We start from the raw sequence: 252,131 nt of genomic DNA on the forward strand, positions 1-252,131 counted from the left end.
AGCGCCACCAAGTGTCGAGAGCTCGAGTCACTTGTGTTCCGTAACCCAAACACAACACCTGACATCTTCTTGTCTGAGCTCACAGATTAAAGCTTTTTTTTTTTTCCAAAAGAGTTTTGAATACTACATAAACGAAATGAATAAATGTATTAAAATACATGCCAGTCATTTGCTTTACTTCACGTATAAAGGACATTGCGCTGTCAATTTTTTGGGGCTATGGAGTGAATTCATTCAAATGTAGGATTGAATTTCCTTTATTAGTAGTTTTGGAAGATATACAACCTTGTTAGATAACATTTTCCCAGCTAACACACTGTAATGCTTTTTGACAAGGAACTATGAGAATTAGCAAAAAAAAAACGAAAAATCCTGTATTTAACACAGATTTAAAAACAACAGTAAATATCAAAAATTGGCATGAATGCAAGATTAAAATGCAGGGCTGTATCTAGATGAAATAAATAGAAATTAAAACATGTTTTCACATGACATCTTTTCAGTTGGAGCAAATCTTAAATGTAACTTTTGGCCAAAAATACTTGATAAATCTGAGTAAAGCACAATGCAAGATTTGACTACACAAACATCAGCCTAGACCAAGTATAGAGGCTTCTTACTTTGTGATGGAGGCAAGTAAAAATGAATGAAAAAACTAAACATGTTAAACATACAAAAATCAATTCTTCCAGTTTAAGAAGATACAATTAGTCAAGACGAGACTTGTTTTGAAAAGCACACAAACAATTAATTAAGTCAATGGATTCCAGCCCAGAGAATGAATAAGGCAAGCAAGCTCATAGTGTGTGTTACTATTTACACTGTGTGTACATATGGTTTATTGTGGGGTTTGTCTCCCTCTACTGGCCACACTACAGACGGCAGTAATGAGTGCACAAGTAGTCTCATGCTTTTAAATTGCTCCTTAAAAAAAGAACTCCCACCGAGCCGTTCCCAAAACAGAATTCCAATGCGTCTCCAGAAGCATCCTGATACTCTTCTGACACATCTGGAACAGCAGAGGGCTGAGGAAATCATTCCCCTTTCACCTGATGTTGGTTTTGGTTTAAATGGTTCCATATTGCTATCTCCAAACCAAGGGCTGTGAGCTTTTTCTATAAGGTGAGGAGGCAGAGTGTTAACCACGCAGCAGGGTGAGAGGAGTAGGAAAGTGCAGAGCTGCTCTGTGACGACATACAGACGTCACTACAGCGGTAGGTCGCACAGGTCACCTGACAACTTTTTGATAACCGGATTTTTTCAGGAGAGTTTCAGCATTACCGAAAGAGTTTGACCATACTCGTACTAATCACATGAGCCAAAGACCATGATAAAACAGAAGTGTAATTAATGAGAGTGAGGCCCAGATGAAGGATGACTTGACCTCCGGTCCCATCACTAGTGAGGTCAAAGTCACATTAGAGCAGTCAGGCTGTAAATGAGAACTGAACTTAGCACTCAATGAGCTGTGAGGCCTGCAATGCAGTCGGAGAGAGTTTAAAAATGAAGGTAAAATAGAGAACCCAAACAGGTTTGACCACAGGTCCTCCTGTAAAACAAGACAGGTGCACACGTTGAGACACGTGGTGACACTACGAGCTGAGGTCAAAGGGGAAACTATTATGCCTGACCGAATTGTGGATGTCTACAACTATTGGACAACGGGGGGGGGGGGGTCTGAAACGCTACACATTTCAGACCCCCCCCCCCCCTTCTTACTCCTCAGTGAAAAGAAAAACTTCAGGCACAATAAACTTAAAGCCAACTGGTGATGTCCGTGCTCTGCATGTGAACCCAGACGCGTAGCATGCACAAAGCAAAAGAATGACATTTGCATCATCCTTTTTTTGTTAAACAGAACCACGCAGGAGCAACCTGGAGGACAAATAGATGGAAATACTGGAATCTACAACCAATAGTGAAGAATGTAATAGACATACTTCAATTAAAAACAGCTTAAATAGAGACTCCCAATGTCAGCAAATTGAAAACTGCCACATTGTGTGGGTGTCTCGGGGGTTAGAGGACAAATGAGCATTGATGGATTTCTCATTAACCCTTATTAGACTAAAACATCCCTGACTGCGGCCTGCAGGGCGCGTGGAGGAGGCGCGGCCCGGTGAAGGCCTCACGGTGGCGTCTCTGCATTAGCAGGCGGGACCTTTTTCTTGGTCGGCTTCTTCACCGTCTTGGTTTGTGTCTTCAAGTGTGAAGAAAGAAAGAAAGTCAACATTAAGGACCGTTTGATACAGTTTATAAAAACAAGTTTAAAAAGAGACTAGCAAATTTAACAAAATGTCCCCAAAATGGACAAAATGTCCCGTTTCTAAAGCACATAATAGATACGTCAATTAGATTTATCACAAACAATAAACCTTTTGAAGTCTACAAGAGTGACTTTACAGTTTGTATTCTATTCCCAGAAAATATATAAATTAGATTTGTATAAATCTCTTTTTAACAATGCAGTGTGTTACAAATCTATTGTTTGAGCTCAATTAAAGGGAATGAGAAACGTTCCCTTTAATTTAAGCGTGTGTGTGTGTGTGTGTGTGTGGGGGGGGGGGGGGGGGGGGGGGGGGGGGGCTACCTCGGTCTTAGCAGCAGCAGGTTTCTTGGTCGCCCTGACGCTGGCACTACGTTTGGGGGCTTTGTCTCCTGCATCTTCATCAGAATGGTCGGTCCTGGTGTCCGATTGGTCCGATCCGTGTTGGGATGACGTGTCGTCCACAGCGGACATGGAGCGGGCTGCAGAGGGGACAGAACTCCATGAGTCACCAAACGGCTTCACAAGTAGTATTTTTAAAAAGAGGAAGATAATCGGCATTTAAATGAGTTATTTGAAATGATCAGTTAGCGCCACTCGTTGAACGAAGCTGGCGAGATGTGTTTGAAATCTGACTCATAAGAAGTGCACCTTTGAGTTTGGGTCATCTTTAATAAATACTGTGCACAAATCACCCAGAAACTTTATTTGAACTTGAGTCCGTGGCCTGAGCTTTGTTTCAGACTGGATGTTAAAGTCGCTTTAGGCTTCTATGTCTAAACTCAAATGGGCCACTTGGTTCATTGTCTTGCTGCCTCTCGCTCTCTCTGTATTCAGATCACAAACCAACAGTTTAAGACTCCTCCTTCCTGGCATGCTTTCACCCACCAACCCCTCTCCCCCTCTCCCCCTGCCATCCAGTGCTTTTCAAAATCACATGACCCCACTTGGCTGACTAGCCCCAGTCCTGCCCCAATAAAAGTCCTCAGAGTTGCGCGCCCCCCCCCCCCCCCCCCCGACCCAATCAGCAATCTGGACACACAGAATGTATGGATTGTTATTGTGAAGCTTCTGTTAAAGAGCAGGGTGGGTCGTGCGCGTGTGTGTGTGTGTGTGTGTGTGTGTGTGTGTGTGTGGAGGCCCCACTCTGCCGTGCGGCGGCGCTCTTGGCCCGGGGGAGCGTGCTGGACCCCGAGCTCAGGTCGTCCATGGCGTCCCGTCTCATGCGGGCGTCTGAGGTGTGTAGAGACAGCTCGTCCTCCGCGTTGATGAGGGTCAGGTCCTGCATGCTGAAACTCCGTAGCTTGTCAGAGAGCACGCCCTGGCCCTGGACATCACAACCAAACCCAACGCATCAGATGGGTGACAGCGCGAGGATATTTCACCCGTACCTCCATTCAATTATCCTGTTATTATCTTGGTGACAGACAAACCGATTAAGTTGATCCATGCAAGGCCAGACAGAAGCCTGATGTCATTTAACAGAGCAGTTAGAGGGAGGAAAATAACCAAACCCTGGAATAGAAATAGGCCAGACTTGCATGGTAATACTACTGTGTGAAAAAGGTGTTCAAAAGAGCATATCTAAAGGACTTTGGCTCTCTGTAGTGACTTGCAGTAGAACACGCTGATTTGGCAACACCAACGAGTCACTGTTTGCACAAGCTCATGACAACATGAGTTTAAGTTGACAGGTTCAAAGTCTCTCCGTCAGGGGGCTGCCCCCCTCGGTTCAAACACACAGATATCATTTGGTGTAATCCTGATGTTGGAAACCATCAAGAGTCCCCACTACAGAACACTACAGAAAGTACAATAAATAACACATGACGCACCTTGGCGGCGGCGGTGACGGCAGCAGTAGCAGCCAAGTTGAGACCCCTCTTCCCAAACCTCATCATGGTGTCATAACTCCTGTCTTTGGCCTGCGCTATGTACTCATCGATCTCCTATAGAGAGCAATGGTTAAAAAGAGAAATGATCAGAACATTTCAAAGTGGACGTGCAAACCAGCTTCATTATACGAGACAAACGCAGATCTTTGTCCTTACCTTCTCTTTGTTGGACAGCGTCGGGTGGACAAACTTGCGGTAGAGGACACTGGAGCCCTTGGTGTATGGAGACAGGAGCCAGATCACAAAGGCGATCTTCAGCTCAAAGTAAAACGGAAACCTGGGCAATGGAACAAAGTTATTCCATCAGCAGAGAACAGAACAAGAAGCTTTACAAACAGACGCCTCATTTAATAAGAAAGAAGTGTGAGCTGATGTTTTGTGAAAACATGATACTTTTAATATAATGGATCTTATTAAAGTATCAGCATGAGATGCATGCATGGAAGTGTGTATTGATATCGGTAAAGCTTACTTATTGCAAGCTAGTTGGGAATCACGAGCCCCTCCTGACTCACCATGACAGGAGCAGGTCGGTGGCCGTCTCCGCTGTGGTGAACAGCGCAAACACGATCCAGTACATCATCCATTTCACCTGCAGGGACACACACACACACACACACACACACAAATAACACAGGAAAACCATAATGTACACGTGCAGAGACGAATGGAGCAAAACAGACAATGAAACACATGTTTTAGTCTGTCACAGCACATCTGTATGCATAGTAAATGGGTAGTGGGTCATTGTCATCTCAATTGAAAAGGCCATAAACTAGACTATTAGCTTTGGAGACAATACCAAAACGCCTTCAACCGAGTGGAAAGTCATTATCGATAATGTGACAAATTGAGAGAAAAGCACTGCGTGGCAACCAGTATATATTTATACTGGTGTGATGCCAAATGAACACGGAGCGATGAATCATTCGACTCCATGAAAAGAGCGTTCCAAACAAGAGGAGAGGAGCAAAAACATTGCATCTAAAAATGGCGTCCTCCACTCTCACTCCACCTCTCACCTGCTCCTTCTGTGGCGGTTTGCTCGAGCAGCTATTGGTGCATGTGTGTGTGTGTGTGTGTGCGTGTGTGCATGTGTGTGTGTGTGTGTGTGTGTGTGTGCGAGCGTTGGGAAAGGGGGCGCCGCCATGGTAACGGTTCTCCAATGCTCATCTTGGCTACGGATGCTGCTATTTCCTCCTCTGCTTCCTGGAGCCAGTTTAATGCAGGTTGCTGTGCCCCCGTTAGCTTCCCTGCTCATCGGTCATCATTAGAAGACATCTTTAATATTTTGGTTATCGGTGTGTTTGATATTTCCCAGAGATGAAAAAGTCAGTGTGGCCAGCGTCAAAAGAAGGAAGGACTCCTGGATTAATATATGGCCTTTTGTTAAACTCTGTCATATGTGTGCCTGCTATAAATGACATTCCTCTCATCTTCTTTGCATTTAAAACCACTGGGGTAAAAACGGCGAGGTCTGATACTCACGTATTCCTTCACATTCTTCGTTTTGACCGCCTTGTACGAGGAGTAGGCCGGGTAGAGCGTCCCAAAGGCGAGGCTGCAAAAAGCAAAAGGGAGGCACGGGGTCACAGGAGGGATTCAGCTGGAGAACGAATGTAGTTCTACTTAAAACGCAGGTTCGCCCCGTTGGCTCCGAGCAGGTTCCTGCGTTATTGGGCTCCTTCAGTGAGTCAGGCTCAAGGTTGTAACTTGAATGGTGTTGCCACAGCAGAGGTGATGGGCCACAGGCTTGTCAAACCCCCCCAAAATAAATACAGCTGCTAGACAAAATGGAAAAGAAAAAAAAAAAAAACACACACACAAAATGGTGGCAGGGATGGGTCACCATGAGTTGGTCCACGTGCAGCCAGGCGCGCAGAGCAGTGCTCCTGATGAGCACTTGGTGGCGTCGCCGTGGTGATTTGTGCTGATGAGGCAAGGTGAGAAACGCTGAGTGAGCGGATGGCGAGGAGAGCTCGGCGAGTCACCAGTTTGTCTGTGCTGCTTTCAGTGTAAACTGCCAGTTGTGACTTTGTAAATATTTAATGGTTAGCAGGCTGCATATCTACAGTGTCATCAGCAGTCAAGTGGTGCCCCCTCCCCTCCCCAGATCGCAGTGCTCAGTCATGTGTGCTTGGTACAGTAAGCCGAGAGGACTCGTAGCGGGGCATCTAGGGCAGGCGTCTCCCTCGGCAGACGCCTTGCGCCGCTTCGTGTCCCCGTCTCAGGGTCGGTCTGTAGAGCTTGTGGGCATTATTCCTCTCGCTGTGACACAGAGACACGACTACACGGCCATTCACAGTGCTCCGTCGCCTCCAAAAAGACAAAAGAGGCCGCTGCATGTTTGATGCACAGAATGGAGTGCAAACAATTGATCTTTGGTTAGATACGCCGCAGCCATTAGGATGCGTGTGTGCAGTCACCTTGTTCACTACCAATCTCATATATATGTATAGCCTGGTTAAGGACACAAGAAATTGAAGGCAGGGGTACACCAGGTAGACCCAATATCCTGATTGAGACAGAAACTGTCTGCATACTGGATGATGATGATGATGATGATGATGATGATGATGATGATGGCAGCCGCTTGCTGTAGTCGAGTCATCCACACTGTGCACAGGAGGCAGTGGGGGGGGGGGGGGGGGCTGCTGATACCGCTCTGACCAGAAATACATTTGTGAAAGTCATGTTGTTGTATTGAAAATCCGGCCAGTGGCCTTAATGGGAACCGGGGCTGCGGGGGTTTGGCCGCCCGTCCGCAGCGAGGCCTGCGCTTTAAGCCGCTTTCAGCAGCAGCAGCTCGTCTCCCTGCCAACGCGCTAGCGGTCAGGTGGTTACACTTAGCGCGGGTCAGCACGGGTCAGCTAACGCCAATGGATTCTTCAAAAAGGAAAAACAGCAGCCGAGCAACGGGTTGTTTACACGACGGCTCTGCGACGGACGGTGAACGGTGGTGAGCTGACAGCAGGGGCGCTAGCTGAGCTGCTGTTAGCGGCATTTGGCGGATGAATGGAGCGCGCGAGGCTAACGTTGGAACAACAGACGCAGCCCCCCCCCCCCCCAAAAAAAAAAAACTCACACGACTATCCGCGAGATCATCCAGGAGACCATGGTCCCGGGAGCTGTGGCCCGGGGGGCTCGCGCCGCTCGCTAGGGAGATCTGGGGTAGTCCGCTAGCGGGCTGGGTGGTGCCCCCACGCCTCCATTCCCCTCCAGGACGCGATGCGGACCGGGAGGCTGGCCGGCCGGTGCTGGGCTGTCAAGGTGGGCTGGAGGCTGATAATGGGCCAGCAGCAGCAGCAGCAGCAGCAGCAGCAGCAGCAGGAGGAGCAGGAGGAGGAGGATGTCTGCGGTCTTCTGGATCCAAGCTGCTCTGTGTCATTGACGGGCAGACGGACTCTTAAAGGGCCAGGGCTGCAAACGTCTAAATAAATAATCATTTAGGGAAATGGTGCAGATAAAGTGCAGTGAGAGTGACACACTCACAGGTCCAATGAGGTCAATTAATATTTAACAATGTTAGAAGGCGGCGAGTGCTTGACAAAGGAGCAGATTATTGTGTATTATTACTATTTAACCGGAAACCTCTTAATAAGCATCAATAAATGATTGCATCATGTGTTGGTGTCATGCTTTTATTCTCTTTCCTAGTTATGCTCTTTCCTAGTTATGCTCAGTACATTCATGTCTCCGTGCTCCATTTTCTGTGATTTAATTCAATCATGAGCAGTGAAAGTCATAAGATTCCGTGCAGGAGGAGGCGCCTCTAGCGGTGAACTTGTAGTTTGCAGTTAACTGAAACTTAAAAATGTGCATATAAGAGAGCTGGATGCAGCGTACCGTTGCCGTGTTGCGTCCTTTTGGGGCCCTCGGCATCACGTGACAGGCATGGACGTTGGAATCCCACTGTTTAGACACAACGTCAAATTTAGTTGACAGCCTGGAGCTCCACCTGAGGGCATATTGTGGAGCACGTAGAAGATCTAAGGCAGCTGATGCAATGACGTGAGGAAGAAAAGGGCCTTGAGCTTGGTTGGGCCTTTTGAGGCTTCTGTAGACGTAACCCACTCCGTGAGGAGAACCTGCTCCATAATGCAGATGTGAACTGAAGAAAACAGTCATATTACATTTTATTTATTCACAAAGATCCCTAAATACTACATATTATTCCTTTAATACAATTAGTTGCTTTATTAGGCCAATTCAAGAGCAAAATAAGAAACGTTAGCACTCAAATTGTGTAAAAACGCAAGCGCTTCAATATTTCCAGAACTTTACTTAAGATGAAAACACCACACAACAACTTCAATATAGATGAGACATTCAGACTCGTACCAAAATTACTATTTGAATATTTGATGAAGCCATTCCAAATGTTTCCATGCCAATGCCCAACTTCACTGCTTTTGTTTTGTTATTATAAACTTAGTTTTTTTTTACTTCAAACGGATGAACTGATAATAGTTGCTGATCTGATTGTCATTTTAATACACGTTTATAGAGGACTTATAGACCCTTGTTGAGGTATTGGAGTGAACAACAAACTGGACAAAACAGCAGTTTTTGTAAACTTTAATGTGAAAAATCAAACAGACTGCTAAGATCAATATACATATATTGATACAATGTTAATGGCCAGTAGTTCTATTCAGCTGCAATTGTGATTTTTGAACAATGTTGTTAGAAGTCTGCAGTCCATGAGATGGAGATAGGTGACCAAAGAAAAAAAAAAAAAAACTGCCCCCTCTGAAGTCCTCCTAATCATCGTCGCGTGGTGTACAAAAGAAAGGACTGATTACTCTAAATTGAAATAAAAAAAACAAAAAAATACAAAACTTTGGTCTGCTTTCCTTCTCTGGCTGCTTCATAAATTCATCAGAGCCCTGGTGGGCAGAAGCAATCAGCTGTTCTAAAAACTCCAACCACAAAGAAAAGTCTATTAACATAGGTCAACCTTGCTCCTATTTAAGAAAAATAATATCAACGTCATGAAAATAGGAAAGTTATCCCAGAACTCGCATTATGTCACTTACATGGAAGCTGAGCCTCGGCTCCAAAGGAAAGTCAGCGTTTACCTCCTAAACTCTGACATCTTACATTTACAATGAAAACAGAGCAAACACACGGACCTTAAATACAGACTTAATCCCAAAAAATTATAATTGGAAAACAACTAGACAAGTCTGAGCGTACTGTGTGACAGCGATAAAGGACTTCCTTCATCAGAGCGCTGACTAGCCCCTCCCCAAATGAAATGGTCTTTCCCCAAAACCCAGACCGTCGCTGCCCCAAAGGAACCTACACTCGAGCTTTGTACTCTGCAGCCTGTACTTCAGTGTGCAGGTATCTAATGTATACGGTGTGTGCCTGTGTGTACGATGTGGAGTGGCTGGTTATTCTGGGATGACATTAAGTGAGGAACTATGGGCGTCCTAGTTTAGGTTCGTGGGCCTTCAGTGTCCCAACAGCATCCTTCACTGCATGATAGATGATGTTCTTCACCTGAAAGAAAAAAGAAAGCAACGATGCATCACACTGACCAGTTATTTTTTACATTCTGCCACATTCATGTAGCAAATATTCTATAAATGACATCAGTTGTCTATCAATTTCCATTAGTTGATACTTTTTAATTGAATTACTCTAAGAAAGGAATGAGCCTGGTCTGAATGAATCGCTCTCTCCACAATCCAGCCGTACAAGCATACGTTTTTAAAAACTAGATCACTTGATAACATACGCGTTTCATTGTTGTGACACTGAAAAACGAGACGCGAGAGAAAAGCACACCAACCTGGAGCTTGTCTTCGTGGTTCGTGTGAGTAGTGGACAGGTGTCTGAACTCTTGGGTCAGTCTGAAGCAGTGTCTTACATGCTCAGGAGACACAAAGTCCTCTGCCACCTTGATACAGCTGTACAGGTTGTGAACCTAGAGAAGAGGCGCAGAAAAAAAAAAAACATGTTATGGAAGTAAGATCGTGATGCGTCTGGAATCCTCTAAATAAAAGGATTCCCATAAACAAGGCCTCCTAGCTGTAACCCAAACATGTGTGACCTGGTGTGGAGCTCCAGCTGGGATAAACACAGCATCTCCTAAGAACTGTACGATGGCCCATCCCTGGACGCCGTATTCTTCATAGAGCCTGCGCCGCAGCACCTGGTCCAGGTACCAGCTCTGGTCGTGTATGGGGTCGTGGTCCGGAGGGTTCTCTTGACCCTGCTCTTCTCCCACCTTACACAGAAAATCCTCCATTAATCAGAACCACACTACAACATAGTCACTGTCCAGGTGGTAGGATAAAGGATGTAGTGGATTCAGATGAACAACTTTTGTATGTGGTCTTCAATGAAGGAAGGTTGAAAGGGAATTCATCAAATGCGTCACTGTCTTCGTGAGGGCCGTCGAGTTTGAGGATTAAATGTTTTACAAGCTCAGCCGAGGATACTGCACTCAAGTAGGATGATAATTGCTGACCTTGCGGAGAAGTTCTCTGATCTTCTCAGCATCCTTGGCAGCGTAGATGTGCCAGAGAGCTCCAGGTTTCTCCTTTGCCTCGTACACCCGTCTCTTTGTCATGTCATCCACATCACCCTCCTCAATAGTGGTCATGACCTCTGGAGAACCAAAAAAACACAACAAAACACACACGCACGCACACACACCCACACACACAGATACACACGGCACCAGAGAATCATCAGCCGTGTTTTTTTAATAATGATCATTCTTTTCATACTCATGGGTTTGGAGCTGTGATTGCAACTGTCTCAACATTAAGTTAATCTCGGATTAATTCCAGTTTGATTGAAAATCAAAGTTTCTCATTTTCAGAGCATGATTCTTAAATATCTTAATGTAAGTACATCAATTCTTCTGTTTGACAAAGAGGCAAAGCTGTTCTCAACTGGTGGCTCGTTACTCAGTATTGGGTCCATTTGATTAAAACATAAGCTTGTGGGCCATTAACAGTTTCATTCTGCAGGGCACTGATTTACCACAGCTTCACAAACATCCCAAGCATTTAATACATAAAATGCCATAACAGTTTTGGAATTGTAAATCATACATTTTGAGAAGCTGATTAAAATGGTTCAAATTGTCAAAGTGACTTAAGATGAATGGGGCTTGTGTTGCTGGACCAGTTGAGAACCACTGGGGCAAAGAAAGGGACCGGTCACAGACAATCACATCTACTGACAAAACGTCCACATCCACGGCGCCAGGTTAATCAGACAAAGCAGCAAACTGTACAGCCAGAAAATATACTGAACACTCAATTATATTACAGATCGATTACTTATTCAGAAAGACTCCATTCTCATTACTTTGGGTCAGTGGCCCTTTACCTGCTCAGTTTGTCTTTGCTACCTAACCATGCGTACACATGTCAAGCAATATATATATTAACATGTTCTAGATAACATTTGTGTGTGCGTGATGCATTTCTTATTATCACTCTTTCAGACTGTTAAATGTGTGTTTGTGTCACTGTGTGAAAGGAAGCCTGCGAGGGAATAGGGACGCCGATTCTAGATGGCCCTCTGTGACACATTGCCCCCCACCGTGTAAGGACCAGAGCACAGCTCTATATTGTGTGCAAATTTAGTGACAATTTGGGGATTTTCCGTTTTTTTTATTGACCTGACCATAAAAGTACGCTTTACCCAACGCAGAAATCTACAAAGTAGAAGAAATGTAGGATCGCCACACAGCACCACGGAATTTGAATTGCCATTGAAGTTGTTAATAAAGTTTTACAAAACATGTAGAAGAGAACAGAAACCATCAGATGTGTCCCAGTGCTCTGGCCCAGACAGCACAGATAAAAACAGAAGGATGGGGTGGAGGAGTGGAGTTAGTCAAAAAGAAGGTCATGCTACTTAAGTGATACAATTGAAAGTCTACAGACCTTTGCGTCCATTGATTTCTGCCTCTGAGAAAGAGAAATGTTGTCATAATGTAAATGAGTGAGAAAAGTTGTTTTTTCTCAGTGTCCCATCCTGGAGCAACTTAAACAGTAAAAGCATGATGTTCCGGAAACGGCTGTGACAATAATCTTTAAGAGGTTCAGGTGCACTGTTTGAAAACAGGTTCTCTGTTGGATTGGGTATGGAGAAGAAATAAAAATAAAAAAACATTCACATGTAAACGAACAAGACAGAGTGTTTAACTCCACTGACCTTGCCCTGGGTCTCCCTCTATCTGAGGGATACCAACGTAGACCATGACGTTGACAGCATCAGAGACATCCAGGTGGAGATTGGTGGTTCCCACTTTCCTGTCTTCAGATGAGGTCAAGCCTGAAGGAAAGAAAGGCACAGATATCTATGGATGTAACAGAGGAAGGGCCAGGCAGGTTATGGGGGTCTCAGTTAGTGGGCAGGGACCAATCTTCTCACCATAGGCGTTGTACATCTTCGGTCCAAGGTCAGGGCGCACAAAGAAGTTGGGCAGACGGGCAGCAAGGTTCAAACGTCCGTCTCTTTTTGTGTACTCGGGCAACGGCAGGTTGTCCATCAGATCGTCAAAGCTGCCAAAAGAATTAAACAATCACAAAACACATAAGACTCACAAATGTCCTTTGTAAAAATGGTGGGTAATTACACAAACAACAAGCAAAAGCCATCTTTCTTCACTATTTCAATCACTCCCAAAAGAAACAGACAAATTATGGTGGACATTTAACATTGTCAGCTTATGCGATTACATTGAGATGCCAAATGAGTTACAAATCATAGAAAGTGAAAACTAATAATCTGACATGGATAAATTCACCTTTTTCAATTGGTAAGAAATGTCATTAACAGGTTGCATATGTGCAAATCTATTGTTTGGATGAAATATATTGATGAATCTCTTTTGGTGGATAACCTCAGATGAATTATTTTATGTAATTAGTAAGAAACAGTTGTAAATCACTCTTGGGATGAAGCCTCAGGTAGTGAGCCTGGACCACATCAGAGGCCACGTGTTTGTGGGTGCCTCACCGTGTGGGCATCATGTCCCTGAAGTCTTCACCTGGCGGCCAATCCTTTAACTTCAACACCATGGGCTGGCCCTCCGCATCTTGCAGTCGCTCTGCATTTACAGAAAAACACATTAGCCCAAATTTATGAAATAAAACGTGTGCATCAATTAAATCAATCCAATGACAAATAAGAACAATCAGAGAAAGACTGCACTCACTAGAGATAACCTGGAAGCCGTCCCAGAAGTCTCGCACCTTCACATCAGAGATGATAGCACAGTTTCTACAGTTGACCAGGTCTACGTCCTGGTCTCCAAACTCCCTACTGAAGGCATGCGGCTGCCATAATTCACTTTTCAGCCGTTTATGTATCCCGGACACCAACACGGGCTAGAAACAAGAGAAGAGATCAGACGCTGAAGTTGCACCCTGTGCATCTCGCTCGGTTCGCTCCGTCACGTTGCTTCCACAGATGACTGTTTTCCTCTTACTTGTCCCTGCTTCCAGCACTCTCTGAAGATCTTCCAGTTGTTGCTGTTGCTGGGATCCTGTAGGCATAGGAGCCGTCCGTCACAGAGCCAGGAATGCGAGGTATGTGGTTCCAGAACACTGAGGCCCATTACTCCGTCTTTACGGCTGCCCAAAACGCCGAGCTCGCCGCCCTCAGACGCCCCGGTCCGACGGCCTTCGGCCTTCTTGGTCTCCACAACTGAGGCGATGATGTGATCCAGGAAGTTTGGGAGGCTGCTCTTCAGCTTGTCACTCTGACAGACAAGATAAACATTGTTTTATTACCCAGCTATGCGTTTGTACCTCCAAGAAAAGAACAGGTGGTTTCAACCAAAGTGAATGCTCTGCTTCATAATCAATTATCACTAACCAAAGAATTCTTAACATTTTAACTGATCGTTGTATAGAATGTTTGTGTTGACAGACTGTGATTAGCTTTAAATTGAGGTGTTTTCCGGTTCTTGAGGCATAGCTTTTTCTAACACTAGTTTTCTACCTACCCCTGCTGAGGTAAAGACAGAGGGGAATGGCACCCCACTCTCTCCAGGCCCCTGGGGGAGTTTTCCCGGTCCAGAGTTGAGCAGATCCCGGAGACTGGACCCCTCAGGTTTGGATTGGGCCATGCTGGAGCCCAGTAGCAGACTGTTGAACAGCTTGGGACTGGAAGCAGAAGGCTTTGACAGGGCACTGAGGGAGTCCAGGCCAAAGGGAGGCCTGCTGTCTCGACTCATCATGGAGCGAAATGAACCGGATTCTGGGAGAAGATGGCGAGAAGATGGGGACGTAACTTCAGCTTAAATATTGATTTAAACTCAATCATTAGCTTGCATTGACTCCGCGTTTCCCCTCTCCTACTTACCCTTTGTGTCATCCTTGGCTTTTTGTGTGGCCAAGTCTGCCAGCCAGTGCAGAGCAGAGCTGTTGCCCTCTCCTGGTGAGCGGGACTCCTTGGCAGAGGACTGGGTGAGGTTGCAGGGGGAGGTTGTACCACTGGCTGAGTTACTGACACTGCCCACACTTTCTCCTCCCCCACTGTCTGATGGCGCTGCTATTTGTGTAGTTTCTGTTTTAATGGCTGATGTTTCTCCCTCTGATTTGGGGGTGGTGCCAATACCAGGAGCCGCACCTGCGAGGATTCCACTACTACTTGTAGTAGTGGACTGCTGATACAAGCACAACCAGACATTAGTATCAAATAGAAAGTGTAATGCAGAGGTAGAGAACTAAAAATATGTGATGTGGCACAACAGTACCTGTGAAATGCCATTGGGGGCACTAGGGCGTACTAGAGGTTTAGTGTGTCGACTGGTACAGGGACAATTGGCCTTGATACCCCATTTACCTCTCGCCGAGTGCACCATGTCACCTATGTTGTAAAGCGCTAAAAGGAGAATATAACCAATAATTACTCCTACAACTACTTGCCAAGCGTGAGGATAGATTCATGATCCAATCATATGGTGAATGTTACCTGTCCCAGGTATAATCTGAGTAGGCATAAGGTTCTGTGGCTCATGAGGTTGGCCTTTGGCACACTTCAACCAAGAGAAAACCTCATCATCTGGACCGTCATCTACGTCTGGAAAAAAAGGATCATCAAGAATAAATAATAAATAATTCTTTCTATTATTTTAGGTTAATAATTAATCAATGTCATTCAGTATTGACTCACCCTCCCTTGGCCTGTTCCTGCGGAGCCGGTAGCAGTCCAGACAAACTCCGAAGCCACACTTGCGACACACCCAGTGAATGTTAAACAAGGTGGTCTCACACACGTCACACATCTCCCTGACACCTCGCACGGCACGTTTCCACGCCACTTTCTCTGAGGGATGAACAAAAAAGTACACAGTTATACACAGAAAAAATAATTGACACACTGAGACCGAATGTACGAGCGGAAAAAAAACATTCAAAGTGAATGAAATTATGTCTTTATACTCACGGTGAGGTTCCACCATCATCATGGCCTCCTTTTCAGACATGACCAACTGGCAGAACTGGTCTCCCACATTGGCCAGGATGTACTTGGATGTATCAAGGTCAAGGCCTTCTTGCACAGCTGGCGCAGGTAGCCACAGACCCATTGCCATGGAATCGCTCTGCTGGGGACTCAGGAAGCCCTCGACGCGCAGTACACCTTTACGAGTGAAAGCCAACCTGGTCATGGGGTAAAACCATGAAAGTTGATTGATGACTGCTTCCTCCAATCCTATGACTCAATGACTTCCTCTGTAAAGCTCAAATGCACACAGCAAAGACAATGAGCAGCAAAAGTATATAAACGCGTACCTTCTGAAGTGGAAGAACCGACAGGACACATTTGGGTCGTGGTCATCATCGCTATCTTCGCCTGTAGTACGATATTTACGGTAGCGCTCCAGGCGGCACTCACGGCACTTGTGCAAGTGAGGGGCCACATTGATGCAGGAGCCATCCTGGAGGAAGGACTCACCAGACTGCTTTAGACGACGCACCTTGCTCTGGTCTTTTAGTACGGACTGGCCCACTGCAGGAGAAAAAAAAATGTCTTAATGATATTTTTTTTAACTTTTCAACAACAACGAGAAAGAGCGGGCGAGACTTACCTTTGAAAGGCTTGTTACGAGGACGGCTTTTAGCGACTCCTTGGATCTTTGTTTTCTGCAACGTTGCCCCATCCTTGGCAGGGTGAAGTGGTCCTCCTGGGATTTGGCCTTTCTCAGGGACCTCCTCGTTCTCACTCAGGTCCGAGAGGTCACTGTTGCAGCTGGAGTCTGAGTCCCGTTTTGACAGCTGACCTCTTTCCTCCAGGCTAAACTTCTGAGACAGGCTCTGGTCAAAGGACACAGGCGCCTCCTCCATTCCACCGGGGCCAGTGCTTACAAACACGGGGCAGCCTGACGTGGATGTGGGACCCTCCCCAACGTCGAATTCCTCCTTTACCACAGTCCCATCACTTTGTGACCTCTGTGATGAAGTCATCGCTGCAGAGGAGGAAGAGCTTGGTGAAGCAGCTGCTGAGAGTACTGGGAAGGAGGAAGCCAGAAACCCCTTAGGTGGCTCGGCCATAGTGAAAAGGTTGGGCTTGCCTTCTGAGGCAGGCCCGCCGGTCTGTGGCTCTGCCCCAGTGAGGCCAGCAAAGGACGTGTGGGAGGTTTTGTCCCCATATGCCAAAAATGGATTAGCCGGCTCCTTGGGGGCCTGCAGGAAAAGGTTCTGATGGCTATCTGAAGTGTTAAAAGCAGATTGCAGCCCTAAGCCCCCCACAGAAGTCCCATTATTACTGCTCTTCTTAAAAGTACTTAGAGGAGCTCCGACATTTAGACTAGAACCTCTTCCTCCTGCAGAGCCCCCCGCGCCCTGGAAGGCCAAAGACGATTTGTTGAGCACACCATTTCCCGACGGATGGTTCTCAGGCACTTTGGGCTGCTCAGGCTTTTTCAGGCCTTCGGCGGAAGTTGCCGGCTTGAAAAGGCTCGGGGGCTCTTTACTCAAGCTTTCAGACACGGCGGTGAAGTAATTGGTGTCCTTGGACTGCGTCGGACCGGCAGCCAGGCTCGGGCTGGGTCCTGAATTCATGCACTGGAAAAACAAGTTTTGGTCTTGTTGGGATTGAGCCTCGTTATTCGTCCCGCCAAAGCCAAAGCCGAACGGCCTGGAAGTGTCTTGGGAGGCCGTCGTAGCGGTAGGCGCTCCATTGGTCTGAGAGGTAACATCTCCAAATACACAAGCAGTCGGCACAGTCTTGGGCAAACAGAAGCCTGGTGCAGTTTTGGAGCCCTGGGAAGCAAAACAACGAAGGCATATTTATAACAGAAACAAAATTGGGATGACTTACGGCCAAACATGATGCTGGTGAACACATGGATCGTCTTACCTCAGTCTGACTTCCCCAGGTGGGGGCTTTAGGACTAAAACCCACGGACGCCGAAAGGGCCACATTGGGGCCGCTGTCATGCGACCAGGAAATGGTGACAGGCCCCGGGGAAACAAGAGCAGCGGTTTTGGAATAAGCGGATTGGGAGGCCTCCTCTCGGTCCGGCTGGGGCGATTGGGAGGCCTTGGGGGGCGGAGCTCCCGGCACCAGGCTCGGCATCTGGCCTAGGGAGGGGAAAGATGTGGTGGAAAAGGGAGAGGGGGCTGGCTTGAGTGGGGGAGGGGTAGGGGTGTGAGTCACCAGGGTGGTGGAATCCGCCGCACCTTGCGTGGGGAGCGAGCGCCCGTTTTCTTTGACATGGGAAGGATGACGCGGCGCGGCGTTGGACTGGTCCATCTGCAGCGACGAGACGGTATTGGGGGACGACGCGCTTCCGTTTTTGGTCGTGCTACTGACCCTTTCGGCAGAGTCTCCTCCCCAGATCCCCGGCCCTTCTGCTGCCATTTTGTTGGAATCGCCACAGTTTTGCCCGTCAGCTGCCAGGTCTCCCGCTCCTTTAAAACGCTTCAAGTTCAAGTCATCATCGTCTTCGGAGGCAGTCCGACGTCTGCGTCCGCTGTCACCCTTCATCGTTTCACTGTCCTTCCTCCGCCGGCCATTCTTACCCAGCTAAAGGGAAGGAAGTGCACAGGTTCTTAAGCTGGAATTACTTGAGGCTTTGATAAATATATACTACACAGTAATCCAAAGTAATCATTCCCCAGGGGGGAAAGTTGTGTACAATTCAGTGCAGCCAATCAGTATAGATACAGCGGGTGAAATAAGTATTGAACACGTCACCATTCTTCTCAGTAAATATATTTCTAAAGGAGCTATTGACATGACATTTTCACCAAGTAATACATACATACAAAGACACCAAAACAAAGAAGTTATGCGTAATAATGTGAAATGACACAGGGAAAAAGTATTGAACACATGAACAAAGGGAGGTGCAAAAATGTATGGAAACTATCAGTAATTAAAAAGCAATCCAGAACCTTGTCAGTGCAAATTAATATCAGCTGGTTCACAAAAAGGTCTCATTGCCAAGGTGTCACACATCACACATCCCATGATGGGTAAAAGCAAAGAGCTTCCCCAAGACCTTCACAACCTAATGGTTGCAAAACACAATGATGGCGTTGGTTACAGGTGCATTTCTGAGCTCCTGAATGTTCCAGCACTGTTGGGGCCATAATACGGAAGTGGAAAGACAATCATTTCACCATAAGTTTGTTTCGACCAGATACTCCTCTCAAGATTTCTGACAGAGGAGTGAAAAGAAGTAAAAGTTGTCCAAGAGCCAAGGACCACTTGGGCTTCAAAAAGACCTGCAATTAGCAGGTACTGTTGTCTCAAAGAGAACAGTAAGTAATGCTTTCCACCACCATGGCCTGTGTGCACGCTCACCACACAGGACTCCAATGATGGAAAAAACCCATGTTGAAGCATGTTTAAAGTTTGCTGCACAACATTTGGAAAAGCCAGTGAAATACTGTGAGAATGTAGTGTGGTTTGGATGCCATAATACACACCATTTTTAGAGGAGAAAGGGCACTGCACATTACCCTAAAAACACCATACCAACAGTGGAGTTTGGAGGTGGGAACATCATGTGTGGGGCTGCTTTTCAGCAAATGGTACTGGCAAACTTCACATAATTGAAGGAAGGAGGAATGGTAAAATATACAGAGACATTCTTGACAGAAATCTGCTGCCATCTACCAGGATGATGAAGATGAAACGAAGGTGGACATTTCAGCAAGACGATGATCCCAAACACACAGCCAAGGAAACTCAACTGGTTTCAAAGAAAGAAAATAAAGCTGCTAGAATGGCCCACAATCACCTGACTTAAATCCCATTGACAATCTATGGAAAAAACTGAAGATCAAGATTCATAGAAGAGGCCCACGGAACCTACAAGATTAGAAGACTGTGGAAGAATGGGCCCAAATCCCACCAGAGCAAAGCATGCGACTAGTTTCTCCAAACAGGAGGCATCTTGAAGCTGTTATTACCAACAAAGTATTGAATAAATATCAGTAAGCGTGTTCAATACTTTTTCTCTGTGTCATTTCACATTATTACACATAACTTTATTTCTGAACTTGTGTTTTGGTTTGTATTACATGGGTTGTTACCAACATCTGGTGAAACGTCATGTCAATAGCTTCTTTGGAAATATATTTACTGAAAAAAATGGTGACGTGTTCAATACTTATTTCACCCGCTGTAGATATGACAGTCTTACCTCCTCTGCTAGCATGACATGGATCACACGAGGATCCACCGTCTGATTTTCACCCTACAGTGAAAAAAGGAGGTATTTTAAGCAGTGTCCTTTCACAACATAGTTTGGGGAGTGCAAATGTATACAATACACTTTTCTACCTTATCTATGGTAATCTCCATAATGTGTGAGATGGGATCGTGCTGTGAGACCAGCCCTGAAGCCCAGCATTCCTCAAACTCTGGCTGGTAAACACGAACCCTGCGTCCTTGAATAGTGAACGAACCTGTGGGCAGGAACAGAGAGGGAGTAGAGAGTTACAATGTGGAAGATTTAAATGAAGTACCTCAAATAACAGACTTGTTATTTGCCTGAAAGCAAATCTCAATGTAGCAAGTTACTATTTCAACATTAGGTGACTATTTTACTCCCAGCTGACCTTCTGTTATCAAGCCAACACAATCATTTGCTATCTTTGGTATTGTGTCCCTGTTGTGTTTGGTCTACATGTTCTGCATCAGAAACCTGGTGATTCTGAGTCACTGTTAGTCCATCTGTGTCTTTAAGTTTAAGATCAAATTAATGATAATTTCAAGTAAATAAAAAAAATATGGAGAAATAAATGAAAGATGGTTAAGACACAACACAACAGAGAACACATGGAGGTGGTGAAGGTTGAGTCGTACCCTTCCTGAAAATCTCCTGCAGCTCGAAGTCTGTACGCCAGCTGTTGATGGCAGCCTGGAGTGAAGGCTGCTCCAACAGCAAAGGGTGTCTTATGTCTTTATCCACCTGCACAAGGACACAGAACACACTCTCCTGAGATGTGATCTTAGCACAGCAATGACAGGGAAACTACAGGAAAGAACATCGGCGCCAGAACTCACGGGCAACGGCGTATTTACCTTTATAGATCTAACATTTCATTTTTTAAATGGCAAAAGCAGTTACAAATGTCCAGTCCAATAAATTGTTTCTAACAATTACAAACAGTTTTGAGTATGTAAGTTGAGAAATATGAGAAATATTCTAATTATTAATGGCATTATAAAATAGTTTGAACCGTCACTGACGACAAAAATTGGTTTAAATGGTTTATAAACTAATAGCTAGTAAAAATGTTAGACTGCAATACCCAAGTACATACCTCAAACCTCTGAACAGTTTTGTTATCAGGTAGAAAATCAAAATTCTTGTTTCCAAAATACTCGACAGGTACCAACGATCCCAAACCCACTTTATCCACCAAAGAGCGGTAGACCTGAAGAAAAGAGTGGACAAAGGGAAATGGTGTCATTAACTCATTAAAGCAGATAAATACTTAATCATTTTCTTTTGTATTCAACATAAGAATGACGTTCTTATATCTAATAATGCAGATAACAGCATTAACTTCAAAATGTTATTTTTATTTTGTTATTTAAAATGACTACTGGTAAGGAATTCTAAGTAAAAAGCTTAACACTATTTGGTTGGCTTACTCCTGAAGCTCATTGTTTGTTACTCAACAGTTTACCCGGAGCAATTTCAAAGGCTGGACTCACCAGAGCGGGCCAGACCGGGGGCGATGCCGGGGCTCCAGCGGTCCCATCACTTCGACTGGCCCAAACGATGGAATCTTCCACCAACACGGCTTTCACCCCTTTGTCAAACACCTGCACCCAAGAACAGCTCTGCAGAGCATTCTCAAACTCCACAAATACCTGCAGAAAAACAAGAAGGAAGCACAACATAAACATATGGACTGTAACGCAATATAAATCTATTTCCTGGGTTATTGAAACTATGGCGATAACAAAGTAAGTACATGGGAGTATTTGCATGTTAATAACATAAAAACAGAATTGCTGCGAGCTGCGATCCGCCAGCAGACAGACAAAAGGCTCATGAGAGACATTTAGTCAACTAGCAAATCAATGCCTGGGTTTACTCAAACCAGGATGTGACTCACATGAACAAACCAACTAAAAGGATCAAAGGAAGAAGGCCTGCCAATCATTAGCTGTATAGCTGATTAATTGGCTTCAAATCAAAGACAAAGTCTTAAAATGTAGTTCTGAGGTCAGGGTGCCTTCACACGACTAAAGGATTGGAGCCAGTCCATCGGGGCGGCTTTTGCAAAACATCGCAGGGTTTCCAGGCAAAAGCGTTAAATGTGGTTGACCTCCTGCTGCACTGCTCACTCTGCTCTGTCTGAGTATTACAAACCTCTGGTTGTGGCTCTGTTTGAGCCCCGCTGAAGTGTTTTCCTCCTTCATGCTTCAAAGATATTTTAGCAATGCAAGCTCTTTGTTAATGTCAAATTAACAGAATAAAACCGGTAAGAGTTCATTTACAATGAAGAACCAATCTGCACGACGACTTTTCACTGAAGGAAAATCACAACGCTGGGCTCCATATTTGCACCATTGACTTTTAGCACCACCGGGACACCTATTTGTCCCGGATGGTCCCTCGCTCAAGCAGACATGGAGCTGCACGTTGCGCAGATACTCATGTGCTCCTTCCTTTCACTCTGCAGGCTCATTCCCCCAACCCTTGTTGGGCGTACAGCTGGTGAGACGCGTGCAAAATACTGTTTCCTGCTAAAAACTAAAGCCACAGCCCGTCGATGAATGTCTGACTGATTACAGAAAAATAGTTGGCCGATTTTGTAAGAGATGGAAAAGGAAAGGAGGAGCAAAAGTTAACCCACTTACATTTTGAGATCAACATCCAACAATGACTAAAGATAAAAGAGACCCACAAATAAAAAACCTCAAAGGTGTTTTGGGGGAAATGCAGATAACGTCCTGTCTTGGTGGACAGAAAGTTTATGACCTTTTGAAAGGATACGATTAGTGAAACACAATCTGGATATTAAGAAACACATTGTTTCACGTGGAGGTGACCAGTAGGAGCCGAGCTAGCCTCCTCCTCCTCCTCCTCCTCCTCCTCCTCTTCTGAGGAGCGTTTTACAGATGTGTGTCAACTATGTAACTCAAATCTGTGATTGTGAAGTCGAACTATTGAGTAGCCTTGAAGCATGGCTTCTTCTTTCTGCTACACGCTTACAAGAATTTAATAATCATCATCATTACGCCATTAAACAGTGTTAGAATGTGGGACACTGTAGTTTTGTCCACGTTAGCTGCGTGACAGTTGCTGTGTCATCCTGATTAAATAAACCGATCAGTACAGGCAATCAGCACAATAAGTTGGTTGCATAGCTGTGAAGCAATGGTTGGGTAATATTGTAATTGTGCAGCACACTTCCACATCGATTAAGGGTGGAGCAAAATTGTCTCGGACAAAATGACGTGATGTAGATTGTGAGACTCAAGAATTTCCCCCAATTAGATCTTCATCTGGTTGAAAGCATGTGTAATCACTTGAGATAGAAGCATACATGAGTCTGTATGTGCCTCAGAGGCGTCATTGTGTGCTGATGTGCATCCGTTTACCCAATTCTCCTCTTGAAGTAAGAGTCTGTTTGAGTTCAACTTTTAAGAGACTCTTTTTAGATGTAAAATCAGTTTTGCTTCTAGACGGAGCACCATTCATTTGGTTTATATTTGACGATGAAGTACACAGTTTTTACCCTTCACTACAAGTGTATGTGCATCTTGACCTTCCAGTAAAACAAAAAACCCTATTTCTATAACGTTCTTGACATCTTGCATAAATCATTTGCAGTGGCATCTGTGGAAAGCGTCCTTGTGCTGAAGCCCCATGTCAGCTTAAGGGTTAACACATTCTACATTAATGGCATATTTAAAAGTTTTGATTCCAGTTTTGGAACCTTCGCTGAATGTCATACTCCTCTTTGACGCGTTTCCAGTGTGCCTCGATCGAGTCCCGTGACATTACATTTTTACAAAAAGTGCTAAAACTTATTTTTAATGTGGCAGAGATGATGACGAGTGGAAATCCAAACACCTAAACATTATTATATCTCTGCTCTCTCACAATTTGAAAGCAGAATGTACATAGATGGTGTTCCTTCATAGCGCCCCAAAGACGTATGCATCAGCGAGGTTATGTTACAGACACAGCGATGGCTTTACCTTGGCGATCAATCACTGATCCAATTCCTCTATAAATATGTATTTGTTGTTGGTGAGCGACACGTAGGCTACTTTCCCTGCAAAGCTCAACCCATGCGCCATCACAATTTAGGGTGGAGATCCAAAGTATTGCTGTTTTTGGGGACACTGTTCTATATACATTTTATATTTCTAGATTTATTTTTTTCCAAAAAAAGTATTTACTGATCTTTTTTTTCTCCAACCCATTCATTCTGTTGTTATGCTAGTTTTCAAAAAGCTCATGTGACACAAGTGGTTGAGATCAATGCACATGTCTGATGTGCCATGATTGTGTATGACAAGGATATCTAATTAGGCTCAAACTCACTGAAGAGGCGTCGCCGTCCTGCTTGTTTTTATAATAGTAACAATAAGCTGTGAACTGAAGCGAAAAACATGACAACCTTCCCTGTATCCCTGGAAACAAAAGATCCAGAATGGTTTGTATCACCTTGTAGATGTTCAAGATAATGGAAAGACAGAAGAACAGTTAATCTGGCAGGAACAAATGACATCTAAGCCCCAGGTTTATTAGTGGCCCTCATTTCTCCAGTAAATATCCAGTGAGGTTATCGTGGACCTCATTGAGGTCATCGCTTCCAGGACTCTGATCGTAGCCGACCCCTCTCACCCGACATAAACTGTTTGTGCCCCTTCCATCCGGCAGAAGGCTGAGGTCCATCAGGACCAAGACAGGACTAAGACCTCCTGCCACACAAACAGTTTCTTCCCGCCGGCAGTCGGGCTCATCAACAGAACCCGGGGCCCCCTGACTGACTCTTTACTCTTTTCATGTACATGCACTTTGTCACTTTCTGTTAGCTGGTGCTTTATCTTGATCTTTATTTCTTAACTTAACCAACCCATAGCTTTAGCTTACCAACCCATAGCATATATTTGACTATATTTTATTATATTTTTATCTCTTTCCTGCACTACGTTGTCTGTTGTCATTGTCGTACTGTCTGCTAAATCAACATGTGGCAAAAACGCATTTGTCACCCTACATTATTTGAAACTAGATGATTCTAAGTCCAATAGTGTTAAGTTTAAGTAAATCACATTTGTATTGTATGTCTATTTATTTCTAAAGTGGTGTATAAATAAAAAGTGTTCATATTAAACTAATCAGAGATTATTATTAAAGTTACTTGGCATCTGCTTGCTATTGTAAGATTGTGTTCTCAAATAGTCTATTTTAGCAATGAAGCTTTCGTTTAACTTTAAGTCATCCACCGGTTTATCAAGCCAGCAAAACGTTAAATAAACAGCTTGAGAATATTCATTTACTGTATTTTTTTGTACGCGTGCTTGAATATTTAATAATCAGGAGAGTCGAAGGAATTCCTTGTTTCCCGTCATTTGAACTTGTGAGGCCTTTAAACTCAACGGACGTTAGCTACCGATGCTAAATGACAAGCTAACGCCGTTACTCAACCAAAGATTGGTTTCAACATGGTGTCAATCTAGTTATCTCTGCCGCATGTGTGTTTTAAAACAGAATGTTAGGAGGTTACTATAAATACTGGTAGAGTTTGTTAACAAGCTGAAAAAAAGCGAACAAAGCAAAGGCCATGAAATCCCCGGCCTCGAGTTTAGCTCCGCCTCACTGCCCGCAACTTGTAACGTTAGCGGGCTTATCTATGCGTGGGCTTACGTTAACTGCCAACAAACGTGCCAACATTGGCGGTGGAAAATTATCTAAAATGGGTTTGGAGGCCTAGTTAAGCGGAGATGGACATGCTTGGTCTCCACTGGCGGTGCGTTTAGCCCCGCAGAAGGGCATCTCTCGTATGTAAACACTGACCGTCAGCCCTGCAGCAGTGGTTGTTGTTGTCGTCTCTACTCCGCTAACCTCCGGGACTTGCAGGCCGATCACGCTCACCGCCCGCACCGTTCCCCGTAACCAGTCCCGGGTCCACGCTGCCTGCTCCGGCTCGGATCCGTTGGCGGACCTGCCGTCGTCAAGGAGCAAAAGAAGGCGCTTTCCTATCAGCTCAAGGGAGACCTCCATGGTTTGCTCGCAAGCTAGCTACCGTTCAGTGAGCCACCATGAACGGTGTTAACTTCTCCGCTTGGGATGGGGACCCAGGAATGCTAGACGACAAGCGGAGAATAGCTGCGGCGACTTTGTACTAATATCAACTGCACGATAGAAGCCGTTTCAAACGTTGCACGTCGCAGAGGGAGGTTATTCACTTAATCGAGATGTTATTGTCCTCGCTGCTAACCCGACTATCCTACTCTGTCCGCCATTGAGCCTTGCAACAATCAAACGCACTCCTCGTAGACAGGCACTGCGGAGATGGAGATGCAGTGTGTGGAAACAGCGCCCCCTGGCGACAGACCTGTGAATTACGTCACTGGTCACGTGGTGCTTTACAAGATGTCCCGCAGTATTAAAAGCGAGGACTTTGTTTCTTAATTGAACAATTCATGACGTACATTTTCAGAAATGATAAATAAGAAACAGCCATATACAAAAACTCCAACCAAGGTGTCACAAGGGCAGCCGCGGAAGATAAACATATATAATATAACATTCGTTTTGGAGAAACGTCAATAAATTATTCAAAATAACTACTAGCGTTATATATTAAAAGCAGTGCATGTTCCAACGGCATTTTTTATGTCACAGCATTTAGGTAAATTAAATTATTTGTAAAAGAAACCCACCAAAACAAATAGTACTTTGGCTTGTAGGCTAATGTAATTGGGCAAGAATAATCAATCAATGTATGAAATACACCCTGATATACACCCTTCCCTCAAATTTCATGTCATAGGTAAAAAATCCAAATATAGCAGGTTGTGATTGTGGGGACTACTACGACTAATATAATGTTAAATCACTTGAAATGAAATAATGTATTTGATCAATTGGGCCGCACAGTGGTGGGAGTAGTATTGTTGTTTGTTGATGGTAACCACTAGGAGGTGGTACACCGCTACAAACTATGCAAGACAGGGCAGTGGTGGGTCTGCTCAGTATGTCCAGGGTTGTTCTGCCTTAGTGAGTTACTATCATCCCTATCAGAAGAAAGGTTGATATACATTCATTTCATTTTTCATCATTTTATATAGAGGCCACCACAAAGAAAGTAGGACTGGGATCATGACGGACTGAATCATCAAAGGTTGAGTGATATTGTGGAATAAATATAATGTTAATGTATACATGTGTAAAACTGTGAGCTAATGATCCCTCTGGCCCCGGACACAAACTCTTGAGCCCCTTCCCTCTGGCAGCAGGCTGCGCTCCATCAGGACCAAGACCTCTCGCCACAGAAACAGTTTCTTCCCGTCAGCAGTTGGCAACCAAGTCCAAGTCCCCCATTAACCCAATCCTCCATCCCAGTAACAATCTCCACAGTGGTTTCCCTCACCATGAAAACATAAGCACATACATGTGTTTTAACCTACTCATCTCATATGTTTATATTGTTTTAGGAAACGTTAAGTTTTCACTTGTATGTATTTGTATCTTATTTAACATTTTTTCCTATTTTGATCTTAAATTGCACCAATTTATCAGGTCAAATTTCTTTATCTGTAACATATGTGACATAAATGTCTTCTGATTCTGATATTTATTGCTGTGTATTTTTACATTTATAGTTACATTGTCATTTAGCTGATGCTTTTATCCAAAGTGACTTACATTGCATTATAACCCACGGCCTACATTTCTCCTGGGGAGGAATTAGGGGTGAGGTGTCTTGCTCAGGGACACTTGGACGTGGCCCACACGGAGCAGCCGGGATTCGAAGCGCCAGCGTTGCAGCTCACAGTAAGTGTTACTAGAACGGTACAAACCAAATGTTCTTTCGTTTCACAGGAGTTTTAAGTGAAGGTTTCATACAATAATAAATTTACTGAAAAGTGGAACGCCTCCTTATTTATTCATGAGTTATACATGATAAGATACATCTTTAAGTATATACAAAATCTACACAGCAAAAAAAACCAAAGAGATAACAATACAAATATGTATCTTTCCCTTTATAAAACCATTTTGAAAAAAAACATCTTAATATAAAATAGGCTAGCTTCTTTAGGCTATTTGAAAGCCTTGAGTCCGTAACTAGGTCTTTATTGTTAAGGGTGATATTTATAAATCGGCGTGTGATGTTATTTTTAAAGGAGCCGTGTGTACCAAGAATCTCTATGTTCTCTATGCAAAGAGAACTAGAATCCTTTCACTCCACAACGGATTCCTGGGTGTTTACTTAATGGATATACTGTTAGCCATCTGCTAAGCATGTCAGTATTAAGCACAAACAGAATAAAGGGGCTGTATGTTCTAGTATATGTTCTCTATGCAAAGTAATCCTTCCGTGCCAGTAAAAGTACGCACTACATGCAAAGACTCGGTTTCTGGCGTGCGACTATCAGTGTCGGACTGAATGCATGTGTGTATGTTGAAAAAAACGGAAGTGTGAACAGATCATTTATCATTTATCTTCCCCTCAAATTGTGTATTTTGCACTCACAACTGATGAATATCACACTTTATCTGACCACATTCTAAGTGTTTTTTCAAACACGCCCAACGTTCTGCTCTACTCAGACTTCAATATCCCTTTATTTTAATTACAATACATCCAGAGAGGTTTGCACTCCAATACCAATTAGCTGCAAAGGAAAAGCAGCAGGTCTCTCATTTCCACAATTTGACTGTGGCCAACCATCCATTGCATTATCACAGGGATGCTCAAGATGCAGCAACATTTCTTAGTCCCGCAGTGAGTCCCAGTGTTGAATACTGGCAGTATGGGGGCTGGTGCACCCTGTGAACTCACTGGAGTCTCATACAGCTGTGTGGGACGCATTCAGCCTGTTCCTCCATCTCAGGGCAGGGGACGCCGGCGTTGGCCGGCCGCAGGAGGATGTAACGTGTGCGGTGGCGTACACCACCTCTGGAGCACGGGCCGAGACACAAACCCCAGGACGACCAGAGAGACACTTCACAGTCCAGGGGTGTCGCTGGAGAAAGACGAGAGGAAAAAAAACAGAACGTGTGAGTGAAGCGAGGAAAGGCAAAGCGTGAGTGAGCGGTGCAAATCCCTGCAGAAATAAGCGCTGGTTATGAATAAGCACGTACTAGTATTTGTGAGCAATGCAGAACTGTTCACCATAGTATTATTTATTCATTTGTGTTCTCCCATGTCAGTGCTACTCATTTAAAACCATCCTCATTAACTTCCAGGTGAAGTGTTTGTGTCCCACGGATGTTGGGAGTCCTGTGGACCTACCTGAGAAGAGCTGAGGGTTGATGGAGTTTGGCAGGATGTGATTGGACAGAGTTTGACGGTCAGATGATCTGCGCTGTTGAGTGATCCTTATGCTGGCAATAGGTGGAAGCTCCTTTAAGCGTGGATAGTAGAAGGAGTTGGCTGGATGGTTCGGCATCAGAGATGTGAGCTGAACAAGTCAACAAAAAATTTTATGCAAATTGTATCAGGAGAGCCGGTAGGTTCTCAACAATAGTTTAAATACGCATAGTCAACTTTAAATACATGCAGGGAAAGGTTGGTCTTATGTAAGCGAGGCCCTTTTTACTCGAATCCCTTCAGGTCAGGCATGAGGGCCGGCAAGTAATCATTTGTGAAGACAGCTAAGAATGAAGACCCTTTCCCACACTGCTAACCTATTTTAAGTATAAGGCGAGGACCTTGCCTTGAGTCAACGTGGGGTGAATGACCACATTAGGTCAACGTATCAACCAATGGGGTGTTTGTTCTTGTGAACATTGCGAAACCTCACCTTTGTGATGTTTTCTCGAGGGCTTGTGGGGAAGTTAGGAGAAGAGAAAGTGAATCCACTGTCTGTCCCTGCATCAAAAGGCTGTAGGTCAAAGGTCACTTCCTGTTTCCACTGGCTTCCCTCGCAGAGGTTAATGCTGTCCACACCAACAAACCAGTCGGGGCTGGGGATCATCTTCACCATCAGGGACAACTGTTGGTGGAAGAGAGAGAGGCCAGTTAGATGAAGCCTCACTGTCCAAGAGGAACACCTCCGTTCGCTGGCATTGGTCGGTCCAGCCTTTTAAGTCCTGAAATGACGGCATGTTTTTTGTCCTGGCTCTCAGGTGTTTTACTGTTTAAAGATGGTGAACTTGTTTCCCTTGCTTTTGGGAGTATGTTAGCATGTTGACATTAGCATTTAGCTTGAAGCACCACTGCGAAAGTACAGCCTCAAAGTTATTCTGGCAACCAGCTGGTATTGTTTTCCTCTTGTGAGTGTGTGTGTCATCAGGGCAAAAATAGGTCCTGGAGACACATACTGTCACAGAAGAGGTTTTGAGTTCTTTGCCAGATGTTTACATTCTCTGTGGACAGATCTTTCATAGCCTCGACAGCGTCAAAATGTTGCATATGCAGCCAGAAATCATTATACTGGTGTGTTTCTGGGATCAGAGTGAAGGCTGAGTCAGAGAATGGTGTGATCCAAGTGACGGCGCCAGAAGCAGAGCCGAGGCAGCAGGGCCGCTCCACTTAACACACTACGCTCAATTTGACTTCACGGCTGGTTTCTTAGATGCTTTCTTGTATACTTTTTCTCTTTCTTTTTATATCTTCTCATATCCAGGAGCAAAATATTTCGATTTTTGATATACATATATATATATATATCCAAATGGGTTTCTATGTAAACATTGTTTTTCCCCAATGAGCTCATTTGGTTGTAACTGCAAATTAAACTAAGATGGACATTTCACAAGAAGAAAAACAAATAATCAAAGCACTGCTGTGATTACTCTGGCTGCAATTAAAAGTCTAACAGCAGCACTCTGGATAAGTAGGGGAAAAATCATAAAAGTACAAACAACAATCAACTGCTGTTGTTGCAGTTTGATTACCTCACAGCCTTATTATGTGTTATGCTGCCTCTCTCTGTTGATATATGCTGTTTACAAAACTAGTAAGTTAAAAAAAAAGAAAATAAACTTGTAAAATACTGACGTGTCAGGATTCATTAAAATATCTAACTTATTAACGCCAGGACTGGAGACTGTGTGTGCACTGTGCATACATGAACCCACTCAGGATCCTGTGCAGTTAGACTGTGATGGATGTTTCCTGAGAGCTAATGACCTCATGCAGGAAGTGGCGCGGGGGTCAGCGCACGCTGAGGTGGCAGGAGCCCAGAAAAAAAAAAATTTGAAATAAACTCCCCTCACTCGCGGCACGGAGAAGGTTGGGTGGGCTTGGAAGGCTTTGGATTGCTTGGAAAGGGTCGCCAGGCACACAGGATACAGGATTGCTGGAGCAAACCAGTTCACCAGGTGCAAAAGACCACTCGGGACAGGGGGCAGGCAGGTAGTGTCAGCATGACACAAGGGCTCTGTTTCTTGCCTGTGAGGCACGCAGTGGAAACCAAATCAGAAGCAGCTCTGTTGCTTTGTAGAATCATCCACTGATCCCATCCTTCCTTCCTTCCTTCCTTCCTTGCCAACATCCCTCCCTTCTCTTGTCCTTTCAGGCTACTTTCAAACACCGTTTTTTTTGCAAGAACTCCTTTCTGCTATACCAATTGGACCGCTGAGCAAGGATGTCTACTCCGGGGTTTCCCACATCAGTGGCTTGATCAGTCCATGTTGGTTCCACTATACCGGCCAGGAAGTGTCTCTGGAGCAAAGACAGTTACTCAAAGCTCCCATTACCACCTCACTTCTACTTCAACACACCTAATCTTCTGCAGAGGCTTGGAGAGACCTTAAAAACATGCAACTCACTGCAGCAGCGCTAGCTCGTAAATGCTCAGCTCTTGTTGTCCCCTTTTCTGTGAGGCCACTGGCTCAAATACTTAAAGAGTAATGGCAGTTAGATCCTGAATGTTACTTATTTGACAGGATCTGTCTGTTGTAAATTGCACATTTATGGCAGAAGGCTCATGAATACGGAGACAGGAATCAAATGTGTTTTGGATTCTTGGGCCATTGCGCATGAATGTTTTGGTTTGTGGGCAAGAAAAAAAGCGTGTGATTTATATAAGAGTTTGCGAGACAGAAACGATGAGCTGAATAGCAGATGAAGCTGTCAACACATTCACAACAACAAAAAAACCACACATAACAATCATAACCTGCTTATTTTTGCACAACATTTTTGTCCACTAACCCAAAAACAGCCACAGACATCAAGTATCGAGATGAAAAATGGCCAAGCTGCTCTCCATGACAAGTACCTACCGGAGATGTCCTCCACAAGGGTTGTTGATGATTTTTACTCAGTCATCTGGGGACCTGGGCCTCCCGATGACGTCGTCCATCCGCTCTAACCAATAACAGTTCTTTCCACTATCGAATCAGACTATGTTTAACCCAAGTGCTGAAGGCCCGCGGCCACAAGCGGCCACTTCCATCCTTTGCGGTCTGCGCTCTGTCTACGGCGTGTCCCACTGAACTGTGAGCTCAGGATGAGGGGCCTCGGAGGAAGGTCAGCACTGGCTTAACATCTTGAATGTGTTGGTTTGTGGACTTAATGTCCAAACACGCTGCAGCGTTTATCATCGCCTGAGTGCAGGGATACACTCCTGCAGAATAGCGATTTTGGGGGTTAAAGGTCATGGTCAGACTCGCTAAATTTGTTCCTGGGGCTTACACAAAGGCAATGGATTTGAGGCAGGCATGCAGGAGGGTGGAAAAATGTGTCATGTAGCCGATGAACGTGGAGTAAAGGTTTGCGGGTGGAAAGGCAAACATTCACCCGAGTTTTTAGAAATAGGTGTGGGCCTGCGAGAAGGTCAGGTGACCTACATTCATTTCTAAGTCATTACACTGCCTCAACCCGCGCGCCCTTAAGTCGGACACTTTGTGTGACTTACGAATGAGTAGTGCTTCTACTGAGGGTTTTTTTTGTGCCTACCAGGGAGCTCCTGGGCTGCATGAGCAACTCTGTGGAGCTGTGGCCGATGCCGTTGGGGATGCCGGCCGTTCGGTGCATGGCGCCGACCGCGCGTCTCTTCCTGGCCTCCTTGGCCGCCTTCATCAGCTCCACCGTCACCCCGACCTCGGCAAAGCTTTGCACCCCTGCACTTGCCGGAGCACCCTCCTCCCACAGCTGAAAATGCTGATTGTGACTCACCGCTAAAGGGAGAGAGAGAGAGAGAGAGAAGAAAGGGCTAAGATGCGTATTCACCGGAATGCATATCAATGTCAATGAAGTACCACACAGCCTCAGCCAGACAGTGAGATCATTTCCACGGTGGAGCCTGTATGCATTTCTCCTACATTCTGCAATTTAACAGACAATTCACAAGAAAGTGCCAGAATGCACGTCTCTGTTTTTATTAAACTTGTACCGTTACATCTTTTCTGCTTTCATTACTGATAAAAAGTCAACGACATCTGGGATTACTTTTTATTGACCTAATGGACAACAGTCCAATCTATCAAACCTGTGGAGAATCAAGCGTTTGATTAGGATTGAACAGTTGGCACCGCCGGCTCTGTTGCGCTATATTAAAAGCCACAGAGCCACATGCCTGGGCCAGTGGTTTTAAGGGCGGAGAAAGGTTAGCCAGAAACACGCTGACGAAGGCTCTGATGGCTCTGCCTTACCTCACTGTTCAGAGCTGCGTAATGGCACACATGCACAAACTGTACTTAAATGCTCTCGACACATGTATTAACCCGCGTTCTGTACTGACCCACGCACACAATCTGCCCAGCACACTTCACACACTATCTTATTTCTCCCCAAACTGCCCTTACACACGCACCTAATTGAATTTCCATCCTAACAGATTTCCCACAAGCATCAGGACCTTGAAACTCGATAAGACGTCACGTTAAGCCCCGTCAAGAAGTTAAAGCCTACTTTCTGTCCTTCCTAAATTGCTTGTGTTTATTTTAGTTTTTGACAAACTCCGTTTCCTCTTCCCTATGGCAGGAGCCTCGCCCCCACAATTAAGCAACGCACAACCATCGCAGGCCCCTTAAACCCCCCCCCCCCACCCCCCACAAGTTGAGCTGTGGGACCATTGAGGCCCCTGCCTTTTTCTCCTCATTTTGTTCTCATGCCTTTGAGGACGGGGACACACATCAGAAGATGTTATGGGTGATAAGATGTCTCTATAAGGAGTAACTAGCACATCACCGCTGGGGAGACTGGGATACCAGACAAAGCCACGGCCGCCGCAGACATCAACACACACACACACACACACACACACACACACACACACACACACACACACACGTAAACGTACAAACATCTGCCAGCTATCCCATGCTCCATGGTATGGGGGATAGAAAAGCAGAGTACGGGGGCCCTGAATTGCTTCTTCTTTTCCTCCTCCTGGCTCGGAAGTAAGTGGTCTGACCCAACCACACCCAAACCATCAGCACCCACCGTCAGCAGCCCAGAAAACCACTGCGGCAGCGTTTACCGGCAACACTGTGGTAAACCAGCAGAAACGTGGGAAGGAGCAACGGTTTGAGTCAAATAAATGGAGAATGATAAAGACATGGCTGGAAAGAAGTCGTGGAACAGCCCATCTGGTAGCATTTAGACTGTCTTTCTTATTGCTCTATTAACAGCAATCACCACCTTGTAAGTGTCTGTGTGCATATGTGGATGCTGACAATAAGGACTTAAACCTCCGACACGCTATGGGGAGCAAAACATCTTCCTTTAGTTTCTCTCCATCTCACTGTGGTTCACCAGCTCTCCCTCCCAGGTTCAAACATTCAATGGATTACGCTGTGTGAGAAGTCAAACTTTCCATAAGATGTACCAGATTTGATCAAATAACCTAATTCTTTGTCCCGGGCCGTTTGTCTCACCTATGAGCTTGGACCACTGTGCAGGGGGCCGGAACAGTGGATACTGCTTGGGGAATGCCTCCGGGCTCCAGTGACCTGTAAAGACCAGGATGTAGGAAGCAGGACCCTTGGCTGTGCAGTCCGTCCCATTGAGGGGTCTCAAAGGCCCGGCAAAAGTGAGACAAAGCTTCAGAAGTACGAGTAGCTGCCGCAGCCAACTGCAGGTCAGGTGCTCAGATGACATCATCTGAAAGAGACGGAGAAACGAAAAGATTGTGAAAGGGTTTTCATTAATGCCATTAAACACTGGGGAAAAAGATTCAATTTCCCTGCTGTCACGACACGGCGATGTCTTTGATTCCCCAAAGCCGGGTCCAGTGTGCGTCGGTCCACAGCCAATCTTTGGCTAGACGGCAAAGCACGTCATGGCATTGCTGATGTTCTATTCCAGGGCTGCTATGACACAAATCCTCTCCTCGGCTGCACTACTGACCTCAACGACTGACCATCCGCTGACCACCGGCGGCTCCGTCATACTCTCACTCTACTGAGAAGCAGAATAATGCAAACACACCTCAGCCTTACATCTCACTCCAGAAGATGATTGTAAATCTTGGTAACGCTGTTTGTCTCCTCTCTGCACAGACGTCCTTTTATGTCACAATGCTCTTTGAACTCCACACCCTTATTTTCATTTCCTGCCCTGTGCTCTGACAACTAAAGGTGACAAGCTATTCTATTGTGCTACAACAAATGCCCAGCTAATTTATTCCAGATTTATTTTTAAAGTGGGAGCTGTAAAATGTCCATGGAAACAACCAAAAGTAATTTGGCAATGGGGTGACACAGTTTTATGGTGTCTATAAAAAATCATTTCACATGAATCAATAGGTGTTTTTTTCTCAGCATTTCATTTGGAAAACGTGTTAACGTAAAGATGAGCACGAGACAAATGCATTTCTCTGTGTTTGTGGGTTTCGTGGCTGCAGCCTTGCTATTGCTTACTGCACTATAACTAACCCAAGCAGCTGCAGAATGCAGACAGTTAAATTTGGGCACAAAATAACACACATCCAGAGTCCCATGCACACACATGAGTTACACACTTCACAGTCATGTTGAGCTGCTCATTGTCCCTGAGGTCTATTTCCAGAGGTCAGACAGTGCTGTGCCAATGTAGCTGCAAAACTCACTCTTTTCTGAGCCTTATATTTTACTGAGTGTTTTATCAATTTCTCGTCTCCATCAAATGTACATGAACCAGTGCAGCTTTAACAGCCAGCCGTAAAAATACCTCGTGCAAAGAGACACACAGAGCCCAGCTTTGATCTCACTGCTTAGTCAACGCATCATCTCAATGGCTTCAGCTTGGCTTCTCTGCAGGAGACGGACAAAGCTCCAGGTCGAAATGCCCAATTATGCAACTGGTTCAATAAGGTAACTGTGTCTTTGGGTCTTTTTGTTTTGCAGTTACGTTCACCTCAGGATTTTGTCACATCACTACGTGATCTTAACTGCTGATGCCCTGTTTGTTCAGTCCCTTATGTTTTATAGAGGAGAATTAGGTCGACCCTGCGGCAACTCTACCTTGTTTACACACACATTCCAGACAACCAAGGTGGATGTTTTAAATGTCTTTTTTTTAATAATTGGTTGATTTGTCATACTGTAAGTGCAGCCTGTTAATGAGTGCCATGTTGATTTGGTTAAAACAACCATTAACCAGATCACATCTAACTTACACTACGAGTTTGGTTCAGTAAACGCTTCGATCATCCCTCAGAACTTGTCACACGGACCCTAAAAGAAACATATTTTGAATCCCCCCACTGACACACACACACACACACACACAGATGTGCCCCAGGTGATATCTGCAGGCACTCCTGGAAACACATGCAGTAACAATAAAAGATGGCACGTATTGATGCATGCAGAAACAAAAACACTCATTTTCAGTAGGCGTAAAATTGACTCTCTTTCTCACACACACACACACACACACACACACACACACACGTATGCAGTCACACCCAACAGACCTGCTCTCGTCAGTCAACACAGACGGACAGACGCAGCCGTTTCTCCGACACAAGACACAATAAAACTATGGGATGTGGCGCAGGGCCGAATGTGGCGGCAGCCTCCCTATGGGCACCGTCCCTGTGTAATTACAGCAGACTCATGCAGAGATAATACACACATTTGTCCCTGCTCACATACACGGGCATGCAGGTATGCATGCACAGGCGCAGATCGTCTTTAACAAGGAGATGGCGGGGAGGAGATCTGCTAAAGGTTTTCCTCCAAAATATTTCGGTTGGGAAGTGGAGGATTTGTGGGATTTGGGCTGAGACAAGAAATGCATACGTCTGTTTTGAATAAGCCTTTAAAACACTCATTTGGGCCTAAAATGTTGATCGTCATGCATGCATAGACACACAAACACCTTCAGCTTGAACGCATCACAACAGGAGGTCAGAAACTAACACGCAAGAGGAGGAAGACGATGACAACCAATGGGTTGGACAATGAGAAAAGGAAGGAGGCCAAGCAGATTTTGCTTTGCCTGAAGTCCTTAAGTATCTACACAAGTTCAGCCAAAGGACCAGTGTGGAGGTCATCTATGTCTATATTGTAAAGCATTTGTAGCAATGAAGGTAAAGCCACTTGACTGTATTGCAAATACATGAAAGAATCAATAAAGCAATTTCAACAAAAAGGCATGAGAACAAACGGTTTACAATGACTAGAGGAAATAGGTTTTCATAGTTGTACTTTCCTTTACTCTTAATGACGCCTTTAATTAACGGTTACATAATAAGATCAACATTTTTTTTTAAAAGACTCTGAAACGTGATGCAGTGTTAACCTCTCATATTTATACAAAAGACAAATGAAAATAATCTCCAGTATGTTAACATCTACTTTGACTTTCACGACGTGGTATTACTTAAATAAGTAATAACAATATAATCCATTCAACACTGCATGTTTTACTCAAATAAAAAACACAACGGTGCGGTGATAAAGACTCATGTGTCCCGGACCTGGTCTAAAAGGCATTCACACTTGCATGCGTGCTGGCAGGAGAATGAATGGCGTGTCAGTGTGTTTCCTACCTGTGTTGGTTCAGTCATTGAAGGAAGGAGAAGCAGAATCACTGTTAGGATCTCAGAGAGGAAACAGCTCTACTCGCTTCTTCTCTTCCTCCCTACTGCAGCCTGTGGGGCCTTTATCCCTCTATCCTGTCTCTATCTCCTTTCTCTCCTCCTCCCTTCTCTCCCTCTCTCATTGTATCTCCTCATATTACCTCACTTTTTCTCCCTGCCTCTCGCTCTCTCCTCCCCTCCTCTTTTCTCCCCCTACCTCTCCTTGTATGGAAAGGCAGTTAACAGCCTCACTCCTCTCCTCCTCTATCTTTCTCCACAAGTCTTTGAGGTGCTGTTTAAACTCAGCAACCTCATTGCCGACAAGGTAATCATCATCAAATCCTTTTAACGTTCCCCACTCAGCAGTGTGTATTTTCCTACCCCCGTTCTTCTGAGCACGCTGTCAGACGGGTTGGTTGCTGAGTAATGGAAGTCAAATGGAGAAACAATAAAGAGGGCTCACGCAGCCTGGACAACAGACGGGTGGAGCCCGGTCAGAAGGAACAGGCTTTTATTCCTGCTGTTAATCCACTGATTGGAGATTGCGGAAAATCAAGGGCTCGTTAATGGCTTCCATCTTTTTTCCCCTTCCAAATGTTTCTGACCCGTGGCAGATCCAGCTGTGATCTCAGCCGAGGAACCCCGTTTTCCCCGGGTCACAGGGTTCGTGTGTCAGACGTTTGGTCCCCGGGTCCCACAGCTGGCACACACATGGACAACCAGGGAGGTTTCTGCAGCTGGCTGCCGCTCACCCATCAATACGTCAGGGCTCGGGCTGCAGTGTGTGGAATCAAAGATCGACTTGACCTGGCCAACGTCAGCCGCAACCAGAACACGGCGCCTGCACTTGGACCGCTGCAGACCTTTGGATGGATTCTGGCCACGTCACTACGGCTCGCCTTTGAGCCTTCCAGAAATGAGGGGAGACCAGAAGAAGCTGACAGAGGAGGAGGATAGATGGGGTTAGATGTGGACCAGGCAACAATTTGGACATTGTGTCCTGCAGTCATACACAATCACGTTCATTTATTTCGTCCCTCTTTGTCTCCAAACCCGTTACTCAGTCCTCTTCATCATCTATCCATCTATCCATCTGTCTGTCTGTCTGTCTGGAAAGTAGGTTCCTGGAAAACCTGGACTTCTCCGCTGCTGCTGCCCACTGATTAATGACAGTGAGCTCCGGATTCAGATTGATTCGTTAATGTGAAACATCAATGACGCACATCTGTGAGTGTGTGTGACCGTGTGTTTGTGTGAAACCTCAAACCGCAAAATATCCAAAGTGGCATACACCCCAGTGACCATTAGGACCCACTCATGTCCCTGCCAACTTACAAAGGAATGGGAAATGACTTTAATAACTAGAACACAATTTACATTTAAACTAGAGTCAGAGGAGACACACACACACACACACACACACACACACACAGTAGCTTGCTTTGGGAAACCAGCAGCAGAATGGATTCAAATTTCCTGACCCACGGAAATCTTCATGATAGCTGAACGTCTTCTTCCTGTCAACAACGTGCTCGCGTTAATGTCACTGGAGACAAGTGAGTGAAGCAAGAAGAGGAAAACCTTGATGTAATCATAGTGTTGTGCAAAGGCCATTCAGAAAGCCCCTCTACACCCCTCAGACAAACAGACACACACCAGCGTTGTAGTATATACATAGTATATGGACCGTGTACAGTATATGTGTATATATATATATATATATATATGTATATATATATATATCTATATCTATATAGAGATATACTGTAGATATATATATATATATGTTCATGTCTCAAAAAGTCGAGAAGAGTGGACCAAATGGCACTGTTCACTGGGTCTGACATTAGCTTCCATTGGGACTATTTTCAGCCTGGATGGAGACATATTTGCTGAGTATTTTCATCTCCATGACAATATGCAGTATGTGGGCTTGACTAAAAGTAAACTACACGCAGTCGTTAGAATAATGTCGGCCATTGCACTGGTCTGCTCTCTGATGTCTTTTTTTACAATGCAGCCCTGTAGTGTAATACGCTACATGCGCTCATTGTAATTCATTGCATTATAAGTCCTGGTCAAATAAAGATGCACTGCGGTATCTTTTAAAAACAAAACCAAAGCTGGTATAATCTGACGGTGACGCAACATTTACATCATCCATTGGCTGGACAAATAGTCTATTCTTCCCAAAATAACTAAATATGTAACTGCTCTCCTTCAGAGTAAGTGGAACAGTTTTTCCAAGAGGGAGAGGTCATCTGTCGTAGGACTGATCCATCACACAGACTGTCTGCACAAGCACTTCCACACATCCGAATCTGTCAATCTGCTCCTCGCTTGAGGCTGTGAACACTTTTTCTTTGTCAACGTTGTCATCCTTGGACTTCAGCTGGATCATCTTCCATGACCTTTGACCCTTTTTGAGGTTATTTTTAGGGCTAGGCACATTAACCGAGGAAATGGAGAAAAGGTGCTACACTTTGTAAATGAGCATTTTCATTTTAAATCTCTACCAGACGGCGTAGTGGATAAAAGCTGTTTGTAACCACTGCAAACCGGAAGGATGTGATCACTGGAGCATACGAGCCCAAAGTATCACTTCAACGCGGTTCAGAGCATCGACGCCAGCCAGCTTCCCCCAAAACAACCGGGTGAGCCAAACTTTGCACTTTGGACCCTTTGGCTGCGGCGTGAGGGACAACCAGCACACGTCAAATGAAACATCCTGAGAATGAATAAACGGCCCGGAGAAGACACCAGTTGAATGAACCTGACGGCGTTACAACGTGCACCAAACGCTGCTCTCACTGACAGCCGTTTGGCCTCCGATGCACAGAAGTTACACACCTGCAACATCTGCATCCTGTGAAAAGGTGTCTTTCTTATGCTGCTCCTATTGTTATTTTATCATCTGGAAAAGAAAATGACCAAGCGGCATGGTGCGGAGGAGCAAGAAAATGTCAAATCTGAGGAATGGATATAAAAAGTGGACGTAACGACAAAGTTAATTTAGTAATTTAGGCTTGTGTACTTTTTTTGTGCTGGACCACCCCACTCTAACAGGGAGCCTTATAACTCCACATAAACTGCTTATGATTACTGATGTTCAGAAAACAGATTTATAAACAGTATATAAAGACACTGTCCAAGCAAAAGAACCGAGTGAGAATTCAAACATTGTGGATTCACTGGACAGAACCGAGCCTCAAAGCACAGCCCGCCTGAGGGTGCCAGCGGGCACCTCAGGGCGACTCCAGTGAGGGGACTGGAGCTTCGAGCACCACCATCACTCCATTTTAAGAGTAGCCTACTGGTTATGCACATGTGCTTGCAATTTTTGGGGGTGATAACGTGCCGCCTTCCTCTGCAGAGAAGCCCCCCTTTTCTCCCCCCCCCCCCTCCGGCGCTGCGAAAGCACTCGTTTCCATGTAAGAGAGAGCGGCCCGACTGGAGCAGTCAAATATTTGGATTTCTGCAAATCATCAATGTCATGATCAAGCACAGCAACCTTTTACATATAACTATTAAATATTCAACATGAGTTTAGAAAAAGATTCTGTCACTTTGAAAAGCAACCACAAGAACAAAGGTTTAATTTTTAAGATTTTATTAAAATACGGTGTGGAGTTTACCATCGGAAGTTACCATCACAAACATGATTGTTTCTAATAAAAAAGTAAACAAAAACAAAAATAAAGCTTAAGAGCCTAGTTACATGAGAATGTGGGTTTTTTTGCAGTCTGGTGAAAGAAAAAACAAACAATTCACGCAGAGTGAGTGGAAAAAAATGTTCACATGTTGTAAAAATACATTTCCCAATTTTTAACATCAGTCACTTGCAAACATTCATTCATTCATTCCTTGTTAGTTGGTTAGATGTCAGTGCCAAAAGCAAAATAGAAGAAAAAAAAATAATAAGTTCAGACCGGTGCACAAAAGGGGGAACGAGGAGAGAGCGGTTTCTAAGGGACACGAGACATGGAGATATGTGTGCATTTGAACCCTGAGAGAGAAAGTGACCGTTCTCATTGTCATTTTTATTATTTCATTTTTTTTTATCCAGACTAGACCAGTGTCCGCTATGCCCCCCCCCCCAGCAGCACTGGGGCTCTGGCAGCACTGTGAAAGAGGCTTTAAGAGCCCCAGGGTGGTAGTGGTGGGTGGGGGCCGTGGCTTGGTGAGCAAACACACTGTGCTTATGTTAGCCTACGCACAAACGCCGTGGTCAGCTGACTGACTTGAACTATTCAAAAGTTAAAAAAAGAAAAGACAAAACATCTCATCAATGCGCAGTAAGACCCCCACTGGATGTTTGTGTTTGAGCCCAAAACAAGGCCAAATGTGGTTCACCAGTGAAGGAGCAATGCAACGTGCTGCAGGATCAGGGTGGGGGGGGCGGGGGCCTTTCACGGAGCAGGCCTGATTGTGGCCCGTTCATTTTGACTGGACGAGTCTCCTGACTTAACCTTCTATGGTCAACTGTATTAAGGCAGTGAGTGGTTCCATGGCGACTTGCTATAACAGCTATTTTTACAGGGAGAGGAGAAGTAAGGCCCAGAGGGTTTCAGTTGGGAGAAGACAAATAAAAAGGAAAAAAAACGAAATCACCAGTAGAATGATCTCTTTTTGTTCTCTGAAATGTTTCAGTACAACATGTAGAACACAGACGACACATCCATGAAAAGGAAATCCTACAATAAAACAGAATGGTTTCATAACAGTGCACTGCTGAACTGAAAAATATATATATATATAATCAACAGCAAAATTTAAGATTACTATTATGCTCATATTCCAAACTATGGGGGTTATTTTTAAAAATATATACTCATCACATGACAGAGGAGCCTAGCATCTCAGGACACAGACATGCTCCGTGTCGCTTATAGACTCTGAGGGAAAACTGTACATCACTGGAAACTGACCACGACAGAAATGGCAACTCGTGTTGAAAACACTCTGGGGGGGGGGTGAAAAGCAGAGGGAAAACAGCAAGATGACAAAAATGATTTAAACCAATATAGTATTTGCCCTAAAACAATACCTCCCATGCATTATAGACAGAGCAGTCGGACCAACAGAACAGAACCGTCTACTGTTCTAGTGAAGAAACACAGAAACCAGCCGACCAAGGCTACCGCTAACTGTTTATTCCTTAGCTGAAACACATCAACTGCCCTCTGAAGTCAAAGAACGGGGAAGCGTTGTGCTGAAATCAAAGTGGCCTTGGTTCTGAGTATTCAGCGACATAAAGCAAACCTAAAAGGATTTTGTCAATTCATTTCATGGGGCAATGTTTTTATTTTATTTTATTGTATCATTACTGCTACAATTTCACAACCCTTCTGGTAAAGAATAAAGAAGTTTCTAGAAAATCTGTACAAAAAATAAAAGGGTATGCACGGTACATTCAATATCTGTTACTGAGGTACTAGAAAGGTGTTCCCTTGACACCAGGGCAACAGCGTTAAAGAGTTACTCCTAGGGACTATTCCTTTGGAAAGACAATAGCTTCTTATCACAAACAGGGTGAGGGAACATATAAAGACACATACAACCCGACCCCATACGCACCCACGCACACATAAAACACACACACACAACTTGCATTAATAAAGCCAGCATGCAAGAACACTGTTCCCTTGCTCTTACAGGGAAACTAAACTCTAGCGTCGCCTCACATTAGAGGAGTCGGTGGATGCATACTGGTCCATGAGTGTGAGGTGTGTGGGGGATGACGGTGGGAGAGGAGCAGGTGGGTGGATGAACGGGTGGTGTTGGGATGCGGCGGGACCTGATAAAACAATAAGGCGATAGTCGCTCCCTGCTCGCCCATCCTGTGTTGTGACAGTTGGCAGTGGGTGCTCGTGTTCTTTATCACTTCGGCTGAGATTTGCCTCTCAGTACTCGACTCTGAGCGCTCAGACATTGCCCTCTGCTGGCGAGGCCAGAAAAATGAGACCTCACACTTTGGAATAAAGCACCCCAGCACCAGATGAAATCCATGCCCAGGTGCGCTCTGATAGGACGCCATTATCTCACAACTAAAGAGAAAAAATGATCCATAAAGGGCCAAAGCAGGTTTGAACGCAGGGTCGACTGTCCTAAAACTACGAGTAAAAACGCCCATGTTGGGTGTCACTATCTGTACGAGTGGAGCAGATACAGAATTGTTCAAGTCTGATAGAGCGCCACACGGCATCGCAGACCCCCCGCTGAGCCAATGGAGCTAAGGGCTAAACAGAAAAAGAATAGAAGAAGAGCAGTAACATGAGCCATTAATGTACAACGGGGGCTTCAACCTCTGTGCCTCTACTAGTCACAAGAGGACTGCAGACTGTAAAGCCTCATGTCAGAAATGCTATATAGGGTTTTTTTTTTAGTTTTTAGTTGTTTTCTTTTTTTTTACAAACAAACATTAACACCTATAACCACAACAGGGCAACTTTCCATTAAAACAACAGCCAACTCTGGAAATGAATCAATCCAATCGTTGAATCCTTGAGAACACGGTTATTGCTGACATTGTGGGGGAGTGGAAGGAGGAGAGGGTGGCAGGTGGGTGAGATGAGGACAACAATGGAGGGGTGTGTGTGTGTGTGTGTGTGTGTTCTGAGGCTTTGGGTGGGATGGGGCTAGGTCACTCCTGGGCTGGTTATGTGATCTGAGGATCAAGACTGTATCAATCCACGTCAGGTCAAACTGGCGCTGCCGATGTACTGGAGGGGCTGTGTCTGATGCTGGGAGGTGGGGGTGGTTTCCAGAGGCGACGGAATGTGCTCGTGGCAGCAGGAGGGTGGGGGGGGAGGGGGGGGGGGCTATTGATCAGAGGGGATGTCTCTGTCGGCTTCCGCCTTATTAGGGGAAGGGGCGTGAGGGGGGTGGGAGACGGGGGTGATGCCATGTGGCAGGGTTCCTGAAACGAGGCTTTCAACCCCTGCACCAGCTCCTGGGAGACCCCCTGCTGCTGCGACATTGATCAGACCGGGAGGAAATCTGAAACACAGATGGGACGACAACAACAACAACAACAAAAAATCACGACAGCTGCCTGTTGTGTAAAAAAAAAAAAAAAAAGGATAGAAAAATGATACGCTTTTGAAAATCCTGATGTGTAACCCATGTCCATTCTTCGGTCACCTGTAAGTGGCTCCGTTAAGTTCTGGGTGAACAGTGGCTGCCTCCATGCTGGGCCACTGAGAGGCCGCCATCAGATACTCCTTATTAACGCAGTTCTTCAGACTGTCCGGGATCCGCCCTGAAGTGGAGCAAACACAGCGTTACTCACAGGTGAGTATTGATCAAAGCTTTGTTTTACTACTGATCAGTTTCAAGGCTGTACATCTAAATGCAAAGCTAACTTTTTTCCATATTCTGCAGGGCCGTACTAGAGTTTCAAGCTACATTCATAAGGTGAATGGTTGCCATTTTTGCTATTAAGTATTCATGCAGCTGAAGATAAAGAATAAGCTACACGATAATGGTTTCTTCTACACACACAATATAAATTAAAGTGGGTTTTAAGCACACAGTTTTATACTAATGAATGAAATGACAATAGCCCAATGTTCATCTGCAACTGTACAAAAGCTCGATGGCAACGCGAATGACGAGTTGAGGCTTCCAAGTATTTAGTACAGCCCTTTTATGTAGGTCCTCATTAGAAGTAATATAATGTAACGGATCACTTTTTAAAACCTACTTCATTCATCCATGCAATCTATTAATGTTTTACACCTTTCAGCCAATCAGAGTCCACGGAAGGACAACCTTAAAACTCGGAGGAGTTGGATGTGTTAAACTCCCGTCTACTGCATCTATTATCGATCCGTGTCAATAGATTCAAGTGAAACAGCCGGCGTGGTCCTGTTCGGGGAGACGGGTCTTACCGGTGATGGCGCGGCGAACCTCCCTGGCTGCCTCCTCGCGGGCTTCCACGGAGGCCTGCTCACTGTACCAGGACGTGTGCGGGGTACAGATTAAATTGGGGGCGTCCTTTAGAGGGCCTGTTGAAAAACTGTTCAAAAGGTAAAGTGTGTTACGGTCACGGCAGACAAGACGGACGCATCGGGAACGGCTCTCTGGTGTCAATTGAGCGCCGTGGTTACCTGAACGGTTCTGTCTCATGGACGTCCAGGGCGGCCCCTCGTATCCGGCCCTCTTTTAGCGCCTGAGCCAGCGCTTTCTCGTCAACCAGACCGCCTCGTGACGTGTTCACCAGGAAGGCTCCCTGACGCATCTGTAGCATAGAAATAACAGCGGCATCCTTAATGTGTGGAATCATTTGGCTACAACGGCGTCATTAATGGTTTTAAACGTATTAAATAAAAAGAATGCAAATTCAAGCTGGTGATAGAAAGCTAGCTCTGTTTAATTGCAGAATATGATTTTAGATCGCCATGAATTGGTTGATTGCAAAGTAGCCTGCGAGCAAAAAAAAGTGCAGATTTGATATATTAGACATGACATGGAACAAATTCCTAATCCTTTAAAAATGAGGGCATGATTTCATTAGGATACTGCCATTGTGCTAAAGAAGCCATTTACCCAGCTCATGCAGGCACAACATTTATAGCCAATTCTCACACACAGCAATAAGACAAATATTACCAGACAGAGTGCAACATCAATCTGGTTTTAAAATTGATAAAACCAAACTCCAAGCCACTGCCTGATAAGATGCAGCCTTTTGTAAATACTTGTGTATTTGAGGGGGTTGGAAGTCGAGCCTAAAGTGCAGGTTGGCATATTCAGAGCACATCCACACACCTGTTTGATGGTGAAGTCGTTGATGAGGTGGTGGTTGTGCTCGTTGAGGCTGCAGTGCAGGGATACGCAGTCAGAGTGGATGAGCAGGTCCTGCAGAGTGGCCATGCGCTGCAGGCCCAGGGAGCGCTCCACGCCGTCGGGCAGGTACGGGTCATAAAAGATCACGCCGAATCCAAAGGCCTTAGCCCGCAGAGCCACAGCTTGGCCAACGCGCCCTGGAGGACCAGGACAAATGGGGAGGTTAACAGCTGCTGTGGAGCCTTTTGTCGGAGATAAGTCAAAGAAATGTGTCTTTTATGGAAATACAATTCAAAAAGGGGTATTTGGGTCTGAACCTCAGCAGTCAAGCCGTAATTAAACCAAACCAACATCAGTACAAAATAAGCTTTGTCCTGACAAATCCCGACGTCCACACTCTTCACTCACCTAGACCGATAATGCCCAGAGTCTCGCCGCGGATACGAGCGGCACCGCCCGCGACCTCCCTGATCTGCTCCACGCTAGAGGCCCGGGTGCCCTCCCGGAGGGCCTGGTGCATCCAGGTGACTCGCCTGTACAGGTTGAGAATCAGACATAGCGACGTGTCTGCTGTCTCCTCCACGGACGAGGCTGGCACGTTACAGACTGCGATGCCTGGAGGACCGGTGGAAAGTTATACTCTGCACAAGCTCTGGGTTGACTGGGTGCTTACGGTTCAGCTCACTTACCGAGCTCGGCCGCTGCTTTGATGTCAACGTTGTCGAAGCCCGAGCCGATCCTGACGATAACACGAAGGCCTTTGAACTTTTCCAAGTCGTCTCTGGACAGAGTGATGGTGTGGTAGAGCAGGGCAGCAACTGCCTCATTTAGCACCTACAGGACACAAATAATTCATTCATAAGTCATTTTAAATCAGATTAAACTTACACTTAGTCTTTCAGAATGAAATAAGAGTTCTGGCCTCATGGACATCTTTGTTTGTGTGTTTTCTACCTTCTCGTGAATCTCTTGTGTGGACTGGGCATCGCAGAAGGCCACCGTGGCCACATCTTTGAGGATGGGCATCTCCACAGTGCAGTCGCGCCCGTCCAGCAGGGCAACCAGGGGCCTCGGGTGCATTGGCCCGTTCAGGATGGGGGGTCGAATACCTAAGAACGGGGAGAAAATGATATTAGTAGTTGTATATTGGGTTTTACATTCAATAACCATTGAAAAACTGGAACACAGATGCTTTAAAAAGATTTTAAAAGAACTATATAAAACCAAAGGGCAACGAACGTTAACTAGCATTTCCGCAGGAATCAGGTATTGGCAAAGCATCATGATCGGGGGTGGGCGACTAGAAAGCATTAATGCAGATCTCCTGATCGCATACGTTTACTGAAAATGAGACTAAGCGATCAACGGTAAAACCCTCTTTCACAATGTGATGGTTGAACTAGTAATTGACCCGTGGTTTGCGCCCATGCTGAGCGGTGGGGGCGATCCGGGCGGTTCACGGGTCAACTTACTGATGCCCCTTGAAGTACAAAGCTATCAACCTCTTGCATGTCATAATCAGCTAGGATGAGCTCGAGCTTAATGAATCATCAGTCTGCATTTCCAAGGTGCTGTAAGTCGTTATGAACTCAAACTAAACCACCACGCACACATGGCTAAAGTTAACAGGAGTAACTGCCACCCTCCTTCGACGATAATAACTCAGGACTTTTATGACTCTATTTCCAACACATCCAAATTCACCAAAACCCCACAGGGAACTTCCAGGATTGTGTGTGTATGTTTTCTTTGGTGAGAAAAGTGACGTGTAACGTAATCTATGACAGGGCATGGAGAATGTCCAGCATCTTGGCCTAGTTGGCATTGAACTCCGGCTTGGTTTAATCATGCCTGGAACCATTATACACCATCCAGCCCTGGTCCATTCATCTCTGTTCCACTCGGATTCATTAGATCCCTCAGAAGGGGAAAGTTACATTTCGGTTAATGACGCAGAAGACTGGGAACCTGACCTGCCACTGTACAAGAAGTGCACACACAGCGAGGGGGGGGGGACCAGAAGGGGAGAGGTGATGAGTGTGGCGGCTGGGGGGGAGGGGTGAAGAAAACTGGGGTCTTGGGGAGAGGGCGGTGGGGGTTCATGGGGGGGGGGGGGGGGGGGGTCTGAGTCATGACCTAAATTCTCCTGTCTACAAGAGTCCATCTTCCTATTTTTCTGGTTGTCCCTTTTTTTCAGACGCGCACACACACACACACACACACACACACACACACACACACACACACACACACACACACACACACACACACACACACACACACACACACACACACACACACACACACACACACACACACACACACACACACACACACTGTGCTCCATGACATCTAAAATTATGCCAACAAAGCAGATGTTCCATGTCAAACATAAATGAAAGCCACGACTACGTGCCGCATCTCTGCCAATGTGTGCAAACAAGGGGAAATTGATTGATAGTTAACGGCTAGTACACCTCGCTCTTGCCCTCTTGTGTATTTCTTGGTTATGGACTGGCCCCACACATGCACGGGTATACAAAATCTCTCCCCTGCTGTGTGACAGGTGTGTGTGTGTGTTTGTACCGGGGGGGGGGGGGGGGGGAAGACATTTACTTGGACAGAGAGCAGGAGGTAATGGTGAGAGGAGGGAAGGGAGCTGGTAGTCGAGGGTGGAAAACAAATATTTGTGAACACTTCCTGACGTTTGAGAATTTCCCAATGCAAGCGTGCGCACACACACACACACACACACACACACACACACACACACACACACACAGGAAAAGAAAAACCCACGGCTGGGTACAGTTACAATTGTGTATTATAACGTACTTGTCTACCGCACTGCATTTAGAAATGTGATTCACAATTATCACAGATATTTCGAGAATGCTAACAGGCTACACGCTGAATGAAAAAAACAGACGCGTTCTGTGTAAAGAAAAAGAAAAGCAATTCACCACTAAGAGCCCTGTAAATGAGTAGTTTTGGAAATATACAAGTATGCCTACACAAAGAGTAATTTGAGTATAGGAGCCTGGCCTACCCGAGGCCTACTGAGCACAAGCATGGCCGCGCACACAATACAATTCATTCAGTGATTCATTCATTCTCCCTCCCTCTCCCTTTCTTTGCCCGCACTCCCTCCTCCTCTTCTCTCTCCCTCTGGCTGCAGTTGGAGGAGTAAGAGGTGAGGGGGGGGGGGAGGGGCAGCAAACGATGATAATGCAGCAAGCAGCAGTACTCCACCCAGACGCAGTCACACACACACACACGGTATTCAGTTCCTTCTTGACGGCTGCGGCAAAAACCGATATACGCGGTGAACACCAAATGGAAACTGCACACAGATAGGCGCTCCACACCCACACCGTAGATCTCTACCCCCACACAGTTTTCAAAAAAATCATGCTAAAATAGAAAACACATGAGCGGCAGGCCTAACCTTGCATTATGAAGTCTGTGATCCTGTCTTCCTCTCTCTCTCCCCTTGCTCTCCCTCTATCGCTCTTTTTTCTTTTACTCCCTCCCTCTCTCTCTCTCTGTGTGTGTGTGTGTGTCTGTCTGTCAGCTTGCTCTTGGCTGGCTGGATCCCAGCTGTCATCCACGCCCAGCCCCTCCCCCCCACACACAGCGCCCAATCACCAAGCGACTTCATTGAGAGCCAGCCAACCAGCACTAACCTCATTAGCATAACTGGGGGCTGGGGGCTGAGGCCAAAGGCAGTTTGTGCTGTTGTCGTTTTTTAAAGAGACAGCTGGACGGTTTCCCTGCAGTTGCGGCCGCGACCCTTCACCTTGTCCTCTCCCTCTCACCCGTCTCCAGAGACTCACCCAGCCTGTTCCCTCCATTTTGATGTCTGATCTACACTGCACATTGAAACAGCTCAGAATACCGTCACGCCTGGAGATCTGCACTGTACCGTTCACACCGGTGTGCCATTAAAAGAAGACTTATTTACAGTTATTTTCCATACAAAATACGGTGTATGGCTTCCATCTGTCCGTTACTTGTATACCAAACTAATCAAATAAATTGACCACGAGCAACCTGCTCGACCCGCAAAGCAGTCCCTGAGTGGACATAGATTTTTGTTTTTATATATTATTTTAAATCAAAAACCGTTATCTTATGGAAAAAGCCCTTTTATCCGACCATTGCTCTGTAAAAACACAGTGAAAGGTAGTCAGAAATGCTTATCAAGATCGGCATGTCAACTAGCCAGTTCACAATGCTACACGCCAACCAACAGACTTTCGAACCCGTAAACAGAAATAAGCACATGAACAATATTCCTAAAGCCGCAGGATAAAATATTAAAAGGATCCATTATTCAGCAGAATTATTACAAACATCAAGCATCTAATTCCATAAACAAGAGTAAAACAATGTGCCCTCCCTATGGTCTGCCTACATATTGACACAGCAGCAGTTCAAATGTTGTGCTGTAACAAACACGCGTGTATGTGACTAATTAAATCATCTCTACTCTTCATAGATGCAAGGCTAAATTGTTGGAGTATACAGATATGACTAGCTTCATAGTAGAACCTTTTAATTCATGTATATTGAGATGATTAAAATGTACCTAATACACGCAAGTTCTTAGTTCTCCTTTGTTTACAAGTATAAATCTCACCCTCACAAATGCGGTCAAGTCTTTGCCGCTTGACTTGTTTATGTTTGTCCATCAGAGCCATAGACCACGCAGTCTGAACCTGGGACAGAGAAGATCAGATCCGAGTCCTATGGAGGCCTTTTAATGTTGTCCACTTAGTTTCACCTGAAAACAAATAATTATAATGAAAATAAAAAATTAAAATATGGCACAGAGAAACAATTATAATTCACATGTTTCCATTTCCACATAATCTGAAGAAATAAGGGTTTAAAACTATATAAACTGCACAAGTACATTGAATTTTGTTTGTTACAAACTAGCAGTGACAAAACGTCATTAGTATGAAGTTTGTGACTAACTAATTAAACATGAACATGATAGAAACGAACGTGTAGAGTTCACAATTCACCCAACTGAAAACGAGAGATTGATTTTAGTGGATTACTTTTACAGTCACTCACCTGGAGAACAACGTCCACGGTGCCGCTCAGATCGACCTCTTTGCTTACACTGTGAACAATACAAAGGAATAATGAACTCATTATTATTATTATTATTATGATGCCCATATCAGAGTCACTACAGCTGCCTTGTTAAGTACTCCATGTTGCAGGATTCAAACGTCAATAAAATGCTGCTAGCTAGTGTTCTGTGTTTTGTTAAAAGTAATTGTGCTCATAACCGATTCAGGGCCAGCTCGTAAGAGCTAACTTAAGTTAAGCTGTTACGACCGTCGATCGTGGACTACAACTTTGTGGTCAACTTTATATTTGCATTGCAATAATAAAGCCACACTCTCTCTCTCACGCACACACTACCCAGTTAAACGGCAGTTAGCCGCCCATGTAAGATACAGTTACGAGTGGATCATCTAACAGCAACTGAAAGTGTTAACATTAAACGTTCGCGTTAGTTAACGTTGGACGAGAATATCGTTAGCAACCAAGTTACCGTTAACTAGCTAATGGTGCTAGCTAACCCGATTATGATACTGAATCTTGAATACTAGTTATATGTTCCTTCAAATACAAAGGGGTACTTGGCTCTAATCGGGTGGCTAGTCGATCGCAGTTACAATTTTCGTTCTGAGCAAGTATTAACGTATGAATCACTAATGCTAACGTAATACATAGCCCAAGAGCTAGCTAGCTAGGTAGCTAGCCGGCTAGCTAACGTTCACCCAAACACAAACACTCGAGGACTTTTAGTGGCTCCATTTAATGGAAACCACAACGTCCTGCTAACCCCCGGAGATACGCAGCATTTGGTGTTATTTAGTGGTAACACACTTGTTAAACGTGCCAATAAAATAAGCATAACTACATTTATCCGACGTTTGCAGCAGTGCTAAAGTTAGCTAGCATGCGCCGTTAAACTAGCGTGTCCCGCTGAGTGTGGGAGAGACGCAGGCGGCTGGGGGGGGGGGGGCACGGGGGGGGGTGTTATCAGCGAGTGGCGCTACAATGTGAAATATTTGACCCACAACCGAAACAGTTGATTCGTCCTACAGGGAAATGTTAATCGTACACATGGCTGGATTCGAGGAAAACGACTTTGAAAACCCGGTGACCGAATCTAGCAAAATAAATATCAGTTATTTACCCCGGATAAACTCTTTCAAGAGTGCTGAGGCAGTGTGCGTGCGTCGGTGGCGTTCCCTCTCTCCCGATCGCCATGAAATTAGACAAAAGAGGAAGTGGCCTGTTGGGGGGGGGGGGGGCGGTGGTCAGACCGTTGGTGGAAAAAACATCGTCGGACTGCAAGGAGCGCCCTCCCCGTCCACGGCGGAACCGCACGCTCCATCACACGCGAGGGAAACTTTTCAGTGCAACGCGCCTCCTTCAACCATCGTGCAACTTAAATAAAAATGTTGCTACACTTTAAAGTCATCCCTTGACTATTTTTTTTCCAGAGATCCAACCTCGTATTTGGCTCAAAAATAAGTGTGTACCGACACTCCGTTGAAGCGACCTGTAGAGGATTTTGTGAAACCGGTGTCCCCTGAACAGAATATTTTATTAATTGTTAGTTTACTTAATGCCTTTCTGTGCAACATATTATACAAATATCTGCCACTAGGTGTCACGTTAAAATAATCTATTGGTCACTGATGTACTAGGTCATTCAATTGATCAGCAGGATCAATTGTTTGTGAATGGAAGACAACACAATTTTTGGAAAAAATTCTCTATTAAATTTTATTTGTACCTAAATTGTGCAACAGCAGTATTTCCTGATGAAAATACGATACAAATCATTGCTGAAAGGCCACCAAAACATCTGCACCACCTTTATCATACACTCTCAAAACAATGGTTTCAATACATGTACTCACTCCAACCACAGTGCAGTACATTACATTGTGTCTTAGAAGGTCCAGCTGCAGCAGTCAACTCCACTTTAATTGACCGTTATAGTGCATGTGCCACCTGTCCAAAAATATCTGAATTAGCGCAAATGAAATTAAAAGAAGAAAACCCAGAGCACAAAGAGCTCCGTTTTAAGCTTAAGGCATGGTCAGTTTAGTGTCACCAGTATTATTCTTGGAGAAGTCTGTACATGTTAAAGCTTAAACTCCTAAAGAAAATATATATATATGAACAAAATTGAGCCCCTTAATATAACAAATAGTTTCCCTTTGAAACTAAAAAACAATAACAATGGATTTAGGAACAGCAGTGGAATGTATCCCATTTGACATGCAGGAAGGCATGGACATAAAGCGCTGTATTCTTATGTTGTTTGGGCTGCTCAAAAATACTGTACCAGTATCTGAAGATCAACGGAGGAATGTCAACCTCTTTTCTATTGGCTTTTAGTGTGCAGTCAAATGACCTGGGAGAAAATATTAAGCACATTCTCATTACTGTAGTATACACATTTCTTAGATAGACTCATACTAAGGAAATGAATATGCATACCAATAGGTAACGTAAGACTAAGACATTTATCAATTAGAAATAGAAGCTGAAATTGAGGGCACATGAAAAACTAGCTTATTTGGTCATGCACATTTCCCTATGAAGTGTTGAATATGCAAGCATTTGACATTTTCATGAAATGTTTAAGAATAAACCAAGTGATTACAATGATAACATTGTAACTTAATTTGCTTCTAATTACTTGGTTCTTGATTAGGACATCTAAATGTGTTTGCCTTAGGATGGCAGCAGGTTCCCAAGAAGCGCTGTGCTTAACAGTTATAAATGCAGTAATCACACTTCAGCGTCGACGAGTGGTCAGTTCTCTTCTATAAGATTCAGGTCCAGTTCTGTGCAGTCTCTTTCAAAAGCAATCTTTTGCACTCCATCTATTGCAGTCCTTTTCCTTTTATCATCTTCCTCCTGCTCTTCTTCTTCTTCCTCACTTTCGCTTAGTGGCCCAATGCTCGCTCGTCCCAGAAACTCTGCAGGGGAGAACGCCAAGCGCTGCTCCGACTGGTAAGGCACTGGAACAATGCAATCAGCTGTTCCAAACAGTAGGCTCCCGTGATGACCGATCTACACAGGAGGAGGAAAAGGTCATGGTCGTCATTTCATGTACATTTGATAAGTGGCAAAACCCTAGTGAACTGACAGATTTTCAATGCAGCAGAGTTATCATAAGTCTCACAGATCCACACCCCAAAAGGTAATAAAATGTAGATGAAAGCAATCACCATGTTAGGAAGTCTGCATGAGCCATGATGTCTGTTTGACATTCATAGATCAGAATGTGTAGGCGGCTACCAGGACATTTATGGATTTTAGTGTGAAAAGGAAAAAAGGAAAGTGTGGAAAGTTAGTAACTGCCTGATGAAGAAAAACTAAGAGAGAAACCTGTGACAAAGGGCAAATTCTTAATGGGGCAAGCTGTAGTTGCATCCGCTTTCAGTAGAGTGCATCACAATCCACGGGAGGTTTGTGGAAACAGATCTTGGTGGACAAAATCCAGAAGACAGTGAACCCAGGCCCTCTGATTAGATACAGTTACCATCAAAAAAGAAAAGCATTTTTTTTCATCTGACTTCATGACCTGTCTGCAAAATATTTTCCAACATGAAATCAATTCCTAAGGCTAAAAAGGTTGGGGGCCTCTGACCCAGAGCACATTGGGATTTCTCGCTTACCTGCGTCATCTTGCTGAAGTCGAGGCCTGGCCTGGAGCAGGGCACAACATCTGGGTCATGGCGCCTCTTCAAGCGGGGTTTGCGCATGTCGCAGGGTTGCGAGTGGCATCGCGGCAGCGCTGGGTGCAGGTCGCGCCTCGACGAGGACGGTGTGCTGCAGGCTGAAGTGGGAGATGAAGACAGGGCTGGGTGTTCTATGCCAGGGGGGCAGCTGTACATCACAGCAGAAGCCGGGGAGGGCTGGAGGGGAAGGAGCACCAGGGACGCATCCTGAATGTGCACAGGGGAGAGGGACAAGCGGCGCTGCAGAACTGAACGGGAAACCAAGGGGGCTGGTGAAGAGGAGCAGGAGGAAGGAGTAGCAAAGGAGGCAGAACAGGCTCCTTTCGGTTTGTCACAGGGGTCCCATGAGAAGCTCCACGGAAGTGGCGAGTCAGAGGATAGTGCTAAGCTAAAGAAGGTTGGGCTAGAAGATGAGTGGAGGGAGGAAGAGGTGAAAGAGGAGCTGGGCCCACAAACTGGCAAAGAGCTGGCTCCAGAGCTGGAACTAGATGCTCCTCCACTTTGGCAGCCACGTTTGACTGGGGTCCACACCTTGGATGCAATTGGATGCCAGGTGGAGCGACACCGAGACAAGTCCTCTGGAACAGAGAGGGAGCGGCAGTGGCGTTTTGGAGGTGGCTGTGGAGGGGAGCTTTGGAAAACCTGGTTTGTAAAAGAAACCTCTGGTCTCTCGAGAGGTTCTCCAGAGTGGGAAGGACACCATGGGGAGTGTAGTCCACAGGAATCACCCAGAGGGTTGGCTTTGGATGAAAGGTGTGGAGCTGAGCTAGTCTCTGAAAATGCCAAACGACAGACATTAGACCAGGCCGGCAGATTTCCCCACCAGAATGTTGCAACGCCTGCACTAAATTCAATGAACTTGCCTTGCGTTGACCTACAAGCACTCCACGAGACCGTTGGACTGGAACCAACTGCAGGCAAGGACTGAAACAGAAGTCAATACATTTGAATACAAAAACAAGAAGACCAAAGGGGTGCGAGGGGATAAAAAGCCCTTCATAAAAAGGACAAAATTGTGTATCCAACTTACCACATTGAACGAGAACGCCTTGTAATAAGGCTCCTCCAAACTCTGCTTACGGAGCTGCTCTGTGATAAGCGTCACCATAATTGTAGCAGCTATCCACCGATAGTCATTGAGACGATGAGATTTACTCAGGGCACTGGAAATTGTGTTGGTCAGAATCCTGACGTGGCTTCTGGTGTCCCCTCGACACCTCAACCAGCCAGACTGACCAGCCTTCTTCACTATGCCAAAGTCATGTTTGGGAAACCTGGAGAGACAGATGACAAGGGATTCTAATGAAACAAGGACGTCAAGGATTACCTGTAACTGCTACCAGACATTGCTGTTAAATCACTTAATTGAAATGAATCAAATTTATGGATTAATAGCTTTTCCATTTATATAGGAATGTCGAATTATCTTTCCACCAACAAAGTATAACTGTTTTAGTGGAAGAAGTCATCAGAAAGAACATAACGCAGGACCACGTTGCTTTACAGGCTAGGATCTACATGCTGCCTCATCCACACATGAAAGGCAGAAGTTCATGTTCACAAAGGCAGAAAGAACACATGGGCATGAGGAGAGTCAGAACAAAGAAGCACTTCACATTCCATCGTGCACAGTGAACTGGGCCATGTCCTACTGTTACTACAAACCACTCAAAATTAAAAGAAAACACACACATGTCCAAATTGAAAACCCTTGGCGGAATGCCACAACAATCATTGTCAGTTTGGTCCAACAAAGTGTCAAGGGTTGGAGTTGTGAAGTGAATGGAAGGGGGAGGGAGAGACGAGAGGGGGAAGGATGGGGGAAGTGTGTGAAAAATGAATGGGGATAGGGGTTGGAAGCATGGTATCTTTGGAAGGAGGACAAAAAGAACAGTGACCTGGTCTCTCCACTGCCGAGGAAAAGCCCAAATGGTGTGGTGTAGAGCAAGGGGGCCAAAAGACGACCTGCGCACATGTTCCTCTCGTATTTACTTTGCATGCAAATAGCAGTTAGCTTTTAAGATCAAACTGTTACCCAATGCACAAACATCTCTGAAGATTAACCCACATTGGCCCATCCCAGCAAACCTTTGCACAGAAAAAAAACACCCTCAAACTGAAACTAAGGTTAGCCACAGCGTTCAAATGCAGTTGGTGGTTTGGAGGACATTTGTACTGCAGTTTAACAGGACAGAGCACCAAACATCTACAGCACATTGAATGCTGACATCTAAACCTGACCAGTAACACCATATTCAATGCATGACGTCGATCAACTCCAAATGACGTTTCTTTCATCTGAATCTGAACCCTTGACAACACTTACACAGCCCTCATTGAAAAAGTTATGGCCAGGGCCTTGCTCTCTGTGGCAAACATGGTGCTACGCAGCTAGCCTAGTTCCACATGTCAGAAGACGTGCTACTTCAGGCTAAAGCTCGACCTGCATCAGCAGCATCCGTTATCAAAAGCACTGGAACCTCCACACTTCACTGTCAACCATCAGCTGACGTACAACTTTAACATAACTTTAACATCTTGTCAAACGGTACAAAACTTCAACGTGACTCCCAATCGATGAAGCGATATTCTTAATACGACTAGCGATAGATATAATAATTAGTAAGCTCCGTGTGCATACTAACGAATAGGTTTATGGCAGTGTCGCGGTTGGCTTGCAATGTTTTACAATACACGTTTCGAGAAAATAAAATGTACGCCACGTTGCCCAAAACATTAGCAGTACGACAACGGTCTGTCATTGATTGTAGGAATGAATCAAAATCAGGCAAGTGTACAGGTTAAATCAGGATAAATCGAATACCGTTTTGCCGGGGAGCAAAGAACAGCGTTTTAGTAAACTCGCTCAGCAGCACGATGCCGGTGTTCTTAGCTAGCTTATAGGATAACAAGGGTGCTGCCATACGGTCAGTCCGCTAACGTCAAAAGCGTGTCATTGTACCCGGTTGAAGCCATGATTCGGTCCACTAAAATGTGAAAAGGGGACGTTGAAACATATACGGCCGGGCCGATAATGCTTCAATAATTCGGTTGTAGCGTTAGGGTTGTTACGCAGTCTGTTTGAAAGCTAACATGCTACCGCTATCCTGATGTATTACCTGCATTCAGTGGTTCCTTAGCAACCGAAGCTGAACACTGTGCGCCGTACTGAGAGCGGATTAGTGGAGTATTTATAGCCTCTGGACCATACCAACATAGGGGTGTTTTGAATACACTGCTTCTATAAAATACAATATGAGAAAACCCCGCAATACTTATACAGCGAGTACTCTTAAAAATATATATATTTATTTTGAACGTGTCCCATAGAGAATCGAGAAACAGCACAGGGAACCTGCTGCAGGATATGTGGCACTTAGTTTGAACGTGTCTATCTCATTAACAACCCCACAGTTGAGACAGTCTTAATAAGGCCACAGCGTCAACCAAACAACCAATAATACATACAAGATGTATCTATCGTGGACATTTGCGTGGTGGATGAAAAGACTCGCACTGTTGATGGAGGAGAAGTGAAACAGACAGAAGAGCGCGTCCTGATTTAATGCAGCAACTATAAAGAGAAAACTGTGATTGCAGAACAACAAGGCTTGGGACGAAGGGATGTCCCAATTAAAGAGGGGACTGACAGTGGAAGAATGAACATTCATAATAAAGCATTTAAAACCAATAGGACTTCATAAAGGGGCCGTCAAAGAAAAATGACAGTGGCCATTTAAATCCAGTAGGGGGCAGTAATGCAGTTTAAAGGGCGCTAACTGCCAGAGAAAGTTCAAAGGGAAGAACTGCCATTAGTCTCTTTAGTAGTGTCTGGTATGTGTGAGAGAAACCCCGGGGAGAAAATGGCACTTGAGAAACTTAGGAAAGAAGACACTCTGGAAATGAGGAAGCGATTAATCGGGTACGTGAAAGTGAAAACCGACTGGTGCTGTCTAAGTTATGCAGATACGTCCTACGCATTGAAACTACTGACACGTATTCATTTCCTTCGATCTCAGGCAGTCGTGTAGACTGTTTTATTCAGACGACCCAGTGAAAATAGTGAGGGCGAGAGGCCAATACCTATTCGATGAAAACGGCACGCGCTATCTGGACTGCATCAGCAACGTCCATCACGGTAAAACCCATTCGGCCCCCGGTGCATCGTCCATTCATCACCTATCTATCACCTTGCACCTGTCTACTAATGGCAGGTCGTTTCCTTCTCAGTGGGCCACTGTCACCCCAGCATCACTGCAGCTGCGGCGGCACAAATGGACCTGCTGAACACAAATTCCCGGTTCCTGCACGACAACATGGTCCTGTTCGCCGACCGCCTGAGGGCCACCCTGCCCGAGAAGCTGTGTGTGTTCTACTTCGTTAACTCTGGGTAAGTCGCGCCTCCACACACCTGCAGCGGAGGAGAATTCCTCCGGTTCCCCTCCAGTGATGTTTGTTTGTTTGTTTTGTTTCCATCGGGTCTGCTGACAGTTCAGAGGCCAATGACCTTGCCCTACGCCTGGCACAGCAATACAGCCATCACGAGGACGTCATTGTGCTTGACCAGTAAGTGCTCTGTTCCACTCCGAATGTACCCGCGGTTATCAATGACTCAGAAACTCTCCTTTTATACCAGCGCATACCATGGGCATCTCACGTCCCTCATCGACATCAGTCCGTACAAGTTCCGGAAACTGGCGGGACAGAAAGAATGGGTTCATGTGGTGTGTATATCCATACTACCGCCATAACACAAACCGCACACCCACAGTGGACTCCTGTGCGTCTGACCAATAAGAAATGGTGTCATCCTCCCAGGCCCCGTTACCAGACACCTACAGGGGCCTTTACAGAGAGGATCACCCCGACCCCGGGCGAGCATACGCCGATACGGTCCAACGCCTGATAGAGGAGGTGCACAGCAAAGGTCGTAAGGTACACGCTAACAGTTATTGTGCACCAAATCAGCCATGTTCTTAACACTTGTACAATGGTGTCATGAACGCGTGTGACTTATTTACTACTATTCTCCACACAGATCTCGGCCTTCTTTGCAGAATCGTTGCCGAGCGTTGGAGGACAAATCATTTTACCCCAAGGGTACTCGGCTAAAGTCGCAGAGTGAGTGCTGGCTTGGTTTTGTTTTGTTTTTTAGCCACGCATGCACGCCGCGTTGACGCGGTGCTTCTCCCACAGGTACGTGCGGGCAGCAGGTGGAGTGTTCGTGGCGGACGAGGTGCAGACCGGCTTTGGTCGTGTGGGGAGTCACTTCTGGGCCTTCCAGCTGCACGGAGAGGGCTTCTGTCCCGACATCGTGACCATGGGGAAACCGATGGGCAACGGGCATCCCCTGGCATGCGTGGCTACCACTTTAGAAGTAGCTGAAGCTTTCACAGCTAATGGAGTGGAGTACTTCAATACGGTGACTATACAGTCACATTAACACATTATGAACACAGCAAAATGACATTTCTATCAACATGTTTGAACTACATGTTGTTAAGAAGGCATACGTAAAGGGGACATTCTTTTTTTCCTTTAACTCCATGCAGTTTGGAGGGAATCCGGTGTCCTGTGCAATTGGCCTTGCATTGCTTGATGTAATCGAGGCAGAGGACTTGAGAGGAAACGCCATCCGCGTGGGAGCACATCTTAAAGATTTGCTAAAAGAAATACAATCACGACATCAAATTATTGGCGACGTGAGGTAAGGATTAAACTGAATTGAGACCAAAGCTATTCAACTCTTGAGACTTTCTTCGGATTAGAACGATACCCGGCACCTACATTGTTTTTTATAAATCCACGCAGGAAGCTGTTTGAATGAGTACTAGCCTGTAAAAAGGCACCTGTTCACGTTTCAAAATAAAACTGTTTTCTCAAAACCAATGGGCTATAAACATAAATTAAGCAGAAACTATTTTCTGTATTCCCTCAATATTTGAGATCCTTTGAGGTCACAGGAAGAAGAAATAAAATCAGTGTTTCAGTTACTCAAATATCACCCAATGCAGTGTGTCAACAGGGTTCATGGGTCCACCTCATGGTCTTTGTATCTTCTTCTTTTTTAGAGGCGTGGGCCTATTTGTGGGTCTCGAGCTGGTTACAGACCGGCAGCACAAGACTCCTGCCACAGAAGCTGCAGCACTTGTGGTGAAGAGGTACTTAAAGTACAATACTGACAATCCTCAACGTGATCTTCAAGTATTCAGTCTGTGCAGAATGACGTTCGGCACTTTTACACATGTCCCTTTCACCTCAGGTTAAAAGCAGAAGACAACATCTTTGTGAGTACAGACGGCCCGTGGGAAAGCGTGGTGAAGTTTAAACCTCCCATGTGTTTCAGTATGGAGGACGCAGAGCTGGTGGTACGATGTATTGACCGCATCCTCACAGGTCAGCTACACAAACACTTTATGGTCGACAGCTCTTACCAAACGATAATGCATAGATACACATATCACCATATAAGCACCTGATAGCACAGTCGTACAAAGAAAAGGTGTAGCATAATTTCCATTTTTCTCGTTCTCACAGACATGGAAGCCAGTGACAGTTAAACCGGAAAAGGAAGACATCTAAGGTTTGTTAAACCTGTAGAAAACTTTAATTGCATCAGACATCGTCAGATGGTCACACATTCATAAAGTCCAGAGGTAGATGTGAATGGCTACACTTGAGGTTCCAGTAGATCAAACAAGTTCATTTCACTTGGAGCACGTTGCTGTGGGGTCGTTTTTAAATCGATTCATCAGTCTGACTTTTGTCACACAGAACATTCTCATATCAAGCTCAACTATGCATCTGTGCCCCGTAGATTTGAAGATTTTACCAGCAGTCGAGTGATCACTCATATTTTACCCCCCCAGGCGCCCAGTGCCATTTACAGGCATCACGTCCATACAATGAGATGGAAGAGTCTCCAGCTATAGGACATCATCTATGCAACATGCTAATGGAACACTAATTCTGTCTTTTAATCAAGAACCCAATAAATCGTTTTTTAATCCTGACTTGTACCATCTTTTCGTTGCAGTAAAATATGAGTCTCAGCTGATCACACTGATCAGTAACATGTTCTCCATATACGGCAGATAAGCACTTACCAGACCATTAGCTTTATAGTACTTGTTTCACGTCTAGTGGGGTGGGTATTACACTCAGCCAGTTATCCTGCAGGCAGTGAAGCCCTCTCCCACAGAGGTATCCGTGGGGAAGTTAACGTTACTCAAGACGAAACAAGCAAGCCATTTAACAGTACAAAACATTTAACATTACCTTTACAAATAATAACAAAAGGATCCATGTGTAATATAAACCAAAAGTTTATTTCTATCAATTTGCCCAAGACACTAGAGGAATGAGTTTCCAGTGAGAGAGGGAATACCCTCTTACATTAACAGGCTTGCGTTCAGTTGAATAACACTAGTAAAGCCACTTAAAATTGCAGACATGATGGGGGAGAAATCTTAAAAGCCAAAAGAAAAAGGAAAAAAAACGCTGGTTGTCTTTGTCTACTAGTCAATCTGAAACATTCACTTTACACTCTTACAATGAAACCTTGATTAGTTTAAATCCCTTATTTTGCCTCAACCCATATCTGAAGCCATGCAACCAACTTTCAGGATGGGAGATAATAACGAAAGATCTAGAAACACCAAAAGAAAAAAGAAAAGAAAATTGTTTTATTTTGAGCTTTAAAAGCTCTTGCTCCGGCTCATCTGTAAATCCAGTAGACATGTAAAAATACAACCATACAATACATTAGATTCAAAAGGTACCAAAAAGTACAGTAAAAATAACACTTCCATCACTGGAAATGTAAATGGACAAAAAACAATATAAAATAAAAAGTGGAAAAGTGACATTTGCTTCCCCAGTTCCTCACTTGATCTGTACAAATGGAGCATGAGTCCAAATTTCTGCCAACTCCAAAGGAAAAGCCAGAGCCCATGTTGGTTGTGGTCAGACCATGGATCTCTTTTTCTTATTTACTTTAGACCTTAAGAGAAAAACACGGTGCTTAACGTTACTGAGAATAAACCAAATAAGGCATGCAGTTACACACAGACAGACAGGTGCATGAATGAGTTTGACAGGTCAGTGAATGGACAGACACTTCTTTCCTGGGGGGGGGGACGGGGCACGACCACTAACTATTACACCTAGCACCCTGGTGGAAGGTGAAACGGTGCTTATTCCTGTTCTCAACCACCACCAACTCAACCCTTATTGATCAAGTAGTAGAGATGCATCTTAGGATGGCTGACAGGTGGAATGAATCCATCTTTAATGATCACAGACCCCACAACACAGCCTACCCTAACCCCACCACAATGCTTGAATGGATTTAGAGTAGATGGAGATTTTTGGGGTCAAAAAGGCACCAATGGTTACAGCTATGTTCTCATACTACCACGGATGATGCAAAAATGCATACCTGCACTACGTGTGATCAGTATGGCTTGTAGCTATTCTGGTGGCCTCCACGTCTTGGAGTTTTCCCATAGCTTGTATTGCCCTGGTCTGGAGGACAAGAGAAAAAGGGACTGAGTTCTTCTGTACAACAAGGAGGACCAAGAAAATAAAGTTTCTCTCATTCTTTTTTCTTTCCCGGGGGGGGACTTATCGCTTACTGTAGTCGTAGCCACCCCCATAGCCGTAATAACCAGCAGAGTAGTCATAGTTGCCGTAGCCGCCATATCCGTAGCCTTGCTGTCCATAGCCGTAGTTCTGGTTGTATCCCTGGTTCCAGTAGTTGTTGTAACCTTGATTCCAGTTCTGGCCTTGGCCTGGAAACAACAAGTGAGGCCTTTGTCACAACTCTCCAGCACACAGGTTGTCATTTGCTGTCGTTGTTATGAGGTGCTTACCGCCACGGCCCCTGCCGCGTCCTCCATATCCACGGGCACCGTACTGCTGCTGGACATAGACCTCTTTGGGCTGGGCTATTTTAATTTCACACTGGAACGCCACACGAAAGCACACTACGTTAGTGTGGCACGGCTTTTGCTAAATTCATTTCAAATGAATACTAATATTTCACCGGTATGGAGAATGTGAGGCCTGCAATTACCTTGCTTCCACCGACGTTGTGGTACTTCTTTTCCATGACCTTCTTGACAGGAGTCTCTTCTTTATACGTGATGAATACGAATCCCCTCCTCTTTTCCGTCTTTGGATCTTGTGGAAGCTCGATGGTCTCGACCTATGCAAGAGGAGAATGAACTTAGCAGCGGCCAATATCGCAACTGTTTAATTATTCAGTTACACTGACACGTATTCAATGCCGTACCTCGCCAAAGGTCCCAAAGTACTCTTGGATGACTTCCTTTGAGGTGTCAGGGTTGAGGCCTCCCACAAAGATTTTCTTGACGGGATCTTTCTTCATGGCCATGGCCTTCTTGGGATCGATCACTCGCCCATCTAGCCTATGCTCCTTCTGCTCAAGAACCTAAAAAGAGAAAATTAAAAAAAAACATTTGAAACTCACCGGGCCTGAAAATCGAGTGAATTTGACTACGACACAATCTCTTCCCCACTCACCTTGTCGACACTGACTGCATCTTTGAAGAGGATGAAGCCGAAGCCTCTTGACCGACCAGTCTGCTGGTCCATCTTTATGGTGCAGTCAGTCACCTCCCCAAATTTGGTGAAGTAATCTTTAAGATCCTTCTTGCTCGTTTCCCAGCTTAGACCACCAACAAACATTTTCCTGGGCACAAAGAGAAGGCGGACATGTTTAGCATTACAGCCATCCCCGCTGCTCTATATGTCGGTGGGGGTGTAAATGAACACACTGTTCCAGAACATCTGTTGACCCGATGACGTAGGGAGGGGGGAGGAGGGGGGAGCTATAACCGCTTTAGCATCAAGCTGAATTAGGGCATCAATTCAATAAAATGGAGATCATTTCGGTGGCTACATCTGACACCTCACACTGTGGGGTTTGTCACAGGCTAACGGAGGCTAGATATGATCCCTGTGCCCATCCCCCCACCAACACCACCCATCCGTCCGCTCTGCATATGGCGCCAACAAAGGCCGGTTGAACAAAGAAACATTAGCCAACCCCCGGCCGCCAGACGACACATTACGACCCGGCCAAAGACGCACTCCACAGTTTTATTCCTTCTATTTTTAACTTACCCCGCGTCCTCCTCGCCTTTGCTGGCGTCGATCTGTCCGCCCTCCGTTCCGCCGTTTTGCGAGTTGCCGTCGCCGTCGGCGTCGGGCCCTGCGCCATCCTCGCACTCGTTCCCGGCGCTCTCGTCGTTTCCCTCCTCGGTGTTCTCGGCCCCGTTAAAATCGTCGTCGACTTCGTGGCCGTTTTCTGATGTTTCCATATATTGTTGCTCTGTCTCGGACATGTTTGCACTACAATAACTTGAAGAGAAAAAAAGAAACAAAAATTAAATGTTTTATTTAATAAACCAAATGTCGGCGGTTATATAATCCCTCGCGCCGGTCGTGCATCGCCATTTACAAGGTGCCCGTGCGGGCATTTACCACCATTTTGGTTTTCCATACATTTTCAGTCCTTACGATTCGTTGCAGAAAACCAGCAATGGAAACTGGCTTTTTACTTAGACAACACGGTAACTAACCCGCCCGAATCAATAATATGCTTATTGGCGGCGCTGAAGATTATAGACACTGTGACCATCTGCACCTCGCTGATAAAAAACGAGCCTGGACTGAACGACTCAAATTCGCAGTTACGTAACGCAAAGGCCGCGGTAGCTGCGATTTACGCCTATATTTCATAATTATTAAATACATTACATCTACCAGGGGGGTTGGGGGGGACAAGGAAAGACTACAACAATCTGAGTACTTACGTGACAATATAAAGACAATACCAAGGCTAAAGAAGTAGGAAAACCTGCTTACTGGTCACACAACCGGAGAGCTCTCTTCAAGATGGATTCTCCCACACGACGACAACTCGTGGTTGGTTTTCTAGAACCGGCAGAAAAAAACTCCATTTCTGTGGTGAAGCCATCTGATTGGAGGAATAGTACTGTCACTCATGACTGCGACCAATTGCATTCGCGTGACTTTCTTTCCACAGAAGATGTTCACGCCCTTGACAGACAGGAAGAAACTCGGAGTATCCTTTCTACGTCTAATGAAAGAGTTTCTCCCTGCTCGCCAAATCAAATATACGATTAATCCCGACTGTTGCGTTAAATTATGTGTCTAAGCATTATTTGTCGACTGTTCTTTCTGAACCGCATACCAATTTATTCAAATGCTACAGTAGTGACGTCAGTATGAACGGTGCTCTGCCTGTGTACAAACTGCTGTAAATGTAGATTTTGGCATATCTGAACATTTATGGTGGATAAAATGACACCAAGCTCTTTATGTATACGTGGACACCGATGCTATAAACGTGACCTTCTTTCAAGGACTACAATAAAGTTGTAACGGAATAGGAAACATGGGCTTGCAATAAACACCATTGTGTTAAGTTTGACTGCAGCTTTTGTTGTCCGGTGGGTTCAGAGGTGACAGATCATGAGTTGATCCAGCAGATGGGGAGGACAGTTCGATATTACCAGGCATGTGTTGTTGTGTTTGTTTATTAATTGTCCCCCCATCGATGTTTTGCCACCGCTCACCCTGTGACTGAAGTTACTTAGTTCACTCAACGGCTTATTTACTCAACAACTTTATTCCCATGTAGGTTATTTAATAAGCTGTACTACTTCGACAAAGAAAGGATGTGTTTGATCCCCACTTTGTGAGTGCTAATAAAATCATATGAGCAATTTTCGACCCACTATCTATATTTGTTTTACTGAACGATTAAGACCTGTTTTCCTCATGTTAAACTGCTGAACTTTGGCTTGAGTCATGAATCAACACCCTTCGAAGCAGCATTCAAGGTAGAACAAATAATTTACTGATTGGCCAACTTCACCTGGACAGCAAACAAAATGACTAGCACTGAAAAAAACACGTCATATATTTTACTAAATTGATTCATTAGATTATTAATCATGTATTTCTTGACATTCTTTTTTTTCCACAATGGCTCCATCACATATTTGAGGCTGGTTTGGATCATTGTTAATCAGCCAATCAGCAAGCCAAATCTGTGGAAGAAAAAAAGGGGAAAATGGAGATTTTCAACACCAGTAAATGACAAGGTTATAGAATACATGATAATACATATATGTATGTCTTGAAATGTTGAGCATGCATACTTACACAGGGGTTGAGGGGCTTGCTCTTGCAGAGCTCAGTGAGTCCATGCACCAGAGTTGGGGTTACATGCCTGTTCAGGTACTCTTCGGTGTCTTCCCTTGTGGGAAAGGGCTCAATCAAGGCTGCAGAGAAAAGGCATGTGTGGTGCATCAGTGGTCAACACGCTTCTATGTAACAGTAAGTGTTGTTCTGTGCATTGCTTACAGTTTGGGAACATGAATTTGATCTCCTTTTCAGCAGCATGAAATGACATGCTGCCATGGAGTGCGTTCTTAAGCTCAGAAGAGCCATATTTTGCTCTAAGGCTGGCAGGAAAAAAATACATCACATTCATTTACACATCTCTGTTAAGTAAGTAAAAATTGTATTTTGTGGATATGTGTTCAACAGCAGTTCTCACCCTCTTTATTAGCCCAATCTAAGGATTGTTGGCATGAAATCTCATAAATATGTCATTATTTTGACACTAATTTGAATGTTTTATTTTTATTTTTTGGGACATACACATCACTTTCAATCAAATTTCAGCATTGTAGTATAACGAAGCTGTGTTTGATTCATAAGCAGGAATAGATCAGAGGCCTAGTTTGTGCCCTCCAGGGCAGTGGTGGAGTCAATATGCTCACCATTGTAATGCATAAACAAAAACCCGTATGCCAGGAGGGAAAGGACAACTAAACCAAAGACTGAATCAACCCCTTTGTAAGATAGCACACTGACCACCCTGGATGAGTTTCTCTGGCCTTGGTGCTGTTGACAGGGCCTATGATGGACTTCCAGTGGGCGATGGCGTTGTCACGGGCCAGAGTCATGGCGATGATGGGGCCAGAGCTCATGAAGGCAGTCAAGCTGGGAAAGAGGGGCATTCCATACAGGTCTGCGTAGAAGTCGCAGCATTGCCCTGGACTTAGCTGCAGTTTCTGCTTCTGCCACAGGAAGGAGGTACGGGAAACATCAGTGAAATAACTACTGATGCTGGATTGTATTTGAGCAATTCTGATGATTTATCATCCTATTTTTTATTTATTTGAATAATAAACACTTTGGATTAAGAGGTCTAAATTTTGGTTAGCAAAGTGTGACTATACTATATGTACTGACCCAGGACAGCGCTCTCTGGTGGGCAAACTAGTTATGACATGGTGTCTGTTACTCGGTTGCCTAAAAATATCTTTAGCACGTACTGCTGATATAAGCCAAAATATGAGCAGAGGGAATTATATATAATCAGTGTTCAACATGCAATACTTGTTTATGTGGGGAAATCCTATAATAAAAGACAAAAAAACAGTTGCTTCAGAAATATGTTGACCAACCTGCAAGATGATGAAGCCTGATTTCAGAATAATGTCCTCAATCTCCTCTGCTTTGTGGATGGCATCTGGTTTGATGAGGGCCAGAGTTTTTTCCACATAGATGCGAGGATATAAAGTTTGGTTCATGTCCTCCTGCATTAGGCAAGTAGCATCTGAAGCCATTAAGTTGAGCTAATAAGAGCTTATTAGCTAAGTTTTCTTTAGTTGCTTTAATTACTTCGGTCAATTCCATCAACTCAACGGTTTTCAGTTCTACATTAGACTAAGGTTACATTGAGCAGTTAGCTGTTAAATGTAATGAGTATCGGAGACGTTACTTCGTTGTCTTAGCTAGCACTTCGTTTTTAGTGTGTTTGGGTTGCTAGGATACCTTAGCATAACTACGGAAAACCAAGCGGGTCAATTCATCCACGAAGAGTTCGTCTCGCCTCAAATATTTTGAATCGAAATAATTGACTAATCACCTTCCATTGGTGAACAAGCACACGGCCCGAGGAATGCAATTCAATATTTGCCGTTTTACAAGTTATGGGCCTGCTGCAGCGTTTACATTTAAAAAGGATTATATTGTAAATTCCTTAAACGCCGACTGAATCCTTACATTTCCTCTCCATTTTGTATATAACCTATTTCAGCATATCTGAAAAATAGGATACGACAGAATTAACATATTTAAAGGATTACTGTATGACAAAGAGCATCCACTTCTTTAAGAGGAACATATCAGGTAATTGTGTTGTTGAAATTGAAAATCATGGCGCAATTCAACAATTTATTTTTCATTATTAAATTTCAGACAGTTAATTAACAATTCTGACTTCATTCATATAAATCATTAAGTTATTGCTTTGTAGAAGTTTGGAATGCATTGTTGTCCCTACTGATTTTACACAAGTTGTTAAATTTAAAGAAAAAGGACTTTTCATAATTAGTAGAAAGAAAGACATAGGGCTCTTTTCAAACAGTCTTTTATTGAAAGTAGCTGGCGACGAAAGGTTCTTAGCGAGTTCCAATAGTGACTTGCCACACTCTGATCAGGTTGTCAGTGTAGCCAGCAAACAGGGTCTGTAAAGAATAAAAAAGTACATGCTTACATTTTGCAACTTTATTATCCTTTATGAAAATAAGTTGGTGTTCCATTACCCCTCATATTTGCAGGTATATCACCATTTGAGATCAGTTAATTGTGAATAGGTATAATCACTGGGGAATAAACACAATAACCAGTGAAACAGTATGGTACCTGTCCATCAGCAGACCACGCCAGGGAAGTGCACTGTGGGGGTTCAGCCTTGCTGTTTGTACTGATCACTTCCTGTCTCAGCTCATCCACAATGATCTTGCCCTCCAGATCCTACAGGAAGAAGAAAACATCAGAGGCAACGCACTGACCAACTACTCAGAAGTGAACACAACCAAAATTATAAAAAGGGTTTAGGCTAGAGCTCAGAAACAGCCTCTTTATCATCACAGAGTACAGATGGCATTTTGAAATTTCGTCACAGCCCATTGCACGGTGCCTTTAATGCACCTTTTACTGATCGAGAGATAATTAGAATGAGGTCTTTTACCCAGATCTTGATACTGGGGCCGGTGGCGGCACACAGCCAGTAACGGTTAGGGCTGAAGCAGAGGGCATTGATGGTGTCGCCACTGTCCAGGGTGTAGAGGTGCTTTCCCTCATTCAGGTCCCACAGCATGGCCTGGCCGTCCTAGACCGGGGAAAAAAAGCACCAAAAGCCATATTAACAAATATAGTAGATTGTTAAGATACGTGCAGCATACCATTGGTTGCATAACATTAAGTGCAGGTATAACTCAGGAACAGCCTCTTTATCATCAATGTTAAACAGATATTTTTGAAGTTCTCATCAACGTTAAAACCTGCAGCTTGACTTAACTTGGTGCCTTATTTGAGTTCAGAATGGAGGGAAAATCTATTATTTCATACCCTGCCACCAGATGCGCACAGGGAACCATCAGGGGAGACCGTCACTGTGTTCAGGAACCCAGTATGGCCAATGTGGTTAGTCTTCAGCTTGCAGTTAGCCAGGTTCCACACCTACGAGGAAAGGAATCGTTTAGCGCCATACGGGTTGTGCCCTCATTAACCATGTATGGGTAATACAAGTTTTTTCTAAATTCACCAGGCAAACAAACTTTGAATGAGTCAACTTTGTAAGAAGTCACAGGAAAAAATTTAAAAGACTATTATATAAAAAAAAAGGTATGTTACCTTAACCATCTTGTCCCAGCCGCAGGAGACAATGATGGGGTTGTTGCTGTTGGGGGAGAAGCGCACACAAGAAGCCCACTCAGAATGACCTTCATCCTGCAAATGTAAAATACATATATAATCTCAATAAAAGATTGTTTGGTTATTAAACAGTAGTGCTTTGTTTTTCAAATGGCCAGATGAAATCAAACAAGGCAGGAAAATGACAGTAGTGTACTTGGGATTTTGACCAGCATTAACCTAGACGGGTCACATTTTAGCCCAACCGAGGTTGCTCAACCTCACTTGTAGACTACTACAGAACAATGGTGACTGGTGAGTTGCTTTTGATATAAAGGAAGGGAAATTGAATTAAAGGCAGTATTTATTTTATCCAATTTTAAGCAGTGGGAAGCCTTTAAACAGTAATTAAATTGAAATCTGGTTCCTTTCGCGCTGAAAGTGACCAACTTGCTACTCTCAAGACACCCTGAGCATCTGTGTGCAGTCCTAGTCGTTCCTTTTGAATCATCTACATTCACGGTGCAGCACCCTGTCTTCAAGGTCCCGAAGTCAAAGTGTCTTCAAGTACAATTAACATGATCTGGCAGCTCACCTGGATGGTGTACTTGCAGACTCCAAGAGTGTTCCATAGCTTGATGGTCTTGTCCCGGGAGCCAGACACAATCTGGCGGTTATCAGCGGAAAAGGCCACGCTCAAAACATCCTTGGTGTGTCCAACAAAGTGGCGGGTGGTGAGGCCACTGGGGAAACACCAAACATTTTTTACAAACGAGTCCAAAGTGCTGCATTTTTTAATACTATCATCAACGTCAATGGTCTCAGCACACACGTCATTAAGGCTTCTTGCTTTGTTGAAAGCAAGCTCTTTGGGTACATATCAGCACATTTTGAAAAAAGACATAAGCTGTAATTTATATCCTGTAGTTAATCATTAAAATTTAAATAAGTTTTTACTTCCCCTCATATTTGCAGGTATGTCACCATTTGAGATCAGTTAAATGTGAATAGGTATAATCACTGGGGAGTAGACAGATTTTGCCAAACAAAAAATGTATGTTGGAACTGAATTTATAGTTTAGTTGTGTTCCCTGGTCTGATTGTATTTCACACACCCACAAGACACTTTCCCACTAAACTTTTACAGGGATAAAAACATCCACTGTACAAATTGAAACAACTTAACCACAGTCAACCTGAACTTCTAAACTGGTAGATTGGAAATTACCATTGTCTGTACTTACGAGGTGAGATCCCACAGACGAAGGCACCCATCCCAGGCCCCGGACAGGGCGAACTGTCCATCTGAGGAGATCACCACATCACTTACGAAGTGAGAGTGGCCCGTCAAGGAGCGCTGGGGGATGCCATAGTTGGTCTCATCACGGGTCAGCTTCCACATGATGATAGACTTATCTGGGGGAAAAAAGACATCCAGCTTACTTTTAACTTTACATCCATATTTAATTATGCAGAGAATTACACGACCACGCGATTCTATATTTGAATGAGTGCATTTGTTAGTTACATTTACTCAGATGTGCTCAAGTAACTTGACTTGTGATGGTTTGGATGTAGTACTTTAATTCTCTTAAGATCTTTGAGAAAAATCTTACAATTGGTAAGTTTAATAGTCCAATATCCATTAATGATTAGAGATTATTTGAGATATGGTTAATCTTCATTTGATTCTAGTTAGCATAAATTGTGATGGGAACTTAGAATTAGGACATCTTAACGGTTAACATCCAAATGACTGAGTTTGTGGCAGGTCATTAATCCGTATGACTTCCTCTCAATACAAACAACCAGGTGTGAGTACACCAGATGTTTTTTGATTACTTGTTCTACTCTTAGGGCTACATGAATACTCGTGTAAGTTAGCTCCTAGTTAGCAATGCTTTCACATGAGAACGTTTTAAGCTACGCTCTCATTCCTCTCAGGTGGAAAGCTCAATCTGCTCTGGTTCGGGGTGGATGGTGTCACGATCTGCACATTTCAGCACACGGTTACGTCTACGCGCGGCACTGCACGTGTGGCAGATACAATGTGGGCATCTTGAGATGACGTTTGCTAGCATTAGCTAGTTTGAGCTAGCCGGCGCCTAGCTCGTTCGAGAGGATTCTGTTAAACAAACAAATACAGCCGTATTGACTCAATGATCCAGTTAGTTACAGTTAGCGGCTTAAGTACAATTAACTCTGGTCAGCATTGTCGTTTGTTCTTGTACGTTACAGTTGCAAGTTCCGCTAACCGACTGGCTGACTAATGCTAACCTATCGTCAGCCATGTTGGCGGAGCCAGGAGGGGAATCCTCACCTCTGGACGCCGACAGAATCATGTCGGGATACTGGGGCGTCGTGGCGATCTGGGTGACCCATCCACTGTGACCCTTCAGGGTCCCCCTCACTGTCATCTGCTCGGTCATTTTGGCGAGTTTCGATGGTGCCTTTTACAAGGATGGATTCGGATTTTTCTTAGGACGAGGGACGCCTAGATCCTCATCGCAACTCAGCACAGAGGAAAAGGAAGCTCAACCCCGGATGCTAAAACTATGAGGGGTTACGAGCGCGCAAAGCATTCTGGGAAATGTGGACCATGTACACAGGAAAGGAACGCTCCATTTAGACAGCACTGCTGTAGGTCAAGTCATGTGTTGGTGATCCAACAATGAAGCTGATTATCGGGAGTTTTGTTCATATGATTCTTTAAATTATTGTGTAAATAAATACTAATACTTTGACTAATACGATCGGGTCTATTGGACTGGGTTTACACCATCATCATCAGCCAAATTACATGTAATGTATTTCTAGGCACATTCTAACATGCAAATTGAATTTTTGAATCCTTCCATGGTTTATACAATTAGTTAAGTAATTACCTCTCTTTGCTACTGAGAACTCATATTAAATCATTTAAATACTTTTAAAATACTTGTAGTTTGTTATGATCTTTTTTTGGAACAATATGCATTTACTGTTATTGAAATACAACCATTAGCCATTAATAATACCAACATCGGAACATCTTGTTACAGACATGTATATATATATATAAAATATATATTATAGCGCGCAAAGCATTCTGGGAAATGTATATATATATATATTGGTACAACGTTAACTCTGGATATCATGATTTTAATTTGAATAAACAGCTTACAATGAGCAAACAAATTACCGTATCTTTGACTTTTGCACTTTCATCACACTATGTTAAAGTCATCAACCATCATGGCATGGCTCTATATCTATTTTTTGTTTATATATATATATATACGTTGTACCAATTGTACCAATTGTTTGTACTTAAAAGCAATGAGCTCATTCTTTTGTAACAACGAACGACATGTGGGAATGATTTGTGCAAATCTTTCAGGTATTTGTTTGAGGAAATTAAGTCAAATTACGAGCCCACTTTGGCCTGTTGGGTAACACAATACACTGCCCTTTGATCCAGAAAATGCTTTCCGCACATGTTCTATTGTGTTGTTAGCATTCAAACTAACAATTAACCAACTTTCCATCTTTGGATTTGGAGCTTTTCCTCACGGCATCAGCAACCTCACAGTGGAAGGGATTGATCAACACATTCAGCAGGTGGAAGACATTTTCGGTGGATCATTTTTAAATTCACTATTATTTTTGACATGCAAAAACAATGAAAATATCTTACTTGTGGATACCTACTTGTGCCTCATAGCATAAAATATCATAACTTTGGTGATTACTGACTTTCCTATAGCGTCGTTATCCATTGTCCAAATGATCATTTCTACAATACTTTTGTTTGTGATGGGCCTACCTGCCTTCTCATCCATCCGCTTCAGCTTTACCTTCTGTTTTGTGCTGGCTATGTTTGCATGAACATTACCTGCTAAACACGGTATCACTGTCAATGTGAGCATGTTAGCGTGGTAATAGAAACATTCAGCTCAATGTACTGCTGTCATTGTGTGCAGCCTCAAATAGCTGCCAAGACGTCGGTTTGATTGAAAAACCACAGACGCTCCTTCAGGAGATTGTTAGACTTAAGAAACGTAGGAAGGATGTTACTTTTTGACTGGTACGTATTTAACTGTCGGAGGTTGTGAGGAAAGCTGCCATCTCTGCTAAAGTGTTGCATGAACCGGAGCTCGCTCCCTCGTGGTGTGTTGGCCTTTGTGTAAATATGTATTACAGTGCATGCATATCTTTAAATTACACCAAATCTTCTGGCATTGCCCTTTTTATGGTGTTTCTCTATTGTGTTGCTTTGTAATTCTGTGTTTTTTCTCCCTCCAGCCAAATTAATTTTCTTTCTTCGGTGAAATCATTGCATTCATTCTAGTGACAGTACCAGATAGGAGACATTTTTCAACATTCAATGTTAAATAAATGAATAACATCAATGATATTTTACATAATTATGATTTAATGGACAAAAATAACATACAACTGGAGAGTTTACTTCAGTCTACATGCTTAGTTGACCAAAATTCATGTTCATTTTTAGACAATTAATTACAAAAATAGCTTAATTCCTTTTCAATCAAATACACAACAAAAGTCATTCTCACCAAATCAATCTAATACTGTGGTACAGAGTGTGACTAAAACAATTATTTCCAGACACATATTGACTTGTTACGCCTTAAATCTGAAATTGATAGAATCTGCAAAAGAAATAAACACGTATGATAGTGTTCAGTGGCAGATAACCATCAGCTTCCAGTGAAATCACGTTAAGAACTGTGTGGTTTATGGTTCATACATTCTGATTTCAATAACCTATAAGTCAATCATTTTTTATGACTTTCAAATAAAGTTTGTTTTCCAGATATTCTAATCTATCCTAATGCAACTAATTTCTCTTCTTTTTCTAGAAAAAGTCTCTAAAATACTGTTAACTTCATTATCGAGTACTGCAGTACAGGAGTTATTTGTGATGTAATCTATTAATCTCCCTTCATTAAGAGAAACATTTAATGGGACTGGTATGGTGTGGAATTTCCAATAATCCATTTCAACTTGTATCTATTACTTGTCATAATAAACTTTGCACTGATATGTGGCCTTTATCATTGGGACATAGTTTCATTTATTTATAATTGGAATAACAAAGATCCATGTCCATTGGTGTTCCACTAATTAATAAGATCTGGTGTACGAAAAAATAATAACAGATTTTTGGTAAAGGCAAGATTTGGAATTAGCAACGTTTAGCAACCTATATGTCAATGTTGAAAGAAGATCATCAATCAATAAAACATTGTTTACATCCAATAAGAATGTTCTAAATGATTGATCGTCAGTCGTTTCTAGTTATCGACCAGAATATATATCGCTGAATGATATTCATATTGTATCAAAAAGTTCAACTTATATCTATGTAGAATATTCATGAAGAAATGCAAGGAGAATTGACAACATATGACGTCCTGTATACATGTAGCCAAATATTTGATTAAGGTACATCGGTAAACCCACGTTTTCTTTGTGTTCAACATTCCTTAAAACAATAAAACTTGTGTTGTGGTGGACATGTGTGTGATTTTGCATCAGGATATGCAAAGTATAGCTTTATAATGGGTAGATAGAAATATATAAGCACCAAGGAATTATTTCATCTGAGAAAAATATAGTTGAAAGACCAAAACACACCAGTAAAAGTCATCTGATAGTAAAGACTTAAAACTTTTAGTGTGATGATTAAAAAAACGCACACACTCAAAATTCAAAAGAACTGTTATAAAACATTGTCGTGTACTGCACAAAGAAAGCCCCCAAAAACAATAGTTGCGCATGAATATGATTCAAATGTCATATTTTAGTCTGTTTGTCCTTCAATCCAAATAATTGTTTCGTTTCAAAAATATCAAACAAATAACACACATTTAAGTCAGCAGCAAGAACCTTTCAGAGCAAACTGGCAATAGTAAATCAAATGTTTCTTCCTCAGTGATTAAAGCATAATGATCAGTTAAAATGCAGCAAAATTGTATAGAAAAACTATTTGAATGGCAATTATTTGTCAGGGCAAGAAAAACACTACTATTATTATTACTAATAATGTAAATAGTCAATTCAAACTGGGCCTTGACGTTTCATTATCTATGTATTCCACAAAAAGGCAATGCACAGGAATGCAAAATGTAGCTGGACAAAAACTGGTAAGAGTGAAAAAAAAACAAGTCACCATTTCTACAAGTCAAAGTTAAAAAGGTAGACTCTGACTTCTCTGAAAAACTGGCTTGGAAAGACTATTAAAAACTTCTTATTGCAAACTGCAAACTGCAAAAATTCTACTTCAGTTTGAGCTTTCAGAGAGGACGTTATTGCTAAACAACACTGATCATGCATTTGACAAGTCAAAACCTTTACAAAAGAGCCACACAAGAGACCCCCCCCCCAGATACACCTGAGGACCCGTGCAGCATATCCTCCCTTATGTGCCAGTGACGTCAGGGACTCCCAAACCACTTCAACGGGTTATGAAGCTATTGTGCAACATCATCAGCCACAGGTGTGTCTTCACTTCTCATTTGAGTGTAAAATGCAGGGTTCTCTGTCGCACCCCCCCCCCCCCCCCTCCACCTTCCCTCCCGGAGAGTTTCCATAACGGAGTTTCTGAGTCTTCAGCATGTTACTGTTACTGCCTGTTTATGTTCCCCTTCGCCGCCAGGCACCACCCCCACTCACGGCTGAGAGAGACGCTTGCGTTTGAGCTTCTGTCTCGCCATTTCCTCCTTTTGGAAAACAGAGAGAGAACAGGAGAGTCCTAACCCGCATTCCTCCAAATGCAACTCCCAAAGAGGTCCGTGCATCCATCCAAGCATCCGTGAGACCGCGTGAGTGCACACACCATTATGTCCATACAGCGTTCATCATTACAATCAGACAGCAAGTCAGGCTTTGTTAGTGAGACCGCTAGACTGTCAAGGCACTCCACCACTTTCCTCTGGACTGTCCTTCAAAGTAGGGGTCAACTGCCAGTTCACCTTTTTTCTCTTAAAAACCACAGCAGCATTCTCAACAACACTGGAGTTAAAAAAAAGTTTTTGTAATACTGTACTGAAACAATTAAATGTCCTTGTTAAAAAAAAGATGTCAATATATTATATCAAATGTTTTATGAAAGAAGGGGTGGGTTGTTGGCGTAGTATTCAACTGCAAAATATACCATATCAATATGTACAGATTCCATGCGGCTGGTTAGTCATCACTGCAAAAGAAGAATAGTATGGATTAATTATTAGTAGCAATTTCAATTAAAATCAAAACATAACAAACACTCATGCTTTAGATTACAAGCTCACATACTGTAAAATACTTACATAATGACCCTGTGCCAAATCAGAGTCAAGCAATTAATTAAAGTCTCTATGAGTATTAATGTATGCGTCGGTTGCAAATAGTGTTAGCGTTTTACTACTCCTGACCTTCCCGTCTGTTGTCACATAATAAAATGCAACTCATTTATTTAGTTGACAATAGGTTTCAAACAACCCCTCTTAACACCCACCTTGTGCCAGCAGCCTGGTATGGGCATCCCATCCTGCCCCTGCAGAGAAAGAACGGTAGTGGGATTCTAAAAGGCTGCACATGTCATGTGATGCATGATTAAACACACCTGACAGTCACGCCACAACGACGATAACGTCCCAAGTGTACAATCCGATGTTTTATGATAAAGAAAAGGTGGAGGCTGAGCTTAAAGTTCAGAACATAATCAAGATAACCCTCAGTGGCTTATGGCTTCTTCATTTAAAGGGACATTTCAAATTTTGGGGTACAATTTAAGACATTTTTGTATTTCCTTTCCAGCGGAGATGTAGATAAAGATTGATACTCTCATATCTATTTTTTAATTATAAGGCTACTACTGGTAGCCATTAGCTTAGCCTAGCGGTGAGGCATACGGGTATGACATGTAGCGGTGTGGTTGCAGCCAGATGAACACCCCTAACCCTCCTTTGGCTGTAACTTGATATTATGGATTAACTACAGATTAGAGATGCTACGAGGCAGATGTTTTGACTTTGGGCAGAGCGAGGCAAGCAGTCCCCCCCGGCCTTTATGCTAAGCTATGCTAACATAGCGTCAGACTTACATCAACATTTCACACCGTGACATAAAAAAAAAACTTGATTTGGTGGCAATCAGGGGATTTTCTATGTTTGTGTGTATTTCTGTATGCACTCATATTTGTGAGCTTGCAGTAGAATGTTTTTTATTCTCTTCTCTGTTTTTTTCCAGATAGAATAATGTTTGTAACCAGGTATCTTCCATGCCTTTGTTTTTCATATTGAAGGCAATCTTTTTGATTTCCAGAGATACATATTAGGCATAGACACAGTCTAGACATATACATTGAGATTCCCATTTCTATTGCTGTAAACATCAATGCGCATCACGAACTTGGTTTCGTCCCCGGAGTGTTTGTGCTTTATAGCCCCACAGGTTTCCATGGATCATGGTTCTATCTGTTCCACCTGCTGCTGCTATCATCACCATTATGACTATTTTACATTTTAATCATGTTACTATTACTGTCCTCATATACCAACATCACCCTTTCCTAAAGTAGCTCCTGTAGATGGTGGTTATCCCTGCAGTGGTCCTGCTGTACATCTGGCTTACTACTCGCAATTATTTTAATCCTCTATGTTATAGGAATTTAATGTATTGCAAATCTTTTACATGGTTCATTCTGGACACATGACATCCATGGTCTGTCCATCCCGGGAGAGAGATGGACATGGAAGGGTTGTCATTTTTGGGGGGAGTTTTTCTTGTGATGTTTTGAGGGTTTTGAGACAGAGTATGTCACATGTGTACAGACTGTAAAGCCCTCTGAGGGGAATTTGTAATTCACCATTTGGGGCAATACAAAATAAAATGAATTGAGAGTTTGACAGATTGAAAAGAAAATAGCAAATGAAGATTAAAAAATAGTGATGCAAGGGGAGGAGAGGGAGGAGGAGACAGAGATACTATACCACAGGACAGGGGGCCTCAGGGCCGGAAGGAGGAAGATGAGGTGGAGGAGAAGAAAGCCCTGTTTCATTAGATACATCTTTTCTCTCATCGCAACCCTGTCAGCAAGAGCCAGTCACACAGTCACAGCTTTGAAACTCAGAGAAACACAGAAATGTTGAGAGGAAAAAGAAGGGAAATAGCATATAAGGTGAGAGAAAGGTTCTAATGTGCATCATTACAGTGTGTGTGTGTGTGTGTGTGTGTGTGAGAGAGACATACCACAGGACAGGGCTGGTCCAGGCCTGGAGGACCCTGCTCTCCCTTCTGGCCCTTTAGACCCCTCTTTCCCACTGATCCCCGGTCACCCTGAACAGGAGGAAGGAGGGGGGAAATATTAACAAAAACAGAATTTAAGATGAATAAATACCTCTTTATTCTTAACTAACCTTATCTCCTCTTTCCCCTCGTTCGCCTTTCCCTCCCATCACACCCGGGAAACCCTGGAGACAGAAGCACACAGTTTTAAGTTATATTCCACTTAAAATGTAGAGATATTCTTCCAGTGAGACACTCACGTCTAGTCCAGGCTCCCCTGGTCTCCCCTGCAAACACACATCGACAGATACAATTAATAAGGATTGTTTTATTGAATACTGTAAAACATTTAGACAATAAGGGAGGTGGTCAGGTGCTTACCTTTTCTCCCTTCGCACCTGGAAGACCCACTAACCCCGCAGGCCCAGTTGTCCCCTGGGGGCCGTCTAATCCCTGCAGTTAAAAAGTGCTTTAGCATCACTGTGTCGTGTCTGGGTTTAGCTTTTTTTCGTATGCTAGTAATGGTTCACTTACTCTGGTTCCAGGAGCACCATGGTCCCCTTTCTCTCCCTTTATGCCGAATCCAGGCTCACCCTGCATTGGAGGGATGGCAACACTGAGTACCAAACTGGGTGTTAGAGCCACTACCACACTCCATCATCTTGCAGCCTTACCTTAGGACCAGGCATACCATGCAACCCCTGGAAAACATGTGGGAGTGAGTGAGTGAGTGTGACAGCTACAGATCCTCACAACAAACGTGACCTGAACAGTTTCTACCTGCGTGAAGAGAGACGACAAGTACTCACCATCGATCCAGGGGACCCGGGAACCCCCGGTGGGCCAGGTGGGCCTGGCTGCGAAATCATCTGAACCTGAACACCGCCGCAATTAGAAAAGTCAAAATGAGCTAAAACACACCCAATTACTGGTATAGCACTTGTCTGCTCTGATCCGATACACATACACAAGGGAAGGCTGTGCTGCGTGTGTGTTTCACTAACCAGGTTGTCTTCAATTCTGCAGTCGCCTTTCTCCCCTTTGTGTCCGTCCATACCCTGACCCGAAACAAGCCAGATGAGTTCCCAGCAGTTCATCAACTCTTCACTGTTTGTGTATCAGACAAACATGTTTACTACTTACAGGAGGGCCAGAGAGTCCCATCTCTCCCTTCTCTGCTCTCACGCCAGGTGGTCCTGTCTCACCGACATCTCCTTTAGGTCCCTGCAGACAAAGAACCAAGAGTCACTTTAAGGACACGCACAAACTACGGCATAAAAAGTCTCGTCCGACTGTGAGCAATTTGGCGGCCATACCTTCTCCCCATCGAGTCCTGCCGGCCCCGGTAAACCGAGCTCACCCTGGAAGACAAACAGAGAAAGGATTGATTTCATGAATAACTGCTATTTTAGTTGCAAGACATATCAAGCTCAAGTTATACGGACACATATTTAACAAATAATCCCTTACCTTTTCCCCTGTAGGGCCTGGGGGTCCAGGTAGCCCTGGTGGACCCTGCAGAAAAAAACGCACGTTGTAAAGACATAAACACCAAGATAATCTTTAGGATGTGTCTAATTTTGGAATTCATTTAAGTTCATCCATCCTGCAGTTGGCCGCATGGGGGCAGGGCAGACAAGCCGTAAACAACATCACCACCTCATGAGGTGATTGTGCACGTGTCGGGAAAAACATGCTTATTTGAAACAAAGAATAAGAAGCACAGATGACCTTATATGGTTTTTCTGCAAGTAGTCATGTGATACGTTTTTAATATAAAGATACTTACATTACTTACACTATACATTTGTTGTATACAGTACCAGTTACGAGTTTGGAAACACTTTCTCGTTGAGTTGAATGAGAAAATATGTCTAACTTTGGACTTTATGTGTGTCTGTTTCCAACTTTTTGTTTATAAAAATGAGTGAAAAACTGCACTATAGGACTTGAAAATGGGCCAACACTAAACAAAACAACAGGGCTGCTTGATTTCTCATTGAAAGCCTGACAGTAGAAAAAATATTTCACTCGCTGATCCCGACCAACTTGAAGCAATTATATTTTACAAGGATTGTGCTGAATGTGGTTTGTAGTACTAAACTACAGCCTGGCATCCTATTTCATTCTGTTGTTTTTATGAGGATGAGGCCGTTACACAAAAGCAAGAGAGGTCAAAGGAGTCTCTTGTTGTTATGTAACACCATGGATGAAGGATACCTTATCATATCCATTCCAGCCTGTGTTCTATGCAGGCTAATAAGTGACAACCCCTTAAATCCTGCTCCTTAATCTCTTCATCCTCAATCTTATACTCATTACTTCTCCCTCTGAAGTCCTCTGACATCTTGAAGTCATGAAAAAGGAAAGTTGCCTTCCTGGATGTGAACATGCAAAATCTCTCCCTTTTGCCAATTTGCAACTTTCTGTTTATCATCCATCTCACCATGGAAACCAATACATGTTTACAAACCATCTGATCTGAAATATTCCATCAATTGAACGTGAAGGCTTTCCATGCAAACAATTGGAGCAAAAGCTGTTAATGAATGACAATAACAGGCAACTTTTTACGTATCATTTTCATGTATCATCACGTAGAAGTTCACCACAGAGGAAACCAACACGGCTCTTCACACAAACAAGGGAATGGATCATAACACGAGCCGGGTGGCCAATGAGCACTCCGTGCTGCAGGCAGGTAACTGTAGCCAAGTCCTTACGTGTGATTTGGTGCCAACTAATCCACGATGGCAAAAGGCTTCTGATAAGATCTCAGGTTCGTGTTTGCAAAGACTCCTTTGTAGGCTGCTGTCTACAGCTTCACATGCAGGAGCCCATTTCAGATCAGGTCCCAGGGGACCTGCTCCAGAGTGGTTTTAAATAAGATACACACTCCACTGCAGAGATATTCATCTGTTATTAGCATGTAGCCCGGTGCATGGAATCAAAGGGCGAGATGAAACTGAGACTGCAGTGATGGCGAGGAGCTCCTCTCCCCTCCTTTTGGACGCACTCCCCTTGTGCCTCGGTTATGTGGAACAAAAAAAAACCATGCTGCCCTATAGCGAGTTCACACATCTTGTTAGGCGCGTTGGAAACAAGCCATAAAAAACACAGCATGTAACAATGTAAGAGTATAACAAAAGACTGGTGATTTTTTCTGCTACTAGGCTGCATGCTATCTGATAGAAAAGCACAGCTGTACTGTATTTGCTGCACCTGTGTCTTTCATCCCAAATAAATACAGAAAAGAGCCCACTAGACTAGTAGACCAGGAACATTGAGTAATGCTCTTCAGAGGTAGCCTCTAGAATGAGATCCGATACATCTGAAGTATGTAGTTCTGGGTGGAGGGCATCCGCAAAAACATACAGGACCACTGGACTATGCAGGTCTGCTCAAATGCAAATACACACAGGTCGTACATGTGTGTGATCATTATAGGTGTTAGTTACTGATCACTCCACCAAAACCATGCAGAAATAACGGCAGGTTACCGAAACACTGATGGTGCTGATGGCCTGTTGAGAAGAAAAAGGGCAACGTGTTCAGTTTTGCGGTTGCAAAAAGAAAATAGTGTTTCTCACCACGATTCCATTTGTGGGCTTTTTCAAGTCCCCCCCCGACGCCTAAACTTCAGTTACAAATTCAGTTATATGTCTGGTGGAATATATAATGCAGCCCTTTAATGTGGTCTCACTGTCGCTTTAATGTCACTCACCTGGAAAGCATCAAGAAGCTTCCCGTTGAAGTCGATGACGTCTGAGGAGCCTGTTGCGCCCTTTTCTCCGGGATGACCCTGAGGCAGAGACGGGCAAACTCCAATGAGGGGGGGCACAAACCACTGCAGAGAATCATAACACAAGTGTTTCTGTGCACATACCACGGGTCCCTGTGGTCCCTGCTCTCCTAGTCCCCCTTTGTCTCCCTGTTTGATCACACATATGGCAGAGGATGTCTTATACGTTTTTATAAACGTATTTACATACGTATTTATTAAAGTTTTCTACCTTCAGTCCCGGGAGTCCATCCATGCCTCTCTCTCCTTTCTCCCCCATGCCGGCCTCGCCCTGTTTCCACACACGGTAAACCTTCAACACGTGGCATGAAAACACATCCACATTAAACGTTGTGAACGAGTGACGCTTATCTGGACCTTCGCTCCTGGGGCGCCCGGTGATCCCGGATAGCCCGACTCGCCATCCTCTCCCTGTCAATTCATTAAAGTTCAGAAGCGTCAATTGCGCAACTTTTTGGTCACATGATGCTTCTGCAGCAAAACAGCAGAAATGGAGTCGATTCAAGGTCAAATATCCAGTGATGATCGTACCGGCTTCCCAGGCAATCCCTGCGGCCCCTGAAGCAGAAATTAAATTCTTTACCATCAAAGAATCCTCACATGCTTAATAGTAATAATTATTCATGAACAACTATGGTCAATTTGGATTTGAACTGAACTCACCTCCAAGCCATCACGACCTGGAAACCCCTGAGAAGGTCAGAGGAGAAACTTGGTTAGTAGACGTCAGGTAAAAGGACTTTAAAGAGTCAAAACCACTTTAGCCAACAGATGTCAGTGTTCAACAAGGCAGAGTTTAGCAGCATGAACGTCTTCATAAGCCATGGCCGGCACACCATTAGAACTCTGATCTGAGGTGTTTTAGACATCGGCGTCCAACTCCATCATCAGAACACTTAGAAGACTTCGATAGAAACGAGTGAAACACTGTTTCCGTGGATCCATCACCAATCTGCATTCAAATGACCGTTTTAGTGTCAATTTACAGGAGACGACTTGGGCGCCGTGGCCAAACTCGGCGTTTGATGATGAGCCATAAACCAACACAAACACTCCCAGAGTATTCAATGTCCACTTTTTGGCATCTCTCCATCGGCGGTTTGATGGCTCTTTCAGATAAACAGACCTGTCGTGTTTATGAAGGCCAGGTGGACGCAGGCTTGGAGGAGCTAAACATCTGCTATGAAGTCATCCCAACTTTACTGGGATCTTGTCCAACAACCCTCTATCTCTCCTCTATCGTGTTTACTTGATTATTCACTGCACTGCAATAAATGTTTGCTATAAATTGAAGGTTATTAGCCTTTTGCCCCGTACTCTTTAAAAAAATAAAAAATGGCAGAAGCTACTTAGCTGCGTTGCAGCTGGTTTTCTTCCTCCTTCTCTCACATACAAACTGTCATTCAGATCCTCTCTACTTGCTATGTGGTCTTTTTTATTTCCATCCTCCAGCAGCTTTTTAACCTCTTTTCTCACCCTTCTTTCCTCCTTCTTGTCTTTCCTGCAAAGCCGGAGGGAAACAAATGATTGTCTCGCCCCGAGTGCAGAAAAGCATGGACCAGGACCATGATCTCACATGCGTTGCCAAATATGAACAAATCCCAAATTAATTTTACAGGATTCTCTGAAACCAGATATGTTGTGGTACATGTAACACACATATATAACACACATAACACACAGAAACTGGCTGTAACTTTGTTTGTTCTCTCCCTCCTTGGTTTTACACTCTGGAGAAGCAGATGCTGACGGCCTGCTCACTTTCTCCTCCAAACATCTGCCCACAACACGGAGCGCCTGCTAGCGCCGTCCGGCTTTGCTTTTGCTGTTTGAGGTTTTGCGACGCCTTTAATCATCTTGAAAACGTATCAGAAATCGACCACGTTCCTGGACGGCCCCCTCGGTTCTGCGTTCCTCGTTCCCCCCCCCCCACGGTGACGCCGACATTTGTTACTTCAAACCTATGGCTGCAACAATGACCTTCATAGCCCCTTCCTCCCCCCCCCCCCGTCCCGCAGCGACAGCTTAAAAGCAGCCGCTGTCTGAGAAGCACAGAGTTGATCTGGAGGAACATAAACCGCCCCGAGGCGACGACCACAACCATTGTTCAGCGAGGCCGGCAAACTGCCCATGAACTCGCCGCAGTGCCATATCTGTTTCAGGGGTGCGCGGCAACACAGTCGTGGTGTAGCAGGGTGGGAGAATTGGGGAGGGGGGAGGGGGGGGGGGGGGGGGGGGGGGGAGCTTTGTGGCCGCCGTCTCACACAAAACAGATGAGGCCAGGAGTAGAGTTGCTATTCTGGAAGCTTCTAGGTAAGCCGCAGCTTACTGGCAAACCCAGAAGAGTGAGGATTCAGGGTCACTGCGACCCACTGCGCAGACCCTGGACCCTTCAACACATGTGCATGTATAAATGCACGCTCACTCACAGACACACAGTGTGCGTTTATTTGCAAATGCGACAAAAACCTTGTTTGAACCCCACAAGGTTAACACATATGGGGACTGAGGTGTTGGCGTGACCGCGTTCTTTGTGGTGCGAGGGCAAACTAAAGGGGGGGGCGGAGGGGGGACGATGAAGGATAATAAAATAATATTAACAGTAACAAAGTGTGTGTGTGTGTGTGTGTGTGCGTTGTTTCATGTCGCAGTGGGTATACATTTGTCTCGTGTGATGCGTAAGAAGAAACTCTCACCTGCTCGCCAGCAGGGCCACGTGGTCCGTCCTTGCCCGTGTTCCCCGGGGGGCCTCTGGGACCCGGGGGACCTGGGGGGCCAGGAGGACCAGCGGGTCCAGCCTGGCCTTGGTCACCCTGACAAAAACCAAAATCACAGAAGAATGAGGGAAAGTCAAAAACGTATGGAATCAAACCGCTGTGGTCGACGCCATGCAACCACGTCCCTTTGAGATGGAGCAACCGTTGCCTGGTAACACATTTAAACTTACTCAGGGAGCCATGTTCATGTCCGTGTAAGTCAAATTTTCATCCTTCTTAATCCTCCGGGTTAAAACGTTTTTAAAAGGGAGGTAGTTGATGAGTTTGATGGAGGTCTGTGTGTTCATTACTATGAGTGACTCCAAACAATTCAATGTCAATATAAGAAGCATTTTTATAACTTTTGGTCCTTGAATCCATCCATTTACAGCTTCCTGCATAATTCAAAATCCCAATTGAACCTTTCCAGCATTAGCATGTAGTTCATTAGCTTAATTTACTAGTTCCCCTAACTGTTAAATTTATCTGAGGGCCCGACTTGTTCTGAAGACTTCCACCATCATGCTTCGGCCAAACAGATGTGCTGTAGGCACAGAGTTGTCTCAATAGTCAGGTTGTGACGTAGGAACCCAAATGATTGTTAATTTAACTACAAAAGCAGGGCGATGCATTGCTAATCAGAACATGCATGAAAAAGGTTAGTTAAAGTGTTAAAAGTTGCCGGGGTACCTTCAGAAAACGTCTCTGAAAGCTACCGGACTGCTCTCCAGAGAGGAAGCCGTGGTCATATCGGGGGAAGGCCATCTGAGATGCAAGATGGGCGGCAGGGACAAGAAGTCGAAATATAGAAGAGAAAAAAGCCAAAAGTTTGAAAAAGAGAGGCAGTGGAGAAATTTATAAATAAGGGAAGAAACCAAAGAGAGCAGAAAATGTTAATGTTAATTAAACTGCAGATGAGAGTCCGACCAACAGGGAAATAAGAGTTCAGCAGCCTCAGAAGCTGGAAGCGAAACAGGAAGCAGAAGGAGAGTGTTCCACTCATTCGTCTGCAGTGACGAGATGAGCACCCTGGTGGGAGCAGGGAGCGGGAGGAGGCCGACGGGACCGCTGGCCTGATGGAACAAACCTTGACTGTGAGAATCTGATTACTGTGCAGACCTGCGTGAGAGCCAGAGCTAGGAGCACCCTGAGGAGAGGAGAGCGACACATCTTCCATTAACACACACAGCGCACTCTCAGAGACTGATTCCTGGGTTTCTTTGTTCAAACAGGTCCTTCAGGGAGAAGGGGGGGGGTCATTTAATGCCCCCCCCCTTCCCCCTCCCCATCCCTTTTTTCGACCAAACCAAACAGAGGTGGGGTGGCTCATTCCAGCCAACGGAAAGTAACTGCGATGATTGTCTGTCAAGCCGAAGCGAGCAGTTTGTCCGCCGCCACAAAGTTGGAGCCCCGTGCTGCTTCTCTGGTCGAGTTCCTTCTAAAAGCACGTTGACTGGAGGACGGAGGAGGAGAAGCAGCAGGGGGGTGGATGCTGGTGCAGTCATGAGTTAACGGGCTGCGTTGAGCCCTGGATGGCTGAGGTTCTTCAGACCCCTCCTCTTCCTCTCTCTCCCCGCTGTCACATTCACTCAACCCCCCCGTCCCCACCACGAAGACCACATAACGCACACATGGGCTCCTGAAACCTCCCATAAGAGAATAGGCTGCTTCTCCTTTACTGGGTTCCCATCAGACCTCAGGCTGACACAAACACACACAGCCAATCAACTTCGGAGCCGCGTCTGACCGCGCTTTTTTTTGGGTAGCTGCTCCGGGGGGGGGGGGGGGGGCAAGAGGACAAAAGTGCCATTGTGGCTTGTCAACAGCCAGACTTTAACATACATTCATAACATCCTGCATATGTTCTGACAGTATGGAGCCTGGGAAAGTGGCCGCCATCTTTTTGCCTTTCAGTAAACGTCGCCTTTGAGATGCAACACCAGCCATGACCTGTTTTCTCATGTTCTTGGTGGTTCCAGGCCATCTGATTGTGTTTAAATAGCCCTGTTGTCCTGTGTCCTGTGTTGGGATTCAGTGCACTGAACATGATGGATGACAGGAAGTCACAGGTCGACATAGATTCATGGCCACTTCCTCTTTTCACATATTTCCTCTCATCCTCTCTTAGAGTTCAGAGGTTATTTCCCAAACAATGTTAGGATTATGTAGTGATGATGATGCCACTCCCATAGCACCACCTTTACCCTGCAGTGGTTCATAGTGGGTAAAGAAATCCTGTTTTAAACATTCAAAGACAAAAGAGCTCTTCACTTGCTTGATCTATCTTATCATATGCATGAATATGGACCCCAGGGCCAAACCTCTTTCACAAATACAGTAGTTTAAAGAGCTGTAAGGTTTGTTTTGAACCAAGCGTGTGTCTCTAAGTGAAACACTGAGATTTTTTGGCTGCAGACTTATCCAACGACATCAAAGCTCCAGAAGCTTGGTCCAAATGCAATATTATCGGAAGAAGTATGTGATGCTGAATGCCAAAAAGATTTCATTCTTGCACAAAACTATCAGCTCAGAATCTGAAGGGAATGTGCCAGGAAACTAAATGGCGGTCAACTGAATAGGAATCAAGAATTCCTGTAATGTTTCGGAGCCGCATCATAAATACTGTTCTAGGCCGCTCTCTACATGTTACACTTGATTTGTGCATAAAACAATAATCATTCAGTTCCATTCCAATACTTGTAACACTCTATGCCAATAATGTCAGGCTCCAACTCTTTCTCACCCTCATGCTGCAGCTCATTTAATGGATATTTGATAGAAATATCAGCAAACACTGTTACTTTTTTTACTGTTTCATTTCTATCTGCAACTCAAATTGTTGCATTAAAATAATAAAAGTAATTATATTGAGCAAGTGACTCATACTTTTGGTTCCATGTTATGTAGCAATTTAACATCTAGGAGAGTTAGTGGATAAAACTTAGAGATTTGTTGGGTTCAAACACCAAGCGATGCATTAATCACCCCGTAGCCGTGTCTTTTTGACCTTGACCTGATGTCATAATCTTAACATAACAAAACTAAAATAGTTAATTCAGGATTCTTCTTCAAAGAGTCCAATCCACTAAACATGTAGTGATGGGGGCTTATTTTCATACCACAGCAAATCAAGTGGGAGATAATTACATAGATCTCATAGTGGGTGGAATGGTATCCCATGAAAGACTAAAGTGACAACATGGACCAGATGCAGAGCCGCTTCCTCTGAAATATAAAGAAAACATAGTTTGGTTGAGACGAGATGGCAGCTTTGGCGTACCGCTCAGACCATTTGGTTTTAATGGCGATGTTTAAGTATTTCCATCGTTCTTTAATATCATAATTTCTCATCTCTGTCTCCGGAGATGTGGGCAACTCAAACCTCATCACAGGAGCCAGACTGCGCTGTCGGTGCAGTTTCTGGGGAAGCAGCCCAGCGCATGAATACTTTCCTTTGAGTTATGAAAAGCCAGAGTGTTGAATCTTATGTGGGTAGAACACAACATGACAAAACTTGTGATCAGATGTGCTTTCACTTGGGTCTGTTGGCCCCAGCGCGACAACTGGGAAATGATGAGTCCTTTTTCAGATGTTGTCAGAACTCCATCATTTCTCTGTGTGATCTGGGTTTGAACCTGAAACGTGCAGACATTCCCTGTGTCCTCCTGCAGTCCTAAGACACCGTCACATACATGTGATCCATGGTATCAGTCTCTGAATGTAAATGATCCAAACTTTAACTTATAAGTAGTCTACTGCTTTTCTTTCAGCTTTGATTAGAATTGAACTTAGTTAGTTTTCAAAATAAACTGTAAAGGGAAATCAAAATGTCTCATGACCTTAACAGGCCGCGGAAATGGAAAAGGTGAGTGGCAGAGACCGAGAAAGACAAAAAGAAAATGTAAGGAGTCATAAAGGCAAGATTAAAGATTTGATGAGGGAGAAAACACACTCAAAAGAAAGGTTTTCTTTAGAAAAGCTTACTACATTAACATAAAAGAGTCATTAACACCTGTTTTCTTCTTCTCAGGTAAAGAGAAAAGCTTACCTTTGGTCCAGCGTCCCCTCGGTCACCCTGGGAGAAAAATAGGAACACAACAATTAGTTTGAGATATTACCACTGCAAAATCACACAGGCCGAAGTATATAATACAAATATAGCTACTGTAGAGCAGCTGGGACAGAAAGGCTTCACATGTAATACTTAAATAGGGGAAGGAAGTGGCTCAATGGTCATCTGTTCCCAAAGCAGCTCACCAAGACAACATCTACTGCAGGAACCATTTGACAGACCACAATCTGTAAAAGTGGGAGCGCTCGTGCTGGAGCTTGTTGGTTTGCTGATTTGGACTTAATGTTTATGTGCAGAGCTACCAGCATGATCACATGAAGGGGGCAGTGTTCCAAAACCACAGCATCATCTGTAATTAGCATCATCAAACGGAGAATCCTCCCGGACAGATGCCGTTTGCTGCAGTTGTTTTCGCGGGCCGCGCTGGTCTGGGCAGCAGACCCCCCCCCCCCCGCTTACACGATCTCAGGGTGGGCAGAGGTTCCACAGAGCGGGGAAACATCTGGGAGGCCTGCAAACCCGCTTAGTGCCTTGACGCGAGACCTGCGAGGTCCAACCCCGCTGCGTGTGACCTCCGGCCGGTTTGATGGGCGCGCAGCGAGAGGCTGGACGTGGGGGGGGGGGGCAGCGGGGAACACCTGCCTGCTCGGGCGTGTACTCAGGAGGAGAACGTCTACACCGTGCAACCATTGACCCGTCGGGCCGCGCCCTGGAAATTCACACTGAAGCGTACCTTTTCTCCCCGGGGTCCGGGCGGTCCCTGTGGGAAAGGGGAGGCAATCGGAGACAGTTGTTAAGATAAAGATCACTTGAGCAGCACGTCTTCAACCGGCTGCTCGCAGGGAGAACTCAATAAAAAGTAGTGAGGCTCACTTCTGTCTGAGCATAGTGTCACAATAAAAGCACCATCTGACCCTCTTTGTTGGCTCCTTTCCTCAGAGGGGAAGAAGATGCTCTGCACGTGGAATGCTGGACACACTAACTAAAAACAGAGGGTCTAACGCAACAGGCCCATGCGCTCATGTTTGGGCTAGAATGTGAGGCGCTGACACAAAGTGACACTGTGTCGTTGACCTTTGACCTTGTCTCATGAACACCAGGCGCAGGGATCGTTTAAACCCTGCGCCGCTCTCTGCCTGACTCGGTGGCCCCGCATGCCGCCTCTGATCTCGGGCTCCGCCTCTCTCCGAAGGCGACCACGCTCAGCAGATCCCTTTTCTCATACTGTCCATCATGTCTGTTCTTTCCACTCATCCCCTTCCTGTCTTTCACAAACTCGGGTCGGGCTGCTTTTAATAAACCTCCAAATCTGCCTCTTTCTCCGATTGGATCCCCTGTCGACTCCTTTTGTTCAAGAGCTCTAAGAGGCCGGTTTGCTAATGTGACATCATACAGGTGCTTAATTATCATTGGAGAGTTTCAATTCCAATCCCACATCTTTAACCCCAGGGTTCCACTAGTCTGTCAAACATTGTTCAAATAAATCTTTATTTTAAAATCTAGTTGAGATCCCATACTTTGTAAAGAGATCAGACATCTTGAGCAACTTAATTTTCCTTTATTACAAATATTTAGATTTTAATCCGTAATGCTTTTGGCAAGAATGACATTTTGAAAATGAGACTTGTCTGTGTCTGCATGAAAAAGGGTATTATCTTCAAAATGGGTCCCTGAGTTTTACACTCGTATAAAGCTATTTGGCATTTTAGATGTGGGAAAAAAAGATCCAACTGTTAGTTATAGACCTTATTGACCTGTATCCCTGACACTGCATGAACTCCCTCCACCCACTTTTTCTCACTCTTGTCTCGTCAGTGTTCCTTTGAACCCGATTTGTTCCTGTAGGACCTTCCTGGCCTCCATCCAACACCAAATCAAAGTGCTTTCATCCTCTGTTCTCTTGTTTTCCTCTCACCTAGCGTCCCTCGTAGCGAGGCCACTCTGGTCACACCAGCTGGCCTTTTACGGCAGGCGCTCGGTGACGGGGGGACACTTCCCTCTTTAAAGGACTCCCTCGCCTCGAGGCCTCCGTTTGTGGGAAACAAACAGCTTAATGGTGTTTGGAGAAGAGCTTTTTCAAACAGCTCTCGTGAAGCTGTGAGGGGTTTCACATCTCAGCAGATGACTCGTCCCCCTCGTAGGCAAAGGGCTGTTGCACAGGGTACAATGATTGCTTTTTAAGGAGCCTCTGTGAGGTTATAAACTCTCTCTCTCACTTCTGTCACTGGTGTGTAACCCATTCGCTCCACTTTGCCTGTTTCCACGCTAAACGTGGGCGTGGCCGGGTTTCAGGGCTACAGTGATGAATGGGACTCAGAGGTGAAGTGAGAAGGGGATTTCTGTATCCGGGTGGGTTGAGCCATGAGTCCCCCGTGGCTCTGAGTCCTGGAATGACTTAAGAGGTGGAACAAGCAACAAGGCGGCTACCGTGGGCTTTTTCACTCAGTTGAAAGGTTCCCTGAGGAACAATAAGGATGATTGATGGAGTTTAGCAAACAATCACCTGTCTTACAAATCCACCTGGATTTGGAGACATTTTTTGGAAAATGAATTGCTTCAGTGTAACTGATACGTGTCCTAAGGAAACCAAAACAACAAAGGGTGTGTGGTGGTGTACCTGGCTTCCTGGAAAACCCTGAGAGGAGATGAAACGAGTTCAAATCAAACTATTGTCAGTGACCTGAATGAGGTTTTGCATGTATTTGATTATGTGAATACTCACAGGTTTCCCATCCAGGCCCAGAGGACCCTGTTGGAGGACAGATGGAGAGGAAATTACAAAAAGACAAAAGAGAGCAACAAAGATCTATTAAATCAACTGTTTTCCATTTATGGGAAAAAAGATGATTCACTTTCTTAAGATAGAAGTGTGAGGTTGATTCTACTTTCAAGTATCATGAACTAGAACCAAGAGACAAATAGCTCAGCTATCACTGCGACAGGTAAGGAAACAACCTACACAACCCAAATAAAGCCACCACTCTGCTTTTTTACTCTTCAGTTTCCGTACTTATCATACAAACAAGATATAATGTGTTGAATTGTACGCTTATTCTAAAGTCTTATCTCTATACATTTTAAGGAAACAATGCAAGTGATTGTCGGTCAGGAAAGTGCAAGAGAAACATTTCAAGGGAGGACAGTAAAAAGAGAGAGAAAACAACTGTAAATATTGGATGAAAAAGTAGGAAAATATAGTAAATCCTGCCCCATTTAACTGTGTGCGTGTTTGAGTGTAAAACTGAGAGTGAAATAACAAGATGTTTCCAGGTGGTTTGTAATTACTCAGAGATTTAAAATGTGTGGTGTCCACCATGTTGGGTCCAGCTGTAATAATCTTACACACAATCCCACATCTACAGCGTCTCCGCTTGTGGCGATGAGATAATCCAGCAGGCAGTTAAGTACTTTGAATGTCCCCATCCAACCTCACCCACTTTGTTTACCTCTATAAAAAGCAGTCAGTGAACCTCGTCTGCCAAGCAACACTCAGCTCAAAACCTTTAGATCACTGGATCAAACTTTCCTAAAACACTTAAATGTCATGTATATGCAAGGCTAATGTTGACTTCCTCCTTAATAGCCGCACTCAAAGTTGAGCTAACAGTTTTCTCAGGGTCCCCTGAGTCGTTGCTGCACAAACACTCACACGCTGGAAACCATCTCTCTCTCCTGCGTGGATTCCATAAATTGGTCTTTTCTCCTCATCTCCCTGGTTTAGTGGCCCCGTGGGGGCCTTTGGGGCTCTGTCTTGTATGGTGAAAACCTACCACAGCGTTGTCCCTGCCTGCTGTCATGGATGGTCAGAGGAGCTGCTCACCATCACTTCTTGTGATCGCATGTCTCCGGTGTTGTAAAGTGACGGCTATGAAAGAGGGTTTTCAGAAGGACAGCAAAACCCTTTTGAGGGTCTGGTTGTGGTTCTGATATAAATCAGTAGTGGGCGGGACCAATTGGATGGCAATCATTTCACTGTGACTCTCTAGTACAGAGGATTGTGAAGAGTGAGAATGTAATGCTGGACCCTACATTCAGTTGTAATGTCACCACTCATGCATCCTTAATGCTGTGTTCGTCATGTGTGTGTGTGTATATAAACATTGATATCTCTACATCTGGCAGCATTTATCCTTCAGGACTCGTCAGACGCGGTGAGGTCACGGTGAGGTCATGGGCTGCCTCAGTCTGAACCTGATTCATGGATGCTAACGAGCCACACAGTGGCCTGTAAATAGAAGCTACTACAGCAGTGTGTTTGTGTTTTTCTCATTGCTAGAATCCTGTATTTAATATCTGAAAGTTGACAGTCATTTAGATCTATATTGTGGACTGTAACCTTACTACCACAGGTTTCCAATATAAGGAAGAAAATCGGACCCAGAATGAGCTATTTGGAGCAATAATTAAACCATTAATCGGAATTTCTCTTTTTTTTCTAAAACTGATTTTATATATATTTATATTATATATATATTATTTTGCTTAAATGAGCAACAGAGGTCAGAAGGTTTTTATGAATGAGATCAAGGACACTAGGGAATTTGGCTTTTTAGACATTTTCTGTGCTTTTCAATCTCTACAGTGGCTTCGTGACACTGGAGACTGCATGGCAGGACAAATGTGCAGTACACAGTACACAGAGGTAAAAAGAGCTGGAATTAAAGTTAAAGTACTGAGACATACAAAATAATGTTAACGAAAAGGGAAGAAATGGGTTTAAGACTTAAACCTAAAGTAAATGAGGTTGGTAACAAAGATTTCTTTTCCTAAATGTGTTCATAAATGTACTCTGTGTATTTCTAGCCTACGTCGCCATCTTGTCCTGCTGCGTCACTCATTACATAAAAAAGAAAAGGTTTTCAGACAGCCATTTGATGGCTTTTCTGTAGAATAACTTTACCTGCAGGGGAGCGTGTGTCTGGGTCTGTGTTTGTGTGTCTTAATCCTAATGAAACAAGGCGAAGGGGGTCTCCGCTGTCTTTATTGAGCTCCCAATGGGGCAGACTGGTAATTATCCAGCACGGTGTAATTGCTGAGGATGCCGCGTGAAAACTTGGTGTCTGCACATCGGAGCAGACGTCTCCGCTGTAAACACACATGGTAATGTGTCGCACACACATTAGACCCAATGAGCCTAATTAGGAGGCATCAGAAGTAAGGACGTGGTTAGTGTGAGAGAACCTTCCCACTCCGTTTGCTCTGCTCTCCTCCTTTGATACCATTATCCTTTCCTCTCTCTGGTGTTTCTTTTCCTTCTCTGTTAACTTTCATGTTGTCGCAGTCATTTCAGGGCTGACGTCCTTTTGTGATTCATGACAATCGTGGTTGCATCCAGAACCAAAAAAGCCAATTTGAAGAATACCGAGTGCTGAGCGATTGAATGGCGGCCGTGGCCTGTTCCTGCTGAGAGGAGGCCGCTGTCTGTCACAGACTGGCACGCTGGTGTAAACACGCCAGACATTCAAATGAGAATCAACTGCCGTGTGTTTACCCCTCTGCACTGTTCTGGCAGCCTGCTCGACTCCAACTGTTTGACAGAAGGACGGCTCTCAAACCCATGATTTATGAGGAAGAAGTGACACGGGTTGCACGAGGTGAAAAAACATACATCGGCACGCACAAACACACACACGCACTTGTGCCGCTATGCCTGAGATACACACGGGCCGCATGTCATTAACACTGTTTATTACATCTACGAGGCTTCAATGGAGGTGGACGGCTGCATGAATTAGGCGGATGAACCTAACAACTGTGAGACATGTGTCTGCCGCCTGAATGAGGGGAAGCACATGCACACTCACACGCAGGCCAACATGTATGTGCATATGCACATAGCTCATATGACAATTGATCCGTGTTGGAAGACGTATTCAGATCCTTTACTCAAGTATAAGCAGTGATCCTACAGTACCAACTTTCCGGTTATGCTAGTTAAATCAGTAAACTGCTAAATGGCCCTGTGGTGGTGGGGTGTGATTAGCTCAGCTGCAGGGGGGGAGAGCTGGGAGGAGGGGTGCAGGGAACGGTGCCGGCAGGTAATAAGCGCAGCTGGGAGGCATTTAACTGATTGTCTCCCTGTGCTTAAGAACAGTGAGCAGGTCTGGAGAGAGACGCTGAACCCGGCACACAGAGCTCGGAACGCAGGAGCGAGCGCGGGTGGAGCGAGAGCGACGACGTGCAACCCAAAAGAAATAACAAAATAACAAAATAAGGAAATAAAGAAATATTGAACTGAGCTGCCTGGTGTCCGCGTGTCACTCCCTCGGGATCTCTGCTACAGTGGCACCCAACTAAGGAATGGAACCCGGCGATCACCACGCGGAGGGGATGGCGCAGCCGGCGGTCACGCTCGGGCGGATGCTGGGCGAGATCGCCGCAATGCAGCGTGAGCAGGCCGAGTCTAACCGGCACTTTCTGGGGGCGCTCCAAGCCCAGACGGATCGGCAGACCCGGGTGTTAGAGCAGTTGGTGGCCCGGCCAATCGCGGCAGCACCGCCGACGGGTCCCCCGGCGTACGCGGGGGTGGTGCTGCACAAGATGACGCCGGCGGACGAGGTGCAGTCGTACTTGGAGATGTTCGAGGCGATGGCGGGGGCGTGCGGGTGGCCGGCGGACGATTGGGCGATCCGCCTGCTGCCACTGCTGACCGGGGAGGCGCAGACGGCAGCCCTGGGTCTGCCACCCGGGGCGAGGCATGACTACGCCGGGGTGAAGAAGGCCATCATGGACCGGCTGGGGCTCTCCCCCGAGGACCACAGGAGGCGTTTCCGGGAAGCGAGGCTGGGGCCGGAGGACCGTCCATTCGCCTTCGCTCAGCGGCTACGAGACGCGGCCAACAGGTGGCTGCAGCCGGGGGGCGCGGGCGGAGCACCGGCGGTGGTGGAGAAAGTGGTGGTGGAGCAGTTTCTGCAAGGGCTGCCGCCGCGGACCTCGTCGTGGGTCCAGTACCACCGCCCGGCGACGTTGGAGGCCGCGGTCACCCTGGCGGAGGACCACCTGGCGGTTCACCCCGGCGGACGGGGCGACGGCGGACGCCCGCCCGCGTCACCGCAACCAGTCCCCACGCCGCGAAGGAGGACCCAGCAGCCGGCCGCGGCGTGGCCCCTGCCGACGCCGCGATCACCAGCTCGTACCAGGGGGGCCGACCATGCGGAACCGACCGGGGCCGACACTCTTCCCGACCCGCCGAGAGCGCCTCAACCGCCAGGGCAGGAGTGTTGGAGGTGCGGGCAGCCCGGGCACTACCGGCGGGAGTGCCCACTGATGGAGGTGGGCCAGACGGTGAGGGTTGCCGGACCTCCAACACCCTCCCCCGGTCCGGGAGCGACGTACTGCGTTCCGGTAAGGATCCAGGGGGGTACATACCAGGCGATGGTGGATTCGGGCTGCACGCAGTCCATGATCCACCAGAGGCTGGTTCGACCCGGGGCATTGGTGGAGGCATCGCGGGTGTGTATTAAGTGTGTGCATGGGGATGTTCACGACTACCCAGTGGTACCGGTAGAGATTAGGTTTGGGGGTAAAAAGCATAAGATAAAGGTTGCGGTTAGCTCCCGCCTTACGCACCCCCTAATCTTGGGGACGGACTGGGCAGGGTTTCATAAGCTAGCGGGGCAGTGTGCGGGGGTGCGATCACGATCAGCAGGGACATGCGGGATGTGTGCGGTGCTCAGTGGTGACGCGAGGTTGTCCGACACTGCAGACAGGGACGGGGAACCGACGGAGCCTCCCACGGAGACTCCGCGGGCTCCCGAATTACGCTCCATGGAAGATTTTCCACTGGAACAGTCTCGTGATGATACTCTACGCTCTGCCTTCGACCAGGTGATACGTATTGATGGTCACATGGTGCGCCCTGACACCGCATTATCATACCCGCACTTTTCATTGATCAGGGACAGGTTATACAGAGTGAGTCGTGACACTCGAACAGGTCAGGAGAACACCCAGTTGGTAATACCAAAAAGCCGTCGGGAAATAATTTTCCAGGCGGCTCACTATAACCCGATGGCGGGCCACATGGGTAGTGACAAAACTATGGACCGGATAACGGCCCGATTTTACTGGCCAGGCATTTGGGCGGATGTGCGCCGATGGTGCGCGTCCTGCCCGCAATGTCAGCTAGTGAACCAGCCGGCCATTCCGAGAGCGCCGCTGCGACCGCTCCCGTTAATGGAGGTGCCGTTCGAGCGCTTAGGTATGGACCTTATCGGGCCGTTTCACCGTAGTGCACGGGGATATCGCTTTGTGCTAGTTCTGGTGGATTACGCAACACGATATCCCGAGGCAGTGCCATTGCGCAACATCTCCGCGAGGAGTGTTGCGCAGGCGCTGTTTCAGGTCATCTCCCGCGTTGGAATCCCGAAAGAGATTCTGACGGACCAGGGCACCTCGTTCATGTCACGTACACTGCGGGAACTTTACGAATTACTGGGAGTTAAGTCTATTCGGACCAGCGTCTATCACCCCCAGACCGACGGGCTGGTGGAGCGGCTGAATAAAACCTTAAAATCCATGATTCGTAAGTTCATTCACGATGATGAACGTCATTGGGATAAATGGCTTGATCCTCTGTTGTTTGCAGTACGGGAGGTGCCTCAGGCCTCCACGGGATTTTCTCCCTTTGAGCTGCTGTTTGGCAGGAAACCACGGGGGGTGCTCGACCTGCTTAAGGAACACTGGGAGGAGGGTCCGAGCCCCGGTAAGAACGAGATTCAATACGTCCTGGACCTGCGAGCCAAACTCCACACACTGGGTGAGTTGTCACGTGAGAATTTGCTCCAGGCCCAGGAGCGTCAACAACGGCTGTACAACAGAGGAGCAAAGCTGAGACAATTTACACCGGGAGAAAAAGTTCTTGTATTGCTTCCTTCCTCCAGCTCAAAACTCCTCGCCAGGTGGCAAGGGCCCTTCGAGGTCACACGGCGGGTGGGGGACGTCGACTATGAGGTGGTGCGATCTGACAGGGGCGGAGCTACGCAGATCTACCACCTCAACCTCCTCAAACAGTGGAGGGAGGCGGAGTCTGTTTCGCTGGTGTCCGCAGTAGCTGAGAGAGAGGAGCTGGGGCCCGAGGTTTCTAAGTCCACCGATCCGACCCGGCTCCACTTCGATGCCCATCTCTCTGCGGCCCAGAAAACGGACTTAGCCCGGTTGCAAAGTCAGTTTAATGATGTGTTCTCTCTCCTGCCAGGTCGCACGGACCTCATAGCGCACCACATTGAGACGTCCCCGGGCGTGACCGTGCGAACACGGCCCTACAGGTTACCTGAACACAAGAGAAAAGTGGTTCAGCGGGAATTAGCGGCAATGCTGGAGATGGGGGTAATAGAGGAGTCCAACAGCGCCTGGTGCAGCCCCATCGTCTTGGTCGCTAAGAAGGATGGGTCTGTGCGGTTCTGTGTGGACTATCGCAGGGTGAATGACGTGTCACGTTTCGATGCCTACCCGATGCCCCGGGTCGACGAACTCCTGGACCGATTGGGCACCGCACGTTTTTTTACGACACTGGATTTAACCAAGGGCTACTGGCAGATTCCCTTGTCACCAGAGTCCAAGGAAAAGACGGCTTTCTCCACTCCGTTTGGGTTATACCAATTCGCCATGCTTCCCTTTGGGTTGTTCGGGGCCCCGGCCACCTTCCAACGCCTCATGGACCGGGTGCTTCGCCCGCATGCTGCATATGCTGCCGCCTACCTGGATGATGTGATCATACACAGCACCACCTGGGCGGAGCATGTGCGGCAGGTGGGCGCGGTGCTGGAATCCCTGAGGCAGGCCGGGCTCACCGCCAACCCAGGGAAGTGTGCAGTTGGGCGGAGGGAGGTACGGTATCTGGGGTACCACTTGGGGGGCGGGCAGGTGCGCCCTCAGGTAGACAAGACCGCGGCTATTGCGGCCTGCCCGCGTCCCAAGACAAAAAAAGAGGTGAGGCAGTTTCTGGGGCTGGCCGGGTACTACAGGAGGTTCATCCCGGGCTTTGCGGAGCTGACCAGCCCCTTGACTGACCTGACCCGGAAAGGTGCCCCAGATCCGGTCCAGTGGACCGAGCGGTGCCAATGGGCGGTTGAGGGGATAAAACAGGCTCTCTGCGGGGAACCTCTCCTCCACACACCTGACTTTTCTCTCCCTTTTGTCTTGCAGACTGATGCGTCGAGCAGAGGGCTGGGGGCCGTTTTGTCCCAGCAGGTGCAGGGGGTCGACCGCCCAGTCCTCTACATCAGCCGGAAGTTATCGGAGAGAGAGGCCAGGTACAGCACCGTGGAAAAGGAGTGCCTGGCCATCCGGTGGGCGGTCGACTCCCTGCGGTACTACCTCCTGGGACGCTCATTCACCCTCTGCTCGGATCACGCCCCGCTGCAGTGGCTCCACCGCATGAAGGATACCAACGCCCGGATCACTCGGTGGTATCTAGCTTTACAGCCTTTTAACTTCAAGGTGATCCATAGGCCCGGGACGCAGATGGTCGTGGCCGACTTCCTCTCCCGCCCTCCGGAGAAGGAGGAGGGGGGGGAGTTGGTTCGGCCGGACGGCTCCCCGGCCTAAGTCGGGCGGTGGGGGTATGTGGTGGTGGGGTGTGATTAGCTCAGCTGCAGGGGGGGAGAGCTGGGAGGAGGGGTGCAGGGAACGGTGCCGGCAGGTAATAAGCGCAGCTGGGAGGCATTTAACTGATTGTCTCCCTGTGCTTAAGAACAGTGAGCAGGTCTGGAGAGAGACGCTGAACCCGGCACACAGAGCTCGGAACGCAGGAGCGAGCGCGGGTGGAGCGAGAGCGACGGCGTGCAACCCAAAAGAAATAACAAAATAACAAATTAAGGAAATAAAGAAATATTGAACTGAGCTGCCTGGTGTCCGCGTGTCACTCCCTCGGGATCTCTGCTACAGGCCCGTTTAAAAAATACATGATACCACTGGTTTGCAATTATTGATATATCGGTGTGCGTGTGCATCATTTTAATGATGCAGTCTGTGAAGGTGGGGTAGAAGTAGCTCAATAGCTTTATATACTGCTATATAGCAGCGATTAATTAAATAATAAATGCATTATAAAATAGCCAGACAAAAGAAAATACTCAAGTAAAGGACCTACAAACGTAAATGCACTTACTTTACTGTTGGAATACTTGTTAACGAGGACATAGAATAGAATTCAGACCCCAGCTTTCTGCTGAAGGTTCAGAGCTTGAATTGTGTTGTATTGTGTTGAGACATAATGTCAACGCAAGAGCGATAGCTAGGAAAAAGTGATGGAAAGCGATCAACAATGGAAAAATAAAGAAAGCTTTTCCGGCCGTTTGTTGCTGGTGTGATGCCATGCGTTGTTTCCCTGTAACTTCATACAGCTTCTTCAGTCATCATACCAACATCTAGGCATTCTAACAGAAGGCTTCCTCCTATTCAAGCACTTCAGATTGATTTCATTACAGTGACTAGAATCAGAAGCACTACCCACATTATACACCTCACATGACATAATCCCATCAAGCAGTTGTTTGAAAGTTTAAAAAAAACAAAACACGTACCACATCTTTGGTATTTCTGATGGAGACACAAGCACACAGAGCAACAAGCAGACCAACACACATGTGCACACGCTTCTCAATGCACTGGGCCCACCTGTGTGTAATTAGCAGCAGGCATTTCCCGTCAGGAGGGCCGAGCAGTGCCAGGGAGACTGGGAATCTGTCTCGGAGCGAGCCCCGCGGGGAATCAATTCCCCCCGAAAATTCCCAGTAAGACAACGACGCAACCAACAACACGCCGTGGAACACAACACCCGGGTGGTGGTGGTGGTGGCGGCAACCGGTCATGGGGTCGGGTTGGGGTGGAGGCTGCTAATGTTTCATGTGACCTTTGCACCATGCAGACTTCTGGTCCTGAGGAGCCCAGACTTCTAGCTCCTGAATCTGGAGGAGGTTTCTGTATCAGATGATGAGAATTTGACGTCGGGTCGCCATGATGTCACGAGTCCAAGAGGCCACAAGAGGCCACAAGAGGCCGCTGTATCGCCGGGCAACACAATGACTGCATGTGTAACACCACAGCGTCTTATTGAATGTTTATTGTTTTAAGCTGATTGCAGCTTTATGCAGCACTATTGTCCCCTTAAGGACATGATTTTGGTCAAACAAACACTTTTTTTACTTCTTCGTTGGTGTGGTTTACATATTTTCATGTTTGGTCATTGTCACAACTGTGCTATATGTGTTTCTAGTTAGTAGTTTGAGATGTCTAAAATAAGAGACTGTCTATGTGTCTGTTTTTGCTGAAATAAATCTGTTTTGAGTTTGAATACAACTGACTTGGAGTCGCTTTCAGTCATGGGGCAGGATGCATCATAAGTGAGGAGTAGGGGATGAAGGACCATGAAGAGGTGAGGAAACGGGTAACAATTAGAGTAAATTCTAGAATTCTTTAAAAAGGTGCAGAGACAAAGGAATGAGAAAGTTTAAATGAAGCTGCAGGAAAATGTGTAATAAATCCAGAGGAGAAAAAAGAGGAAAAAGAGATATGATTGGGTGAATTGAAGAGTGACAGCATGAATAACAAATCAAATTTACCGGGTATCCATCCCGTCCAGCCTTGCCCTGGTGAGGTTAGAGATTAAAGCATGAAGCATCGAGGTGGAAATAGAAATCAACAGCTGTAGGTGTAAGTACACTAATCGAGGGCACAAACCTGGTATAATTTACCCCAAAATATTAAAAGTACAGAGGATCATGGATCAGTTTTTACTGGTTCGCACAAAGACTTTGCTGCAATTATTAAAGATTGAGTGCACGCTTAACTTTGCAGTGCAGTATGTCCCCAGTGCTCCCCTAAACATCTCCTTTTGTTACTTTGAGGATTAACTAGAGACATTACTCTACCTTCTCTTCGCATTATGTGCTAGAGTTTAGATTTTGGATGGGTCCAGCAAAAAATAATGAATCGTTTCCTGCACCTTTAGTGTTAAACAGCAGCACAGACAATGTTCTCTCAATGTATATCGTGAGCTCATATGCATATCTGTCTGGTGCCACATGTGACTAGAAACAGAATAGGGTGACTTTCCCCAAGCAGTTAACAACATTTCCTCTTAAAATGAAGAAATGTCAAACCCGAAGGCAGCAGCACAGTCTGCTTGGTCCAAGTCTTTATGCACGTGTTTGTTTTCATCTGCTTTGAGCAGTCAGCAAGAGTTTGAAGACGTCGCTGCTAATAAGTCACCTCCCACACACACATGCACACACCCATTACCCCCCCGGGGGTCCATTTGTCTTCTGTTGACACGCTGCATGGAGGCACATGTGTGTGTAAGTCTGTGACAGTTTGCATGGACATCAATATTTATGTGACTGTAACGGCTCGACGTTGAGTTACCCATTAGTTGATTTCAATACTACCTGAGATGAAATTGTACTTACAGGCAGTCCTGAAACACACAAAGAAAAATCAGGCATTAGAAACAAATGATCTACATCCGACACATGAAACCCAGTGTGTGAGAGTTATGGCGACCGTCGGTTTGTACAGCAATCAATTCCTCGGAAAAGTGGTGAACAACAAAACAACTGCAAAGGGCAGTGTGGTTTGGTCATTAACCGCCTAAATATGGAGCAGAATAAGCTCATTAGAGCTGCTGCCAGGGGAGTTTGCGGTGAGCCCGTTATGATGAACAGACATCTGAATAATGGGCCGTGTTTTGCATTAGGACATGAAGTCATGTCAAGAAGAGATGTGGGCTTACCAGATGGAGGACAAACACGCAGTGAAAAGGGGGTGCTGGCAGAGTGTGCGTCCCTTTAAAGTATTTAAAAAAAAGATGTCCGCGACATTTCTCTGGTCTTTTAGATCTGATTGAAATCCTCTGAGGCTAAACAGAGAAATGTACGTTCTGCTTTTCTTACTTAGCCAAACAAAAACAATAGGAATGATCAGAAGACTCCATTCGTTCTTAGTGGTCTTAATGGAATACTCTTATTACAAACACAACGCCGAGGGCACTAATAAACCATCCAAAGAAATATTCTACATCAGTGACTGGTTCATATTTATCCGATCCAAATGAAAAACAAATCATGATGCTGATCCATTAATTGTTTACACAATTACAGCCCATGGCATGATTTGGAGCTATGGCAGCCCTGCAGTCCTGGTACAGCAGCTCATCAGCATGGATGCACCACTAAACATCTACATAAACTCACAGAGATGGAAAACAGACCTCCTCCGGGGGAAAGTGGGCTATTTATGGTGTTTTGTTACTGGTTAAACGTATAAAAAGTCGTGCTAACGTGACCAGAATATATGTGAGCCTTGAAGTTTCGCTGATTAATTCAAGGGAAAGAGATTTTTGAGGGGATAAAAGTGGTAGAAACAGGGATAACAAATGAAGGTGGTTGGGGTGAGAGGTGAAATGGAGAGAGGTGTTGAGGTTTATGAGGCTTGAACACCAAGTCAATCAAACGTAGCTGCGTCTAGACGCCGGCACAAGGACCCCATGGGCCAGACGGTTAGGTCAACAAATGCACACGGGAGCCCAAGTGAGACCGGCCATTTAACCAATCAGAATTTCAGAGTGTTGTGAGCCTGAGTTGCAGAGACAGAAAGAGAAAGTGAATGAGAGAGAGAGAGAGAGAGAGAGAGAGAGAGAGAGAGAGAGAGAGAGAGAGAGAGAGAGAGAGAAGGTGTAAACAGAAAATAAATCAAGTTAAAGAGCAAGAATAAAATAGTGAGGTTTGATGCAAGAGACAATGCAGCAGATGCTTAACTGCTCTGTCTGCACTCTTTGTTGTTTTCGAGGGGTTTGTTTTCCTTCATTTTTCCCAACTTTCATTTGTTATTCCCAGAGGACGGGAAAAGCCTCTCCAGGTCTTGTAAAAAGTTGTTCCAGAGTCATGGGCTTGAGGATGGCGCAACAGCTCGGTGCTACGCCTGCACAATAAAAACCGACCGGACGCCAGAAGCAAACAACCAGAGACATTGCGTAAATAGAAACACACATTCCCATGCGGACCATCCCGCAATAGAGGGCCAATCAGAGTCCCATTTTGGGTGAAACCTCAACGGTGTGCCTTCCCGTGATGGTTATCCTCCAAAATAACAACCTGAGGCCGTGGCATTTCATTTTGAGACCCCTAGATTTTGAAATTGCACCAATTTCCCACCAGGCTTTTAGAGTGTGAGATCTGCCGGATCCCAACAGGATCTTAAATAAAAGTGTATTGATTCATTCAAAATATACTCAAGTGCTTTAAAAGAGTGAGTCAGAGCATTGGTGCTCTAGTAGAGCAATAAAAGCAACATGTGATCGTCCCTTAACATAATGACAGGAACAGGAACAGCTCCCATCCACTAAATATCCACAACGATGAATCACGACCAGACAGGAAGTGTGCGACTTGAGGAACATCCGCTTCATCCGTCCCAGCAGTCTTTCCTTCAGCACTGGTCTGGCTCCTCGGTGAGTGTCTCGCAGTCGGGGAGGGGAGGCGAAGCGACGGAGCGGTGGCGGGTGATGTTGGCGAGGTGGAGAATCTCGATGGGGCCGCGCCACTGCAGCTGCTACCGCTCAGCGAGAACGACTGACATCTGGGCAACGTTAGTGCAACCACATGTCCGAGGTTAACGACATGTCGGCGCAAATGGGCAGCGACAGGGACAAGGGCCCTCAAGCCCATCGGCCCCTCGGCCTGACTCGCTGCTTTAAAAGCACCCGTCGAACTCATCCTGCCGCCATGGGACAAGTGAGCAAGGAAGGAGACAAAGTCTCCCAGGAAGACAGAGAAAATGAGACAAACAAAGCCAGTCACACTTACCAGTTTCCCCTCTTCTTCCCATCCTTCCCCGCTTCCCCGGAGGCCCTGTGAAAATAAACACACAGTAAATCCACCAAATCAGCACCGCGCGGATCAGTAGAGAACAAGCGAGCATCGCTCGCTGTTCCACTGCTGGGGGTCATGTGATGCCTGGCATTAACTGTGTGAGCTGTTTAAGTGACGGATGGAAAGATTCAGACGCCAGCAACAAGAACCAGTCGACCTACAAAGACCCCCCTGTCACTCTCAGAACCAAACGTAGGGTTTTATGATCCTTCAGGCGGATCCAAGACGGATTCAACTCCCGGCTGAACGTTGGCTTCATCAGACTCATTCCACAACGCCTTTGACCGTGCAGCGATGCCGCTGATAACATCTGCTGTTGATGGAGACGTCTGGTGAGGTTGTGAAAAAGAGCAGAAAGCCTGTAGTGAAAGCAGGAGATGATGTGGCCTGTGAACTCATGCTCCTGCAGGACAGTGAATCATTTCTACAGCGTCACGTCTCTGCGTCGGTGGCTGTCTGGTCGTTTAACACAAGATTGGTTTTAAGATGTGGTGCAAATGAACAAAGAACAACAACAAACAGCAGCGGTATGTCTGCTCAGGCTCAGAAACACGTGTAACTGCAACACGGCAGGCCACCTTCTCCACATGTTGAAGCTGTGCATGTTGCTGCTGTGAGAGGGAAACTTTGGAGGGTCGTATTGAATTGTTTGTATTGCTTGTCCATATTTAAAGCTTTTATTTGTCATTTCCTTTATATTTAAGACCATTCAGCAGGGATTATCAGACATTATGATAGTTAACGTCATTTTGGACGTCCCCTGCCAGAATTGAGCAGCCTGCTTTGTCACAGAGGAATGACGATGGTTCCATGCTTTCATATTGCAGGTGCCACCATAATCACATAAAATGCAAATGTAGTATGAGAGCTCAAGATGTAAAATGACAGAAATCAAACATTCTTCTCTGAAACCCTCCTATAAGTATAGCACCTTACTTCCTCTCTTTCCTTCCATGTGTCCATGTTCCCAGGTTCTTCCAACGCATCACAAAAGAAACTGTGCCAGTTACTGTTAGTGAAGCAAAATAGCTGTGGCAGGAAACATGTTGTCCTCATGTCATTATAGGAGTAGTTATTGGGTTGTAGTGGCCTAATCGCTTCCTGACTCTGCCAAGCCTTTCAAGGAGAGCTCAATCATGCTTCTCCACCTCTCTCCACCATCCACCGCTCCCTCTTTTATCCGCCTTCACCTCCTCGATGCAGCAGCGGTCAATTACTGTACTTGGAATTCAAGTTTGCAAGAAAAAGCATTAAAAAGAAAAGAGTTACTGCTGCCTGTGTCGAGTTGATTGGCCCAGACCACAATGTACCACCGAACCAGATTTTCACTTAAGTACCGTTTCTGTGTGTGTGTGTGTGTGTGTGTGTTTTGGTCTGATTCAGTTTGCCATTTGTTGCAGCTGCCGGACTTTGTTGCCAACGAGAAGAAACCGTTGCATAAATGTAACAACAGAGAATGAGTTCAGCTGTGCACTTACTGACTCTCTTTAAAATGTATGTTCAAACAATTTTAATCATTTAACACCTCTACACCTCCAAACTTCAGACGCTAACTAGCCTACACGCACACACGCACACACACACGCACACACACACACACACACACGCACACACACACACACACACTCTGCCATCCGCAGCATTCATGTTAATAGTCTCCATATCCAGTGGGCTCTACTTCCTAACATTCAGCCCCCGCAGCCATAAACGGGGGGCGGCTCCAAGCTGTTCAACTGGGGACCCGGAGCTGCTGCAGAGAGGGCCGGAGCATTTCTCCGTGACTGGTGACAGAGGAGAGATACTGCAGTTAAAAATGTCAGGAGGGTCAAGGACGAAAAGTGGTGGAGACAACGAGAAAAAAAGATGAAAGGAGTCAGCGAGAACGGACGGAAGGCTTCACAGCCCCTAAAGATCAGTGTACAACATGGCTGTCGGCCATTTAAGTGCCTCCTCAAGCAGGGATATGCATTATAAGATATGGGTCATGGTGGGGGGGGGGGCATAAAAAGCAGCCGTCGGCATGTTGACGGGTCTGTCGCCGAACGCTGGAGGAGCGGCGCTCAGAGTGATTGAATCGGGGGGCGTGATTGGTCCTGAGTAGAGGTAGGCGATGACAAACTGATGTAAGACTGGAGGAATTAATGGGAAAAACAGCAGCACTGTAGAGCATATGTGTGTGTGTGTGTGTATGTGTGTAAGTGCACACACATTTGCTGAAGAAGTTAAAAATCCTATTTCAGGAGATGTCAGAGAACCCACTGAGACGCAGACAAACAAACACATAAAAGCAAAGACTTGACGTGACTTAGGTGTCAGTCTTGACTTCCTGAGGCATTCATGGCGGCATACTGGGGTCAGTAGAGGTCACACAAGCCCACACAAATAGAAAACAGTGAGTGTGGCACAGTGTGGTGGATCATGTTCTACTTGACACAGTTTAATGCTCTATCATGCCAGGACCCACCAAAGGTTATCAATGTCAAAAGAGCGCCACACACTTCAAAGATTGATAAAAAAGCTGTGTCTATCGGGGTGATTTGTTGGTTCACATTATGTTAGAGACTAAACAGAAGCAGGAAAAGGAGTGTGTGTCAGAGATGGGAGAGAAAGAGTGCTGAATGAGGAGGTCGCCATTCACTGGTATTGAAAAACAAAAAGACAATTTCATCCTGCGAGTACACTAGACCTCTGTGAGGGACCCTCAAACAGTGCTGAACTGCACGAATGTCATGAATATGATCTATGAGCATAGACACACACACTAGTTCACTTGACTGCTGTATCTCAAACTAACCCTAAACCTATTTTCTGTAGTTGGGAAATAGTTCAGTCCAGTTTGACCGGGAGCCATGTAGCCAACAGAACCCTTTTTGTGTGGGTGAGATGTGAAGTACGAGAAAGTGCGAGAAACAAATATCCGGACTTCTGCCTACAGTCTTTTCGTGGGATTTTCTGAGCAGAGTTTCTGGAGAATTATACTTTATCACTCCTGGTTAAGCTGATGCAAAAAGACTGACTGAGGCACACAAACACAGAATCACGCGCTAAACACACCGCGGCGTATTCAGACTTCCTCCTGACGAGCGCAGTCGACGTGGGCGAGTTCAGAGGCCCAGTGAGGCCCAACCTCACTCTCTCAACAGCTTTCACAGTAAAAAGTGACCTAATGCATCTCGATATGCTCCCTATATGAACGCCACCTTTGATCCTTGGACGCACACACATCCCCCGTCATTCATCTGCTCCGCCGGTTTCTCGTAGAGCCGTCGGTTCGACTTGATTAAGCTACTGTGACATTTCTCGCAAACAAAGTACTTCCAGGGAACGCAGCGCAGGATTGGTGGAGCAGCCCCCCCTCCTCTTTTCTCTTCTTTTAGGCCCCATTTTGTTTAACCCAGCAACTGGGAGCAATGAAGGACCAAATGAAAATAGCAGAATTTGATACACGACCTGAGGATTTACATCCATCCATCCCTCATCCCCCCTTCTCTTCACTAGGCCCCCAATACTCCTCCTGCAACAAATAAATCTAACTAGAAAGGAAAAGAAAGGCGGGGTTGAGTGTGGAGAAGAAGGGAGGAAGTAGGGAAAATGAACTTCTGTATCTGATATTTCTTTAAATCCCAGTAGTAGATCACGCTCAAATCTCCTTTGGTGCAAATAAAAAATGTGTCTGTAAGCAACACAAAGGGATCACTATTTCCTACAGATTATGTTCACAACACATAAATATAATTGACAACATTCAGACAGACTTGTATTGATTACATCCACCCTCTGCTCGTCCATCACCGTGTGGTACGCTGCAGCCACTGCCAAGGACAAGGGCAGGTCGCAGCGTGTCATCCGCTCTGCAGAGAGGTTCATTGGCTGCAATCTGCGTCACTTCAGGACTTGTTTGCTTCCAGGACCATGAAGCGGGCCAGAAAGAAAGTTTCCGACTCCTCTCAGTTTGTGCCCCTTGCCTCCGGCAGGAGGCTGAGGTCCATCAGGACCAAGACGTCCCGCCACAGTAACAGAACCCGTGTTCCCCCACTGACTGACTCTGACATCCCATCGGTCACTCCCTTCACACTAACCCATAGCCTTATATACTAACCCATAGCAATATACTTTATTATACTTTATTCCTTTATGTTGTCATGTTGTAATGTTGTCCATTGTCTAACTGTCTGAGTCAAATTCCTTGTATGGCTGACATATTAATGTCTCCTGATAAAACGTCAAAGTGAGTTTTGCCATTTGTCAAAGACGGAATCTTTTTGCTCGTAATGAGTCCGTTGATATCATTTAAATAGTTCACTGATCTGACATGTGATGGTGAAGATTCTCTTCTCTTTAGCCCAGCTGCAAAGCCTCGTTGCCTGAGCTGCTGCTTCCTGACCGTCCACTGATCCGCCAGCACTTCGCCGTGTTTGTCCAACTTTCGCTCCAATAAGACGGGGCACACATGCTGTGGATGTAAACAGCAACAGAAAGCGAAAAAGACAACGGATGTGATTCACTCAGCAATGATTCATTCTCCAGCTGCCCCGCGTGTCTCCTGCCGCGGGTCAGCAGGGGGTCAGTGGCCCAGACGGGGTTCTTACCCGTAGCACTGTGGTGCGATCAGATAAGCGGAATCAAACAGGAAAGAGCATTTACTTGTAATCCAACCACATCCCATCAAATCTTCTCGCGTTAGCAATGCAGATTTAATAAGATCAGCGCCATATGTAAGCAACTTGTTTAAATGATCCCATAATGTCAAACAGTAGCTTTTTAAAAAAACGTATTGCGCCACAATCTATTATAACCATTACACGGTAAATGTACAACATATAATGGAAATTGCATACATTTTGCTCAAATGTGTGACAAGGGTTACCCATGTTACCTGTGAACAAGACGTTATGACTCCAATAACTATACAATCATTTTGGATTAAGCAGTGGAAGCATTGCCTTATAAAAAGGTACGGTAATATCAATCATAGATTTAAAAAGGGGATAAATAAATATTTAACCGTGGAGTGAAAATTCCATTTTGTCATCAGTTTTAAGATAATGCTACTAAGCAATACAGATAAAATGAGTATGTATCAAGTGTATGCACAAATGTTAGGGAAGCCTTTTGAACTGTTTTAAAACCTACAACCTCATAAACTGTTTGTCTTGTGTAATATTTGTGTTATAAACCCTTTAACTGCGTCGACTAAAAGCTCTCTGACTGATAAAATGTGATTAGAGAGGGAGGGACGCTACACATGCAAAACCCGTCTGTGATTTGGTAAATAAGAGGCCGAGTTGACGTTTGACTCTGGGCACCAAGTGTTGCGTGACTTCAGGGAGGATTTCTCGTAGCTGAGTAAGAGGGCGTCTTTGTGAGGGAGGGTATTTGTGTGAGGCCATGGACGCTTACTTCATGCCGTGCGACTGCGATCAACGGATAGCTTTCTTGAGGGTCTGTCAGGGACGAGTGACGCTGCTGTAAACCCCGCTTGTCTGTGCACGCGTGCTCTCAGGCCTGCAGGGTTGTGTAGGTGTTTGTGTCCTTTGCCTTATTCATTGGGTCACAATCAACAAAAAGCTCATTATGGCTGCATTTATCTGGGTTTCTATAATCTCCGACAGTGCATTTGTGTTTTTGGTGCGATAGAGCTCATGGGAAACTTAATCATGTGATTACACTGTATTCACTAGTGAAAGTGCGCAGGCTGGTTTGCTTTGAAAGACGGGTGCTGAAAGGCTGCAGGTTGCAAATAAGAGCAGATCCCTAGCGAGTGGACCGGAGCACCCAGAGTTCAGCAGCCGGGGAGCAATAGACTTCAGGTGCTTTCCAGGTGTGAAGTGAGCTGGAAACAGGCTGCGTGGGGGTTAAAAAGGGCGTGACCCCACATAAAGTTTATAGCTGAGGATTTGAACCAGCGAGGCCTTGACGCATCGTCTCTGGGGATTGGTTCCTTTTGAAGAAGACGGAAATGACATTAGACCTTTCCATTAAAGTCAACTACTGGCTACTTTTAGCTACAGATTGGCAATGTTTAGGGATAATTGTCTTCAGATGGGTGTTATGTTAAATATGAGTGACACTTTTCGTTTATATATATAATGCTGCTCTTATCATAAAATAGTAATTGTTTTAGATGACTGCTGAAACTTTGGTTGACTTGGGAGACCATGAAAGACATTTCAACTGTTTGGAGTTTGTTATGATCACATATTAACACAAGTGTGTCTGTGAATCTGCGTCCTTTTTTTTGGAAAAGAGGGCGTGACGTTGCCTAAATGGGTAGATGCCGGATAAACAAACCCTCCTCGACTGCATGTGCACACGCTTTCCTGCTCGGATGCGTGTGTTTGTTGACGCTGGGCCTGTTGGCGTGCGTTAGAGAGGCTTGGTGTTCGGCACCATTCATGCCAGACTTCTGGGTGGTTAAGTAAGGACTGTAACCACAGACCCAGGAATCTGAGCGCTCAGGAGGGTTTGAAGCGTACAAACTCACTTGCACGCAAATGACCAATCCCCCGACAACCACTCCACGGACACACCTATCTGAATGGCTTTAGTTGGAAAATAAATATTCAAACAAATGAGCGTGAAATGAGTTGCAGTCGGTTATGAGCGGACCTCCTGTGACCAATCGCCACCCTCAAATGTGGGAACGGGGGGAGTACCGTAGCGAGCGGGAGATGTGCCTCGAGGCGGAGGACGGCCGCTATTGGTGAGGTGTCGAGGTGAGAATGAGGGTTATGTTTGTAGATCGTATCACATTGGACTTCCAGGATGTCTGGAGGTGGGGAATCCAGTCCTCAGGGAGAATAAACACGAGGGGTAACACACACAGCGGGGGTCATCAAACTACACGGGTCACCTGGAGGAGCACTTCCCTTCACATCGACAAGATAAAGTGATTCAAGTGAAGATACAGATTAACGTTAATGTGCGCAGTGGTAATTTGACAAGGATATTTTTGAAGTGTTGGTTTCGTCAGTCTGCACCCAGATATAAAGCTCTTTTATCTTTGTATCCCTTCTCCATTCACAAAATGTGGTTCTAGTTTGAGGTTCTGGAACACGTTAGTGAATAACAGGAGTGCCGGGCATGGAGAGAGCGGGGGTAAGAAGGAAGAAAAAAGGGGCGCTAATCACCGTGACTTTAAACTAAAACTGCAGCATTTGTGTGTGTGTGTGTGTGTGTGTGTGTGAATGTTCAAAAGGGAACTTCATTCCACCTGGCGTCGTTCTGTGACCCTGACAGATCCACCTTCAAATTTCTTCAAAACAAATGCCAGGCTTGCTTCCCTGCGCGGGTCCTGCCAACTGATCGACCTCAGATCTCCACCAGTACGGCTCTCTGGTTTTCTCACAGGTGTCTCCCCCCTCGTGGCCTCAGGCCTCCCCTTCAGCTCGCCCCTTGCTCTGGCTCCTCTCCCCTCGGCTCTGGTCAGGCCGAAGCAGACAGGCTAATGGCGGCCTGTGAGGAAGCCGGGGGGAGAGCGTGCCATCTCAGCCACGGGGCTCCGTCACTCAGAGGCCGATCCCTCCGTCGGGGACACACGAAACCGACGAGCCAAACAACACGGCTTCTCCCGTGAATAAATGGAGGAGATCATGTTTGTTCATTGGTAATGGGAAACGGGTGAGTTGTTCCAACCAAAATGGTCTTCTGTAGTTTATCCTTGACGTGTATTATCTTCTTTGAAAGGGGAAATAAATTGAACTGATAATTCTGGTATGTGTTATAACCCAAAGTGTGTGCAAAGCTCAAACCACTGGAATGTACACATGGTATGTAATATCTTTTGGATTACTCAAATGAGGGGTTTGAAATGAGCCAAATCCTTTGCTTCACAGAATACACAGCAAGAAAATATCCATGTTGGAAAATATACACATGGCTCCATGAAACAATTCAAATGTCCTTCATTAACTGAAAAAAGATGAGCGAATATATCAGATATTCCCATGCACGCCAGATATATGGACACAGCTGTGATGTCTGCAGACCTTCTTTAGGGTCCTTACATTCATAAAAATATATTGTGACTTTTCTGGCTGAATACAACAATACTATTATTAATATTATATTATTGGTAGCAAGATAAAAAACAAAGGCATGTGGTACCAGGAGACCGCAGAACTTGGCACTTGTACAAAACATACATCTTTCATTTTAAATACTGATGACGCATACATGTCTGAATCTTTGTACCAACATCAAACATTTTCTTCTCTGATTCTCTTTAACAACAAAGTCAAACTCCTATGCTTTTAGTTTTTGATTTAGGATTTAGATCAGTCAGTAGATGGTTCAGTTATTGATGCAGCTTGTATATCCAGCCTTAGTGCACAGGCCAGAAAAAGAGGTCACTTAAAGGTTTAATGAAAAGGTGTAAATGTAAAATCTAAATCATCAAATTCTGGCTGAAATTCCAATGTTTGCAGCCAGCAGACTGACAGCTCAGATAAGGTGATGATAACGTCATGTGATCTGAGCAGTGATGTCAGTGCTACTCCTTCTGCTCTTGGATACCTCATAAGAAGTGTTCTCAACTGCTTCTTTTAAAGATGATCATCTGTTTATTTTAAATGCTTGGCATACAGGTGTGCTTAAGAAGGATGCAATTTCACAGTGACTGGAGACAAGATTCCTTCACTGCAGGGTTTCTAAATGTCACTCGCTCTCTGTCTCTTGCCCATGTCCTCAATACTGCATGGTAGAACAGTGTAGAGGGTGTGTGTGTGTGTGTCTGTGTGTGTGTGTGTGTGTGTGTGTGTTGAGAGGCTGCTGGCAGGTGCAGACTTGCCCCAGTGTGAACTTTATGGGACGAGGTCATGCGTCACATTATCTGATTGGTGGATTCCATATTGGGTCCAATCAGCTGCTGGGGTTCCTGTGGTGAGAACATGGCTGGGATGGCTGTCGAGCCTTTGAAAGAGTCGGTGATGGGATGGAATCGGTCTGATGTTACAGACTGCTGGGAGTTTACATTCCACCATTTATCTACCCGTTGTAAACAACATGTTCAATAAATATCCTTGAAAGTATAGTTTTGCTTTTCTCAGGTCCGATGTGTCTGAGAGTATTGGCAGTTGTTTGGGAGCATTTCTGTAACTGTGTTAGTTTGTGCATGTGATAGATGGCTGACACAGCTGATGTCTGATAGCCTTCATGTGCAGTAATGAAACACAGCTGGCAGCGCGTGGCGGAGGGATGTGCCGTTCGTTGCTGGTGACCAATCACATCTCTGTAGCAGAGTTCATGATTTAGTGACCTTGCATACGGGTCGAGAGGGAGCATGTTGGAAAAAGATAGTGGCCCACAGCTGCAGAGAGAGAGAGAGAGAGAGAGAGAGAGAGAGAGAGAGAGAGAGAGAGAGAGAGAGAGAGATGTACGATCGTTCAGCTCTTTTCACTCAACACACGCTCATCTAACGCTTCATTCAGAGTCAGTCATCTCAGCTTCATTCGCTCCACTTACACGTTGACTATTTGATGTGATGAGATTTAAATGAACCACTGAGCAGCCTCCATCTCTCCTGCTGGTCCTGGTTCCTGCTGCTGCTGGTGGCCCTAAAGCCAAACCCATTCATTTTCAGCTGGCCAACCACAGTCGGAAAAAAAGGTTCTTACTTTCAATCATTGTTGTTTTAGTTTACAAAGATGGGTTACACGTTATTATGCATCCATAACTGCTAGCTACACACACACAGGCAGACTCAAAGAGGTTCTATATATGAAGATGTGTTTAGTCAGTGATAGAAGATATCAGAGGAACCATCCTCACCAACGTGTCCCGTTTAACCACAACCAAGGAATGCGGTGCTGACCCGGCCCCGAGCCCAAACACTATTCGAGGTTTGGCGTCAGCTGGATGTGCCGTTCCAGAACGTCTTTGGGGCGGCTTCAAGTTTCAACAGTCGGTCCGCCAGGCCAGCAAAGCTGAGGTGTCCTTCTGACCAACGGACCGAGCCACAGTCCAAGATCTGCGGGTGTCGTAGGTCGAATGAAACTTCAGCACAAGAAATACATTTTTAGGGCCCTTCCATCCGATTTCAAAGCGTTTCATGTTCTCATTCACGGGATGGGGGGGGGCTCTCCTAGATCGGCTGCAGGAGGTTTTACAACAATGGAGGCTGTGTCTGCAGCTGATCCAGCTTCTCCCCCCTCAATCAACCTTCTCCCCCCTCAATCAACCTTCTCTCCTCTCAATCATCCGTCTGCTGAAGTCATTTCTGAAGGCAATTGTTAACTGATCCGTTGTAGAAAATGTTTCAGATGCCAAATAGAAATTGGAGTCTCAGATTCTGAGAGGCAACGCTAAGAGGAAGAGGAGCAGGTCAGACACGAAGCTCCCGCTGACAGAACACTGCAGATGAATTCCAGACGTTTAAGTTCATACTCACATGTAATCTGAGTGACTAGAAGCTTTCAAAACAGTCTACCAATAAATCTTAGACTGCGCTTCCTACTCTATTTGAACTGTTGGGACACAAAAGTTAGACACGTTGGGAAATATTCTCATTCTCCTCCTTCTGAGAGGATTGATAGCACCTTTGTGTCTGTGATCTACAACCAGCCGACAACAAACGGACCTGATTAGACTTAGAGTCACAGTGTCAACTCCCAACATAGAAACATTCTGCACCCATCACAACCCTCTCACACAAAACACATGGGGGGGGGGGGGGGACAAAGCAGTTTATATTTCACAAGCCAACATCCACACTGGAGATAAAAGCAATCTTTGCAAAGGGAGATAATGAATGAAGTAAGAAAGCAAGCGAGGGGCAACAGAACTCTCTCTTTGTCTTCCTCCGTCCTCGTCTTAAGCTCCTGATGGATGTCAATGAAGGTGGAGCAACGCGCTCCGACCTGCTTCTTTCATCCCAGGATCCGCAGCTTGTTCCCTTACCGACCCACCGTCCCTCTGTCCTCCGTCTCAATCAGACGCGATGTGGTTTACCCCTGAGACCAGACGGGAAGTCAAGCCCTATTCTTCGCTTTATCGATTACTTGGATCTCAACACACGTGACCCGGACCCAGCAGGTCGGTGTCAGGTTTGAGTGCGTGTCAGCTGAAGCGTGTCAGCTGAAGCGTGTAACAAAGTCAGCATGCGACCTCCAGCCTCCAGGTTGGTGGAGCCAATAAATCTGCCAGTGTTGTCTAAGGCAGGTCACCTCCCGCCCTCACACACACCCGGCCACATGACAGAAAGACGAGCGTTTCTTACCGGGGGGGTTTTGTCAAACGATATATTCTGCAGCCCTCGATCTCGATGTAATCGTCTCGATTTCACCTTCCTCTCACTTTCAATTGCATACATCTGTCTCAGTCGACGTCCTCCTCTTTCTTTTTTCCTTCTATTTCATATCCATGACGGCCCAGTTGTCTTTTGCTATTTTCTAATCTCATAAACACCACTTGTCAGGGTGTCACCTTTCAGCCATCCTCCCCACCTTACATGATACACCTCCCTCTTTACTCCTGACGATATCTAATCCGTTTAGTTAGTAAGTAAACATCCCACACCGGGGATTTGGGAAACTGAGCGTCTGTTTTCACAGGATAATTTGTTTTTATTCCCCCGTCCTTTCCATTAAATGCTATATTGATCAACTTGCATATAAGCCCACGCGGATAAGCAGCAGCCTGTGTGAGCCCTCTCAAAGTTAGTTTAAAGATTTTTCATAATCTACAATAATAATCTTGAATAATAAAATGCCCTGAAAGGCAAATCATTCCTGTAGTCATAGACCACAGTGAAAACACAAAGTCCGAAGAATACTAAAATCCTCTCCCTGTGTCCTGCCCATTAAGACTAAACACATCCACAGTTCCTTTGGGCCTTCAGCAGAATGTTCTGTTTGCATTGGTGCCACAAGACATCACAACAAACATCCCCATGGGAAACTGGGGCCAGTGTGTTATGATGGGAATGGATACCACAAACGAAGGCAACTTCCTGTCCCGTTGGCTCCTTTGTAACAGCATAAGATGACAGGTATCAAAACATTATGCTGGGCTTTTATTATTCTGTAACAGTGTTTGGACATGGGGTGCTGCGTAGAAAATATGGGAAACCTGAGGGGAGGTGGGCCGACTTCACTTTGCTAATGAGGGAAACAGTTGGACTGAGTTAGCTGCTGCATTATCAATGGATGCACATTTCTCACACACACACACACACACACACACACACACACACACACACACACACACACACACACACACACACACACACACACACACACACACACACACACACACACACACACACACACACACAAACCCACCCACGCACCAGTTCTTTTTTCATAACCCACTTTAAGATTGCATGCTCATTGTGCCATGCAGCCAGACATTGTTGTAGAAATAAACACTGGGAACATGCTTAGAATAATTCACCAACACATAAATATTCCAGGGAGGGAAACACGATTGTTTCCAGGTGCCAGTACAGATTTCAGCATAGTTCCACTGCGTCGCTCCTAACTATCCCCGACCCCGCGCTCCTCGCAACGTTTCAACTCTTATAAAGCGGTTCCGTCAGCCTCTGCAGCAGCAATTGAAAGTGACATGAAGACTGTGAGTTTCATAATGAAACCGGTCTCCTGGCTTCCTCTGCAGACCGCGACTGCAAATTATTCTCACTCTGTAGCTACAGGACGCCGCCCCCCCCCCATGCACAGAAAACACAGAGAAAACAAAGATTAAAGCAGCCTCTGTCGCACGGGGCAACCCGAAAGGAAGATCCGAATGTTGAGACTGATGACTTTATGGATAAGATCTAACAGGGTGTTGGTCTCAGAGAGGAAAAAGATGACAGGAGCTGACACAAGTGTCATGCTTTTACAATGCCATCCCTGGCACGCGACCTGGACAAAGAGGACTTACACACATGCACAACACCCCCCCCCCCACACACACACACGCACTCCACAATCATGTAACAATTCAGGCCTGAAGCATCTCATTTTTCAGTAGTTTCTCTAGTTCCCTGCGGTCGGAAATGTCTTGTTTCCATAATGGTTTCCAGTAAAGTTCCCAGAGTCCCCAGCGTATATCCATCCTCCAGGGAGTCTCCTCCGTGCCTCTAATTGGCCCTCACATTCAGAGTGGAGTAATCAAGACATGAACTGCTAAGCCTCATACTACATAAAACTCAGACGTGATCTGGGATAAAGCGCATGTGGAAGGTCAGTCTAAGCGGGTCTGTAGCAGAGCAGAACATTCTCCATTACTGCATTACGCAATCTACATGAACGAGGGTCCAACATAAGCCATCAAATGCGTGTTCAATGTTCAGCTCCTTGTCTTGCATCCCTCTCAGCAGGTTCTCCTTTAGCTCCACTGTGCGGAGGAAATGGAGCGCAGAGCGAATACACATTAACAATGTGTGCCCCCCCCCAGTACACTATCCAGCCTGTGTCTATGTATTTCCTATGGTTCCAGTCTGGAGGCGCCAGCAGCACGCCCAGTGCTCATTAACCGTATGCCCTGCTGAGGGAACTCCGTTCTGGGCTTCAACCTGTGTGGAACCCTCGGCAATCATCAAGCAATCCCCACCCACGTGGTGGAGCCGAACCCTGCACCACGGCGCGGCGTTAACCAGCCATCGGGTCCCACCGCTGGGACCCGGGTCATAATAGCTCTAACTGTTAGCATTATAATGAATGGGCACTTAATGGCACTGCGAGCAGAAAGAAATGAGGTAATGTAGGGATTATTAGGGTGGGTTATTAGCAGCCATCCATGGTGCTTTGGTTCAGTGGGAACAGCCCAGCTGTTAGGAAACACACAGACACACACACGCCACACACGCATCCTCACACACACTCACAGTGGGTTTAGGACACGGTGTTTTGTGTATTGAGGGAATCCATGTCAGGAGAAGAAAGGGATACCCCTAATTCTCCACATTTGTAACTGCCATTCTTTCCAAAAATGGGAAAAAAAGGTGGCTGGAAATTGCAAAAGTAAGGAAATGATTTTGTTGTTGCCGCAGGTCTTTCTATTCATCTTCTAGCCTGTTCATTTGTCAAGGGGCCATTGACTTAATGAGTCAAGGTTTTTAACCATAAATATCAGCTCTGAAGTAGCTTTAATTGCTCAGTTTACATTTTTTTTGTTGCTAAAAAGAGTCTAAAAATCATCTTTTTTTTCCAATGGTACAAAACACAGTTGCAGCTGCATCTTTCCGTGCACACTCCTTGTTGATGGATTTCCTCGTTACAGCTCTGCAGGCTCCAGTCACGCGGTTGCATTCAAGGCGTGTGCGTCGCACTGTGCAGCTGCACGGTCAGCCAGGTGGTCACTTTAGCACTCGGGATGTCTTTGTGTTAACACTCGATGAACAGAAAACACTTGATAATACGAGTTAAAGTAATTGTGTGTAGTGTGTGTACTACTGCAGGCGTGCCTCGAAGCGGTGTCATCTGTTGCCGTTGTCTCGTTGCCACACCAACATGAGTATGGACACACAAGTCTGCCCTCAATCTCGTGTTAATAATCACATAATATGTCCTGTTACCTGATGTTGGAACGAAGTGATAAATAAATGATATGAATTGAATCAATCTTTGATCTTTTATTCAGATCCCGGGCACACAAACACACCTACACACGTGGCAGCATTGCGGGTTCTACGTCTCGTGTCCCAGCTCTGGTTCAGTCTGACCCGAAGCCTTTCACCAACCCCACCACCCTCTGCTTCTTTCATCTGCAGACTCCAGATCCCCTCAGCTCGTTTTCACCGCCAAACAGCAACAGAGTCCCTTTGAAGGGCTTCCAGCTCTCCCTGCAGCCAGGTACTTACGTCATGACGACACCGGTACCTGCTCCAGCCCTGCGGTCCACGCACGCACACTTTCACACGGGACACACTGAGACACACTCCGCATGCTCCCAGATATCTGCCACACCTTCCGGGTTGGGAAGGCACATGCAGGCATGGGCGGACTCCCACCACACACTGACATGTCCACTGGAGGTCCTGCGTTGCATCAGAGCGAGCGGGGGGGGGGGGGGGATGAGAGAAGCTCGGTGCGTGTCTCTCAGCTCGGCGGGTATGAGGTTTCCTGTGCTGCGGCACACGTAATGTCAAGTTGTCCAAACATCCAGTGTCTTTGATGTTTGTTTGACTGAACCTGTGCGTTGGGCCACTATGTCCCTGAAGACCTTTCAGGGACCACATGCGTGTTGTGATGTGTTTCATGTATACTTCAGTAATCCATTTGACAACGACACACCGTGCCGCCATGACGGCTCATTTCCCTTTATTCAACAGTGTTCTGAAGTTACCAACGGCATAAACAACGGGCAGAACAGAGGCAGCCGTTGATTCGATAACCAGCGCGTTCGCAATATCAAGACATCTGTGAGGATTTTCATTTTCACGGGAGTGGAAAACAGCATTTAGGTCACAGGGAACGTCACCTTTTTCCACTTAGGACTGTGTTTGATAGGCATCTCTATTACAGCACTGTGTGGATGTTTAAATACGCCACGCTTGTTTCTACCAGACTTTCTGTGCATTTCTCCTCCTCTCTTGTCATGAGATAATCATGCTAATAAACTGCACTTCTGGTTGGAAAATCCATTAAAGAAACAGTCGACCCGTGTTCACATGAAGGTTCTTAATGTCTGCTATCAGGCTGTACATGGGTTCACATTACAAATGATAACATAATGCAGTGAGCATTTTGTCAAGCCACCTACTCGAACATGGGAACCACGGGGGAGTTCCTTCTTTTCAAGAGAAAACGTGTGATAAATGTCCTCAGCGTGTGTTTTCTGGTCTGGGGAGGAGGCCAGACCTTGAGTGAAGAAGAGCAGAGAAAGATAACAGAGCTGCCAAATACTGTCTGTCATAAAGCAGAGACTTGCTGTCTTCCCCTCTCAAAGGAGGACGAGGAGCCGCAGAGTGTCGACACAACAAGATACGGCCAGGACCAAGACTCACAAAGACAACGTGACACTGGGCGAATGGGTTCAAAGGACGAGCATAGAGGTCACGGAAGTCATTACCAGGTCGCTGCCGTTGGCCTTTAGCGGGAAGGCTTGGGACAATAATGGATATACGCAAACCCGTCTACACGCAGCTTCTCTACTACTCCCTGGTGATGATCAGGTGACACGAAGGTTATCTGAAGCCCGGCCTGATTTATTTGTTTGCAGTCTTCAAGGGGAAGTGAGGGTTAGAGGAGAGTGTGTTTACCAAGCTTCATGGAAGACGATGTTACAAACACATCACGGTAGAAACACGCTTGATTACACTGTGTGACTTTGTTGAGTCTTATAGCTTCTGTGCTGACTCTGACTGGTACACAAAAATAAAACTTATTGAGAGCATCACTTGGGCCATCCAAACACCAGCAGCGGCGTGTGGTGGAATAATGTGTTCTTTGATTTGTAAAAGGTCATTTAAAGTACAAACATGCACCAAGGGGCAAGGTGCTTACGGCAAAGGAAGAGAGATCATGAAGTAAAATATTAACACACTTGAATAAAGTGTAGTAGAAAAACCATTACAAAAATAGTCATTATTCTCAAATTCTCATAGAATTAGTCTGTATTCTAAGGTAGACCATAGAAATAATTGATCACAGCAGTGCTTTCACCACTGCGCTATGAAGAAACAACAAAAAACCTTTAATTTTAATAAGCCATAAAAAAATCTAGTTAAATAAAATAAACAAATATTGTCTACAAGATCATGTTTGATGTTTTTTTTTTTCAAAGCTTAATTTCTGTAGCTAGAAGCCTTCATTAACTTATTAAATGACAGAACATTGATTGATGTTGCAGCAGGAAACACGATTATGAAATAAAATCCCAACACCATTAAAACCCACAAGGTCGAGCTTTCAAGGGACCACGGGCCAGAAACCTTTTATCATTTTTGCAGATTTTGTTTTTTCTGCTGATAAAACTTGTGATCTGATATGAAATCAGACTGAAGGGCAAACTTCAGTTTAAGCGGTTACGTTCCTCTTAGAACATCTGCACGTTATTAGCGAACATGTATGTAAAAAGGCTAATAAGGGTCACTAATCAGGATGTGGCTCGTGAAGCGTTAAGAGAGTTTAGACCTGCACACGTTCCCAGAGGTTGTTGCAGGCCCATCTGCATGCTCCCCCACCTACACACACACACACACACACACACACACACTCTCTCTGCAGCGAGACGGCTGTCGTCCTGTCCTCCGTCTGGCTGAGTGAACGGCTGCCGAGTTGAAAGGGGGTCGAGTGCTGGCTCTGATTAGCTTGTTTGCTTTCTATGAGCTGCGGAGAAGGAAGCTCCCCCGTCATGGCTCAGTGTCAGAAGACCACCCCTCGCCGCCTCTCTGCCAAAGACGTCTCCAACAGTCACACTCACACAAAGCCAGTCACATGTGCACGGACCACGCGTAGGGGCTGCTGTGAATGTCATTTCTGAGATGTCATGGACGCAAGTTGAAGTAGAATGGGAGCACAATTAAGGGCACGACATTCACACAGCCGGCAAACAAACACACATTCCCACGCTAACAAACATACAGCGAGGGAGGCCGACAACGGAGACAAAAGGAGACAAATGGAGGCAAAGCAGCGGCCCCTCGCTCCCCTTAAAGCCCTGGCTAATGCTGCAAGCTAGAGAAACACAGCACAGCACTGCCACAAATAGCTTCCAATAGGACTTCCCATTATCCGCACCACTGGAATGTGCAGCTAATGCACGCAGACCCAAGCCAGGCCCAGTTAACATACCTGTGGTAACGGCATGGTGAGAAGCTGTGGGGAGCGTCTGCGTGTGCTTTCTGTTGCAATTAGCTGAAGACGGGAATAAGGGATGCTGGGATTATGTGGGAGAGACTTAGAGGATCAAACTGATAACGTGAAACCAACTTAAACTGGATGCATACTGTAAACTAGCATTCCTTATACCTTTCTATTTCCTCACTTTGTTTGGAGGGCAAAATATTCTCATGAAGTGCGAAGCTGAACAGTTGGTCAAAGGTCAGAATGTGAATGTCCCCCTACTTTTGAATAAATACAAATATTATAATATTCCACATTCTCATTGCAGAACATCCACTCATAATGCAGAACATTGTGTGGATCCTAGTTACAAAAAAGTGAAGGAAAATAATTCTCAGGAAATGAATGACACAATGAGAAATAAATGCTATTGCTTGAAAGGTGGGTGATAGGAGACATTCACCAGGCTTAAACTATAAAATGCATCTGGCAATAAGCTCTTTCATGTGGTAAAAAGCTTTGATATCTTTTTTTTATCCAAAAGGCAGGTACATTTAAAAAAGAAAAAAGAAAAATAATTGTAATAAGCAGAAAAAGACGAGGCCGTAAACAGTAGTCGACAGATGCAATTAACATGCACTTATTAAAAGTCAAAATCCCAACTGAAGATATTAACACAATTTAAGCCAATTGAAAATGGATAATTAAAACAGACTGGATGGTCTATTTATGGGCTCATTGAGTTCCTCTGTAACAGCAATCAGTGTTTCCTTTGTCACCCACTAAAATGCAATCTAAAACAATCTTTCAACAATGTTAAAAGTCTTTAAGGGGGTAATAGTTTGTGGTTATGTTAATTACAAATAGATCTACATATTATAGTAGCCAGCAGTTAAATCAACAATTTGGACCATAGGAGCTTCACATAGACAGCATTGTTCCAGGGCTGTCGCACTAGAACACAATAATCAGGGCTTGGAGTGGTCTTCAGGTCGCTTCCCTCTCACTCCTGATGATCCTCACTGCAGCTGCGGTTTAAATAACCATCACACATGTGAGTGTAGGAGGATCACTTCTTTCTGCCTGGGGGGGGGGGGGCAGCACCTCCTTCAATTCAGTAATTCCTCTGCATCCCGGGCTTATTTTTTAAACTTTGCTCTGTTGTACGGGCGCCATACTTCTCCCTCCTTGCCTCAGGCCAGGTTTCATGTGCAGGACCTCTCCATCTCCATCACACTGAAGTGGGACATGTAGTGCTGTGCCCAACAGTGCTATTCAGAGCAGGGGGGGGGTGTGTTAGTGTTACAGTCTATTTGCCACACGTCAGCGCTTTGTCTCAGGTTAATTATGACCTGCGGTACAGTGTGAGCAATGGAGGGATAGCCTCTAAATGTAGCAGCACGGTCTGGACGTTGTTAACTGCAGTCCCTCCCTGAATATCGTATGAACGGCAGACACTCGACTGACATAATATTATTCTACCCGAGCAGAGAGCCGTGAGGCTGGAATGTGGACAGAGGCGGGCGGTGCAGAGCGTGAAGGAGATGGAGGGGGAAATGAAGGAGACAAGCCTCAAACGGCCCTCTTCCAGTGGGACCGCTACAGTGACGGAGGTCTAACGGTAATACTGGGGTCTGCAGGGGTAGAGAATGGAGTCTATTCAGCCTTTTTGCACACACATGGGCCCCATCCTCCTGGGGAGGAAAAGTGATAAGGATAGTCCTCTGAAGCGCCTTGACAGAAGCTGAGGTTAACAAGGATATCCAGAAGTTGAAAGGCATGGAACCTTTTTTGAGATTAAATGATTGCATTGACTTCTGGGGTCTGAGGCCCACAGCAGCAAGGTGTACATTTGCTTATTCAAGCTACAGCAACAGTGAATCTAAGCAAGAGATTACAGAAACTCACTACGAGACGCTAAGCCTCCGTTAGCCAGATGCTAAACCAACGAAGGCAACAACCCGACCTTTCCTCTACCCTGTTGTCAGTGTAAAAGCCCAGCACATTTTTAGCAAATAACAATGCGTAATAAGCGGTGCCGTGCGGTAAGACGCGTAAACAATGTGCTGCTCAAAGAGTTATCCATAAACAAAAGAGAACCACACCATAATAGGCCGCAGACAGGCCGGGGATGCAATTGTTTATTGTTGTCTTTTCTCCACCTTTGGTTGCATCCCTTACCTCATCCCTTCATCATTTGCCCTCCTTTTGCTTATTGTGTTCCGTTGTGATTTCCCCAGGCATCTGTTTATTTGCAGTGTCCTTGAGATGGCGTGAGTGGAAGCCGGCCTCCCATCACCGCTGGCCTGACGCTGTTGTGAACCACAGCCCCCCTATCACCCCCACGCCCAGCCAGCAGGGAACACACTCGGCATATCGCGATAAACACAAAGTATGAAAAGGTCAAAAATGTTGAAGAATGAAAAGCACCATCAGGTTTGTTTGGGGGACACTGGTCTGGCAAAGTGGAAAAACAGCTGGTCAAAGAACGCAAAACCTTGTCAGGACCACGTTGGTGTGTAAACCCAGGGTTGTAAACTCAAAGAATGATGTTGCCTTTCAATGAGTCAGTTGCTACAACTTGTGCAAAGTGTATTTCTTGATCGCATTATGGAAAGTTAAAACATTAACAGCCGATTTCAAGGAGTTTATGGACAGTCTGCGTTAGGTTTGTTCAGAGTTATGACTCTGACATGAAGTAGCGTGGTTTAATAAAGCAAACTGCGTCACTTGGTGGCAAGAGGCTTAAAGTCTGCTTCCAGGAATTCTTGAAGAGGGAAGCCAAACCTCAGCTTTAACTGCACCAACCTATCTCTCTCTCTTCTTTTGTCCTTAATAAAACAATCTGAGGGTGCAGGTCATGTAGCTGGTCCCAGGGAGTGTCAGTCAAGCAGAATACCTTGGCCTCTGATGAAGAGCGTGGGGAAGTCGTGGCTGTTTATGGTCTGCAGGGAGAAGTGGTCCTTTGATGAGGAACATCAGTCTTAATTCTCTCCAGTGACTTAGAGTTGGACCTCGCAGGCCTCAGGCGCTGCCTTCGCAGACATCTTGGTGGCGTTACATTATCTTCCCTGCAGGCGTGCTGCCAAAGTCACTAGCTCCATGGTATCTGTACCGCACCTTCTGGCTCTGTGTTCTGTGGATGCTGACCATGACCATCAGGACCATCGAGACGTAACTACTGTCATCGAACTCTTTTATGGTTGCCAACAGCAGATCATGAGGGAAACAGCAAAGATAAGGGAGGAAAGGAGAGGAAGCGTGTGGAAGGTTTCCTCCTCAGGACAACAATTTTACAAGATCATTTCTTGTGAACTGACCCGTATCATCTAAGGGAGGATAACAGCTGGTCAACAGTGATTTCCGTCTCAAGAAAAGAAATATCAGATACAGAGTTTCCACATCTTCAAGTCATGTGTAGAAGCTAGGGAAGTGTGTTGTTCTTGGACTGTGGAAGAAAAGCAAGATGTTTTTCTGCTTCTCGCTCGGTTCTTCTCATAAAAAAAAGAAGGAACCGTATAAACAGACGAGAGGAGAAACTATGGACTGATTGATGCTGCCAAACTCAGTAATTTGAACATCTGTTTAGTCCAGGTTTAATTCAAATGTACATCGAACATTCATCAGAGTAAAAAAATGGTATCCGTTACTGAGGTGCTGCTCAGATGGCGGAGGGACGGCGTACCTGGACGCATGCATCACCTCTCAGGTCTCCTGTTAGCTTCCATCCTAAAGGACGGACCTGTTGTCCACGGATGTCCTTTGTTTAAAGACAATAATGAAGAAATACTTCTTATATATATAAATAAAGTGCTGCCAAAATTAAATGGTAAGGAACTGCAAATGATTCTGAAGTAAGAACTTGGAGAACGTAGCATAAACTTTCTGTCACACTGAAGTCAGCCGCTGTACGTTGAGCAGTAAAACAAAACCAAAAACCAAAGTAAATCTGTGAGAAATGTCAAATAGTGAGAAAAAGTCATAGGACACAAAGCAAACACAGCAACTAACAATCCGTCTGAATATTTGAGGCCACTGGGCCGACCGAGGCTCAATGGAACAAGAGATAAAAACAACTATTTGGGTTCAAATAATTCAAAAACTCTTCCTCTAATCCAAGCAGAAAGAGTCTGACTTTGATCTACTCGTGATAAATCCCCCCCCCCCCCCCCCAGAACACAGTGCGGCTCACTTTGGCTCTGTTATGGAAGCTTGAACTGTATGAAAGATCATAACGGGACGGTAGGAGGCTTCGTCTTCTTCAGACAGGAGAACAACACAGACTTGGTCTCCTCGACTCGTCACAAGAGACCAGATGAGCTGCAGGATTCATGGTGCTCTTATGCAGTAACATGCACAAAGCAATAAAGAAACATACAGATTACTGTTGCATGCATTGAAACAGAGAGATCATAAGCTTGTTGTAGACTAATCAGTCCGTGGGACGTTTAACTGGAGTCCAGCTGTGGCTTTTAGCATCAGGAGGGAGTTTCCTAACAGTAACATTCATCCACACACCAAAACAACTAACAGAAAGTAAACTTTACACCAGCTAAAAGGAAGAAGAGCCTCTCTTTGATGAGCCAGTCTGTCATTGATTGTCCATCCTCATGGCTGCCTGCCCCCCCCCCCCCCCCGGAGCGACGATGTAATCCGGTTAAGGGGAATGTAACCAAATAAGAGGTCCGGTGATCGTAGAGCGGGTGAGGAGAAAGGATGAGTAACAGAGGAAGGTTGGAGAGGTTTTTCCTGGTGGGGTCAGAGGTGTGGGAACGGTCTGGGAATGTCCGGTCAGGGTCAAAGCGACGCAGCAGATGGGCAGAGCAAACAGACACCTCTTGGGGCAAATCGCTGCATCCTGTCAGCAGCTAAAGGAGATACGGCCGGTGCCAGGGGTTAACACAGCAAGGGTTAAGAGGTCAGGAGGCCGCGTGGCCTCACCTGCCTTTCTCTTCAGTTGCAGCCAGTGGAACAAACCTGTTGCAACCCCCTGAGGACGGGCAGACACAAAGCACTGCCCACAGGGCCCATGGAGGATTCCTGCTATGTCACACATGTGCACTGGTGCAGGAGTAAAGGCACTTTTATTAAGTATGTGGCCCCTGGGTGGGCAAAATCACAGAGATGTTTGTTTGTGAAGATGTAAGATGTAAAAACCTACTCCTGTTATCCATGAGAGCGGGGTCGTATTTCTTGTGCATGTAAAGGAAAATAACTGATTTTCACCAGGAATGTAAATGCAAAAAAAATATCTGCTAGTATATCTGCTGTTTAGCTGCAGTGTTTCCAGGCCTTGTTGGAGGATTCCAGGCCTTGTTGGAGGCTCAGAAGGATGGGAGGGGAGGAAAGGAGCGTGCATTCACTTGCCACCACCGCAACACGTGCAACCAGCTGCCGCTTGACTGGGATCAGAGTCTCTGAGTGATCTGACTTCCAGAGGATGTTGTGTAGTCCCTCCCACACACACACACACACACACATATATATATATATATATATATAATATAATATAATATATGTAGATCAGGTTCAGATGTGTCAAACCCAACAACTTCCAAGAAACCTTATTGTGAAACGTACGCTGCAACACATCTGTCCCCACATCTGTCCATCCATCTCTCCACTTTCTCAGCAACTTAGTGCTGGCGATGTGCGAGCCTGCCTGACCATCAGGGCGCCGGCGATAAATACAAAAACAAACAAGCGGGCCAGCTGTCAACCAGACAATCAAACCACAGCCAGCAGTAGATCCCTTTGAGGACATGCTCTTCTGGAGGAACAGGCCAGGGAGGAAGAGAAAACACAGAGACATGACAGGAGAGAAGAGGAATTGACATTTAATGAACGCATGAGCTTAATACATGATGATGCATTCATTCTGTCTGAAGAATTCACTTTTGAACTCGGCCAAACGGGCCAAACGCATGATATTTAAGGTTATTGCACGATTATTTAATCGTGCAATAACATAAGACAGGAGACAAGCCTGATGAGTGGGATGAAGTCAGTGAGAGTTGCAGAAGGTTTTCATCACAGGAAACAACAAGCTGTGATTTTACCTCGCCATCCACATCATACGCTCAGCATTAGGTGTCCCCAACTCTTTGTGTTTGTGGTGCTTTTTAAGGTCTGCAGCCAATCACAGCCGAAAGCACGGCTGAATAAGCCCCTTTAACTCAGTGACCCGATGTGCCAAAGCGTTTCTCTTCAGGTTGTACACAATGAAAATCCACATCCGACACTTGAAACTTGTTTGTAACATTGTGTCAAACTATGTGAGGCTTTAATAATTAATAATGTTAATCATAATAAAGCATTCGGGATATTAGGTCCAAACAGAATTCCACATGCCGGTACCTCTGCTCAGTGTCAGCAGCACCTACGATAACATTATTATAACAAAGATGACATGCATTTGCCACGGTGTACGTTTACTATAGCTGGAAATAATCGATCAATTACAACGCTTGGCGCAGTTGGTCGTGAGCTTCAACCATTTGATGATTGTTTTATTCTTTCGTCAAATCAATTTGAAAGAAAATGAAGTGTGGGGAGAGACGCAGAGAGATGCTCAGCATGTGTCCTTGTGGAGAGTTCAAAAGGAGAAACATCTGGAAAAAGATATTACCTCATTCCCCATCTCAGTATTAATAAAAAAAAGAGAGTAACTGTTTCAAGAATCAAAGGTAACTTTCCTCTGTGTTCTTTTTCTACATTATGAATTCTTATATTTACGACATGAAGGCCCTGCTGCACTGGAGCTACTATTGAAAACTACCATCATGCATTAGAGGGGCTCGTGAAACACACTTGTCCAAGTCAAATAAAGTGAAGTAGGGAAGTGAAAGGGAGCAGTCAGCGGAGTCAGGTTGTTTGTGACAGTAAACGACTCATTAATAGAACTCTGGCTCAGCTTTACAGGTTACATAGCGGCTCGTACTTTGGCACAATCTTATGCTTATGTTTGGCATCCTATGGTTTTCCTTTTTTACCTGCCCTTTCCATCCTTTCCCCCTGGTCCTTCCTTGTTTGCTCTGTTTGCTGCTTTTATCCCTTCCAGCTGCATCTTTGCTTGCATCCTATTTCAGGACCTCATCTCATAGGGGCCCACGATGAAAGGCACATTTCCTCTGCACACCAACATCTCAGGAACAAACAAATGGACGCAGAGAAAACACTTTAAACTTGATACGCACACGCAAGAAAAGGGAACTCTCCATCAGAAGGCAACATCCAACATGTCAGAAAGATTATTTAAGGCTGTGACCGCACATTACAGAGAGTCTTGGAGAAGGCCTGACCATGAGAAAAAGTGTGTGTGTGTGTGTGTGTAGAAGAGATGGAGTGGAAGTGTGTGCACACGTGCCAACATCCGAGTTCAAGGACAGCCCACGTTACTGTACTAACTGGAAACAAATTATGCCGTAAGCAGAAGGAACAGCTTGTAATAAGCAGTAATGGGCCATCTGTCCCGGCTAAATAAAGGCGATACATCACTTTCCGACCCCTTTTCCAACCAGGCCGCTGGTCTCTTTGTAGTTCCTGTAAGCAATATGTCATCAGGTATACCTCTGGTGTTAGATGAATGAGGACCAAGGACTCCTAATCAGCAACGAGTGAGCTTCTGCCTGACTGAAGACACACAGAGTGCTGCACTACAGCTGGGTTCAATCCACAGGCACCGCAATCAATGCAGTGAAGCCATTCTTTGGTTCTTCAACGTAAACACAAATAATTACACACTTTATTTGGCACAGTGTCGTCAAAGCCGACCTTACTGTGCGCTGGGCGGGACCGTCGCATTCTGAGAGCTTGGGTACACTCACGGACACAAGTATGTAGACGCTTAACCTTGAACGATTACTTGCTAATTCTAAACATTCTGCACACAAACGGACACACGTTAATGGTATTCGTATCGGTCTCAGCCAGCTGGGACGGCATTTCTTCCTGATGTTTATCTGGACTTTCCCTTTGCCCCGAGGCGCTCGAGTCCTCCAACAGAACTGAAATCTGTTGCCTCGTTGCTGTATCTGATGCTGCCTGCTCGGCACTCACCTCACATGATATTGACATTGGCCGGTAGTTTTTCGATATATCTTTAAATCAAATATTAAGTTATGATTTGATACAGCTGTGAGAGGAAGTAAGACCAGGGTATTGTAGGAGTTAATGTGACAGTGAAGATGATGACGTGGGGAGAAACAGGCTTCGATGAGGCCAGGTCCAGGAGCGGGACCCAAAGTTTCTTATTGTGGCGGGATTTATGGATTTTTGGAGCCCCAGAGAATATAAAGGGAGTTTCAGACTGAATAAAAAGTCCATCAGAAAGCAGTTGGGGCTCCACCCTGCAGAGACAGTGTGTCCATCAGTGTGGAGGTCTGTTTCTGAGCCGCAGGCTGCAGAACACAAACACGCACTCTTGTTTCAGACATCGTTCTTCATGGTCTATTTTCTCTCTCAATCTAGTTATAAAGCTGCTCTTGGACACAGCTTTGAGCTAATGCTAATGCTGGAATGCTATCTGCTACTGCTAATATGGTGAGTGGGTTATGCTCTTTATATAATAGTTTATTGTTTTTTGGTTCAGCAACATAATACACTAGAATGCTAATTAGAACCAAAAGAAAGTATGCAATGAGCATTTTTTGGACACCTTCCTAGTTTTAAATAATGAATTCACACAATCCCGTTTACATCAATCTTTGTACATTCTGAGATAAAAAAAAAACATGTGGATCAAATTTCCCTTCCACTGTGGCCCTAAACTCCAGCTGTTGCCTCTCCTCTTCTGTTCTGTGTCCCTTTTCCCTCCATCTCTCCTAACCACAGGCTCAGGGTCAATGAGCAGAGGGTCCGATCCTGTTTAACCTTTATTTTCCTTGATTGTCTCTGTCAAGACACCATGAGCGGAGCTGGAGAGGGGAAACGGCAGAACCAGGCCCGGTTCCTAGAAAGCTGAGGATTCCTCACATTCAGTGATGGAGAGAGCATATGGTGGGGAAGGGTCGCTGAGGTTAATCGTGCTTTCCAATGTTGTTCTTTGTCTGTGCGCTCTGTTTAAACACAAGTATTTACACTGTATGGTTTGTATTTTGTGTCATTCAACGCAGTCACCTTAACACACCTGAGCATTTTGTAAATTGAGGCCATTTGGCCCCGTGGGCAAAAATTGGCAACATAAAAAGCAGAGAAAGACATGTTGAAAGATTCAAAGGATGGAGACTAACACAAAGTACTGAGTAATGTGTGTATTTCATTGACAGGCGACAATTTATGAATAGTCACAACTTACAGCAGATTAATGTAAAGGTCTTTGTAATAGTTTGTATGATTTTGCGTCGAAGTTCCAAGTTGTTTTCAAAAATTGTTTGCAGCAAATGTTCAAGAGTCACTTGTTGGGGACTATTTCCAGCAGCATGGTGTTTGTGAAATTGACCCAAAATAAACTACAGAGGCCTTTGTCGTTGTAATGATGTTTGTGGATGACATCGTTCTGTGGTTCACAGGAATAAACTCCTTCAGCCTCAGGTCACATACACAAAACGGGTTCCATTAGTTCTGGTCCTATATCGGGTACCTTAATAAAAGAAAAGTCTAGAATATGACCAGAATTAGCATTAAATGGAGTAGAAAGTCCATTGACTAGTGCAAAGGATTCAACTTTAAGAGCTGCTTTGATGTGGAGGTGAAAGGCAGTCTGACCACGACTCACTCATGGAAAACATCTCCTGGATCAAGACATCAGACGACGTCTTTCTCTCTGCCCAAGATCGTGTTTACCTCCCTGTCACGAGTTCATTAAATCATCCAACCAGTGTAATTTATAAGGAGTATGAAAACGTTAATAAATCCCAGATTTCCAATTAAAACCTATTTCTGTCCCTTTCATTCCTCAGAGAGGTTATTCATTAGACTGCGGGGGTCTTGCCTTTAAGTGCTTGGCAGGAATTCTAAAAGGCAAACCAATCAATATGGTTGCCATTAGGCACGAAATGACAGATGTCTAATAACACGAGAGACCAAAATGCTGACTTTTTTATTTTTTAAATGAGAACAAAATGAAGCATTTTTTTTTTATTGTGGCTCAAATTTCGTGGGTTCATGAGATGTTTACACAACGATGTAAACTAGGCTCATGAAGTTTGTGATGGTTGTATCTGAAGAGGTAAAAGTCCAAAACCAACAAATGGCAGCAGTCACAGCATGACGGAAACAGCAACACAAAACATGCGTAAACATAAGCCACTTGTTTACAGACTAAGGGTTGGATTTCCTCAAGGAATCCAAGCTAAACTTGTAAATACAACCCAGTTGTGCAAAGAGATAATCGACGCCAGATCATTTGTGGTTTTTAAACTAATTTAAGAGCATTCAGAGTTGTAACTTTATAAGCCTGTGTCTCCAGGTAGTTCTTTGAATCCGTTATTTGCCGTGCAACTCTTCCCTGATCTTTCACCTCATCCATGCAAGTGTTTACACAATCACAGACAATCATTCCAGTCTAATCACAAACACAACCAGGACAACCCCCCCCCCACATCTACCCCAGCACACCACACAACAGAGGGTTGTGGGCTGGGGAAGTACTTATGGAGAAGAATAACTCAAAGGGAAGATATTTATTCACTAAAGGATCGTACAGAGAGGTGAGATCTACTTCTACTTAATCATTGGCTTAAAATCAAAGAAAAGGTGGTTTTGTGGTACATTTCACCATGATATAGGCATGTAACGTGTTGTTTTTGTAAAGTGTGTTCAGGTAAATATCATGATTTTAACAAGTGAGTAAATATGTAAAGTAATCAAATTACAGGTGAAGGAAACTGGTCGATTCACATTCACATATTTCACTATAAAAAAGGTATTTTCACCATTCATGTTTTTTCGTGTGACTTTTACTGTTCAGGCGTATCTCTCTCTCTGAGATGAAAGGGACACAGGTGAACTTGTAGTTTCCTTCAAGAGGCTCCTGCTAAAAAATATGTTCATAACGGGCAGAGCACCGTGACTTGAGAAAAATCTGGAAGAACTCAAGCCAAATCCTCACAGTTTAGATCCGCCGCAGGCCTGTTTTCACTGACCACTGCATTGTGGGCCTGTGGTCGATACCTGCCCCCCCCCCCCCCCCCCCCACACACACACACACACACACACACACGTCGGCCATCGACACATGTGAGCCGAGGCTTGTTTGTGCAGAGCATTCCAGCGTGACGCTTCCCCGGCACATTAAAAGAGCCCCCCCAGCAGGCCAAGCTGTGCCCCCCCCCCCTAAAGCACGCATCCGTTGAGCCAGTGGAGGGGGGTCCTATTTGCTCTATCACATTTGTTTTGATTCTACAGTCGGTAACCAAGAGCAACTGCGAGTGCTGAGCTCGGGGTTTGTTGTTGAACCTTTTGAAGTGTCGGGACGTCGGGTCGGAGCAGAACCGCCTGCACTCACTGGCTGTTACCTGCTCACCGGATCTCTAGTTGTTCCATGAGAAAGTACCGACCAAAGCTCGGTGAACTAGTAATCCCAAGCAGCTGTTCTTGTGCAGTCGCTAAATGAAAGTGACACAATGTATACCTTCAAAAAACCGGCTCGGCACAAAACACACATTTAATAAACTTAATATAACTTTGCTTGTCAGATCTGTCAAAACGTTGGTTAAGACAACACAAGTATGACTACTTTTACTTCAGCAGTATAAATAGGCCTACTATAAAAGCTAAAGTAAAGACTGGATAACATGTGACACGCTGTAATGTATTTATGCCCCTGGCTCCGCTTCTCTTCACACATCCACGACCGTCCGGTCTCAACTGCTTATGGTGATTAATGTTGAGCTACTCCTTCATTCGGGCTACTGCTCGACTACCGAATGTTTTAGAGCCATTTCAGACTTTTCATTACATGACAATTAGACTGGATAAAAACATCCAGACATTCATGATATTAGAATTCATTTGTCAACGTCAGACCCACGATGACGCTGCTTACACGTTTACCTTTGGGCTCATCTGTGATACAATAAAGCTGAGTCACTGCAGGGCAGACAGAAGAGGACCAGGATGTGTCAACCCCCCCGAAACCCCACCAGCAGACACACTGAACTCTGCACCAACCCCAAACCACGGGAGACTTCCCCCCCGAGCGCGTCTGAGAGGCGTCTCGGGGACACGGGGTCCACGTCTCTCTGCTGGGACGTGAGGAAGCGCCTAAGGGTGCGTTAGCAGGGACTTCACACAGGTAAACCCACGCCAAGGTTCAGCCTGAACGTTGAACATGTTCCACTTCTTAAACAAACGTAAAACTCGACTCGACTTGTAACTTTTACTCCCTCGGAGGACGGAGGGAACGAGCAGGGGGGACAATGTATTTTTAGAGGGTGAGTAACAGTAAGGAGTAGAACACATTGCAGGACCCCAAGTTAAAAAGGGCTTTTCAAATCACTTCCACATGGCTCACTCAGACGAGCCAGAACAAGAGCGCGATTAATGATATTTACTGGCACACTGTCAACCTGCGTACATTATGTACACAGGTCTATGCCCCGAACGCTACCACCGCCGGCTCAACACATGGAGGTCATTCTGTACAATGTGGTCGCTTTAATACATCAGCGAGGAGCCGAAAGGCAACCAATTGAAAATTGGAAATATGTGGCAGTGTGATGAAACTGGGAGAGATGAAGAAGAGAGACCGAGGGAGAACCATTTGAACCACATACCTGATACGAAGGAAGGGTGAATTTGGCCGTCATTGTGAGGACATGGGGGAGAGAGAGAGAGAGAGAGAGAGAGAGAAACATGGTAAAGAATCTCAATGTGATGATGAATGGCGATGAATCAGTGCTCTGTGCGCCTGCATACATGTGTGCTTGCATGTGATGCACCAGGATGCAGCGGGTGGAGGGTTATGTGTGTGATCTCTAGCACTCGGCAGGCCAAGCAGCAACATACCCAGCTGTCCACCAACGTCTCAGCTCTCCAACCCAAATAAACCTCCCGCAAACCGCAAATCACACACACGTTTGAACTTTGAATTGGAACACTTTTATGGATCCTCTAAACCTGGGCTTAGCCTCCTCAGCCACATGTCTAAATCCAAGCTTTAATATAACCGTACCCAACGCTTCAGCTCGAAAAGCCAGTCCGCGCAGCACTATGAAGAAGAGAAGAAATCAAAATAATATCCTCATAATGAGGAAGGTGGTCCCAAACACACAAATCAGAACACGTCAGGCCTGATGAGCCACGCTGTGCTTGGAAGGCAATTTGAAAAGAAAAATGTCTGTGCTTCACAGAAGAAAAGACAAAAGCTAAATGACAAATGTAATGTACATGTAGAACAAGAAAATATATATTAATAAAACATAAATATTATCCAAATGAATCAGAGATTCCAGTCGAGTGGTTCCTTCAAAGCTTTAAGTCAGAGTGAATGTTTGAGTGACAAATCGTTTCCCCGACTCATCCATTCACTACTTTTCCTTCAGACGAGGACTTTGTCTCGTGGACGTGTGGACGTGAGAGTCTGGTCTGCAGGTGATGCACAGACATGGACCTGAGACGCTCTGGGATACTGCATTTAATATCCCTTATTCACATAAGTGGACACAAGGGGGAGCCTTTTGCCAGCTGGGAGGTGCAGGATCTGCACACTGTGAACCCGGCTGTGACATGAGGAAATCATATCGACAACCTTCTCTGTTGTTTTGGTGAAACGTCCAGCACCTCATAAACAATGCCCCACAGTCCTTTACAACCAGCTTATCCATTAATCAGGAACATTGGCGCTTTAATGGCCACTCAGACCCAAACTCCACAGCCTCTGACGGATTTATCAGCAACAGAAGAAGAAAGTTATTTCTCCGTGAAGAGTCACTTTCTCAGTGTGACGGAGCTGGCTGGAGTCGAGTTTATTGACGGAGTGGACAGAGAACACAACAGAGGGATGTCCACGTCTCATAATGTCATCACTTTACATGTCTCTCTCTCTCTAGTAAACAGCAGCAGCATCACCACACACGAGGATCAAGTCGGATCATCAAAGTCAGAATCTTTACATTTTCCCACGGTTCACAATCTGGATAAAGAAAGCTCAACTGAGCCCAATCTGCACATTTTGACCTCCCACTCTAAGATGTCAGGTGACAAGAAGACAGGTCGAGTAGTTGCTGAGGGAGCACAGATAGGACGATAAGGGATGGTCCTCGGCTGCCCAGCTGATAACAACCTGGTGACAGGATGAATGAATGTGATACTGGTGCTTCAGACCAAACAAGCACACTGTGACAGAGGGACAACGGCTGTGATCAACAAATCTACTGATTTTTAGAGAAAAAACTAAAAAGTCAAACTTTGTTGTCCGGTGCATTAGACGGGCCCATCCCATGAACCAGTGGAAGTTCTAGATGTCTACTGCGTCCTGCACAACACGTGCAAAGATCTTCTATTCGACCCGGCACGCAGGCTGTAATGAGCTGCATTTCCTCTGGGATCGTTGCAGTCTGGAGTCTCAATCATGGACACACACACACACACACACACACACACACACACACACACACGCATACACGCACGCACACACACACACACTCAAAACTAAGGCCACTGAAATATGACCTACTGTCTCCAAAGAAATGGTGGGGTGGGGGTGACTATGTTCAAGTAGGAACTTAAAGGGGAACAGAGAGACATGTTGGTGTAGAATCAAACAATGAAGTCAATAATGAAAGATGTATAAAGGCTCTATACCAAACAATTCATGAATAATGAAGCAATGATTTCAATTATTTACATGAAGTTGAAAAACACAAAAAATGGAGCAAATCTGCTTTGTTGGGTCACAGCGTCAGTGGGAGCAGCAAATCACAAAGCACGTTGGATTCTTAATGATTTACAACCGCCCTCACGTTTCAAACACTGTGGTGAAAAAAAAAAATGGCGTCACTTCTTTTCCACGTGACCCCCACCTACGTAAACCCATCGACGGTCCTATTTCATGTGAACAACTCAAATTGTTCAGAGCAGGACGCTGATTGAAAAGCCATGTTTGAAGTTGCATGCAGCATGTCTTTAGTTAATGATCCCAACAGTGTTCCATTTAAAGTGGTTTGACAGAGCAGAGACGAGCGAGTCAAGCGCTTATGTTTAAGAGCTTTAGTCTGGAAAACGTGCGGCCTTCTCACTTGATAAACGACTTCCGTGACTTGTTACGACCATCATTAACTCGATCAATCAATTCAATCCATCAACTACTTGATTAATTGTTTAGTCTAGTTAGGATATGTTCTGTTAAAGACCAACTGATAACAGCAGGTCACCTCTATATTGGCCTTCAGCTCTCTCTGCTGCCCCGAACCATGCTGTTCTCATTACAGCTTCACACACACACACACACACACACACACACACACACACACACACACACACACACACGAATATTGGCCTAAACCCTGCAGAGATCTTTATCACCTCCCTCCTCTCTCCCCTGAGGGCTAAAACAACAAGGATCAACATGTGGCCGGTTTAATTCTGCAGCGTCCCGGCTCTGGGCACAACAGGGGGTCTTATACAGAGATACAATACAATTAGCTCACTGATGGCATCTCTATCAGAGACAAAGCTCTCTGCCAATGGGGGCAGACATCCACGTCTGCTGTCTATATGCTTTGTACAATTTGGGAAACGTGCACCACTTGACTGTTAGTGAGATGAATGCACAGAGAGCGGGCGGTGGGAGATGAACGAGAGAAGGAGGAGCCAAACACCCTGGTTTTATTACACTGTCCGATGGCGATGGAGAGAGCGAACTGTGCTGAGTGTAGTTAGAGACGCCCTGAGCGACCACTCAGAACTGCATGTGAGCAGCACACGAATAACAGAAGGTGGCCTCTTTTCCTCATGAAAAGAGTCTCCTCATCATTTTTCCATCCTCTCACGCATCTCCTACGTGTCCTCTTGTCTTTCTTCCCTTGCAGACTGGATGCGTCGATGCAGGTTCCCGTAGGCGGCGATCTGAGAGTCAGCTGTTGCTCTTGTCACAGAGTGACGGACCAGGTCACACATCTGGCAACCCCTGGCAGGGATGTCCCCTGCCCAGCCTACTTCACCCCCCTCCCCCCCACCCCCCTCCCGGTTCATGGAGCTGACTTGATCAAGATATTTCGGCTTTTACACCTCCTGAAACAACAAAACTGACACGGAATCAAAACAATGAGAAGGAGGCCTGTCTTTCATCTCGGAGCTGAGCAGAGGTTACACGTGCTCTTGCTCAGGGGCCTTTGAGCACAATGCACTGCAGCATTCATCAATCATCAATGAATCAGCCATTAATTGATTGATCTACCTCCTGATCTCCGATCATCCTTTGCTGGACAATGGCCTTCATATAAAGGATGACTCCATCAGCCTCATTTTCCAGAATGAATAAAAAACAACAAAAATGACTGACCCACTCCCAATTAATGATCCATGCCAATATACATGTATATTTGTATCAATTTTCTTTTTACCACATGCCTCTCTTTACTGAGCTTGTTTCCCATCCGCTGAGTCCAGTTTGTGGGTCACACAGTTACTGAAGCCGAATGAAAGCTGTTTTGAAAGCAGTTAGGCCGCCTGTCGTGACAAAGCTAAGTCCTAAAACTAACGGAGCCCATTGAGGGAGCGGAAGGTCACTAATCTCCCTATAGATACACCCTGCAGTCCCAACCAGCAGACTGGAAGCCCCGAGTGCCGCATACTGCAGCTTTAAAATGGACCCACAGCCGGCTTAAGCACATTGTTGTCCACACAAGCTGCATTTTGATAAAAGCATCCTCACAGAAAAATTACTTCAATGACTAATATAATGCAGCTGTTTGACTGGGATGGTTCTAACTATTTATGATATTCAATATCATACGCCATAACATATTACAGTTACCTAATATAACTTTATTGCTAAAAAAAAACAGGGTTTAAAAGGTGGTATGTTGCAACGTTCGGAACATGACATCTAATCACTTCAATCAATCCTCTGGAGAAGGAATGATAAAAACCAATGTGGCTTTAATCACAGTGCTTTAGGCGGCGTGTGTGTGTGTTCATGCATGTACGTGTGCGAGAGTAAGAGTGGGTCTGTGAGCATGAGCCCCAACACGTGTGCGTTCATCACCGCTAGCAGCATTCCTGCATACGAGCCAACCGATGCTCTCAGATAGTGTCCAAGCCGATGTGTTGGCTGAAGAAGACTGTAAATATGAAAACAGCTGACCACCTCAGAGGGGACAAGGGGGACGTTTTCTTTGCTCTGTCCCCTGCAGAGATGAAAGGAGCACCTGAACTGACGCTTTGCCTCACGCGGACAGCAAATGCTTAACTTGGTGTTTAAAGGGGAAGAAAAAAAAAAAAAGCCAGTGGCACAGAATGCGAGAGGAGGCAGGGTGAAGAGTCACAGTCGAGTCATGGGAACATAATGGAAGGAATACAGAGAGTAGATGGGCAGCCTCGTGGTTGCGACAGCTGAGTCCTTTCCAGAGAAAGAAGATGTCTGCTAACCACTAGCCGCCCGCAGGATGCGTCCCTCCTGGCGGCCCCAAGCGCCGTCATCCACTCGCTCGCTGACCATCGGCAAACTGCCCACCTATTAATCTCCAGAAAGCCACCGAGGAACACTTTGGACCAGGCTTGAATAAACAAGAGCATGCAAACGCTGGGTAGGAAGTAAACACTCAAACAAAGAAAGTTCTGTCATTTGAAGTGATCCTGAGGAAAGGTCGGAACGCTGCGATGCGTCTGCCTGCTGAGACCAGACAGATGTTCAGCATCACGGAACGTGATCCTGCTCTAATACTGCACATCAAAAGGACATTTGTGATATATATATATATATATATATCAGAGAGACGTTTGGCATGTCAGAATATGAATGGTATACAGGCACATAATATCTATTGAGAAAGCAAGTAAGTGCACTACGGAAGCTGATTGGCTTTGACTGTGCCTCCCATGAAAGTCATCTGGATGGAGATAAACCAGAGGAGCTGCTCCGCGCTGACCTCGGCTTCACCTCTGCTTCTTTCATATTTCACGTTAAAGTAATCTTCGCTAAACTTTCAGAGCTTAGTAGAAAAAGGGAATGTTTGCTTTGAAGGGAGAGCTGCTTACCCTCCAGAAGAGTTTATTCCCATAACCCGACACTGTGAGACCCCCAACTGTCCCTCTTCTGGCGTAGTTTTATACCATATTGCTTGTTCTATAGTGCCTTGTAAGTTTGTGCGGTCAATATTTTCTTCAACTGCTGGAGTCAAGTTGCCAAAATGTTCTACTGCTTCAGGGGAGGTTCATACAGGAGGTTAAAAAAGGCCTAATTTTCCTTTCCTGGAACACATTGGAAGAAGCCAGAGTCACAAATCACCTTCAGTGGCCTGTGGGGGGGAAAGTTCGTGCACTTTTGAACGCTAGAGTAAATAAAAGTGGACGGGAGAGCTTTTCTTTCCAGTAGCAGCTTTTGATTGATTTTGAGCTCATATATTTTCTAGTATTTCAAGAGAACTTTAAAAACATTAAGCAATGACAAACACACAAAACACGCACCCAGACCTCCCACTCCTCTTCAAACATCGCGTAAACACTCAAAAACCTCGTGAGTCATCCTTCCCTCGAGAGGCCTTGTAAACAGCAAAGAGAGGGATCCTCCAATAAAGCATTGCTCCCTTTACTCTTTCATCAATAATGACACATTATTCACATTATACAACCTTCATTGGCTTCAGAGCGGAGAAAGGCGAGATTTGAAGGTTTAAAGGTGGAGATGATGGCTGCAGAGTGGGTTTAGACACACAGTAGGCTCTTCCTGCCCTGTAATCACACACCTTTGTGTGTGTGTGTGTGTGTGTGTGTACCTATGTGTGTTCAAGCATGCTGGGTGCACTGACCGAGAGAAATCGCACGGTGTCACGGTGTAGTGGCCCGTCGCCGCCTTCACGCCCTCGGGCCCCGCCGGGATCCCAGGCGCCCAATCAAAACCCCGCGTCACCCCCGCGACCTTCTAACCCCGGCTGTAAGCGCTCTGATTAAGACCTCATCAACACGATGTTGCCCTCGCAGCTGTGCGCTTGTGCACACAAGCTCTGCTTTGTCCACCTTACACACACACATGCTCACACGAGCACATACACAAGAGAGAGCACAGTTGCAAACCATACTGACCCGGAATCAGTGGGAGGTAGGAACTTAGCAACCTTTAACCTCTAGGACTAGCTTCTTAATCTCCCTGCATCCCGACCCCTGGGCTTGCTGTGTGTGTGTGTGTGTGTGTGTTTAATGGCAGAGCGGTGAGGTGTGAGAAGCAGGAAATGAGCATCCAAATAACCATAAGCCAGAGTCATATCCATTCAGCTAGACAGCAGGAGTCATCATTGTGTGTGCAGATGACTTCAGATGAACTGGACAGGAATAAGAAGGCAGGGGGCAGGGAGCCCGTGAGCTTCTCCAACAACTGGATGTTCCTTGAAAGTGCAGCTTAGGCAGGAACCTCGGGGTCACTGTGCTTTTGTCTCTTTGTAATCAAGTCCTCATCATGAAGGCGCCCCGCTGGTCACTAACCTCCTCCTATATATAAAAGACATTGAGTGTGTTGTGATGAAATATTACACAACATCATGAAATGGTTAAAAAAAAAAACTTTAGTAACAGCCGAGATGCCTCCTGAATTCAGACGCGCCCCCCCACTCAACAGTGGTGTCTGGTGCTAAAGTCCTGCTGAGGATGTTCGAGGGAAGAGAAGCTCCAGGAGAAACAAAAAGTCCCCCTGAGCCGCCTGCCAGCTACTAAACACAAACTATTCATACATTTACATCCAATTTCAGCACAGACTGACACTGCAGTAGGGATTCATCCACTCACATGTTGTGCAAGCGCACACACACACACACACAGACTGAATATAATGATATTCACAGAACCAAAGAGAAAGAAAACAATGGAACATGTGTATTTTATCCCAAATGATTGCGGGGTTCACAGTGTGAGTCGCTGCTCTGGTTTTATTCTCCTGACTGAACCTCATCGCTGAGGTCACCAAACAGAGCGCTTTACACCGGCTGCACCGGATCATCAAGCAACCAGGACACCTCTCCTTTCAGGGCTCACAGCTTTTACACGGATTCATCTGTCATGGTCCATAAAGTCTGTAAAGTTGAGTCGTTGAGTCCCAACTGCACCTCAAATGCGAAGGTTTTTTAATGCTGACGAGGAGAAATGGAGCAGCAAAGAAGTGTGAATTGAAGAGAAATCTAGTCCCTGACACTGAAGCAAAAGATCAGAAAAGCCCTAAATATTCACGTCTCGTTATGGAGACGTCGTTGCCAGCCTGATCACACAAAGCAGCACTAGTGGAAATATTTCACTCTCCCATACGCCGATTCTGATGTCACCTCCACCTGGCTTTTTGAGTAGCGTGACATTACATTACTCTCCAACTTCATCTCACCTCCTCTCATGTAACCTGAAAACAACGTGTTCCCAGAGCTCGCCCCTCCTTTCTATCGTATGCGTCAGTTCTTCTGATGCTCTGGAGAAACGAACCACAGAGTACAACAACAGTGAGAGATGCTTCCCAGAAACAGGAAACATGTGCTGTTTGTTAGGAGCTTCTGCCATTAGAAGACCTTTATAGAAGTGGCTGTTGAGATCATATGTGTTCTGTTCACCAGAGCTAACCATCACCAGACTGCGAGGGTCCACATGAGTGCAGCAGAAACCAGAAATCTGTGGGGCTTTTTTGTTCAACGCAGGGCAGTATATCTGATGGATTATCCCATAATCACCGAGGGTGATGATCCCCCAAAGGTTGGAGGCACAAGGAAACTGAGACTTGAGACACGAAAGTGAATGAGAAGTATTCTTCCCCAAATCAAAAGCTGGCCCATTAATGGCCTTGAGAAAGACACTTAGTCCCATCTGCAGGCAGAGGAACCACCCAGGGTGCATATCACATGTAATATGTATTATAAAGCCTTATCGATCAAGTCAAAACATACATTTTTAGATTTTCCACCTTCCGTGAAAAAACATCTAATGTGTAGTGCGTTGGAACTTTCCAAATACCAGAGCTTGGCTTTTATTCCTAACATAGCTCTATTTTCATTACTTTATAAATACTTGCCTCTGTCCAGATTCCCCATATGAAGATCTACAAAGGCGTATCTCATTTCATCGTTTCAAAGATGGCCCCGTTAGTAGCTGCATTCCCACGTGATCAAAGTATAGATTTGGTCACTGTGACCGATCGAAGAGACTTTCATTTTCATGACGTATGGACCACTAAGTATTTTCAAACATCTAGTTCTGCCCGTGAATGAAATCTTGCTGTTCTTCAAACAAATATTCATTCACCGGAGCTCAGGACTCTTCGATAGTTACACAGACATCCAACACAAAGCGGTCTAACATCTCCTCACCTGCACTTAATAACTGCTGACTCACAGGGTGCAGCCTGGGAATGGGTTTGTGAGCAATAGCGGAAACAAAATGCTCGTGTGTTCTATGCAAGACTGAATAATGTAAATCTGCCACTAAAAACACAGCAGACACAAACATTTAGAATATCCCATTTGTTTGAATTAGTTTGAAGAGGATCCGTAAACAGTTTCACATCATTCCAGTCTCCGCTTTATTCTCTTAAGAACAGTATAAGCTAGAAAGACCACAGAGGATGGATAAGTACTGCCAGAAGTCTCTCATCCAATCACCGTAATTCTGATCCCACAGTTATATTTATTCTGCGGTTGTCTCTGTGAGGAAGTTGTGTAATTTAAGGCTTTGTCATCAATAACGCTACTGGTTGTTAATCAGTGCTAACTGTAGTTTAACTGCCACACAGAGAGCGTCCACACGCTCCCACGGGGGCCCGGAGCCCGACATGCATCCATCCAACAGAGAGGCGCTTCCACGCCGCATTCATCCATTCATCCGACTCCAGAAGCCACACAAAGTGAATCAGGTCCTCAGAGGCCGGGTGGGGGTTTTGGGGGTTTTGGGGGTTTTGGGCCTATGGTCGATAAAAAATAATGGATTTCACGAGTGGAACGGTGTAATCTTTTGAGGATTTAGAAAAGTATAGAAACAACTAAATAGTGAAATGAATCAATAGTTGAATCAATTATAATTATCACATTTTGATAATTGATTATATTTTAAGTAATTTGTTAAGCAACACCACCAAACATTTCCTTGTTTTTATATTTGATTTGATATAGTTAAGTAGTATTTGGAGTCTCACACTGAGTCACACTAACAGAGCTTCAGACGATGGGGAACATCAGCATCCTCAAGCTGCTAAACCACAGTGTGAATGAGACCACAGGTCTGTGGTAATGCTCCAGTGCATCAAATGGCGGGTAGAAGAACGCCAGTCACCTGACGGCTTGGTGTTTTTCCCCTTTGCTGTGCCAGCGGATGATAAGGCAGCACTCTTTTAAAATCTAATAGGTGTGCAGACATTTTAAAGTGCACCTGAAAAGTAAATAAATCACTAATATATACCGGCAGCTTTTGGAATCTAGAATTTCACTGATGGAGATAAAATAAAGGAGGAATGCTGAAAATGAAACTGACACATAAGGTTCCAATACCAGGTTAAAAAGGTGTTTGAAGTGTCACACATGAACCCCCCTCAGCTCATTACCTGACCCCCTCCCCAAACAAAGACTAACAGACCAGCTCCTTCTGAAACAAAAAGCACGTCGAGTTCCGACCAAACCCTATCGCAAACATCTCGTCTCATCTGACATAATAACCGCAGCTTCACATAATAAACTGCAAGCAGGGTCTGACTTTGAAAGTCAGCCGGGCTTTGGGAGGCGCTGAGGCCCGGATGGATGGCGTATAACTGAGGACTGGTTTGTAGGGGAGCCTCTGGGAGGTGGCAACAGCTCGTTGAGGTTATGATGCTTAACTGAATCCATCTATTTATAATCACACTTATTTATGACTTCTCTCTTCTTATTTTTGCTCATCATAACGATCATCAGGAGGTGCTGGCAGGAGGGTTGGGTGGCTATCTGCTTCCCTTGGTTTCTTTATGCTAAGCTAATCTGCACATTTGAAGGACAAAAGTGGAATCAACCTTCTCATGTGACCGTGGTCAAAAAAGGTCCAACCAACCCTTAAATTTAGTTTCACATTCTCAATGCAAAATGCAAATGGTCCTTATGACTGAAGTCAATTTGGGATGTGCCCGTCTGTAGAGATTTCATTTTTATTATGTGGAGGTAATCAGCCCAACATGTTACCACAGCCTGATGGAGCCACTAAGAAGACTGTGAAGCTATTTATGTTCCCTTGTTCTGTGAGTTTACCTTGAGCACCTTTATTAGGCTGAGGTCTGGTCCTGTAATGCTCAGCTGATACATACACCTCTAAAAACTCACACCATTAGTCATGAGAAACATGCATCCAGACATCCAAACACACCCCTCTCAACTCAGATCTCTTTCCCTCAATTTTTCTCTCTCCCTCACACACACACACACACACACACACACACACACACACACACACACACACACACACACACATACACAAACAGTTAAACACATTGTAATTAGTTACACCTGCAAACCGTATCTCACCGTAAGAGAGAAGCATGAATGACACACATTCAAATATGAGCTAGTGACGCTGCAGTTTGAATTTCATAGTCAATAAATAGCTTTCCCAAATATGTGCTCCTATCTGTAACATTTTGCAGATTACATGCCTCAAACTCCATAAAAAGATTAATGGGCAGCGTGTCAGCTGCTTCTAAAGGGAATTCAGAAAACAAACCTCTTAATTGCTCCGGTCGGACAGCTTTCCTCTTTGATTATTATGCTTTGAGGCGAGTGTTTGAGCTCGCAGAGGTCTTCATTAGTGTGGGAGGGCTGGTTTAAAAAAGTGCCACTCACCCACACACACACCCACACACACACACACACACACTCTGCAGTAGTTCCCATGCCTTGGCCTGCATCGCAGCACCAGCTCCCTCTCTTATTACCCCACATCGCCATCTGTGTTGTGGTACCTCGAGGAGCCCGACCCAGTCTCTCTTCATCTTTCCCACCCAAGACCTCTGACCTCCCCTCTGACCCCGAAAGGCTTCCCCGGGGTGGTTCCCCGTGGACCCTGACCACTCGGGCACTGCCCCGTCACTTATCACCCAGCAGGAAGCCCAGCTTGACCGACACAGAGCAGCTTGACCCTGCCCTCCCTCTCTCTGCAACCTCCCTCTCTCTGGGGAAATGAAGATGGACTGAAGGGTTGGAAAAGTAGAAGAAGATGCATCTACATTTCCACTCAGTGTGTGAGACTCATCCATAAGTATAAGACAAATGCAAGGCCAAAGTGTGGGAGGTGAGAATTTCTTTTAGAAAAAAATAAAATAAAATCAATGCAACGCTTATTTTCACATCTTGGGTTTGACTTTTATTTGTAACGAAGCATCTTCCAGGTTTAGGAAAGGAGAGCTGAGGAAAAGTGATGAGGCCCTTGGGCCAAAGCATCAGGAGTGGTACCTCAACTTAACCAACAGGACTTCAGCCTTCACCAGCTGTCAGCCGGAGCATAACTAACTGCACCTTCAATGTAAACCATCACACAAGAGCCTCTCCTCGCTAATGTGCTTATGTAAGAGTATTAAAAGCCCTACATTTCATGGTTTTTTGCCCATCCCTATTCTCACGGTCCTTTAAAGGATCTGTGGCGAGGAACGATGAGGGAAAATGTCTTATTTTGTCAAACAAGGTTGACAGATATGTGAAGAGCATGAAGTGTTGTTGCCTGAGAGGAGTGTGTTGCAACACTCTGCTCCGGTTTCTCCATCTACGAGAGGCTCGGTGTGCGGTAGTCACGCTGTGGGCCAGTTTGTGTGGCCCAGCAGAGGACTGAGGTTTCCATTCCCGGTATTGAACTTCTCTCAAGGACCGAGGAGGAAGAAAAGCACCAGCTCAACCCCACTGACCATCTATTACTCATGGAGCAGGAGCATTTGGATTGATATTCAATTGGAACGAGATGAGCCCCCGGCTTTACGATTTAGCTGATCATAAAGAAACATAATTCATACAGAATGAATCAGCATTTACAATAACATCCCTCTCTTTATGTTTCACTAATCTAATAACTGGGGTCCTCTAAACTGCACCGCAGGGATCTAACCTGGACCCTCACACACACACACACACACACACACACACACACACACACACACACACACATAGATGCACATTCAGCTCGTTCTGTGGCCGTTTCCTTTAGGCCAGCAGTGAGGGCAAGTTATTGAGAAGATGATGAGTACTGGCAGCTGTGTGTCGTCACACCATAATATTGCATAATATAATAAAAAGTGGCGGAGGTGTGTTTGTTTGACTGCTCAGCAGAGAGGGGGCCTCAAGACAAACTCCTCCACCGCAGCATCAAGGTGCAGATCATTGAAGCTGAAGATGATGAGTACTGGATGGTAAGGGTTTAAGGTCCCAGAACACCTGTGGACAGAAGGGACGTCTGCAGACAAAGGAGAGGCCGGCTGAGACAGCCAGTGGAGTTTGTGGAGAGCGGTTGGAGGACTTTGGAGGGTCAGGAAAGAGTGTGGAAGGACGGAATCGATAAGAAAGGAGGTACTATGGGAGTGTGAGGGTTTAGTGTGTAGACGTGCAGGGAGCAGAGGGCATGAGGGGGGGGTCTGGTGCAAGGAGGGAAGAAAAAGGGTGGCCGGGTAGCACAGGAGGGGCAAGGGCAGCACACATCAGACAGCTTGAAGTAAAGAGGGGGGCAGAGGGCAACACACTCCTTCCAACTCTTCAAACACATTCCACAACACACGCCAGACATCACAATCTGAGAACACGGAGCCTGCTGCAAACATGGCAAACACCACCCCAGAAAGCCCCAAAACCCAAGGATGGGATATTAGCCAAATTAAATAATTATTCATTTAATACTTTGCACAAGATCCTGGTCCAAAAGCGTGAGAAGATCCCCTGAAGCCAAATGAGAAGTCATTCACATCATGTCTTCATAAATCAGCTCTTAAAAGCACTCAAGGACACACTTTCCTGTTGGGACCTTCAGAGATCCATTTGATGTCCCATCTGGAGGGCAACGAGTGTTTACACACAAACATCTGCTTGTGCGGCAAAACGTACACAAAGCGAGCCGGTGCACTTATGTTCATTAGTAGGGGAGATGTTTCCCATAGAGAGGGGCGTAAAAAGAGATGGGTCCTTTTAAACTTTAAATCCTCTATTAGACCCTCATAAATCATAAACATATGGCAAAGACAAACAGACACACACACACCGCAAATGTGCCATGAAAAAGAATCACACACACACACAAACATAGCAACACAGGGACAAGATAACACACACAAACACAGACAGTACAACAAACAGACAGTGAGAGTGGAAAGGCTGCGCATTGCACAACTGTGTGTGTGTGTGTGTGTGTGTGTGTGTGTGTGTGCGTGTGTGTGTGTTCTTGTTGTTCATGTGTCGATACAAAAGCATTTTTTGGCGAGCTCTGCTGGGTCTGACAGAGCTGGAACTAATGACACTTCTAATCACAGTGCATCGGAGGGACTGCACGCCACACACATTTAACCACCACATGCTTTTTGCATCTTCAGTGGTCTGTCAAGTAATGCAAAAAAGGATTAATGGATACGCCTGACAAATTCCATATTTAGTTTACTGTCAACACATCCATCAAAAAAGACCAGAAACAACAATGTGTTGTTGTGTCTCTGGATGCTTTCTGACTTCGTAACGCCGACTACGGCAGGATCCCAAAGTCCATTTGTTCCTCCTGTATGTGTTAGACACAAAGCTATAGCTTACTATACAACAGGGTGCAATGTGCCAGTAGCATTATCACACACATAATACAAAATGATAATTCAGTGATAGTTTTGCTATTTATTGGAATTTGTTTGAGGGAAAAAAAGGATATTGCCTTTATCCTTAATCCCAGCTATGGTGCTCAAGTCTGTTCCCTTTCATATGCACATAGAGGAAATGATTAAATGTATTGATGTCGTTCACTAAATGTTGTTTGGAGCATCTCCCATGATTAGTTCAACATTCTTCAGTCCAATGGACAACAACGGCTTGTTGGAGGAGGTCCAAACAGCATCTACGGGCCTGGTTTCCACAATAAGACACGTTGTGAGGGGTAACGGCTGGTACACGGGAGGGTTCCTGGGGCTTCGGAGTGGAATTTGGCAAAGGAAGAAGTGTTGACACAGGACGTTATAAAGTTTGGGAGAACAAAACCACACAAGCTAAAGTGTCTAAAAACAATCACAATGGAGACAGTCTTGTCCGTGTGCCTGTTATTTGTAGAATAGTTTTTCTGTGTTTCGGTTTAAATGACAAAAGTAATCAGCATTTAACCTCCATTATATCTCCGTTTGTTCTCTTTTCGTTGGTGTCCCTTTCACGCTAATTATACCTTGTTGGTTGTGTCCCCTTTTTGCATTTTTATTCTGAAAACTCGTTGAAACTCCTCGAGGGTCAGCGTGTGTGCGCGTAGCGGCAAAGTGAAGCGTGGCAACACAACCCTTCCCCGAGGGCCGTTTGGCATTTAGGGCCACTTTGCTCCTCACTGAACCCGACCGCATTCCACCTAACCACAACAATTATTCCCATAATGGGGAGGGTTAGGTTTTCTCTGCGGCGCAGCACGGAGCCAACAACAATGACAGTGACATTAAACTGGCTGAGGGGGTCATCCAGGACCACAATCTGCCCTCCAAACCCTCCCAGGCCCGGGCCAATGTAACATAACCAGCTCTGCACTTCTTCCCCTGCGAGGAGCTGGACGAGAATAGCTTGGATGTGTGTGAGTTTGTGTGGACGTAAGTATGCTAGCGAGCTATGGTCACATTCAAATGTGCTTTTGTGTGAGAGGCTCGTAAAAGCAAGCTAAAAATACGCCACGCTCCTTCCAATGGGCTTTGTCTCGGGGGTCTTGGCTGAGCCTCAGTCCGTTGTCTGCATGACATGTTTGTCCATCTGTCCTAAAACACCAGGTCTCATTTACACAAGGTGACGGGGTCCTTCCCATCTCACACCCCTCGGACACCTGATGTGCGGACAGCAGGATTAGCATGCCCGTCTCTATACCACACAAAGGACGCTGGCGGCACAATGGTGGCTGTAGGGTTGATGCCGTGATCCAGGGCTGCTCGGCCTTATGTCTTTAGGGAGGGGACGATGGGCATGCGAGTAACTCACAGTCAACCTGACACCACCCTGCCCTGACCAGCGGGACGACAACGGGCCAAAGCATTCCACACGCCTCCAAACATGGCCTTCCCTCCTCCGGACGCTCCTGAGCTCCAGCGTTCCTGAAAGCGATCTGCGTGCTGCAGCAGGCGTTCCCTCCTCCGAGGGGACGATCGCCCTCCTCTCGGTCACGCGCTTAACGCATCAGGGGGCGTCCACCAGGCGATTGATCGGGGAGCTTTACCCCCAACAGCTCCGATAAGAGCATGACGGATGCTAAACACAAGGCTGGATTCTCCCTGCCCACGGCCAGAGTAAGAGGTGGACTTATCGCGAAGAAAAATGACCCATCGCTGCCCCCTTAAAACGCCCAAAGAAGATTGCACACATCTGATTTATCAACTTCCACTACTTTAAAGTTTGTTGTTTTTAACTATTGGACTACAAGAGAAAGCAAAACACAAGAGATTTCATTAGCTCACGGACACAAACAGCCAAAGATAGAGTGATAATTTTAATGAAAATCTGGAAATAGTTCTGCGTTAAGTCGCAAGCATCAAAGGTTACGTGCCTTTTAAATGAAACCACCCCTGCATAATGAGAGTCTATTTGTAACAACAGGCATGGAAAACGCATTAGTCCATTTAGCCGGGAGAACCTCTGCAGGACCTTATAAACTCTTCAAGGCCACTTGCTTACTCCTCTTCGCTTATCTGTCCTGTTCGCTCACACACACATGCGCACAAACACGACAAACACAGGTCACTGCGAAAGGGCATCTAGCATTCCCAACATTCCCGATGGTGCCTGGCATCCTGGCCTCCGTCAGCCAAGATTTGCCAGATCCTCCACACGTGAACACACACACACACACACACACACACTTACAATTACCCACAAGCGCACACCAGCAGCCACTAACCTCAGGCAAAGCCCCAACACACCAATCAGATGGCACCCAACCTCTTTGCTCTTTCCCTCCCTCACTCACTTTTATGAATGTACTCATTTAAATCGGCCACACAGGGCTGGACTCACGATTTCCATCTTTGAATTTGTGAAGCACTTCCTTGTGCGATCAGTGCTCGTCTCAAACTTCACCAGCTTTATGTTTGTGTAATTTTATTAGTTTCTTTATGTAATTTATTTCAACGGTTGGATTTTGAGTCCTAAAATAGTGAAATGTCAAAGGTAATAGGAATATAATCTCAGCCAATCTCGACTTCTTCTTGAATAGATGCCTCCGGTCCGGTGTCTTTAGGTATTTTAATAACTCGCTTTATTAGGCCTGCAATTTACAGGTAACACAGGTGAGTATTTTCGCGTCGTTAAAATGAAAATAAATAGTTTTATAATTCCAAACAGTTGAAAACCCAAAGTCATTTTGATAACACAGAAATGCAAAAAACTGCTCACAACAGAAAATACTCAACATTTTTCCAAAGAATGAAATATAATTAAGTAGTTATATATATATATATATATATATATATATATATATATATATATATATATATATATATATATATATCTCAGATCAAGTCTATATTTGTGACCAGACTCTTTTTTCCTGCTTACTTTTAGTCACTTAGCTACAAACAAGTAATGAAACCATTCATCCATCTTCTCTTATCCAAGGAGGGTCGCAGAGTCAATCCCAGCGAACATGGAGCTGGAGGCCGGCTTCACGCTGCACTGGTCAATCGCAGGGCAGACACACACATGCAGGGCAGACACACACATCCAGGGCAGACACACACATGCAGGGCAGACACACACATCCAGAGCAGACACACACATCCAGGGCAGACACACACATCCAGGGCAGACACACACATCCAGGGCAGACACACACATGCAGGGCAGACACACACATGCAGGGCAGACACACACATCCAGGGCAGACACACACATCCAGAGCAGACACACACATCCAGGGCAGACACACACATCCAGGGCAGACACACACATGCAGGGCAGACACACACATGCAGGGCAGACACACACATCCAGGGCAGACACACACATGCAGGGCAGACACACACATGCAGGGCAGACACACACATCCAGGGCAGACACACACATCCAGGGCAGACACACACATCCAGGGCAGACACACACATGCAGGGCAGACACACACATGCAGGGCAGACACACACATCCAGGGCAGACACACACATCCAGAGCAGACACACACATCCAGGGCAGACACACACATCCATCCACACAACTTTGAGCAATTAAGAGTGACCAATTAACAGAGCGTGTCTTTGGACTGTGGGAGAGAGCCAGAGGAACCCGAGCTGACACGGGGAGAAGATGCAGACTCAAACTTCACCCAGGACCTTCTCGCTGTGAGGCGACGGTGGAAACCACCGCCCCGCCGTGCCCCCCCCATCCCATCCTTAGACTTCTGGATTTCCCTCCAAAGTGGTTTCATACACGTTACTGCCTGTGTCAATGGAATTGAGTGCAATACAGGCATAAACAATTTAGCACAGAATGTGGCCAAAGTAGCCTCAGGCTTTGTCAGTGAAGACCACGAGAGGTTCTCCCCTCTGAGGTCTATTCCACTTATTCTGGAACATCTAGTATTAGCACAAGTAAAATGTGCCATACATGGACCTGACTGAGAAAACACTGTGGACGCAGCACAACAGGAAGCGGTATTTGATGAAGTGCTGCGGTGTCATCTGCCCCCCCCCCCTACCCCCTCAGTGTGGCCAACTCCTTCCTATCTCTGGCGTCTGCATCTGTCCCTCATGAATACCACCATCCATCCTCCCCACCTGTCAGGAGTCGTGACCCCTTGATCTCCCCCCCGGGATGGGCCTCCTCACTCCGTGGACCAGGTGCTTTCATTTTACGCCCCTCATCTGTCCATCACTCTGTCCGTGCATCCTACTGCAGTGTCCTTCCACGCGTCCACTACCCGCTATCATCCTCCTGCCCGTCTCCACTCTCCGGACTCTACACTCAGAGTCTCTCACCCCCCTGAAGCCCTCACGGTGCACCACACTTGCTGGCTGACAATAGTAGGAAACGGAGACACGTAGAGCTTAATGAAAGACTAAATTTAACCCTGCGGCTCTGATCCGTACAGCAAGTGGCTTCATTCCAAACGATCAGAGGAATTTAGACCAGACTACTTGGCGTGCTAATAGGCTAGCACACATGTTTATGGTATCTCTGGTGACACATGAGGGCTCCAAGTGGGAGAGAGACCCACGTTATTTGTGGACACCAAACACTGCAGGGAGTGACTGAATAAGATGTTGTGGAGGAAATGAAAAGAGATTGTGCTTCGGACCGCCCGGGTCAGCGCACTGGGAAGTGAGTGAAAAAGAGCCATTCCTGCTCCGTAAATAGCAGGACTAAAGGAAACAGTCTATGAATCATTCAAAGTGTTTGCTTTTAACTCGGTATAGTGCTTCTATTGTTTTTGGTTTACCACAATCATTATAAAAGTTCATTATTCATTAGTTCATAATAAAGGCTTCAACAACTAAAAGACAAACAACAACAGTTGTAGATTTTGATACAGAATCACTTTCTGTAGATATTATTTTACTAATCCATCAGATAACGCATGTCCAATAACACAGGATATGAAATAATAAGTGTAGATACTCTGAGAGAGGAAGGAGACAGAAATGGATTGTGGAGGTAAAGAGTGACAATAGATAAAGAGGGAGGAAAACATGGGAGGGTGGATGAAAGAACAACTCAGGGCTCATTGAGGATCAATTCTGCCCCCCCCACATCTCCCCAACACGGGGAGGCACATCGACATCTGTCATCTTACTAGAAGAGAAAAGACTGAACAGAACAGGATCGATGAGAAATAAAAACAACAAGATGAACAGAAGAAGTCAACTCAAACGAATGAGAGTCAAGGTCCTCAACGACTGGTTTGCAGGTGTGTGTGTGTGTGTGTGTGTGTGTGTGTGTGTGTGTGTGTGTGTGTGTGGTTAAATAACGTGCTGCCTACCGTGTTATGGCCTTATCCTGTTACAATCCTCCTAAGTGGAAACATCTTGACAAAATCCAAGCCCTTAAAGTGCCAATCAAAGGACCTCTGAGAATCCTGTCCATTGAGAGTGACAGCGGTGGTTTGGGCTGAGCCGCTCTGTGCTCAAAACCCAGTCAAACCCCGTCGGAAAGAAGTTGGGATTTAGTTTGAGATCAATTTAACTGTCAAAATGACAAAACTAAAGTATGTGAAAAGTAGGGGGTTACTGATTGAATGTGGTTAAAAGTGCCTTAGGGGAGAAAGCACATGAACACATTGTTTAGAGAGACGTGAGCGTTGCATTAATTTCTCTACATTGATGTTAGGTTGATCTATCAATGGATCAAACCTGCACGAAGTTATGACTATTTCTATTTAAAATACTTTTCCTGAGTCTCTGCCAAAAAAGCTTCACTTAAGAACCCGGAAAAATCTCCAGCCAACTACCATGTGGAGATAAAGAAGAAACTAAATCGACTGTATTCTTAATCAGGCCTGCAGATACACAAGCCGTTATTAGGAAGAATACATCAAGAGCAGCGCTCACACCACTCACCCCCTTATTCACCCACTTATTCACCCACTTATTCACCCCCTCACTGATTTCAGATGGTCATGAGAAAAGATGCTTGTGTTGAAAAGAGCAGAGATGAAGATGAAACAAGACGGCAGCCTTCTGTGTGCGGCCCCTTGATTTTACTCCTTTGTTTGCTTTCCTCACTTCAGGTTCTCTTTAGCTGAAGCTCAACAGCCAATCAGAGGGATTTCTGGGCTTTTAGAGGCACAAGTTTAGGATTTAAAAAAAGAATGCTAACACTATTTCGGGCTTTTGGTTTCCTTTAGACCTCCGACTACGTGTCGATACCTTGTTTCGGTACTGATGCTTTGCTGGAGCCGTCTGCAGTGGTTGAGAGGGCCTCCAGGGGCCTCCTTAGGCAAAGGCCGCCTCCAACCCAGCACACATGGGCTGCACTTGCAGGAAAACATCTAATCGGAGGCAAGAGCGTCAGCGCACATGTTTGTGTGAGTCCGTCGAAAGTCACGTGGATGAGAATCGGGATTTTGTTCAAACTGAGGACTTTTTATTCACTTTAAAGACGAGAGCGGTTTAGCTTGTCTGCCCTCCGCCCCCTAAGTGTGACCACAATACCACACCACACAGCACAAATGTGACACCCCAGTACACAAGACTAAAGAGTCCAATACCACACGGACAATCACAACCAGCAGGAGAGTCGTGCGTGTTGTGAGTCTCATGAGGCAGGCCGTCTTTCCACAGTCGATAAACTTTGTGTTGGAATGAGGAGAAAACAACAATAGTCTGTAGCACTTTATTTGTGCTCCTTTCTACTCCTCCTGTAGTTAGTGGGTTAATGTTCTCTGTTCAGTGTGTGTGTGTGTGTGTGTGTGTGTGTGTGTTGGAGTGCAGTCAAAGCCCACATGGGTTGGCTGGGTTGAATCCAACTGTGTGTGTGTGTGTGTGTGTGTCTTTCTATCACATGCACTTAGGCTACATGGTTATCCATGTTCATGTACTGTATTGCATACATGTGTTGGCATGCAAGCTATGAGTTTTTGGACATATCTCTTGACCGGTCTATACTGGCCCCCGTTTTAAAACATGTGTGTTTTCGCTCTGTAATGAAGGTAAATATCCTCCTCGGGCTCTTTTCGTTTCCATTGAGTTTCAGACTAACTCGATGCAGCTCCGACATCGACATCAACCAGTCGAGTCCGGTGACGTCGCCTGGGGTCAGATATTGGTTCCAGGGGGCCAGGACGTAGGGTGACGGAATAAGTGACTGATGATTGACAGTTGGCAGACCTGTAATAGACTGACGAGGAGAGGGGCCGACAACTCCGTTGGAGCCAGGCCATTTGATCCGTTTTTGCCCAACTGAGTGAACAGGTCGACACCGCCCCAACACCCCCCCTTAACCCCCTCCAATGCCGGACCCTCGGCTTTCCCGCTAACCCCACCCATCTCCTCCACCTCAGGTGTGACAAACGAGCCGGGGTGCTGATGGAGCCACGGTCCCCAGAGAGAGGGGAGGAAAGGGGAATGGTGGTGTCTGTGTGTGTGTGTGTGTGTGTGCGTGTGTGTGCGTGGGTGCGTGTGCGTGTGTGTGTGTGTGTGGGGTGGGGGGGGGGTGGGGATTATTCCAGGACACAAGAGGCTGAACAAACAACCCTAGCAATGCCGGTGGCCTGCAGCAAACTCAACGGGAGATTAAGCTCAAGTTGCATTAATATACTATATGTATATATATATATATATATATATATACAATATATATAATATATATATATATATATATTGCAGCGTAGGATGTGTCTCAACAGTCGGTTGACAGCTATTTACAGACATGGGGTCTGATTAAAGTGACAGGAACTCAAGGCCAAAATAAATGTGAGCTGGCAACAACAGCTGTCTTTGTGTGCCATTCAGAGCTAAATATACATGACAATCAATCCAAGGCTGCTCCCTCTTCATCCTCCTCGTCTTCTTCACACATTTGAACGTACACTACAGCTACTGCGGCTCATTCCCGGCAAACTGATTTTTTTTTAAAAGGTCACAAAAGATAACAAGCGCAGCCGCTTTGCACTATTCTCGCTTTGTCTTGCTCCCATTAAAGTGGCAGACACACAAATGTAAATCTACACAAAAAGGCAGGGAGGCCCTACTTTGAAATGTCATGTCGAGGAAACATGAAAGGCTATCGGTCAGTCTACAGGGGCCATTATTAATGAACGTGGTCAAAGAGCAGTGGAGAAACGGAGGGAAGACGCAGCATTACATGCTAACGGCTGACCCCACTTTACCGAGGTCCTGCTGAGGAGAGGAGGAGGAGGAGGAGGAAGAAGGAAGATGGAGAGGAGGCAGTAAAGGCAACAGGAGGAGAAAAAACAGCTACACGAGGATATTGTTGGAAAAAGCCAAATTACGGATGGAGCGACACGTCAACATGATGGACCAGGGAGGAGATGTTCGGACCCGGCAGAAAGAGGGCAGCGAGGGGTTTGGAGGAATGCGAGAGAGGCGGAGTGAGGGGTCAACTCAGGAAGGCTTCCAGCTGCGCTCCCTCCACTCTGATCTTATCGGCCCACACGGCGCTTCCACCTCTCCAAAACTCCTGCAGCCACCTCCCTCCTGCCCACCTCAGACCGGCAAAACGTGATGCCCCCCCCACCCCCCCACCAACCCACGCACCTACCGAAGAGAGGAACTCGGACTGGAGGGATACACATCTTACTCAGGCTCCGTTTACCGCTGCCTGTCTATCTGAAGAAAGGAGTAAAGCTAATGGAAAGCTAATAAGTGAAAATGGAGAGCTTGAATATTTTAGACGTAATTTAATAAAATAACATCAGCTGATCTCTGAATGAATGGGTGTACCAGACAGACAAATTGTCCTTGTCTGTTTGATCAAAACATCTGCGACAAATAAATCACTGGGACACCCAGGATGATGTCTCGTGGACATCTGCTTGTTAAAGAGACTCAGCCGGATCCCCGAATCGTCCCATCGACCCGAAACAAAATGTCTGTCTTCAGTGAGACAGAAGAATTGGATCCATTCTGTCTCAGCGGATCTCAACATGGTGACAGCCAGCCCCGCGGGCCGCACACACACACACACACACACACGCAGAGGCATGATCATTCACTAAAAGCGCGGCTCGGCTCGGCTGATCCGACAAAGCCCAAAACGATCGGAAAACGGCACCCAGAGAGTCTCCCCCGCTGCTCAGTTAGACGTTACCCCACTACATTTACTCCTCTCGTTTACTCCTCTACATTTACTCCACTACAGTTACACCTCTACATTTACTCCACTACATTTACTCCTCTACATTTACTCCACTACATTTACTCCTCTACATTTACTCCACTACATTTACTCCACTACATTTACTCCACTACATTTACTCCTCTACATTTACTCCTCTACATTACCCCTCTACATTTACTCCACTACATTTACTCCTCTACATTACCCCTCTACATTTACTCCACTACATTTACTCCACTACATTTACTCCTCTACATTTACTCCACTACATTTACTCCACTACATTTACTCCACTACATTTACTCCTCTACATTTACTCCTCTACATTACCCCTCTACATTTACTCCTCTACATTTACTCCACTACATTTACTCCACTACATTTACTCCACTACATTTACTCCTCTACATTACCTCTCTACATTTACTCCACTACATTTACTCCACTACATTTACTCCACTACATTTACTCCACTACATTTACTCCTCTACATTACCCCTCTACATTTACTCCACTACATTTACTCCTCTACATTTACTCCTCTACATTTACTCCACTACATTTACTCCACTACATTTACTCCTCTACATTTACTCCACTACATTTACTCCACTACATTTACTCCACTACATTTACTCCACTACATTTACTCCTCTACATTACCCCTCTACATTTACTCCACTACATTTACTCCACTACATTTACTCCTCTACATTTACTCCACTACATTTACTCCACTACATTTACTCCACTACATTTACTCCACTACATTTACTCCTCTACATTACCCCTCTACATTTACTCCACTACATTTACTCCTCTACATTTACTCCTCTACATTACCCCTCTACATTTACTCCACTACATTTACCCCTCTACATTTACTCCTCTACATTTACTCCTCTACATTTACTCCACTACATTTACTCCACTACATTTACTCCACTACATTTACTCCTCTACATTACCCCTCTACATTTACTCCACTACATTTACTCCTCTACATTTACTCCTCTACATTTACTCCACTACATTTACTCCTCTACATTACCCCTCTACATTTACTCCACTACATTTACTCCACTACATTTACTCCACTACATTTACTCCACTACATTTACTCCTCTACATTACCCCTCTACATTTACTCCACTACATTTACTCCACTACATTTACTCCACTACATTTACTCCACTACATTTACTCCTCTACATTACCCCTCTACATTTACTCCACTACATTTACTCCTCTACATTACCCCTCTACATTACCCCTCTACATTTACTCCACTACATTTACTCCTCTACATTTACTCCTCTACATTTACTCCACTACATTTACTCCACTACATTTACTCCTCTACATTTACTCCACTACATTTACTCCACTACATTTACTCCACTACATTTACTCCTCTACATTTACTCCTCTACATTTACTCCTCTACATTTACTCCACTACATTTACTCCTCTACATTTACTCCACTACATTTACTCCTCTACATGTACTCCACTACATCTTCAGGTGGCAAGTCTTGGTTTGCCGCTCTTGCGATGCTTTGAATGTTAAATAGAACTCACATCCCAGTTGTACAACAAGCAGCAGCAGGTAAAGCACAATTCCCTCCCGTATCCCTCCCTGAACACGTGGATCACTCTGTGCCTCGCATTAAAACATCAAAGCCTCCAACAAATCAACATGCTCCTTTGTAAAAGAGTACATGAAAATACAGCCGGACACAAAGGGAATGCCCCTCCGACACAAATCTCCCGTCTCGACGCCTCTGACAAACAAAATCTTCTCACTAATCTGATCAACGGTGTCTTCTTCTGTGCCGACTTTGCTCGTTCAATGCGCCCATTCCCACATTTAAAGTCCATTTGAGAAGGGCTTTGCGGTTTGGCTGTTACTCACAACAACAGGTTTTATGACGAGTAGCTGAAGGTGCGTCAGGTCTCCTGATTGGCCCGCTGTTTGTTACAAACCTCAACATTCATATGTTCCCTATTTAAGGGCCAATTTGTGCACTTATAGTTGTGTTTACGTACTCTTTTGGTTTAATCCTTGTGTTAGGCAGCCAAACTTTGTTTACAACGTAAAAGGAATCATGTGGGGCTGCATGCTGAGAATGTGTTGCTGTGATGCTGCACTTGCTTATTGAGACGAGATGTGACCCAACGCACCTTTAAAATGACAGAAAAACACGGAAACTAATGTGAATACTTCTGTGCAGCTTAAATTATCGCATTTCCATTCATCAAAATCCCTTTGTGTTCATTAGTCTCTCCCTCCTGCCGCTGTCTTGCTCCCCCCCCCCCCCCCCCTCTCTCTACTCATCCCGTCTTTGTCCTCGTTCCAAATCACACAATCAGAACCACATGGACCTGAGACGACACTCGGTGTAAATAAACAAGAACAAAAAGGGGGGCCGCTCAGTTCCAAAAGTGCAGGACGTGCCTGGATTTAAGGATTAAGAGCAAATAAAACAGTGACAGCGCCGTGAAAATGTGCAGATGTTATATTGTGTGCATGTGTTATACGTTTTGTGTGTTTTTTCTTGGTGTGTCGAGGCTGCGGCTCCTGAAACGCGTCTCCACCAGTTAACGTGTGTAACTGTATGAACGGTGTTTGAGTGTTGGCTGCACTTTTTAAGTGAAGGTGAGAAAACAAAAGAAACGATGGAGGAAACATTTTCTGGAATGCGGTCAGAGAGAAAGTGAGAGGAGAGAGAGATGGGCGACCTGATAGATTGTCCACATGTTCCACCCGGTGTGTAACAAGAGCTGACCGAACATCTGTCATACACTCTTCTGGGTCCCAAAATGCACTCAGGGACTCATTTCATTTGGATTCTTGAGCAGCAGATATGCACATGGGGAGCCCCCGAGGAGGCTGGCAAAGTGAGATGGTCGCTGGACGTTGTGCAGAACCTCAGGAACACGCGCAACAACACGCGTGTGACGTGAGCCGACACGCCGACGCACCGACGCACTGCAACAAGTAGCAGGGGCAGACAAATGTCATGTTTAAACAAAACCCACGACAAACAAATGCATCACTTCCAAAAACCTTCAACATGTGCACGATGTTATAAATGTTTTGTTATGGCGAGAGCCTCCATTTTTCCTCCTGCGTCACGCCGCCCTCGGGCAGCGGAGTGTTCTTGGTTGTTGTCCACCACTGAGCCGTCATTAACACACATTCAACACGCCCTCAGCCACCACCCAGCTGATGAACACTGTTGTTGGCACACGGCGTGTGATGCAGTACATCGTATGAACAAGCGGTGGCTCGGGCCGATGATCGGATCCAGCTAGAGGAGGATTCCTAGTGTAACATCTTTGTGATCATGTTCTGTGACCCAAACCGCTGACAGAAGTGCACCACGGGTTATGAGGAATTTGCACAGAGGGCAAAAGGACCCATCAACGGCTTGATGGCGACGATGGTTTGACCGTAAGATGCGTCGCATCCTGCTGTCAACGTGGGAGCAGGAACAGGCCGCATGAGGCATTGTGAGTCTTGATTAAACTCCCTTTAAAAAAACAGATATAGAATTATCGGGTTGTTCGTTCTGAATTCTGACTGCTGGTTGTAATTCAGATGTTTGGAATCTACTCTACACAACGTTAACTGGCACATTTTCTGCCACAGCTAAATAAGAACGCTGCCAGCACACAAAAAACGCCCATAAAAGCAGGAAATGAGCTTGTTTGATGGACGCGACTGAGGGAGCGCCCACTTACCCCCGAGAAGGCCCCTGTGCAGCTCTTCTACGTGTGTTTACAGCCCCGTCCCCTCAGCATCAACAAGCTGACCCACTGTGCAGCCTCAGGACGTCCAGAACCAGAGTTAAATATGCACTCAAATCACGTGAGACCAGAACGGGGCGGCAGAAACAGAGAAACATCACATACATGGGAAACAGGAAGGAAACATAATGGACACGGACTCGGTCTGAGAGAGAAAACAGACGTAAATCCACCCATCCCGAGCCGGGGTGTTAAGTTGTTGAGGGCTATCCCGCGCTCCACTCCGAAATGCCCCCCCCCCCTCCCGGTTATGACAGAATAACATGGACCAGTGATGCTGAGGGCTTGTTCAAAGGCCTCAGGCCCAGTTTTACGAGCCCGGCTCTCATTAAATAGGTGCTGGGAGAGTGACGAGCCCGTGGAGGGGCTTTTACACTAAGCAGGAGCATGTTCGGCACAGTGTGACCATCTGGAGCACCGGAGCCCTCCTTCGCGCCTCCGAACGCTGCCACAGAAAGACACGCTCACTGTTCATTACACGCCGTGCACGGAGGGATGGACCACGACTCCAGAGACGCACGCTGTCTGTCCAATGAACCCAGGTGGGTTTTCCTGATCCGTTTACACCTTACAGGCTTGTTGGAGTTTTCATTTTCGGTCTCGAACCCTCACTGTCCCGTAAACGCGTTTTATTAAGCGGGTTTGGAAACATTCTGCAGAGAGGGACGGTCTGACCTCGCAGTGCTGTCAGCCAGCCAGAGGCCACACGGTGGTGTTAAAGAGTTTCTCTGCCCCCCCCCCATTAAAGGGCTATTCACCTTGTCACCTGCCACTTGTGATAATTAAAGAAAACATTGTAATAGTTTCCACATTTGGCAGCAGTGCTCGGGAAGCTGTGGCCACTCCTCAACGAGACCAAATTAGCGCTTGCTGAAAATATGGAATCTCTGTGAAAACATTCAGATACTGACGGATTATTTGAGACATTCAGGAAATCCATTATGGTCTTATCGTACTTTATTCTAGAGCTATTCAGGGTTTTCTAAATAATATGTTTTCCACAGTTGTAAGAAGAAACAAAGTCAAAAGTCAGAATTAGCTTCAAATGACTACAATTTGTTAATAGTTTAAGGGGTGTTATCTTTAACTGGAAGCTACATGAACTACATTTCATGTGATTAGTTTGACTACTAAACAGATGTGTTGGACAACATTCACTTTGACTAAGTCACTCGTTTTCTCCGACATTATTCGATGCATGCAGCTGCCCTCATGACAACATCATCTTTTTAAACAAGCACATGTTATATGGACGTATGAAAAATGAGTGAAAATGGAGGAGAAATGAATCGTGACCCTGTGGTTCAACACGTCACTCGATGCTTTTTGCTGCCGCTGCTCGGATGAAAACAACTGGCCTTTGGATTCTTGTGCTTAACACAAAGCGTCATTGTGTGCAAAGCAGCAAATCAGATGTTCTTCTAAAATCAAGTTGTACTTGGTGCCATGTGTTTTCCTCCTTTTAGACAAGCCTCCACAAATGCTGTCTATGGATTTTTGTAAATGCCTAGTTATTAACATTTAAATAAATCCAATAGTGGCCAAAATAACCCCTTATTGTAGTAAAACTGCCACCTAAAACGAGGGTCCATTGCTCATGGTGAAAATGTCTTCTGAGTGAGACCAACAACATTTCCCCCGTTTTTGCACTGCTCACATGAACGTGTGAAAGGCTGATCTGCAACCACACATCTGCAGCCCTTTAAAATGTTGCACAATGAATAATGTTACCCACAAAATGCAGAACTCTCTGACATTTTTGGTCACCTGTGGTAATAAGAACCACTGCTCCGGCCTGTGTTTCTGTTGGCACCGTGTCCGAGGGTCGCTCTCGTCTCTGTTCCAGCGCTACATGGAGCCGTGGATGCATGAGAAGCACGCTGAAAGCCAGCGACTTCTCTGATTCTTCTGGAACAAAGACAAGGATGTAAATACAAACAGACCCTAGCTGTTGTGCAATAACATCTTTGGAATTTCCACTGTTAGCGAAGAGGTCATGACCTTGGAGCTGACGCTTAAATGTGAACACATGAACATAAAAAAACTTTACAATCTGTGTCTCCTCCTTAATCTGCACATCCTCTGCGGTGTTTTCCTCTAACAGGCATCACAGGATGAGACGCTCGGTTCTCCTTGTGTGTGCTGCACAGCGCTCTCATTGCTACCTGCCGCCTGGCCCCTTGCGCCTCTGTCTGCTGCTGAGGTCGCAGTGCTCCTCCGCGCGCTGCAGACGGGACGCCTCTGGTCCGGCAGTTTATTTATTCTTTAAAGGAAGTAATTTGGCCGCGCTGTTAAACACGGTGGTTTCACAGCGCTTACTTTCATAAGAACATTTGTGTGAAGTGCGAGTAGTTTGTGCTGCAAAACACATAGAAAAGTAAAAAAAGAACACCTGTAGTCAGTCACATTAACTGTGCTTAAGTGTAAAGTTGTAATAGAAATAAATGAAAAACGGGTGGAATATTCAGAGCCAGGTGCCATTTTACTGCCAACAGCTCGCTCAGATTAAGCCGTGTGAGCCTGGAGCAACGCTTGGGATCGAGCTACAAAGTCGCCTCGAGTGACACAGACGAGATAACTGGGTGAACTAGTCTGGTAAATTGGCCTTAAGTGATGATGGATTATCTCACTTATTTCCCAACAGGGAATTAGAGGCACATCACATGCAGGCTAAAAGCGGTGTGAGGAGACAAAGGCTTCGTGAGGGTGGTGTCTTTCGTCTGCGTTGAAGCTTCAAGGAAAATGGGAAGAGGGTGAGTTGATTTCCTTCCTGACATGAAGCCACAAACAAAGTAACCATCAACATTTCCTGTGAATCATTTCACCCTCAGACTAAAGCCCGAGTTTAATAAATAAAACAGTAGATGTGTATGAAGTACCTACTCAAACGGGGACATTGTGTGTTTAGGACGGTCCCCATTTCATGCCGCAGATATGAAGTATTTGTAAAACTGTAAATTCTACAGAATATTTTTTTTGTACATTATTCTGCAGATGCCACAGGATATCCTCTTCATAACTAACTTCATTTAAAGAAATGCAGTCAGCCTCCGGGAGCTTCACGTTACACGTGACACCAAAACAAAAACACATGCACAGAACACACACGTTATGTTGCGCTCTCCAGTATATTAATACTTGGAATAAAACTGCCTAGAGCTCATAGTTGCAGCGGAACAAATTCTAAAGCGAGATCCCTTATGAAAACAAATTTCCTGCATTCATTATTTTTAAAATGGTCATTAATGCATCCGACATGGTGGGTGGATTGGTCCAGGATTGCATCGGTAGCTGCAAGCTTCCTGTCCGATTTATTACGGCTTTAAAAAAAAAAGAACCCTAAATGTCGCCCTTGGTGTTGGAGCCATCGCGGCCCCCTCTAGAGCCGGCTGTCAGCCTCTCCTCCTCCAGGTGGGGGAGACGGAGGCGTGCAGCCTCCTGCCATCTGAGTGAGAGGCTGATCCCAGGACAGTTAACCCCAGCAGACTGCTGATGGGCTTCAGACGTTAAACTGGCAGAGCGCTGGAGTGGAATAGTCCCCCATCACGGAGGGATTTAGTGTTTCCAAATAGCTGTAACTGTAAGAAAAGCAGAGAAGATGTTCGTATGTCTGTATAGATGCTGAAGCACCACGGAACACGCTGTGAGCATGTTCTCTCAGACAAACACACCTTTATGGAGGGGCCTTAATGAGTCCTTATCTGATGGAAGTTGATCTGAGCGCACAGCCAGGGGTCCGACCTCCTGCCCTCATATGCCCCAAAGATCCTGACTGACTTCATTTAAAACGTACAGCTACTGATCAATCAGATGGAATACATCAAGAGCCTGGATTAAAACATTCACTGTTTCTTTTGTGCGAACAAGCATCCCAAAGGATATTCACAATCACATGAGACAAAAAAAGAAAATCCCGGGGAGCAAGACAAATTCTACAGAGAAAGTATACAGTTTTATTAAAAATACAAAATATACTACTGAAGATTATAATTCATATAAAAATCCCTGGATGACCATGTTGTTCTTGCTCCCTCTCCAGCTGCACAGTTTCCGGTGACTGAGTCCCATTAACGGCCGTATCTAGCTGGCATTTTATTTTGGGCCTGTGTCCAAGTGTGCCCCCCCCCTCCTGCCCCCTCCCACGAGCTGCTATCAGACCTATAAAAAAGCCTTTTAATGCAAATTGCAGGGATGAGAATACACTCCCCCTACATAGGACACATGCAGGCCCCACATGGTTCTAATTAGCCATGGACCCATAAAGGTGTTGTGTCCGTGTGGAAGCAATGAATGTGTGTGTGTGTGTGTGTGTGTGTGTGTGTGTGTGTGTGTGTGTGTGTGAGAGCACACGTAGTGTGTGTCTGTTGGGGCAGCAGGCCGGTGCTAATTGCAAACACCTGACGCTTGTAAGCGGTCTCTGCAACGTCGTTTGCCTCGGACTTAGCGGCTGCTGGGGGCGTTAAAGTGTCTCCACTACGCTAACGTCCCTCCCCATCAAATGCCATTCAAAGGCAGCGCCCCTGCTTCACCAGTGGGGACGGGACCGCAGGGCTCTGCCTTCCCAGTATACTTTCACCGGAAGGACGTCGTTAGCTCAGAAGCATAATTAACCAAACATCATCATGTCCAGCGCTGCAGCAAGAGTGCTGCCCCCTGTTGGGCCCGCGGCTCGGTGCGCGCTGAAAGGTGAGCGCCCTGATGCTGGGGGGCAGAAATGCCACTCATGCCGTGGTGGCAGTGCGTCTCGCACCCGCGTACGGGCAGAGATGCCTCGGCCTGTGATCCTGCTGGTGAGAGGTTCAAGTTTCAGGTGGGAAATGCTGTTGCTAAAGGGAGAGGAGGGTCTCTGCTTACAGGGTGGTGTTGAGAGAGAGAGAGGGGGGGGTGCCTCCGTCGGCCCCCTCAAAGGCTCAGGGACAGAAACGCAGACCCACAGACGTTCATGACTAGACTACGCAAACCCACGGCCACAGATGGGATGCACACGTGTGAGCGTGCTCGGATCGGAGGAACGGACGTAAAGCCCTTCACATCCAACGGATCCCACTGACGGCTCCCAGCTTGTGTGGCTTCTTGAAGCCAAAAGCATCAGCGATATCTCTCTAAATCGAAGTTTATTGGAGGAGAAAATAAACACGTTTTATGGAGAAAAGGTAACAAGTCTGTAGTGAGCAATCTTGGCGATTGTTGGGATGAGAAAAATAAAAATGTGAATATTCATATTAGGTTGCCCAACAGCCGCAATAAACAAAAAGCCTTTTGTTTCAGCCCCCTCCCCTAAAAAGTCACCATATATAAAGCCAAGAAACTGGAGAAAGAGAACTTTAAATAGACCTCGGAATAGTTGCGGGGGCATTGTATTTCAGTGCAGAAACCGCTTGAGCACACAGCAGTTCAGCAGAACTGACAGGAAAATGGGATGCAACATCTGATACAATCACATGATTTAATAGAGAAATAACAGTCAAATACACAAGAACCCACAGGCAGTGCAGGCTTTGCCTAATTGGGCAACGTTTCACAGGGTGCATATCCCTACTACCACGAGTGCTCGTATCATGGCTCTGGCTCCGGTGAACCCACCGCAAACCACAGAACGCTGCACCGACTTCGCAGCAGCCAGACAGCCAGGCTGGGAGACAGAATGTGTTGAAAGCCGGCCAGAAATTCCACTTGTGAACACTTTCACCTGTTCTTGTGGTGGCAGGGCTATTCACACACCGAGACTAAGGCAAAGAGGAGGAACCAAGAGCCAGGGAGAGAAATTCCCCAAAACGTGCAAGATAAGCGCCCCAAAAAGCTCGACCTCTGCACTGACCTTTGGGCACAACACTTTAAAAGAAGAAAAATGTGGATTTTTTTCACTGGAACGCCTCAATGCATAACAATGTTTTTAAATAAAACAGCCTGATACCATTGGTTTTCCTCGGTTAATTAGCCATGTATTAAATACAAAGCCGATCAGTTGCTTTTTTGGGACCACGTCCCATCCAAAACAGCTGCACACAACGTAATAAAAGGAGAAAAAAAGATGACATGCCTAACAGGGGACTCTGTAACTAGACGTGGACCACACACTGTTCACATGGATCTGTAACGAACACCGCTGCTGCATCTTTTAAAGTGAGCCCCCCCCCCCCCCCCCCCCAATCAGAATGCAGGCTCAGGCAGGACGTCCCAGCCCCGCTGCTCTGCTGAGTGAAGAGCCCCGCTATCACAGCGTGGGCCCTTCCACATGGCTCAGGGGCCGCAATCATCAACACGCACACGCGCACTCTTATTGTGTCCTGGGAGAGCAGCCAAAGGCACCCCGAGCAGTCGGACACGGAGCCGCTTGCTGTTAGTGCCTTGTAGGATTCTATCTGTGTGTTTTCGGTAACAATGCTGCAGACTGCAGAGACGTACCTGGAGGACAGGAGCACTCTTGGACGACGTCCCTTGCTGTCCGCAATTTTGGCATCAGCACCACCACTTTCTGCGGAAACAGTCAAATAAAATAATTAAACATGGATATATTTGTCATTAAAATGATCTCAATGAGCAGCAATAACAATTGACAGGGCATTGTCGTCCTCCCATTCCGTACACTCCATGTGATCCAATTATAGGTTGGGGTCTAATCAGTGGTTATGTCACCTTATAAAAAGATTTAACTGCAAACTAATTGGCCAGCTGCATGCAAGGTTGGTCCCCTGCGGTCATACATCTAAAATCAACTGATTTAAAGGGCATAGGGTAGGGGCTTAGGGTCAAGCCTGTGCTATTACGCACATTTTACGCAGCGGCAAGACGTGCGTCTGAGGTTCACGCACGATTATACACGTATTCATCCAGGAGCGTTTACGCCACGTACCTCTTCGACGAGCCGCCCTATCGAGGTGCCCAGCTCTGGAAGAAGAGTCCCATCCTCGTTTAGACAAGCCGCGCGCGGCGGGGTGAAGGTGGACCCTTTGTCCATCTGCATGCGGTTCTCCAGCTGGTAGGTTTTGAGGCTCATCAGAAGACACGCGGCGATGGAGCTCAGAGACATCAGCATGCACAGAGCGACTGGGAAACCTGGCAGCCACCGCTGGACCGAAGACTTGGACGCACACTGGCACACCGGCTTACTTTCCCCGATTGAGTCGCTGGCTGTATCCATGCTGAAAAATCCTGTGGAGGTCCTCTTGATGAACAGATGGAAATATACAATAAAAGCGCCTTGTACCTTTATGGAAGTTCTGCGGACAAACAAAAAAAGTCTTGGAACGAGAGGCGGCGGAAGCGGCAGCAGCAGCAGCAGCTCACTGGTTTTACGCCGAACACAGATGGGAGCGATCTGGATGCCAACCGGAGTGGAGCCGCCTTCAGACTTGCAGGGGAGTTTCCTACGCGGATGTGCAAGTGCAACCACCAATGGCTCCAATTGTCTGGCTGCCTTCAAGTTGCGCGTTCAACTAGTGGCGATGCGCCCGCCCTGCTGACCACGTGGGGCACCGCGCATTGACAGCTGCCCCAGAGGGAGTCCGTTAGTGGGTTTAGTCTTGGACAACCGTTTGTTCTCTCAGGCATCACGAAGTGGCGTTTAATGATACTACGATATTCACGATTGGTTCCGCTCTACTGTGATTTGTGATTTGAGACTGATTGTCAATTATTAAGTCTATGACGCCGCAGGCCCGGTTCAGTGAAAGGAGGCATGTTGCGTACATTGGAGGACAGTGGTTCCTCTTTCGGTTCACTAAGACGTACATATTCTCTACCGACCGGAAACGCGAACACTTTATTAGTTAATGGTGCTGTCATCAAACCAGGTTTGCTTTAGTTCCCCATCATTGCAACATGTTTTAAGCACTCGGCTCTATCTGCTGCCCCCCTGTGGCTGGAGGCAGCTACTGCACCACAACATGCAAACGAGACCATTCTCTCGTCTATTCACGTTTATTGGAAAATGTACATCATGTTGTAAAAGTTACACAAGCACTTAGTGAAAAAGAAAACATTTTAACAAATTGTATGTACAAATATGTTCTGCCACACTAGTTTCTCTCTCTCCAGTGCTAAATACATTTTTACTGAAGCAGGTGAGACAACATTCCCTTTTACCACGGTGACATTGCAGAGGAAAAAAAAAAAACACGGGATACAATTTGACTATTCATGAATTTAAAAAAAAGGAAGGTATATGCTTAAGTGGTGCATTTTAAATTATAATTCCAAATAAATAGAAATCGATTGGGAGGATTCATTAAATCAAAACATGCCACACAACAGAACTTGTTGATGAGTCTAATATTTACACACACACAGCGGTTTAGGACAGCGAAGCGGGGAAGGGGAGGGGACTGATACAGTCAGGTAAGCTCCTCCTCTCCCGGAGAGAGGAAGCAGAGGCTGGACCGGCACACTACGATGAGCATCGCAGCCACAGACAATTTGTACGCTGCACAGGTTCAGGAGTTCAGTCTTTTTTGCTGCTGCTGCTTTTGCTGCTGCTGCCTCTGCTGCTCTTGCGGTAGCAGGAGAAGAAGGGATGATGGAGAGCCTGCTCCAGACTGAGGCGCTTAGATGGGTCATACTCCATCATCTTCTCCAACAGGTCAAACAGCTGGTGGTGGTCCTCGCCCTTCAACTGCATGTAATGCTGATGGAACAGGAAGGTCAGTTGTTAAAACATGTCACAGAGCACATTTTTTTTTACAAAATGGTCAGTAATGCACAAGGCTAAGAGAACAGAAATGATCCAATCAGTTCGCTGGAGCTACTTTGTCTTTGGGCAGTGCTTTCCATTTAAACTTTAAATACAGACCATTATATTTTCTAGTAGTATGGCGACAAAGTATTGTCTGTTAGTTGATGTACATGTTTTTCTTCATGTCCCTTTGAGATGTATTAAAGCAGGAAGAGAAAAGAATGGCAACACTAAAGCACAATGAAACTTATTTAAGCACAATACTAAAGAATCCTAAAACGTCCATGTATTCTAGCAGATGAGCTCAGTGGCTGTATGTGGCGTATAAGAAGACTCGTGTTGTAACTAAACAAAACTCAAGTGGCTTTGGTTGTTTTTTAAACCCTTTTCATTTTTTTAATGGACAGACTATGTTGACATCTACAGTAATGTCGATCTTACCCTCAGGGGTTTGCAGTGTTTCTTCACATATCTCCCAGAAGAGCTGTGAACATCCCAGTCCAGCTTGGACCGGTGCACAAACCGCCTTTTTCTGTACAGCACAATGACATTTGTATAAATAACAGATGAATACAATCTGCAAAGTATCAACTGCTCTTATGAATGCGGTCCACGTACTTTGTTTTCTGCAGGAGGTTTGTGGGGATGGGACCCAGGACTCGCTCCATCATAGCAAGGTGCTCTTTGCTGTCATGAGTCTGAAGGCAAAAATAAAAACATGACATCAGCCAAATTCCACAGTAAACATCACAGTATTAAACATTTTATGATACCCTCTAACTTCTCTTACCTGGAAGAGCGTAGAGCCCAGGTAGTACTCTATGAGTATGCAGCCTACGCTCCAGACGTCACAGGAATGGTCCCAGCCCAGATCTGAAAGAGATGATCCCTCAATAACACAGCACCACTCAGTGATCCGTCTCAAGCTCCCGAGGAAAACAGCAGCCACAAACCTAGAATGACTTCTGGAGCCCGGTAGTGACGGGTCGACACCACAGAGGTGTGGTGCTCGTGTTCATACGTGGCGTTGCCAAAATCTACAATTTTCACATCTGGCTTCTTCAACGTCCGCTCGTCCCGTTTCTGAAAAGAACAAACAGAGAATCATGCTGCTCACACAACGACACAAAAAACTACTTTTGGCATCAGGATGTGGAAACGCAAAAGACTTACCAGTTCAGGGTTGTACCTCATGCTGTAGTCTGAATCAATGAAGAGGATATTCTCAGGCTTCAGGTCTGTGTGAGTCAGCTTGTTTTTATGCAGAACTGAAGGAAATCACCACATACATTTTTAAAACACATTCTTGTGGGATTTTCTTGCAGAAAGAATATATTGTGTGCCCCAAAGTTTCAACCACTTACATCGCACGGCCCGGATGATCTCGTACGCCATGTGCCTGATGTGTTCTATGGGGAACGGCTGGAAATTGTTTTCCTTGAGGAAATCATAGGTGCTGAGGCCAAGCAGTTCAAAGGCAATACAAACGTGGCCGTGGTAGTCAAACGAGTCCAGTATGTGTACACAAGCACTAAAGAGGGAGACAGCAAATAGTGGAGGCCAAGTCAGTTTCTTTTGAGGACAAGATGTGTACATATATACGAAGACAGCAAGGTGATCAGAGAGGTGTCAAGTTACTTACTATCGCTTTTCAGAGTCAAGGGACTTCAACTGTTCAAGCACCTGTACCTCAGACAAAGCTGCCTCGCGGTAGCGGTCTATGTTTTTAATGATCTTCAGAGCCACTCGAGCTCCATCACTGGAAATAAAAAGTCAATACTTTTAATATCAATTGCCGGGGCAGGAATGAGCAAGAAATATACAGATATAGTATTTTAAAGAGATATGTTCTTACTTAGAGTGATCAATGCATTCGACTACCTTCCCAAAGGCACCTTCTCCAAGAGTACACACAATCTCATCTACAGAAAATAAAAAGTAGTAGTTAGTAACACAGCACTGACAAAGGGAAACACTGCCCTTTGGCTGGTGCTGTCTGATGATTCATAGCTGTAGTTAGCTAAACCTAATATAAACAGGCTTCTGAACACTGGTATACAACTAAATATTTAACCAAATACTTGTTTGGACTAATTCTATATTTGGAAATCATAATCAAAATATCAGACAGGAGAGAGAGACAAAGTGTGAACAACAGTAGAAAAAAAGGTATATATTCTATACATCTTGCTCTCAGCATGTCTCCACTGTGATAGATGAGGTGACCCTCGTCATCATCCTCAACACTCCTGGATCTTTTCCTGCTCCTGCGCTGTTGGCTCCTCCTCTGCACCGGAACCGCCGCAATCCGCCATCACATCAATAACCCATCAGCCAGCCAGCCAGCACCAGGCCACCACAATGCGACATCGTCATTCATTCAACCAGGCCAAGGGGGGAGGTGTAGGGGTGGATAGATTCGGCCCGTTCAGTAACACCGCCAGACGAATGGACGGAGCAGCAAATTCAAATTCAGCCCGGTCAGAGAAATTGGGCGCCAGCCACCACATAGTGGGTGTTACAGAAGAAAAACATGGCAACAAGATTTTCAGATGAGAGACTTTCTCAGAGTAGTACAGAAAAAAAAACTTGATTGATCACAGTGTATCTGCATGTAGCCCCTTACCCCAAACTATTATGTCCCACAACTTCCCACTAAGCACAAATACTGGGTCCACTTTTCAAAATCTATGAAAACCACTCAAAAGCTCTTAAACCCCCCGCCCCATCCCCTAGTAGTCATTTTTTGAAATCATAATGCTTAATGCAAATGCTTAACAGTGAAGAGTGGGACCCACACAGGTGTTATGCTCTGACTAAACACCATTGATGACCCCATTTGGGGGCATAGAGAGGGCAGTAGAGGAGAGAAGGAGGTTCTCGTACCGAGGAGGACTTGTGGCGAGAGTGACTACGTTTGCGCCTTCTGTCTCTCGGCCTGCGGCTGCTTCGCCTGCTACGGCCGCTCCGACCGCTGCGCCCAGACGACTTGCTGTAGTGGTGCCAGTCGCGGTCTCGGTCTTTGCAGGTGCCTTCGCGTCTAACATCATCACACGCCATGCCCAAACTGGGGTCCTGGGTGCTTCTGTCCCGAGAGTCCAGCCCCTTGTTCAAGCTGCGGGTCTCCAAATAGTGTCTGCAGTCAAACACAAAATGACACAAATTAAAGACAAAGGAGAACAAGGACTAGAGAGGTTAGGTCGGGTACCGTTCGGTTTGTCTTCTGTGAAACGTCTCAAAGACTTTATAAGATGCTAAAGGTCCGCCCGCTGCCTGAAACTGTATCCCCCTGCAGCCTTTTATGTAACATGTTTAATTAGCAACATGCCGATTTAGAAGTGCCAAACACCCCAAGCATCCTGTTTTTTGAGGCTACAATTAGGAAAGTGTTTTTCTACAGATTCTCTCTGATAATACTACTTCTCCCCATGTTAACATGTTGTGGAATATATTTGAGCAATTTTCAATTTAATACAACCGTGCCTTCCTCAAAACGTATGCATGTCAGCCACATTTGGAAGTATTAAAGTGTGACCTGTAATACTATCTGGGATTCCGCACTGGCTGTGGGCTGAAAGGTGAACACGATGTGGCACCATTCCTTAATTTAAGAAGTGCATAAAAACTATGACCTTTCAACAGTTCCTTATATATGCCTTGCTGTAAAGATGTTATGTTTGCGTAGAATGTTTCCAATTGCTTACAGCACACACACTCAGCAGGTCTCGTTAGCAACTAGACATCTAAAAAAGATCAGAGAAACCTTGCAGGCTCGAGCACTCTGCTGGTGTCAGTTGCCTTCCAGCAGGAAGTCTGCCTCTCTACAGAATTAAAATTAAAATGGAAACATAGCCGCACAGACATCATACGTGCCAAAAAAAAGGTGGGATTGCAAAACATAACACATCATTTTACCACATGGGATGGACATTGACTATGTTTCTCTGTCAGTTTGAAAATAATATATTTGTTATGTATAAAATGCACTAGGAGAATGATTTTTTTTTTTTACAAATCTGAAGCTGTGTTCCTAAAATGCTCAACCCTGGCAACCGTAGAAATAGAGTCATCGCCTAATCGTTCACAGGATATTGATCATCTCCAGCACATTAGTTTTCACTTATAAAGTGGATATTTACCCATCACAGATCCTCAGGTGATTGTGGGTTCTTCTGGACTTATTCTCTCTCTCGCTGCTGTGCGAATCTTGTTTCCTTCTCTTACGACATTCCATTGTCTCCTCCCAGCTGTACTCATCAAGCCAGATACCAGGGGAACGCATTCGCTTAGAGTAGCGCATCTGAAAAGCATGGCAAACCATAACCAAGCAGAATTCATTGATAATTGCAAAACAATTAAGATATTTCAATTCCAAAACATTTTTTAAATGTAATCAAAATAAGCAACTGTATTACTTATAACGTTGAACAATGTCTTTAAACAACCCAGGAGAGCTAAAAAAAAAAAAAAACTAATCGTGGGCTACACAATACATTTCAGATGATCTTTAAATATATTTTAAAATATATAAGTCGAACGGTTATTTCAACAAATTAGAGTCATGTTAATATGAACCGTAATAATAAAACGTATTCATCGTTATGTAATCAATGTCACCCGAATAGGTTTTGAACTACACTGAAAAGGGCTAACGTTAAAAGATTACGTTAACGTTTTAAAAATGTAAACGCTTGGGTGGTTAAATAGTAGGACAGCACTTGACGCAAACAACGAACGCAATGTTAGGTTAACGTTAATGGCGCCAGGCCGACATTTAACAACGTTTCCACACCGACTAGGAAGATCGTCCTGGTATATTATACGTTAACTTTACAGTCACGTTCACTCAAACTGTATTCTTTGTTTCACAACTGGCAACTAACTGCGGTACCTTCGGAACAAATGGTTAATGCGTGTGGTGGAAAGGGGGGAAGGGAAGTAACGTTAGCCTGATCTTAGGTTACGGGCCTGTGGAGCGTTCACCAGGCCAAAAGGAACGACGTAGCGTTATCGCTATTAACAGAAAACATAAAGCTCAATCGGCCTAACTTACATGTCATAATGATATCAACCTGTGACTACGAACTTTAACATGTTTTAATCGACCGAAATTTTAGTTACAGATCCCGAGGAAAATCGATGATCGTAGCTAGCTAAAGCTATACAGTTAACGTTAGCTAAATAGCCAGTTGATCTGCCATGTTGGCGAGACGTCGAATTTCAGATTTGCTAACCTGCTAACATTAGCCAAAATTAAGAAGAATACATGACCGCTAACCGGTAGGAAACATTTGAGAGGTTATTACCCATGAATGTAGTTTTACCTGGTGTTGTCGAGAGATTCGAAAAAATAGGCTTCTCGATTATGTTGCAAGTACGAACAAAGAAAAACAAAATGACTTCGACTAATCGTCTTCAAAGATGGCGAGCTTCCCACAAATGCCTCGAGCTCACTAGAACGTTGTTCTATGACGCAACGCACAATAACCACGCCCACTAATAAACATGATAGTGGGTTTTCTTTTCCCGTGTGATCCTATAAGGTAAAACCAAACCATGAATAATTAAAATTAATACCAGTTGCTATCCCTGGCAACTGTATACAGTATATAGTCATGATAATACTGATATAGTTATAGCATTTCAAGCTGTTAGTATTCAAAATGAATTTGATGAAGGTTTCTGGCGTTCCATTAGAAGAAAACAGCTAACTTTACAAAAGATAATACAGCGTAATGCAAAATATGATATGCGCCGTTATTGATTGGTCTCTACTCGACTAAATCTTTACATTTAAGTTACTTTTCTTTGTCATGTACTGCCCGGTTGCTAGCCTACGAGGCTATACTCAGGGTAGAAAACCCAAGGCTAGAACGCTTTGTATTGTGGGTAAAAGATGGCTGCGCCCTGTTTCCACCCTTAATACCACCTTACCCGAATGTGTTAGCGGCGTAATTCAAACGCGTATCGACCGACACACCGGTGGAACTTGTTGGTTTCTACCGATCATCAAGACTCAAGATGTCGGAGAAGGAGCGCGCGGGTGGAAATGGGCTCTCGCGGGCCGTGATTGCTGAGATGCTGGCGAAGAATTTCGAGAAACTACCCGACATCGATCAGAAAATCTTCAAGTACGGTCCCATGTATCTGGGGGGGAATGGAGCCCTCGCGGGTCTGATATCCAACAGCTTGTACCGCAGAGCCCTGAACGTCACCCAGGCGCCCGTCGCCTCCGGCCTGCCGATGGCGGTGCTGCCCTTCCTGACAACGTTTGCCCTGTACAGCGCTGCCGTGTCGGCCCCCCTCATGTCGGGGGACCTCAACTGTCCATCCTGTGCCCTGATTCGAGGTGCACTCGTCGGTGTGGTGGGTGGCGGGGTGTACCCCATCCTCCTGGCCTTACCTGTGAATGTTGGGCTTGCGTCCCGCTACGTCACGACACCGATGCCGGAGAAGGGCAATCTGCTGCGGTACTGGGTGGACCTCTCCAGGCCGATCGTGAGGAAAATGAGGGCGGTACTGGTGCTTCAGGTTTTCTTCGGCACCTACCTGAGCTCCAGGCACTTTGAGACGTATACCAAACTGGCGCAGATCACTTTTGGCCCAAGTGGAGAAGATCTGAAGGACTAAAATGCCCTCGACCTAAAAAAAAAAAAGCACGTTGATTTGTGAGACTCTCCCCGACAAATAACTAAAAAGTGGTTAAAAATAGGAAAATACTTTTTCATCGACATTTGTCATCTCAGTCGGTATGTGCTGATCAAGTGTTAGAACTGAGGATAATAATCCTCAGAATCTTTTAATAATCCAATAATTGTTCATGTCTTTTCTTTTGCTGCTGATCCTGGTTCCAACCTCTCAAATAATTTTTTTTTTCTGTGTGACAGCATTTAAAATAAATTCTGCTTTGGATTTTGCACAACTTTCTATATTTTGCGGACGAATTAATTGTCTGATAGAAAATAAGGTATGGGAATAATTTAGTTGCCCTTTTGAAATTGGGCTGCAATGAGTGGGTATAAATTAATTTAACTCGTTGAACATGGATTCTAGAAAAAATCTTGCAACGCCTGGATTTTCCTAGCATTGTGACACATTTCAGTGCATCAATCAATGAAATGTCACGGGTCATACATATTGTGCTAACCCCTGATTTGAAACTTGAATGGACTGAACAATGGAAAAACAAACCAAGCATTGTCACACACAAAATAAACTTAGCATGGTTTACTTTTATTTACGACTTGAAGTTTAGTCACACGTTTTTGCAAGTGACAGCTTGGCTTTGATGACCAAAAAACACAAAGTACTCCAGTGTTTGAACTGCTCACAACAACTCTGGTGTGAAAGCAGAAAATGCAAAGGTGGAATTGCAAGTGCGATCACATCGTTTCAAAGAGCTATGTAAAGTATTGTGATTGTCATTGAAAACACACGTTCAACACAGGCAAAGTTTTATTTAAACATGTCTTCACCTTGAATGGCAGGTAGGGCTTCACATCTCTGGCTCTCTAGTCCAAACCTATCTGGGGAATGTGTTTTGGGGAAAACAAGTTAATTGATGACGAATGCGGAGGGAGAATGAAAGTTACTCTGCTTCTAAAAAGAAATCACTGACATCAATCAAGTATAGCAAACGGAACAAGACAGTTAAAAAAAAACACATTAAATATTTCCCGTTTACCCTCCTCTCCTCCTGCCACCCACCCTCCATAATGGCTCCCGAAAATTCTGTGACCATCCCACAAAACGATAAATAACCAATTAAGTCAGAGGAAGTTGAATGTTAATGGCAACCAGATACTCATATGGCACACGTTTCCCTCTTTACAGCCTCTCTACTTCACCGTTGTCCTTCTACAGAATGCACACAATGCATCGTCACTGCAATGTTCGTGTTGCGGTGGTCATCTTTTCACAAACACACATCGTAGCATGCTAGTAGACTTCATGTTCAGTAAAGGAAAGTTACAATAAAAACTATACATCTGTCGGCACAGAGCGCTCCATAATGATATCAGACAACTGAACGTCAGTCAGAGAAAACTTCCTGAAGAGCAGAAAGATGAGGGGTAAATGTCACCTGTACACAATCTCCACCTGGCCTAGCTCCCGTTGTCACCCTTATACCAAAGACGTTTTCTCGCATTACCGGCACAATACATTTAATGTAGTAAACTTTTTTTTTTTTAATAGTTTATGTTCCCCTTCCAAAATTGGATACAATAAATTAGAATACAATAAGAGGCGACCCATGGACAGTCTTTCCAAGTCATTCTCATGCAAAACAAGACGGCGACAATGTGAACAAACAGGAAGGCATGAACACCTGGATCACAAACTAACCATCAAAGAACGAGTGAGATGAACTGGTAGAAATGGTCGAGGCATGTTGTCTGTCCTCCCACGTCCACGCGGTTGCCGTTCCTTCAGTAAACCTATAAAATTACGACAGCTGATATGGGCTAGCCAGCGCCCTTCACATCATTGAAAGTTTCATTACAGTACGTTACACACAGAGAGGGGACGGCGTCACATCAAGGACCCGGACAAGGCTTTGGACCAAAGGCGGAGATAAAGGGAGAGAAAAGGGGAGAGGACCAAATACAAAAACCACAATCAGTAGGATTTTCATTATATAAAGTGGTTTTCCCTGTAACTGTACTTTCCATAGCAGTAAACATATCTTCACAGAGTAAACACACATGGAGGGAAGGGGGAGGCGAGGCAGTATCCCTCTCCTACATACTGGACCCCATCATTCCCATAGCTTAACCTTTGTAATTCACTTTTTGTCTTTTTTTTTTCTTCTTCTTGATGAATCCTGTTCATCAAGTATCTTTTTTTCTTCAAATTTTCTTCATAGAAAAACACCTAAGTTCCAGCTAGGTTACTTCAGTTCCTTTTAGTGCAATGAGAACACGTGCTTTCTCGCTGGTCATGTGCCGTCAGCGTCTCATGTCTTTCCCAGGATGTTGGACCTGAAGGCAGAACCAAGAGGAAACGTTGGTGAAGTTGGCGAAGGGTGTGTTGACGTAACGTTTCTCATTGCACGCGTCACTACTATTCTCACCTGAGTGCTTTCCATCTGTCCTTCTCCACCTGGTTCTCTGGACTCTCACTCTCATAGGATGCCAGGTAGAGTCCTGAGGAGGAGGGACAGAATAAATGGTTTGGGAAATAAGTGAAGACAAAAACAATACAACCCTTGCATCATGTGTAGAGAAGTTTACAGTATCTTTTTAAACATGTTGTTGCTTTAAATTGAGATTTGTATGGTGTCTTAAATAATGTTACCCTTAAAGCACACAGATTAACAAATATATTTAAAAAATGCCCCCTTTATTTCAACAAGGTTGTCTGCTCCCACTCTAAAGGCCACCGTGTGGTCGTCTGCTTGACAGCTCAAAGCGCGCTGGAGGCTTCCGGTACAAACCGTCCTCGCTGAAGATGGGGGCCGTGTGGAGGTAGTGTAGGATGGCGCGGTCCTCCTCAAATGGGCACTCCACCTTTTTCCATGTCATGAACTCCCGGACCTGCCGCGCCAACTCCACAAATTTCTAGGAAAACCACATTTTTGCAGAGCAAATGACTTGCGGGCGGTTCACACGAGGCGGGGCGACGAGGGCCGGCGAGCGGCTCACCTCAAAGTTGACGTGGCCGCTGGGAAGCCGATTGGCGCATCCTTCATTCAGGAAGTAAATGTCTTTGATCAGCAGACTGAAGAAAGGAATCACAATCTGAGGAAAGAAAGTGATGTGAGGACTACCGAGGTGAAAGTGAAAGGTTGAATCGATGCTTAGGCCTGCGGTGCGTGTGTCGATGCCCTACCTTCTCTCTGTTGCTGTTGGCGGTGCGGGAGCGATGGGCGGCCCCCCTCAGAGCGGTCCTGTAGTTATAAAAGTTCCCCGTAGGATCCATCTGATGCTGCCAAAGCAAACCGCAACAACCGGAACAACGTCAAGTTCACATTATTCGCTGTCTCCTAGCGCTCAGTCGCTGTGTTTACCTCAAGAATGAAGAACTTGGCAGTCTTGGCTTTGCCCCAAGTCTTCTTCAGCCGTGACACGGGGCTCATGTTCATACCGGCTGTGGGAGGAAATGGATTTCAACTATAAACAGCAGGTTATGCAGGAGGATTCTCTTTGATAATACTTTGAGTGATGGCAAAACTCACAGATGATGGCCATGAGGGAGTTAAAGTTTCCAATGTTGAAACACTCCCTTGCAACATCGATGAAGAACTCTATCACCTGGGCCCTCTGCTTCTTCTTTGCTGGCTGCAACAAAAAAAGGACACGAGATTATTGTTATTGATTGATATTTACATAATTCTTCGTGGGCATGTTTTTTTGTCCTTAGCACGATCAATGAAAGTGTTCATGTAGTACCAAGGAGCGACCAGTAGGGGGCAGTGGCGCTCTGTCAAAAGCCACTGCCTTCGCCTCCTGCCCGTCTAAATGAAATACTGTACTGCAGGATTGAGTTCTTCCAGGATTTATTGCTGTAAATAAATAAATATAAATACTGCACCGGAACTACACTTGGAAAAATATGAAATAACATCATACATGTTTTTTTAAGGCTGATTAATATATTGTGTGTAGGGACATTTCATGTCTCCTCGCCTTCGGTTCCATGTGTGCTTCATGATTAAAGTGCTTTTCAGCAGTGGCTGTGCTATTCTATGAACAGGGTGTTCCAATGTGGACCAACATTTTCCACTCACCATGCAGATTTCAGTAGCCACCAGGTAACACAGTCTGTTGAACCATCTGACGTAAGCCTCCAGGTTGAAGGTTTTTTTCTTCTGGTCCCCGAAGCACGGCTGCCAACGACACACAACCATGTCCACATAGGAAGAGTTACCCTTAAGATTTAATCTGATCCTAATTAGCTTCCTTTTCTACATGCTAACCCCCCTATGTGAGTGTGACTGACAAAGACCAAGCTGGCAGTGGAAATAGCACGATCAATGGCGAGCACAAGATGAAAAAACAAGGCGCTGGGGGGGGGGGCAAAGGACGAGAAGATAAGTGAGAGAGACAGGCAACTGAATACAGAGAAATAAAGACGGTAAACAAAGAGGAGAGAGAGAAAGCACTCAACAGTTACTCAGAGAGGGGAAATGAATATGTTGTGTGTGCCTGCAACAGCTCGTGCTTTGAAGTGTGTGAGCGCAGTGGTGCGCTGACATCTTTATGGCCCCTTAGGAGGCTCACCCTGATTAGACATTAGACACACACAACATTAAAACATCTGAGTTGTTGTTTTCATAATTATGTTTTACATCTAATCTCAATGCATCCTTCAAGGTTTCCAAAGAAATGAACGAGTGCTGTGTAGACTGGAGGGGACGAACTGTGGGTTCCCATGTGACAAAACAGAATTCATACCTGAAAATAATAGTGACCCAGGAAAAAGAATGTTAAGTTCACCTGAGTTCCATCCAGCGGGTCTTTCTGAACAAAGGCTTGGACAAACTCCTCCGGCCCGATATGACTCAAATGTTCCTGGAACACAAGCACAGAGATCGATGAGGAGCGTCCCATTAATGACTCTTTCATTTCAGTAATGGAAGGCGATCAATAGGAGGAAGTGAGGACTCATTGACGTGACTCATTGCAATCATAGTGACACCAGAGACAAATTCCCTTCTATTAAAAGATCGCCGTGCAGTCACATGCATGTGCAAACCTAAATGATTCATGGGACTCGACTCAAGGTAAAGTCCTAAAACCAAACAGCGCTGCACCCACACATACCACGCATACAAAGGTCTAATTCTTTATACTCGGGATTCACATGTTGCTGTAACCAACAGTGGAAATAGTTCTGTATGTGTGCACAGCGCACGCCTGTCTCTCTACTTGTGTGTGCATGTGTGTGTGTGTGTGTGTGTGTGTGAGTGCGAGAGTGTGAAGCTGTCAGGTCAAATATATCCACAGCGGTTTTATCCCCTTTGTTTGAAGCCCCGGGCACGTCACTGACTTCTGGGGTGATGTCACCGCTCAGACAAGGGTACAAGCTTACACACACACACACACAAACACAACCACCCCCATGATACACATGGCCACATCAAAACACACATGAATAGACTGAAGGCACCATGCATGAAATGTGAGGGACACTGCAGAGACCCTTTGTTCGTTCATGTTGCTTTGCATCATTCCCTTTGTTCTTGTTATTAAAAGGAGGAAAGTTTTATCAAGATTATGTTGCAGCAAGCTTCAAAATGCTGCAAGATCCCAATGAACAGTGAATTAAGTGGTTCTGGCAATTTCTGCTTACTATTATCATCATCCTCATGGTTTTCTATGCCCCGCATATCTCTCCCTATGCAGCTCATCTCCTAACAATCCCTGGTTCTTGACTTCCATGTCCTTGACTTGGACTATGTCTCCTCACGGGCTTCAACATGCTTAGCACCTGCTCCCCACCCTTCTGACATCCTCCCTACTCCTCCTCATCCATCCTTGTTATCATCTCCGTCCCCGACCCCTCCCCCCCCTCCTCACCAGCTCCACGTGGGTGAGCTGCTGAGCCAGTGTGTACGGGTCGTTGCAGATGGAGAGCATGTCCTTCTGGATGTGCGGGGGCTTCGTTTTGAAGGCAACCAGCTTGTCAGAGATGGAGGAGGCGTTGAGGGAGACCTTAAGGATGCTCTCCTCCCCCTGGCTCATGAGGGCCAGTCGCTGGCTGAGCTTCTGCAACACCTGGTTCAGGGTTTTCCAGTACGCCTGGAGAGGAGAAGAGAGGAGAGGGGGAGCTGTCAATACGACTTCAATGAATAATTTATTAATGCTCTATAGATCAGCATCAGGCATAAACCATCGTTCCAACTGGGAGCCCATGTGTAAGCACTCTATTCGGTACCAAAGCGTGCTCCATCATTTTAAAGCTTAACAACAACTAATCTCAGGATAAGACAATAAGCGCACAATTATCAAGAGACATTTATAGTTATCGACTCAAGTGATCCTGTCAGTTGTGAACTGGATGACTTTCTATGCATCATTTGGTACCTCATAACTGTATCGCTATGTGGCCAGTTGCTGTCTTATTAAAAAATCTGAGCCTGCAAAGATAACGTTTTTTTTTTTTTATTTGTACTTTGACCTCACATAATGGTGTTTGATAGCATTAAATCAGCCCAAGAATTAAGTTCAATGTAACTTTTCAGTTGAATCAAGTTGTATTTTCTAGGTTTTGTCTGTTGTGTCCAGGAATGTGCGTTTCTTAGCCCCCTCCCTCCAGATGACTGGTCACCGAGGCTGTAAGGTCAGTCTGCCTCACAAATGACCCGAAGGCTCCCACACATGCATGCACACGCACACACACACACACACACACACACACACACACACACACACACACACACACACACACACACACACACACACACACACACACACACACACACACACACACACACACACACACACACACACACACACACTCACTAACCCTGACTACATTGCCCTCCTCCTTTTCTCCACCTCCTTCTCTGCTCTCCGCCCCCCTGTATTCCATCCATCTCCATTTCCCCCCACGAGGCTGCAGATAGAGCCACTCCTCCAACATCCTTCCTTCCTCTCCCCTCTCCTGTAACACCGAGCTGCGGCTGCTCGTTCCACGCTGACACTCTGAGTCCTTCCATCACCTCGCTCCAGTGCTACTGATAATAATTGAATTTCGTTCCCCATCAGCGCATTTCTCGCTTCAGCTGTCGCTTATTGAGGCTATCACGGCAGCGACTACACAACCGGGGATCTTACGTCCCATCGCATATTGTTATCCTGTAAAAACGGATAATAATATAAAGTTATGATATATTTTATAAAGAAGATCTACATTGATATATGTATATATGTCATAGGTGTACCTCATCACAGGGAGCGATCCTGTGGACGATGTCCTTGAGGTGCCCGACCATCTTCTCGTCCCTGAAGTCAGACGGGAATGTCTCCGTCCACTCGGTCAGCAGCTGCAGGATCTTGGGACCAAACTTGCGCACTTTGGCCTTTTGATGGAGAAGCGAAAGAAGTTTAGTGCCGTCTTTATCTGTTAATCCCTCAGCAAAAGAAACCACCGTGACAGAGTCAGCAATCTGGCAAAAAAATAAGAATAAATCTGAGGTTCATTTCAATGCACACGCATGTCTGATGGCTTCTGCTGTGTCTGGATCTGTTCCTGCTCATGAGCCTGAGCGTGCTCATACAGGTGTTGTGCATCTGTGCGTGGTGCAGGGCTGACCGTATCCAGTGGGCTCTGATCCAGCTGCTGCTGCTTGATGCACAGCTCACACACCCTGGCCAGCAGCTCCGGGGGGGGGATGAACAGACGGGCGCTCAGCAAGAAGGTAAACACATAGGCTTTCTGTCAAAGGACGGAGGAAGACAGTCGCTAAGACACTGCCGCCACATCAATAAAACATGGGAGGAGGAGCAGCCCTTTTAACACAGACAGCGCCGTCAGTACCCCTGTTAACTGAAATGGACTTTGTGATGGAGTTGATAATGAACAGAGGAGTGCGTGTAGTACATTTGCACTTACCTCGGGGTAGTAATCAGCAGTGGGCACCAGGTTATGGATCAGGGTGTCCAGGGAGGCGGAGGTGATCGGGGGGCCATCAGCCAGGCAAGCACCAGGCCCCGGGCCCTCCTGTGGGGCCTCTTCCTCCTCCCCAGGCTCAGCACAGGCCAGATGGGGGCTGAAGCCACTGGAACTGGTGAACATGGTGCCTGAGCACACAGTCTGGGGCATTCCCGTCTGAAACACAAATAGACAAACAGGAATAAACCAAACTGTGGAGACAGAATGAGGAAGAAGGGTATGACTGCTTTTTGTGAAAAGGGAACTTAAAGTATTGGTGGTAGTTTGATTTTAGGAGAGGAAATGAACCTTCTATTTGTCAGACACACTTTTATCATCTGAGCATCCTCCTTGTATTTTGTGCGTCTCATTCTGCAGCAACACACTCCTTCCGTCCAACCGACGACCCGCTGCCGTTGTCGGGGGATACCGAATACCCCCCCCCCCCCCCAACAGCTGCCCCCTCTCCCACAAATGCAAGACAAGAGGGAACAAAAAATGTGGGTCGCTCAGTCGCCACGGAGACAGTTGCTGCCTGAAAGCGATCGTGTGCCCTGTGAGTTTCTCCCTCTTTGGGTCTCAAAATTCAATGGACCCACACTGCAGCTGCACCTACACCAAGTAGAGATGCTATGGAAACAGAGAGCATTATGATCCAGGGAACAATTATCATCATCCTCACCATGATGTCACCTACACAAACTCCTTAAACTCCTTAGAAATAGTGTTGAAACGGCAGTGCAGTGGTAATAGAAAATATAATAATTTAAAAAAATGAACTGACATTTTAAAAATGAAAATGAAGTCATTTTGCACATCCACCACGGTTTCTTATGTCAAAAGCGATTTGAATACAAATGCTGTGCTCCTGCTCGCACTAAGTGAACCTGGCGTATGCGTCTACCTCCATCACTCATCATCACGAGGATGACTGGGTGCCTTCAGGCAGGTTCACTACCTGACGGAGTCACGAAAAGGGCAGCAAACTCACCGTGAGACCGTGAGCAACAAGCTTGGCTACGAGCGAATTAAGCCCACACTAACACACACACTAATAGTAACATCTGTACAAGGATACAATAAGGCAGCGCGTTTACTAAAAATACCCTAATAAACTATAGCAGACCATAAATAATATAATATTTCCCCAGGGGAAACCTAGAGATGGTCCAGGTGTGCTGCAGTGGTTTCATCGTCTGGTGACCTTCAGGCCGCCTCCAACCCCCCCCCGGCCCATCAGCCACCTCAATAACCTGTAGAAGCACAGCTCATGTCTCAAGTTTCCTGTGTGAGGGGTCCATCTTTCCTTTGTTCTCCCCTGCGCACTTATTTGTGCACTAGTACACACCTACACACCAACGCACACACAGGCAACAAAGACACTGAGGTCTGGGGGATGGGGAGTTTCTCTCTGGGGAGGTTTTATAGCCTGACATATCTCTTATATTAAATGCTGTGGTTAAAGGCGGCCGACGTCTTCCTGTCCGCCTCTCTGAGCTACGATTATGTTAGAGAGGAAAAAAAATGACGGGGTGCTCGGGACGTCTACATTTAAATATTGAAACTATTCATGAATACTCACACTCTATTGTGAGGACGAGACATTACCGCAGAGACCCAGCTGAAACATATGAATATCATGATCTAAAGTGCTGCTCTACAATGTCCATAAGACAAGTTGTGAGATGCTTTCCTCCTCGTCCACTGTCTAGAGGAGCTTCCAGATGGGGAGAGCCAGGGGTGTCCTTGCAGCGACCTCGTCATGATTACAACATTACAGCCACAGAGGAGACACGGCCTGATAAACAAGAGACATGGACAAATCCAACAAGCCTCTGTAGTTTCTGCAGTGAGAAAGGCTAATGGACAGGGGAAGGCACTTCCTCTTTGATTGAACTGACGGGGGAGGCAAATTCTCGGCTCTCAGTGTGAGTGACTAAATCCAGGAGTTTATCTCATGCATGAAAACACACGCCTCTACCGGTGTGTGTGTGTGCGTTCATGCATGTGTGGTGACTGGGAGATTTATCCTACGTGCCCATACTGTCAACGATTCCCTCTATCGCTGATAATCTCCACTCTCCCAGACGCTTCCTCCTCAGCTCCCTCTCCAGCCCCGATTGGTTCATCGATCACCGCGGTGCGTCTGTGTCACTGGATTCGTCACCGTCTAAAGCATGTGAGCACACCTCGATCAGGCAGCTCTCCGACAGATGTGTGCAGTGACGGCTCACTGTGCCACTAAAGCTGATGCGGAAATGGTCTGAGTTAGGGTCAGGTTTGCAGGAGTAGAGCCTCATTACAGCTTGATTTATCTATGATGTGCTCATATCCAGCAGCAATAACCAGATACCCAGTAGTGTACCGGCAGTGTGCTGAATTTAACGACAACTTTACTGCTGAGCCCGTGGCTGCTGTGGAGTTAATGTGCACTTCAGAATCAGACATCAGTCTCCCAAAACTAATTATTTTACTATTCGGTGTTCTCCGGGTTTCTCTCACAGAAAGACAACGGAGTTCCGAATGACTACTTTTTTCGAACTTCTAATATTATTTCACAACCACGTTGCTTAAACCACATTTCTCCGACATTGTGCCCACGAAGTCGTCCACGGCTGTTTGACTGGTTTCCGCAGGCCATTAAACACCCGGCTCCCTCTGTGCCTGTCACATTGCATCATCACTGTCTGGACAAGAAACACCGAGAAACAAGTAGCAAACAGGTGAGTGTAGGGTTGTGTGCTCTAATCCCCTCCAGGATCCCAGCAGCCTGCCGAAGGCCGCCCTGCACGCTGTCTAGACAGATGGGGGAGTGTCCTTGTTCGGGGATTCTGCAGAGTGTGGCTGTGTGTGTGTGTGTGTGTGTGTGTGTGTGTGTGTGTATATTTTGTCAGGCTGTTATCGTTGACATCAGGTGATCCAACTGCTTTGTTCTATCACGATTAACAGAATGGTACTGTCTGGAGACACAGTATCTCCATCAGCACCCTTGACTGTCTGGCTGTGTGTGTGTGTGTGTGTGTGTGTGTGTGTGTGTGTGTGTGTGTGTTGGAAGGTTGAAGCTGTCAAACGGCTTCATAACCTTGTTAATCTTTGTTTTTTAGCATCCAATTGTGTCTTTACTCTGTAAAACCTGTTGCACCACATAACTAGTACTACGCACACCTACCTGTGTGTGTGTGTGTGTGTGTGTGTGTGTGTGTGTGTGTGTGTTAGTAGAAGGCAATGCTAACACAGCTGCTAACCAATCTGATCTTCCACCACGGTGTTAATGAATGAGAACAAGAATCAGGATCAAGATAATCTGACCACTGGCTGACCCCCATCACCAAGGAGTCAGGGGTCACAGGTGAATGGTAAAGGCTCCTTTAAGAGTCAATGTTGTCATCATGTACTGCTGCTTAGCTTAGAATAAAGGCTACACATGGTTTCTTTTCTAAATCAAGAGAAAGAATTTAAAAGATCCAATAATACATTGACAGTTAACTCATCATCCAAAAGAAGAAGATGAGGACACCGTGCCTACAGGAGTAGCTAGGCCCTCATGCAACCTATATTAGCAGAAATGAATAGAAACACCACTTAGACGAGCCCCTCATATCGCTGTTACAGGTATTGAGCCTGGTGTGTTGTTGGATACAAAGATGAAATACATTATATAAAGTCATGGTTTGAAAGTCACTGTCCTATTTCTTCTCAGTAGATGTCAAACTATCAAAACATTGGTAGGACTGCTTATATTGAATGTTTTATGGAAACAACACATTGACACTGGGAAACGCCCAGTAAGAGTGAAACAATATGTGATGTTAGGAGAGAAGCATCATCGGAGGTGAGAAACAGCAAATATCCGGCGCAAGTATTGCAGCCGTGTCTTGTTTGTTTCTGTATCAGATCTCTGGCTCCACTACTTTGCTCTGTGATGAGTAAAGGAATCAGATGGAAAGATAGGAGGGGAGGGGAGGGGGGGGGGGGTAAATTCCCCCTTAAGGGTAGTGTGCAGACTGTCTGCTATGAATGTTAAAGTCACCTCTTGTGAGACTCACTAACTCCTTTTTTTCCCTCTATTGACTCCATCACATGACTCCCCCCCCCCCCCCCCCCCCCTCCACACAGACTCATTTACAACTCTTTACGCAGTACACTTTCAGCACTTTATCTATTTCAGGAGTGGGCTAAAAAAAACACTTCCTCTCGTATTTTCGGTCCCGACACGGTTTTGTGGGCCTTGGAGTGTTGCAGCTCTGGCCTAAATTTTTACACACTTGTTCTTTGAAAGCTGAAAAGATGCAAACAGAGAAATAATGGCGTATTCTCCTGATGGTGGGGGCTCGAAAAAAAGAGTAAACACCTTTTTGTCCGCCAGCTTCTCACTTTCCCTTTCCTCTTCCCCTTGCACTGCTCCCCTCCTCCCTTATCTCGCTCTCCACGCCCTACTTTCCACCAGCCCGCTCAGGACGCCTGTGCAGATGGCCCCACAGCAGCCTGCTCCCCCAGTAGGAGCTGCTGGCACAAGAGCTTTCCCCTCCACCACCCTCCCTATAGTCTCAACAGGAGCCCAAAAGGGTACTGGCGTCCAGACTGAATGCCGACGTGCAGGGGCCGAGCCAATTTGGCTACTGTGCTGCACGGGAGAGAGAGAGAGAGAGTGGTAAATACCACACATATGTCCCCATGTGCTGCAACAACTTCAAACCAGCGCTCCGGTGCTGCTTAACGGTGTGTGTGTGTGTGTGATTGAGGAGGAGTGGAGCTGAAAACAAATGAGTTCATTGTGTCGTATAAAACAACACGTGCATGCACACTTGCACCCACACAGCAGCCAAACACAGGGTTGAGTTACAGTCGAGGCATTCCACCCCCCCCCCCCCCCTCTCTCTCCTCCCCCCTTACGAGCCTGACAGAGGCTGGGATTCACACTCCGGGCTTGACATCCCAGATCCATTTTTATTGGAGTTCCCCTGCAGTGTCTGAGCGAGGTCACGCTGTCATGCTGGCACCTGTTCCACCCCCCCCCCCCCCTCTCTGCCCCCCAGCTCCATCAAGCTCAATGTAAAGCTCATGGGGAATTCTCCTCCACCAAACACACGGCCAGTCTCATTCCTGAGCGGGTTTCTGCACAGTTGCATGTCAGCGTTTGGGTTTCTGTCAGTGTGTGTGTGTGTGTGTGTGTGTGTGTGTGTGTGTGTGTGTGCTTGCAAAAGGGCCAGCGCATCTACTGTAAGTCACAGTGAGGACATTCCTCGACGTACATGAAGAGAAGCTGAACACCTCTAATAAGGTTAAACCCGGTTCATATATTCACATGCAGATGGGAATCCAAATCAGCATTACATTGAGCTGAAGAGCACTCAGGGTCCATTATGCGCTGACTTCTCTTTCAAACCTCTAAATCCTCTGCTGGATGTGCTCACCCTGTTCCCAGTGGATGGAAATGTCATTCTAAAATGCATTGATGGTTTGTGACATGTGATGGGGTCCGGGCAATCTACCATAATACTCATAGATAATTCCAACAGACAGGCCCTTAGTGTGCATGTAGCACATGTCTGAGTATCAAGTGCCCTAAATCTGTCATTCACACTGGTTATGATGCCTTAAATAACAGTCATGTATTATTCATAATATCTCAATTTACAATCAAAGCTTCTTTGAGGGGAATTGTCTCCGTTCTAAACAGGCGCCACTTTGACACAAGTGCCACTTGTGAGGCATCACCAGCTCTGCAGGAATATGGGAATGTGCAGTGATAGAGAGCCTCAAGCAACTCTCAAATGACTCTAACGAAACATCTTCCAAACACACGTAGAGCGTTGTGTTGCTCTCAATCAAACAGACGTTGGTAACTCCATCACGGCTGTCTCTTCTCCCGTTGAAGCACATCTATCAGTCCATCAGAACCGACGCCGGGCGGAGGCCGCGTCACGGCTGATGTACGACGCACTAATTAGCGTCAGGAGGCTGAGTGGTCTGGGCGCTTCATAACTCAGGCCTCATGTGATTTGATACAATTAGAGCGAGAGGTCAGAATGTGTCCTCCATCAACCCTCAACTCCTTGGTTCATGTTGATGGCAGGTTCCGCCCCGCAAATTGGGATGGTTTGTTCTTTTGGGTCTGTGTAAATGAAAGCGCGTGGTATGGAATAGTATGGTACTATTCTTTCAATAACTCATTTTTAAATTTATTGCATTATAGGCTTACACCAGTGGTTGATCGAAAACACCAAGGATTTAATCATATTCAATCGTTTTTGACCCAACTGATCCACAAAGACGGAGTGCTCATAGCTTCCCACATGACAGCATGTGCTCCATGTGGATGAGGTTGACCGGTTCTGGAGGGAACAGAGCGTTACCATGGAGTCAAGGCTCCTATTAAATCTCTCTCTCCAGTGTCCCCACTTTGAAATCCTGTCTTCTCTTTTTTATTCCATCAAAATGTCTTGTGCCCCCCCCCCCTCCCTCTCTCTGCAGTGACAAAGCAGCAGGGTGTGACAGTCACTCGGCATGTGACCCCTGTCTGCCTCGGCCTGTCAGCGAGATCACTCTCATCATCCTAAAGCTGCAGAGTCTGCAAAGTGCTGTCAGGTACCCGAGCCTCCGCAGCGCTCTGTCCCGTTCCGAACCCAGCTCCTACGGGGCAGAGGAGCTGTTTCTGTAAAGTGAGATATATCAAAGATACTTGACAATCCAGCAGTACTGGAGAAATAGCAGTAACTTTGGGGAAATTAAATGAAAAGGTATCTTTTTCTATTTAGAATTTGCTTCCTTTAGCTGTGATGTACTTTCTTTGAATATGGGGCCTTCACCGACATGAGAAAAAAAAACAGTAAGAAAAGACAGACGGATCATTCACATGTCAGTTGATTTCAAGCAAGTGATCCTTCAAGAAATAATAAAAATAGTTTGAGTGTTTAACACTGACATAATACACGGAAATTCAGCCCGTCTGATGTGTGCTTTTGTAGTATGTTCCTGTGTTGGATGCAACAGTTCTCTCCTTCATGAAGAGGTAGAATAGAATATGATCAATAATTTCCATGGACACACAAGCACCTTCCCCCTCACGCGCACTCACGCACACCATAAACCTCGAGGTGGTGATAAAGCTGTCAGAGCACCAGGCAGCTATACTGTGCCCAAGACGCCCCCCCCCCCTCTCTATCCCATAAAAACCAAATGTGGTGTCTATTTGGATGACTCGCGGCTGCACTGCACAAAGCAGGAAATGTGTTGAGGAAGACGTGAGAGAAGCGCTGCTGCTGCTGCTGCTGTACCCAACTCCCCATGCTTCACTTCTGTTAGGCTGAGAGGTGGAGGAGAGAGAGAGAGAGACCTGAAGATGGGGGTGCAGGGGGGCCTTAATATCAGCAGCAAGCATTTCTCCACACGCAGCGGGTTTTCTTTCCTTTTCACGCGCGTTGCAGCTGCAAACAGATCCTGAATCTGTAATCTGCGCTTTGCATTTGAGTAAAAAGGCTGCTCTCCACCTTCTTGGATGCTTTAAGAGGATGAAGCCGATTGGTCTGTGTTTCATTTTTTTTCTCAATATAGGATATAAAAATGACAACAGTGCCCCCTCCAAATACGCTTCTCTTTGATTTCCATATCCAAATCAGTAGTGAGTTTACGCAGCGTTACGCGCCCACGTGAATAATGAACCGGCACAAAACGAGATAAGCTTTGCACCGTTGACCGGATCAAAAGCACACGGTGACGTTACGCCGACTCGTCGGTAGCTGCCGTCGTTTGTCTAACGTGATCCATCAGTGTTATTGCCTCCCGTCAATGTGTCGTCGGCAGAAGGCGCAGCGACTCCGCTGACTCACGCCGCGCCCCCGGGCTGCGACCTCCTTCTCCGGGTAGGAAAGTGATGGCAGACTCCGCTGCGGCGTTTCGCCGACACGATGTCGTGGCGTCATCATAACTTTCGCCCGTAAAGTTCGGACTGTGACGGCACCGGGTTCGAGTCCATGCACGGACACACATACGCGCGCGTACACACACACACACACACTCGCGCGCACACACCTCAATACACTGACCTTGCTTTATGAATACGCTTACCCGCACTACACTTTGATCCCCATCTCTGGTCCAACTGGTATCCGGTGTCGAATCAATTAAAAACCGCCGCTACGGGTATTCCCAAACGAATGCGCGCAGAGCAGAGCAGCGCGCTCGGCTGGCATCGATGGGCGAAGTGGAGCCGGACCCGGTCTGATGGGTGAAAGTGGGCAAATGTCGGCTGACAGGAGCTGGTTGAACCGGACAGGTTCCCGACACCCGACGGAGAGAGGTGTGCGTCCCTGAAGGCGTGGCGACCGGCGTGTCGTGCGCCACGGGAGACACGGGAGACACCGGGGATCGAGCGGCACATCCGCACGTCCTGGAAACGAGTGGCAAGACGCAGGACGGAGAGGAGAGGGAACTACTCACGCACGCGTCACGTACAGGCAAAACACTAACGTTTCCGCTTTTGATTTTCGAAATAAGACAATCTGGATCAGGATGTCAAATTGGCACTAACAGAAATAGAAATCCTGTTGGCGCTGCTTTTTGAAAATATTGTTATATATGGCCCAGTCAAAACGTGTCATTTTACTTACGTTTGAAAAAGTAATTTTGTTGTAAATGCAACCAATGTGAATTGAATCGACCTACCACACAGCCCATACACAGTGAAGCTGATGCTTTTGGGACCAGATGCAATAGAGAAATTGCAGGTTCTCTTGAAAACATTGTTGTCATTTTTTTAACATCATTCATTGCGCAAACTGGAATTGTCACGAAAAGGACTTTTATTTTGTAGGGAGTGGTATTTCCGAAAGCGTGCCACCTTTCTGGTGTAATGCTGCCGGGGCAGGTGAGCAGCGTTGGATTCTGTCTCCTGACTCTCAGTGCTTTGCCTGATTGACTGTTTAACTCTTTGCTGCATAAAGGCAATTACATAACACTATAATGTCGTTCTGCTGAGTGAAGGTATTGGGGGGTGTTGGGGTGTATGTCAGTTGTGGTTTCAAAGTGGAAGAGGTGGAATATGATTGTTAATCCATCATTAAAAAGGGGTGTTTGGTTGGCTCATCTGTCATCCCAACAGTTGTGGGCAGATAATTAGAAACGATGGACACTCTTCCTTCTACTCCCCAGGCAAAGTGACACCCCTTAACAGTGACCCCTGAATGTAAAGGGCAACTATGAATATGTAAATGAGACTCTGACCCTAAGAGCCATCATGTATTTCCATTAAAATCTTTGTTCATTTTGACCACCTTATTCATAACAAGGAGGAAGTATCCAAAGATAAAGAAACTCCTAATTGACGTGTACAGGAGACAATCTTTATCATTTTTTTAGAGGAGCAGTTCATTTGAAGGGAAATGTTGTTGAAAAAGAGACGGTGAGACGGGGGAAAGAAATGATCAAGCAGATGTGATGCAGAGTGTTAAATGTTCTATCAGGTGCTGTGTGTGTGCTGCTGTCCCTGGAGCTTTGATGCCTGCTGCAGGGCTGCGTGGGTGAGGGGGGGGGTCAAACACTGCAGTAGAGGACATAGCATAGCTATATTTAGAAGTGAGAATGAATTAAACTTGTATGCCTGATATTTCTTGTGTTATATTGTATGGACAGTTATCCTTGTGTCCGTGTGTGTGTGTGTGTGTGTGTGTGTGTGTGTGTGCACATTAACTTGAACAGAAGTGGTGACTAATGATTTCACAACAAAGGGTTTGAAGGACTCTTTACAAGTTACTTGGGCTCTTATTATAGTTTCCAAACAGCTTTTCTAGAATAGCAGAGGAGACAGACAGAGGCTCATCATCCCGACACCTCTGCTCCCCACTCACTTCATTCCCTGCAGTAGATGCGACAGTACTGGTGACGGAGGCTAAGTCATGTATTCATTTCCCCCCTTATTTTTTGCCAAAATCGTTTGCATGCAGCATACAGCACCCACATAGCGGCCACATAGCGGCCACATAGCGCCCACATGGCGCCCACATGGCGCCCACATGGCGCCCACATGGCGCCCACATGGCGCCCACATGGCGGCCACATGGCGCCCACATGGCGCCCACATGGCGGCCACATGGCGCCCACATGGCGCCCACATGGCGCCCACATGGCGCCCACATGGCGCCCACATGGCGGCCACATGGCGGCCACATGGCGCCCACATAGCGGCCACATGGCGCCCACATGGCGCCCACATGGCGCCCACATGGCGCCCACATGGCGCCCACATGGCGGCCACATGGCGCCCACATGGCGCCCACATGGCGCCCACATGGCGCCCACATGGCGCCCACATGGCGCCCACATAGCGCCCACATGGCGCCCACATGGCGCCCACATGGCGCCCACATAGCGCCCCCACCAGAAGCTGCTGCTTAGTTCCAGCACGAGGGAACGACGTCTTAGAGAAGAGCTGCTAATCGACCCGTCAGGATGAGAACTACAGCTGTCAGGTGATGTGCAGGTGAGAACGCAGTGTTCACACCAACGTCAGCTTTCCAACTTAAGACCATTTTGGAATGTGATCCACGCCAACGGCTTTGCGTTTTGCTTGCATCAGAAACCTTGGTGGTGGATGTAAGGTGCACAAAATGAAGATGTTTCATTTATAGAGTTCTGAATGACACAAAGTCATTTTTCCACAAAGCACAGACCTTTTTCTCTGTTGTTGACTCCCAGTTGCTCTTTAGTGAGTCTTTTTGCTCTCTACACCCCCCCCCCCTTCTCTCTCTAAAAACCCTGTTTCATTGGTTTCCTGCAGGGCACAACATGTCTTGCCAAGGTTCATTCAGAGTATTTATGCCACATTAAAGGAGCCCAAAGAAAGTGAAATGGCCTCTGCATTCGTTACAAACATACATCATCTGTAAAAAGGACAAACTTTACAATAAACAAATTCGTTTTTAATCGAATGCTACAAACGCCTTGTGCTGTGTTGTTAGACCTCAACACTTGTGTAGTATGAGTACGTTCAGGGTTCTGGGAGAGACGGCCTCTTTTTCACAAGACAGGAAGCCAACTGGTTGCCAGAGGGTGAGTGGGAGAAAAGAGAGAAAAGAGAAGAGGTTTTCAGAGATAACTCAAATTAAAAAGCATGAATAGGGAGCTCAAAGACTTCACAGGAGGCTTTGCTTCTATAGCGGTTGAGAGACCTTTGCTGTCAGTCACTCGTTGGTCCACTGCTAGCAGCCAAAGTGTTGATCCCAGAGCCAGATCCCAGTTTCGTCCCCCCGGGGCCGATCAGTCCGCATGTCCCCAGGCGCCTTTCCGTCTCCTCTGTCGAATGGCTCAGGCCGTTCCGCGCCCCCCCCCCACCCCCTTTTCAGAAAAACGGGACAAGAGGCCGAGGTGACAAAACGAAAGCATTCCTTAGAGGAAGTGGACGGTACGTCTGACTCTCCTTGGTCTCTCTTTGGCAGGAACATTTTGAAAGTTGCAAGGACTGTGCGTCAATCAGTCTCTCTTTGATAATAATCAATGCACCATTAGCTGTTTCCTTAAAATACTGTTGATGCAGATAATAATAACGAACAGTTAACAGACATTTAGAAACCGTGACGTTATCACGTGACAAAAGGCCAAAACAAATAGCAAGAAGGGGCTCAGTTGTCTAAACTCTACAGACCAAACTTTCTTCCCTGCTATTTTTCAAATGTAGGTTACATTGGGTTTCTGGGGCATCACATCGTTGTTTGTGTGTGTGTGTGTGTGTGTGTGTGTGTGTGTGTGTCTTAGAAAGCATCCATTTGCCAGTTCTGGGATTCAAGCCACCGGTAGTTCATATGTGTGAAAGATCAAAGACAGCTGTCCCATGTTTGATGTACAGAAAGAGCATCAGAAACATGTCATTGTCTTTCCACCTGGCCTGTGGTATTTCTTTGCCCCCGATCAGCCGATGCAACACCTTGAGAGGAAAATAGAGATCAACACACAGAGGAAGAAGAAGAAGAGTGATTGTGATTGTTTTTTTTTCTAAGTGGCGCTGTTTGAAGAGGTCTTGGTGATTCAGCGTGACATCTTTCACCTTCCACAGAGGGAGCGAAGCAGAAAGCTCAAACATTGTGACTTTCCTTTCCTCACCTGTGCATGCCGCTGCCTGCCATTTACAACCAGAGGAAAGTGTGATGACAAGCCTCTGTTCTTTGTCCTCCCACACAACACCTGCCCCGGCCGATCTGTCGGTGAGGGAGATGGAAGTATTGTTGTTATTTCCATGGCTGGACGTCGGTCTCACGCTGATGTTTCAAGCTGTGATGATCATCCTTCTGTTTCCAGTGCCAAGGGCTGTCTGTGTTTAGCCTGCCCAGGGCGGAGCCCCCCCGGGGGCCAACGGGCTTCTGCTGCTCTCCTGAGATGACATGGACCACGCGGACCCCTATGTGCAAACACATAGGGGTTCAGATTTGTTCACCATATTCACACACGATCTATTGAAAGAGTCACAGACCCCAACCCTTGTAAAAATAACTCCTGCACGGTTAGGAATCTAAGGTCGCGATGTCCCTCCCCCGCCTTCAGCCCGCAGGATTATTTGATGTTTCAGTCGATGTCTTGGTTCAAAGACCCAGGTGTGCAAAACAGTTCTGATTCCAAACCATGTCGGATGCAATATTTAGCAGAACTACGGGGGGGGGGAGAAAATGTGTACTCTTGTATGCTGGTCCATCTTGGATCACTGTGAAGCTCGAGGAATCCATGTCTAAGAAGAAAAATCTTTTTTACAGCAATAGTGCCAGCAACTGTAAGCTGTTTCCATTTAATCAACATACAATTTACTCTAAAATCTTTTACTTTTACTACTAAAACTAGGAGGTTTGAATATGAATGCTATTCATCCAGGAACATCTCAAGGCATTACATGAAAGGAACAGGGAAGCTATTTCCGTCTCAGACTCAGTTTTAAAACAATGGATTGACAAGCATGTCCCTGTCTGGGATTGAACAGTAACGCATCCTTCCATGTGGATTCACCCATGTGCCCATGTGTGTGTGGATTAAAAGTGGGCAGACAATAAATGAGTAAGCGACTACCCAACTATCACCGTTTCATCTCCCTTTGGTTCACGTTTCATCTCCTTATCTTCTTTCTGGTCCTCTCTTCATCCTCTCACCTCTCAAACAGAGGCTCCGGGAGGCGGAGTGATTGACAGACCTTTGCTTTGTCGTCTCTATATATCGCCCCTCCCACCTCTCCCGTTGCCAGGGTGACAGATGGGTTTTCTCGGCCGAAACACTCCGTCTCCGTTTCTGTCACCTCCGATTGGTGCGCGGGAGGGATTGGGCGGGGGGGGGTAGGCGAGACTCAAGTCAATCCCACACTTCCCGGGACAAATGACGGTGACGTACAAAAAGTGCACAGTGAGTGTTGGTTGATGTTTGTGTGTCTGGTTGTCCATCACACCCCGGGCAACACCAATCTCACAGGCCGTTCTCCAGCTGCAGCTGAAGGGCCTGAGATTCTCACCACGTGGTCAGAGGTACGAGTGTGCAACAGGTCAATAAACACTTCGTCTGCAGCCAAGGCGACTCCCGCTCTGCTCCCTTCGTCCTTTATCGCTCCGTCTCTTTGTCACCATCAGCTCTGACATTGTTGCTACGGGCAGAGTTCACCATTCACACGAGCTCGTGCCCTGTGGCACGATTGGGCCGATGCCAAGTGAGATGAATGACATCATCCACCATGTTTGTCGCCAATCCAATGAGGCGCCCAGACAGCGATGTGCCGCGGTGGATTAGCGTTCAGTCCATGACATCATTCTGTCCCTAAGGAGGTTCTGAGATCATCATCATCATCCAACGCGAGACGATTATGTGAATCGCTGGTGTCTAATAATCTGTTTTAGTGTCTTCAGGAGCAGGCACCACACTCCTGAAAGGATGTGATCATGCATCATACTGAACCAGGTGTGAAGAATGACTCATATTTTGACTGTCTGTGTGCTGCTCCAAACAGGATCTGGATCATTCAAACTCTCACACATGCGTGTGTGAACCTGCTGAAAAGGTAAACATGCACACCTGCTTTCGTTGATTCTGGCACCTCTCCCATCCAATCCGCTTTGATACAGTCGGTTCCTATTCCTGCTCCCGGACCTGATCCCATGCCATCCAATCCTATCAAATGTGATCCTGTCCTGTTCTACTGAATCTGACCCAATCATCACCTATCTCATCCATTTACCCACAGGTTCTGGCCCTTTTGATTCCACTGATTTTAATGTTGGTGATATTTCTTGGACAGATACAAAGAATGTCAACCTGAAAACAGTCCGCCACACGTCACGGGGGAATAAGGGTGAGAACCAAGGTGCTGTTATTCTTTTATTCATCTTTTGGGTGTGATCTATAATTGGAATAATAATGGACCAAATTGCCTTGTTTTTTAGTCCAAAACTAATCTCGCTCAAATATTTTGAGAATTCCACGATGGCTCATAATGAGCTTTACCTTTTCGGGGCAGTGGGACAGTGGAGCGTTCAGAGAAAGACGTGGTTCCCTGTGAGTTATCCATCCAAACAGAGTCTCTGCTCCAATGCTCCGTCAGCGCCGACCTCCAGTCCATCTCCTAGAGACCACCACAACACACACGTGTACACCCACGACAGCCATCTGAGAATAATGGTGTGTGACATTACCTCATTGGACTTTACCACACACACACACACACACACACACACACACACACACACACACACACACACACATCCCTTGGCTGCTGAATATCAGTTTTTGTATTTTTCTTTGACTCATTCAGAATTCATCATACAAACCTTCATTCGGTCACTGTGTGATTTATTAATGTGCGGCTCCTGACCGGCTGGTCGGTCTAGTCAGTGATTTAAGTCCTATTTTAAGCTCCGTCTTCAGTTAGATCTCTGCAGCAGCAACAGTAGCAGAGCTCTAAAACCCCCCAAAAAGGATTTCTCTGCATTAGTTTCTGTAGTCGAGTCATCCAACGTTCTGAAAAATAACAGGAAGAACTGAAAAAAGTTTCAGGGGAAACGCTCATAGGATTCCTCGACAGAAGCAGGTTAGTTTCCAGGGAAGATGGAAGAAAGGATGACAAACATCGCTGGTAGGCAGGAGCAGGGGCTCTCACACACACACACACACACACACACACACACACACACACACACACACACACACACACACACACACACACAGACACACGCACACGCACACACACACACACACACACACACACACACACACACACACACACACACACACACACACACAGACACACGCACACGCACACACACACACACACACACACACACACACACACACACACACACTCACACACACACACACACTCACACACTCACAAACAGGGCTCATTAAGCGCTTACCATACATACTCTTATTCCTTCAAGGCTGCAGCTGTAAATAAATAGAAAATACATTTCAGGAACAGCAAATATAACACTCACCTCCTCTTCTCTAAATGCTGTTTCTTTGATGTTTGTGTTGTTCACTTGAATCCCCGCAGATTTCCGTGCATATCTGGGTTTTATTTCTTATCTATGGGTGTGTATTTGTTGGTGAATGTGTCTTTGCTCCCTGTCGCTGTGTGAGGAGGAGCAGACGGGGGAACAAGGTGAGACGCTGAGTCGTCTGCAGCGATAATGAAGGAGGCACCAGGTGGAGAAGTTGGATTAGTCATGGGGGGCTGGATACACGGTCTCTGTTTAAAAGGCACTGAAATACACACGCACATGCACAGCTGCATCAGACATTTTGTAAAGCAGGTATGGGACAAGCTTTTAATTATGCACACACACACACACACACACACACACACACACACACACACAGCCTGTATGTTGTTGTCTCCGAGTTGTAGCTGATAATCACAAGCCACGTGTTAACTGGAAGTGGTTCCAAACACCTTTGAGGAATTTGCTAACTCCTCCACCAAAAGGGTTACACCATATCTGTAACAACAAGACTGAAAAAGAAGAGGAAAGAAAGACAAGACATGATCAAAATAATAATTTGACCACAGAAATATAAAACGATCTGTTGCATGAAAGTAGAAAGATCTATTATGAGCAGTGAGGAACAGAGGAGATAAAAGCTGCTTCCTTGGTGGAGGGATTGTCAGCATTGACAGTAAGATAGAACACATTGTAACAGCAAGGGATCGTGGGTAATATTTTAAAAATGAAATTCACCTCACAAAGCACATCCTGGGGACTTTCCCGGTAGCAGCAATTGTTGAGGCAAAAAAAGCAGAGGCGAAGTGAAGCTATTCATCGTCACGGAGTCAGAGACATCAGCACTGATCTTACCCACACATGGAGAGGAGGGGGACCAGTGACAGCAGAAATCCACATTCAGCATCACATGATGCACATCTTTATGTCCACACAAGCAAAAAACAGCAGCGGCTGTCTATTAAAGCCATTACTTCAGCGAAAGCTTGCGTTGCTCTCGTCTTGCCATCGTTGACATGTGAGTAACTGGAGGGTCACATAATCCCTGGATTGTTTTATGCAACCGGCCGCTGCAGCGTGAACAGCAGCGCAGCAGCAACGGGGCCCCGAGTGGGTGCAGAGGTTCATCCTGCAGAGCGGCTGTGAGCTGCCACAGCGTGACCACAGCGTGACCACAGCGTGACCACAGCGTGACCACAGCGTGACCACAGCGTGACCACAGCGTGACCACAGTGCCGTCTGAGTCGGGACTTTTCTGTCTGCCTGCAGTGTGCGGTTTTCACCTTCGGCCGCGGCCCCCGACGCGTGAGCCCGACCCGCATGTAGACGCAACCACAGAACTCAACACACTTCGCAAAGACAAAACTTGTGTGGTCGCCGCCTCCCCCCCCCCAGGGGAGGAATCTTCCCGTCGCTTGATCGCGCCCCCCATGATCTCACACCTGCCCTCCATCCATCCTCTCCCTGGCCGACCTGAGCCCAGATCTCAGCACGGACAAAATCAGCAATTAGGGAAGTCAATGTGTGGTAATGGACGGGAGTCTCAGACGGGGACAGGAAGGGGCTGAAGGACAGAGAGCTGGTGAGAGGAAGGGAAACGGGGGGGAGAACGCTGAAGGGATTCAGAGTGTGAGGAAGGAACATCTCCTCTCATCATGTGCAATAATTAACCAGTGACTTGGCCTTTTCTCCACAGTTCTCTCCTCACTGGGACCCACACTGGGCTCCATGTACAACAGATAACGCCCCAATGGATGCGTCAGAGCCTATTCATAGCTTCTTGTAGCTTTAATTGCTTCTTTAATCTGGCTTACTGAATCAAGTCACATATTGATGGATTTTATACCATCACTTCCTTCCTGTGGGAAAGATATTTTATGATACACGCAATATTTCGGCTTGGCAACTTCTAACATTACAGTGTTTCAGCCAGCGCCTCATTCAGCGATGCAGGGAATCTATAATCAGGCTGGTTTTTTCCTTGATAGCCCTTACATGGGTTCTACCCGAGTGTTAGGTCTCCTAGCAACAGGTCTGTGTGAGGGCTGACACAAGAGGTGGGGGGGGGTCAGTGTCCACATGCTGATTATTGTCTAATTACTTTAATGGCAGTCGGGCTCTCTGGCTCCCACCAGCTCAAAGCTTTTTTTCTGGACACTCGTAGATTGGCAGCTATCAAAGAGTCCATCTCACTCTGTATCCGTTTAATGTAAAATAAAATAGTGTACTGCAAGATCTATTCTCGTCACTGGTGTACTGAAAAATAAGCAGAGTAGGAGGAAAAAGTGGAATAAAATGATAAGGAGCCGAGGGCTATGATAGAATACAACATTTTGCCTGGTACAAAAGGTCCCTTGGAGACATAGAAACTGAATTTCCACATTTCTGAGCCTTGGATGTGTGTCTTTGTGTATGTGCACATAAGTCTGTGTGTGTGTAACCGTTGGTATTGTGTGGGTGGAGATGTTGAGAACGCCGGAACAAGTTGTACAGCAATAAAAGATTTTCCTTCAGGCCACATTTTCACTTAACTTCAGTCCCACTCCCACTGTTTAGTGCTGCGATAAAAACGTATCTCTTATTACTGTAAAGGACTGGAACATAATGAAGCAGCAGAATCCATGTACATCACCTTTAAAGTACCACAGCTAATCCCTCACAATGACTCATTTCCATTCAGAGCAGCTCCATTTGGATTAGTTCATTAACAGATTTTGACCTTTAATTATCCTGACAGGTGTTTGACAATAATACCACAATATGCTCTGTATTCCTATGAAGGTTTCTTGTGAAGCATATACGCTCATTGAATAGTTCACACCCCGCAGACCTGGTTTGGAATGAAAAAAATAAATCACAGGCCATACAAAGGATTTACCAACCACTGCCGAGCTCTCCATCACTACGGGAAGGAGCTGACAATACCAATGTTACAATACATTTCCTTATGCTCTTTCTTAACGCACCGATGATCTCGCAGACAGGCGGCGTCAGAGAAGAGACCCAACGCGGCGCTGCTGATGAGTCAGAGCGTGTAGGCCGAGGAACAGAAAGAGGCGTCTATGCATAGAGCGCCTCTGGCAGCTCTGATACTCAGCTGATTGCATAACTGGCGTCTCTATAGAATGATGTATATATAATGTATGTGGATGAGTCACAAAAGGTTACACTCCCTTGTTTCCATGCCCACCCCATCACCAAACAATGTGCCCACCACTACCCACACCAATCAGTCAGGCAGCTCATCCAAAGTACAAATCCACCTTATCTCTATATGCGTTTATAATACACTGCACGTGCATGCATGAGTGTGTGATATATATATATATATATATATATAGTGTGGTGTCCAGCGTCCTGCTCTCGCTGTGTCTCCATTACACCCTCCGATGCGTCTTCCCGGAGCAGAGAGGAACCAGGTGTCGGATTCTCTGCATATTTTCCGGTCCCAGTTATCCGATGACTTCCCATCACTCCAAAGCCAACTGGGAGCTTTTTTTGTGGTTTAGTGGTCTTCGCTTTGGCGTCAGTTACTATTTCCTTTGAGGCTGGGGGAAACCGAGCTGGGGGATTACTTGCACCAAATGGGCGTGTGAAGCCACAGAACCCCACAGAGTGTGAACTAAGCAGAATTCTGTTGCTCGCATTAACGAGTCAGCAGATCCAAGCCTCTGAAACGTCCCTCAGGTGCAAAGAGATGGGGGAGCATCACAAAAGGGCATCTTCTGATTTGACATTCCGTTCATTGCATAACTATCTAACCTCTTGTTCTGTGTCATTCGTGTTTGTCCTGGGGGGGAATCAAACCCGCATGGGAGGGGGAGGCTGATGACCTCTCGCTGCCTAGTTAGGGACAACATAAGGAACATAGATGGGGACAAACACAAAATACCAAACTAAAGATTGCTGAACAATGTTGAACAAACAATTTAAAAATATATATTTTCTTACAGCTAAAAAGAGAACATTGATTTGACTATATTGATCTATTTTGACATGAATGATTACGACGTTGGTAATCACACACACACCCAGATGGCCTGTGTGAATCTCGGCCTCAGTTTGCATTTATAAAAAGGAGCTTAGAGCGCGTTGTAATTCCTTAAGTGCATTACATTGCATTTACATGGAGGATTATTGCATTTTTTAGTGCTGAGAAAGCGTGATATAAAGTTGTTTGTTGTTGTAGTTATTCAACAAAAAAGCAAGCAAATAAAAGATCAAACACAATTGTCTTGTGTCTTGTCCTGTAAACAGCTAAAATAATAGAAACAATACTATTTACGATGATTAAAAGGACTGAATTAATCCACTTCACTTCTTTGTATACTTTGGTTAGTTTAATATACAGCAATGTATCTTATTCTAGAAAGATTAACATATAGTTTTAATGTCAGTGAAATATTCAGGGAGATGTTGCATTTAGAGGCGGATGTGTGTTGGGATTATGCAGCCATTCCAGACATGAGGATCGTAACCAATCAGATGTGTTGGATCCCATAAAGGCCACTAGGGAAGGAGTTAAGGAGACGACTTGAGTTATTACAATTCAGCCTGTGGGTGACACAGACACACAAATACAAGGACACAAATGGCAATAAATCAGATAAATGTTCTGCTATGAACAAAATAAACACTTTGTAGTTTTAGTGAGTTAGTCGTGAGGAGACTCCTCTGGGGACCATGCACGTCTGCACAAAGTCTCATGAATGCGTTCACACTTTAGTTGCTGTGATGAAGTCAGGACGGACTCAGCTGGAGTCCCTAGAACTGCCAATACAAACCGTATCATCTGTTCAGATCTGTATTTCAGAGATTCTCCCCCTGGAGCAAACTGGTTTTAATACCTTTTTTATTGTAATGTGACTTCACCCGTCGCCTTTCTACATTTTCTACCCCAGAGACATTGTTTTTGCCATAAATAATGGAAGCTTTATGAATAGTTGTATCTTTCCTGTCTGTGTATGTCTGTGTAAGCCTGGGGGAAATGGCCTGTAAAAGCAGCATGGGTGCTCTGTACCACAGCTCAAACACACACACACACACACACACACACACACACACACACACACACTCCTACTCTATTTTCTCTCCCTCACTCTTGTACACTAACAAATGAAATCCTGCTCCCGCTGATCGTGGCCATTCAGAATCATCTGTCTTCATTGCAGGGGCTTGGGAGACAGCTGGTAGCCGTGTATCAGGGTGAAAGATTAGTCTCCACTGTGTTCAGCTCCCTACAGAAGGTCCCACATCAGCAAGTGGATAACTAGCCCCTGTCCACTTGTTCTCCATTCACAGAAGTGGGCTCTGATTCACACGAATAACTAAGCTCGTTCAGAGATACTGGAGATGGTCGAGTGAGGGAACATCTGGACACTACAGACAGACGAACCGCTTGTATGCCTAACAGTAGACCAGATGTGGTCACATGTCCCCCCCAAGCTGGAGTCTGGCCGATGGATACAAGGAGCCTGAAGGTGCAGAGCTCCATGTTACGGAGTGGAGAAAGCTTGCAGGAGATGTATGGTCTATGTTTGAGGCTGGTTGTGTGATTGGTTACATGATCTGGGGAGAGAGGGGGGGGGGGGATCAGTGAGAGAAAACAGAACGGCACAAAGAGAAAAAGTCACAGCCGGCCAAAGAGAGGAAGTGAGAAGTGAAAACTGAGACGCACTTTGTTCTCATTTCTTCTGAACACATTAGAAACAAATTAAAGACTTGTCTGCCAAAGGATGGTGCTGAGCAGCCCACTTTCTCCTCACTAGAACACACTGAAAGATGAACAAGTTATAGGAAGGAAATGTTACAGACAGCAGATTATTTCATTTACTTACTGCATCCATTTTAGTATAAAATAGAAGCACTGTTTAGGTTCCTCTGCATCTGACAAAGCTCAATAATGACTTCTTTATTACCTGCACCGACCCTTTGGATGTGACATCACCACTAATGCTTTACTAATCTTATTGTGCACAGGGTTTGTTTCTCTAATCTCTTATCGTCAGGCTGTAGATCATTATGTTGACGTTTCCGGTGTGTGCTCACACACACGCACACACACACACACACACACACGCACACGTGCACACGCACACGTGCACACACACACACACACGTGCACACTCACACACACACACACGTGCACACTCACACACACACACACACACGTGCACACTCACACACACACACACACACACACACACGTGCACACGCACTCGCACACACGTGCACACACACACACGCATAATGAATTCCATATTCCCAAACGTTACGAACTGCAAATTACATCATCATGTGCATAGGAGCATTGAAGGGGAATTAGATCAATTAAATGACATGTTTTTATTTAACTACGGCATCATAAAGGATCCTTAAATGTTCTTCTGTTACTCATCATAATTATTACAGACTATTCTGTTATATTTTCCAGTGAAGTTTTAACAATGATCTTCCATTGGACTTTCCATAGAGCTTACATTTCTCACGGCATGGTGAGGAGAGACTGAAGTGTTCTTCAGTACATGCTTTGATGCTCTAAGCTGCTACGCCCTTATATGGGGAGGACCAAGAACTATTTCAAATAACTTATTATATGATTATTCTCAGTTCAGCTGTGACAGTTTTGAAGATTAATTTCTTGCATGATGATAATTTAACATTAATTAGATTGCTGATTGGCAAGTTTATTAAAATGTAAATTGTGTGCATAATGGGAAATTCAAGCTTTAACAAAACTGAATAATCAAAACCTTCCATTATGCCTTAAACTTATCTCACAGAGATAAAAGGTACACAACACACAAAACCATGTGTGCCTGCTTCAAGTACCCCAGGACAGGTACTACTTCCTGTTCCACACTGTGTTCTGATCCACTTAGCACAGACCTTTAGTCATTTCACTGGTTTCATGGTGGGAAGCGCTTTGCCTGCTGGGAAACAGCAGCTTAGATTTGCCTCATTTATCCTCCTTCAGGGTGTTTTGGTTTTTCAATCGAGCTGCTACATGAAAACAGCACATTTGTATGGTGGGTTATTAGTAAAGGGATGATTGAGCGGACCAATAGAAAAGGCCAATCCAATCTGTAGTATTAGCACATTTGAAGGAAATTGAATGCTGCCCACATTATGTGGAGAAAACACTCGGCATGAGCTTATTACCAGTGAAGTTAATTTGGACATGAGATGGGAAGTCTACAGAATATACACTGATCAAGTTCTAGTTATTGTTAAATGCTGCTTTGGCAGGGGGGAGGCTTGTGGGGGTGAGGGCCGCTGGGGAGGAAAAATGATCAAACGTGGGCGTACAGAAGAACATCTGTGCTGAAAGGCCCAAGAGGTTCTGTTTCGGAGCGGGTCGATACCCGGATTCTGATTGTGTCGTTGATGTATGATGCACACAGCGACACGGATCCACACGGATGCTTCACATGCACAAAGGGAACAAAATACAATCACTGGATTTCCCTGTGAGAATAATCAGGCAAATTCATTTTCCAAGGCCACACGCTTTGTTTACTCTCTGCGCCCCCTCCCTCTGAGCTCGGGGGGTTATTTGGGATTTGTTAAGCCCACCTGCATCTGTTTCCCTCCCGTACACCTGTGCTGTCATACATGACAAGTCGTCATCATACCCGGATGGAACCAAACAACTAAAGGTCCATTTGTGGTGCTTTACAGTAGCACAACACATCTTAACCTTTGATTTTGGAGGGGGACATTTACCTCAGTGGCTGTATGTTGTCATAGCAACCTTGTCTGCGAGAGACTGAGCTTGAACTCATCACTGTGGATTATCAAACACTGTTGCTATGCATTATGCATTTAAACCCACTTAAAAAGGGCAATTTGAACTTTTCCAAAACAAATGTTTCATTATATATTCTTTAAAAATAAGGCTTTCCAGACCAGACTGTCAATAAGCTGCATTGGGGGGGGGGGGGGGGGAAGTGTTTTTCAAAAGGTTATTGAGGGAAAATAGACAAAGACTAAAAACACCAAGGAGACCTAAAAGCATTTAGCTCATCCATTACCTCCGTCTGGGAGGTAAGAAGAGGCTGAAAGCACCGGGGGGGGGGGGGGGGGGGGGTCGGACAGGCAGACAGACTGACTGCATCCAGGGTCTGAACCCAGATCTACATCCACATCCAGACCCAGTCCCTGAGCGTCTGGCTCCGGCTGTCCATCAGCAGAAAGAGCCCCCTCTTAATAGAGCTATCCGTTTCTACAGCATCACACTGGGGCTTGTGCTGGTGGGAGCTGGTCCACTGCTAACCTCATTGAGATGATATAATTATGCATATTCACATTGCGTGTGCGAGTGTGTGTGTGTGAGTGAGTCTTCCATTAGACGGTTTTAGATGTTGAACATCTGCTCTGCCCACAGAGTAGATGTTGGACGTTTAAGTTCATGAATTAAAAAGCATAACTAACAGTAGCATTGTCTCGTCAAGGGAGATCTTGTTGTTGTTTTGATAGACTTCCTACTATGAGGTTTGGAAAAGGCTCATTTCTGTTTTGCTGGAATATGAAGTAGCCAGAGTCCCAATTCTGACTTCATGTCTCAAAATGAGGATCAGGAATCTCAGTTCTGACCACCTAAAAGACCCATTACTTGAGATTTCTGTCCATGTACTGAATTAAATGAATTCTCTTCAGTACTGCATACAACAATAAGAGCGCCTTTTTAACAAAAGGTAAAGCAACATTTATTTCAACTACAGCTGATCCTGAGTTGCACAGCGCTTGAATGCTAACAAGAGAAATGTTGCCTTATCTCGGGTAGAACGATAAGGTTCTTATACCCATTAAGCTTTAAAAAGTAGACAAAACCTCTCACTATCATGTTTCAGCTTTTCATTAAAACTAATAAAAGAATCTCTCTATGAATATAAATCTGGCTGAGGCTACGAGAGGTCGGCTTGAAAAGAGCGGATGATTGTAGTTTCTGTGGAAGAATGTGGTACGTTGCGCTCTGACTGATGGCCTCATGCATCGTGGATGAGAGGCCACCAGAGAGCCAACGAGTGACCCGCCAGGAACGCACCCACCGACGTGTTTCAAAGTAGGTCGCAGGGTACTTTCTGCAACGCGCTTTCAATCAGCTGAATGCCATCCATCTTCCACCTCCTCTTTCCCTCCGATCCCCCCCCCCCATCTCCCTCACTCCATCACCCCTCTCCTCCCACCGCCATTCATTGTTACCCAACTCCCGCTCTCTTTGCATCCGTCCATCTCTCAGACAATCCCTTTAACGGAGTGAGGACCTTTCCCCTCTCCTGCTGCAGGCATCTATTTGGTGCAGTTAATGGATAGTTGAGAGATAGGAGGAGGAGGAGGAGGAGGAGGAGGAGGAGGAGGAGGAGGAGGAGGAGGAGGAAGGATGGCGTGGGCTCCACTTTTGTCTGTAAAATACTGTGGATAGGAGACAGTCCAAATCACATCACAGCCCTTTAGAAAGGCTGTGGACACATTTTCATACCGAGATGTGCTCTATTGAATTTGGTTCCCCTGATATAAGAGCGTTGAATCTAAAATGATAGCTTATTCAAACAAGATTTACCTTTAGAGAGGAGGCCTCGCAGACAGTGGAGCCTTCCTAATGTGACAGGAACCTTTAGAGAGAGCTGGCCCACATTGAACGCTTTTTACTGTCTCGGTCCCCCCCCCATCTCCCTTCGGCCGCTTTCCTCCAGCTCTCTTCAAAAGGCCAATTTAAACCCCCCCCCCCTGACAGCGCTTTGTAGCCCGCCTTCCTTCTCTTTTATCGTTACTCTCTCGGTGGTGTCGCTCCTGTCTCCATTCGATCTAATGGTTAAATAATGACTGCACATTTATTTTTTAACTACTGGCTGATCAGGGTAAGAAGTCTCTGTAATCTTTCTCTAATAGATTTCCTGAAGAGGAGTGCTAATTCGGTCCAGGGGAATAGTCATTACGTGTGTGTGTGTGTGTGTGTGTGTGTGTGTGTGTGTGTGTGTGTGTGTGTGTGTGTGTGTGTGTGTGTGTGTGTGTGTGTGTGTGTGTGTGTGCGTGTGTGTGTGAGACTGACTGGGTGTTGCCTTGTCTGTCATGACGTCTCCTATGAAACAGGGGAAGCAACTATGTGAACCACGGTTGAAATATTTTCTTTCTATCTTTTAAAAATCTGACAGAACCAGCTAAGCATGTGTTGTGCAGACAGACAGAATGAGTTCAGGTAAGAGAAGACGCGTCCTGCACGTCAGTGGACATAACACTAAACACATGTTTCACCTCAATGTCTTCAGCAAAGTGCTGGAAGCCTCAAAACGTGTCGCGTCAATACAAACATCATGATCAAACACGATGTGACACGATGAAGGGAAATAAGGGAATAAGACAACATCACATGTCATTCAGCTGATGCTTTTACCCAAAGCGACTTACAATAAGTGAATTTCAAATGTAGAGATACAAACTCTGAAGATGCAGAGTGACAACCTGCTCACAGCAGCATGAGAGTGAATTAAGCACAGTATCAGTATCACAGTGCATACTGTAGTTATAGAGCAGCGTAGGCCTCTCAGAGACACTAAGAAATACAGGTGGAAATAATGACAGCATATTTCCATTTAGCGGCTCCAATTTCAAGGTCCTGGTACCATTTATTCCGGGTCACTGTCACGCTGCCACGGCTGAGCGGTACTCTTGGATGTAATTGACTCATTGTTAATCTTGTTAGTTGCACCTGGGCGAGTGACAGTCTGAACGGTCCGCTGAGAGAGAGGCCCGTCTGGGACGGAGGGACAGTAAACAACAGAGAGCAACAATAGGAGGGGAGCACTGCGACATCATAGCGTCATGTGACAATGGCTGCGACAGCACTCATCTACAAAGGGCGGTTTGACCACGTAAGACCACGCCATCAACCAAAGCGGAGTGGGTGAGAGGATCCTCCCCCCGACAGAGAAGCAAATTACCGGCCTCTTCAAATGTATAGAATTATTCTGCCTGACACAAATCTCTAAAATCTTCCGCCAGCCTGTTGGTGAGGATGAGGATGAGGGAGAGGAAGAATTGGGCAGAGAGAGGAGACAGAGTGACAGCGCAGGAAGAGAAGCAAAGCTTTACATTTGATCATTTGATCTCATACGGATACTCTGACAGCCTGAATGGAACTATTTAAAGAGCATCTGATGAACACAAGCAGCATCAGGGGTATTAAAAGTCTATTCTACTGTATATCTGCTTAAACATCTCCCCCCTCACGTATAACGCACCCTTAAAGAAGATAAGACCCTTTCTATATGTGCTCACAGAAGGTTGGTTTGGGAAGTATCTGTGACAGATGGAGCATTGGCCTTTTGATTGAGCGCCATAAAACACTTTTATATTTGAACGAAGCAGGCAAACAATCGCTCTGTGAATCTTGGATCGTTGTCATTTGTAGTCCCAGCTGAGCCTGAACTGTCTATAGGGGGAAAGGTCCTGTGTCTGCAGCGGTGGAAGTGTCATGTGCAGCAGCACAGGAGTAGACAGTTGGGTTTGTGATCATCATCCCTCCCACCGAGGAAGCAAACTGTGAGAAATCGAGACACAGAGAATTCGCCTCTGGCTCTTCAGTGTGCAGCTTTCACCCAGTTTCTCCTTTGCTTTATGACTTGTCACTTATCACTGCATCACTTGTACACAGCAGAAACCGCCACATAGCAGAGGGATAGCAACACGCAGTCCGTTTTGGAGGTAAGACATCACCTCCTTTAATGTCACGCCTACTTTTCTTTTTTTTAAATCAGGAGGGCAATATTTGTTCATTTCAGTGTCCGGCAATTATATTCAGTGTGATGCACCATGATGCATCACTAATATTAAGGTTGTCTACATGTGCAGCGGATTCCACTGTGGTCCCTCGGCTGCAGCCACACTTGACAAAGTGACCAGAGCTCCAGTGAGCTGTGATCGCCTCACGCCCCCCCAGTCAGAGGGAAGGCACGATGTGTGTTTGACATGCTGGCTACTGCAGTATTATACTCAAGCTAAAGTAATATTGCATGCAGCTGATCGGACCATCACAGTGTAACATCACTGGAAATAATGAGAAGAGTCCCAACAGAAATGTCTGATAATGAATAAAAACAGCTGCCATTGTTGCACTATTGTTTAACTGTAGAAATTAAACTGAGTCAAATTACCTTCATAGAGAAAAATGTGATCTAAAAATGGTTACGTAATCCATTTGGCTCAATACTAACAAACAGATTTTTCACTTTTCTGTGAATTAATACTCAACGGAATTTTTACATTCCCTCTAACAGATGTGGGAAAAACGTTATACAATAATATTGGACTCATGAGAATTTAGACGTCACGGGTTTAAACCTAGAACTTGTGTTGCATCGGTGGGGATTGTGACGGACATTTTAGCGACGCCCAACATTCGATTCCAAAAAAAGGTTCCATTAAAATAAAGTGCGATAAAGAGACAGAAAGTGACATTATGAAAAATAAAAAGCCAGCTGTGTAATGTCATCAGCGAGTGGAAGAGCTTCTGTGCGTCTGCTGGAATCATCGAGCACAACAGCAGAGAAACGGCTTCCTCAGCGGGGGAAGGGAGTCAGGCAACAGAACCGCGTCCACAGCACACACAGGCCCGCACGCCGCGCACGCCGCGCACGCCGCGCACTGCAAATACGTCGTCATGTTATGTAAAAGCAGGGCAACCACCGAGAGTCCAACCCTAAAACAATGCAGTGCCTTCATAGAGACACAAATATCCCTCTTCATCTGCAGAAGGACAGACCCTCGGTTCTGCTCTCTTCAGGTGTACCAGGTGTATTGAGGTCCGTTAACCCGGACACACACACACACACACACACACACACACACCTGGGAAAAAGCAAAGAACGATGGGCCCATAAAATATATCTAATACATATAAAGGCATGTTTGCCGTGCTGTGTGTTTTTAAATAAAAATATCGGCGCACAGTGAGGAAGGTGACAACTCATACGTGAAATCCACCCTGCTGACCTTTGACCCTCACGTCGGCTGTTCCCAGCATCTTATTGTTTACCCTCCCAGAACCAATCAGCTGTCCCGCAACGGTCTCCCACGGTGACAATGAGGCCAGCTCTTCTGCTGCTCTGTGCAAACTGGATTTGTTTCAAGTGTGTGCACAGACACACACACACACACACACACACACACACACACACAGCACAGTGAGCCCACACCGTCCTGTTATACTGAGAAACTGTCGGGCTGTTTGCCCATCAGCAGGAAGGTGGGACCACGGCGTTGCTCCTCACGAGGGGCGAGGAAAAGAAAAGATTTTACAGTCGTCATCTTTCATCTTTATTCTCTTTTAATTCCCATGCCGTTCCCATCCTTTACCCTCTTTGTCCTTGTTCCAGTGCTTCCTTTTGTATTTCTAGTTAAATAAAAGGCATTTTGTATCCCATTTTTCTCTCTCGCCTCTCTTTTAATTTTATTTTCCTAACAAATCAAGTGAGATTCATCCCTTCTCATACCTCAGCAGTGTGGGGGAGCCTGTTGATACGCTGTCTTCCTTGCTCACATCCTCTCTATTTGCAGCAATCCACTCCTTCTTCTTCCTCCCTCGCTATCTCACCTCTGCACACTCTTTATGCATCCTTTGGTCTATTCTAGCACCTTCTGCTCCAGCTCCTTCTGACAGACGGACCATCACATATGCAGACACTTCAAACATGTTCCTTCTCAAAGAGATCCTTGGGAGAGAGCTCTGGAGTAACCCTGAATAAGTCATCAAATCAACGTGTTTTTTTTACCATCCTTCTGCTGCCCTGTGCGCTCTTCACATCTATGTGAATCCCTTCGCTTTTCCTTATTTCTCATTGTCTCCCTTGAGGTTTTTTTGTTTCCATAATTTGACTTCTCCCTCTTCTGCATCCCTCAACAAAATCAGTGTGATGGCTTTTCTCTACAGATTTCCCCATCGTCTGCAAACAGAGGAAACTGACACAAAAATAACGACAACAAAAAGGATTCTCTTTCCTCTCATTTCATTTCCGGTCGAGTTGAGTGAACATCTGTCTCACCGCACTCCGGGACCACAGATGTGCGACGTGAAGTGGCGGTTGCATATGTAATGATGACGCGTGCATCAGATGCTCGGGGCTGAGGTCGGTCAGGTTGGTTGATAAGGTGCTCCTCTCCCAAAGAAGATGTTCCCATAGTAACTCTGCCAGGTCTGTTAATTGACTAAATGTGTGATGCTCCATAATGAGTAAAAAAAGAAAATCCTGCAAACAAATGTACTGCATTAAATGAGTGAGGAGATGATCGCATCCCACAGCTGCCTCAGGAGGTGATAGTAAGAGCTCTCTAATACAAATGTTAATGATGCTGTAATGAAACTGTAGAGCCTGTGGACACCAAAGCAGAGGCGTGAAGGCGTCACAACGCGACATGTACAGAACGCTTATTGTGGATAGATGGTTTAAAAAAAGCGATTTAATCCCATTTAGCATAGCAGCAACATAACCTACCCACACATCCCAAATGTATCATCGGTGGGATTATGTGAGAGAGGGCCGGCCGGTTTATGCACGTTCCTGTGAATCAAACCATAAAATGCACATAGAAGAGAGTTTAGGAATAACTCATAGAAGCCTGAAGGACCAGGTCAGGTTGCATGGTGTTAGAAATGGAGCTTCACAACCAACCTAATGGAATTTCATTCTGTCTTAAACAAAATAGAACCAAAGTGCATGACTCAAATGAACATTCAGTATTGTGTCATTTAAAACTATGAAAATCTGCTGCACTCCGGAAGGCATTCAATGTACTGTAAAGGAGGCCTTTTTGTCAACTTAACAAATTAAACTCATGGAGGAAATATCAAAATACTTTATAAGTTCACCAAACTTTAAACGTATTCCAAAACTACATTTAAAATGACTAAATAGCCTCTCCCAATGTTGTATTTTCCATTCTGAATGGAATAGATTACAACGTAAAGTGCAATACAAGAAGTAAATACTTAGTAAATTTCAACTATGTAAGTCAGTGAAAATGCAAATATTGGAATAGATAAACAGAATAAATCCTAAGCGTACTTATAGGATTATTAAAGTCTTTCTTTCTTGACTGAATAGGAGACCACGGTCGTCTTAATAAAACAGAGGAGAGACAGAATAATCTGCTCAGGTAGCACAACGGCTTTAAAGGTAAGGGATCAGAGGAAAGAGAGGCAGGATGTTAATCTCTCCAAAACACACCTGCATGCAGCAACCCTCCATCGCATTACAGACAAACTGTTTGGGGGGTGTTTGCTTCCCTGATGGTGCATTGCTGCCTAAACGCTCGACTCCTCGTCTCTCCTCCAAACAACCCCCCCAGCCACATGGCCATTGATGAATTTGCATGCAGGACTAAATATAAACTGTTGGTTGCTACAAACAAAGAGAAGCTCACAGTGTGCTGTCCCCGTCCTCTAGTTAACAAGGGCCCTCCTCCATTACTCTCCATCGAGACACTTGCCAAATTAGCCACTGAGCCCTTCCTCCCCCCCACCCCCTCTCTTCCTCTCCATTTAGCCACCTTTAATAATTTGAACCACGGGAATCTGCGTTACCATGGATTCGAGTTGTCATGGCTACAAACAACTACGCACTTGTACAGGAAGTGGAGGAGGACGAATGAGAAGGGAGGGCCGTGCAGATAAGGGGTCTTGGAGGAAGATTAACCTCTGCATGCTGGCGATCCAGCTGTGATAAATCACGAGGTCGTATGTTCAATGACACATGAAGGTCAGGGCGAAGCCTCACAGGGACGTGAACGAGAACAAAGCATGTGTGTGGTACCAGCTGGTTGTCGTCTTAAAAAGGTGAAACATCTCACGGTCCCGCCTGCAACGACCCGTTCTTCATATTCCAAAAGCGTCTTCCTGCATCCATTCTGGGGGGAGCCAACTGTGCCCACATTTAAACCCTGCAATGTGTGTGTGTACAGATAGTGATGCCTCCTTGGTGCGTGCAGCCTTGAAGGATGCACGCCGCCATCAAAGAGGACAGATGAAAGCAGACATTTATCGGCGTGGACGGACAACCGACTGGTTCCTTTGCACATGCAGGGAGGAGGTTTGCAAGAGCACCCCAGGACCAAATGAGGCTCTTGAGTCTCTGACAGAGGGGGGAGTGCCTTCCATAGTCCCATCGTCACATCACACGGATGAGGGGGGTTTCTCGCTGGGCTGTTTGATCAATAAAAGATCAATAGATCTTTAAAAAATAAAAAAATAAACTGTACAACTCAAACGTGCAGAAAAAGAGACCCGTTTAAGTTCCGATCTATGGTGCTAAATAGAGCACAGCAGACACGATTACTACGGTGTTCTCTTCTAGTTACATTTGAGCACCATGTTACATCATATTTATGGGAATAGTGTAGCTCTGAATCATCATCCTTGTATTTGAAATATTTCAAGTGATTCAAGGTACACCGCCCATTTATGGCGGAGGTCTTTCATGACGTTGTCTGCAGCTCCCCCTGGTGGCGGCAGGACACACTGACCACGACACCAGGACCTGTCAATGGCTCTGTGTTATTTCTCTTCTCCCTGATGCACATTGCCCCTTTCATCCATTTGTGTCCTTCACTTACACATAAAAAAAAACACAGAGGGGACTTCCCCCCTGTTGCACGACGCAGGTTCAAATCCACAACCTCAAACGGTAGTTGAAAGGTTTTAGTGCAGAGCGCCTCTTAAAAGTGATAAATGCACTGCAGCAGATGCTGTAGGGAGAACTCTGTCTACAGCACAAGCACTTAACATAACGCTTCTTACGGTGATAATGTCGACACGGTGCATTAAAACAGAGAAGGAAAATCAATGAGCCAGCTAAGGCAAAAGTCCCCTTCAAGCAGTATCCAGCCAGTCACACACAACCACTGTAGGATCTTTAAATGGTGAATCCTGCATGTCATACTGGGTCTAATAGTTTGCCTTTTCCAACCAATACATAGAGGTCAGATTATGGGCTTGGTCGTGTGTGCCTTACACGGTCTGCTCGTGGCCACTGTCTATTTCTGTGGTTCCAGTTAAGTGTGACTGTCTTTAGAAAGGAGCCAGACTATATTACACCCTGGTCCCTCCCTCAGAAACTTTGCTGAAGTAACAGCTGATGTCAGTCCTGCTTAAAGACTCACACACACTTTAACCTGTCTGCCATTAGGCAGCGCCTTCAAGGGCACAGCCAGTCCAAGGGGAGGAGGGCTCCTACACCTTCCTCTCCCCACGCCGCATCAGCACAGCACTTAGATCCCAAATTGCAGCAGACAGACCTGTGGCAGGCGCTCATCTAAAACTCTCGGAGCCCACATGGGGCCGCTTGAATCATGGCGCTGCACTGTATTACTTCTGAGACCCCCACCACAGCCAGCTCCTGCTCCACTGAGCCCCTGTACGACAACTGCCCACCTTTTACCCAGCGAGGGAGGGCCAGGGAAGAGGAAAAGGAGGGAAGGGCTGCGAGCCCTGCTGTAATCAGACTCCCGGGGCCCTGCAGCCCTGCGCCGCGTCGGGCCCCAGCTGTGAATGCGGGTCCCACGCGGGCCGGCGGGGGGAGAGGGACTGGCGCTTGGCCAGATCACAGCCACTGCAGCCGGGGAGGAGGCCTGGGAAGACGGGACCGGGAAGCAGAGCCGGGGCCACGCACAACAAACCCAGCAAGAGGAGGAGGAGGCGGAGCAGGAGAGAGGGGGGGTGGCTGCGGAGCCGAGGACACAGCGCATCAGAACCAGAGCGACCAGCACAGCAGCGCGCTCTCTCTGTACGACAACCTCCCCGTCAGCCTCCCACAGGTCTTTGACATGGAAACAAGGGTCCAGGAGCCCCGGCAGGGGCCCCCAGCGTGGCCCCCCGAGCAGATCCAGGCCCTGATGGAAAGCGAGGCGGTGAATCCAGACCAGGACGCAGAGCGTGAACGGGAGCCGGAGCCGGACTCGGGGTCCTGTGGGTTTAAACGGACAGAAACTCTCCAGCTCCAGGCGTGGCCCCCCCAGAACCTGGTTACATCCAGCTCCCCTCAGCCGTCCCCAAGCCAGCGCAGGGTCCCGTGGCCCCGAGCGGAGCAGCCGCCCTGGTGTCCCAGGGTGCCCCCCCCACTGCCCCTGGCGGACCCCTCCGCCAGCGCCCTTCGCAGCCTCCTCACCAGCCTGCAACAGCAGATCGCCAGACAGAGGGAGGAGTACGAGGCCCGAATACTGGGGTAAAGTACCGCGCGCACATGTAGAACCACGGCTCTGAGTTGAGCTGTTTGTTTCAGTGGAGGACGACACAGGGTTCACGTTCCCAGGCCCAGACTGTGTGTGTGTGTGTGTGTGTGTGTGTGCGTGTGTGTGTGTGTACTCCCCGAGCGTCACCCTGCATCCTGCCTCCTTCAAAGCACTTTTAGTCTCCTTTAAAATGTTCCAACATGGGCAGCATAAAGATTATTTCTAATCACAAATCCCAATTATTTCCATTGTCTTTGAACAACTTTCTTTTGTGTGTTTTTAGTTCACTGTGGAGATCTCAGTGTGTCACATATTTCGTGTTAATAACATGCATGTGCCAAGAAATATATATCGTTTCCCACTGAGCAAAAACCCAAATTGACAAAGACACACATTGTGTGTGCTGGTTCTTTACAAACTGCTCACTGGAAAGAGCTAATTTAAGGGGCCGTGCTGCTGACTGAGACACAACACATGCCTCTTTTATCACTGATATAGATAGAGCGAGTCCCAGGGTACGGCCACTAGTGGTTGGCTCGGACAGGAGGAAACCGGAAATTCTAATAGCTCGACATAGAATGTAGGAAGGAAATAGATGAGCTGCAGGCACCTGTCATTGTTACTGATGAAACCTACTCAAACCAAACCATCTACGCAGCTTCAGGTTGTCTTTCTCTCGTCTCCAACATCAGCCTGGAGCAAAGAAACGGGGAGCTGCAGGCTGAGGTGGTTCTGTTGAAAACAAACCTAACACAGCAGCGGAGCTGGTACCGCGCCGTCCGGTCTAAGATCCAAGAGTCCGAGAGGAGCCGGGCCGCCGCAGAGCTACGCAACGCCACCCTGCAGAAGGAGATGGAGCAGTTCTTCGACACCTTCGGAGAGCTCAACAACGAGGCCAAGAAGACCGACTACATCGTCAACAGCTTTTGAGAGAAGAGCACGTGAAGTGTGTGTGTGTGTGTGTGTGTGTGTGTGTGTGCAAAGAGAAGGATGAAAAGGCTGATTAAACTCTTGCATAGTGACCGTAGCAGTTTGGCACAATCCATGCAGAATATTTACTTGCCTAATCGGGAAAGATTTGAAGTGTTGTACAGCTTTCCTATTTCATGAAGAATCTGAGAAACATGGAAATCACCGATGTCCACTTTATTAGTTACGCACGGGCAAAAGATGTTGGCCAAGTGATGGTACAACACAGGACGTCTCTGAAAACGAGAAACTAACTGAACTAAATAGTGAGATGTGCAGGTGTTTAACCTGAGCTTTGTAAAGCTCAGACCGAATCTGAGAAGATTTGTGAGAGAAGTTGCCACTCAACAGGTCATTTAAGTCATGACTGACAGAACAACGGCACATTAAAAATAATAAAAAATAAACGCATAGAGTGCAACAGTTAAAACATTAGTGATACTCCATAGTGTATATTTCTGCATGTCCGTCACAATGTGCAATCAGTTCTGCAAAAAGCAGCTCCAATGTCCAGTTCTCTCATGTTTACGTTTTTCCCTCCAAGGTCCAGATGTTCCCTCTGGACTCTGAGCCTCATCCTGCTTTTAAACCCACGAGCTTCCTCCAGAGCCTTTGCCCTTAGAACCAGGCGCTGCTGACTTTAAGGACGGTTTAAAGGAGATGATGGACAGTACATTTGTGTGTTCTATAAGACACACACACACACACACACACACACACACACACACACACACACACACACACACACACACACACACACACACACACACACACACACACACACACACACACACACACACACACACACACACACACACACACACACACACAGGTTCACAAGGCAAATAAATTCCCAAAACAACATCTGCACCAAACAGGCTTTTAGAACTAGGAACATCAGGGTACTGGAAGTAAAAGAACCGACCCGAACGGATTTCTCTTTATAACGAGAACTACGGTATCTTATTGGCATCTTTAAAGCCTTCATGCAAAGTAAACACCGTTATTTGTGTTTTACTGCCTTTATCTACATGATGTTTGATGATTTCAGTGACTGCTCCAGAACTGATGGAATGGTTTAGATGAAATACTTCGACAAGAGGCACATTTTCAGTTGGGCCTCGATGTGATTGAGTGCAACATTTAGAAAGAACATAAAAAAATAAATACCACGTGTATATCTTTTTGCCTCTCCAAAATGTACAGGATTATGATATTGTTTTGACACACACATTGTTAGTACCTTATGTCTAATGGGGGGGCCGTACACACTACACAAATGTTGAATTTCATACAAACGAAACACTAATGACCCAACGGCCACTACGAGAGTCAGACATCTTTACAGCTACTTATACCATGAAATAAAAAGGCTTTCTCAAGCTACAAGGGGGTAAAAATCCACATCACACAAGGCAACTGATTAAAAAGAGGGTGCAGAAAGCCCCCCAGTGGAGATGTGTTATACTGTGAGCTAGCTAAGGGTGATCAAACTGGATTGTGATCCGATGACCTGTGGTCAGCTTTTGTTGGTGTCGGTGTAACATGCATGAAAAGCAGCTGTGGTCTACTTTCAGTGCTTTTCTGCTCTATTTTGATATCATCTGGTCTCAAGATAATATTTGCTAAAAAAATAAAAATATTAAAACATACGAGACAAACAACATTTCCGCCACCTGCTCATGGAAAACTTTGACCCAGTAGTTAACTACGACCTCTGGGAAACAGAAAATATAATCAGAACCATAAAAAGTAGCGTGAGAGGAAGGGGGCGGTGGGCTGATATTTGGATCTCGGGGGCAGCCAGAAGGACGCAGCTGGACTTTGTTCACTGACTCTCGTCCAGCGGCCCCGTCAGCGTGTCGATGCTGCTGCTGTCCGTGTCCGAGGCCACGGTGTGCTCCGTGGACATGGACGAGATGTCGTTAGCTGACGAGGACTGTGAGGCTGAACCTGACACCACATCTGACACACACACACACACACACACACACACACAATGGAAGGAATAAGGCTTAGGTAACATTTAGAGTGACACGGGCATTTCCCATACACTTGTCCTGGCTACAACAACACATTTCAAGTGTATTAAGTTGAAGCTCATTTTAGCAGTCTGGTGTCCAAAATTGTATGAAGATCACATTGGTACCTGAACTGTCTTCTTTCATCAGTCCATTCTTGTTCCTCTCTTCCCAATCAATCACCTCTTCATAAATTAGTTCTGTAGAAAAGCAAAGGTGTCAGTGTGAATGTACAGAAATTCGGAATTCTGAAGCCTTAAGATACTTATTATCTGTATTAAGATACTTATTATTATCTGTATATTTGTACCTACTACTATTGCACTTCTGGTTGGATGCTAAACTGCATATCGTTGCTTTGTACATGTGTAATGGCAATAAAGTTTAACCTAATCTAATCCTCTCAGAATGAGTGTGTGGTTACTGAATTTCCTGTAGTCAGCTGTGTTTTGTCACACAGTGATGATTTGCTTTAACTGAATGCTTTAGATATGCAGTACCAGTCAAGAGTTTGGACACAACTTTTCATTCAATTGAATGCTGCTGAACGGACAGGATCGCATTACTTTACCTTTCCATTGCTCGATGGAGTGCTCTCTCTCTTCCAGCTGTTTGTCTGAAATCTGGGGAGGAGGCTGTGAAACAAGAAGGAAACCCATGAATCAGAGCGGAGCCTCTGCCCACGAGGAGGTGACGACCGGCTGCGGCGCTCTCCTCACCGCGTCCGCCTCCCCGGGGTCGTACCACACATGGATGTACGGGTGATTGAGGGCTTCTTCTACGGAGATGCGACATTCGGGATCAACCACCAGCATTTTGGACAGCAGGTCCCGTGCTTGACTTGCTGTGATGGCAACAGAGGAAGGGCAGTGTTACTATGGAAACAGAGCAATGACATTGCTTCATTGAAGCGGCCTGTATGGAAACTGATGGTCTTCCCCTCGCGGGCATGGCAACATCTCCAGGAATGTCCACATGTGTTCTCCTGTTTCAATGATGTGATGCCAAACTGTAAATGCCACAGATGAGGGAAGAACAAACATTGACCTACACAACCAGTTGTATAAGCATCCACTTTTTTTCCAAATGCTGTTGGCAAAAGTCTTCTTACATCAATACACTGCAGACAAATCCTTTGATCCCAATGTGTCACAACTGTGGCCTTAATATATTCCATGGAAGAAATGAATGTATGTGTGAAGTGCATGTGAAGTGCACTTCAGTGTCCACGTGTCTTACTCTTCACTTTGTCGTGTTCCGAGTCAGAAGGAAAGGCCCAGTCGGGGAAAAGCTCGTTGAAGCTGACGCCGGGATACTGCGGCTTGTTCATCACATAGTTCCTCACGGTCTCCATCAGTCGGTTCATGAACTCCAGGCTGGGCGTGCCCAGAACCTCAATCACCTTATTCCACTGGTCGATGTCTGGAGGTCTGTTATGGAGAACTCGGGGCATGTGCATGCGTCAGCAAATGAGAGGAAGATTTGATGAGGCATTGAATCAAGAGATGAAATTGAGGCTCTATGAACAACAGACATAAATATCTGGAACAGTCAACAGTCATGCGAGCCGAGAGGTGAATTGAGCTTAATGCTAACATTAGCAATTGAATGCTAACATGGGCCAATAACCAGCAAAAAAAACTACAGCTGAGGTTGATAGAAATATGTTAGTTTTGCAATTTTTTGTTATTAAGTAGTAAATAATAGTATATAAGGCCATTACTTTCCCGCTGAAAAGCAATCTACCAAACAATCGCACTTTCACAATCCCACGATATAGCCAGTGGCACAGGAAGGAGATGAGGAGCCAAGAGGTGACCGAACCCATCAGAGACAGAGAAAAGAACAATATAAATGCAAATAGCTTGAATTGCTCAAATTTGATTCCCACCATCGATTAAAGGCATTATTGTTGTCATTGAAGGGGGCGGGAAACACACAAAGCTCTCTGATTAGATTGGGGTGTGATGGAAATGTTGCGTGTTCCTATTGAGCAGATTATGTGTAGAAGCCCAAGAGGGAACCAAGAACTGGAATCCAAGAGCATTGTGTCAAAAGAATGAAATAGCTCATGACTGATAGAGATTTCATGTTGGGTTTAAGGTGGAATAAGTGGGAGCGGTGAAGGATACGGTCGGTGCCCTGGAAGATGACGCCGCCTTTTACCATCTCTCCCATGATGCACCCCACTGACCAGATGTCCACTGGGAACAGAGAACACAAGCAGACACTCAGTAGAAGAGAGGAAAGGTGGATCACACAGCAGCGACCCCATATAATAATGATAAATGTGCAGTCAAATGTCCGCTGATGCCACACAGAAAACACACTGGTTTCAATTTTCAATCACAAATGTAGAAAACCAGCGGTGGTTATTTTTTCTCTCTCTCTCTCTCAGAGATGTATTCATTTTACAGATCTTTAGAAGATGTGCTTTTTAAGAGTGTGCTTGGCTGCTCTCACCATTCTCCTTGTACTTCATGCCCAGTATGACCTCTGGCGCGCGGTAGTATCTGGTCACCACATACGGAGTCATCATGAAGTTAGTGCAGGCCGTACGAGCCAAACCGAAATCCAAGATCTTTAAAGTGCAATCCGACTTCACTACAATGTTACTGGGCTTCAGGTCCTGAGGGGAGAGAAGATCTATAAATATAGAAAAGTACACAAGCTAAAATATGGGTTTTGTGGAAGCATGAGGTACAAGTGGTCGTGGGAGAAAGAAAAAGATGGATGACAATTGTGTTATTTAGAAGAAAAATATTGCATTGAAACAGGTGGACCAAAAACAAGCACATTCTTTCAGATTCACGGTTATTACATTATGGCAGCGTGAGAGGGGATGTTGGAGGAGAACTCTAAACTCAATTAACAACAAGGTTGTGTCCCAAATATCCACAACATGTTGGAAACTAAGCTAACGTTAGGTCTATTAGCTGTAAAGAGCTATAGTTAACGATTACTTCACCCCTTCACCTCTTTTAGACTCTTAAGCTCTTGAATGAATATCCAAGTCAGTTATTAAAGGGACCTGTTTTGTTTAAACCTGCATTTTCATTACATTTTAAACTCAAGACATGACCTTTGGCTCATGAAAAGAAATCCTGAACCCTCACATCCCTTTTTGACATTTAGATAGGTAGTAATGAAATGATTAAATGCTGATTAATGAGCAAACTGACTTCTCCTGTGTACTAGCACACAGTGAGGTGTAACCTTCAGTCCTGTTACCCTGTGGATGATGCCAGCAGAGTGAAGGTGCCTGATGCCACAGAGGATCTGGTAGAGCAGATAGGACATCCGCTCATGGTCCAGGTCCATGTGGATCACCTGGCATAGACTGGCATCCATCAACTCCATTACAAGGTACCTGAAAGGGTAGAAAGCGCGATACATGTAATACAATGCTAGTTGCACGCTAGCTTTAGCTACAACCTCTGAATCCAGAGTACAGAGGAAGTGGTTTGAGGCCAAACAAACTTGACCGCCACTCACAAGTCCTGGAACTCCTCCAGGGACTTCTGAGGCGTGAACACATTGATCAGACGGATGATCTGCAGGCAGAGAGACGGGCCGTTAGTCGCTTCCTCCGCTCTACACCCACTCCACGGGGGGGGGGGGGGGGGGGGGGGGGAACAGAGCGCTCGACGAGGCTTGTCTGAGCAAGGAATCAACTCTTTTCCTGTGTGCATTAGTTGAATATTTCTTAGAACAACAGACAATTTAAAGTCTCTCTGCTTCCAGCCCCACTGTATCACAGCAGCCAAATCAAAGAGGGATGATCAAATATATATAAATATATTATGTAGCAGCGATGCAAAAAGAGAAATCTTTAGCTAAGGCTACTGTGGGAGCTCATCAGTATCTCCTAAAGTTAGTGTTAGCTCCTCTAGAGCTCAGCACAAGCGACGCTCCGAGGGGAAAACAACGAGGAAATGAAAAACATTCTTATTTTGGGATGTAGCGACTTGAATTTATATATTGGGTTGTGAACACAAAAAGGAAGGACCTCTTAATGGTATGATCATGTTATTAAGAACAGTTTCCACGTGGACACACTGTGAAACACGCAAACCTTTAAATTAAAGCCTTACATTCTTGTGATTGACACATTTTAGCAGCACCAGCTCCCTGTAGGCCCGCTTGGCGTGCGTCTGGTTCTGGAAGGGACGACACAGCTTTTTCACTGCCACCGGGACACCGAGGACTGAATCCAGAGCAGAGCTGGTGACACGAAGGATAATGAAGGTTATCAAGGTCGACAACATCGGCATTCTGCAGAGAAAAGTTTCTGTCTGACTTGCCGTCAAAAGCGAAAAGAAAAGCCAGCTGCCGGTCTCATGTAAAAAAAAAAAATTAAAAAAAAGGAACTAGTTTTGTGTTTCTTCAAACACTGAAGGGGTAAACTAAAATAAAAAAGGCCTGGATATGAACAGCACCCTTCGCTGGTGACATGACGACTGAAACGCTGATGAAAGAGAATCTCTCACCAGACGATGCCTTGGGCGCCGGACCCGATGGCCCGGAGCTGCTGGTAGCGCTGGAGCACCGTGAAGGTGGAGTCTCCCACCTGGACGCTGTAGAACTGGCCGTCTGCCTCACTCATCCTGCTGAACAGTCAGGACCGCCGGCGATGTCTGCAAACACAGAAGCAAAGGAAACGCACGGGCCAACGATTTAAAGCCCGTTAACAAGCATCGCTTCTAGGAGCCGTTTGTGTACAGCGTGGTGACAGGTGACGGTGTGTATTTCTGTGACAGGGAGTCTACATACTGGGACACAAGTGCAGTTGACACGGGTAATGATGCATGGGTGACATGGTGATCACAACTAATAAACGGGAACGTCATCCGAAGAGACAAAAGACCTGGAGTCTCTGTGTTAGCGAGTAAGGAACCGGGTCTTCTCCCGCACCCTGCCGAGGGTCAAATCCACAATCAGCCACTATAAAGCTTGAAAAAGTAATATGGTTCCATCTGTCGGCCACTGGCTTCACTGGCCCAGTTTCCAGCCCAGTCCTAAAGCCAAGCAGTCCATCCCAGCTTTCTGCTCAACGTGTTCTTCTGATAACTGTGGATCTGAGCTCAAGTCCAGGCTGTCAATATTTTGCTGTGTGTGTGTGTGTGTGTGTGTGTGTGTGTGTGTGTGTGTGTGTGTGTGTGTGTGTGGTGGTAAACAGAGGCAGCTCACAGCTTCGTGTTCCAGAGGCGTTACGAAAGCCAAACTCTCTCACACACACACACACACACACACACACACACACACTGAAATCAACTGAATGTGTATTACTCTTAATCGTGTTAGTAGCAGCAGTAGAAGCAGTAATTATGACGAATATGGCTAATGATTAAGGACTTGGAGGAATTTTACGTTCTTATTACTATTTGCTGAGCATTGCTTTTCAGACTCATTTTAATGCTGGCGTGAGACAATCTGTCACCATTGTCATTTAATAAAAATGGATTTAGTGAAATACATTTGTAGACAGTAAAATAAATTCAGATGCAGTCTGTGTGGCACCACTACTCGGATGAAAAATGAATCCTTCTCATCTCTGTCTACGTTCTTCCTCCCCGGCTTGTTCTCCTCTTCCTCTTCTGCACATCCAGCTGGTTCTGTCACTGCACCCAAGGGGAGAGACGCAAAGACCCTCACTTTCTCTGTGCTCCTCTCAGTCTTCTCCCATTTTTCCAGAACTCTTTTTTTATGCTCTGACATTCCCTCACTCCTCTGCCCATCCCCCCTTTGCCCTCATAAAAATATCCCCACATAAAAGATGTTTTTAATGAATATCTTGATTATTACTCAAATAAAATCCCTGGCTCTGGTGTTATAGCTTGGAGGCTATAGCATCCTCTTGGAGGCCAAAAGTGGCACTGGGATATTTTCCTCTCGTATCTATTTCACCTCAAAGTCCAGGGCACCGATTCACACGGGAAAAAAGAAGAACCCTTTGAACAGGGCCATTAGTCATCACCAGAACCGATTTCACCTGGTGCGAGCAGAGCGCGTGTGCAATCATTCACTGAATGCAAGTCGGGCACGACTACAGGCCCAGTGTACCGAAGGATGGACTTCGACAGGGAATCGAATGTACGGTCAAAAACACAGACATGCTGTGATTTATTGTTGTGCACCATCGGCCGTTGTGACTTTGTTTAAATTCGATGGGTCTAAATGAAAGTTAATGTCACCAAGGAGAAATCTAGTGCATGCAGGAAGGCTGCGGGACACCTAAGAAAACTAGGACAAAACTAAACTAAAAAGGAATAATCAAGATGAACTGCTTGCATTACATCCCTGATATATTTGGCTGTGATGTGATGGTAACGTGAGCCGTCGCTGTGCCGTCACGCCGCTTGACCTCAGTAATAATGACAGTGTTGTGTTAAAGCTCGTACTTCTATTTGTCCTTCAATCGCAATCATCTTTACACAACTGAACCAACCAAAGTGTCCTAAACGTGTCTTTAGTACAGAGTCAGACTAACTGGCTGGTTATAGAAGTTTTGTTCATGGAACCAGTCGCTGAATCCAAGGCGTCCGTCTGTGAGGAGGTTTCTACGGAGGAAGATCTGGCCTTCATGTTTTTAACTGGTGACTCTAAAATGACTTACCATTGTAGTCATGTCATTGGATTTCTAAAGCCTAAAATAACATCAATTCACTTGGCAGATGACACACACGTATCAGTATGAACAATGGGAGCAAACTACCAACTCTATGTGTGAATTACCGGTTCCACCAAAATACCAATTTAGCCACAGTTGCCCCAAAATCAACTAAAACAATTAAAATTCAGATAAATCCCCCAAACCACTGAGCTTTAAATCAATCTGTTAACCTTAAATGATGCCGTGATTGGGATACAAGACTAGATATTATGTTAGATTTTGGTTATTTGTAATCTGGCATAAGTGGAGTCTTCTTATGGTTTTAAAGTCTGCAGTGAGGCTCAAGTCATGCTCTGAACTTACCACTAATACACAAATCTCATTGTATCAGTATTTAATAAAAGCACCAATAAAAATACAATACTACCTGCAATATAAATATTATTTAGGTAATTAGTCACAAATTGTCTCCATATACACCAGCCCTAATTATGAAAAGGCAACGTATAACAATAAAAAATACGAAAGGAAGCATAGTGTTTTTTTCTTGTCCCTTAAAAGCCACAGTTAAACAAAACCCCATGTAGTTCTGTACATTTCAATACTTCTCTCATGGAGGACAAGTATGAGCAATGACCTTCAGCTTCCTCATCAGGGCTGCTGTGGCCCCGGGGCCCGACGTGGCCTTGGCTCTCGGTTGGGAGTCAGTGAGCTGGCTTCCGTATCAGATCGTGGCCCGAAGCCTCAGCGTCTCATCCTGATGTGGAGTTACAAATCACAGGCGGAGGAGGCCCTAGAGATGCGTACCACCATGTTCAACGGGATGAAGCAGTCTAAAGATGCGTTAATGGAGGGGTGGGAAGGGTGCAGTAGGTCCAACAAGTGTTCCCCTCGACACTAAAACAACTCATGTTATCCCTTCATGATGTGTACATGTACAACCATCTCACTGTACTCTAAAACAACCCTTTGTCAACCTGCCCAACATCACATTTCTGACATGTCGGATCAATTCCATGTGCACAAAGTGTCACATTAGCTGACGAGCCGAGACTTGCCTCTGACGTAACCACATAAAATACAGCACTAGCGGTATGATTCATCACATCTTTACCTGCTTCTGTTTAAGAAAAAACGAGTACACTCCAACAGCAGAAATGACATTAATTTGTGTCAGTGAATCGGTCAAATAGGGGGTATCAGCATTGTTTGTGGGTGCACCGAAAGCCTTTGTTATAACACAGCCCGAAACACTGTCCCATATTTCCAGTCGCACTACTTTAAAAAACACGCCCCCGTGCGCGCTCACGAGAAGAAATGAAGTCACCGGTGTGTGACACGCCGCTGGCACCTGGCGGCTCAGCAGTGACACGCGACGCGTTCACGGTTGTAAACTTACCGAGGCCTACGATGCCCCTTGTCACCATTTCACTTGTGTCGGAAGCAATGCGGTAAATGAGTCGGACCGGAGCAGAACCGAAAGCTCGGACGGACTAACGGACATATGGCGAGACCCACCTTCTCCCTTCGCCGCTCCCAGGGCACTCCCGTGCATCGAAAACACAGATACAACGGCGGCTCAGTCTTTCAGGCGCGACCTGGACGTGTTAAAGTTCTGGAGAACCGGCTGTCACGACGAGTAGCGCTTTCCTCCAGGTCCAAACGTAAGATGTGAAGTCCGGCGGCAGCGCGGAGGATCGAATGCGGAGGAAGAGAACGCCACGACCGGAGCGGAAGGGAACGTGCTGGTGACGTCATCGCGTAGTTTGCGTGAGTGTAAAACTTTTTTTAAATCCTTCACACAAATAAAACTTTGGAAAACCCATTTACGGATGCTCTGGGTGTTATTATTGGTTCAAATATCGGTGTACTAACCAAACAACATTTTCACTTAAAGGCTAAATCCCATTTCACAACTGGTAAAAATTGAAACTATTTGCTTCATAATATTTTAGATAGTTTATGGGATTCTAAGATGTTAAACATAAATTGAAAAATCAGATTCTTCAATGTAAATTTAATTGTTTAAGTATTGGGATTCAATTGAATGAGTGGTCATGCAACTCCCGCACTCTCACATAAATAAATGAATAAGAATTTATTGTGTACCTGCAGCAAATTATGCTCCTGTGGTTATAGAGCATTAACATTTGTTTTTACTGACCACAGCAACAATGGGCAGGTAAGGAGAAGAGAGGAATTACTGCAACAACACACACTAAATATTATGCCTTTATCTTTTTATTGAATGATAATTCCTTATGTCTATAAAACACAGTATAAAATACAATCATGGATAAAGATGTTAATCAAAACCTACTAAGCCCTTTTCAGATAAAAAAATCAGATAAATACACAATATTATTAGTGTAAACCCATAAAAAAAATGAAATCACGGTACATAATCTTTTTTTGCTACGTGGGTGTTCTTTAAATATTGTCTGTTTAAAGAAAAGCTCCCTATGACACATCTAAGTGAAGGGAAAGTAAGGGGAGAAAAGGATCATATTCTACTATGAACCCTCTTTAGAAACTGCATCAACAATACAATATATTTAAATTAAAATGAAATAACAGTAAAACCGAGAAAGGACCTAATGGGAAAGTCAGATGAAGGCATGACTTTCCGGTGAATGCTAAAAATATTGACGTTTTGGGCGAATGGCTTTCCAGGAACATTGATGTGCAGCAACATATTCTTTTCTATATAGATAAATAAAGAGATTTTTAGCATTTTGAGAACTTTAAAATAAGAGTTTGATTCCTACATTTCCCATTATTCAAAGAGAGGTAAGACGACCCCAGTCAAAATAAGAAAACCATTAAAAACAGGAAAAAGAATAAATCACCTCATTCATGATTCTGTGCATGCATACTACCCATTTGGTCCCCTTAGTGCACAACTGTAAACACTTCAATACACCATATCAAGGCCTTACTTAGACGTTTTTTTGGCTCATGTTGAGATAAGAAAAAGGCACAGCGTGTGGGATGCTTTGGATGTGTGAAGCCTCAATGGCACTGGCTTGTCCACAGCAGTGGATTCATTGGTCAGATTTGGACTTCACATTTCTCTATTTAAAAAAATAAACTAATTGTACAGTATACCTCACTCTGTCAGTTTCTCTCATGCACGCCTTCTTTGTTGCATGCACACATACAAAGTGCCATAACCCTAACCTTAAAACACGCACCCACACGCACACACTCACACAATCAAACATACTGAATAAATTGCACAATTGGACTGTAAATCTACACGGCTCCTTTCTCCTCTGTTGTGCTTCGCATACTGTGATTATTCCACAGTCACAGATTTGGCCAAGTTTCTGGGAAAGTCCACCTGCCAAAAAAAAAAGCACTTTTCACATAAGATGCATTTCTTGTACCTTATCTATGAAACAGACTCTCAGTAACTAGCTAGAAAAGATGGATGAAATGTTAAAAACCCATTGAGTCCCTAAATAGATATAGCTGAGTACATTATTCAAGGACATCATCAGCATCAGGCCCTGAATTAATGTGTCTCAAGCTTCTCTTTAAACGGTTGCAAATTAAGTCAAATTCGATGAATGTCTATAAGAAAATGACTGTTCTTCTCACTTAATTTATTACGTAGTCTTCGTCCCTTATTTTAACGTTTTCTTCTATACATGGAACAAACACAAAGTTTCAAAACAGCAGTCCACAAACCAATAGGCGACACAACGGCCACTATGTTGTGAACATAGATCATGACCGATTCTTTACAACCATAGCCCTAAAAGTCAATAACAAGCAACATATCTTCAAATATTACAACACAAACATTTTTTAGACAGACCAACTGTGGTAAACTGGTCGGCGCGACCACTATAAATTGTGTTAATATTGACATTGCATGTATCTAAACTTCAGACTTAGTATAACATTAAAAGTGATAGGGAACAATATCAAAGCCATTGTCAAATAGATACAAACAATAGTAATAGTTCTCAATATGTATTCATTGTGTATTGATAGAATGAACATGGTTATCATCAGGACACGCTCGCCTCATTCAACGTACGTCAAGCCAAAATGACTTTGACTGTTTTTCATACACAGTGAGAATGTGTGCGTTTTGCTTGAGTGAAATTGGTGCTGATCACTTACGTCATATCCTCGCAGGACAGCCAAGTGGAAGGACAGGAGCTGCAGGGGGATGACGCTGAGGATCCCCTGCAGACAGTCCACAGTATGCGGCAGCTCAATGGTGTGGTAGGCCATCTGACTGATCTCAGGGTCGTCCTGGCAACAAAGGATGATGGGCCGACCCTGATGGAGAGAGTCACGGGCGAGGACGGAACATTAGTCCAATGTTATTGTGTTACGGTAGAAAAATGGTCTTTTCCAGGACCTACCGATCGGGCAGTGACTTGTTGCAGAGCGTTCTGGCACTTGGTGTAGCAGGCGTCCCTCATGATGATCATGATGACCGGCATGTCCTTGTCTATGAGGGCCAGAGGGCCGTGCTTCAGCTCCCCGGCCAGGATGCCCTCGGAGTGCATGTAGGTGATCTCCTTAATTTTCTGCATTCAAGTGAAAATAATCAAACTGATTAATAATGTGACACCATTAAAGTATTATTTGTTTTTCATATTCAACCTTTTATTTATTGCGATTTTTGAATTCCACTTGCTAAGATCGTGGCCAAGATGACGGTGTAAACATATCACACAAGCACCACATAATGACAAAGATAACGTGCCATGTACTATTCTATGTTGCATAGGGAAGAGATGAACACAACAATAACAACATTTATGTTATCTCATCTGATTTCACATTAGTCTACTCACCAGCGCCCCCTCCAGGCAGGTGGCGTAGTGGAAACCTCGGCCCATAACCAGAAGAGACTTCTGCTCATAGAGTTCATCAGCGATGGCTTTGATCTTCTTATCAAGGGCCAACACTTTCTTTATCAGCTCTAGGAGAACATCAGATTGAGCTGTGTGTAAGTGGAGGTATTGTAAAGAAGATACAAAAGACACAGCATTGTGTTGTACAGCTTCATTTGTCTCTGTTTGTGGAACATTTGTCAGTCTGCATTTAAAGATACTGTGGCTCTTTCCATTATTGTTTTTCCGACTAACCGGGCAACACCCTGAGGCCTTCGATGATCTCCATTCTTCTCTGCTGTCTGGAGAGCCTGTCCTCGCTCATCATGAGGGCAAACATGATGAGGGCCACAAACTGACTGGTGTAAGCCTGGACCCCATTCACAAGAAACACTCATGTCAAACATGTCTCTTGTACATATTGCTGTTGCCAGATTGATAAACGGGTTGATCACACCTACCTTAGTGCTAGCCACTCCTATCTCCGGCCCAGCATTGACGTGGACGCCGCAGTCTGTTTCTCTGCAAATGGAGCTGCCGACAGTGTTGGTCACGCCGACCGTCAGAGCACCTTGACCCTTGCAGTAGCGGAGCGCCATTAAGGTGTCGGCTGTCTCTCCTGAGGAAGCAGAAGACAATGATTTAATTGGATAACATTGCAAAATTACGGCACAATGATGCCAAAGCTGGAGGTAAAACACACCGTGGTGATGGTACAGACTTCACACAGAACAATTGTGTTTTCAAAAAAAAAAATCCAGCAAAGCTTAAAACAGTGACCTCAGAAGATATGAGGTTTCTGTGTTTTGTTTTCACCTGACTGACTGATGAAGAAGCAAACGTCGTCCCTAAAAACAGGCGTGTTGCGGTCCAAGAAGTCGCTTGCCAGCTCCACCATGACTGACAGCTCCGTCAGCTCCTCGAGGACCTGTCTGGTCTGAAAATGAAGGATAGGATTTATCAGACCATCTTTGGTAGTCTTTGTCACAGATCGGTGGTCATCAGGCTTCCCGTCATTTTAAGCAGCTGTACTCACAGCCACTGCAGCGTGGAAGCTTGTCCCACAGCCGATCACAATCAGCCGCCTGCATCGTTTGATTTCTTTCAGGTGGTCCTTCAGCCCACCGAGAATCACTGAGGAAGGAAATAGTGGTTCATTGAAATGAGGAAAAATGAATAGTTATAGTCCATGCTTTCTTATTGGTTAAAATAACAAGCTACAGATCCCGTTTCCTGACTTAGCCCATGCAAATGCTTGTATAAGGCATTGGGAACCTGTTCAGCTCTAGATATCTTTCCAAACTGGAGGAAGGACTTGTTTGAATCACCTGTCTTTGAGTCGAAGCAAATCCGTCCCCTCATGGTGTTGACGACGGACTCCGGCTGCTCAAAGATCTCCTTCTGCATGAAAGCATCAAAGTTACCTGCAAAGAGAGGAGCATATTTCTCAAATAAAATGGTCGGTACTTCTCGTGATGTACCAGGACACGCAGAATGTCCCCATGAGACGTGTATAAAGTGGCGAAAGAAGCCAAAGAACAGTTGACGGTTGGATTTGATTTCCACTTCCAGCCAGCAGATGGCGAGAAAGTCTACAGACCGGATGTGCAGCATCAAGTTTTCTTGTATTCAGGTGGGATGTAGAAAGAAAAAACATGAATTAAAAGTATATGTGCTTCTGCAGAATCGTGGGTGACTCACGGCGTCCTTTTGCTTGCTTTGTCAGCAAGTGAAGAACTCCCTCCCTGTGTCTAATCAGAAAGGTTGCTGGGTGTTGTGTCTCTGTTTCTTACAGACTGAGACGTTGTGTTTAGACTAAGCAAGACGGATGGCACACCTCCATCTCTGACCTTGTTTCTTTGGTATGATTGAAGTTGGTGAGATTTTCTCTCTGACTAAATGCAACGTTACCACTGTTGTGTCCGCTCTGTTTCCTGGTACCACAGTGACATTGTAAATGGCTTAAACAATTGCCCTTTAAACTAAGCCGCTGTCTTGTATTTTCACCATTAACTGACCTTTCATGATCTGTTGCAGCTCCATCTGCAGGGTCTGGATGGCCCTCACTGGATCCTCACCATGCTGGTGCTTCACCCGGAGGATGGACAGCTTCCCGGCGTTCACCACTGCGATGTCGTTATCCTCCAGATACAGCACCTTGTTGGTGTGCTCGATGATGGCGCTGCGGGGACAGATCGTGGAGTTGACATGGTGGACTTTGTACACTGGGGTCCTGACGCCTTCAGTTCGGCATTTGCTGGTTGCCGTCTTGTTTGGTTTTTGGAACCACAAACGACAGGAGAGGGAGACTGAAAAAGGCACTTTTAGGTAACCAAAAAACTTGTCATTGTCTGTCATGAAGTGAAAAGACACTGTGAAAGGGGTCAAAGCATAAGTCAGACAATGCTGTGGTGGTGACCTGTCAATCAAAACTTGTCCCACCCTAAACCATAGCCTACTTTATTCTCTATTTTACTCTAAAACGGATCAATCATTTACAAATTGAATATCACGTGTATTGATTGATTACAATCCAATGTTTACAATGTTTACTAATGCAATAAATCAAGTGAGAATTAAGTAATTTTTCAAACAATAAAAAAATATTTTGCAACCGGAGAAGTGGCTCCCTGTTGAGCATTAGAAAGAAGACGTTTGGGGCATTGACTTCACTTTTCAGAACTGGAGGTTGCTGTCTGGTAGAGATGAGACGGACCCGTGCAATGAATTGATGCTTATGTCTGCTGTTCACACTGGTACTGAACTTTCTTCTCCCATTGTTTCCAGTAAGCCTGGTAGAGAGACGGGGAAGGAGACACTGACATCACCTCTCACCTGGCATCAGAGGCAAAGTAATACTCCACAGGCCGGCCGTCCCCCACACAGTCGATGGGGCTGGAGCTGTCGGGACGATTGTGGCTGTTCTTCTCCTGAACTATGGGGTAAGGAGTCAGAGGTCAAGGGTCAGGGGCCAATCAGTCACTTTGCTGATGTGCTCATCAATTGAATTATTTCGCTAAACTTCCACTTGGAGTTAAGTCACAGCCACTGTGAAATGGGTTTGTCATGTCAAGGGATTTGGATTTTAGGTTATGATCAGAAAACGCTCAACAGATAACATCAGTATATATACAGTATATACCACCATATATAACCAATAAATGTCCATGTGGCCTTTGGTTAGAAAATGAACAAGACATAAAACTGTCATTGACATGATGACAAGCATCAGTTAATGGCATTTGGGTTTTTCTTTTAGCAGTGTATTCTATATTTGCCAATAGAAATAAGTGTGTCATCTACTAACAAAATGTTCTCTGGGATTTCCCCATAGCCTTAATAGTATTTAAATAGGGTTTAAAGAAAACTAATGTTTAAAGAAGATGTTTGTCAGTAAATATATGAAACAACATGACAAGAAATGGCCAATATTTTCTTTTAAACTATTAATAGAACGCACCCTGCTTGACCTTATTGGCCCCAAACCACCTAATATTACCTTGAACTTTGCACTGGTCCCATTTGGCCAATTTAACCTGATATTCCAGGTGTACTGATAAGGTAGTAAAGACACAGAGGAGGAAGCCTCCACAAAACCACTAGTGGCTAATAATGCCTAATCAATAAAGCAGATGCTTTTTGTAAGAAGAGCAGCTTAAACAATGCCAGAGAGTCTCGTGTTCCGTTGAGCTGTTGGAGTGAGAAGCACATTCTTCACTCTTCCCCAGGAGAATGTCCAAACCTCTACACTCCACAACCATTCGCAAAGAAACGCTTGGCAACATTTGATGGAAATTTTCTGAGAACGTTTTTTAACAGAATTGTTGCACAATGGATGACAGAACCAGAAAAACAAGCTGAACTCCTTCTACAGCCGAGAGCCGCACTATGTGCCATTCAAGAAGATCTGCTCGTATAACTGTTGTTATCCAAGGAGAAGATGAAGATGAAGCCTGCTACTGTTCATGGTTTCTGCATGTCTCTCTGAATTACAATTATAATTTCAAGCACTTCTAAACAATGATCATTAAACAAAATGATGTTATTTCATAATAACTTAACTTAGACTTAGATAATGTATAATAATACTTCCTTATGTCAAATAATGACCACTTTGTGTATCAAACAATATACAATATGGGAATTGAAACAAAAATAGGGACCTTTAACTATGAAGTATTATGTAGTACTTGATTTATGAAATGCTGTAAAGTGCTCGTATGTTTATAATCCATCATAGAAAGTGTCGCCATTTTAATGAAAAAGCAACGAGTCTAATTTAACTTATTCATAGATGCCATAAAGCTGTTGTTTGCACCAAGTTATTAAAAATGTGTCAATGAGTCACACAGTTCCTCTTGGTGACGGTCCCTTCATAAAGATAAAGACGGGTAGTGTATTATTAGTATTTATTTATTTATTCTGAGTTGATCCAACAAACACCATCCAGCCGCCTGAAAACAGCCCACACCAAATATTTACTCTCTCACTTACAGTGTTGAGCAGTTTGAAGTATTTCTTTTGTATATATATTCACTTCCACGTCAGTCAGAACGCTTGAGGCCTCTGATTGAGTCAGAAGGTGTTGGACCAAGGCGTTGTTTGTGCGGGTCTTTGTCTGCTTTATTCTTTTAAGACGTGTTTAAAAGTGGCAATGAATATAGGAATATAGCTATAAATGGGTGAAGTACTGTGTATACTGTGTACCTACATGGTGTCTGTGAGCATGCAGGGACTCAAGGTGCACTTTAAGCAGAAAGCGGGCTCACCACTGTTGTACTGGATGGGGATGTTGTCAGTCGTCAGCTCCTGCTCGCTGCGCACACCAATGAGCAACGGACTTCCTCTCCTGTGGGGGAAAAGCAGCAAGCAGAGAGCCGGAGGAGGGTTGAGTAAGAAGGGAGAGAGGAGAGGATTAGGCTTTAAAGACACACCAGGTCCTTCACAGTAACTCTCATGCAGTAGAGCTGTTTTTTCTGTCCTCTACTATCTGAAGCTCAATCTGTGAAACGATGAGAAATTAACCGCGTTAGTGCTTCCTCATTGGCTACCGATTCCATGTGGACTTCTCCTATTGGCCACCGCAGGCATCTATCTAGATCTGGAAAGGTGAGGGAACAGACTGTGAGGAGGCTTCGTTGCTATTAATTCAACTGTTACACAGTCATCTGACCACAATGAAAACACTTAATACAAAACCACTTCATGGCCAAAAATCTGAATGAGTTAGTTATTATGCCCCGAAAACCCCGTCCAGAGGAGCACTCTGTGGTTCTCCCTGGTCTCTGTGGCTCGGCTGAGCTGACGTAGGACGACTGGTTGTTTTAAGGGGTGTGGGGCTTGAGAAGTGCAAACAGAAACATGTGGTCGCTGTTCAATACGATATTTCACCCTGAAGGAGACACGGGGAGGGATGGAGGAACGTTAAGGAGAAAGTAAGAGAACGACAGGAAGAACAATAGAAGAGAGAGAGAACATTAAAGAGAGGGGAGGGGGGAGGGGGGTTGATCCTGGATGACGGAGGGCAAATGGTGACTAGCATCACTTTATAATCTAAAACATCCCATCATGCCTCCGCTCGGGGAAGCCACGCTGACTTTTCAACAACCCCCCTAACAAGCATTGGGTCAGTCAGAGCTGTGCACTATGTGGATGTGAGAATCTCTTCTCCTGAAGCTACACGCAGCCAATAGACAGATCGAGGCTTCTGGGAAAAGGTGTTGGTAACAGCCCACTTATCTCTCCCCACTCTGTCGGTTCGCCTCCCACACTCACGTGTTTTCCAATGAACCAGGAAATGAAGATATAATAAAGTGAAGTAATTAAATGCGAGTCTTTCCTGCAGTACCTGCAAGGTCATTTATAGGCAACAGAATTATAAACTCTCTGTTAATGAGTCACAGAGAAGGAGCAGCCCACGGGCCAGAGGCCCAGGGGGGACAGAAGGAACCTGACTCCACAGCGCTGACACATGCAAGCGGATGGGAACGCAGAAAACGTCCTCATTTTACATCATCGTAGTGCGTCATCACAGCCACAACATGTGATCGATGTAGGATAAGCAACAACGAGTGAACAAAGTCTCCCCAAATCTCATTTGGGATTGCTTCATTCATGTAATAACAGTGGTAACTCATCTCCAGTGAGTGTGGCTCACTGCTCAGACACAGGACCAAGGGTGTGTGTGTGTGTGTGTGTGTGTGTGTGTGTGTGGGGGGGGGGGGGGGGGGGGGTTCTGACCTGGTCGACACAGCCTCTCCAGGGAAATGACGGCTCTTAAAGACCAGAGCGAAGGCCCCCTCCTGAGACAGAATGGGGCAGAGGAAACGCTGGGTTTACAACAGCTTCATGACAGACTGAAACGCACCAACCAGGAAGCAGACTGAGGCCCTGACTAACGTCTCTTCTGGCGTCTGCAGCGTGGTAGGGGGGAGGGCCGGGGGGAGGTTAAGAGAAATAAGACCTCTATTGTAGAACATCAGCATGTTGTTTTGAAGCAAAAGGGCCAAACTGTCTATGTGTGTTTGAGTGGTGTTGAGAGGGGGGCGACGAGGGGAGGGCGTTGTGGTTGTGACGCTGTTATCTGGTTCCCATTACTCCAAATCCCAAATGGTTGCTTGTGCCTCCTGTGTTCTTCCGCAGAGAGACATATCCCACTCCCACCCGAGTGCCAATGAAAGTTGCGCAATAAAGCCGAGCGGCCCGACCCATCTCGCCCAGGAGGAACACTCTGTGTGCGACTGGTGATGCTGTTCGGGCGGTTTCTATAGCGACTGTGTTTGTGGTGGTGTACATTCTGTACGTTTCAGTGGAAAAGAGGTGACACATCCTGGATTGAGCCAATGACTGTGCAAGGTTTGGTAGATGGTAAATATATTTTATGCCACTAGGCTACAGGATTTTGGACAATTATCCATCACTGCGATGTGTCTCACTGGTAGATTTACTCACATCCTTTACATGAATAATAGTTTGGGAATCTCCCAGTGTCCAAATAGCAGTGGATGAGCCGTGTTATGTGCTGCTGTGTGTGAGCTACTCACCAGCTGCAGAATGACCCTCTCCACCAGGGTTGAGAAGGTGATGCTGTCATTTTCTCGGTTGTCGTAAACATATTTGGTCAATTTTGGGATGACTTCTGTGTCCGTCTCGGACTCAAACTCGTATCCTTTGTTGATCTGAGGAAGGTACAGTTTAAGTGAATATAAAGATAAACAACCTGAGCATATATGCAGTCATTCTGCAAGATCAGACTGCACCATTTTAGTACTTAAAGGATATCAAAACTGTATTTTCGAGCCAAAGATAGACCGTCTACAGTATGCAATGATATGACATAAAATGACTCATAATGTAATATAAATATAACCAAATCCTCCTGTATTTTCACTGTGCATGTTGCTGTTTGAGTGAGAAATCACCTTACTACCATTCTTTTGATCTCTACCCAGGTGTAAAGTGTTAATCCATCATTGTGGTGATCACCCACTCAAAAGGTCATGCTGCTGTGGCTGACGACTCAAATTAAATGCAAAAATGAATGAGTGCGAAGTAATTTCACTCAATTTTATGTGACTATCACAAATGCTACTAACAAATCCATTCTTTTTTTATTTGACAACGCATATTTATTTATTTATTATCCAGGTTTGACTTTTGCCCAAGTAGTATGTGGCAACAAGTCACTCCTTAGTTAATGAGTAATACTGTATAGTGTCGTCTCTGTAGAAGCTTCTAGTGCTGAAAGCTTCAGGTGTATGTATTTTATGAATGTAAAAAACCTCTTGCAGGGTTTCAAGGGTCAACTAAGCACCAGCTGCACAAACAAATCAAAATGTGTAGCCACAAATTCAAATTCTCCAAACATGGAAACTACGTACAACATGGCAAACAGTCCCACATCTCACAAAGAGACGGAGACGCTTGTCCCTGAGCAGGGACACAAAACAAATTCCTGGCGGTAGGTCCACTTACGAGGTACGCCTTCAGCTCTTTGTAGTTTGTGATGATGCCATTGTGGATAACAACGAACTCTGAAAAGAAAAGTCAGAGTTAGGAGTGGGGCTAAAGGTACAGGTTACAGTACATCATTGTTCTCAAGTCATGAACGTGGCACTCGGATGCCAGTAGATGGGTGTGTCTTTAATTAACAGGAATGGTATGTTAATAAGTATAATAAGTTATGGAGTATCTTAACTGTTTATTTTAATTACTTGCTGAGATGTCAACGCTGAATCATAGTGAAGTCAATCAAAAGAGGATCTTTTTTCGCTGAAAGCTTAAAACCACAATTTTTGTGGATTTCTACACAGTATGTGTTGCAAACATGGTCAGTTAAAAATGAATGGACACGGTACTGTGTACGTGGGCTCGAAAGAACAGGCGCTGTTACCGTTGTTCTTGTCCGAGCGGTGAGGGTGGCTGTTGACAGGGCTGGGCTCTCCGTGTGTGGCCCAGCGAGTGTGAGCGAGGCCAAAGTGTGTGTCCAGCTTCTCCTCCAGGTCCAGGGAGTCCTTCTCTGAACCAGAAAACGAAGAACCCCGTTCTGATGTGAACTTGAACAGACATTGCGACAAAGACAGTCGGGAACATGTTTTACAAGGAAAATATGACTGCGCGTGAACCCACTGTAAAGCTCTTCATCCAGAGCCTTGACCTTCCCCTTGGTCTTAATTATGCAGATGGTGCCGTCATTGGTCGTCTTCTTGGGGCCGTCCACAGCGATGCCTGCCAACACGGGAGCAGGGGGGTGAAATGAGATCCTTTTGAAGTAAGCCAGCACCCAGATTCAAAGCCTTGTGACATCGGGTTTTTGTATGTCGACGTGTCCTTTGCTGTGCATGTGTTCACAAGTGTGCGCATGCATGACGGGGGGGTCAACGGGCAGTCTGTGCCCCTCCCACCCATCGACCGGCACAGCTGTGACACTTCCACCAACCGAGTGCTTGATATGCTCCGACTCAAACATGGAGCATGAGCTACGGCTAAAACCCTTATCAATGATCACTTATTCTGCTACGTTGGAGTTTGCTGTACGGAAGCTGATGCTGGGTCAGCGCCGTTCATGGTTGCGTTCAATTTGACAAGTGCAAGGAAATTCTGAGCATCAAAAGTTCTGCTGGTTTCATTCTTCTGCACCACTGTAACAGTGTGAAATTGAGTCGAGGAAGGCGAGAGCCGGAAAGTTTGCTTAAATAAATCCATAAATAAATCTACAAATAATGAACACAATCCATTCATTTATTAATCCAGCGCTACAATATGAAAACCTAGGTCATTGCTTGTTACCGCCCAATAAACATGAGATACCTAAAAGTGTCAAAAGTTCAATAGTAACATTCCTTCACTGTAAGTAATAACTAATAACTCTTATGCAATTTGACCAGTGTCTGCATCACAGTTAAATAGATTTCAGGCCAGCCAATTGGCTCCTTTCCATCTAAAATCTATTACACAATTAAAACTAAGTCCTCCTTGTTAAATGGCGTTCTATGAATCAGTAGTTACAATGCACACATGAAAAGCAATCAAGTTGTGCAATATGTTTATTAAAGAAGAATGAGCTTCACGCTATACAGTCATATAAGATGGTCAATACAATGTACACTGTAATTATCATACTTTTTAGGGAGGGTTCATGTTTTGACACATTGGCCAGCCATTGACTGTTTTAAGTCAGCTTTCAGCTATGCAACAATTGAGTCAGACGTGGCAGAATATATATTTAAAGACCAATGAAAACAGGCATTTAAGACATTGTTCATCATACAACGTGAACAAAGACATACCTCATGCAACCAATTTTAGGTAACAGGTTTCACCCGTTTTGCTACCTTCATTTCAGTTACTGTTTCAGGTACTGTCAGGTAACTGGACCCTGTGTCAATTTGTAATATCAGTGGTATGTGTGTGTCTGTGGGTGTGTCAGCGCTGTGAGGCCGAGTGTCTTACCTGCTGAATCGTACCCTCTGTACTCCAGCCTCAGCAGTCCCTTCACCAGCGTCTCATATATCTCCTTTCTGGTGCGAGTCACTCGGTAGTTCAGGTAGGCAAAGATCCCTTTTAGAAGGAGGGGGGGAACAGAAACATACTTGAAATGGGGAAGGACTATTTGCATCTGGAGTTCACGCAGATGCAAAGAGCACAGTTGCCCCTTTTGATTGATGGTCCCATCAATTCAAGGTGGTAATAGATGACCACCTATAATAAAAAAAACTCAGGGTGGGGCATGGTTTATCAACTGAAATCAACACGCCTATTAGTTTCCTAAATAAATAATCTTCCACTTACAGTATTATGTTTTCTCTTCATTCAGTACCAATTAAAACTCCCTTTTTATGATGTGTGTTTGCGTGAAGGAATGTTCGGGGGAAGCTCTCCCCCCACAAGCACATTGCGCCCCCGTGTTGCGACAGGCAGGCAGGCAGGTAGAAAGGCAGGTAGGAAGGAAGGAAGGTAGGAAGGAAGGTAGGAAGGAAGGAAGGTAGGAAGGAAGGAAGGAAGGAAGGAAGGAAGGTAGGAAGGTAGGCAGGCAGGAAGCCAGGCAGGCAGGCAAGCAGGCAAGCAAGCAGGCGGGTAGGAAGGAAGGTAGGAAGGAAGGTAGGAAGACAAGCAGGCAGGCAGGTAGGAAGGAAGGAAGGAAGGTAGGAAGGTAGGAAGGAAGACAAGCAAGCAGGCAGGCAGGCAGGTAGGAAGGAAGGAAGGAAGACGGGCAGGCAGGCTTCTGCAGACCCCCTCCGTCCTCCCTTCCTCTCGGGCACCAGCGCAGTGAATGAAGCGTGATTTACGATTTTCGCCAGGAGTTTGGTGCGCGTGACGTTTGAGGCGTTTAAGGGTTTTACATACAAGTGGGTTTAACGTAACGTAACGTAACGTAACGTAACCGGTGCGACTCGCCTGTCAACATTCGGCGGAGTGGAAACTCTGACACGTCACAGGATTCAGAGCCTTCTGTCCGACCGTTTCAGCTCAGGATTTCATGTTTTCATCGTGACAATCACGGGACCGGGGAAACTCCCCCACCCGCTTGTATGATACTACTAACTTTTATTCCTACTTTCTCCGCATTACACGCGCGGACTCGGTGGCAGCGCGCGAGGACCCGTCGAGGGCATTTCAGTGCGCAAAGAAATAGAAATTCCGAAATGTACTCAAAGTGAAGTAAACTTACCACACATGACTCAAGCTTGGCCGTCGCAGTTAGACACCTTTGTTTCCGAGAGACAGCGACTTGTAGTTTCCAGCTGTGGAGATGCTGCTGGCCTGTTAAATCCGAAACGAGTGCCTGCGCACGCCCACATTGTGCTGCTTCCTGGTGTGTGCGCGCGGCCCCGCCTCACCTGTCATCGTCGTCGCGGTGTCACCTGTCACAGAGATAATAGCCTCTATAAACTCTACTACCCATTGGCAGAGCTCAGCAATATTCAATGCAGCTTTCATCCATCCGACCCTTGCTGCTGGGGGATGTGTCTGGTCCTGAAGGCACCTATACATAGTTGAAGGAACTGAGCGACATTTACAGACTATTTACAAGTTGAGATCAAACAGAAGGCCGTCTTTAAAGATGTGGACATGGTCCTGGCAAAGGACCTGGAAGAAAAGGGGGACAAAGTTGCACATCCACTTTACAGCCCTGCACCATGTGACATCCTGGATAGTCCCAGTGATTCTTTAAGTTTCTTTCTTCCAGTCAGTATGGTTCTTATCTCTGTCCAACTCTTAAGGCGGTGAACAAGGACGTGTCAAATTAAATGACACATAGAGGCATCCTGAGTCACAAAATGTTCTTTTGGTTTCATCGGAAATGTTGATGACAATCTTTTAAGATCTTCTGGATTCTGGTTTCTTCTCAAAGGATTTCCCTGGAATTAGAATCAAGGATGAATTCATGTAACAACTTGGGTCAAACCACTAGTATTTGAATGCGTTTCCAAGAAACCCACATGATGTGATGATGTGGCGTTAGTTAATGAGCAATAAACAAATGGGTCACCTATTTCTACTCCTGCTACTGATGCAAAATGAAATAAGAAACGACATAAACTCATCAACGTGTTCATATCAACTGCTTTTTATTATAATACGTAGCTTATTTGGAGCCGTAAACTGAGTCCTCTTTCACCTCCAGCGCTCCTATGCTGCCATACACTTTCCTTATCATCTCTGAATGTCTGCTGGACTCTGGAACATTTATGAATTTATTAGCCCATGTGGTTAGATCGAAACATGTTCTAGGTATATAAAAGCATTCTTCTATTGTCCGTCCTATTAACTGTCAATTGTCAGGAGTAACAAATGAAATAGAAGTCCCATGGTGGACTGGTGACAGCAGTAAGGTCGTCTAATTGGAATCTTAGCTCATACAAACAGAAACAAAAAAAAGAATTTGACAATTGATTAGCAATTATCATTCTGTTCTAATAATTGACTCATAAAATGAATCACTTCAATGTTATCGCCGGGTCATTCGACCACGAGTCCAATAAAAGCAGCTTCCCAGCAGTAATGTCACACACCCACCTTCACTTATCTTATCACTCAGGCTACTCCTGCTGCTTCTAGCTCCCTCCGTGTGAAGGTGGGCCAGAGCTCACATCTCATTACAGCAAAAAGTAAGGATAGAAAGATTTTGTCTTGGACAGAATATTCGTACGTGTGTAACATTCAACAACGATTCTGATTGAAACACACAGATAAACTTAAAGTTTAACAATAGATTTGAACCCACAGTGGTAGAACTGTAGTTGATATATTAATAAACGGGAGCGATGCCGCTGAGTCAGAGACGGAGACACTGCTTATCTCGGTCTCTGGCGTTATCTTAGTTGGATGGGTAGCACACGGCGTTAAGTGGGTGGAAGGAGATAATTGTTGAGAGTGCACGAGAAAGTTTGTAGACAGGAAGACCTTTAAAAATACAAAACAGAGTCACTAAGCAAGAGGAGCATGAAATGGGAGCCTGTGTGTTTCCTCACTGCTCTGCCTGAGGAATGTGCTTAGCGTCCTGTCCAATCACACGCGTCGCCTGGCTTTGTCCGAACCGCATCAGCCTCCATGTGATCACGATGAAGGAGGACAGCGATGGACCCTGCGTTAACCTGTTGTGTGGAAGTGTACAATTTGATGTTTCTTTTGGACTGTATTGCCAGTTTTCCCAATACACAAAGTTCTTCATTCCAATCACGGTGTGACATACACCGTCTGTGTTTTTGCACGTTTCCTATAGTATAGTTTATAGTATAGTTTCTATATACGATGAGATTTCAGGTGAGCTGTGGTTGTGCGCGTGTGAGAACCAGTGACAGAACTGCATTCTTCTCCTGGATTAAAAGATTAATGGGTATGACATAATTACTGACAATGACAGTCCATTCCAATGAGATCCACCTAAAAGATCAAAGGTTCCTCAAGTGACAGGGAAAGCAAAAGGTTTTTAATGAAGCGATTTCGGGGTGCTTGATTTAAAACTTGAACTTTGTTTGCTATGTGTGTTGCTCTTATGATTTGACTTTACTGCCAGAGAGCTGGTTCATCTCCTCTTATTGTGGGATAGCAGTGACGCACGCAACCAGAAGAACCTGTGTGGCTTCGTCAGCGTGCTAATGAGGGCCTCAGTGTCAAGTCATAATTGGATTATGAATATTTTCCGTCCGTAGTGCGCCACACTGATCCGGGGTCATTGACAAATTGCTTGATTACGACATATCCAGGAAACACATCATCCCACACATTTACATTTTGCACTTTCAATCACAAACCCACGCAGGCCGGACACACAGTCAGCGTCGGCGCGTGCTCCTGCAAACAACTTCTCCCGTAGCATCAGACACCAGTGAGTGTGTCAACCGGATGTGGCTCTGCTGAGCTCCAGCTGACTGTTAGGACTTTGCTGTTAACGGATCTCCCCTCTCACATCTGCTTCATGTTAGGGCCTGGGGGCCAGTACGGGAGGGCCCAGCATTACACTCTGCCTCTCAGTGGGGGATGGCAGCAGAACGCCTGATGAACACAGACACACAGCCTGATGGCCACCGGCTGGTGGCTGGGTTTTGTCCAAGTGGAAACATTGCAGTTCAATGCATGTAGGTGTGTGTGTGTGTGTGTGTATGAACAAAGCAAAAGATGAATCAAATAACCACGAAACAGATCAGGCAGGTTCACGCCTTCACAATTTATGAGGTACAGCGGTTAGTTATTGCGCAACATCGGCGCACTGAAGTGATTGAGTGGTTTCCACATTCGTGTGGACAGTTTTAACACCAGAACCCTGTCCCCCCGAGGTACAGTACCGCCATTAGCTACCCTGACCCAGTCTGCTCTGGGCTCGGTGGGGTCAGCGCCCCGTGAATCAGCTGCAGATGTGGTACCGGAGTTGGATGTGGTGGCATGTGACAGAACCCTCCCAGCAGCACACGTCAGAAGGAGCCGCTTCAAATCCATGTGTTGAATTTGGTTACCATGGAGTTCTTGTCGTGGCGAGAAATAACGACTTTTAACAGTTAATTAGTTGTGAGATTCCTAAATAAGGTTTACATGTAGTTTTCTTAATTGGGTGTAATAAATGAAATGTAATTCCAAAAGTACGTTATCAGAGCAGCGTTCTTTGCTGAAACTTTCCTCATTTTTGTTGTTGTTTGTAACAACTCATTCATTCAGTAACTAAAATCAATATTAGTGTGTATAAACGAAAACAAAAGTTAAATAAAATTGCCTTTTATAAATGCCCATTACCACTGGAGGATCAACACTCTTTGTGGGTTGGACATCAAAAGTCCAATATCTGTTTATTTCAAAATGCCAATAATTAAATGAGGCTTGCGGGAGGGTTTCCTCGCATATTCCCTGAGGCGCGTTGACCTAAAGTGCTCCCACCACTCCTACGTGTGTTAGATTAAAGTACACCTAGACCTCTTCAGAGTTGACCTTTATACAGGGCAGATACTGTTTACCTGTATATCATTATTTTTTTCCACAACATGGTATCACTAAGACCGGTATACCTGCATCACTGGAGCAGAACGAACCTAAAAATAACAGCTTTTTGTCTTTAGAACGGCGACATTGTTTCCAAAGACGTAGCGTGGTCAGGTCTAAAGGTGCGTCATCGGGGGGGAGACCTCGTTGTGTTTCCAGGTTGTTGAGTAAGTAAATGTGTCGAGTCAGATCGCACAGGAGACCCTGCTGTTTGTGTCGGTCCGTGGTCACTCGGGCTGGGTGGGGCTTGCAGTTGCACATCTGGGAGTGAGCTCAGTGATTTGTGTGGGATCGGAGCAGAGCCCCCTCTTCTCGGGTGACTAAAAGTGTGGGGGGGGGAGGGCTACGCAACCACGTCATGTCGGACCCAGAGAGAGCCATCTGTATTATGTCATGACTGCTGGGACACCCCACCCTTTGCGCTCTAGTTTCTGTCACTTCCAGGCTTCCCCACCCACTGTTTTTCTCGCCTTCAGTGCCGTGAGTTCCGTGTTCCCCAGCAGGCCGATCGCTGTCTGTGGTTGTACTTTCACCAAAGCTTTTTTTCTCCATGACTGCACCTTCTTTGCCTTATCTCCGTCTATCCAGCTCTAGAGTGAAAGCTCTCTTTTTTCTGCACCCCCAGCTGTCTCTTTTGATGTTCACCTCTGCTCCTGGTGCTCCACCTGACAACCAGACGTGGACGCTCAACAGCCTGTAATTACCTGAAGGAGGGTTCCCTTTGGGGGCTCCCGCTATTTTGAGGATAAATTAAAGTCAACGGCAAGAGGGATGCATGAGCTCAAGTTGGGGCCTTGCCAGAGCACCTTGTCTTAAGGGAGCCTGTTGTTGATTAATGCTTGAGCAAAGGTGACAACTTGCAAAATAAACATCCTGTACAGTGTGTGCATCCTGCTGTGTCTCTACAACAAATATTACAAGATCAGCCAATACGCCCTGTAATAAGGGTGCTACGACACGCGATGACCAGAACAAGACAACTGCTCAGAGCTTTAGAAAAGCTGCAAAGCTTGTCAGCTTGTGGCCGAGCCTACAGGGAGGGGTGGGGGGGGGGGGGCGTTCTCGCTGCTTGTTCATTGTCTGATGGCCTTGAAATTAACTTTGTTCAACCAACAGTAGAACCAGACTAATTAGATCAATGTCTACACGGCTGATGATCTGATGGACTAGAGGAGACTTCTCACTCTTTATGTCTCTTTGGGAAAAACAAATTTCCACTTTACATTTGGGTATGAAATGTAATCATGGTTATTTAATACA

The 252,131-nt window shown here is 45.5% G+C and overlaps 16 protein-coding genes and 1 long non-coding RNA gene across 27 annotated transcripts; 3 read left to right on the forward strand and 14 right to left on the reverse strand.

The window, feature by feature from the left end:
* Positions 1 to 1,691: 1,691 nt before the first annotated feature.
* reep2 (receptor accessory protein 2) lies at positions 1,692 to 7,511 on the reverse strand. The gene is made up of 8 exons (XM_037459719.2): positions 7,247 to 7,511; positions 5,650 to 5,722; positions 4,677 to 4,753; positions 4,318 to 4,438; positions 4,102 to 4,215; positions 3,413 to 3,593; positions 2,591 to 2,748; positions 1,692 to 2,200 (listed from the first exon to the last, which is right to left on the reverse strand). Exons 1-8 carry the CDS (start codon positions 7,276 to 7,278, stop codon positions 2,129 to 2,131), a joined length of 828 nt encoding a protein of 275 aa, XP_037315616.1. The 5' UTR covers positions 7,279 to 7,511; the 3' UTR covers positions 1,692 to 2,128.
* Positions 7,512 to 8,723: 1,212 nt separating this feature from the next.
* On the reverse strand, positions 8,724 to 26,164 carry kdm3b (lysine (K)-specific demethylase 3B). Of its 4 annotated transcripts, XM_037459718.2 has the most exons (26): positions 25,655 to 26,163; positions 21,325 to 21,483; positions 20,928 to 21,041; positions 20,467 to 20,572; positions 19,942 to 20,066; positions 19,802 to 19,855; positions 17,829 to 18,174; positions 17,506 to 17,729; positions 16,235 to 17,408; positions 15,939 to 16,155; positions 15,592 to 15,806; positions 15,319 to 15,471; positions 15,118 to 15,225; positions 14,900 to 15,027; positions 14,506 to 14,809; positions 14,147 to 14,400; positions 13,628 to 13,900; positions 13,355 to 13,526; positions 13,156 to 13,246; positions 12,568 to 12,698; positions 12,349 to 12,468; positions 12,078 to 12,101; positions 10,643 to 10,782; positions 10,223 to 10,399; positions 9,962 to 10,096; positions 8,724 to 9,669 (listed from the first exon to the last, which is right to left on the reverse strand). In XM_037459718.2, exons 1-26 carry the CDS (start codon positions 25,859 to 25,861, stop codon positions 9,589 to 9,591), a joined length of 5,232 nt encoding a protein of 1,743 aa, XP_037315615.2. In that variant the 5' UTR covers positions 25,862 to 26,163; the 3' UTR covers positions 8,724 to 9,588. The 4 variants fall into 4 exon arrangements, with proteins under 4 accessions (XP_037315615.2, XP_037315613.2, XP_037315612.2 ...); XM_037459716.2 differs by having other exon boundaries at positions 14,506 to 14,806; positions 17,506 to 18,174; XM_037459715.2 differs by having other exon boundaries at positions 17,506 to 18,174.
* A 1,565-nt stretch (positions 26,165 to 27,729) lies between these two features.
* spon2a (spondin 2a, extracellular matrix protein) lies at positions 27,730 to 37,972 on the reverse strand. Its single transcript, XM_037461384.2, has 6 exons — positions 37,741 to 37,972; positions 34,640 to 34,865; positions 32,718 to 32,938; positions 29,614 to 29,805; positions 29,103 to 29,271; positions 27,730 to 28,833 (listed from the first exon to the last, which is right to left on the reverse strand). Exons 1-6 carry the CDS (start codon positions 37,756 to 37,758, stop codon positions 28,646 to 28,648), a joined length of 1,014 nt encoding a protein of 337 aa, XP_037317281.1. The 5' UTR covers positions 37,759 to 37,972; the 3' UTR covers positions 27,730 to 28,645.
* Positions 37,973 to 41,363: 3,391 nt separating this feature from the next.
* On the reverse strand, positions 41,364 to 52,903 carry LOC119210767 (C-terminal binding protein 1). 3 transcript variants are annotated; one of them, XM_037461106.2, is made up of 11 exons: positions 52,787 to 52,903; positions 51,646 to 51,694; positions 51,209 to 51,346; positions 47,515 to 47,669; positions 47,250 to 47,394; positions 46,969 to 47,175; positions 46,543 to 46,757; positions 45,882 to 46,012; positions 45,663 to 45,790; positions 44,914 to 45,031; positions 41,364 to 44,769 (listed from the first exon to the last, which is right to left on the reverse strand). In XM_037461106.2, the coding sequence occupies exons 3-11, from the start codon at positions 51,261 to 51,263 to the stop codon at positions 44,592 to 44,594; spliced, it is 1,332 nt and encodes a 443-aa protein (XP_037317003.1). In that variant the 5' UTR covers positions 51,264 to 51,346; positions 51,646 to 51,694; positions 52,787 to 52,903; the 3' UTR covers positions 41,364 to 44,591. The 3 variants fall into 3 exon arrangements, with proteins under 3 accessions (XP_037317003.1, XP_037317001.1, XP_037317002.1); XM_037461104.2 differs by having other exon boundaries at positions 51,203 to 51,346; XM_037461105.2 differs by lacking the exon at positions 52,787 to 52,903 and adding an exon at positions 52,508 to 52,582 and having other exon boundaries at positions 51,203 to 51,346.
* A 458-nt stretch (positions 52,904 to 53,361) lies between these two features.
* LOC119211511 (protein FAM53C-like) lies at positions 53,362 to 58,540 on the reverse strand. Its single transcript, XM_037462478.2, has 5 exons — positions 58,475 to 58,540; positions 56,386 to 56,629; positions 56,219 to 56,279; positions 55,293 to 56,128; positions 53,362 to 54,684 (listed from the first exon to the last, which is right to left on the reverse strand). The coding sequence occupies exons 2-5, from the start codon at positions 56,461 to 56,463 to the stop codon at positions 54,424 to 54,426; spliced, it is 1,236 nt and encodes a 411-aa protein (XP_037318375.2). The 5' UTR covers positions 56,464 to 56,629; positions 58,475 to 58,540; the 3' UTR covers positions 53,362 to 54,423.
* Positions 58,541 to 59,116: 576 nt separating this feature from the next.
* On the forward strand, positions 59,117 to 62,368 carry phykpl (5-phosphohydroxy-L-lysine phospho-lyase). The gene is made up of 13 exons (XM_037460640.2): positions 59,117 to 59,277; positions 59,375 to 59,493; positions 59,586 to 59,745; positions 59,847 to 59,921; positions 59,992 to 60,079; positions 60,174 to 60,290; positions 60,394 to 60,476; positions 60,552 to 60,777; positions 60,908 to 61,062; positions 61,427 to 61,516; positions 61,618 to 61,751; positions 61,893 to 61,938; positions 62,225 to 62,368. Exons 1-12 carry the CDS (start codon positions 59,192 to 59,194, stop codon positions 61,913 to 61,915), a joined length of 1,356 nt encoding a protein of 451 aa, XP_037316537.2. The 5' UTR covers positions 59,117 to 59,191; the 3' UTR covers positions 61,916 to 61,938; positions 62,225 to 62,368.
* A 296-nt stretch (positions 62,369 to 62,664) lies between these two features.
* Positions 62,665 to 66,374, reverse strand: LOC119210535 (heterogeneous nuclear ribonucleoprotein A/B-like). 4 transcript variants are annotated; one of them, XM_037460641.2, is made up of 9 exons: positions 66,249 to 66,374; positions 65,505 to 65,741; positions 64,902 to 65,070; positions 64,651 to 64,809; positions 64,432 to 64,563; positions 64,229 to 64,319; positions 63,992 to 64,147; positions 63,796 to 63,881; positions 62,665 to 63,357 (listed from the first exon to the last, which is right to left on the reverse strand). In XM_037460641.2, the coding sequence occupies exons 1-8, from the start codon at positions 66,341 to 66,343 to the stop codon at positions 63,811 to 63,813; spliced, it is 1,110 nt and encodes a 369-aa protein (XP_037316538.1). In that variant the 5' UTR covers positions 66,344 to 66,374; the 3' UTR covers positions 62,665 to 63,357; positions 63,796 to 63,810. The 4 variants fall into 4 exon arrangements, with proteins under 4 accessions (XP_037316538.1, XP_037316541.1, XP_037316539.1 ...); XM_037460644.2 differs by having other exon boundaries at positions 66,197 to 66,301; XM_037460642.2 differs by lacking the exon at positions 63,796 to 63,881.
* A 620-nt stretch (positions 66,375 to 66,994) lies between these two features.
* On the reverse strand, positions 66,995 to 69,249 carry nme5 (NME/NM23 family member 5). The gene is made up of 5 exons (XM_037460645.2): positions 68,888 to 69,249; positions 68,292 to 68,497; positions 67,776 to 67,876; positions 67,575 to 67,693; positions 66,995 to 67,459 (listed from the first exon to the last, which is right to left on the reverse strand). Exons 1-5 carry the CDS (start codon positions 69,047 to 69,049, stop codon positions 67,358 to 67,360), a joined length of 690 nt encoding a protein of 229 aa, XP_037316542.2. The 5' UTR covers positions 69,050 to 69,249; the 3' UTR covers positions 66,995 to 67,357.
* A 590-nt stretch (positions 69,250 to 69,839) lies between these two features.
* Positions 69,840 to 73,656, reverse strand: rack1 (receptor for activated C kinase 1). The gene is made up of 8 exons (XM_037462067.2): positions 73,444 to 73,656; positions 72,368 to 72,539; positions 71,719 to 71,866; positions 71,124 to 71,219; positions 70,839 to 70,949; positions 70,459 to 70,599; positions 70,131 to 70,241; positions 69,840 to 69,952 (listed from the first exon to the last, which is right to left on the reverse strand). Exons 1-8 carry the CDS (start codon positions 73,550 to 73,552, stop codon positions 69,887 to 69,889), a joined length of 954 nt encoding a protein of 317 aa, XP_037317964.1. The 5' UTR covers positions 73,553 to 73,656; the 3' UTR covers positions 69,840 to 69,886.
* A 1,870-nt stretch (positions 73,657 to 75,526) lies between these two features.
* Positions 75,527 to 171,918, reverse strand: LOC119211535 (collagen alpha-1(XXIII) chain). The gene is made up of 32 exons (XM_062560812.1): positions 171,347 to 171,918; positions 170,899 to 170,968; positions 106,832 to 106,880; positions 106,466 to 106,469; positions 103,596 to 103,622; positions 93,755 to 93,781; positions 93,650 to 93,667; positions 91,766 to 91,792; positions 91,009 to 91,035; positions 87,651 to 87,725; positions 86,901 to 87,017; positions 84,868 to 84,894; positions 84,736 to 84,762; positions 84,562 to 84,615; positions 84,416 to 84,475; positions 84,289 to 84,333; positions 84,127 to 84,204; positions 83,903 to 83,926; positions 81,873 to 81,917; positions 81,719 to 81,763; positions 81,546 to 81,626; positions 81,407 to 81,460; positions 81,212 to 81,277; positions 81,077 to 81,103; positions 80,937 to 80,996; positions 80,784 to 80,855; positions 80,663 to 80,689; positions 80,534 to 80,587; positions 80,367 to 80,453; positions 80,108 to 80,203; positions 78,631 to 78,669; positions 75,527 to 77,854 (listed from the first exon to the last, which is right to left on the reverse strand). The coding sequence occupies exons 1-32, from the start codon at positions 171,632 to 171,634 to the stop codon at positions 77,804 to 77,806; spliced, it is 1,848 nt and encodes a 615-aa protein (XP_062416796.1). The 5' UTR covers positions 171,635 to 171,918; the 3' UTR covers positions 75,527 to 77,803.
* Positions 171,919 to 172,394: 476 nt separating this feature from the next.
* On the reverse strand, positions 172,395 to 179,704 carry clk4b (CDC-like kinase 4b). 3 transcript variants are annotated; one of them, XM_037462516.2, is made up of 13 exons: positions 179,568 to 179,704; positions 177,304 to 177,464; positions 176,051 to 176,300; positions 175,349 to 175,451; positions 175,020 to 175,086; positions 174,807 to 174,923; positions 174,529 to 174,695; positions 174,338 to 174,432; positions 174,118 to 174,247; positions 173,955 to 174,037; positions 173,783 to 173,862; positions 173,606 to 173,696; positions 172,395 to 173,116 (listed from the first exon to the last, which is right to left on the reverse strand). In XM_037462516.2, exons 2-13 carry the CDS (start codon positions 177,462 to 177,464, stop codon positions 172,934 to 172,936), a joined length of 1,527 nt encoding a protein of 508 aa, XP_037318413.2. In that variant the 5' UTR covers positions 179,568 to 179,704; the 3' UTR covers positions 172,395 to 172,933. The 3 variants fall into 3 exon arrangements, with proteins under 3 accessions (XP_037318413.2, XP_037318411.2, XP_037318412.2); XM_037462514.2 differs by lacking the exon at positions 179,568 to 179,704 and adding an exon at positions 178,489 to 178,636; XM_037462515.2 differs by lacking the exon at positions 179,568 to 179,704 and adding an exon at positions 178,471 to 178,617.
* tmem126a (transmembrane protein 126A) lies at positions 178,790 to 180,076 on the forward strand. Its single transcript, XM_037462518.2, has one exon. The coding sequence runs from the start codon at positions 179,186 to 179,188 to the stop codon at positions 179,792 to 179,794; it is 609 nt and encodes a 202-aa protein (XP_037318415.1). The 5' UTR covers positions 178,790 to 179,185; the 3' UTR covers positions 179,795 to 180,076.
* Positions 180,077 to 180,376: 300 nt separating this feature from the next.
* Positions 180,377 to 196,210, reverse strand: LOC119211537 (ras-GEF domain-containing family member 1C-like). Its single transcript, XM_037462517.2, has 14 exons — positions 195,830 to 196,210; positions 187,724 to 187,939; positions 187,424 to 187,546; positions 187,053 to 187,190; positions 185,686 to 185,907; positions 184,603 to 184,677; positions 183,894 to 183,992; positions 183,342 to 183,444; positions 183,174 to 183,253; positions 182,996 to 183,091; positions 182,809 to 182,904; positions 182,601 to 182,724; positions 182,238 to 182,310; positions 180,377 to 182,145 (listed from the first exon to the last, which is right to left on the reverse strand). Exons 2-14 carry the CDS (start codon positions 187,931 to 187,933, stop codon positions 182,121 to 182,123), a joined length of 1,464 nt encoding a protein of 487 aa, XP_037318414.1. The 5' UTR covers positions 187,934 to 187,939; positions 195,830 to 196,210; the 3' UTR covers positions 180,377 to 182,120.
* A 2,985-nt stretch (positions 196,211 to 199,195) lies between these two features.
* LOC119210954 (uncharacterized) lies at positions 199,196 to 202,440 on the reverse strand. The gene is made up of 3 exons (XR_005119713.2): positions 202,223 to 202,440; positions 199,856 to 199,950; positions 199,196 to 199,679 (listed from the first exon to the last, which is right to left on the reverse strand). It is a non-coding gene; the product is annotated as an uncharacterized LOC119210954 (long non-coding RNA).
* Positions 202,441 to 220,410: 17,970 nt separating this feature from the next.
* On the forward strand, positions 220,411 to 223,206 carry LOC119210948 (uncharacterized). The gene is made up of 2 exons (XM_037461482.2): positions 220,411 to 221,429; positions 222,129 to 223,206. The coding sequence occupies exons 1-2, from the start codon at positions 220,558 to 220,560 to the stop codon at positions 222,364 to 222,366; spliced, it is 1,110 nt and encodes a 369-aa protein (XP_037317379.2). The 5' UTR covers positions 220,411 to 220,557; the 3' UTR covers positions 222,367 to 223,206.
* Positions 222,568 to 232,785, reverse strand: mapk9 (mitogen-activated protein kinase 9). The gene is made up of 12 exons (XM_037461481.2): positions 232,558 to 232,785; positions 228,917 to 229,063; positions 228,521 to 228,650; positions 227,922 to 227,980; positions 227,658 to 227,796; positions 226,890 to 227,055; positions 226,559 to 226,630; positions 225,666 to 225,848; positions 225,146 to 225,270; positions 224,998 to 225,061; positions 224,555 to 224,626; positions 222,568 to 224,370 (listed from the first exon to the last, which is right to left on the reverse strand). The coding sequence occupies exons 2-12, from the start codon at positions 229,030 to 229,032 to the stop codon at positions 224,234 to 224,236; spliced, it is 1,263 nt and encodes a 420-aa protein (XP_037317378.1). The 5' UTR covers positions 229,033 to 229,063; positions 232,558 to 232,785; the 3' UTR covers positions 222,568 to 224,233.
* Positions 232,786 to 233,699: 914 nt separating this feature from the next.
* Positions 233,700 to 247,224, reverse strand: gfpt2 (glutamine-fructose-6-phosphate transaminase 2). Its single transcript, XM_037461474.2, has 19 exons — positions 247,069 to 247,224; positions 245,850 to 245,957; positions 244,527 to 244,625; positions 244,291 to 244,416; positions 243,873 to 243,931; positions 242,942 to 243,076; positions 242,139 to 242,200; positions 240,668 to 240,747; positions 238,734 to 238,833; positions 237,917 to 238,080; positions 237,227 to 237,322; positions 236,935 to 237,032; positions 236,715 to 236,835; positions 236,360 to 236,517; positions 236,154 to 236,268; positions 235,860 to 235,987; positions 235,422 to 235,589; positions 235,174 to 235,335; positions 233,700 to 234,382 (listed from the first exon to the last, which is right to left on the reverse strand). Exons 1-19 carry the CDS (start codon positions 247,073 to 247,075, stop codon positions 234,338 to 234,340), a joined length of 2,031 nt encoding a protein of 676 aa, XP_037317371.1. The 5' UTR covers positions 247,076 to 247,224; the 3' UTR covers positions 233,700 to 234,337.
* Positions 247,225 to 252,131: the final 4,907 nt, after the last annotated feature.

The sequence above is a fragment of the Pungitius pungitius genome, chromosome 2, assembly GCF_949316345.1.
Source record: "Pungitius pungitius chromosome 2, fPunPun2.1, whole genome shotgun sequence".
In the NCBI taxonomy this organism is placed as follows: domain Eukaryota; kingdom Metazoa; phylum Chordata; class Actinopteri; order Perciformes; family Gasterosteidae; genus Pungitius; species Pungitius pungitius.

Excerpts from the sequence above, each read along its gene's own strand:
- reep2 (XM_037459719.2), bottom strand. The coding sequence starts at position 7,278 with ATGGTCTCCTGGATGATCTCGCGGATAGTCGT. Across the intron at positions 5,723-7,246 it reads ATGATCTCGCGGATAGTCGT|CCTCGCCTTTGGGACGCTCT; the intron begins GTGAGTTTTTTT and ends TGCTTTTTGCAG. Across the intron at positions 4,754-5,649 it reads CGAAGAATGTGAAGGAATAC|GTGAAATGGATGATGTACTG; the intron begins GTGAGTATCAGA and ends GTGTCCCTGCAG.
- kdm3b (XM_037459715.2), bottom strand. The coding sequence starts at position 25,861 with ATGGAGGTCTCCCTTGAGCTGATAGGAAAGCGCCTTCTTTTGCTCCTT. Across the intron at positions 21,484-25,654 it reads CCACTGCTGCAGGGCTGACG|GTATTTGTGGAGTTTGAGAA; the intron begins GTCAGTGTTTAC and ends GTTTTTCTGCAG. Across the intron at positions 12,102-12,348 it reads AGAGGGAGACCCAGGGCAAG|AGGCAGAAATCAATGGACGC; the intron begins GTCAGTGGAGTT and ends TCTCTTTCTCAG.
- spon2a (XM_037461384.2), bottom strand. Across the intron at positions 29,806-32,717 it reads TGCAGCCCAGGAGCTCCCTG|TTGTCCCTGATGGTGAAGAT; the intron begins GTAGGCACAAAA and ends TTCCACCAACAG. Across the intron at positions 29,272-29,613 it reads CTCGAGAAAACATCACAAAG|CTCACATCTCTGATGCCGAA; the intron begins GTGAGGTTTCGC and ends TGACTTGTTCAG.
- LOC119210767 (XM_037461104.2), bottom strand. The coding sequence starts at position 51,263 with ATGGCTCTGATGGACAAACATAAACAAGTCAAGCGGCAAAGACTTGAC. Across the intron at positions 47,176-47,249 it reads CAAAGCAGCGGCCGAGCTCG|GCATCGCAGTCTGTAACGTG; the intron begins GTAAGTGAGCTG and ends CCGGTCCTCCAG. Across the intron at positions 44,770-44,913 it reads CTTAACGGAGCCACTTACAG|ATTTCCTCCCGGTCTGATCA; the intron begins GTGACCGAAGAA and ends TCTGTGTTTCAG.
- LOC119211511 (XM_037462478.2), bottom strand. The coding sequence starts at position 56,463 with ATGGTGACGCTTATCACAGAGCAGCTCCGTAAGCAGAGTTTGGAGGAG. Across the intron at positions 56,280-56,385 it reads AGGCGTTCTCGTTCAATGTG|TCCTTGCCTGCAGTTGGTTC; the intron begins GTAAGTTGGATA and ends CTTCTGTTTCAG. Across the intron at positions 54,685-55,292 it reads ACTTCAGCAAGATGACGCAG|ATCGGTCATCACGGGAGCCT; the intron begins GTAAGCGAGAAA and ends CCTCCTGTGTAG.
- phykpl (XM_037460640.2), top strand. The coding sequence starts at position 59,192 with ATGTGTGAGAGAAACCCCGGGGAGAAAATGGCACTTGAGAAACTTAGG. Across the intron at positions 59,278-59,374 it reads ATGAGGAAGCGATTAATCGG|GCAGTCGTGTAGACTGTTTT; the intron begins GTACGTGAAAGT and ends CTTCGATCTCAG. Across the intron at positions 59,494-59,585 it reads CATCAGCAACGTCCATCACG|TGGGCCACTGTCACCCCAGC; the intron begins GTAAAACCCATT and ends TTTCCTTCTCAG.
- LOC119210535 (XM_037460641.2), bottom strand. The coding sequence starts at position 66,343 with ATGGAGTTTTTTTCTGCCGGTTCTAGAAAACCAACCACGAGTTGTCGT. Across the intron at positions 65,071-65,504 it reads AAAGGCGAGGAGGACGCGGG|GAAAATGTTTGTTGGTGGTC; the intron begins GTAAGTTAAAAA and ends CTTTGTGCCCAG. Across the intron at positions 64,148-64,228 it reads ACGCGGCAGGGGCCGTGGCG|GCCAAGGCCAGAACTGGAAT; the intron begins GTAAGCACCTCA and ends TGTTGTTTCCAG.
- nme5 (XM_037460645.2), bottom strand. The coding sequence starts at position 69,049 with ATGGCTTCAGATGCTACTTGCCTAATGCAGGAGGACATGAACCAAACT. Across the intron at positions 68,498-68,887 it reads CAGGCTTCATCATCTTGCAG|AAGCAGAAACTGCAGCTAAG; the intron begins GTTGGTCAACAT and ends TTCCTGTGGCAG. Across the intron at positions 67,694-67,775 it reads CAAATTCATGTTCCCAAACT|CCTTGATTGAGCCCTTTCCC; the intron begins GTAAGCAATGCA and ends TTTTCTCTGCAG.
- rack1 (XM_037462067.2), bottom strand. The coding sequence starts at position 73,552 with ATGACCGAGCAGATGACAGTGAGGGGGACCCTGAAGGGTCACAGTGGA. Across the intron at positions 70,950-71,123 it reads GCTGGGACAAGATGGTTAAG|GTGTGGAACCTGGCTAACTG; the intron begins GTAACATACCTT and ends CTTTCCTCGTAG. Across the intron at positions 70,600-70,838 it reads TGTGCGCATCTGGTGGCAGG|GACGGCCAGGCCATGCTGTG; the intron begins GTATGAAATAAT and ends TCCCCGGTCTAG.
- LOC119211535 (XM_062560812.1), bottom strand. The coding sequence starts at position 171,634 with ATGGATACAGCCAGCGACTCAATCGGGGAAAGTAAGCCGGTGTGCCAG. Across the intron at positions 91,036-91,765 it reads CCGGACCCCGGGGAGAAAAG|GGTGACCGAGGGGACGCTGG; the intron begins GTACGCTTCAGT and ends TTTTTCTCCCAG. Across the intron at positions 81,918-83,902 it reads TCAGCACCATCAGTGTTTCG|GGTCCACCAGGGCTACCTGG; the intron begins GTAACCTGCCGT and ends TTTTTTCTGCAG.
- clk4b (XM_037462516.2), bottom strand. The coding sequence starts at position 177,464 with ATGCGCTACTCTAAGCGAATGCGTTCCCCTGGTATCTGGCTTGATGAG. Across the intron at positions 176,301-177,303 it reads CACCTGAGGATCTGTGATGG|ACACTATTTGGAGACCCGCA; the intron begins GTAAATATCCAC and ends GTTTGACTGCAG. Across the intron at positions 174,696-174,806 it reads CTTGACTCTGAAAAGCGATA|TGCTTGTGTACACATACTGG; the intron begins GTAAGTAACTTG and ends CTCCCTCTTTAG.
- tmem126a (XM_037462518.2), top strand. The coding sequence starts at position 179,186 with ATGTCGGAGAAGGAGCGCGCGGGTGGAAATGGGCTCTCGCGGGCCGTG.
- LOC119211537 (XM_037462517.2), bottom strand. The coding sequence starts at position 187,933 with ATGCCCCAGACTGTGTGCTCAGGCACCATGTTCACCAGTTCCAGTGGC. Across the intron at positions 184,678-185,685 it reads AGCTCACCCACGTGGAGCTG|GAACATTTGAGTCATATCGG; the intron begins GTGAGGAGGGGG and ends CTTGTGTTCCAG. Across the intron at positions 182,311-182,600 it reads CCCCATCTTCAGCGAGGACG|GACTCTACCTGGCATCCTAT; the intron begins GTTTGTACCGGA and ends CCTCCTCCTCAG.
- LOC119210948 (XM_037461482.2), top strand. The coding sequence starts at position 220,558 with ATGGCGCTGCACTGTATTACTTCTGAGACCCCCACCACAGCCAGCTCC. Across the intron at positions 221,430-222,128 it reads TACGAGGCCCGAATACTGGG|CCTGGAGCAAAGAAACGGGG; the intron begins GTAAAGTACCGC and ends CTCCAACATCAG.
- mapk9 (XM_037461481.2), bottom strand. The coding sequence starts at position 229,032 with ATGAGTGAGGCAGACGGCCAGTTCTACAGCGTCCAGGTGGGAGACTCC. Across the intron at positions 227,981-228,520 it reads AATGTGTCAATCACAAGAAT|ATCATCCGTCTGATCAATGT; the intron begins GTAAGGCTTTAA and ends CTCTGCCTGCAG. Across the intron at positions 227,797-227,921 it reads CTGGAGGAGTTCCAGGACTT|GTACCTTGTAATGGAGTTGA; the intron begins GTGAGTGGCGGT and ends CTACCCTTTCAG.
- gfpt2 (XM_037461474.2), bottom strand. Across the intron at positions 244,626-245,849 it reads CAGAGGGTACGATTCAGCAG|GCATCGCTGTGGACGGCCCC; the intron begins GTAAGACACTCG and ends CCGTGTTGGCAG. Across the intron at positions 236,518-236,714 it reads CTTCTTCATCAGTCAGTCAG|GAGAGACAGCCGACACCTTA; the intron begins GTGAAAACAAAA and ends CTGCTTCCTCAG.